The 219,601-nt window shown below is 45.7% G+C and overlaps 3 protein-coding genes and 3 long non-coding RNA genes across 6 annotated transcripts; 2 read left to right on the top strand and 4 right to left on the bottom strand.

Annotated features, from left to right (window-relative positions):
• Window positions 1-7,645: 7,645 nt before the first annotated feature.
• On the bottom strand, window positions 7,646-9,216 carry LOC147653542 (uncharacterized). The gene is made up of 2 exons (XR_015286419.1): window positions 9,079-9,216; window positions 7,646-8,380 (listed from the first exon to the last, which is right to left on the bottom strand). It is a non-coding gene; the product is annotated as an uncharacterized LOC147653542 (long non-coding RNA).
• Window positions 8,286-12,369, top strand: ATF4 (activating transcription factor 4). The gene is made up of 3 exons (XM_023935021.2): window positions 8,286-9,757; window positions 10,587-10,901; window positions 11,432-12,369. The coding sequence occupies exons 2-3, from the start codon at window positions 10,685-10,687 to the stop codon at window positions 12,277-12,279; spliced, it is 1,065 nt and encodes a 354-aa protein (XP_023790789.2). The 5' UTR covers window positions 8,286-9,757; window positions 10,587-10,684; the 3' UTR covers window positions 12,280-12,369.
• A 2,027-nt stretch (window positions 12,370-14,396) lies between these two features.
• Window positions 14,397-18,271, bottom strand: LOC111934854 (uncharacterized). The gene is made up of 2 exons (XR_002867447.2): window positions 18,170-18,271; window positions 14,397-17,876 (listed from the first exon to the last, which is right to left on the bottom strand). It is a non-coding gene; the product is annotated as an uncharacterized LOC111934854 (long non-coding RNA).
• Window positions 18,272-20,190: 1,919 nt separating this feature from the next.
• RPS19BP1 (ribosomal protein S19 binding protein 1) lies at window positions 20,191-22,883 on the bottom strand. The gene is made up of 4 exons (XM_086887509.1): window positions 22,544-22,883; window positions 22,317-22,457; window positions 21,949-22,046; window positions 20,191-20,863 (listed from the first exon to the last, which is right to left on the bottom strand). Exons 1-4 carry the CDS (start codon window positions 22,881-22,883, stop codon window positions 20,729-20,731), a joined length of 714 nt encoding a protein of 237 aa, XP_086743635.1. The 3' UTR covers window positions 20,191-20,728.
• Window positions 22,884-55,038: 32,155 nt separating this feature from the next.
• CACNA1I (calcium voltage-gated channel subunit alpha1 I) lies at window positions 55,039-216,698 on the top strand. The gene is made up of 37 exons (XM_086887503.1): window positions 55,039-55,122; window positions 68,015-68,316; window positions 133,344-133,455; window positions 134,459-134,592; window positions 151,330-151,427; window positions 166,441-166,600; window positions 168,759-169,074; window positions 169,703-169,795; window positions 175,499-175,808; window positions 177,200-177,600; window positions 184,685-184,836; window positions 185,395-185,580; window positions 186,253-186,370; window positions 186,830-186,985; window positions 187,436-187,526; window positions 189,456-189,658; window positions 190,777-191,193; window positions 192,080-192,180; window positions 193,157-193,280; window positions 194,117-194,185; window positions 195,052-195,236; window positions 195,571-195,697; window positions 196,780-196,905; window positions 197,381-197,470; window positions 197,866-198,058; window positions 199,154-199,305; window positions 201,031-201,140; window positions 201,743-201,876; window positions 202,567-202,637; window positions 205,534-205,612; window positions 206,143-206,264; window positions 207,025-207,363; window positions 207,973-208,119; window positions 212,289-212,405; window positions 212,783-212,951; window positions 213,818-214,014; window positions 215,800-216,698. The coding sequence occupies exons 2-37, from the start codon at window positions 68,036-68,038 to the stop codon at window positions 216,502-216,504; spliced, it is 6,585 nt and encodes a 2,194-aa protein (XP_086743629.1). The 5' UTR covers window positions 55,039-55,122; window positions 68,015-68,035; the 3' UTR covers window positions 216,505-216,698.
• Window positions 148,542-153,246, bottom strand: LOC147653543 (uncharacterized). The gene is made up of 2 exons (XR_015286418.1): window positions 152,923-153,246; window positions 148,542-152,671 (listed from the first exon to the last, which is right to left on the bottom strand). It is a non-coding gene; the product is annotated as an uncharacterized LOC147653543 (long non-coding RNA).
• Window positions 216,699-219,601: the final 2,903 nt, after the last annotated feature.

Consider the following 219,601-nt stretch of genomic DNA (forward strand, 5'->3'; position numbering starts at 1 on the left):
GCAGCAGGGAGACTGCTTTGCCAGGGGCCTGTGTCTGGTGTGTTTTAAGTTCTTTACAGTAAGACCCAGTTTTATGTGCCTGCTTGGAAAGGTGGAGTGGAAATGTTGGATGTCAAATAAGTGTGAAGTCATGCTGCTTTTGATGGGTCCCAGGCTTCTTAATTCTTGGAACACATGCTACAGTGGCAACATTGTCCTGTAAGACCTGTCTTAATGAAGACTCTGTAATTAACTATTTTGGAGAGTATTTTATGAAACAAAGGGAGTCTACATCTCCAACGTATTTTTTTTTCTAATATCCCTTTGTCTGCATTGCTTTGGTTTTTTTTCCTTTAATCTGTCCTATGGTTGAAACAGATCAGATGAGTTGAAGCACATTTCATGCCATACAGAGTCTTACAGGAGCAGCTAAAATGAGCTGTGACAGGTATTACCCTCTCAAGTTAAAGCCTCTGGAATGCCTAGAGCCTGCAATACATGGTTAATACATGGTTTGCACCTTTCCATAAAAGCAGTCCTGGCATGAATAGGGAGGAAAGATCATAAGATAAATGTTTAATGTAAAGACGAAATAATTGAGGGGAGAGATTATAATTATTGAAAGTATGGAAAAAGTTGCTACAACGAAAAAGGAGCACAAGTAGTTCTCCAGGCTGCAAAGACTTAGAATCTCTTTTGTTCTTAGCCTAAGGAACAAACAGCTTAGGAGGAAAGGGAATTTTGGAAAAAGCAAAATATTTTGCCCACTTTGTTATATAACCACAGTCCTGTCCTGGATATTAATGTAGCTGAGCTTATATTTTACTTATTTATTTTTGCATCTTTTAATTTCAAAAATAAATACATAAATTCTAGCCTATTTTGTATCTAATTTTAAACTGGGGAAGAAAGGGTGACTGAACCCCAAATTTGAGATTATCATGTTAAACTGTTGAACTGCATTAATAAAGTGGGGTTTTTTTTAGCTCCCAAATACTTAGTTGAATCCATGTTTTTTTAAGGTTTATTTTAATATTCTAGACTTTAGAAAAGCTGCAGACAGCTGCTGCTTTTTAAATTTAGTTTCATAGGAAAAAAAAAAAAAAAGAGCCTCTTCCAAATTTTAGTTTCACAGAAGAAAAGAAGCCTCTTCCAAATGAGGAGTTTCTCTTCCAGATAAGATATGTTTGCTCACTATCTTCACCATTCAATGCCTCCAATATGACTCACTGAATCTGGGACTGGATCTTGAAATGTGGGGCTTTGCCCACAGAAGCAGCAAGCATGAAATGGGAGATTCTACCTTCTACGTGAAACCCCGTATTGGCTTACAGCCCTGGGAGAACTGCTGTGGTCCACACAATCAGGGAACTGTTTGAGATATCTGGATTTTATCTTCTTTATCAGGCTGAGTTATTATCTGAGTTTATGATCTGAGGGATTGAAGAAATATCCTCCCCCTCCCTTTTATTCTTTTTTGTTGGTTTGTTTTTGTTTTTTTTAAGATTCAACATCTTCTTAGAATAGCTTTCATTTAACAAATGTGTCCTTTACACAGGCAAGGATAAAATTTTTACTAGCATACTTTGAGAAGGACAGCATTACTCACAAGTCAAGGACCCAGAAATGTACTGGTGAGCAGGCTATTATTCCTTTCTTTATAGTATGTGATCCTGTGGAATAATCTTGCAAACAATAAGGCAGAAGAAGGTGGTAAGAATAAAGGGTAAGGCAGGGAAGATCTGAAATCATTCTGTAGCTAGGAAACATTCTTGTCATTTCACAAAAAGCAAAGAGAGTGGGACAAAGAGTTTGGCTCAAGTAACTCAAACTTCTCATGATCTTAAGCTTTCCTAAGTACTCGTGCAGAAGTCAGTTCTGAACAAAATCATATTAAACACGCTAAAAGTCAGATTGATTTTTATTTTGCTGCCCTGGTTCAATTTCCCTGGCTCTTGTGACTAAGTAGCTCTTTGATCTGTCTATTAACACTGAGTGCTAAGCTTCTCTGGGGAAATATATACATATATAAATTCTAACCACATTCTTCATGAAAAGCCTTCTCCATACAAATAATGGGCAAAAGTTGCTCACTTGTGTTACTTGTTTTGTTTAGGATTTTCTTTTGTTAGGCAACAATTCTCTGGCTCCACTTCAATTCCACCCTTCCTCTCTCTGTGGTAGAATTGTCACCGTTCTACAGAAGCACAGGGGTGATACTGTCCCATAAGGCATCCCACTACAATGATCCCAGTCCTGTACAGCCCTCTTGTCTCATTCTGCTCAGCATTGCTAAGGACAGGCCTCAGAGGCAACAGACACGAGGGCACAGATGGCAAATGATGGACTGTGTTGCCTCTTTACCGCTCCTACAATGGGCATTACTTCAAAACTCGTAAGGCCCTGGCGGGCTCCTTACATCCCTTGAAAGGCAAGAAGCAATTGTTCCTGGAAGCAGTATGGCAGAATGACATTTTTGCCTTCAGATTCTTGAATTTATTCAGCACAGGGGACCTTGGAGACAGTAAGTACCAGCACTTATATGGATAATAAGATGTGAATCATATTTAGCTGCTGCTTGTTTGCAGCAGCAGCGAAGTGCTGTCAGAGGCCCTGAGGTGTGCTGGAGCCAAGGTAGTACAAGGCACAACAGTCCCAGAGGCTGCAGAGCTGCAGCTCCCATGGTACTTGTTAGAGAGCACGCTGGCAGGGCCCCAGCTCCCTGGCACTCACAGGGAAGCTGGTTTCTGCTGAGGCAGGAACGTGACCAAGGCACAAACCTCCTCTTTTCCAAATCACTGCCTATGATTGTGAGAGAGACAGTAGAAAGCATCTTGTCTGGTGCCTTTTCTTGAACGAGGAGCAATGAGCTTATGTTTTGGGCTAGGAACCTTTCTCCTCTTTTTTTTTTTTTTTTTGTAAAGATAATGAATGAAGAATAATGCATCTTGACTCCATCAGTTTGCACTGCCAAGGAGGATGTTTGGTGTCACCAGCAGACTGGTGACTCCCAAGCTTTGTGCTCTGGGACAGACTTGCCCTTTGTGAGCCTGCTCTGCTTCGGGGAGACCTGTATTTCTGGTAAGTGCTCAGCATCCAAATGTGTCTTACTGAGACTGCATGACTGAGGTGAATGGCTCAAATATTAACTTCCTGAATAGCACCAGCATTGCCCCAAACCCAGAGATGTCTCCTCTTGAGGCCAGGACATGGCCTCAACAGTCTCACCTTCTGAGTGCCAGAAGAGCAGGCCAGCTGTACCTCCCCAACAGAGCTGGGCTGCTGCGGCTGGCTCCCGACAGACCTGGGTTTAGTCTCAAACCAGTTCTCTCAGGAGTCAAGCACAGAAACCTCCTCCCACTAAGAGAACCGCAAACCTCCCTCACCAGGCACCACAGCAATGGCAGTAAGAGGGCAGGTGGGTTGAGAAGCCACAGCACCTACTCAAAGTATGGTACTATGGCTGCAAAGTCTTCTTTGGGGACTATTATCCAGCCTGCCTGTGGCCAGTCCACCTGTAACACACCTGAGGAGGCTCTCCTGAGGCTACCTGTCAGTCCATGTACAAGTGCAGGGAGCAGAAGAGGCTCAAAGTCATCTGAAAGAATCTTTTTGACATAATTTGCCAAATCCCCTAATGCAGAGACCTTAGGAGGGAAAATTACATTTCTTCAGGAAGAAACTAAAAACTCAGTGATCTCACAATTGTGTCAACAGCCACCAGGATTTTTTCTCTCCTCCTTTGTAAACAAATATATATTAAAACAGTACAAAGTCTGCTGGTAAATCACTGAGCAGCTGCTGCCTATGGAGAGTGGAAAATTATTACTGAATAATGGCTGCAGTGTTCCTCCCCAGGGACCTAGGCAGCTACAGCCTCAACAGTGACTTATCCTCAAATGAGTTTCAGAGATTTATCTGAACTACCTGTGTCAGTGTTCTTGCTGAAGCTGCCTGCCAGCATCAAAGACATCTCTCACACACCCAGAAGATCCCTAGAACTCTGTTTTATTACACTCATAGGGTATACCTGCGCAACAGTCTCTGTTTCTGGCCTCATCAAAACACTCTGAAATGACCCTAAGTGAAAAACAAATACCCCAAAGGAGCATACAGAGCACAGCCTGGTATTATCCTTTCACTGTGCACCCCCCCTCACTGAACAGAGAGGCTGAAATAAGCCCAAATAACCTTTCCACCTGCTTCAGCTGAAGCTGCTGGCTTGGGTGCCAGGTTCAGGAGCGCAGTGTAACTGCTGCTGGGCTGGTACAGCAAGGAGGCCTCATGCTGACCGGGCTAAGGGGCACTGAGACACCAAAAGAGAGCTCCAGTGAAGTTAACTCACTCACTGGTGTCTGGGCCGAGATACTGGAGTCTCATAATCCGTACCTACTTGTCAGGCTCAGCTCTTGCTAACTTCACACTGCTACAAAATAAGCAGCGTGCATTGTCACCCTCCTCTTCATCCTTTTGAACAGAAAGGCACAAGAGACCTGGCACATGTGACTCCAGCAGATGTTGGTACATTTTTGATACACACTGAGCACACAGTCTGCAGGGGGGGTCACATCAGCTATAGGCCCATGAAGGATGATAGTTGACGTGAAATGTGTTCCTGTTCTTTTATTGCTTGGATAAATGGAAGGCTTTTGTTTGTGTGCTAAACTGAGCCCACATGTGCTAATGAACATAAAGGATTATTCTTGACCCCCAAGTCCTCTCATCATAATAAAACAAGACTGGACAATGAGACAACTAAAAATATCCCCCAATGGTCTGAACAAAAGTCAGTACCCCTTCCTCCTTCAAGCATATTTTTTGCTAAACATCATTTTCAGCCAGTTGTAGCTTTGCTTAGGAAACTCATGCTTGGGCAAGTTACAACTCACCTCCCTCTTACCAGATTTGCACAATGTTTTTACTCGTGGCAGCTGGCCACAGCATGGCTGATTCTGAGTAACTAAGCCTCTGGAGACACGTATTTTGTGAGCTATCGGCATGTGCTTGACATGCCCGAGTTTGTTCAGTAAGAAAAATGTAGGTGGACAAGCAGGGTTCTTTCCATAACTGTGTGAAATAATTGAACTGTAAGCTGCAAATGTAAATTGCAGATTTAATCCTCTTTTTTATTAGTCTCATTTCTAATGTCAGGGGTATTTACATAGCAGAATGGAAACAGAAGACAGTGAGGGGGTGGGTAAGTAGTGAATGATTTATTAGAGATTCCATTCGGTGTACTAGTCCAAAACAAACGAGGCAGAGCATATGGATAACTTATTTTGTATGTAATAAAAGATGGATGTTAATACCTCCCAGACTGATCTTTAATCATATATATTTGCTTTTTGATCTAGTTTTAAAATGGAACATCTATAAAGCAATCCCTAAGGAGCTTACAATGAGAATCTGGCAGAAAAGATCTTTCAGGTATCTGTTTGTACCCACATGAGGAGAGAAGAAAGCAAGCACTGTGAATTAGTCTGTGCCATAGAGATTGTAGGAAATTCTCCCTCAAAATTGCTCAAAATGTCTCTCTGCTTTGCCTCATTCTTCCCTTGTGTTTTCCTCAGCACTCTTGTCTCCAGGAAAAATTCCTGCTAGTCTCTGGAAATGCTTTGTTCATTGAAGTGTGGGGTAAGGCTTCCTGTTCCTCCAGATGGAAGGTTCAAAGGACTCAAGCTTTCCCTCACAAAAATCCCCTTGGGGCTTGCCCTCACGCTCACCCTACTGGAAAGCAGGCAGTGCCCCCTCCTCCCCAGCCACCCCAGCAGAGTCCAGGGCCAGCAGAAAACCCATCTGCTCCTTCTCCGGGGCACTGAGGCTCAGTGGGGGCCCAAAGCTGCCTGCCCAGTGCCACCATGGCCATCGTGCACTGTCCCAGTGCAGTGTCAGCCCACCTTCCCATCACTCCGGAGAAGTGCAGACATCTCTGTCTCCGTTACTTTTGCTGGTTCCCCTCCTGGCCCCAGCGATACCCACCCCTCCCACCACCCCTGCTCCCCTGCTGCAGAGGCCCACGAGCTTCCCCGCCACTGACAGTCCCTGAGAGCATCCTAAGCAGCGAGTCTAGACTGTGTGAGGGGATGTTACTATGGAAACATTTACGTCCTCTCCGTCTTTGGTGTGCTTCCTAATGGCATTCAGCATGTTTGCCTCCTGTGTTCTTGCTGGTGGAAGAAGAAAACCGCTTTTCCTTTGCAGTGTTTACTTTAAAAAGGAAAAAAAACTGAACCAACAAACCAAAGAGATTATTGAAGCCCATATATTGACCTTCCATCCTGATGAAGGAGGAGGGTGAATGGAGGAGTATTAGCTTTCCACCTCCTGGTGATGCTTTTTGGCTGGAGGTGGCTCTCTGCACTGCTGGATTTATCAGGGCACTTCATTGCTTACCCAGACAGGCCCTTGGCCTCTCTCCTGCAGTGAGCTCTGGAAAAGCAGCTCCTTTCTCCTGCAGCTGGCCCCTCGTTTCTGTGTCAGGATGACTCTTACTTGTTCCAGGAGTTCCCTTTGCTGCCCAGAGCAGGAAAATAATGTCCACAGTGATAAAGCTGGATGTTATAGAGTTAACATGACAGCAGGATTTCAGCCACCATGCACACAAATTGGTGTTCCCTCAGAAGCCACCTTTTTGTGCTAAATTTTCTTCAGAGCTGCTCAGTCTCTGAGCCACAAATCTATTATGTAATATTGGAAAGAAATTATTTTTTTAGACACTTTTGAGTTAACAAAGAGTGGCTAGTAGTTCTGGGCTTAGAAAATATTTATGATTTTTTCTGTACAAAAATTCCCAAGAAATGTTATTTGTGCTTTAAAAAGTGTCTTCTACCTTGGTTAAAAAATCTAGCCACAGTGGAGATATCTCTGACATAATATCTGCAGAAGAAGAAAGATAATTTATAAAGAAATTTGGGTTGTAGGTAGGTCATGAAATGATTTAACAACAGCTATTCTGCAATCGTGCAGCAAACAGAAAAAAAAAAAAAATACGCTTTTCTCTAAATGGCTGGCTCCTGGTTACTTGATTTCACTTTCTGGATTGGAGTCTGTTACAGAAAATCTGTCTGGAACTCATAAAACAGACAAATTTCCACCTCAGTTCACACACAAAAGGGAAAGCAGGCAGCTAGGAAACAAGCAGATCTGGGTTAAGTTCCTCATTGCATGCTTCATTTCTGCTTACGTGATTCTTGCGCACATGTTTCCAGAGTCCTTTCAGAGAAATCTATAATTATCTTTTCATGATGAAGGATTGGGTGTATATATATTGGGTGCATTTCTGTTTGTTTAGCTGCTATTATGGTCATACAATCACCCTTTTCTTTTCACTTAAAGGAGGGGAAGGCAGGCACAGCAGTGGATGTGAGAACTCTCCCTTAGCCAGTGAGGACATGCAAGTGCTGTCCACCCATCCAATCATCCACTCAGCTTCTTTAAAAGCTGCTGCGTGCTCTCAATTTGCCTTTGAAGCAAGACCTGCCTCCTCTGTAGCGTATCTATCAGAACAGTTATCTCAGACTGCTCAACCGCTATGGTGGTGTTCTTTGGCATTGGAGGACATTTTTCTCTTCCTTCTCTGTTTTAATGAGTCATCTCAAATTCTGTGCAAAGGAAGAAAGAAAACCAAAACCAACCAACCAAAATAAAATAGCAACAAACCAACATGTAGGGAAAACTGTCCTTTTTAATTCAGCAGCCACTGTTCATGTTACAGATGTGGAACAACACACTCTGCTTTGTAGCGACAGTGCTAAGACCATACTGCTAAAAGTAGAAATTGGGTCACACTCCATCCTTGCAAATCATCAGTCAATTTGTTGAAGACATTCTAGGCAGTTAGATCTGAGCAAATACAGTGAAGGCTATGGCTTTACACAAATACTAGTGAGGCCTTAACTGGAAAATAGTAGAGCCTTTTGCAGAAGTAGCTGAGAGGAAGCTGAGCTGCAGGACGATGGTATTTGAACAAGCAAGGTTCCACCGCAGCTCTCACAGCCGATGGTGCTGTGAGGCTGGCAAAGTGGAAATCGATCTTTAGAAGCTGGGTAACTCTGACACAGTGAGGAATGACACAGGTATTGAAACACTCAGTTCACTGGAGCTGTCCAGTGCTTGTGTGACCCGACTGAAAGGGTAACGAAGGAACTGAAGCCAGTGGAAAGCTGTTGACCCCTGTGAGTTTCTTGCTGTGGGCTGTCTCTGTGGGGGCCAGGCCAGCTGGTGGAACTGTTTAGCAGGGACAGGGTGGGGGAAGAGGTCTGACTTCTTTCCTAGAAGCAAGGTGATTCGGACCAGATAAAGCACAAAACCGCACTTTGAAAGCTATCCAAGGTGACACTGCCCTTTGTAGCCGCGAGGCTCTATAGGTGATCCATTAATGCTCACATCAGTCAAGTGATTTCTGCACAGAGAACAGAGAAGCAACTGCATCAGCATGAAACTGCGTGGCGGGAGAGGACATTCTCACTCCTCAGCTGTGGGATAACCAACTTCATTTTCAGCCTTTGCAAATGGGCTGAAGGCACTAGTTAGACTGATACTCTGCGCTGCCCGCCGGCGCGGCTCTGCAGCCGGGCACATCAGACGCCTCTCAGCGTGGCTGCGGCGCCACGGCCGCTGTGAGGCCGGCAGGCTCCGGGCAGATTCCCTCCTGCACGCACACCAACACAGCCCGAGAGCCCGTAATCTACGCGCTCCATGGGTGGGGCAGGCCGGGAGGGAAGGCAGCGCGTTATCTAAGGGAGCAGGAACCCATGGCGGGCTGCCGCCGCCTCAGGAGCGCCATGGCAGCGCCTCAGTCTGGGCCACAGCCGCCAGCACCCGCCTGACCTCAGCGGGACTTTGTGTGGGCAGCTGAAGGGGCCGTTGGACACCAAAGTGGGGAGCACATACTGCTTCGAAAGGGGCATATCAGGGGAAACGCAGGGCTGCCATGGCCGGGCACAATTTTCCCGTCCGGCTGCTCGTTCTCGACCCGCTGCCAGCATCATTCTTATCTCTTTCCCCCGCCACTGTCCGGTCGCCATTCCCCCTCTCCCCCCGCCCCATACTCCTTCTCTCCCCCCTTCCCCTCCGCATTGGTCTCCTCCGGGCCCTGACCAATAACAGCTCACGGGGCACGTGAACGACTCGCCCGTAGCCAATGAACGCCGCCCTTCCCACGTGGCGAGCTGCGTGACGTCTCCGCGCGAGCTCTGCGTCTTTGTTGGCGGGTAAAATTTCCCCCCCAACGCTCCCGGGGGGGGGCGGAGGGAGTGTCCTCATTCGCTCCGGTCACGTGGCTCCGTCGCGCCCGAAGGGGGGGGTGTCAAACGCGCATGTATACATCATATAGTCCCTCCACGACTGCCCCGCCGTGTAGCTGTGCTGTCCTGTGACAAGCCGTCTTGTCGGCGACCCCTGTGTTACCTCGTACCATAACGACAGGAGAGAAGCCCAGAAAGACAGGCCACAGGCCGCTAGGTGCAGGTGACAGGCAGGTGACGTTTGGCGGAAGGATATCTCACGACCGCAGCTCGCTTGGTAATACGACTCACATATAAGAGCAGAGCGCCGCCGCTGCCACCTCATTGTTTCCTGTCCCCGAGCGCAGAGGTTGTTGTGGTGGCCGTGTGCGCAGCACCTCCCGCGCGGCGCGGATACGAGCAACCCCCACCCCCCCTCCCCTGGCCGCCATGGCTCTTTAAGGCGGCAGGGCCAGCGGCGGCATCGGCCAGTGCAGCAGGCGCAGCAGCAGCGGCGGCGGCCTCAGCACATCCCCGGCATCTGCAACCATGGCGTGAGTATCATGAGGGACGGCTGCTCTCTCTTGTGTGTTGATAGGCGCCCTCTTACCCTCTTAAGTGGGCTTTTGGGGTGTGGTGTTAGTTGGTATCTCACGGGGAGTGGGGGGGAGATCCTTAGGTATACCAAAACAACATATAAATTACCTAGTTACGCCAAAATGGGTGCGAGCTGGGGGGATCTTTGTAGAGCTCAGTATCCCCGGGTGCGGCGAGGCTTAGAAATAGCAGGAAATGCCGTTTGGAAAGAATTTGCGAGGAACGTCTTGTTTCCTGTCGTTCGAGAAACCTTGCTTTCGAAAAATTTGGAATTTTATTATTGAATATTTTCTTTCTGGGTTTTTTTTTTTTTTATGGGAGTAAAGGAACATTCCCACGGAGCGTTTCTTTGCTCTTGCGAGGGAAAGTGCTCTTTTTACTTGAGGGAAAACGGGGCATTAGAGGTTTTGGGGTTTTGAGTATAAGAACCACGTGGTATAATCGCAGATAGACAAACAGGGGTTGATACTCATCTGGCACCAGTACTAATATTAAATACTGTGTTAGTGTAGCGTTAAGCCAGCGCTGGCCATCGGGCGCACAGCCTGTGCGGCGCTGGAGCCGCGGTGGAAACGTGGCAGGACACAAAATGGCGGCGGGACCGCGAAATGGCGGCGGGTGGGCGGGGCCGGCCCCTGAGGGAGGCGGGGGACGTGCAGCAGCAGCACAGAAATAAAGAAGTGAGATAATCTGTGAAGTTCCGCCATACTTCCTGAGGTGCTGTTGCTAGAAAAAGTTACGATGTTGGTCGGACCAAATACTGATGAGTGTAAGTTCTGTTCACAGGTTTTTCACGGCACCCCACAGCAGCATTGCTGTAGTCGACGAAAAAACCTTCTACTTGTCCACATCCTTCGACGTCAAAGCGTTAAAAGCTGACGAAAATGAGCTTCTTGAACAACGAGATGCTGTTGGGGGATTCAATATCCCCCTTCAGCCAGCCGTGTTCGGTGGCTGAGGAAAGTCTGGGACTCATAGATGACTACCTGGAGGTGGCCGAGCCCCTCGGTTCGCATGGGTTCTCCAGCGACAAGGCTAAGGCAGTCTCCTCCAATTGGCTTGCTGTGGACAGTTTAGGCAACACCATAGATAGCAGCCAGGGTAAGGTATTACTTATTTTCATAAAGGGCATCAATTACATCCTACCACAACATTCCAGTTGAAAATAAATTGCTAGGTTTTCATAAATCTGAAGGCAATCTCACATGTGTTTAGCTGTGCTCGGAAAGAGAGTATGTTGTGCTGTTTACCCTACACACAATTGCTGGTTATGGTAAAGTGCCAGTTGTGTTGGCCTTGAAATAACACAGCAGCTGTCAATGGTAGTGTTTCTTGGCAGAGGTAGCAGTAAGAAAGCATGGTTGTGTTTTGCAAATGTCCCTGAATTCTTGTGGCCTTTAAATAAGAGGGTTGGAATGTCGCAAGAGCTGCTTACATTGTACCCTGTAGTTTTTAGGAGCTCAGTGAAAGAGTGCTTTTTTTTTCTCTGATGGTTTACTCTTTGTGCTAATACACGAGAGAGGAAAAATGCTGAGATGATACACTGATAGATTGTTTTCATAAGCTTTGGTTGTGATGTTTTACTGTGGGATGGTTTACTAAAGAGGTAATTTACCTTTTGTGTTGTGCAGAGGATGCCTTCTCTGGCATGGAGTGGATGGTGGAGAAGATGGATCTGAAGGAATTTGATTTTGATGCTCTGTTAGGTATGGAACATCTGGAAGCCACCGTCTCACCAGACGAGCTGCTGGCCACGTTGGAAGACTCGTGTGATCTATTTAATGCTACCATCCAGGAATTTCACAACAAAGAACTTCCACTGATAAATAACGTAACCACCCATCTCCCTGAATCCCCAGTTGGAGCAGATCCAATGGCTCCATTGGCTTCTCTTTGGTCTCTTCCCTTTTCCCCAGGGTCTCTGACTTCCACTCCAGACCACTCATTTAGTTTAGAACTAGGTAGTGAAGTGGATGTTCTGGAAGGAGAAAAAAAATGGGAGTGCCCCACTGTTGTGGTGGTGATCACCAAGTCCGAGAAAGAGGAGGAGAACCACTCTGATGATAGTGGAATATGCATGAGCCCAGACTCCTACCTGGGAACCCCCCAACACAGCCCCACCAATTCAGTTGGATCCCCCAATGGCAACCAGTTCCCTGCAGATGCCCCTGGTGGCTCTGTGCGGTCCAAACCATACGATCATCCCGCAGAGAAGGTAGTGTCAGCAAAGGTGAAAGGAGAAAAGAAGATAGATAAGAAACTAAAAAAGATGGAGCAGAATAAGACTGCTGCCACACGTTACCGGCAGAAGAAGAGGGCGGAACAGGAGGCGCTGTCTGGGGAGTGTAGAGAGTTGGAGCAGAAGAACCAGGCCCTGAAGGAGAAAGCAGATTCCCTTAGTAAGGAAATTCAGTACTTAAAAGATCTGATAGAAGAGGTCCGCAAGGCCAAGGGCAAAAGAACTAGAGTTCCCGAGTAGGGTAGTCAGCAGTGTTGTGTGCATGTATATAAGCTTCCTGCTAAAGCTGTGTATTGCTGTCTAATAAATAATTTTGTAGTAAATGTGCAATGATGGTGTGTGATGAGTGGTACCTGTAAAACCAGCGTGACTTGAGCCACACCTGGGTGCTGTTGTGTGTCTGGAGAGAGCTGTGGGTTGTGGGTGGTGGATGCAGCGCAAGTGCAGAGCGTTTGGAACTGGGGTGTGTGTAAAGAGTCTCAGTTGACCTGTCCCCCTCCATAATTCACATGTGCTCTAAGGTGAGGGGATCACACTGAGGTGCCTCAGGGTTTTTAGCAAATCTCTAAGTCTATTGAAACAATTGAGATTGGAGAGCTGATGGAAGACAAGGTCAGTAATGCCATATGGTGGGAGGTACTTACTTTCAGACTTCGATATTTCTCTGAAGGGGAGGAAAAGGGTCCGGGGCCAAAACACAGTTGTGAACACTGGTTTAAGAAAAAGCTTGCTAGTAGATCCAGTGTTTGGTGCACTTGAGTTCCTCATCTGGGTCTCCCAAGTTCCCAAACCATGAGGGGGAGCGGTTGCCTGGCCCTGTGAAACTGGTGTGAGCTGGGCCAGATGGATGGGGTTACTGTAGTGCTCTTACGGGTCACGTTCCTCTACCAGAGTGAAAGTCCTCACTTCTTCAGCCAGCCACTGACCTGTCAAATTTTAAAATTAAATAAAAATTCACTTTATCGTAGGAAAGCTATAGCTTGAGTTGGTCATAAAACCAGCTCTAGTCCTGCCTCAGCTGTGCAGGGAAGGTACTGGTGTGCTGCAGCAGCACCTCTGTGTGGGTTAGGGGTGCTTTAGGATTTGGGATGTGCCATTTTTGACTACTTCATGTGTGCACTTTTTTTTTTGCCACTGATACCCCATTTAACAGTGCTTAATCCCTTTGGCTTGTGGGCACACACGTACTTTTTGAGGAGTCGATTCCTTTTCACTTGCCGCTGGTGTGGCTCCCTGAGCTGCTGGGTTCGGGTGCCTGGGCATCCCAGCCTGGCTGGCACACAGTGGCATCGGGGCTGCAGCCCGTGCTGGATGGAAAAGGTCCTTAAGGGATCCTTGGACAATGGTTTCTCCGGTTGCAGCCTGCTGGGGATGCCCTCAAGTTAGGGCTGCAGTCTTCATCCCTGCTCCTTGCCCAAGCCATTACCTGACGTGGGATAGCAGCTGAGGGACCTGCTGTGTGCAGGCTGCTCCAGCCCATGGATGGTGCGGGTGGCTGCTGGCATCAGGAGCTGACTGCTGCCATGGGGGGCTGAGAGGGCTCTCAGTGGCACCTGTCTGTGCCTACAGCTGTGCCTGCATGGCTGGGTGCTATTTAAATTGCAGCAAGAAGGCTCCCTCTCAGGAGTTAGGGCTTGTGCCACACTGAGGGGGGGTTGGATAAGTAACACCCTCCCCTTGGTATCATGAGACAATTTGAGCAGTCTCCAACCTCCTGGGTAAGGGCACCGTTGACCGTGCACTGTGCGAATGGGATGTACTGGATGAAAACTGGAGACTGCAAGCAGGGACAAGGAACTCTTGTGGTTTCAGAGGTAGACCAATGCAATAGGTTTCCTTTGAATCAGCTACATCTGCCGGGTTGGGGATGGGGATAATTAGAGGCAGAAAACCCCCAAGGTTTTGGTCAAATTTGCACCTGAGATGACATTTCAGTTGAGCCACAGAAAACATAGTAACTGCTATGAGTCTATGAGCTGGTGCCTTCCCTGTGCCAGGGAAAACCCTCCTCATACCGATCCCCCTTTCCCACCACAGGGCAACCACCCTTAGAGCCATAGCAGCTTCTGCTGGCAGCCCCTGGCAGCAGCCAGGGCTGAGGGAGCACCCTCCTGTGTTCTGCTGCCCTTACTCAGTTCTCCTGAAGCCTGGAAAAATTGTCAGCACATTTTTCCCCTCCCCACCCCATGGCAGGGCTGTCTGGGAGCTACTTGTGGCTAAAACAAATTTTTCTTCACGTTCATGCTCTGCAGGCAGACGGGGCAGTGTCTGAGCTGGCCAGTACATACATGATTCTGGTTCCTACAGCCCTGCAGAGGGCATGCAGGTCCAATTTACCAAATTACACTCACACCAGGGAAGGAAGATCAGAGCTGGAGCAGGCAAGAAGGAATGCATGACGCATCCACGCTGCTTTGCTCTCTGCAGCCGTGCTTTATAGAACTCCGTGCAGGAGGGTCAGAAAGCTGCCCTTAAAGAGCAGTCAGCGCTGTCAGTGCTTACCGAGGCTCCGAGCTTGTGGCTTTGCAGAGGCAGCCCATATGGCAATCTCATGCAACGCCTGCTGAAATGACGCTGTGTTCCATACTTAGTAACTTAGTTAAGATTTCACAGGGGCTGGAGATCAGGGCTGACTCTTCCTCTGCATTTTTTTATCTAGAATTTTCCTCCAGGCTTCTGTTGGGCACAGCAAGCATCACGCCACTTGGCTCTGCAGCTCAGTAGTTTGTCCAGCCTGCAGCAGGAGCCAAGGAACACCCAGGACACTGTCACAAACTCCAGCCCACAAGGGTAAAAAGTCTGATAGCCTCCTGCCTAATAACTGATTTTATATTTTTCAAACTGCAAAACTGCAGGAGCCTCTCTCATTTTTCTCACAGCCCCACAGAAAAAATGTGCTTCAACTGACTCTTTGCAGCTTGCATAGACCATGATACCATGTCCAGAATTAGATTGTAGTGCGTGAAATGCAGGCTTTACCTATCCCCAGAAGAGCCTAGTTCTTCTACATCCTTGGAAACAGCAGAATTCTCCCAATCTGAGTTACATAAAAGCTCTTTGAAGCTGGCACGGCTGATGGGATTTCTGTCTCAGTTATTTTTCCTCTGAATTAAGGGCAGCAAAGTAGACTTCACACGCAGTGTACGTGACCCTCAGTCTCCAATCCCTCAGCCAATTTCGTGCTTCATGGTAAACAGGAGCTTCAATATTCCCCCACAAAACCAAGCGACCTCTTACAGTTCACTGCTCGCAAAGCCCTGTCTCACAAGCTTGTTTCTGCTGTTATCACAATATTTATAATTACCTTCCTCTTCACCCTGCCTTTAGAGAGACCCAAATGCCCTTCTCTTTCAAAAGGAAAAGGGGAAACCATCACTGCTGACGACTTCTTCACACACCTTTGTGGAGAACCAGATGCACCTTTGCAGCACGCTTACAAAAATAAATCCAGAGCTGCAGTGTTGGGGAATGAAGAAAGAATGATGATAAAATCTTTCAAATAGCTTTTGCCCTGGCAGAAAGCCCAGAAATAGCTGCAAGGACAGGCTGTCCTTTGGGAGATGAAGGCTCTTCCAGTGCTCCCAGGCTGGACTATAGAAAGAAAATGTGGCTTATTCTGATGCAAACAGTTTCACACAGTGGTAGTCCATTCATAGCCTTTTTTGGGGGGTGGGAAATATATACATTTTTGGCCAGAAGAATACCAGTTTTCTTTATCTTCCCATAGACTAAGGCTTTCAGAAAAAAACCCCAAACTAAAACAACAACAACAACAACAACAAAAACCTCAAACAGGATCTGAATTGTCCTTCCTATAGGCATTATTTTCATCTTATGCATACTGATTTTTTCTCAATATGGTCCAAGTAGCTTCTGGGACTATCCTTCTTTCCTCTGTCCTGCTGTTTTCACAGCCTTGCCATGCAGTGCTGCACATAAACTCTCGTTACTTTTAATTTCCACTGCAAAGGCCATCTTGGGGTCTTACTGTGAACATCCCTTTCTGGGCCAGAAGTGCTCACCTTTGCTGACTTTCCCATTGAAATCCTTCAGGCCCTGTGAATTAACAGAGGAATTCAGTCCCCTGACCTAGACAATACTACTTTGGCTGCTCAGATATCCCAGGTATGCTGCCTTTGCATTATTTTCAGTGCACTCATGCAGTGTCATAAGTGAATGAAGTCACCAAATGAAGGAAGCTGGCTGCACCCACAAGCTCCAGTTTCCCTGTTACAGAGGTGCATGCTCTCCAAGTGATGGCCAGCTGCCTCTCATTTCTCCTTCAGCTGCTCTCTTCCTCTCTTTCACACGCACACACCCTTTTAAGGAATGGCAGAAGTGAGTTCCAGGCGCAGCAGATGTGTCAGCTTAATATATATAGGGCAGAGAATCTCCCAGTCCTGAAACTCCCCTGCATCTCCATTGCAGCGTGCGGGCAGGTGGAGAAAGAGCCCTGGTCTTTGCCTCCCATTAAAGGAGATAAATCATCTTGCTGGCATGCAAATGGTGCAGCTCAGGACAGGCCAGCTTGGCTACGTTACTGCTTAGCCTTCCCATAGCTTATTCCTTCAGAAAAAGGTGTGTGAAACCCTGTAGACAGCTGCAGAGCAACCTTCATGCTTTTTGTGTCCCCTGCCCCCAGCAGATAGCGGCTGTCTCTGTTAATCCTATTTAACGTAACTGCAGATAGACATGCAAACCTTTAATCCCTCTCCAGCCTACCAACCCTGCAGCCTGCCTTGGCTGGAGTTCCACATTTTGAGCTGTAAGCAGACAGTAGGCAGTCTGCCTTCTTTCACACTCCTTGTTTCGACCTGAGTGGATGTCTCAAAATGAGGAACTTCCTTTCATTGTAACTTCCTGAGGTGGTCAGGAGCCTGTAAGTGCTGTAGGTGCTGATGCTGTGTTGATCGTAAGACTGAAATGTAAGGCAGTCATGGAAAAACCCTCAGAGGGTAAAATTGGCTAAGGTTTTTAGGACCCTCCCCTATCCCTTGATTTTCCCCTACAGCTTTTTCAATGTTTTCAGTCTCTTTTGCCTGTGCAAGTTCATTGGCAGCCAGGTTTGTTACTGCTATATCATTTCAGAGGCAAGAAGTAGATGTCCCGAACTAACATGTTTCCTTGGTTTACTTTTGCAGCCTTCCCCTCTCTGGCACACACGTAGTTCTGGTAGTAGCTGTTGCCTTCTGAGGTAAGTGGAGACTTGCTGATAGAGCAGAGGCTGTATGGACTTACATTAGTTTGTACCCACTGGAACAAATTTCCTTTTTTTGCTTTCCATTCACATAACAAGGGAGCAGTAGGCCATTAAGAGGCTTGATGAATCTTATTCACACTAAGCGAGCTCACGGCTGAGCATCTGGGAACTATCCTAAACAGTTTCCCTGGAAAGGTTCTATCACATTAATAACACTCCAGAGCTTTTACTTGCATTCATATTAAAGCTGCCGCTACTGCTGCCCATTCTGACTCCCTGCTACGTGTGGGTGGAGATGCCCTGTAAGATGGCACCTCACAATTCCCTAGCTCAGCTACCTCTATTTTCTGCTGCAGGATGCTCAGCTGGTGTCGCAGAGCTGGGAAGGGAGCCAGCAGCCTGATGAGCTCAGCGAGCACGCGGCGTTGGCCCGGCAGCAGTGGGACACGTCCCTGCGCTGCTGCTTGCAGATGCGCGGGAAAGAAATGCTGTCCAGCAGGTCCAAAGGTTGTTGTGGCCTGCAGCCTGTCAGCTTCCAGTGTGGGAAACAGGTTGGAGGCCAACTAGGAAAAGCAGCTACAGCAGCTGCTGTTTCCCTAACTCCTTCTTGTCTCTTCCATTGGGCAGAGAAGTCTGGCTGCAAAGAACAGAGATCACAGAATCATAGAATGGTTTGGGTTGGTAGGGACCTTAGAGATCATCTCATTCCAATCCCCCTGCCAGGGACACCTTCCTCTAGAGCAGGTTGCTCGAAGCCCCATCCTGCCTTGCCTCAAACACCTACAGGGATGGGGCAGGTTTCTCCAAGGTAGCCATCTCCTGGTGTCCCAGCACAGCTGGGATCCTCTGGGCATGGCTAGACAGACTGCTGGGAGTATGAGAAGGTACCCGGCTTTAGCTTAACACCAGGCACATGCAACAGGCTGGTACCTGTTCTTCCTTCTTTGAAGACAGTCTCCTCCCAGGGTACCACCTGTCCTTATCTCCCCAGTATTCAGATGGCATTGCTCTTCTTTCCTAGGAGCTCATGCCCTGCCAGAGAGGGGGAAAGTCAAGGTTGCAACATGTTAGATCATTGCCATTGCAAGATGGCATCTCTAGAACCACCATTCACTTCTGCTTCTTTTTCCTTTTTCCTACAAAATAAAGTTTAATTTATTTAAGGATACTGTTGACTCTACATTTAAGTTTAGTTTCAAATGGCAAAATTCAGTCTGTCAGGTAGCTTTACCCTCCTTAACATAATGCCTGAAGAAGTATGTTGATTACTTGGCCCTAATAGTCTTTCCAGACAGTAATGAAGCCGCCACCCAGTTCTGAAACTCCACTGATCTGGGTGTTATTATCCTCGTGGAGAACTGCTCTGGGCCCCACTTTAAAGTTCCTCATTAACTTTGAAAGAAGAGCTTTCCTGTTGCTTACATTTGCAAACAAACAGGCTGGGCTTTGTACAAAGAGAGTGAACCACATTACCCTCCTGCCCTTTTCTGGAGCAAGGAAGGATGTTTTTGCTTCCCTCAGCCTGTGGGAGAAGGGCCCAGGAGCTGAACAACCACAGAAACAAGGGTGCGTAGGAGGAATGGGTAGAGGAGGAGCAGGAGAGGACTTGAAGGACTTCTGTAGGGTCATAGGAAATGCCAAATACTGAAAATGAAGGCTTAAAACAAAATAACACCCCAGAAATCTATCTCTTTCAGTCCAGTTGTGGCACAGCCAGCTTTTTCACAGTTAATTATTCTCATGACAGCTCCACACAGAGCTGCTTGTGTGAGGCCAGCTCACATGCACCGCAGCAGGCACATAGTGTAGAAGTTTTAGGGAGACACGTGATGAATACACATTTTGCTAAACTTTTTTCTTCAAACAATAGTGCTTCCATTCTTTTAAGAAGCTTTTTTTTTCTTTTTTCTTTTTTTTTTTTTTTTTTACTTTTTGGAAGCAAGAACCAACTGAAAAAAGGGAATTGTTCTTTGAACAATTTCTATATTCTTTGCCTGCAGATAGTTGAACCTGATCCTATTACAAGAAATCCCCTCCCACATGCTATTACCAATTTCCAGCACACACACTTCTGTATATTCACTGCTTATTTCCCCTCTCAGGATCTCATGTGTCCAAGTGACCTTCCCTCTTATGCAGACAAGGGGAAAAGAACTCAGCAGAGGAGGCACGGACTCAAGAGGACAGCACCAGGAATTATAATCAGAGGGCAGGGAAAGGATAAGTGAATTCCTGCCTGTGCTGGCATCAAGGATCTGCTGCTCAGGTCAGACAGGCTCCTTGTAATCAACTCCTGAGCTTAACCAAAGCTTGGCATTAGTCCATCTCCTTACCTGTTTTTTTTCCCCAAGGGAACACATTACCCATCTTCTTAGGTAAGGGCAGGAGAAGGCAGTGGCGGAGCTTGCCAGAGGCACATTTAGAGTGGTTTAAAGAAGAAGTTTTTGGAACAACACTCCCATCTGCTGGGCCTTCTGTTTGTTACAGCTGGGAATTTAGTGGTAGTCTGAGGGAAAACAACTTCCCTTCAACCCAGCACCACAAGCTCAGGCTCAGATTTTAATTTGATGCCAACACCTAACATCAGGGTCACAAGCCCTCCTGGCTACAGGACCTGGCAACACTCAGCAGTGGCGCCCTGCTGGCCTGGCTAAATTTCGGTGGGACACTCTGCTACAAACATTCAAAGGACAACTTTCTCCATGTGAGAGCTGTTTCTTGGAGAGAGGGAGTAGCCAGAATGGAGGAGTCATCTCCATTCCAACCTGCACTCTTTGAAGACCTAAGCATGTCAGAGAGATGATTTAATATATGTGTTAACATGAATTGGAGAGGCCATTCACACAACTGAGTCATCCTAAAGAGAGGAATGCTTGGATCACAGCAGTGACATGCCTCATCTTCATCAACTGTCATAATAATCACTACTACAAAAGCAAAGAGAGACAGTGTCTGCAACAATTATTTAATCAAATGACATACAAAAAGTTTTTGCAATGACTGACAGACCTGACAGGGGCTGTAATAAGAACCCAAACTGCAGAGTTACTCAAGTTTAACAGTCTTTCAAAGCATCCTTCCCTTCTTAATCCCAGTACAAAACATTTCTCCATTCAGATACAGTATTTTCAATGCTCCCTGCCAAATAACACTGGTAGCAGGAGTCTTATATCCTGGGGAAGGGGAAAAAGGATTTTATTTGGCTTGGTCCACCCTTCTATATCAGGAATGCAAGACACGCTGGCTGCAGGAAGATAATTATAAGGAAAACACACCTCAGAGCCAAGAGCACCTCTGTGGCTTTAGCAGGACAGTGACAAGCTCTGCCCAGATGCAGAGCTGCTCTGCAAGTCTGACACAGAGGCACTTGCTGGCAGGGGCACATGGCCCATGTGCCATCTCAAACACGCCAAGGAAATGCCCAGGCCTGCAAGCCAGACCGGAGAAGCTGCAGAAAGACTGGAGCTGCAAGAATCCCTGTCACAATGCTTATGGGACACCAAAGTATTCCCTCTCAAATTTACGGAAATCTTCCTCAGTAAACACTGTGCCTTCGGGCTTCTTCTTTTCTGTCTTCTCTGGAGGCTGATCTTTGGACTTCCTGCCTCTGTTCTGAGCAAGAACCTTCAGACGATACAGAAATGGAAAAAACAACAGTCACTGTTATCCAGATCAAACCACAGTGATTTTCAAGTTCTCCTGCAGCATCCCTGCTGTTGTACAAGAGCCCTGCTATTTTCCAGCGTGCCTCCCAAGAAATGTGAGAGGCAAACCACTGATGTTAACCCAAGCTGGTCACTGGGACAACAGCAGATACCACCTTGTTACTTGGAGTCAAATATGAAAACTATTTTCTAGTAATTGTCACAGACGTAAGAACATTGATTTAAATTCAGAATTTTCTGAAACCATGACCTTCTTTATTATCCCCTCTCTCCATGACACAAACCAAAAAACCAATTCCCTCAGCATTTTCTAATACACTATCACCTCCTGTCACAATCTCCAGCCTGAGGAAGACTGGCCTAAACCACTTCGTTTGTTTATGTAAGTTAACAGCCTGTATCTCATAAAAACAGCCCAAGATTCTTCCCTGTCAGCTATTCTTCCCTTCAAATCCTGGCATGAGACTACCTTTTGGGGAAGACCATTCAAGAAATTCTCAAGTTATGAGAAACACCATTTAAGAGGCTGAGTAATTCCTACTACATGAGCCAGCAGCACATCTGGTTCCCAGTAAATAAGCCTCAGGCTACAGAGAAGGACAACTTGGTCAACAGTAAGGAAAAGGTCTGAAACAGCGCATCTCTGCCAGTAGAAACTATAAAATATCTTTTGTAATTAATAAAAGCCAACAGCTGACAGGATATTTTGAGGAACCTGATGTAGCAGGTGGCGTTCCTGCCCATGGCAGGGTGGTTGGAACTGGATGATCTTTCAAGGTCCCTTCCCACCCAAACCATTCTATGATTCTATGATTTTCACTAGTATGAGAGAACATCATAGGGGGCAACGTATCAGCAACAGTTTAAAGCTTAGTAAGTTATTTTGCCAGTGCACACAGAAATTCCTCAAGGCCATGTGTAGACAGAAACTTGACTCTCTTGTGCAAGGTACAGATCTGGAAGATCCAGGGATCATTCCCATTCACCTGTGTTCCTCAGTGGAAACAGAACCGCTCCCCCCCTCAAAAGAAATTACATTCTTACTTGTTCTGTGACGGCTTTGTCTGCAACAAGTCGTCCCTTTAACATGTACCGCAGGTTTTCTCTCAAGTGATTCACAGGCTTCTTCTTATGGTACTCCTCTGGGGCAAAGCAGAAAGGGACAAAACGCATCAGCTGCTCATCCAGACAGCTCACAAGGAGAGACACAGGAGGATCAGCAAAGTCCCGGGAACCAAACACCGCTACAGCTCAGGGATAGCCCCCACAAACGAGGCTGCGTTTAAGTGAGCGACACCAAGAGGGCGTGCAGGAGGATGAGGTGGGACGGGACGGAGACAGCGACCGGCAACGTGGCTGCGGGAAGCCACAAGGGTCCCCGGTGCGAGGGCTGTGGAGGGGCCGGGACTCACCTATCGCCGACTTCACGACCCTGCCCTTGACCGTGGCCTTGTTCCTGCCGGCCTCCGGTGCTCTCTTCCTCCGCCTCGCCGCGCCCGTAGTCCTGGGGCCGGCCCGGCCTTGCTGGAGTCCCGGCGGCGCCTTCGCCCGGCCTGCAACGGGAAGAGGGACGGAGTCACCGCAGGGGTACCGGGGAGCTCTCCCTGCCCGCCGGCAGCGCCCGGCCCCGCGGGCTCACCCGGCGGCTCCAGCAGCTCCAGGCCGCGGCGCAGCAGCGATGCCGACATGGCCGCGCCGCGCTCCCGCCCGGCCCCACAGCGCCGCGCGCGGCCCGGCGGGCACCGCGCCCGCCTGAGGGCGGCGAGGCGGGGCCTGCCCCAGGGGACGGGCTCCTCCCGCCGCCGCCCGGCCGAGGGACGCAGAGCAGGGGCCATGGGGTAAAGCAGGAATTTAACCTCAAAACGAGGCGGAACTTGTCCGCGTTTAAGGCGGCGGAGCGCTGGAACCAGGCTGCCCAGAGAGGTCGTGGAGTCTCCGTCGCTGGAGACAAAGATCATCTGGACGTGTTCCTGTGTCATCTGCTCTGGGTGACCCTGAGCTGGCAGGGACGGGGGCTAGGTTATGTGAATATCAAGATTACCTCAAGTCAGGATGTTCTTTGGTGCAAGATCTTTGAGCACTTTCAATGCTAATCAGCAAGGAAAAAGACTTAATTGGAACAGGCAGCGGTCAGCATCCCTTCGTCAAAGACATCCAGGAACAAACAAAGTTTAAGGAGGTAGTAGGTAAAGATCTGTGTCAATAGAACAGATAGCAGTTAGTATTCCTTACTCAACAATATCCTGGACCTAACAGCCTTTAAGGATGTAGTAAATCAAGATGTCGATGTAAGTCTATGTGTACATTGCTGATTTGGAAAAATAGTCAAGTTGTATGTATGTTCTCTGTAATACTAAAAGTCATGCCTAAAGGTCAAAAAGACTCCTGCCCAGGTGAAGGCCTTTCCTCTGAGCCTGCACAGAAATTAACTGGGGTTATGTAATTCCTCCTACTGACTCATCACAAGACAGCGGCTGTAATTGGGAAGTTATAGACCCTGAAATTCTATGTATAAATGATGGTGTGGAAAAGTCCAGTGGGCATGTTTGGTTTGGGGAATGTCACAAAGCACCTGGGCTCGCACAACACTGAAATAAATAATCTAGTCTCTCCTAAGTGCGTAATTACGGGCTTGTTGCACACCAGGTAATGAGTCTGACTTTGTGGACAGCACAAGGGGTCCTGCCATCACAGAGGTTGTCACAGGCCAGGAGGAAAGGGGATGGTGTCATGTTTTGTCTCAGCAAGGCTCCAAAAATCCCAATTTAACTGTGCTAGGCTCATCAGGCAGTGAGGTTGACTCTGCCATAAATTGCATCTATTATTCAGGGTTGCTTTAGTCTATTTGTTTAAAGCTTTCTTCTCCAGTTTTCACCCCTCTAGAGACTTCATGCTAATATCTGCTAAATTTAGCAATCATTTGAATAAAGCTTATTCAATTATAGCCAGTGCTGCCAGTAAGAAGCTGACACTGGAGGAGGAAAGAGGTTTATTCTCCCTCAGACATGTCCTGCAGGGAGAAAGGGATACAAATGGCTCTCATTGTTTCTCATAGTAATCATCTGTAACAGGGACCAATAACAGTTAAACCTCTGTGTATTAAAAGACAGTCATTCTCTGGAAATTGTTCTCCTGCCTCTGCAGATGTCACCTCAGTGCCTGTCTTTTATTGTTCCTTCTCTTCTGAATCCCTCCCTGGATGGATACCAGCATACTGTGTCAGTTTCCGCTAATGCTGCTAATACATTTTTCTGGACAGGACTTATGTGGTGCCTATTCCTGTCTTCAGAGCTGGGGAACATTAACCATTTGCTGCTTGTTCAGCATGTCACTTCTCACTCTTAGTTTTCCCTTTAATGAGCTATTTTTAAAAATTTATTTGAAGGGACAGTTGCTGGATATGTAACGCAAAACGCTTCTCCATTTTTTTTGTTTTCTCTTAGTAGCTAGTGGAAAATGGAACCTGCTCAGCTCTTACTCCCTGCCAGATTTGTCCCTCCACTTGTGTGAAAGCTCACTAAGTTACAAAGAGGGTATTGTAGCTCTGTGAAGAAGCTGAACAAGCCATGAGTTGATAGCCTATTGCTAAAATAGAAGAAAGCAATAAAGAATATTATAGTCAGTAGAAAAGTGGTTACTGCTTATATACTCATATTATCTTCATCTTGGTCAGAGTGGGATAAATGGTAGCTGCCAATGCCATGGGGAAGGTATTTTTAAAACTTCATCAGTCAAACACTCTTTTAGCCCCTAAAATACAAATTTACAAAAATACAAATTTGTAAAAATACAAAGGTTCTGTGTAAGCTGTTCATGGTTTCATATTGCACAGTATATTCAACTCATCTTATTCTTCTGATTAAAAACTATATTTGTATCATTTATTACCAACACCTAATACATTGTTACATATGCTTTGTGACAGAACCATGCAACCTCATAAATGTTTTATGCAGTCATCTGATGCAAAACCAGCTTTATTACCAGCACTACAAAATATGTTTAACAAATTAGTGTGATAGAAGCTGCACTGATTTATTATCCTGTTCATGGAACACATATCCCCTTTTCTACCTCAAAAGTAAACCATTACCATCTCATTTCCCTTTCTGTTGTGCCAATTAACAATGATCTCAGTTATGTAGGTGTCTCAGAAAATCTGACTCCATTCTTGTTAAATACCTGCAGTAGCAAGGACCTCATAATACAGGCAACTCCTCCTTTGACCAGCAAGGCCGGTGCTGTGATTTTAGTCAGCAATTACCTGCAAAATAAAATTTAATGAGCACACAGGGGGGTCACTTTGCTGAAGAGGGAAGGTAAGGCACTTTCTTTAACTGCATTCACAGTCTCCTGCCTCAGAGTCTGGTCAGGTTCTTGAAACTGGTTAGTTCACCAAGAAGTTAAATGGATGCACACTTTGTGGTTTGGTGTATACCCCAGGTTTGGATCTGTTGTCAAGGACCACGGTCTGACGTAGGCTGTGGAGTTTTTAATACTTTGTAAAATCACGTAGCTATTATTAATACATCACATTTCTTCATCTCCTTTTAACAGGATCTGACAGCTTTTCTCAGGGCATGATTGTTGCTGTTTCTCCTGACTGCATTCTGGTGGTGGCTGTGCTTGTTCTTACCAGAGATGGTGATTACAGCATCTGTCCTCTTTCTGCTGGGTGGCTCTGGTACAATCAACACCTGCTACACTCCTGCAGACAGAGGTGCAGAGTCTTCCTTTGCTCTTTGACCTTTATGGAGAATTATGCATCTTTTCCCTGCACTGCTAAACAACATAAATTTGTTTGCTTATATTAGGAATGTAAAATCATCTCTTAATACGAACAAGATTTTGCCTGTGTAGTATATGTTACTTCTCCTATAGCTGTAGAATGTAGGCATTTGGATCACATAGCATCTTCTCCATGCTGTAAACTGTAAAATACCCTATGCTGACCTTAGATTAAGTCAGCTACCTGTTTTTGATAAATCTGCTTTATGCTGAGCACAGCACATGAAGTGCTGTATTTCTCTTTACAGGAGCTTCCGTGGCTTTATCAGTCTCTCAGTGGTGATATGCTCCTTGTGTCATCATGATAGATACATTTACCCATGCCTTTCTTTTACTCAGTCACTATTGGAAGCAGCTGAGCAGACCCTACAAATAGCTTTTTCCAGACTAGTATGTACTATTAAAAACTTAATGTTATGAGACTTCGTCTATGTCAGTAAAAAAAAAAAAAATCAAAAAAAAAAAAATCAGTATTTCATTATAATGTTTTAAGGCCTCTATTCAAATTAAAATTTCATCCAAGATGAATAAAATTAAAATTTCATTGCTTTGCAATCCCTCAAAAATCAGTTCAGTTAGCTCTTTGAAGCACTTTGGGGACAGAATGAATGCCAAATGGTCTAAATTTAAATGTATAACATCCAAATAAATCACTGTCTTAGAGCCTGAATAATCTGAGTTTGGATGGCAAAAACCATAGGTGCTGCATTTCAGACTGAGAATGCCTTTCTTTCTGAGGTTTAAGATGTCTTTGAAAGCTTCTGATGCTAATGTTCATGTTTTATAGCTTTCTTTAAATCTCATGCCTCAGTGGGTAGCTGGCTTTTCAAGTACTAAATAACCCAGCCTACAGATCAGTTGGAGTTTTAAGTAACTTCCATATGTGAATATTATGAGTTTGCTTTCTGCTTGCTTTCTTGTGGCATTGAAAAATGGTAATTTTTCCTGCTTGGATATGTGGATAAAGTTCCTGGTTCATCTTGGAACAACTATTATTTCTCTATTATTCTGGGCTTTGGAAGACATCTGATTTAGCTTGTTCCACCTTATTATTCTGTATTACATGCTAACAAAGACATACCCGATATTCATGTCTAATCACACTGCTGTCTGTGGCAGTTCATAATAGCTGTCTATTTGCTCTTACTTTATGTTCCAGCTTCTGGATTCAGGGGGTTATGTAGGAGTCTCAGTCTGAAGGAATGTTGTGAAGGATGTGAGAAAAGAGAAGATAAGGGCACCATTGGAAGTAAAATATAACAGTCACAAGCTGTTTAGGGCTTTTTAAAAAAAACAGTTTTATGATTTTGGGAAATGGGATCCTGATGTCTGAACACTTGGTACAGTCCACATTGACACATATATCTGTATTGTCTCTTCCAAATGAATCAGACTGATTTTCAAGCTGATTTATAGCGGATTTTCACCTCAGCATGTTTCTTCACATGTGGATTAGGGAATGTGCTTTGCTTTAAGCAGCTGTCCAGTTTTACCACTTCCCATACTCTGTATTTTCTCTTGAACAGCAATACCCAACGCTGCTGTCATTAATATTTAGCTCTGTTTGCCATCCTGAAGCAGTTTGTGCTGTGGTCACTGTTACTACAAAGAGCCATGGATCACTGCCTGCCCTGTACCTCAAGTGCATAGGAACCTTTGTCCTTTAACAGTGTGACATGCCTTTGAAAAACAATTCAACTTTCCAGCCTACTGAATTTGTACAAGGGCTGGGCAATGCTTTGATTCATACACTTGCATGGAAAAGTATGTAGTTATTTTAGACTGACAGAAAGTTTTTTTTTGGTTGTTTGGTTTTTTTTTTTTTTAGGTTTTGTTTTTTTTTTAGTGCAGTGCAGACATCTACCTCTTCCATTCACTTTTCAGTGACCTATTCCAGTTCACCAAGAATCTGGGTCTGCCTTGCACAGATTCTGTGGATAATGTTAGAGCAGCTTAAGATTAAATCAACTTCCCACTGTACAAGATGCTGTAGTAAGAAACGAACTCTGTCCCTGAACAAGACATGCTATACAGAGGAGATAAGGAAACACAAAGATTAAGCAACTCAACATCCTTGTCCTCCACCTGTTGGGTATTTTTTTGCTCCAAATGGGAAGAGAACAAGCATCAATAGCTCTGCTGGTACTGTAAGAGTGCACTTTGTAGATAGAGGAAATATTTTAAAGTACATAAAATGTTGTATTTGGGAAAAAAAAAAAACAACCCACCCAAACAAGCCCTTCTGCAGGGCTTAGAATACCAGAGGAAAACACTTGGCTAGCTATAATTTGCATATAATAGAGAGTTGGTGTCACAAGGTTTTTGTGGCCAGAAAAATGGGTTTTGGCATCCAGACTCACATAAATGCCTAACAGTCCAGTGCCCTCATACTTTCTGTTTTCACCTGAATGGAAAATTCTCTTCAGAAGAGCATCTGCTGGTCTTGCACACCTCCTAGAGTGGAACAGGCAAAAAGTTCTGCAGCTGGAAGGGAATGATTTCTCTCTGTTTCCCACTGCTAGCCTTAAATATCAAAAGGATGAAGGAGTAGAAGGATCCCAGGTCTCAGAGTGGTTGACTTTTCCCTGTTCCTTTTGTGGACCATGGTTCCTGGGTCTTCCTCCTACCTTTCCCACCAACTTCATTCCTGCAGCATTGGCTCTGGGAGAAAGTGGCAGACCTCACTGCCACTTTTCCTCAGTTTGAAAGACCAAAACCGATCCTGCTGTAGTTATTTTTCTTTTTCCCTAAGAGTCTAGGAGAAAATGATAAAGATCCTTTGGAGCGGGGATGGGCCTGAGTGAACGAAATAAAGGGGAGCTGTGGACCAGGAAGTGCTAAATGCTGGAGAACAGGTGTAACAGATGGCAGACACAGGAAGGGGCAAAGGCAGGGGCTTGGAGAGAGTACAAGTTTGCCTTGTAGATTTTCAGGCTGAATAAAAAGCATTGTAGAAAGGTGAGTTAATTGTGGACAACACTTAACTGCCACATGTACACATGGGGAACTACTGAAAACTTGAGAGATTTTGCTTATTGGGGATCTGACTTGTTAATTTTTGTGGTTCTGTGTCACTGGCACTGTTGGATCAGAAGTTTAGAGCTGTTTCATGGAAGTTTTTACAGACTCTTCCAGGGCATCTTGCCTCGTTAGTTTGGAACTTGCAGTTAGTGTGGGTTTGATGAGACATCAGCATATGAGCCTCCAAGTTTACCAGGACCTTTGTTTTCCTTTTAATTTAGCTTCAAGCCTGGGCTTCAAGTGGACTGTTACCTTCTGACTTGTTTTTTTTTTTTTTCCTTGCCTCTGGACTTCAGCCTACATTTTTTTTTTCCCTTTGTGCTTCTAGAATTGGTCTTTCCTTTTTAAATTGCAGACTGACCTCCCTGGTTGACACTTGGCCTTCTTTTGTTTCACTTTTGGCTTTCCATTTACTCTTTATTCCTTCCTTACATTGTTTGTTTCCTGCTTTGTGGCTTTTTTTTGTGTTTTAGTTAGAAATATAGGTCTTCCATGCCAGAATCAGAGAAATTCACCCCAAAAAAGTTCCCCACTGAATACAGAGAAAATGGACAGAAACTGAAATGAGGATTTTGGGGCAAGGTTCAGTGTATAGCATTGTTTAACTAGAGGGATTTGTAAAAAGGCAGTGGTGGTTCTCTGCTCTGGAAATACTGTGGCCTTTGATGAAGTAAAGTCTTGTTTCTTCCAAGAGGATGTATTTCATCCTGGTTACAGTAGAATTAATGATTTCTCATGTAAAGAGCTTGGAAATACATACAGAAGAGGTTGCATTAGAGCTGAGAGCTTGTGTCCTTATGCTGCGTAGATGTGAAATTGGGGAATGTCAGTGGCTGCTGAACATGGCTGCTTTCAAAGCAGTGACAATGAGGTGGAAGGCTCTGTGTTGTGTTCCCAGCATCTCCACTCCTTAAAATTGTTTACAAGCCCCAGAGCTGGCTCAGAATGCAGCAAAGTTTAGCTAGTTATGCTTGTCATCAATTATTAAGGGTTTGGAGACAGACGGGAGGTGGGCTGGGGCCATCACGGGTTTTGCTGCCTTAGGCAGGCCTTGTTAGAGGATGTCTGTGCTGCTTGGTGCAGAACAGAGCCAGGGAGCTGGGGCAGCATTGCCTGCTGCTGCTGCAGGTCCTGCCTGCTCTGTCCTCTGCTGGCACAGCCCGATTTTCCCATGGCTGCAGCTGTGTCATGCGTGTCCCTGCTTCAGTTGTTAAAGGTGGAACATGTCCTGTCCCCCACTCCCTTCAGATTTGAAGGACTGGATGTTTATTGCTGCAATACACAGTGTTTTCCTAGTTTCTGGTATTTTTTTTTTTTTTCTTCAGAATTTCTCAGAACTACACAGAATAACTTGTGAAGCCTCTTAGATCAAGGGAAGATATTCTGTCCAGTGTCTGGCATGCTGCATTCGTCAGTGTAGTGCCAGTCCTCTCTCTCTGCACTCAGCTTTTGTAATTTTTCCTCTCTTTTTTCCCCTTTCCTTCCTTTGCTCTCTCTCTACTAGCTGTATTTTGTCTTTCCTTGTTTTACTCCCTGCTTCTTTGACTGTTGCCTCTTTACTGCTTTTGCTTCTCCAATTTCTGAGGCTGTGGGAGTGTGACAGTTCAGCCCGACTTTTTACTATTTATTCTTGACTCCCAGCAGTTGAGTCTCTCTAAATTATGTCCTCTCCTCTCCTCTCCTCTCCTCTCCTCTCCTCTCCTCTCCTCTCCTCTCCTCTCCTCTCCTCTCCTCTCCTCTCCTCTCCTCTCCTCTCCTCTCCTCTCCTCTCCTCTCCTCTCCTCTCCTCTCCTCTCCTCTCCTCTCCTCTCCTCTCCTCTCCTCTCCTCTCCTCTCCTCTCCTCTCCTCTCCTCTCCTCTCCTCTCCTCTCCTCTCCTCTCCTCTCCTCTCCTCTCCTCTCCTCTCCTCTCCTCTCCTCTCCTCTCCTCTCCTCTCCTCTCCTCTCCTCTCCTCTCCTCTCCTCTCCTCTCCTCTCCTCTCCTCTCCTCTCCTCTCCTCTCCTCTCCTCTCCTCTCCTCTCCCAGGTACTTAGGGCACTCTCACTCTCTCGGGGTGCAGGGGCAGCCCTGGAGGTGCTGGGTACCAGACACCCACACGCGGTGAAATGAGACCTCCGCGGGCCAGGCTGCCTTTTCCAGGGCCACGTTTCCTGCTCTGCCTCTTTCTCCTGAAGTCCGGGGAGCAAATGCCGGCAGGAGACGATGCTGCTGCCATTTCTTGCAGGGGTGCCTGGTGCCACTAGGGCTCTCCTCACTAGATGTCACTGTGAGGCTGAATTTCGCCTGCCACGAGCACCTCAGCCAGGAGAGACGGGTCTTGAGTGATGAGTTTTAGGAAGGCCCTGCCAGAAGCAAGGGGAGGGCATGGAAGAGAATTTCAGGACAAACGTGGAGTTGCTGTAGGTTTTACCTGTCCCTGACAAGTTTTGGGAACATAACTAGCAAGATGTGCAGGGGCTTTGGGGTGCAAATCCATAACACTGCCTTCAAGCACCCATCCTGTCTGAGAGTCATCAGAGCATTAGGGTGGCTTTGGTCTGAGTCGTGCACATCTCCTGTCGGTCACCACACCGGTTTGGCAGCAAGTCTTTCTAATTAGTGCTCAGCCCCAGATCACTGTTTACTGTCCCATCTGCCATACCCATGTGTAGCCCTGGCCCCAGCACATCTTTGTGCTCTAAGTGCCCATGGTGCTGCCTCTCTGACAGGGCTGCTGTGGAGAGGACCCCTGGGAGGCATCATGGTAGCCCCCAAAGATGGTGGGGGTGAGAGGTGGAGGGAGGCTTGCCAGGGGCTGGTCTTTTCTCTTGCTAGGGAAGCCAAGTGACAGGAAGGAAGACAGTCATGGGCTTCTGTTCCTGAAGATATGGGGCTTGAGTGCAAGGTGGACCTTTTATCTCTTGATCTTGACTCCCAGAACTCGAGTTCCTCTAAATCAAAAGACCATCTCTTTCCTTGCTTGTATTTCGTACTCCGCTCTTTGTTCCTAAAACTTTTTAAACTGGATCCTAGGATCATGTCTCCATCCTTTGAGAAGCCCCTACTGTGCAGAACCTGTAAACTGTGTCCTAAGGGAGAGTAGCTAACTAATAAATGTCCCATGAACTATAGTACCAGTGGCACAGATGGTATTTAGGAGAGTTAGTTTGTTTTATTTTTAAGTTAATCAACTTCAATTCAAACCAAAGGAACAAGGGTTATGTGGAAAGCCATCAGCTCCAGGGAAGCATTTTGGTCTGGTTGTGTGTAGCTGTACAACCTCTTGTCTCACTGGGTACACCATGATTGGGCTGGGATGAGAGCACACCCCACATAGGAGCTAGCATCCACCTGTTTGTACCTGGGTGTGCTGACACGGATGGAGACAGTGCCACGGCAGGTGCAGTGTGTGAGCTCCTCTTAGGAGCTGGTTGCCTACAGCCAGTTCACTGTGTACAGTTCGGATGGCTGTAGGTAACTGTGTGTGTTTGTGTGCAGTCTGGCTACGTGCATCAGTGCTAGAGAGGATGTGAAAGCAACTGGATCCAAACTGCCAGGACCTGCAGCCTTTGTGGCTAGCCAAATTGGTGGGGAGCCCCAGAGACTTCTCCACTGGGCTCCCCTTACCCTGCTCTTCCAGCTGCGTGCTGCGCTGAAGGCTGAATCCAGCTCCACTTGTTCACGTGCCAGGGCACATTAACAGCCACTTTATCACAGTGCAGCTCAATTAATATTTGATTCTGGCAGATGAAGGAGGGCAGAGAGATTAAATGGGGTTGTTAGCTGGGATGGTGGGAGTGGTGAGAGGTAGACATGCTCTTTTTTTGTGCAGCCCAGAGGAGTAGGACTAAAAGATTTACTTGAAGGGGAAATCAGGATTTCACCAGGCTGACTACTGTGTGGGGTGATGGAAGAGGAACAGTGAGTTGCTTGAACCCTCTGGGCCCTAATCATTCAGATCTAAAAGAGGGGACATGGCTGGTCAGCCAGTGCTGATAGAAAGTGCAGGACTTGAAGCAGACCTCTTGGAAAGCTCTCTGCAGGAATAAATGGACAGATCCAGGCCACAGAGTTCTGAGGAGCAACTTCTGTGTCATTTACTTGATGCATTGGCAGGTAGCAACTCAGTGTCAGTGGTGCACTGTCAGTGCTGCTCAGCAGGACATGTGGCTTTGCTTTCACAGCCCAGGCAGGCGAGATGAGGCAGATGGACTCTGCCTCATGGCAGAGCTGTCTCCTGTGCCATCCCCTTGTTCACAGAGCTGCCTGAAGTCCCCTGAAGGCTGGGTGGCTCAGTGGGATTCAGCTGGGTCAGGAAAAGGTGGTCTGGGCTGCTGCTACTTTAAAACTCTCCCAGGTGTGATCGTCCCTACGCAAGTATGCATCATTTCACTTCCCAACTGAAAAGCCAAAAGAAATTTCCAGGCAGTTTGCAGTTTTTCTGATTCACTTGTTTGCTTTATTTTCTGTTCTCTCCTTTTTTATTTTTAATTTTTTTTTCTTTCTCTCTTCTGTCTGTATTCACTCCTGCCAGCTGCCTTCTTGGAATTTAGTTTGTGTCAAGGGCAGGAGAAATTCACTTTCTGATTTCATATTTGGTGCAGAATAGTTTCCCCCCCTTTGCTATTCCTTTCCCTGCCTTTTGCTGAAGTAAAGAAAGATGTTTTTTGCAACATTTCCTTTTTAAAATCTCCTTCTGCCCTCTTGTAGCTATTTGGCCTCTTGTCTGACAGTGTGGGATAGGTGCTAACAAAGTGCTCCTTTCCTGATCCAAGAACTGGAGAATACTCTTGGGCATATTGCAGAAAACCAAGTGAGAGTGCATCTCATGACAAATATAGCTAAAAACAAAAGGAAAATAAATATTAGGGCAGTTGGAGAGGGAGAGATTTTTCTTCATCCCTGGAATATCATCTCAGGGATATCTCAGGGGCTAATGGGCCCCTGGGAGCTGTCAGCATACAGAGTAATCTCAGGGTCCAGTGCTGGGACAGCAGATATGTGCTGACCCTGCCTGGACCTGGGAGGACAGCAGCCAGTAGGTGATAGAGTCAGTTTGCAACAAACATCTGGTAACTCTAACGTTTTATTCTGGAAACCCCACAAAACTGTGGGGTTTTGTGGCAGATTTAAAACTTCCAAGCTAGGCATGAAGGAACTGAGAGCAACTTCCCAGCTTCCACAGCCCAGCGATGTATAGGCTCTGTGTGTGTGTATGTGCGTGTGTGTATGTGCAATACTTGTTGGTGGAGCATATTTGTGAGATGTGGTGTTTATGCTACCTTTTATCGAGGAAGAATCGTTTATCTCAGCATTCTAATTATGTTCCATTAAAATGCAAATTTGGGTTTATGCGTTGAAATTGTCAGTACCATTGCCATGGCAACAGGAGCTTGAGGGAGGGGAATTGGAATAGGTGGGACTGTGCATCTCACTCAAAATCCCTCTCAAATATCTCCATGTAATTGAAATACAGTGCTCTTCCCCAGGAACTGTGGCACTTTCCCCTTAGATAATTTTAGGCATCACTGAAGTTCTTCACGGAGTTGTTCTAACAGGGCAAACGAGTGTGGGACACCAGGTAACTTCCACCAGAGTGGAAGAGCTATTGCACAGGTCTGTCAGAAGGAAGTGAGTCTTTCCCATTTGACCCCCACATGTGATGCTTCTTTAGAAGCATTTCGCAGGAAAGAAGGAAGAAGAGATCCCTAATGACTTCACAAATGGAAGTTCCAGGTCCACCTGGAAGCCCTTAGATGCTGCCACTGTTATTGGAAGGCTTAAATGCCGTTTATACTTTTAAACCCACTCACCTTCAGTTAAGCGCCCACTCAAGCTGCCTGCACTGACTATGTCCTTCAGCAGTGAGTTCCTCACATGAATCATCCTTGGTGCAGGATGAGTAGAGTCTTCTCCATGCCGCTGTCTTGGGGCCCTGCTCCTTTCTCTGTTTGTTTTTATGTCAAGATGGTGTGAATCCATATCTTCCTCCTCCTTTTACCAACTACAGATGGAACTCCCGAAGCTTGTCTCCCTCCTGTTTGAGAATCAAGTGAAGGAGTTTAACGATGCTGGGTGGAGGTGAATGCTGAGAGAAATTGAGACATGAGGAAAAATGAGAGATTGATTACAGAGGAAAAATCTGCCTTTCTGTTTTGGCTGTTGGCTGAAAATTTTGATGATAAATAAAGCATGGTGAGTTAATTCCCAAACCACAGTGACAGCTGGGCAGGAAAGACAAGACTAGGTCTGTTTTCTTGCTCCTCATCCCTTATAAGAGGTTTACAGAATCATCTGATACCTCATCCTGGTTTTGTCAGGGGAATTTTTTCCTGTGAACTGGGAATCTGATTTGCTGATAGTAAAACCTAGATACAGTCTTTTGAACCTGGTGATCCAAACTGCAGTTTCTATTGAATATAATTGACTTGGCTAGCCTGAGGCGGGTTATCATCCATTTAACCGTAAAATAAGGAGGAAACATTCAGAGCAGGGTTTAGTTCAGCTTAGGGAGATCCCGTGCAAGGAGAGGTAGACTCAGGTACTGCCTCTCCAATACGAGACAGAGAGTGGCAAACTGAAGTGGGTTCAGTGGAAGGCCATGAGGATGACTAAGGAGCTGTAGCACATTAACATGTAAAGAGATGCTGAGAGTACTGGCTTTGTTCAGCCTGGAGGAGAGCAATTCAAGGGGGATCTGACTGATGAGGCAGTGGGGAATGTGTGTAGAGAAAATGGAACTGGACTCTTCCCAGAGGTGCGTATTAAGGGCAATAGGCAGCAGAGACAAGTTGCAGCTTACAAAATTTCAACTCTGAAGGAAAACCATAAATGTGAGAGTGGATCCACCGTGGGATGGTGACCCAGAGGTGTTTCGTAGTCTGCCTTCTTTGAGAAACTCAAAACTCAAGCAGACGAGGTGCTGAGCTACCTGCTGTGGCCTTGAAGTTAGCCCTGCAGTGAACAGGGATTTGGACTGGAGGCTTCCTGAGATACCTTTCAACACCAGTCATTCTGTGGGCTCCCACTGGGGGCAGGTTCTGTGACGCACAGTGAAATGGGGAGCCCACACTGTTCTCTCTTCTAGGATGAATCACAAGCAGAAATAACCTGGAAATTTTACTGGAAAAAGCATGACCCTACTGTGGACCATCAGCTTCTGCACTGGGGGAGTTATGTCTGTTCAGTGAACACAAAAGTGATGGGGATGGGGTCTGGGCAAAGGTCTGGATGTCAGGAGGACATGGAATATATCCCTTGCTACTTCCACACTAGGGAAGCCATTAACTTGAAGAGATTGGCTTTCCCAAGAGTGACATCTGACTGGGAGTGAGGGATAGGCCTAAAATAGTCCATTTTACATCTCAGGCTTTCTCAAGTAGCAGATTAAAAATATATGATAGAGAATATCCTTCTCTTCCAAGTGGAGAAGATGGTAGAGGAGAATAAAAAAAGGTGATATTTGAGTTTCTGTATCTTAAGTGAAAAGGAATGGCATGAAAGCGAATGGTACCTGAAAGCAGAGCAATGAATAGTTGGTTTTGGTGTCAAAGAAACCATTTCACCATGTTCAATATTATCATCATTATGTTGATCAGCTTCACCAGCAAGGAAGATACTGAGAATGAGAGAGAAAATATTGTAAGGAACATAGAGGAACACACATTCAAAATAACTTTGTTTTGGAGAAGATTTGCCAACAAGTGATTACAGAGGGAAAGACAGAAGGTGAGACAGAGACCAAAAGAAAAACTGGAGAAGATGACAGGGCGGAGGAGAGTGGGAGAAAAGAAACTTCTATAATTTCTGTAAATCTCTGCATCCTGTTCCTTCAGACACACGAGTATCCTCCCCTCCCTCAGCTGTGCTGAGTACTTCCCCCAACACCATCCTGATGGCACTCTGTTTCCTCTGATGATGAGCTGAGGGGCTCCAGCCCAGAATGTCTGCTCCACATTTCTGCCTGCAATTCCCAACTCCCACCTCTCCTCTCTACTTCCCCAGCCAAGCTTTAGAATGGAGTGTTTGTGCCACATTGCCTTCTGACGGGCACACCAAAGTGCAACAGAAGCTTCTTCTCTTACTGGGCTGAGGTTTTATTGACTGGGAAGATTTAACCCTGTGTCAGCTCATATGAAGAAGCTTTCCAAGATAAGGAGTAAATTCCTACTTTGCTGACATTAGCAAAATATGGTTTTTGCCTCACTGATTTAGGGAAGAGCAGACAAACTCACTGACCCCATGTAGTCCCTTGTCACCCCACACTTCTGTAGTGATTCCTGTGACACTGTGTGAAAACAGCCAGTGAGTCTTGTCCTTGCCGTACAGGTTGGCATTGCAAAATATCTTTTATTTAACCTTGCCTTTCCCAAATGAGGTCTAGTGGCAACCAGAGCAGAGATGCTGAGGTCTCTAGTAGAGGTGTCAGAGCCAGGTGATGCCCTCTTTCAGCATGTGCTCTGCTCCTTCACCTGCAAACCCAGGCTTCTTGTGCACCTGCACCCATCCGGAGTGGTGGGGATAGCAACGCTGCACCCTCACACAGCCATTCCCTTGTCCTCCCTTCCCTCAGCCTGCCAGAAACAGATCGCCATGGGCTGCTTTCCTCTCACACCCCTGGCTGTTCTAACATACCCTCGGGGAAGGTGTAAGACTGGCTGTGGCGATGAGATTGTGATCTTTCTCTTTCCTTTTTTATTTTTTTAAAAATTGTCAGTGGAGTTTCCCTTGCCATTTTCAGCAGATCTAAAAAAAACCCCCTTCATCGAATATTCAGCATCTTCCTGGAGCTCGGCGGTAGCCAGCGGGGGCTGTGGGTACGCAGGGGATGACTCACGAGTCCTGTCTTGTTCTTGGGCCCCCAAGACTCCTCTGCTTCTCTCCCTTTCTCTCAGCCAGCAGTTTGTGCTGATTGGCCTGTGGCTGCCAACTCTTACGGGGCTCTAGTCGCAGCGGTGCTGGAAAGAGATGGGAAGAGGGAGGAAAGAGGTGTTGCTTGAAGGCTGTGGGGATGGAATAGGAAGGGAAGTTTTTACTGGAGTGTGGGGATTATTGAAGGAGGGTGCCTGGAGGCTTTACACGTAATGCTGGGGGTGGGCTAGGGAGGAAATCTGGTTGGCAGATGTGGTGATTCAAGAGACCCTGATTCAAACCTCACGTACAGATCCCCCTCAGCTACCCCTGGCAGCTCCCCCATCCCCTCCCACAGCTCTTGGTTCAAGCTCATTCCTAATAGACCCTGAGCCAATGCTGGCTCATTTTCACACCCTGTCATTTGGTCATTGACTAAATTAAATTTCAATTACTTTTTTCTTATTAAAAAAACTGGTGAGAACAGCAGCTTTTAATTGGAAGCAGCTACTTGGCTTGTTGCAGCAGTGAAAGGTGTGCAGGGGGTTTGATGAGGAGGAGGAGGCAGGAGGAGGTGCTGAGTCATAGGTGAAACCTTTGTGTGGACATGTGAGAGGGCACAGGAGTGGCTGGTTGTCTCACCAGGAGATGTGGCATGACTGCTCTGCTCCTTCCTAAGAAGGGAGCCTAAAAATTTGGTCTGGTGGCCCCTCACTTTGGGGTTGCTCACCAGCTGCCAGCTCTGGGAAGGGGAGCCATGCTGGAGGATGAAACTGGTCTTCTTCAAGAGATCCTCTATTGGTCCCTCATGGGTGAACATGATCAGCTGTTTTTGATACCCTTGTCCTGATGGGCTGCTGAGAATGCAGCTTGTCAGGAGACCTGGCACAGCCTGACCTTACTTCTCTGGGAATATGTCCTTCATGGCCCCTCAGCAAGCTGGCAAGCTGAGGAAAGACAGTGAATGTCTTCACTTGTGCACCTGCTGGGACTTGGGGAAGAGGTGTGTCTGTCTGAAGGCACACATTGCTTAACTGCTCCCCTGCCCCTCAGATGAGCAGAACAGGAGCTGTGCAGGACACAAAGCTGTCCTGGATCCTCTGGGAACTTCAGGAGTCATGACAGGTACATTGTTTTGGCTCTCTGGTTTTTGCTGTTTCTCAGTTTTTTCTTTCTTTTCCCTCTAAGCCTCTTACTGCTCGTCTCTGAGAAATGTAGCCTGTGACCTCAGCCTTCATAACTGTGTCAGCCATGTGGGTCAGGAGCACCTGGGGCCCCTCTTCTGCTGGTGACATCTCCTGGGTACACGTTGACAGGTAGTCAGGACTCATTGTCTCTCAAAGAAACCAGGAAAATAAGCTTGTGTTTGAATCCCAGGTGCAGAGAGGGTCTGCCTGTCACAGCCAATTCAGCTGCTGCTCTGCCTGGCAGTGTTGTTCTATTTTATGGGCTCCTACTCATGTTGCTCTCTTTTTGTTTTGCTTGCTTTCCCCCTCACTCCTCTCTTTCTCTCTCCCTCTCCTTCCTAAGCTGCCTGCCAGCAGAGATCAGCTATTAAACCAACTGTACCAAGGCTGTGAGATGCACACAGGCATTAGGAACAAATGACACAGAGCACTCACCTCGTGTGCAGCAGCAGGACACCAGGAATCTCCGGGAGCATCGTCTGCCAGGGAGCGTGTGTGTCCTGGGAGGGTTGATGAGCTGCCCCTTGCATCCCACAAGCCAAGGTGTGAGTCTGTACTGCTTGAGCAGCCACATATGGGTGTGCAAATTTCTGCCATGGTCCACGGGGCCAACAGCTGCTGTGTGTCAGGGTGTGTTATGTACAGACTGGTGGCAATGGAGAAGTTGCACGGCTCCCTCACGCAGCTGCACGAGTGCCAGTGCACTAAACACTGTGTGAGCAGCTCTGGGTTCCCCTCACCTGTGGCCAAAATGTAAATGCAGACGTGCTTGTGGTACCTTCTGTCATTATGGGAGCACTGGTTGGAAGGGCAGCGGTGTAGAGGAAGAGTTACCGATATGTCTGTGTCTGTCAAAGTGACAAGCGCATGGAGGAGGGAAGGTTTGTAAACACTGGAATTTGAGCAGCTTACAGCAGCCCTCTTTGAAAGATGAGAGTGAGGTTTTGGTGTAGCCACCTTTTCCCCTTGAGAAGTTTATTTTCCTTTCATGATGGTAATTTCTCAGGTGTCTGGACAGTGAAGGGTGTGTGGTGGAATCCTTCGGTGCAATGATGATGTAGGGACAATATGGGTGAGAAGGGTGAAAGTCTGGGCACTGGGTGAATAAGGACATTATCCTGGAGGAAGAGGATAGAGGAAAGAAGCTGATCATCAGACAAACAGACTCAAATAGATTTTGTGAGTTATTTTTCATCTGGGAAATTAAATGCCTTTCCCAGACAGACACCATTGATTTGGCCACGGTTGTGTTTAGAAACTGTTGAGGTGGCCATGGTTGCCATAGCTTCTCAGCACAGCAGTGCAGGGTGCTGATACTGGGAGAGCTAGGGAGAGTGACATGGCTATAGTGCACAGTCACCCATGCTGGTGGCAGGCCCACAGGCCTTTGCAGGGGGCAGAATCAGCTGAGGTGGGTTCATTCTTCTCGCACCAAAGGGTCACTGTCTGCTTGGAGTCTGTCTCACTAAGACTGTTTCCCTCACAGTGGTTCCCCCTCACTGTAACTTGTTTGACTTCCACGGATTTGCCCAGGAGTGGGTTAAACTTCCTCATTAATAACCAGACCGATAAAAATCACTGGAAAAGGTAAATGAAATTCTGCTCTGACACATCTGACGCAGAGGGGGAGGCAAATTCTCCAGACTGGAAAGCCATTGTCTCCCAGGGGTTTTCAGATATCACATCTTCGATGGAAGCAAATAGGACATGCCAAGCTCCTTGAGAGCATCTGCTAATATAGCATGGAGAGAAGATACAGGGACAGATTGGGGCCAACACTGCTTTTTGATTTTATTTTGGGAGAGAGCTTCACAGGACAGAGGCAGGCACTGTTTTACTCCTTGAGCTGAAGAATAAAGTGCAAGGGGCATAGACAAGACCAGCTGCAGGGCTTCTAGTGGGGAGACTGTGGGCGATGGGCTGTGCAAGGGAAGAGTGAATCAGCCCCTGCAGGATAGAGTGGTAGACCCAGGCTTGGAAAGATCAGCAGTGCCCAGTGCCTGAACACTCAGGCTTTTCCTTAGCATGAACAGCACCTCCAGAGACTTATTTCCCTGTGGCATAGCCTACAGTATTAAACAAATTAAGAAATGGTTAGGGAAGTATTTCAGCTACCTCTTGCTGTTGTCAAGGCAGCTTTGTTGCAGGCAGTGGTGAGGACAGGCAGCAGAGGCTGACTGGCTGCTGCTGGGCAGAACATCCTAGTGGGAGATCACACAGAAGGGAGTGGTAGGCCAGGGTTTGGAACAGGTGGCCCTGTTATAACCCCCTGAATCTTCATCCTAATGCTCACCTTTGTCAGTGGCAACCAGGCAAACTGCGGCAGATCCCTCCCTTTCTCCTGTGCACCTACTCCTAATCTGTTCAGAAATAGAAAAAAAAGATGTTGAAGGGGGGAAGATGTGGGAAAACTGCCTTGGAAAGATAACTCTGCTGTAATATAGGGGAAATGGTGTCTTATTTTGTTGAAACAGACTCAGTTTAGAAGGAGGAACATTAAGGAACACTTCAGGGAAATCTTTAATCTGGTTGCAGCATCCAAGAGAAAAAGTGTAGGAGAAAAAGACCTGAGGGAAATGAAGATATGGAGATGCATTAGCAGATAAATAGTATGTAGCAGTCTCTGGGCACTTCCCCATAACTGTGCTCAGGAAGGACCATCTGGGTCTTCCTTACAGCACTCCAACTCTCTGGTAGAGGAAGAGAGGAGTGCGTGGCTTAGCTCTCCCTGTCCTCTGCTCAGCAGAAGCTCTCCCACAACCTGGTGTCTAGTTCTAATATCCAGAGCTTGTTCCTTTAAGCATTTATACCTCCAATCAGGCCTCCAATCCCACTGCCATGTGGAGCCATAAACAAGGATAAACACTAATTAGTATGGTAAATAGCTTGGCCTTGTGTTTTCTGGTTACAGTATCATGGTAATTATTTCCGGCTCCCTGCCTGTGTACTCCTGCTGCTTGATTTTGTGCTCTGTACATCCTTGCCAGCCTGATTATTGCTGGACACATGAAAATTGGCAATTGCCCTCTCCTGTCTCCCATCCATATCTTGGGGAAGGGACTGGCCTAAGCCAGTTTCACTGAGGTGATCAGGGATGATTGAGGGGCGATGGGTAACATCACTCAGCTCTCTGTCTTCTGGAGGCTGTACCTTAACGTGCAGGATGTGGGGTCATGCTGAGATGACATAGCACAGCATTTTCAGGGAACCCACTGCTGGTGACCAGGGCTTTGTAAATTATGGGAAGAGAAATGGCCAACTGGGCAGCTCCTACCCATGGCTCCCATTGCTCAGGTTTTTTCTCTCTCCATTTTGACTGCCTTGCTTCAGCAAACACCTTTGTCTCTATCTGAGAGTGTGACTTCAGCCTGGATTTTCACCCAAGAGGGACAGCTTGTGCACATGCATGTGAGTGTACATGAGGTGGCTGAAGGTCCTGCCGACTGGGGAGGGACAGATCAAAGATTCTTCATTTTGGTTTCTTGGCAAGCATCCCAAGCTTAGCTTCTCTCTAATGCAGTGTAGCTGCCTTGGCATCTACATACACGGGCTGCAGCCATTGGAGAATATACGGGTTCAGGGGCCTGTGGCCTGACCACTTGTGTGGAGCCTGCTCCAGTTTGTGAGCCAGGATACTGGTTTCTTTCTAAATTCCTCTGACTTAGAAAAGTCTCTATATTGCAGTGTGCAGTGCTCTTGTCTCTGCTTTTCCCCAACATTCCTGACTCAATTTTCTTCTGAATGTTCCTCCTTAGCCACCCTCCTGCACACTACAGTGGGTAGGTACCCGTGTCTGCTTTTATTTGCACCTAGCCTTTTCTGATACGTATGCACACAAATCGGAGGCACTGAAGGCAGCTTCAGGACCTGGGGTAATTGCACATTCACTCCCTCTCTTCCAGTGACCAGGATATTAGTATGAGCAATTTGTTAGAACCCTCTCTCAGGTCCTGTTTTATTCATGATTTCACCTGTGAAATGCCACTAAATTGGTTGTGTGTTCCCAGTTATAGATGAACTCTCCCCTCTTTCCCCGGTGGAGGCACACTGCCTTATAACCCCTGTGGGCCTGGTGGGTTGGATTTTGCAGCACTGTAGGGCTCATTGGCAGATGCACTGGCTGCTCCTCATGTACACAGGCATATGCCTTAGCGAACCCAGTTTTTTATTTTGCTGGAGATATATGAGTGTTATTATTCACAAAGTGTTGCAAACACATGCTGGGCTCTGTGAGACTCTTAGGAAGACAAAATAAATGGGTATTGCTCAGGAAGAAATGGCCAGGGGAGAAACAGCTGCTGTTTCTCCACGAAACGCACCACAATAGCAACACTTGATCGTGGTGGTGGCCACAGGCCATTTGGGATTAGACACCCACAGAAAACAGGCCTGGCTGTGTCCTCAGGATGTCACTGACTTCATATTCATCCCAGGATGATCAATGCATGCATTATTCCCAAGAGGTTTGGGCTGGCCTGGTTTCAAAGCCCTGAAGTTCAGGATGATCCTCAGACAGTCTGAGCACTGCAAGCCTTGCCTTCCTTACCACTAAATGCCCTGTACTGCAATGTAAGCCTGTTGTTGCTTCTGTCTGCTGTGGACACCAAGAACTGAGAAATCTTCTCCTTTTTTAGCAAGCCTGTACGCATTTGAAGATGGTTATCGTGCCGCTTCTCAATCTTCTGTAGTCTCAATAGCTTCATTTTGCTCAGTATCCTTCTGGTAGGTCATGCTTTCTGCATCTCTGCTCATGGTGGCATGATTGTCCCAGCTATTTGGAGGAGTGCTGTGCTCTCCTCCCCCATCACTCACAAGCTGATGGAAGAAAACCTGTCCATCACCCATGGAACTGTAAGTCCTTACAGAGAGGCATGCTATCCTTCACTCCTCAAATACAACTTTGACTGCATGTCATTTTCTGAGACAACCAAAGTCATTCATCAGATTTGCCTCACAAGGCTTGGATTGGAGTGCATTGCTGCTCGCTAAGGCAATTCATTCTAGTTCATTCTTGGCTTAGATGTGAGCCAAAAAGGTGTCTCAAGGAAAACTGATTTTATGTGCATGTGTTTCTCCTTTTGAAAGTGTCTGTAGTGTTGATCTAAGGGGCGGAGAACATTTCAATTCATTCTGTGTAGCTCCCATGCTGCTTGGAAAACCATCTAAGCAGTGGAAACCCACTTTACTGCTAGGGGAGTTTTGCAGTCAGCAAACAGATGAGCTTTCCCTGGGTGGCTGCCTTCAAAATCAACCTCTAGGTCCCTTCAGCCAACATACCAGCATGGTCGTGGTTTCGTCCGTCCAGGGTACAGTACAGCACCTGAAAATGATATAGCAAGATTCTGCCAATCTCAACCTTCCACAGTTTTTTATCCTCAGTTTTTTATACCCCCTGTCTGTTTTATGAGCTAACAGAAACTCATTCTCCTCTGATAACTCATTTGCTTCAAGCAGCTCTTTTTACCTTCATCCTCTTTCTGCCCACTTACAGAATTACAGAATTATAGAATGGTTTGGGTTGGAAGTGCCTTAAAGATCATCCAGCTCTCTGGGAGGGGAAACCTCCCACTAACCCAGGTGGCTGAGAGACCCATCCAGCCTGGCCTTGGACACTCACAGGGGTGTGGGGCATTCACAGCTTCTCTGAGCAACCTGTTTCAGTACCTCACCAACCTCACAGCAAAGAATTTCTTCTTAATATCTAATCTAAATCTATCCTCTTTTATGTCTAAAGCCATTGTCCCTTGTCCTATCACTATGGTCCTTGGTAAAGGGTCCCTCCCTATCTTTCTTGTAGGAACATCTTTAAGTACTGGTTGACATAAGTTATCTCTGAAGCCTTTTGCTGTAGGCTGAACAACTCCAGCTCTCTCAGCCTTTCCTCACAGGGGACTGCTTCAGCCCTTGGATCATCTTTGTGACTCTCCTCTGGACCTGCTGGAGTGGGTCTGTGTCTTTCTTATGCTGGGCGCCTCAGACCCAAGCACAGTATTCCAGTACTTATGGCTGCAGGCTCTGCCTACCTGCCATGGCTGAAGTCTTCTCCTCAGCCTTGGTCTCGTCTCCCTGATGCTGTAGCTCCCAGATTTGAAAATTATTTCCTCCCTGCTTGCTTTTCCTTATGTTGCTTTCTTCCTTGGGACCTCACCCCAGTGGCTGTGAGGGCCCTAGCTGGCACTTGTATTTTGGTAGCCACCTACCTGCACCTCTTCACCACTTCTACTCCTGCTGCATGCAGCTGAAATGTCACCTGTCCTCTCTCCCCTCTCTCCCTCCCTGCTTCCCATGCCCTCCCTCGTTTCCCTCGCTGCTGAAAGTTCAGTTCATACGCAATGACGCATGCAGAAGCACTGAGCGTGTGCTCAGGACATATAATAAGCACTTGGCTCCAACAGGCTGTGTCTCAGCCTTGGGCTCCAGCACACTTCAGCAAAATGATTGAGATATTACCCTCTGCACAGAGGGGAAGGTGACTCACACAGATGCCCAGCCTGCCCGAGCTGGGAGGAAAATGCAGGTAGCTTAAGCCCTGCCTGATGACAGTCCTGCCTGTCTCTGGATGCGTTTGCCTGAGAGACATCCTGAGACCGGTGATGTCTGTGCACGTGAAGCTGCCCCTGTCTGGGCACAGGCTGACCTTGTTTGGGCTGTGAGTGCTCGTGCACACGTGTAGGCAGATATGTGAGTGCTGGAGGGAATTTCTAGGCATAGACAGGCCTCCTGGCCCTGGTGGCTTTTACAGCATTCAAGCTCTCTTCCTGGCTGCTTTTCAGATCCATGGTGGCCAGAGAAGGGCAATGAGGAGGGTCCCCAGGAACTGATGACAGCAAGGAGGCTGGAAGGGATGGAAGATAGAGTCTGTGCCTGCTATGCCATAACAGTTTGCTGGCTAACAATGGCTCTATCCTACCATGGGGCTGGCTCTTGAGAGCTCTGTATTTGGCTTGGAGTGATCCAGTTAGTTAGCTTGATAGACAGGCCAATTAGTAGCCATGTGTCTTAGATGAACAGCATTCTCCCTGGAGCTGTGTGGCAGCCTTTTTGCTAGGGAGGGTGATGTTGTGCTCTCCTGATTTGCAGATGAGAGTAAGTATTTCTGAAATGGTCATGGCCAGTTTGGGGCCCTCACCCTGCTGCTCAGTTGACATCAAGGCATCTCCTCTTTGAAATGGTGGCTCTGGAGTACTGATGGAGACAAAAAGCCACATATTTTTTCTGTCCTCACACAGGCAAAGTGTTTTGTGGGTGTCTTCTCAGTGTATCGTGGGGAGTTGTTTCACATGGAACTTTTCTTATTCTTCATCTTCATCTTCATCAGTTTTCAGTGCAGGAGTCCTTTCCTTCCTGTCCAACCCACTAGCACCTGCCTACTCTGCACATTGCAGGGTCTGACCTCGTGCTCCAGTGGGCTTCAGAGTAGAAGAAGGCTTTTCCTCTCACAGTCTGTACAGGAGAGAAGGCAGGATGGGTTGACAAGAGGTGTACTTGTGCTGCAAGCTGACAATAAACCCTGCTGTTCTTGCCCAGGTCCCTGAGCAGCCCTTGGGTGTATGTAAGGCACACTACAGTGCCATGCAGATACTACCTGGGTACCAGCCCTGAAGCAGCTGTATCAGCAGGACAAACATGGTTTGGCTGACCATGGTGGCTCTGTGCATGTCCTTCAGCTCTGGCTGTCCTCTGCAGCCCTGGATGCTCAGACAGACTGTTCTCCTTGCTCCATTGTCAGCCAGTGCAGAGCTCTTCCTTCCAATTTTGGTGTTCTCCTAGCACTCCCTTCCCACCCCGTGGCGGAGGGCTGGCAGGTGGATCGGTGAGCCCAGGGAGCGGTGTGCCCTGCTGACGGCTGGGTCAGTGGTGTGAAGCCATGGGAAGAGGCAGGAGACTTGCATCAAATCCCCAGCCTAACGCGAAGTGACGGAGCAGAAAGAGTGAGCGACAGGGAGGGTGGGAGGCGGGATGGGAGTGATGGGGGAGCTGGGGGAGGGGAGTGAGAGACTGGGATCTAGCCTGGGAGCAGAACAGCAAACTGGCTTATTATTAACCGTAACCCCTGTCCCTTCCTAACCTTGCGTCTGATAAGCTGTTCTCTGATTTTTTAGTTTGTTTGTTTCTTTTTTCCTTTTTTCTCCCTCAGGCAGTGCTGTAGCTCAAATTTAGCCTCCAATATTTATATATTTCTGTCTCTTCTATTTCCTTTCTTATTTAGGAAATATACTCAAGAGGACTGTGGGACTTGGGAAGAGTTAGAAGCATGGGGTATGCTACATTGGATCAGCTGATCTGCTCCAAGATCCTAATTTCTGCCCATACCCTCCCTCCGCAGAAAAATTAAACTGCCTTTCCCAGTGAAAAAACACAGGTGCATGATGGAAAGTTTGGCAGAAAACACCTTCCTCACCCTTCCCATGGCAGTGCGCACCTTGAAGTGTCAGATTCGTTTTCAATTTGATGATATCTGATATCCAGGGGATCTCCCAGCCAGCTGCTGGTAGAGGATGACCCACTCTGTGTGTGCTGAGCTGGGACTGGGCAGACCTAGATTTACATCTGCTCTGCAGGGTGATCTTGAATGGATCACCTTCTTTCTCTGGACCTCAGTTTCCTTTGTCTCTAAGATGAGAACTAAGTGCTTATGTAACATTTCTCCAGCTGAAAAATGCTGGAGGAGATGCCTTGTTTTGTACTTCAACAATAGAAGAGAAAGTATATCAGCAATCTCTAGACCTGGAAAATTCCTTACTGGTAGCATCAATTACCTGGAAGGGCATAGTCTCCCTGAAGAGGGAGAAATCAGTATGTGTCATGCTTCAGATAGAGCTGGAAAGAGAAAATGTTGGGGAGATAATCACCCCAATGGGAAAGATTCCTCTAGGCTTATGTCCTGGGGATTTGATCTTGTTTCTTCCTGCTCCAGAGCCCAGAATAAGGATTGTTGGATGAAATAAATTTTCACTTATGTTGGAGAGCAAGTGAGTCTCAAACCTTTCATGTTGTGCCAGTTTATGCTTTTGATTCAGCAAAAGGCATTTTTGCAGCTACCCCTCCACTGCAGTGGTGAGTCCTACCATAAAAAGCACATTTTCCTTTTCATTCCTATATTGTTTTGTTCCTTTAGTCCATAGCTTTTCTGCCAGAGGGTACAGTATGATGGAAAAAGGTTGAATCCATCAGTGGTTTAGGTGTCCTCTATCATTTGTGCTGGGAGTTATCTACTGCCTTCCCTGGGCTTTTGTTGCTCTCAGGAAAAACAATGTCTCAGTCAAGGTCATGCCTTTCCTGAGCTATAGCAAATGCAAAAGGGTCTCACTTTTTGTTGATCTTAAACCATATAGAATTCCACCTCAGTACTTTTCCACTTCTGCCCTTGGTCCCAGGACTTCTTGGCCCAGGCTATATTGTGCAAACCCATCATGAGGTGGCACCACAAAACTGCCTTTCTTTTTAATTTGTCTTTCTAAACCTTCTTCCTTTACTCTTTTGACCCATTGCTGCTCCCTGCCACTCAGCTGAGTGCAGATGTTTGCCCTGGCTCCAAAGCCAGGTAAGAGAAAGCAGCTGTGCAGAGCATGGCACAGAGCCTCAAAGAGTTAAGGCCAAAGGGATGGATGAGAAGGACTATCTGTTATTTGAGATGCAGATTTTCTCTCTTCCTTTTTTTTTTTTAAGGAACAGTGAATGTGCCTGAGAGGAGTCTGCAGTCTGTGCTGGAGTGCTCCCTAGCCCTTGCTGCCTTTTTCTCTGCTTCCTGGAGCAGCTGCTGATCAGAGGATGTCTCTTGCCTGTTCTGGCCTCCTTCTGGCTGTGTGAGGGCAGATAGAGGCTGCCTGATGGAGCCAAGGAGCACAACTGAGCCAAGAGGGTATTGGATCTCTTGGATGCTGTTGACCTCAGCCTAAGCAGAGTTTTCTGCAACAGGCATTTTGCAAACACACTTGTTAGATTGCTTATGCTCTCTGAATGAAGTGCTGGTGCTTCTTGTGTGGAGAATGTGCAGGCTCTCCATGTTGTCCTTTGGATGACCAGTGGAGTGAAGCAGGTTGGAATGGCTCAGCTTTCATATCTCATATTTCATACGGGAAATCAACTCTCTAATATTTTGAGTGAAGATGGGAATGTTTGGAGCAAGATGACAAATAGGTACTGCATGAGCCTGTCTCTTAGAGACTGACATACCACAGTCCAGGTCCAAACCCAAAGAATGCCTTGGGGAACCTCAGATTCAGGTTTCACCATTGGGTCCTACAGACTTACACCTGGAGAAAATTCATAGGGGGGTTTTGAACACAATGCTTCTCTTCCCAGCAGCTGCTTAGCAAACTGCAAAGGTGATCTTCCTTTCCTGGACTGAGCTGTTGAGTTAAATTGTATTTCATCCCTTGGAGACCTCTCTGTCAAATACACACTCATTATGCTTTTCTTCTCCACTGATACTTTTCATAAAAAACACCTTTTTGTAAATGGTCTTTGTTTCTTATCTAGAAACTTGTCTGCCACCATAGTTCAGAGCTGCCCTTTGGGGGCAGAGATTCCTTTTTTTCTTGCACACTCTTTGTTTCTCTTCTCTGTTGGAGGGATTAATTTATAATTTTCCTTGTCTCTTTCTGAGCTCTTCTTTCTTCACCATCCCTTTCTTTGCTGTTTCAGGTGAGGAGGGATGAGGTGAGGGGATATTCCATCTTGAAGATGTTACAGATCCACAGTGACCTCCCGTGCGGCTGACAGACCATTTGCAGCCCATGTCTGAAACACGATGATACGCAAATGAGAGAGCGACCGTGGCACCATCATGCCATAAACGTGCAAGGTATGAGCACAGGTGTGAGGGATGATGCTGGAAGTGCCAGCCATGCTCTGGCAAGTGGAAAGTTTTGTGGTGGTTTCACAGAGCTGCCTTCTGCTGATGACAAAGTCTGTTTTCTGGTCTCAGAAGTGGACAATAGCTGGCAGTGGCTGTCAGCCCTTCCTCATGGAGCACCTGATGGTGTGACAGCTAGGGCTTGAGGCATGATGGCAAAGTGACATCATGCCCCAGGGTGGTGGGCTGGAGAAGACAGAACCTTGCCAGCCCTGGGACACATGGGTGGGGTCAGGAGTGGAGCTCCATCCCAGAGCAATGGGACAAGGGATCCCTGGGAGGGAACTGGTGCTCATCCTGAGAGCTGTGTAGCTATCAGGGGATCAGGAGGCATCATGGGATGTGATTGCCAGCACCGTGGCTAGGAGCACTGGGCCAGGTCTGAAATACATTGGCAGATCTGTTGAGGAGCTGTGCTTAAGAGCCACAACACTGAATCATTTCCCAGAAATCCCCTGTCAGTCTAACCATAAACACCAGAGTGGAAGGTGGGGACATGTGTTTCTTCAATTTCCTACAACAAAGCAAGCATAAAGGGGATTAGGAAGGCAACGCTGGGGGAAAAGAGAGAGAGATTTAGTAGGGAAGGGAACATTAAGATTTAGACGGATAAAATGCAGATTGAAGTTGTTGGGCCAGAACAGAAGAACTTCTCAGTCTATATATTTAGCTCAGTGAGCTAGATAAACAGAAACCTACAGCCAGCTCAGCCACTTCTCCCCCAGTGGAGTGAGTCATCAGCCCTTGGATCTAAAGTTAGGTTCACGTCAGAGCTTACACTCTCTCTTTCGTTTTATTTTTCTCTTTCTATTTTGAAGGGTGTGGGAAAAGCTGGGCACTGTCTCCTGGAAGCAGCAAACAAAAACCCACAACAGCAACAGATGCAGGACCTGATGCCCTACCTGGGAGCACTGTGACAAATATTGCTTTCTGTCTGACTGCTCCTCTTCCTTGCTGCATGCTTCCATTTCTGGGGATGAGTTAGACAACTTGCAGCCGTGGCTAATCTGGGCACACTGTGGTCCCGGCTCCAATGGGTTTTGTGCACTGTGCAGATGAGCTGGAGGATGGAATGGATTGCAGAGCCATTCCTGTGGCCACAGCAACAGGATTCTCAGTGTTTGGCTCCCATGTGCCACGCATGGGAGCAGGACCTCTGATCAGGGATGTCAAGAAGGGGTGGGGCTGGGTCAGCCTGGCAGGAAGCAAGTTGATGCCCGTGACACTTGGCTAGAAGATGCCTTTAAATCCAATGTAGGTTGCTGCCTAGTGGGCTCAGCTCTGGGCTGAGCCCTGCAGGCTCAGAAGGGATGGCAGCATCTCACTGAGCTATCTCTGCAGCCTCTGCTTTGATATGGCTCCCCCTTTCCTGGTCCACCTTCTTAAGCAGTTGCAGTGAGTCACATACTTTCCTTACTAACTCACCAACCAGTGCTGCTGGCTCAGGTAATGTCAGGAACAAGGTGAACTTTCCTGTTCCTCTCAAAAATCAGAGAGAGGACAGGGGAAGATTCTTGGAAATGCTCTGGATGCAGTGGTGGGACCAACTTGTGCCATGTTCACGTCTGGTGTGATCTACCCCCAGGTCACTTCCAAGTGAGCCTACCTGTATGACTCAGGGCAGATGACAAAACTCTCTGAAAGTGCACTGGGAGTAGAAGATGGAGCCCTGTGACTACCGTGAGCTGCAGGACAAGGAGACCATCTCCAGTCCTTTCCCTTGTGGATGGTGGAGAGGAGGGCCTTGCTCTGGGAGGGCAACAGCTTCCCAGCCCAAGGCTTGGAATTGCTGCTCTGGAGGGATGCCCATGGTGTATGCACCAGCAAGCCCACGGAAATCCTACCCAGAATGTAGGGATGGGGAGGGCTGTGGGGATGACTGGGCTCTGCTCTGGAGCATGAGTTCCCTGGGCTTTCTCTTTTCACCAGCTCCAAACCTGTGACGTGTTAAATGCATGACTCCATTTCCCCACCCAGCCCCTTTCCCTCTCCTTTTCTCTCAGGCTTGTTGCATGTTTTTATAAATTTGAAGGATTTGTCTGAGTGAGAGTTCAAAAGTCTCTTTATCCCTGTGCTGTGGATGTGCTGGAAGGCAAACAGGCATGATCCTGGGATGAAGACATGAGAGATGACCCACAGATTGTCCTGAGTGTATGTTTATATGCCTCTGTCCTCCTGGTCCTCCTGTGTCCCTCTGCATGTACTCCCTTTACCATTTTGTTTCTTTTGCCTCTCCTTACTGCTCTGTTTCTTCACCCTGTCTCACCCTCTCCCTCTCTCCTGCCCTCCTCCTTCTCATTCTCTTTTTCTCATTTGATATTCATGCATGAATAAATTCAATTGCATTTTTCCCTGTTCCCCCTGAAGGGGCTTGTTGGTGAATTACAGGCATCTGAAATCATATAATACTCAGATTCATCATTTTGGGGACAGAATTGAAGACCTTCTATTTCTCGGGAAGGAATAATATATGATTTTTATGAGGAGAGGGAGTGGTGAGTGTCTTGTGGCTGGAGAGGAAGAAGCCAAGGAAATTAACCTTGGCAGCACAGGGTGGACCTTCTAGCAGAGGGTACTAAAAGGTCAGCCAGCTCCTCCTGTGTTTGCAGGAATGGGGAAGGCATATGTAGGTAGGTGTGTATTTGTGGAATGCAAGTGCATGTGATTGCTGCATGTTTGCTGTGTGGTGCTAGTAGGGCCCTTAGGGAGCAGTAAATCTCTTAGAGGGCTGCCTAGAATTGGCTAAGGAAGGAGTAGACTGACACCTGAGTAGTTAGAGAGATTGTCTAGAGCATCTAGAGCATCTGCCTCAGCCAGCTTTTGGGACACTTACACAGTTCTGGTATCACCCCAAATTCTACTCTGTGTCTGTGGCTGTGCCCAGCACCACATCCCCATCACACTGAGAAGCTGAGGCTGGTATGTCACAAAATCCTTCACTTTCAAGAGCTTTTTGTTGTGGGTGGGCTCCCTCCTCCTGATGGGAGCCTTCCATTTTATGCAGGACAATGAACTCAGAGTAACCACAACCATCTTTGGGGCCAAAGGCAACCAGAGATAGTAGCTCTCATACAAACAGGCTCTGGCCCTGGGCAGTGAGAGGTCTGACCACCACAGGAAATTGTTATCCTGGAATAAAATCTGTTTCCATTTTGTGGAAGATGCATGGGCACACTATGGAACTGCAGCCCTGGTCAGAGGCTATGAAAAAAGACAGGCTGGACTTGCCTGAGGAAGAGCTGCTTTTCAGGGAAGCTGTTGATCAGGTAACTTTTGATGCTCACAACATTCCTGCTGTTTGTAACACTACTCTCTTTTCTTTTTTAGCACTTCTGGAGCACCCTGAGGGTCCTCTGAGGGATGAGTTTACCTTTCAGGAGAAGTAACAAGATTAGACACTTTAAAAAACACAAAAGTGTTGCGTTAAAAGCGGACAGCAGCCATTGTCTCTGTTCAAAAGACTTTCAAGGGCCTTGTGAGAGAGAGTGATGCTGCCAGCCACGTTGCTCAAGCTCCAAGGAGCCTGGCTCGTGTGATGTAAGTGGCTAGAGGCTTCTTGACTTCTGCCTTAAGTCTTTGGCACAGCAAAACCAAGCCACATGGAGATGAATTGCAGAGGAAAGGATATTTGCAGAATGTTTTTCACCCTAGGTGGTGAACACATGTGAACTAACTTGAGGTAAAACCAGAATGGTCCTGACTTTACCAGAAGGTGGACTTGTTCTATTGCCTTCCTGTGGAGAGTTAACATCCAAGGGCCTGTTTTTCAGTATGATGAAAGTGCTTCGTTTCCCAGGCATTTTTAGTTTAGATGTGTTAATTACCTTGACCCAGCTGTTCTAGCCATGCACTGCAAAGTCTGTGACAGCTGGAGTGGGCTTTGTCTTGTGAGGAAGGTTTGGAGAGGCTTTGTGGAACCCTGCAAGGAAGCAGAGGAGCTTTTGGGCTGCAGTGTATGTTGTACCATACCCTAGCTGGCAACTGGGCATTTTTTTAGCTTCTTATTTACAATATATGCCCATGGTAGAAGCAAGAATATCTCCATGTCTTGTAAGATGCGGAATTTTATTGGCCTGAACAGGAAAAACTTATGAAAAGCCTTGAGGACTGTGATGGCTTCCTGTAGTGTCTCTTTCCCAGAGCTGACTTGGGATCCCCAGTAGGAAAACTGAAGTTTGATGCTTCAAGAATGAGGGGCCAGTGCTGCTGTGGGGTAGGTCTGCTCAGCCACAGGATGGGACCAGTGGGGGCAGATGGCTGTGCTGGCCCTCCATTGGATGAGGCTTGGGGAGGCTGTATTTTGTTCTAGCCACTGGAAGGTGGGATTCCTGCAAGTTATCCATCCCTCTCATTTCCCCCTGGCTCCACAAAATGCTATGGGAAACTAATTTGCAGAGAGTTGTTCCCACCCTCTGAGTTCCAGTAACAGATCTGGCAGTAGGATAGGGCGGAGAGGAGGGATTGCTTTTGAGGGAAGGACTTTTAGGGGAGGGTTGTTAGTTTGTTTTTTCAACTCTTCCCAAGTCATAATTCTCTAACCTGCTTGATCTGTGATCTGTGGAGGGATAGATCTTTAAAAGTTCAAGGAAAGGCAAGCATGCTGAAGCCAGTGTTCACCAGGAAGGGAAGGTTGAGTAAGCTGAAGGCAGGGGCAAACCAGCTGTCTTGAGACCCCCCCGTGGACGCAGGTGTGTGATGGTGCGCAAGGGGATTTCTTCCTTTCCTCCTGTGTTGCAAGAATTCCTGCATCTGTGCCTCTAATTGTAGGTTCCCCTAAAGACATTTGGTGTCACTGTAAGGACGGTGTTTCACTCTCCCTCTCTGCCTGTACAGTTATTCTCTCTCTCTCTGTGCAGTTCGCTCCATAAGCCGTTGGTGAACATACCATGAGACAGAGAGAGAGCGAGACAGACAGAAACCACACACCAGCCCTTCCTCTTCACTTTCCCACCATGGAATAGCTAACCTTGCCCCCACTCACACCTCCATCACCCCTCAGCATCCTGCAATTATTTTGACCCTCTCTCTGGTCTTTTTGGAAGGAAGCTTTTGTCACTTCTTAACACCACCTGCCTGGAAAAACACACAGAGTCAGAACCCCCCAAGCCCTCCTGTGAAGGAAGAGGTTCTTTTTTTTAACCTCTTTTTGTTTGCTCTGACTCCAAAGCTTCAGACTCCAGCCTGAGCAGCCACAATTTCTTACCATGTATTCTCCTTTTAAACCATCTCCCTCCTGCACACGCTCAGTCCTTGCAGGCACGGATCTAACACAACTCCCCGCTTCTCGCCGGCAGGTTCTTTGCTCCCCATCACTCAGCTGATCCTGATCTTTTTTTCTCCTATTCTCCCCACCCCGGGCACCGAGGTGTGTGTGTCTGCGTGTGAGTGTGCCTGTGTGCAAGGGGGGGAGGTGGGGGGGCCTTTTTTTTTTTTTTTCCCTTGGTGGGGGAATTTTTCAAAGCATCTTCATTATTATTTTATTTTGCTTCTCTGACTTGGAGACTTCTCCCTCGGAGATTTATTTTCCATGCAAAGGTAGGTGAGACGCATGCACACCTGGCTAACCTTGTGTCTGTCTCATTTTGCTTGGTTTTGCTGTCCTTTTAATAGAAAACTTGCGCCCACCCATGTACCTGCATCGTTCCTATTCTGTTTCATACCTGTTTCCTCTCTGGCAGAAGTAAAAGCTGAGGGTAGACATGTCTGTAATGTGAATAATTCTGTCTTTCCAGAGAGGAAAGTTGTTTCTGTGTGCATGTCCGGTGCTACTTGTATGTCCGAGTGCAGTGCCCATGTATGTGAGACTGCCTCTGTTTACCCAACAAGTAGCAATAATAGATTTTGGTGTGTGTTTTGGGCAGTGGTGGTGGTGGAAAGGGAACAACTGTGTGTCCAGTAGTTCATGTCCATGAGCAATTGCATCAGGAAATGTGTATCTCACAGATCATCATCAGCTCTTTGTACTTGGCTATAAATGATACAAGTAGTGTGAATAATTGCAGGAATTTCAAATTTAGCACTGATTAGTTTGTTCTGTTATGATGGGGAAGGATGGTGGGAAAGAAGGAGGGTTATAAAATCTCCTCCCTGGAGAGGTAACTGCCTGAGACTTGTAAATATATAACTTTTCCTAAAACCTTCTCACTGTTTAGGATCTTCTTGGGTTTGGGGTATTATGTTTTTTTTTTTTTTTTCCCCAAAGCAAGAGTTCTGTCCTGGATTCAGGTTTCATAAATTGTCTTTTCTTGTTTTGTTTATGGTTGTTATTGCATTTCAATTGCATGTGCAACATCCTGAAAAGGGACGTGGAATAGGATGTACTTTAATATAGCAAATGCATCATCTTCTGTACATCACTGGAAGCTGTTGGCTGGAGTCAGGGGGTGGAGGGGGGTGGAAATAAAAGAATTAAAAAAGAAGAGAAACAGAAATTATGTTAGACGTTGCTGACCAGCAATTACCAGGCATATTTTCTGCCAGTACTGTTTTTTGTAACCTTCTTGGTGATTACCTTTTGCTTCTTGGTAACAGTAGCTGTGTGAAAAGTACCGGTGGCTTTAAAAAAATTAAAAGCCAGAAAGAAAAAAAAAAACAAATATGTATAATTTCTCTGCAAATTATTGCAGAGAAAAATGGTAAACATCTAAAGCAGAACTTGTTGTGCATTTTCTCTCCGCTAATAGGAAGTGTTTTTCTCATTGATCTGGGGGTTGCTACTGGTTCTGTGTCCCTGTCGCTTAGAAGATTGCTATGTAAATTGTCAGTTGTTTCTGTGTGCTATTGCAGAGCTCTCAGTCTTAAATCTGTGCTGGTGACCGAGGATTTATTATTTCAAAGAAGGAAGGGGTCTGCTGACCCTCCATCTCGCTTACCCCTCAGTGTTTTAACTCTGACACATAAGCTTCTCTATCAGTGGAAAGAAATCCTCCAGCACATTCTCTTCTCAACACCCTATCTGCAAAGAAACTTTTAATTCAGGGCACTGTGAAGGGAATCCAAGAGCCCCATTTCTGCCCCCCTTCCCCTTTATATTTTAAGGACACTTTCTGAGCACCTCTCCCCCAGCCAGCACTGCCCCATCCCTGAGGTCTGGGCGGGCACACAGCCTCAGGCAGGAGGCAGCTGCAAGGGACTGAGAGCATTTATTCCTCTCTCCATTAAGTAACATAATAGTTTCATGGCATGGGCATGGGATGTGAGCTGCCTCAGAAGAGCAGCAGTGCGTGCCTGACAGGGAAGGTCCAGTGCCACAGTGCTCTCCCAGGCGAGCTGGGAAGCAGGCAGGGATGGAGTCTGAGCATGGCACTGGACTGCCTTCCCACTGCCAGGGTGCTTGCACCAGGCTGGCTGGGCAAGGGTGCAGTACCTGCTTGGGAAAGCCCTGGCCCTGACTGCAGCAGGAAGGTGGGGAAAAGCAGCTTTCCTGCAGATCTCACTGGAAAGCTGTGTCTAAACACTGGGCACCTTGATGCATCAGGAGATGCACACGTGCCTTGCCAGGAGATGTGGTAGTGAATATCTCAGAGGAGAGTCAGGAGGACAAAGAAGAAGCTTTGATCTGCCACATCTAAGGGGTTTGCCTTGTGAAGCCTGGATCAGTGCCTATTATAAAGGGGGTTATGCCAACCTGTCTCATGTTTTATCTTCCAAAATCTCCCCTTCTTGGTGCCTTGGGAGTGTTTTCAGGCTGTGGATCTGGCTGATGCAGGGCCAGGACATCCACAGCCATCGAGGCAGTTAGGGGAAGCATTATGTGAGGGGGATGCTGTCTCACAAGGAGCTCAGTGCTTGCCTTGTGGGTGTTTCTGGGTGGGCACGGTGGCCTTGGCTGGGCTATGAGGAGACCAGTTGGGCTTCTTGGGGTCTGTCACAGTGCACCTACAATGCTGGGTGAGCTTTCCTGTGTCCTCACTCTTGCCCCCACCAAGAGCAGCACTTTCCTTGCTGGTCCAGTCCGAGCATCCTCAAAGTGTCAATAATGCACCTGTGCCCCAGGCTGCAGTTCTGGCATTTCCTCTAGTCCTGGGCTTGCTTGCTTTCTTGCTTGCTTCCTTCCACCAATGCACTTCCCACCTGGCTGTATCTCTGCTGCCTGATCCAGTTTTGGAGAGCCCATGTGTATGGACAGTGTGACATGGTGTCAGCCTACAGCCCTGTTTAATGTTAGAGCCCTGCCCTGTCCCATGGACAGCAAGGTACACCAGGAGGATGTCCCACACCAGGGTGGCTTATGCTGAGCCCTGGCCACCTCTGGTTTTGGGAAAAGTCTGCAATTCCAGGCTGTGCTGCAAAGAAGCCACATGCTTGGTCAGCTTTTTTCCTAGTGAAAAAAAAAAAGTTGAAACAAATTTTTATTCATTTTTCTCAAAGAGAACAAGTGTCTACAGCTGGAAAGTCATGAAAAGCACACAGTGTTAGGAATCTTTAGAGTGGGGCACTGATTTAAAATGAATTTAATCTTTTATTAAATAAAAGTCTCAATCCTGCAATTCAAGCAAGTAGGTGAATTTCTGTCATTGCCCAGAGTCTTACTAGAACCTCAGAGTCCATGAATGTGTCCACTAATGAAGTGGTACAGGTAGATCTGCATGATCATGTAGTACCATTTCTTAGCTGTATTTTTAAAATTTTATTAGAAGGGATAATGTAGGGCTGATTTGAAGGGTGTTCAGGATCTTTAAAACCCCAAACTGCTCTTGGAAAATAGAAATTTCTTGTCAGTTATGTAGAGGTGCATTGTTGTTTATAATGACCTAATACAGGCCTAATAAATGACCTAATAAACTTAGTTTATTCATCTGTGTCTGAAGTGCATACCTTGAAGCTCTTAGAAATCACATAGTGGTTTGAAAAATGTCTTATACTGATACAAAATTTATTTAGGCCCTCTAATCATAACTCAAATTGCATAAATCAACCCAGTAACTTCGTAATAAACTCCCTCTCTCGGTACTTGTCAGGTCCCAGTGTTTGAAGCACCGCAGTGTGCCCTGAAGAGCAATCAGCCCAGTGTATCAGGGAGTAATTGCAATGAGAAGATGTCAGAAAATGCCTTCTCTCTTGCCTTGAGCTGGAGGTGTGTGCTGCTGTGGTGGCGCAGGAGGGAGGTGGTCTCTGGGCCAAGCCAGGCTCAGTCACCAGGGGCTTTGCAGATTCATACCAGTCCTTGCAGCCTTTGGGCCAGTGGACATGCTGTGGGCTCCTGGTGTGGAATCCTGCTTGTTGGTGTTTTCTGCAGGAGCTTGTGCTTCCCAGCACCTGCAGAATGCAGTGCAGAAGCTCTGTCTCTGTGTGATCAAGGCAGGACTGGAAGGGTGCCTTTGAAAGCAAAGGTTGTTACCCTCTTATCAAATGTGTGTGTGTGTGTGTATTAAAAAACAAACAGACCAAGGGTACTGCTGGTCTCTGATTCTGACATAACCATCACCTGCAGCATGGGCACCACATCCTGCCCCCCTGTGCCTTCATGTAAAGCTCCATAGGGGCAGGCGAGCAAAGGGCATATCCTTGTGAAACTACTGGATTTGGGGCTGTGGCTGTGGGGTTGAACAGGATGGAGAGGAGCTGTGCTGTTGGTAGCTGGTAAAGTGACAGGTGCCAAGGATTTTGCTGCTGTGATGTGACTGCTGAAAGTGCTTGTCTGGTATGATCTTTGGGATGGGGAGGCAGAGGGTAAGGAAGATTTTTATTTCCTTTTTCTGAAGTGTCAGGGTTTGGGATGGCTATAAAAACACTGCTGTATAGAGAGCACAGGTGGGGTTAGTGGTGTTAAACATTTCTCAGGTGTTGGCTTAGTGTGTCTGACAGGCACAATTAAGTTGCTTTCTAGGACAGAGGTTAGGAATGGATTTTCCTGCAGGTCAGACTGTCAGGAGCTGATGGAATCCTGTTTCTGCTACTGCTTGTGTATGTTTGTAAATATGTGCATGTGTATACAAATGTGCAGCGTGCCCAGCGCTATCTTGCATCTCCTCTCTGAGTGGGGATTTTTGGCAGTGTTGATGCTCTCAATTGCTTGTCCTCCTTGGGCATTTTTCCCCTTGTTTTTCCTTTAAACCCACTCTGAGTTTGGCAGCAGGGGAAGGCAGAGGTAGGGGGCAGAGCAGCTCGTTATGGACTCTTTCAGACTGGGTTTTCTGGCAAGGCTGCAAGGATTTGTCTTGGACTATAGGGGTCCATTTCAGGTCTGTGGTCAGATGTGCTTGCATTGGTATCTTTGTTGCTTTTCAGTGATCGCTGTTCAAGCAACTATCCCAGCTTTCCTTTTTTTTCCCCGCTGGTGACAGCAGGGAGAGAAGGGGACTTTTAAGCTTATGAAAGCAAGTAGCAGTGTCAGTAATCAAATCATGTGGGATGCAGGAGAACCATCACAAGGTCCTGGTCCATCTGTTGACCTGAGATTGAATAGCCTGTAGGCCTTTGCAGAAGAGCTTGCAACATTGTCTCTTCTCTGCTTCTAGAAGATTCCCATCTTCATAGCTACATTTCTTTCCATATCCTCTCCCCTTTCTGGAGGCAGAGCCTGGGGCATCATCACACTCCACATAGCTTCAGCTCCCTTCCTGTTTTTGTTTTTGCCAAGAGTTAGTTTGCTCCAAATGCGTAGCCGTGTTTATGCAGATTATCTCCTTTGGAGGTATTGAGGGGGAGCAGTAATTTTTAGGGAGGAGAGAGGTTGTAGATGTAACTCTTGATGCTCTCCAAAGCTCTTCATATTGTGTTCCCTTTAGATGTGCTGCTTACTGTCTCCACCTCCCCATTTCCATTTTCACCCCAGGGAATCTCCTCTCCAGATGTGAGTGGTGACAGTGAGTTGGGAAGAAGTCTGGAGGTGGGATGAGGATGCTTGTGCAGAAGTGGGAAATTGCATCCAGTGCTGTGCTGTGACAGGGACCAGGGAATCTCCTGGGGTCTCCCCACTCCTTGTATGCTGTTGTTTTCCTGCTCCCACTCACTCCAACAGGTCCTGAGGGGACACTGGGTTGGGCTGGGCACTGGGATTGAGACAAAAAGAGTAGAGAGGTTGATCCAGGAAGGATGCTGTGAAACAGCAGAGCTTCTCACTGTTGGCTTAGCCTGTGTGGGAGCAGTCCCAGGTTGCCCTTTTCCATGCACTTGTACAAGTGCAATGCTGGCAGCTGCAGCACTGGGCACCTGTCCTTGTGGTGGGCAGGAGCTGCAGCTCTGTTCTCCCAGCGTGGGCTTCTCTCAGAGGCACAGCTGAGGTATTAGCATTTTGTCTTTCCTGCTAGCACTTCAGGATCTGGATCAAGGGCTGAGTGTGAGGATGGCCTCAAAGCCATCATAGTTGGTAGCCTATGACACCGCTATCTTCCTCTTCATCATCCTCATCTGACCGTCTTAATTGCCATGTTCATTGCTGACCTGAAGGAGGGAGTAAACAGCACATTAATGACTTCCCTGGGTGATGATAAACGAGGTTTTTGCCTGCCAGTGGAGATGCAGTAAAATAACACAAAGGGAACTAGTGAGGTCAGAAAGATGGGCAGAAAATAACTTAATGAGATTAATCTTAGGAAAAATGCGAGCTAATGCATCTGGGGGCAATCAAAAATCTGAAACATGGGGTCTGAGGACCTGGTGAGGGGCAAGTAAGGGATGGCCCTGGCCACAAGAAATATGACAGTTGTTGGCACATCAGACATGGGCTTGCAGCGTGACAGGGCCAGCAAGAGCCCTGGGGCTGTGGGAAGGCGGCACTTGGCACATCAGCACCGGCACAGTGCTGCTGGGCCACAGGCAGCTTTCAGTGAGGTCTGCACGGGACAACCATGGGGCTAAGGAGATTAATTTATGAGCAAGGATTAAGTGCTAAAGATGTGTGGCTTGGCTAAGTGGTGGTTTTAATTGAGAGGACATGACAAGAATCCTCTCACGTGAAAGGTGTTCGTGTGCATGAGGAGGAAGAATCGCTGTGCAGACCAAAGCAGTGCACGAGGAGAGCTGGGCAGGTTTGAAAGGGAAAACACTGACTCTGGGGCAGAGTCTCCACATAGATGGGTCTGTTACAGGTTGGAGTCATCCCCAGAAGGAGATTTTTAGAGTCAGTTCTTTTGGAACACCAAAAAAGAAAATGTTTTGTTGAAAACAAGCATGCATTTTCTCTGGGAAGCAGTGGGATAAGGTCAGGGTCTTTAGCAGCACTCACCTCTGAGTCTCAAACAGTCCACATAGTTAAGGTCAGGTAATGAGTTTACAATGGAAAGCTTCTTTCTCCTCAGTATTGCCTACACCCAAGGTGACCATATTACTCCTATGCCTTTTCTTCTCTAGTTGTCTGGGTTTTTTTCTCCATCTCTCCAGCAAAAATTTTTACAGGTCTCCACAACACCGCCTTTGGCTTGGCCAAAGGCTTCTTAGCAATGTAAGCAGATCCCCACTTTCCTATGGCAGGGGCAGGGACCAGACCTAGGGACAGGACCACACAACAGGAAAGTGATACATTGGACATTGACTGTGATGACGAGGATGGGAGTGTCCAGGAGATCAGGGCTTGCTCTTCCTACAGCTGTGGAGTGCTGCCTCCAGTAGAGGTTGATGGCAGGGTATTGTTGAGGCTTCAGGACAGGTAGTTGGCTTAATTTGTCCTGTGCTGGCTGGACTGCTCCTTCCCCTGCTCAGTTGAATGCAGGAATTTCTTCTGCTCCCTGTACTGAACAGAAGGAGGGGTGCAAAATGACCGGGATGAAAAGGGTGAGGCTGTCAGGCGCTTGATCAAATCTAGCAGAGAATAATAGCACGTGTGGAAAGAAGGCACAGCAATCAATCAGCATGCAGCTGAAAGGCAGCAGGCCATGGGCATTTGACCAGGGCGGGGAAGCTGGGGGACCTTGGCTCTGGTGCAGTCCATGGATGTTGCGCTTCAGGGGTGTGTGGGAACACCAGCATCTGCGAGCATTGGATTCGGGCACCATTTGGAACACTCCCCGCTGGGTTTCTGCCACGTCCCATTGCATTTGGAGGTGCTGAGATGATGGAGATGTAAAAGCTCCTGTTTCAAATTAAGTGTTAAGAAAAGTGATCCTGTTCCTTACTGGCACTTGCAGAACCCCACACAGAAGCAGATGAGAACAGGTGCTGTCTCACACGAACAGGCAGAGAAACATGCCAGTGCCAGATGAACACAAACACAGAGGGAGCTGGGTACCACTAATTATATTGTACCACGACAAACGCTCCAAATGTGAAACCTGTATGACTAACACATCCCTGCAGCCAGACACACGCATCAAAGGTAACGCTTGCCAGTTATAGCAACAAACAAATGCGGGCTCACCGTCCTGCTCAGCAGAGCACCCCAGGAGGCTCGTGCAGCTGCCGAATGGGGTCACCCACACGCATTCCTAAATATGCCACACGGTCAGAGACCTCCTTAAATGAGTCTGGGCCTTATTTAGTGGCCTTCAGTGCTGCAAAAGCTGTTTCCCAGATGCTTGTCAACTTTTGGATGGATGTTTGGAGATGATAAATAAATAGATATGCCTCAGGTGCTGCTCCAGCTGATGGGACCATCTTGCTCTCCCCTGCAACACCAGCTGGAGGCTGTCATTTTTGTCCCTCTTCTGCAAGGGTGTTAGCAGGACAGAGTGGCTGCTGTGCTTCCTGCTGCTTCTGAGTAATGGGTGACTGATGGTGATGGATGGTTTGGAAAGGACTTGTGTGCCCTCAGAATGGGAGGTGCTGTGTTTACATTGAGCTGCTCTTAAAGGAAATGTACTCTGCACTTTCATTTTTGACATGGACCCCAGTGTTGTCTGTGTGGGCAGTGTGCAGGCAGGAAGGAACAGCTCTGAGGCAGTGTGGGCTGGCAAGGGATACAGGGATAGGGATGATGGTGGGGAAGGTGAACTCTGAGGATGGTCCCACACAAGAGTGGAGATGTATCCTGCTGGACTCTGGGTGGATTCCCTCCAGCACTGGGGTGGTGCTCTGGGGACCTCTCTGGTATTTCCCTCTCCTGGCTGGCTGCAAAAGACCCTTTCTGTCAAGGGGCTTGACTACTGTCAAGCTGTCAAGCTGCAGTAGTCCAGGAAAGGGTTGCATGGGCCTTGTAAATGTCCAATCAGCCCTCCCTCACCCATGGCCTGTCAGCCCCTCTGCCAAGAGGGCAGTGAGGAGCTGAAAGGCTGCTTTGGCTGGAGTCTGGGGCCTGCAGAACACCTTGGGCTGGCTTGCTCGTGGCAGGTCATGGTACTGACAGCCCTAGAGGAGGAGTGTGTCTGAGCAGAGATCCCTGCAGTGCATGCCAGGAGGTGACATCGGCCTTCTTGGACAGACACCCCTAATCTGTAGCACTTCTCCTGCATTGTGATATTTTCTCCTTTTTTTTCTAACCAATTTCCACTTCTCATTAAGTCCACAATTTCTCTTGCTGTTTCAGAGCATCCTTCTCCCTTCCTCCTCAGTAGTCTGGCAGGACCAGGTGCTTCTGGGGAAGGGTTGAGCCAGAGGCTGTCAGCTTCTCTTGTGCTTGCCAAGGCAGTGAGCTCCCTGCCAGCACACATGTCCAGGGCAGGTGTGCGTGCCGGATGCAGCACCAGTGGGTGCTCAGCTCAGGATGGTGGTGGTTTTAAATGGTCCTTGGGCACGGACAGTGCAGACTTAAGACCTGGCTCCACAGAAGGGCTTGGCACAGGCTGTGCAGGGGAGAGGAGCAGGAGGAGCTGCCAGCCCACAAATAACTTCCCTTTCCCTGGGAGGGAAGTGCAGCTGATGTAGCATCACTCCTCCAGTGGTATGTGACTTTTGCAGGGGAATGTTTCTGTGTATTTAGGGGACATTTCACCAGATAAGTCCAGGATGGGAAGGATTTGATTTTTTCTGTTGGGTCTGGCCTGCCACACCAGCTGGGGTTAGGCTGACCTGAGCAAAAGGCTGAGTGAGAAGAACGTGCATCTGGCCACCCCATAACCATCGTCTTGTATCCTTGTCCTCCTGTATTGTCCTTTTCACAGTAAGCTGCACTTGCTCAAAGGGGAGGTTAATGGCATCCCAAAGACAAATTCTGGAGATTCATAATTCTGTTGAGTCCTACTATAACTGCCTTTTATCTGGCAAGGAGCCCTCTTCATTGATGGACATTTTTTTTTGTATATGCAGATAAATGCATTTGCCAAACCCATTCCTAATTTTGATTTTAACAGGGCTCCCCTGGATTCAAATACTGTAATAGGCTGACTCCAACCAAGTTACAGAGCAATGCTACAGCAAGAGAAGGCCAGTGATTTCAAGCCCAGAGAAAATAGCAGTATTGCATGAGTTGCAGCTTGACAAAAATAGGGGAAATAGCTGATTGCAACCTCCACATCAGAAATGGTAGTGGAGACAACCTGGACCTATCTCTGGCAGAAAAACCACTCTACTCTCCTTTGAAGTTGAGTTAGGAGGACTGATTGTGTGAAGAGCTCGGAAGTGCCCCACTGCTTGATTTTCCCCTCTCTCTCTTTCGACACAGAATATTAATCCTGCTTAATGTAGGAAATACATCGTGATCACAGCCTTGGGAGGCAGAAAAGGATTTAATCTCAGGAAGGTAACGGGTATTACTCACATCCCCAGTGGGGCAGCTGTCATTCAAGGACTGTATTTAGCTTCAGGACTTCCAAAGGGATTCACCTGGCCCTGTGTCCGTATGAGCCCTAATGAGTCAATCTGAGCTGCACAAATTAGAATGATGAACTGTCTGTGATATACACACCACCCATTTTGTGCATGTGTGTTTCACATGGGCAGAGCAGCATCCCTAAGTCCCAGCTGCATCTAGCAGTGGTGAGATGGAGAAGAGGCCCTGGATGCTTGCTGAAGGGAAAGCAGGGAAATGCTGATGAGGTTGTTTCTCCTATTCCTTTTCTCAGTTGTACTGGTAATTATGAAGCTTTGTACGCTGCAGTTTGGAACTGTCATGCCCTCATCAGCGTGCATGCTCTGAGCACCATAATAAGTAATTCCTCCTGGCTGTCTCTGCTAATCTTTCTCCTCTGTGCTGTAATGGGAGGGAAGTTGGGCTCAGCCACTGCATGTTAATAGCCTGCAAGGGAGCCAGCTCTGAGCAGGCAATGGGAAGCTGGTGGGAATAGGGAATGGAAAAGGTGGTCCAAGTAGTTGCATGGGTGCCCAGAGTCAAAAATCTGCTGAAAGGATTTTTGAAAACAGCAGTGATAGATGCTGAGAAGGATGCACTGGCATTTTTTTCACAGGGCTTAAAAAATTAAGAACAGCATCCCAAAGCCAGTCAGGAGACATGGTATCTGTTCTTTCCAATAGCTGCAGGCCTTTGGGATAATGAATTCGAAGAGTCTCTCTGCTATCCCCTAAGGGACACTATGTCTGCTTTCTAAACCCCTGCACTTGCTGCTCTTTATTCTGACAAATACCAAGCCTTGAAGAACAAGCAAAGCTTTGGATCAAAGTGTGCGTTGTAAGCAGAAGCCTGAGAAAACAGGATGGGTAGGCAGAGGTTTCAGAGTCTCATCTGGGAATGAAGGGGCACTGCAACCTAAGGTGGAGTGGTTGGCAAGCCTGACAGATGAGTGTTGTGGAGAGCATTGGAGATCGTGGATCCAGCAGTGTGCGCATCAAAAGGATCACAGGCTGAAATGTCAAGGGTGCATTGCCAAGACAGAGCAGTGTCAAGAGAGCTGCTCATGGGCATTGTGGCCCTAAAGTGAAGAGAACTGATTCAAGTGCCAGGGAGGATAACCTATGGCCAATATGTAAGGAGAGGAGGTTTGGACAGACACATCCTTTCCTGCTGCTCATCATCCCTTTCTGTACTGCAGCGTGTCTGAGGGCTCTTGTGTGGCTTTTAAATCTGTACTTGCAGTATGGGCACTCCAGATGGTTGAACATGCCAACAGGGTGAAGGGAAGAAAACGGGCAGTCATTGGCCAAGCTGTCTTTCCTAAGAGTATCCATGTAACACTCCTCCAAAGCCAAACCTTGGAGTTTATTTAATTCCCCTCCATTTGACAAGCCACTTCCATTCAATAATGGACAGCACCCAGGCAACAAAGTGATGTTTGTTAGCAAAAGTTTGGTGCTCTGCAGTGTGTGGGAGTGTTGTGGTTCAACCCTGGCTGGCAGCTAAGCCATACACAGCTACTTGCTCACTACCCTCCAGCTACGGAGGGTAGCTGGATGGGTGAATATGAATGGGAGGAGAATCAAAAGAGTAAAAGGGAGAAAAAGGCAGAAAAGTGAGATAAAGACAGTTTCATAGGTAATGCAAAAGTTGTGCACTCAAGTAAAGCGAAAAAAGGAATTTATTTGCCTCTTCTCATGGGCAAGCAGGTGTTCAGCCATCTCTAGGAAAACAGGGCTCCATCATATGTAATACTGGCTAGGGAATACAAGCTATCACTCCAAATGTCCCCCTTTCTTCCTTCTTCCCCCAGCTTTATGTGCTGAGAATGAGTCATATGATATGGAATATCTCTTGGGTTAGTTGGGGTGAGCTGTCCTGGCTGCAAACTCTCCCAGCTTCTTGTACATCCCCTGCCAACTCACTGGTAGGGTGATGCGAGAAAGAGAAAATGCCTTGATGCTGTGTGAGCTCTGCTCAGCAGTAACTAAATCATCGGTATTATCAACAATGTTTCCAGTACAAATCCAAAACACAGCCCCACTCCAGCTACTGTAAAGAAAATTAACCCTTCCCCAGCCAAAACCTGCACAGGCTGGCAGTGAGCTTGAGACCTGCTCTTCTCATGCCCATCCACGCTCTCTCTCACCATTCTGTTTAATGAAATAACTTTTGCAGCTAGTGTTCATGGTGTTTCCACTACTCCAGCACAGGAGAGTTCAAGAGACTCAAATAAAAGGTGCTTAATGTTTAATCCCACTTCTGGCTTGTGTTACAGCTCGCTGTCCGAATGAGTGACTGCTGTGTACAGGTTTGACATGCATTTGTCAGTGTCAGTCTGATGGAGCCTGTGCCATGGTGTGACACAGGGCCAGCCCAGAGTGCCCTTGGAAGGTGGAGCTGGGCCAGCAAAGCTGAACCTGGAGTTGGCAGGACTCCATTCGGGGCTGCAAGGGCAGGATGTCTCTGTTGTGTCAGGATGGACCTGTGCAGTTCAAAACATTGTGCTCTGTTATGGTGCTCAGGCTGCCTCCAAAAGAGCTGGCACCATCCTCTGAGATGGTGCAGCACTCTGACAGGGTGTCTCAGGGGCTACAGGTGGTTTAAAGGGTGACTGGGGGGAGTAGCCAGAGGAGTCTTGGTAGAGAGAGTGACTGGCAGAAAAGAGCTTAAAACTGCCTCAGCACCAAGTGGTTTATCATTTATCGGAGCCATCAGTCCTGCAGCTCTCTCCTGCTCTGGACTTGCTAGGAGAGCACAGATGTGCTGTGCTTTTGCTGCTGGTTCCTTGTGGGATTTAATTTCTCTTTCTCGCTTCCTCTCCAGGGGTTCTCGTTTGTGGCTGGCATGGCAGAGTACATCCCCCAGCCTCCCTCCACCTGGCCCGCAGGCCCACAGCCCCCTCACGCTTCTGCCGTCTTCCCACTGGAGCCTGTGGATCTGGGGATATCGGAGCAACAAACACCACCGGAGCAGCCACCGTCCTCCCTGGAGCTGGGTGAGGATGAAGAAGTCACCTCCCCTCCAGATCCTGATGTCCCCTATCCAGACTTGGCCCCAGTTGTCTTCTTCTGCTTGAAGCAGACCACCAGCCCACGGAGCTGGTGCATCAAAATGGTGTGCAACCCATATCCTTTCTGAGCTGCCCCTTCTCCCTCCCCACCTCTGGCTCCCTCCTGCCCCGTCCTCCCCTCATCCTGCCCTCCTGGGGTGCCTTGCAGGTAAGGAATGACTTCTATTGTGTATTTAAGGACCTTCTTTGTTCATTGCTCGTGTTTAAACAGAACTTTTGCTGTTTTAGTGTGTGATCAAAAGAAATTGATTATGAAAGGAGGGACTTCAGAAAGAGCTGCTGACAGTCCTAGGCACAGGGACAGGGAGTGGGGAGAGTGGAGGTGTGAAGAGAGATACATTAGAAAGGCCTATTCTTCCCCTTCCCAGCTCCCTTTTTGACTGGGACAGAGTAGGATTTGCCAGCCCAGGAGCTTTTCAGACTGCCATGGATGGTGGAGGTGTCTGAAAATACTGGCCTTACTGAGAGCTCACCTTGTCCTTAGTGAGGGAACCACCACTCTTTCTGCACCCTGATTGCAGGGAAACCTAGGTGACCCCTTGCCTTTCTGTTTAGTACATGTCACTGTCCTGCCAGTGTCTTCTTGTGATGGCTGGCCTGCAATGAATGGGAGAATGTGTGCTCCACACAGCCTGGGAGAGATCTCTGGGACACAGGCATGTCCTCCTTTCCATGGTCAGCAATCACACACGTGTTATCCCTCACACTCAGTGCCTTGATGGCCAGAGGGCCCCTGCAGCCCCTCAGTGCTGTGATGGCCACCTGCACAGCTCATCACCAGGAGCCTGGGCTCCGTGGTTCCTGAGCAGGATGTAGTATAAAAACCAGGTAGAGAAGAGCTATTGTTCCTTGAACTGTGGGGTCATTGATGGTGTGGAGGAAATGGAGAAGAAGATGAGTCATCAGAGAGGTTGAGATTTTATGTGAGCATTTTTCTAGCCAGAAATTTCAAGTGACAGCACTTTTTACCTGGAAGTTTCTTAGTTCCTAATTAAGTGGGTATTATCTATAAGGATGTGTGTTCTTGTTTTGATGTATAAGATTCTAGATTAAATCTGAATGTCTGGGCATACAGTGGAGACTAGCAAAATGTTTCCAAGAATATTTTCAGCTTTAAGAGCCAAACCCCAGGTGAGGACTTGAAGTAGTGTCAGCACTAACCGCTGACCTTAAATGGATGAGATTTGTTTTAATTTCAAGTGTAGCTAAAGGTTTGTGTTTGAGCTTTGAGCTCTTGTCTTAAAGTTCAAAAGCCACTGAAGAGATGTTGCAGTCTCTAACACAAGTTATGGCTGTGAACACATTGGAGATTTTGATATTCTGCTTTCCTTTCTACTGGCTGCTCTATAAAATTTTAAAACTTTGTATTGAATTATGCATTGCTTTTCTATCACTGTGTGCCTGTGCTAGTTATTATGTCCTGGGAATCTTGTCCCAGCATGTGGTAGAGCAGAACTCAGAACAGGACTCAGAGTAAAGAACAAGACATTTGTGTCACGATAAAAGGCTAGATTTGGGAAGTGAAAGAAGAGTAACAGCGAGGGTTTAGGATGAAGGTTTGCTTTTGGATGAGGGAAGGAGTTTGTAGTGGAAGAAGACAAGAGCCTGTCCTTGTTGCTGGCTAAAAGTCACTCAGAATTATCTCTCCAATTTGGTATATTGCAAGGAGTTTGCTTTAAGTTGTTGGAACAATTATTCGAGAAACTGTGCTATTTTTGTTTTTAAGCATTACTTTTGTCCTAATCTGCAGACAAATGTGCTCTTTGACTCAGAAATGGACTTTTTCTTATTAGGAACTAGACAAAGAAGGGAAAAGCCTCATCCAATCCCCTGTTGATGGGCTTATCTGTGGCTACAGGTGCCACCAGGGAGTGAAGGGCACCAGTGGGACTGCTGGTAACCTTTTGGAAGGGTTGTGTCCAACTTGAGGTTTCAGCTCAGCTGTGTGAAGCTGGGAGACTACATGACTGGTGGAGACTAAGAGGTGAGGATTCAGCCCCTCCTCTGATTTCCTTTTGACCCCTTGCACTCCTCTTTTTCAAAGGCTCATGCAATAAATAATTCTCTTTTTTTCCTCAAATGAGGGATTGTTTCTGCACCCTGAAGGCTTTTTACATGTAATCATATGCTCTTGGCATCACAGTTTTTTTCAACAGCACCATAGAAAGGATACATTTGCATGGCCCAGTGGCAGATGCCTGGCTGAGAATCAGACCCTTCCTAAGAGATACTTCTATGAAAATCTAATCATGTCTTCTAGGAATCGATATGCTTGCCTGCTTTTCATCCTTGTTACACTGAGCTATTGAGCCTCCAGTGTGCTTAAGCTAAGCAGGGCCAGGATGAGTCACTGTCATAGGTCAAAACCTGGCCTTTACTGAAGATTCAGCAAAAAGATGGGGCATTAATTAAATGCCTATTAATCTTCTTGTGGAATTTTTACTAGGCTAGAGCTTCATGATCGCTGTTATGGAAGTACTGTCAATGAGATTTAAAATGGAAGCTCTGATAGTTAAGGGCTATGTAACAATTTTTTTAAGCACGAGGTCATTAACCACCAAATTTCAATTTAGGTAATTGCATTCTAACTACTTAAATCCCCCTCTCCTGAAGATTATTTTTCCTTTTGTGAGCAGTCCTGCAATTTTGTTATGTGCTATTAAACAGCTGCCATATTGCTTTGCTGCAGTGCAGTAATAGTAGCAAAACCCACTTGTTTCTTTGCTTTAAAATTGCTTCTGGAAGCATATTAGTGTAGAGATGTGTGACGCTGTCATTGCAAAAGTTGTAGATACTAACTCCCTATTAAGAAGAGGACTATGATCCATGTGAAAGTCAGGGGTTTTGCCTAAAAGGGGGTATTTACTGTGCTTTTTGCTGTTGTAGTGTGTGGTGAGAAGGAGCCTGATGCTTTCAAGTTCGGTAATTTGCATGGTTTTGGGGTGGCTTTACATAGAGCATGAGTGAATGCTTAAACAACCTAGTTTAATGGAAAGCAGTTTGTTTTTTTTATTATTCCTAATATACCTTATTAGAGACAGGTAAGTGCTGTCTCAGCAGGGTATGCAATGCAACACAACAAGTACCTGGAGCCTGTCTTGTCTCCTGATTAGAAAGGAGCTGTTGTGATGCAGCACATGAGCAACCAGCCAGTTGGTTTATTCAGGTTAATTTGTGCTTTGATAACTGAAGGCTGGACCACTCGGAGTTGTAATCATGGACCTGTTGCAGCTACAATGTTAATACAGTCAATATTTGAGATGTGGTTGTGAGAATGGCTAGAAGATTCTTTTTTTCTTTTATAAAACCTAAACTCATTTAATATAAATGATATTTATAATATCATTATATATAGGATATATATATGGGATTTGAAGTCAAGCTTGGATGGGGAATAGGATGAAAAATGTAAAAAACATGTTTCCAAACCAACTGCATAGCATTTATATTATACATTTATAAAATGTTTGGGACTAAATAATGGGTATGCCACATGGCACCTTACAAATGGATCCTCATGAGAGGCTCTGCAGTTCATTACTCTGTCATTTTCTTGCTTTTTATGTTCCACCCCCTTGGTGAAGCTGTTGGCCATTTGGGCTTCTGTTTTGCTCTTAAGCAGTGAAGTGTTGCATTTCCAGCTGATTTTAGTGGTGTAGGAGCAGCAGGTCAGGTCCCAGATGAACAAAAGCTTATATGCACACTTAATTTTTAATACTGGGAGCTGTATTTTACAGAGTATTGAGCAGGATGACTTCTTAAAGCTGGTATGATTGTGTGTACTGAGGAGCTGCCTTGTAGCTCATTAGCTTTAAAATCCACTGAACTGAACAGGGGCTTTGCCATTGTACCTGCTGATAAAAATCTCACCTTGCTTCTGGAGGAACACTTCTGGCAGCTTTTACTGGTGGCATTGTTGGCTTGGACTGTGTGCTCGGTGCACAAGGAAACAGGACTGGTCTTGAGCATTTTGGTCGGAAACAGAGGAAATCATTGCATTTATTCCCCACCTCTTCCCTGCCTGATGCCACAGGCATCATTTATGTATGAGTCAGTGGAGTATAGGATGGCTGGTGATGGAAATAGTGGTGTTTCATGCTGGCACTGCCCTCTGAGAGCCAAGTGCAAAATCAAATATTGGAGGAGATAAAACACGTGCGTGTGGCTTGATACTTTTCTTGGTGACAGTGGCAGGTGGTGCCATGGTGCATGGGGACTGTGGGCTGCCACAATCACTGCTTTTTGGCTGCTGTGTGGTTATGGGGACAACGAATCTGTTGCTCATTAAGCTTTGGGTGGATGTGTGTCATAGATGTAAAATATACCCATGTCAAATGCCGGTTTGAGAAATTTGCTTATATCCAGTGAAGCTGTATGTGCGGATTCTGTAGTATGTTGTACTTGTTTCTGCCTGAAGTTTGTACACTGTTAAACCCTGGACTCAGTATTCATAATGACTGGATATAGTTATGTAACAAACAAGCATAATATGCAAATTTATTGCAAATCTTGTAGTAGTTGATGACTGTCTAAAGACCCAAGCTCCTGTAATCATCTGAATTTTCTTTTTCACGTGTGTGCGTATATACAAATAAAAGTAATGGTTTTCTGCATCTCTAGGAGGTAGAGAGAGGCTTAGAAATGTGACTGGAAAGTATAATAATACATCAAAAATTGAGTAGCTTATGAATTTTAAGCAACATTCATCATTCTTGAGGACCTAGGGATCATGGTTTCTGCTCTTGGGGTCATCAGGATCAGCTTTTATGTGCATATTTGAAAAACAGTAAAACGTATATGTTGCTCACATGTCTCCATTTTAAGGGCAGCTCTCCTGTCTCTCTCAAAAGGTCTATTTCTGCAGACACATGAAGAGAATGGCATTTATTTGAAGACTTTTGGAAGCTTTGTATAATTCTAGGTAACCAGGTAGATATTCCTGCTGTGCCCTCCTTCCAGCCAAGGAGGACATATCTGTTCACCCAAGCCCCACCAAGTGCACAATTTTTTTTTCTATGAAAGGCTGTCTAACCCCTCTGCACTCCACAACATTCCATATCAACTTTGCAGTTGCTCCTGTTGCGTGGGCAGCTGAGCTGGCCAGTGCTCTCTAGTGGGTGTGCAGTGTTGAGGGCACTGGTGTTCCCATGGGCATGTGCCAGATGCTTTTCAAGCTGCCAGACGAAGAAAGACTGCTTTAGTTTCTGATGGGTTTTCTGCCACTCTGACAGCCTCTCTGCTGGAATGAAGCTTGCTATTAGCAAATAAGGGTAACTTCTAATAAGTCGGTTGCCCATTATCTTGATTAATATTTGAAGGCACTGAATGCAGTGGATCAATCCATCATCAAGTGCTCTCCTCCCCTTCTGTGTTAGCAATGTGCCTTGAAGCAGACATGTCTCACTCTTACTTGATCCTTAATTTCCCTGTTAATTCTCCCCTTGGAAAGCTGATAGGCTTTACCCCATCTAACTCTGCCTGTCTGAAAACTATCCAAGGCCTCTGTATGTATTAGGCAGCCTGCAGCAGGAAATTCAGTGTGCTTAACTGAACCCCTTTCTTTGGAGGGTAAAACAGCTCTCTGGAAGTTCCTGGTCTTCCTTTAGCAAAGAGGTAGTTTCTGTAGGGTTTGCATTTAGGATTGCTGTGCTTTTTGGTTTCCCAGATGCTCTAGAAAAAGGCAAAGGGAAATACAGGGAGCAGGGTTAGTTTTGGAAATTGCACAGTCTGAACATTTTAATATTATGTTATATATAATTATGTTTCTATAATGAAATACTGACTAATCTTAGTTTTGTGGAAGAAGAGGAGCCCCATCCACCTGGACTCTGGATTTGGGAAAAGTAATTATCTGAATTCCAGCTTTTTCTTAGGATAGCTGTTTCCTGATTGTGGTTTGCAGGCAGGTGACAGGGGAAGCATGATAGAGCTTAGGGCCTTCACAAGTAGCTGGGAAGGAAGTTGTCTCCACAAAACTATTAGAGGAACCATTTGCACACAGTCAGATGCGGTGTAAATGGAATTTAAATTTGTGCATTGTCATTAGTAGCACACAAGGGATGGATATGTTTGAAAGGGATTTGCATGCTTGAGATCTGTAAGAAATTGGCTGGGTTGTGTGTATGTGAGATGTATGCAATTCCAGGCAAGTGGGCAGATGTAAAGGGATGAGGTCTAAATTTGGCTGCCTTGCAAGATGGCCCCATGCATCTAAGCACAAATGTTGAAACAGGATAAATACCTGACTCCCATCCCTTTAGCTTATTCCCTGGAGGCTTTTTTTTCTTTTATAGTGAGAACTCAAAGACCGTGGTTTGGAAATTAAGCAGGACAACTGCACATACAAAACCAGAGATCTGACTGAAGATTAAATGTTCATAGGGTAGAACAAAATTGGAAATAAGGCTGAAAATTCGTGGTGCATCCTTACTGTCTTCATTCAAAGCCCTGAGCATTTTTGCTGTTATTGAAGGATAGAGTCCTACCATTGGAGGAAGGGCTAGCTGCAAAGCACAGAGGAGCCTGTGGTTTAGGTGAGGGATATTTCTGCTGTGCGTTTGTAATGCCCTGTTTCCCTAATATGTTTCAAACCAAATAAAAGATTTTGTAGGCTTCCATGTCCTGATGCTTTAGGAAAGCGGTCCTGGGACTCTTACTGCAACAGCTTTTGATGAGGTGCTTTAATATGGTCCCTGGGTTTATGGCAAATGAACAAAGTGCAGGGAAGCAGGGGAGAGAGCATAGAAGATGGAAGTCATATAATTGTCTGGTACAAATCAGTGTTACTCTGTTATACCTAGTAAAAACAGACCTGATGCACCAGCCATTGCTCTAGAAGCGAGGTTAGGGAGATCAGTCTTGTCACAAGTATTTGTGGCAGTCTGGGGGTATTTGGTTGTGCTAGGCCAGAAGAGAGGGAGGGTGTGCTCAGCTGGGATACAGGGATGGTAGCAGTGCCTATGCTGGGGGACATCCCCATCCCTCTGAGGAGTGCATTGCTGAGGCGAAACAAATGCTGAAAAATCTTTCTGGAGCATATTGTGCTTATTCACTGGAATATATTTTGCCTTGGAGATGAGAACCATTTATTCTTTGAAAAATGGTCAGTTTTCCTTTTTCAGCCTTCATGAACACTGGAGTAGGGTGTGTTTGAGTGCCAAAGGGGCTCTTGTTGGAATAGAAAGGGCAATAAAAATGCTCATTTTGAGTTCAAGACCTATAAAATACTCTGACCAGACATCTAATTGCATGTCTTGTTATAACAATGTGAATTAATGAAATTAACCACTAACAAATTGACCAGTTGCTCATTTGAGAACTTGACACTCTTCCCACCCTACACCATGGGAAAGGGCCTGCAGCTGTGGGGTTGTGAGCATAATACTTAACAGGAGCTGCTTCAGGTGAGGAGCAGTCAACAGAGTTGCAGCTCCTCTGCAGCAAAGGGCCTGCAGCTGGCCTCAGTATGGCTAAGATGAGGCAATGGAAAACTTGGCCTATTACAGACCTATGGAGAGAACAGGAGCAAAGAGTTTGCCAAGCTGTCAGCCTCTAAGCTGGAAAGATCTTTATGATCCTAGAGAAGCACTCTCTTTGAATAGGCATTGTCTTTTGGTGTAGGAAGGCTCTAGTCCGGTGTAGCATGGACCAGGCTCAAACTTGCACCCATTTCTGTCCTGTGTTTGCTTTGCTCACTTGGTTGGCCTGGAGGTCTTGGTTGGCCTGGAGCACCTTGGTCAGCCCCTTCCTGGAGTGCCTCATGTATCTCTGTGCCACTGCCTCTCCTGTGCTTCCCTGTCTGCTGAAGGAGCTCCTGTTTGAAAAGTGCTTCTCGTAAATGGAGTGGTAGGGGCAATGGGATGAGGGCTGAGAGTGGTGGGAAGGGCCACCAGCTGGGGCTGCCTATTCAGAGGGACAGATCTGGTGGTGGATTGGGTTTGCCCTGCTCTTTGTCTCTGCTGCTCTTTGGGCTGTTTGTGCTGTGCTGCCTCCTGTCAGCTGTGCTACTCCACCAGGAAGGGACTGCTTCCCTACCTGCCTCCCCTCCTTGGAGGAGTTCTCTGGGCTTAGCTGTGGAAATGAGAAGGGATCATCTCAGCAAAGCTTTGGAGGAGAAGAGAGGCTAGCTCAGGGGGATGTTTTCTTACTAAGTTGAAAAGACATCAGAGTTGTGACCAGCATCCAGGGAATGAGGCTGAGATGAGCAAGGAAGGCAGATGAGAGCGCAGCTGGACTTGTAAAATGAGAGATGAAGTGTGGTGATGAAGATGTAAGATACTGATGGGGAGTGATAAGTGGAGGTTATCTAGGTTGGGAACAGATGATGCAAATCCCTGCTGACCTTGGCAGGCATCTCAGCAAATCCTTGAAATCGATGGTATTGAAGGCAGCTGATAGATCTGAGACGATCAGCATGAGTGCTTGGTCTCTGGCTGCCATCAAGGACTGGTGAAGTAAGAAGGTGGTGTGATGGCAGCATGGGCCTTCTGCTAGCGAACCTGCATAGGTGTTTGGATGGCTTGGCTGGGCTGAGGGATGCAGTTTGTGTGCAGTGCTGTGACTGGAACAGCTTTCACCTGACCATCCTGACTGCAAGGTCAGCATGTGGGGACGGAGATGGAAAGCTTAGTTTGGCCTCTCTGCCTTTGCCTTCTCCAGCTTTCTCCATGCCCATTGCATCAGTGCAGACTGGGGAGGGGAGCAACTCCCTCGGGTGGGATGGGGGATGCGCAAAGCTGTGATGTGGGGGACCATCTGTCCCCCTGAGACAATGGTGCCATTTACACTTACATACTGCAATTCATCCAAGAGGAAAGATAAATCTGTCCTGGCTAATGATACATCACACTCTTTGCTTATCCTTTCTTCCTTTAGTTTTCTCTCCCCCCGTCTACCCTTGTCATCACCTACTGTGCTTCAGTCTATAAAAGAAGCCATTGCTCCCCCTCCTTGAGTGTGATTTGATGCTTCTGAGTCCCTGCAACTCCTCTAACAGACTCCCCTGTGACTAGCCACCCTGTCTATCCCTTTTCCTCTCTGTCTGTGGCAGCCTGTCATTTTCCTCCTCTTTTATTATTTCCCTTGCTGTCATTCCTGGGTTTTTCTGCTAGCAGCCTGTCTGCACCGACTGTTCCTGCCCTTGAATTGGCTCCTTCTGTTAAGTGCCTCTCTTAGCCAGTATTGTGGACACCAGGCTTCCTGGGTGAGGGGTCAGGGCTTAAACAGAAGTTCTGGAGGTAGGATTTAAACAGAGGACATCACTCATTGGCTTATTTAGAATGAGGAAAAAGGCCAGGGCTCTGAAGAGTTATGAGTTTACCTGTGGAAAAAGCAGATTTCTGCTGTCTCTTGCAGCAATTTCTACGTGTCAGGGTGGGATTGCTTCTTCCTTGTAGTCACAGGCTATTTCCATCTCCCTTTAGAGCATTCCAAGTCCAGGTCAGCTGCTATCTTCCTGTGCTCTCTGACATCCCAGTGGCACCTCTGACATCCCCGTCCTGAGCTGTCAGTGTGTGGGAGCACTGAGCTGGTTTCTGAGCAGCAGAGTCCAAGGGGTGCATCTCCCTGGGAGCAGGGACAGGCTGCTGGGAGGTGTCCACCTCCTGAGCCAGCCTGAGTGACACTTGCTGCTGGATCAGCTGGCCCTGGCCTTCTCTAGGATGTAGCTGGCGCTCTGCTAATCCCTGCTAACCAGGTCTGGCTCTTCTGGACTGGCACAGACAGATGTGAGCTCAGCATGCTGGCTGGGAGCAGCGTGGCTGCAATCTCCTGGCCCTGTGCCCCAGCTTGGAAGCTGGGCAAGGTGCACAAGGATTCGCTTACAAAAGTTGAACCAGCAGTGCTGTCTCAGCCTTGTTCCTGACCCCTGGACCTTTGTGAGGGCTGTTTCATCTGTACTTTAATAACTTGGTATTATTTATCCCTACCTCCCCAGGGTAGCAAAAAAATGCTGAAATACTACAAGGGCTTTAAGGCTGCTTGTAGGAACTGGATGCTGTGAGAGGCAGAGTGAACCAAATGTACCTCTTGGGGGATTTCTCCTCTCGAAGAGTCATGGATGAAAAAGGCTAACATCAGTACAAATTCATCCAGGAGAAAGCTGCTGAATCCAGTGCTTGTAATGCTAGCTCTGAGATTTGCCTCAACAGGCAAGAAGGGAAGGAAGGAAAGAAAACACATGGTAAAATATTAACCTCCCTATTGGAACAGGCAGTTTGCAACAAACAGCAGCTGTTCTCTTTCATGGCATGAAAGATGTAGAAGCTCAATATTTGAGGGTGGAGAAGTATTTTCTTCCATGCAGAGGATGATAGTTTCTCACATCAAAGATCCAAAATATCTGCTCATCTTTTAAGCCCTGCTTATTATTTGGAAGCATACTGAAACATCAGTAGTTAGCAAATCTGCCTTGCCCCATCATTCACACACCCCAAAAGGAATGCTCCCTGTGTTTACCTGTATCCTGCATCTTGCTTCTCGGCCAAGAACACTTCACTCTAGTGTTCCCCTAAGAATACTATGTCCTTAATTTCTACAAAATCTACAGATCATTTACCAGCCAGCTAGCAGATGTTAACAAGAATTTTAAACAATAATCAAGCTAAAACATATTTAAGAAAAATAGGTTTTGTGTTATATTGCAGTTTTTATGTATTTGTTTTTGTTCACGTATTTACCAACTTGTGATGTAATTTTTTGCTTTGAGTAAGTCTCTTGGGTTTGTTGGTGATTCTGGCAGGCTCTGCTTTGTCCACATGTGAGATTCAGGCCAGACCTTGAAAATATTTGTCATGAGTGAGTTATATTTAAAAGGACAGGCTTACAGAAGTGCAACGGTAATAATACATTGCCTTTGGTACTGCCTGATGTTCAGTGCCACTGGCCAGCTGTGATATTTCTTAATGAAGGCTTTTTCCCTCAAGGCAATTTTTTCTTGCCTTTTTCCTTCCCTGTGGCTCATTTCTGATTAATTTTCTTCATGGAGGAGGATGCTTCCCAGCTTTGGAGTTTGCTTCTCTCTTCTCTGTACTTGTTGACCCGCTGTTTAGCAGCCTCTGTGCTGGCAACTGCTCTTATCTTCCCATCTGGACCCCTCTCTGGAAGTGGGATTTTAGTGCGTGGAGGAGGCTCTAGATGTTATCCCACTTGTTTTATACAGGAAAATCCTTTGGAGACAGCAGTCTTCTCCCTGTTTTCTTGCAGCATTTTTTTTTTTTTTTCATTCCATGCTGTACAGTTTCCCAATATTTTTTTCTTTTAGGTTGACCCTGTTATCTTTCCCTGTGTGGACAAACTCCTCATATAATATGTTTTCTCCTTGCTGAGCGCTTAGTAATGTTCCTCCTTCCTTTCCTGCCCAGCAGGATCTCTGAAGAATCTCACACACTTCATACAAGGGCCAGAACACAAATAGAACTGAAGAAATGGAAGACATAGTCCCCATTGTTACATGAGGTAGTAGCATGGTTTTCAAAAGCTGTCCAACTTTTCCATTGTAACAGTCTTTTTATTCATCAATAAAACCCTAATTTGAGGTCTGGGAGGCATGGACCAGACAAAACTCTGAGGAAGGATACCTAAGTGGGGGACTGAGAAGCCCAGGAGGAAGATAAGGCCACTGGGTCAGGCAGCCAGCAGGGATCTGAAGTGGAAAGCTTATCCACCAGGTATCTGCCCTTCAGAGTGGAGGGACTGGGCAGCAATGGCATGAGGGAACAGCCTGGAGAGTGGACTGGTTGGGCTGGGTGAGGCTAATGGAGGGGCAGGTAAGCAGGGTGGGTGAGGAGAGGGTCTGGGTGGGAGAAGCTGGAGCTTCTAGAGCCTGCATGCTTTGCATTCCTACTTATTTCTGTTTCCGTGCTGCCAGCAAACTCCTGTAAGCTCACTGGCTAAAGAGGTGCCACATTACTGTTTTCTTCACTGATGCCATCCCTCCCTGTGGGCGCAGGGATCCTGCGGGGAGGGGAGAAAAAACCCAAACCTGAACACGCAATGAAAGGTTGTGTTGTGAAGGTGGTGTGGAGAGGGAGAAACAGATTCCACATTCATCCTTAATTCTGACTTAATTTATTGGATTGAGTCATATCAAGCAGTCTCTCCTGAGCATATTCAAAGCACTTTTTTTTTTTGCTATGGCAGCTGCTAATTTATCTCCCTTTGGATGGGTTGTTAGAGGATGAGTGAAAGAGGTCCTGGGTTACCCTGCTGCCCAGCTTGGAAGCAGTGTTTTGGAGCATCCAGCAGCAAATGCTAGTAAAAAGAAACAACCATCTGGGACACTCACAAACAGACAAAGTAACTTTTTTATTTGCAGTCATTGACATTCAGCTTAGTTTTTTCCTCATAGCCGTCATACCTGCTATGTAAGTTTCAGCTCAAGCTGCCAATCAAATGAATCTCTAAGCAAATGAGACAGGGTGTTGGAAGGAAGAAGAGTTTGTGGTAGGATTAATTAAAATTAGTGTTATCAGTGTAGCTGCATGCAGCCTTCCACCATATAGGTCAGCTCTCTCTGAAGCCTCAAGTTTCCCCTACAATGCAATAATTAACTATTAAAGTAGGTACTTAAAAAAAAATTCCTCCTCCAGAAAACCGTAACCCAGGATTTTTTTTCAAAGGACGGAATTAATTGCATCCCTCCACAGTATCTTTGAGGTGCTGTTATTTCTTTAAAATGCATTTACAGCATATTGTGCTATGTCACACATCCTTTAAATATCCAATAGCTTTTTAACTTTTAAAAATCTATTTCACACTTAGTGGCATGTCTGTAATGCATTTTTCTGGAATGTGTGGCAGATGTCTGGGGAAACTGTATTTTCTCCCATATGGGGGTTATTTTACTGGAAAATGAAAGAGGGTTGACACTTCATTTGATTTTCCTGAGCTGTCACATCAGGGATTCTCTATCTGGGTGTGAGACATGAATCCAGATCATATGTAAACTGCACAAGGCAAGATGTGCTCTCTTGCCTGGGTAAAGGGGGACTTCCCATTGAAGAACATCCTCTGAAGGCTACAAGGTGGAAAAGCAGGATGGGGAGGTCTGCTCTAAGGTACCCTGCTCCATGGGACTTTTCAGCATGCTCTGGACATACAAAAGTAACATTAAGTTTGTGTTTGGACCTTCCTCTATGAGGAGGAGGCAGGTGGCAACTCTGGGGCTACTCAAACCTTAAGGAAAGTCCTGATACTTGTGACCCATGTTCCTGATGTGAGCTGGCACTTCAGGGCTGTGTGATGCTGAATTTTACTCCTGGAGAGGAGTCATAAATGCCAGGGCTGCAATCACTTTAGATGTGCCAGACCACCATTGCATGGTTGTGGTTTATGGACAGAAGGGAATTTATCATCTGTGTTGGCCAACAATCTCTGTCTGCAGATCTGTTTGCAGATCTGTGTTTCTGTTCTGACTCCCTCCTCTCTGCTCTGTCTGAACGTGGTTTTGTGTCCCCTTGTCCTTGTGCTGTGGTGAGTTGTCCCTGTGTTTTCTTCCCTGTTCCCAGACTCAGCACTGTGCTTGGGGCAGGACCCTCTGTTGTTTTCCCTGCAATATCAGAGGCAGGCATGGAAGCTGAGCAGAGAAACTGCTGCAATCCCCTGCAGGTAATGCCTGTGCCAACATCGCCCCTTTACTGAGACAGATGCAGTGGGGATAAATACCAGGTGTCTCTCACAAAGTAGTTAAATGCACCAGCAGTCCCTGTTTTGTCATGTTAGGACAGAAGAGCCTTCCAGCTTTACATTTCGAAAGATTGCCTGTGACGCTTGGCACTTGACCCCTCTTGTGCACAACGTGGAGAGAAACATGGGAGACACACTCCTGAGTTTCTGGGCAGTAAAAATGCCCAAGAATTATTTGGCTGTGGTAGCAGTTGGTGTCCTCACTGCTGGTGTGTGTGAGTACAGGCACATTGCTGTCGAGGCATTTCTGGGCAGAGTTTCCTAGGATCTGAGTGGCACAGCCCTGGGGGAAGCTGTCACTGAGGCCACAAAGCTGGGAAAGCAGGAAGGTGCTGGATATCCTTGGAAATACAGATATGGAGGCATGCCTCCTGCATGGAAGCAAGGGGATGGGTGGGTGAACGACCTGGAATGTCCCCCTCCTGACTGAGGGTGTCATTGATCCCATCAGTGGGAGCAAAGGTGACAGGTTAGACAGATCTAGCAGGAGAGCACAAAAGTAATTATTTCCTTCCCCAGCCACTTGACTTCTCTGGGTACATCCTAAGCGTGATTAAGCTGATTAGTGTCACGCACTTGAGACTTTGTCTTGTACCCATGGCATTTCCCATTCTTGTTTTGCATGCATGAAGGATTTCCTCATCCATTGCTTGGCACCTCTCCCCACTGGACTTGGTGGTGATTAATGTTTTCATGGGTCTCAAGTAGCTTTTCAGGAACACAAAGACATTCCCACTGGAGTATCTATTCCAAGTCTTTAGTTGCTAGGTTTAATAGTTAGACCTGGGATTATTTCATCCCACTGAATGACCTCCTCCGAGATACTGCTGCTTCCCCCAAATAGTAAATTGTATTTACAGGCACTTTTTCCCCACCAAGAATGCTGTTTATGCCCGGTGCCCTCAGGCACATAGCTGCAAGCTTGTGCTTGGAAACTGTGGGAAGGCCTCATGCACTTCATGGAGCCAGAGTCACTCACAGTAGAAATGTGGACAAGCAGCAGTCAGGTCACCAAAATGCACTAAAAATTGGCGAGATGAAAGTATAGGAGCTGTTGCTGCAATGTATTCGTTGCTTTTATACTATTATCTCCTACACTGATACACATACACAATAGAGATATTTGACTAAGTGATACAATTACTACATAATAAATAATCCGAGTTCTTTATTATTCTAATTGATACACATCTGTATAAATGTATTCACCATTCCTTTGCCATCCCTGAAAGATGCAGGAGGATTAGAAAACATTTGCATTGACGAGTCTTGGGTAAATATTTGACCTACTGGTAAACTCTTCTGCAATTATCCCTTGGAGAGATTTGCTGCGCCTTCCCCTTTGCATCTGTCTGGGTGATGCCAGAGGGGTACAGGAAGAAAGGGGGGCCCTTTCACCAGTGTCTAAAATCCTGGGGGCACTGAAAAGGTTTTGAGGGGAAGGTGAGGATTTAAACTTGTTTTTATTGGTCAAGTGGTAGAGGAAAGTCTGGAGTTATGAGAATAGGTCATGGTGGTGGAAATCTAGTGGGCTGCTGTATGTTGGGGCATCTGGAGGCCACTGATGGTAAGGGTAGGGACTGAAAAGCATGGGACAGTTAAAATCAGTGAGCTCCCCAGTGTTCTTCAGGTGTGTTGAAATCACAGTGTAAATCTCCAGTGCAAGAAATTGTGCTGATGGTGGGAGTCAAGTGCTCCCAACTCTTTCTGGGCACCTACCTGTGGGAGGGCATATCCAGGCAGCCAGTGAAGAGGTGTGATTTGGTTAAAAAAATGGGGTGTGCTACAGGGACTAGAGCTTATACCGAGGAAATGGGCTGGTAATGAGAGACCCTTGTTTTGGCAGAGGTGGGCATAGGGCTGCCTCTTGCCTGCTGGCTGCATTTGAGGTTTGTTGAGCCTCCAGAGGTGTGGGGTTTAGTGCAGGTAGGTGCTCAAGCATTGGATTGTATGTGCTGTGGTGTGTCACACCACTCTGACTGACAGAGTTCTCTTTGCTAACCCCAGTTCAGGGCTGCTCAGGACTCTCAGACTGGGCTGTGAATTTTAGAACAGAGAACAAGCTCTCTTGCAGAACTTTGGCCACCTTTCTTGTTTTGGTCAGGGTGAATATACCATAAAGAACAGCCTTTGTGTCTGTGCTGGTTTCATGCTTCTGTTCAAATCAGGCGTTTACTGAAACAAAATTAAATCTGAGCTGGCAAGTTGAGTTTGAGTTTCGGCTTCAGTTGGCTTGTGCTTTGTTCAGATTAATTCTCTTTTCCCCCAAATGCTCTTACCTCCCACCCCATCCCCCAGACAGGGAGGCAGCTGTTGTCATTTCTCTGCTTTCACAAAGGCACAGTGGGAAGAGGAGACAAAGCAGAACATCATCTGCCTTCTCTTCTGGTGGCAGGCAGGGAGCTGAGCTCCCAGAGGAGCCTGTGCCTAGCTGCTGCCTGTGCATTGGTGGGATGCTGCTCCATGGGGGGGATGCTCATGCAGCAGGTCTTGCTGCATGGAAAGAGGAGGAAGGTCCATGAGAAGAGGCAACAGTGCAAGCATTGTGAAGGTTGCCAGTTTGGGTACTTACCTGGTCCTCTGTACAGCTGTCTGAGAGAGAACTGCTAGGCAGGACCTCCTGGGATGGCCAGGCAGCCTGGAGTGTGGAGACAGCACGGGAAAGAGGACATGGGGGATGAGAGGAAGCAGTGTGTTAGTGCTCCTAGGAGCTGGTATGTCTTTAAAGCTGATGTGTTGCCATGGTGTGCCTGGCAGTAAAGCTCCCTTGTTGCTTCTCTAATTCCATTCAGGCAAAAAAGAATGGTGAGGGGATTAAAAACAATGCAGAGCAAAGGCTGTCTGTCTCCTGCTGTTGTGTACTCTCCTTGGCTCCTGCACCCTTCACCACCCAGGCCTCTCTGCAACCCAGTCCCCCACAGGGGATGGGTGAAACAGCTTCCCTGGTACCTGCTGCCCCAGGCTAATATGTTTCTTTCTCATGTTGTGGGAGCCTGGGAAAACACCTGCTACAGCTTCTGCGTGAACAACAAAACAGAGAGAGAGAGAGAAGAGACCTTTCTGGGAAGCCAGGAGTGTGGGTGTAGGACTAAAGGCAGCAAAACCAATGGCAGTACTTCCACTGAAGTAAACAGGAACAGAACTGGGTTTGTGGTGGTCTGGTGTTAATTAGCTTCCACTTCAGCTGCTTCTGAGTGTGTTAATAGTCCTGTAGCAGAAATGTCAAAAGATCCTTGACTACAAGATATTACAGGTAACATGACCTAGAAAGATTAGCAAGGAAAAGACACAGAGTACTGCTTTAACCCTGTTCATCTTGATTAGCTCTGTCTCTTCCATAATATTTTCTCACCACTGTCCACCTCACATTGCCTTGTGATCTGTCTCTAAACCTCCTACCTTCTGTGGCTTTGCTGTCCCTGCCTTGGCCCCTCAGCTGGGTAAGCCACACTGTTCCAGAGTGTGCTGGGGACCAGCCCTATCAAATCTCACCGTCTTCACCCCTTGCACCTTCACAACTTGCTCGCTCCAGTCCTCTGATTGTGGCCCAATGTCTTGCCCCACTACCTGTCATGGTCCTTTTCTCTGTGAGACTTGCTGTGACACAGGAGCCCCTGTGCAGCCAGAATGGCCCTCACTTGTCAGTGCCTACAGTCATTCTCCATCTTCAAAGCCACTTTCTCCTTTCACTCCCCTTGTTTGATGGGGAGACAATAGTTGAGCCACTATTCCTTCAGCATCTAATGAGGGTGAAATAATGTCTAAAGAAGGATAAATGGTGGTAGAGGGAGAACCTGCTGCTGTTCCTCTACAAGGGGTTGGCCATTCTATAGTTCTTGAGCAGTTCAGGTGATGCAGGACTCGCATTCAGTGGGATGGAACTGCTGCAGGGGCTCCTGAGTGAGCCAAACCCCTGCTCAGGGAGGGAGCTCCAAAATGGTGAAGAAACAATCCTGTTTCCCGGAGTGCAGCATGCTGAATCTCTCCTTTAATAAGCATCTGCTTCTCCATGGAGAGGTTCCCTGTCCCATGCCAGCTCTCCTTTCATGACAGCCAAAAACACTCCTGTGTCAGCCAGAGGCACTTCCAGTGAAAAGAAGCCCTTTGCTGTCAGGGTTCAGTGCAAACACCTTTTCTTGGGAAAATTACTTGAGTCTTGTTACAGGTGAGGTACCCCAGGGGAACCCTGTTTGGGGAGCTCTCTTGCCTCAGGCTGCTCTCTGCTTTCTGTCCCCACTTCAGCTCTGCAGGGTTCCCAGGCCCCCATGCAGCTTTGCCACTGGGTCTTTCTCCTTCACAGTGAACTGCCAGGCTTCTTGTGCCCACACTTGATTACTGATAGATTGACGGTGTCTGTAGTTTGGGTTATTAATCCTGACCTAAGGCAGTATCTCATTAATGAAAATAAAACTGAAAATTAATAGAAATGGAAATGAAGAAGCTGAAAGCTCATGAAAAGGGAATTGTGAGAGAGAAGTGTGAAAAAAGGGAGGAAGAAATTCAGTTTGGGACTTAATTTCTCTGGAGGCAGAGTGGAGAGAAGGAAAAATCTATGTCTTAATAGGGCAACAGAGGACAGAGAGGTGGATGGAGAGAAAGGAGGGTCAAAAGAGCCCTTGCCCAGGCACTCTGCCATGGGCCTGCTGAGAAGTCAGCATGGCCAGGCTGAAGCAGATGGGGAGAGAAGGATTGTAAGCCTGAAGGCTGCATGAAATATTTAAGATGCTCCATCAGACTATCTTCTCAATGGTGGTGAGATTCTGGGTAGGAGGGACAAGAAAAACTTGGCTGATAAAAAGAAATAAAAAAAAATAGACTCTGACAGCATGTAGCTCCCTTCTTTACATTTTTACTCTCATCTCTGGGGCCCTGGACAACCTGATCTAGTGGGTGGCATTTGTGGGGGTGAGGGAGGGAGGGCAACTGGAACCAGATGATCTTTAAGGTCCCTTCCATCTCAAGTCATTCTAGGATCCTCCTTTCTCCAGAAGTGAGATGTGTAGTTATGCTGGACACATGGACAGACTTCTTCAAACTCTGAGGCTTTAGTTTGCTTTTGCTTTATATTTTCTCACATTATTCCTCTTTTCCCTGTTCCCCACACAGCACCTGTCACACAGTAACCAACTTGAGTCTAGCTGGGTCCTGCTCCCCTCTCCTGCTGCTGGGGTAGGATGTAGCTCTGTCCTGTTTAGAGATAAATGTGTCTTCTTTGACCATCTCAAGCCCTTTTCTTCCTCCACTTGGTGCCTGGTCCTTTTGCCATGTGCACTTGGGAGTAGAACAACCTGACCTGCATCAGTTCAGTGAAGCCTTGAGCTCAACTGAAGTGATGCGGGAACAGAATCTGGTTGTAAAAGTATCCACAAGGATTTATCTGACTTTATCCCATGTTGGCTGACAAAGGCAAAACTCTTGAAGTGTAATGAATGTCACTGAGTGAGGATCCAGGCAACGGCAGAGCCCAAGAGAAATCAGAAAGCTCGACTGTCTCAGCTCATGCAGTTTTGGACCACTGTGTGCTGCATGCTGCCTAAATACAAATACCATTATGCAATGCCATCACCCTTTTCTTTTTCTGCTTCCCTCCACGAGAGCAGAGAGATGTTGCCTTTAGACTGGATGTGTGTAATCACCATGACCTAGTTTGGGAACTGAATCTAGAAGGGAGAGAAAACCATGTCCACTAAGTTAAAAAATATGATAAATACCTGCTATATTCCCTCCCCATGCCCTGAAAATCCAGTGTTAAATTCACCTAGTAATTTAGATTTTAATTAGGCTTTGGCTATGTTAAAAAAAAAAAAAAAAAAGCAAACTCCTGTAGCAGATGCTGTTTTTAAATGTCGAAAGGAGTCCAGACTTAATTCTGAATGTTTCAGCTCTGGAGACCTCATTTAGGGGTGACAGGTACTGCATCTTTCTTTTATGATCTTCCTGTGCATAGTGTGCCCTGGCCACTGTTTGCTGTCTCCCTGTCCCTGTGAACTGTGCCTGATTTTTTTTCTAAGATGGTAGAATTGTCTGTTCCTGCTGCTGATCCAGCTGAGATTTGCAGGTGACAGGATAGCAAGTCCATGTTAGTTTTTGGGTTTGGGGTTGTTTTTTGAGTGGGGCAATAATGGAAGGGATGATATGAAGAACATTTGACATGGTTCACAAAGCAAGTGAGCCTGGGACTGGTTTCCACGTTTTCTTGATTGCTCTCTGTCTGGCATCAGAAAATATCACAGGACACACACAATTGCTACTGTATTTAAAGGCAGGATGTGCTACAGGTCTATACCAGCATGAGTTAATAAATGTGACGGAGTGAACAAAAAGTAAATGTTATCTCAGACGACAAAATAACAGGCTTTCATAACGAACTAGCATCCCTTCCTAGGATTGATGGCTTCCAATAAACCTGAGCTGTTTTTTTCCACCCTTTGGTATTCACAGAGAGAAAACATTCAGAAAACCTTTTGGGTTTTTCCCCCATCATTTTTGTAAATGTTCCAAGGTACTGAAATATGTGGTTAAAGGCTATTGATAAAACAGCCACAGTACAAGACAGCAGCATTTCATCTGATTTCTTCCAAAGATGTGAAACATGTATCTGAATTTGCAAGAGCAGTGTGGCAGTTCATATCTGAGTAGATTATGCATGGGAAGCCTGCATGTTGATGCTGTCTCTCTATAATCCTGATAAAGACTCTATAAAGACTGATATTGAGCATTACCTTAGCTCTCCTCAAATGCTGTTATTCTCTTTGGCTGTTCTTGTTCCTCCCTCATTAGGAGGAATCCATGAAGGAGGAGTGAAAAATATAGAAACCTGATTTGGCTCAGGAAGTCCTTGAGCTGAGAGTGGTTGGCAGCTGGAAGAGTGCCTAAGGGAAGCATTGTCTGCTCATCTCATTTTTACACACTTCTCTGGGCAGCTGTGCTGCTGCCCAGTCTGGACAGATGTTCGGTCCAACCTGAGATGCTCATTTTTAGTTGTTTTTGTTATTTCGTTCTGACTGCTCCCTGACTTGTGTGGGCTGGGAGTCTGTAAACTCTTAGGTCTATTGTGGCTTTTGTTTATAAACATCCTTTCTGCTTAATTTTTATTACCATCTGCCATCCCTCCTTTCCCTTTTTTTAAAGACACTTGTCCTTTTGACGGGTGCTCCCATTTAGGGGGACGTGGGACCTCCAGCTCTGGAGGAAACAGGATGTGCTCTACTCAGCACCTCTTGGTGGGGATTTCTTGCTTATGATCAGTAAGTGTTTGGGGTCAGAGACCACAACCTCAGCACCTGGTGGTGCCCACCCCATGTTTGTACCTGCTGCCTAGAGCACTGAGGGAGCAGGCTGCAGAAGTGTCTCTGTCCAGCTCTGTGGTGTCCCATCCTCCATCCCCCCTGCTGGAAGCAGATCAGGAGTAAGAGCTCTCCCACAAGAGGGAGGTAAATATAGGCTCTGACTCTCATCTGTTGGAAAAATAGATGCAACATAGAGATGAACTGCTTGATTTGAGAGGATAGAATGCCCTCCAAGTGAGGGACCCTTGGTTGGACACATTAACCTGCCTCTGATTCACCTGTACACTGAATTTTATTTCAAGGCTTGCTTTGTTTGTCATCTCCCTCTCTTTTTTGAGTATATATGAGCCTTTGGTCTAAACACTTAATTATGGTGACCTTTTCCTTCTAGGCTGTGATAGTTACAGTCCTTGATTATAAAGAAAGATCAAGACCAACTTATTTACTTGTTGGGGGCTAAGCCAAGTCTTGAAGCTCATTTGAGGACAAATCCGTAGCACAGCAATTGAATACACAGGCAATCCACCAGCCTGAGGCTGCTGAAGGAAAGGACTGGCTGGGCAGAAGTTTTTGTTCCACTGCACAAAAGCACAGACCTGTTGCATAATTATTGCATTTCCCATTTGTGGCTTTACACCAGATCTGGAATATTTTCTGAACTTGACAGCAGCTCAAGCTTCTGCAGGTTGGAGTTATGATTTAGTCATAACACCAATATATGCCAGCAAGAGATGCAGGTGACTTAAATGGAACTGGTTTTCTTTTGCTGTTCAATGCTTGTTTGAGTGAGAGAATCACCTATTTCTGACATTTCTCTAACATCATATTCAAAGTAACTTGTGTTATATGAAGTTTTTCTCCTATCCTCTAAACCCAATGTTTCTTTTATAGTAGATTTAGCTGCAGGTGCTGTTCCCAAGCCTCTTTCTTCAGATTCAGCATAATTTTAGGTTTTAAGACCTATGGAGCTGTTTTCTAAAGTCATGCTTACTGTTCAGGGCTACACCTAATAAAATACTGCAAGCATGAAGTAGCCTGGAAGTCAGGCAATGGGATGACTGAACATAAGCTTTGATGGGCATCCAAGAAACAGCCTTGTAAAGGACTTAGGGTCAGGCAGGAGTGTTATTTCACTTCTTAATGAGAATGACAAGCAAATGCTGTCTGCCTTGGTAAAGCCTGTTTTCAAGTCCCAGGAGCCAGTCCTTGTTCAGAGGTGTTATACTGAGAGCAACACAGACCAGTGCTAATGGAGACAAAGGTTATCAAGGCTTTGGAGGGGTGGATCATCAATGAATCCACTCCTCCTTCTTAGTAGAAGCATCCTGAGTCAAAAGGGAAAATGAAAAAACTGTTTGGATACAGCTGATGCAAGCAGTTTTGAAGGGAATTTAGGTTGAGGGCAAGACAGATGTTCAAGGGAGGGATTAATTCAAATTGGATAAAGTGCCTAATTTGCCTAAGAGGTTGCTTAAAGAAAATGACAATTTGTAAAAATTCTGCCTAGCACTGAGCTAGAGTTTAGAAGGTGAAAATGATTGTTCAGCAGCTGTTGACAACACGGAGGGAGTTTGAGAGGTGTTCACTTGCCAGCGGGTGGCGCAGCCTGATGGGCAGAGGGTTAGGGACACTGATTCAATTATTTATCATCGAGCTGAGCTCTCCCTTGTGGGTTATCCCTGTCTGGGCTGAAGGCAAGATGAGACTCTGTGAGAGAACCCTGATTAAAAGAGGAGGAAGGACGAATATTGTGCTCCTCACAGAGGGGGGTTTGTAGGCAAAGCACCCAGGTGTATGTGTAACTTTACCTTGAAGTCTCCTGTAGTAGAATATAAATGCATTTTCCTTCTTCCCAAACCACTCTCTCCATCTGTTTTATGTTTTAGGCACCTTGGTCCCTATCTAATGTTTTATCACCTTGATAGCTCTTGCCTTATTAAGTATGTCTGCTTCTATCTCTCTAATCTCTTCACATCACCTCCCCAGGGTGCTTTCTCCTTCGTCTCTTACAGTTCTCCTTTACCTGATGCTATTTTTTCCCACCCCTCACTGATGCATTGCAACCTCAGTTGACATTTCTGCTTTCCCTTGGAGCAGTGGTGAGAAGCACTGCTTGGTGGATACTGGAAAGGGATTCAAAGTATACAGAGTGCAGCTGTGGTACCCTGGGGGATCTGGACATCTGGTGATCCCTGGCTTGGGAACTGGCCCCTCCAGGCTCCCTACGTAACTTAAGTCAGCTCTGACCTTTGGTGGCATAGAAAAACCAGTCTTGAAAACCTCAGCTCTATGTTCCTGCAAGGAGGGGATTGATGGGGCTCAAAAACTTTCCCCAGTGTAGCAGGTGATATTCAGAGATGTCGCAGTAGTGAGCCTTTTGCTCCTGCAATGGCTCTTCCCATGCATCTCATCCTCCAGGTCCTTGGTGCACAAGGGCAATTTGGGTGGGAGCTGAGGGACAGGAAAACATGGTATGTCAAATGGAGAGAGTGAGAGCAGAAGATAAAGCAACCTGGAATAAGCATGGATTAAAACTGTTTGGGGCCTGGGGACAGATCCATGTTTCCTAAATGGTGTTACAGGGAGCTGGCCAGAAGGACGTGAAACTGAGAGGAGGGCTGATGCTGCTCTGCAAGATGGTTTTCTATCCACCTTCATCAGAGTTTACCTGTGTGATCCGCCAGCTCACCTGAGAGGGAGAAAGCTCTAGATGTCCCCAGCCTGTGCAGACCTGTTCTGCGTGGACACCCCCAGGAGAGCTGCTAACATGAGCTCCTTGGATAGCAAGGGCGCTGTGGACAGCTGCAACCTTGAGGCAGAGCGTCTCCAGGCTTTAGCATGTATCCAAAGCACCTCAGCATTGCAGTGGCTCTTGAACTCAGAGTGGCTCAGGTGAGCACTGTGCTGGTAGGCCCAAGTCACTTCAGAGAGAGCCTGATTCTCTACGAGCAGGTTTATTTGTCTGAGAATTGATTTCTCAGTTTCAGATGGGCTTTTCACTAGGTGTGAGATGTGAAGGTGAATGCCCATGGAGATGCCAGTACCCCACCAATGACTAGGATGGGAGCCTGATTTACCAACTCAGACTGCATCCCTACCTTCCCCTGGGCTTGCTGTCTCCTGGCTGAAGGGATGTGAGAGGAATCTGAAATGGGGGTGTGTGTGAGAGAGCTATTTGCCATTATCCCATTATGTGAAATGAACATGTATCGTTTGATTGTTGTCCTGCTCTCCTGGACTGCTATCAGCCAGAGTGCACCATCCCTGTGCTCATCAGTAATGGCATCCTGTCCTCATGGGGTGCTCTCATCAGGGACGAGACTGGCATTTTGAGTGCTGGCAGTCAGGCTTTGTTCCCTGGTGCTGGTTTCTAGGAGGTGATGAGGCTGTCAGTGGATCTGTGTGTGTGTGTGTGTGTGTGTGGCTGCTCCTCAGGCATAGGGACATGAGGAACTTTCTCTAACTCCTGAGCTCTTTCTGCTGTTGCCTTTTCTCTGCCTTCACTCCTCAGATCCTCTCTATTCTTTGCCTTGGCAGGAAGAGGTGTCCCAGTGTGCACAAGGCTTAAAAAAATGCAAGAAAAATTGGAAGTGTTTCAGCTTTTTTGTACATGTTTCAATTTTTCCTTGCAGTTTACAGTGCTAGACACACTGGGTCTTATTATATAAAGATGTTGTTTCTTGTCATTAATCCAATGTGTGGTGGCTGTTGGCACTCTCCTAATTTGCTGTTCTCCTTGGTGAATAGCTATCTCATGGCATGTACAGACTTGCTCTAATTTAATCCTATTGAGAGTACTTGCTCTTTAACCCTAGGACAAGAGGAAGCATCCTTACTTTTTTTGTTTTGTTTTTTCCTCTTAATCTTATTCATGATATAAAAAATAACTCTGGCTAAAGAAATAGAAGTCCAACAAAACCTGGACTACTCCTTTGTGGGAGCAACACTTTCCAGGTTTGTCCATTCAGCTTAGGCAAGAGTCACAGAATTAATTTTGGGTCCACCAGAATTGAGCACTGGATTTATGGTCCCAGTTTTGTCTGGAAATGCCACTTTAAACTGCTGTGAGGATCGTTTTCCACAGAAAGAAAATTATGAGTGCTCAGCTGCTCATTCTCTTGTAACTGTTACTAGAATGCCAGTATTAATGTTTGAACACTTTTCCCTTTTTGCCTGAATCGGGATGCAGAAAGCATTGTCATTGCAGCTTTTGTGTCTTCAAGCCTGATCTTTCAGTCAGGGATCTAACATGAGCCTGAGCTGCTGTTGTGGCTTAATCCCACCTGGCAGCTAAGTACCATGCAGCTGCTCACTCATTCTGCCCCAACCCTAGTGGAAAGAGATAGAACTTGTGGGCTGAGTTATGAAACGAAGTAAAATAACAATACTAATACTGCTAATTATAATAATGTAATGAGGAGAGAGAGGAATAACACCTGACAGAAAAAAAGGGGTGCACAATACATTTGCTCATCACCTGCTGACCAATGCCTCGCCTGTTCCTGACCAACGACTGGTGGCTCCTGACCAACTCCCTGCAGTTTGTGCATTGGACAAGGTGTTCTATGGCATGGAATATTGCTTTGTCCAGTCAGATCAGCTGTCCTGGCTGTGCTCCCTCCCAGCTTCTTTTGTGAAACTCCTCACTGGCAGAGCAAACAGAAAAGTCCTCACCTAGGGTAAGACAATACCTGGCAACCACTGAAACATTAGCATGTTATCAACAGGATTCCTGTGCTAAATCCAAAACAGCATTGTATCGGCTACTAGGAAGAAAATTAACTCTATTCCAGCTAAAACCAAGATAGCTGTCCTGCCATGAAAATTTAAGGCTGAAATCAGCCAAACTCTCCCTTTCCCTCTGAGGCTGACCTTAGGTGTATTTCTGGACTTGTCTATATTTCTTGCTCACCTGAAAATAAAAATAATTGTGCTTTACCACTTGGTGCCTGATTAAGGTCTCCTTGGGGAATAGAGGGAGAAGGGGATGGAAACATAAGGAACTAACTGTTGCAGAACCAGGTCCTCTGCTGTTCAAAGGGGCAGAATTAAATAAGTTGCCTGGTGCCTTTTCTTATGTTTTCACAGAGCATGTTTTTTCCCATTGTTCTCCTACTTCTGTCAGGTGCTTGAAGGATGGTGTTCACTTAATGAGCAACCAGATTACACTTTGTTTTCCTGTGTTTGGTTCAATGTGTGGCTCTGGGCCTTATTGACAACACACTGTGTAAGTCCTGCTCTGGAGATAGGAGTATTGATTTCCTCATAGTCCTTTTTATTTTTTTTTTTATCATGGTAGTGTCTGAGTGCTCATCACTATAGAACCCAAGTGTTTCACAAACATTAATTTATCTTTACAATGCTCCTGGGAGGAAAAGGCTTTTCTTGGCTCTCAGCTTATACAGAGGAGATGGAAGCGGGCACAGATTGAAATCAGAAGCATTCAGTAATTTTGAAATCCTAGTTAGAATTACATGGGATTAGTAATTTTCAAAGTCTGTGGAGTGTAGCACTTGCTATATTCAAAGTGCCTTAGATGCAGAAGTGAGCTGTCAGTCATCTCCCAATCTGTACTTGGGATTTCTGGTCTGCAGAACATAATGAAAATAACAGAATTAGTGACCACATCATTGAAATGACTTATCTTAGATTCATAGAATCATTAAATTTGAAAAAGACCTCCAGGTTCATCAAGTCCAACCTTTGACCAAACCACCATCGTGTCAATTAAACAACAGCACACAGAGCCAAGTCCAGTTACTTCTTGGGCACTTCCAGGGATGGTTATTCCACCACTTCCCTGGGCAGCCTGTTGTGATGCTTCATGCCACACTGGGATCACGTGCCATGGCAGCTGCTCCCCCAGATTACAGTGGTGAGACCCTTGGCTGTGTAGCTCTTGCTGAATTTCAGTGGGGCTGGAAGCGGCAGCCTCCTCAGGGACAGCTGATCACTGGGATTTTGCCTTGGCACTTGGTGAGAGCATCCATCAGTTGTTGTTTTGGAGCCAAACACCTGTGTTAAACTCTTGTCAGTTTTGCAAGCAGGGAAATATGGGTTCTGCTTTTCCTGTACGGGGAATATTTGGGAAATTTCCCATGTGGGAAATATGGTTCCACAGAAGGAATCCCATTTGGTCTATATACCTGCTTGAAATTGTGTTTGCTTTGTCTTCGGTGTCTCAAGTAAATATTAGTTATTTGCTCTTTTGTGCCTTTGTATTTTGATCTTTCACAGAGCTTCTCATCACAACTGTCTTTCAACAGAAAGTAGTCTTCTCAATTTCATGGAAGCTTTGCCATGAAAAGAGTCTCATCTTCACAGAAAAGGATTATGTGGGGCAACAAGCACAACACCACGGGGCCTGCAATCATTTCTGTAAGCCCTGAGTATCCAGGCTCTGTAGTAAGTTCTGGCTCATAACAGAGCAGGTCATCTGCAGGGTATGACAGGAGCCAGACACCTGTTCTTGATGATGCCTGGCTGCCAGGATTTGCTGCTCCTGGCTGCCAAAATAGCTGCCCTGCTTTACAAAAGTGGCTTGAACAAGGACCGAATACAGGGAGAAGTCCGAATGCTGAACAAGTGGGTAGGAGCCCCATGGAGACAGATTTCAGAATTCAAATGGTTATTTTTTTTTTTTTTTTCTGTAATGAGTATTTTGATTTCACGCCAAAAGTAAAGATTTTTCTTTATTTTTCTGACCTGCTGCCCTCTGCAGTACATAATTGCATAGCTAGCAGGGCTAGCAGCTTTGCTTTTTGACTTCCAGCTGTAACTGTTTGATCTCAGCCATACTGGTTGATTGTCTAAATGATGGTTTTGTATGTCATAGTAAAATTCTGATTTATTTTGCCTCTCGCCCAGCTGTGTTTGCAAGCCTGGGGTTTGCTTGGATTTGGATAACTGATATCTTGTGGGGGATAAAAGTACTTGTTTGTCTACTTGTTGGCATCTGTTATAGGAAATCTAATCTTTCCATTGGTGTGTTTCTAGGATCCAGCAGAGATAGATAAAGCTCTTTATTGCCAGTGTTAGCTTCTTTTAGTTGTATGTATTTGCTGTCCAATGCGATGTCTGGTTCTCTGTGTGCATCTTGATGAGGAGGTAAAAAGGTGAAATGAATGTGGTTTAGTGTAATTAGAAAACTTCACGGTGAAGAATGGGTCTCTTGTGTTTCTGTTTGCAGTAAATGATCTGGTATGCTGTTTGAGCTTTTCTTCCCATTGTAAAATTAAGTCACTTTGTTGCCTGCATTTTGTTTCCGAGGCAGGAGCGACCACTATGCATTTGAGCAAGTGTGTCTTTCTCAGTGTTGCCCAAGTAGTCTGCCTTGCTTCATGTGAGAACATTCCTCTCGCTGATCACTTCTGTCGTGGCCAATGCCATCCCAATTTGCCTATGCTGCAAGCCATCTTGCTAACTGCTAATTCCTGCCTACGCAAAACAACCCATCTCTTTGTCATTTGGCTTGAAAAGCTGCACATCTGGATGTGGAGAGACAGCTGCTTTCCTAAGGCTGTTACTGCCATCCTTTGGATGTAGGCACAAACTCTGATCACCTGCACTCCGAACTGGCATTACCTGTGGCACTGCAATAAAGCAATGAAGCATGTTGAGCGTTTCCCTGTGCTCAGTGCCATGCTGGTGTGCTCACAGCTTCCCACTGCTTCTGAGCACAAGTCTGGGCTGTGCATTGCTTGCCACACATGGTGTGTGTGCGGCTTCTGTATGAAATGTCTTAGAAATGAGCAATAACGAGACATGGGCAGGTTTTGGTCCTCCCCAAAGCAGTGTAAACCTGCTTATGCAAGTGTTGTCATCTCTGAGTAGTGTGATGCACACATGCAAGCAATAAGCACTAAAAAACACCTTTAGTTTTGGAGAACAAATGTGCAATTCTTGTTCTTTTGTTATAATGGTGCCAGTTTCAAGCCTGCTGAAATTGCTTGGGGGACAGACGTCCTTTGATGCAGCAGATTTTCTAATGAAAGCTGAGACAGCCAGTTGTAATGCTTGCATGAGAACTGCAAGTCCAAGTGTTGGTGGGAAAGTCCTCTTGCTCTGCCTGTGGGAGCAGCTGGTCTGCTGTCACCTCCATATGGACAGATGTCATTCTGAAGCAATTGCTGATGTGGGTGTGCTCAGCTTTTTCATAAAATCACAGAATGGCTTGGTTTAGAAGGGACCTTAAGGAACATTTAGTTCCAACCCTCCTGTCATGTGCATGGACACCTTCCACTAGACCAGGTTGCTCAGAGCCCCATCCAGCCTGGCTTTGAACACTTCCAGGGATCAGGCATCCACCAGTTCTTTGGACAACCCATGCCAGTGTCTTTGCACTACCTTCAGTGCAGACTTACCTCTATTATCTAATCTAAATCTACCTTCTTTCAGTTTGCCGCCATTCACCCTTGTTCAGTTGCTACATGCCCTTGTAAAAAGTCCATTTCCAGCTCTCTTCTAGGTCCCCCTCAGGTACTGAAAGGCTGCAATGAGACCTCCCCAGAGCCTTCTCTTCTCCATGCTGAACAACCCCAGCTCTCTCAGCCTTTCCTGACAGAAGAGGTGCTCCAGCCCTCTGATCATCCATGTCTCTCCTCTGGACTCGCTCCAACAGGTCCATGTTCCAGTGCTGGGGGGCCCAGAGCTGGACACAGAACTCCAGGGAGTTTCTCATGAGAGCAGGACAGAGGAGGAGAATCACCTCCCTTGATGTGGAGTTTTCTCTGTTCGTATTCTACCTGGAAATAAAGGGCAATTTTTGCTGCTCCCCATGCATCACTACATAGTCATTTTTAGAAAAGCAAAGTAGATCTGTTAGGTGAAACAAGCTCTATCATCTTTTCAGCTTTGGCATTGTATATTGTAGTCTAGGTGCTGCTCCAAAGCATGCTCTTAAGAGGAGCTCACAGCCATCTGTTTGATATTTATGAGATTGTAATTTTAGATCAGGGAGTTTATTATTCTGTATTAAAAGGTAAGCATAAAATAAACTAAGCTAAAGGGCATACAACCTTTCCAAAGGTTTTCAGCCAGTTAAATCTTTCTCTCTCTCTCTCCCCCTCTCCTATATGATACTATGTTTGAAAGCAAGGTTACAAAACACCTGGATGTGTTTTCCGCTAGCTCTTTGTCAAGATTGCAATCCAAAATCAACTGGCTGCTGGTCTTGAGGGCACAAAATGTCTTCTGAACATTTGGGATATTTTTTAGGAGTGGGGAGGGAAAGGAATAGATGGTGCTGGCATTACAACTGACTTATTTAAATTACTGTTTACAGCTAGCCTGTTGACCAGTGTGTTTAACTGTTCTACATCCCTCAAACCAATTGCTGGAGGCATGTTCCAGCACTTTTCTGGAGTGGTTTTATTGTTTCATAGTAGACTTGCAATTTTTCATTCAGTTTTTTTCACACTCACAAACCTTTGCAGATTAGGTTCTGGTATGGCTGTTTCTCCCATAGCCTTTATTTTGTTTTAAGCTGTCTTTATTCACTGCAAGTCAAATTTTCTATAAAAGGGGGATGATCCAGAGCTTGGCTGTTTCTTGGCTCCTAGCTGGGCATAGGTAAAGAATTCTCCTCTGTGTTATCTGCCTATATTTCATCAGGAGCTTGTGTGTGTGTTTGTCCTTAGCTGGGCTTCTGACATGAAGAGGAATTGTGATTTATGTGCAGAGATGAACCCTTTGCCCTGCAGAGAATAGCATGAAGCAATGTCCATATTGTTTCCTGAACCAAAGTGCTGCTGGATGCTCCAGCAGATGTGAAATGCATGCTCAAAGCTTTGCATATAAATATATGTCCATTCATATTAGATTTTCTGTGCACATGTAACCATGAAAAAGGTTGCTTTCATGTATACATGCAAACCCTGCACACAAGTTTATCATGTGGAAGATGCATCTCTTCACTTTGTTTCTTGCATGGATGAGTGCAGCTGTGATCATAGCTTATGGATTTTGTGTGTGGGTTACTCGAGTTGGAGACATGGCAAGACTTAAAAGCCTGGATGTGACTATTGCAGCACCAGAGAGCACCTATGCACCTAACCATGCTGAGGTTCTCACCATTTAATGAGACATGGGAGTGGCCATCCAGTTTCTCCTCATAATCCTCCTCCCCTCAACAAGTAAAGGTTCAGCACCTCTTGGGGCCAGAAATTTTTTGCCACCCTGTAGTTTGAAGACAAATTGATAAGTGAAGCATGATAAATGAAACCACAGAGACTTGTTACTGTGGCAGAATACTTTAACATCTGTGACCTTTATCTCAAAAGGTGGGGTTGAGTGACCTTGGAGAAAAGCAGGAATCTTTTCTTGGGAAGCCTGTGATGGGGTTTGGAGTTTAGCTGGTGTGTGGCTTGCTGAAAGCTGTGTCATCTCACGAATCTCAGCTGTGGAGAGCAAATGCTTTTTTTTCTATTATAAAAGTGCTTTTAATGCATTTACTAGTTAATGCATGTGTATTTGTAGCAAAGCTTGTCTGTAGGGTGCTCTTCACTACTTGTTATGTCATGTTCATGGCAGAATCCAGGAGAAGTGGAATAAAACAGGGAGAATTAGGCCCTGTTCTCTAATTGTTCCTTTAATGGATTACCCTAATTAGAAATGCATTATTTAATAATTAAAATGCACTAATTTGTAATTCTGTAATGATCTAAGTAGTTAGTCTTTGCAAGACCTGAAGAGGAGATTTAAAGCCAGTTAGAGAGCTCTCATATGACATCTGAACAGCGTGCACAATCATTAATTTAAGCTTAATCCTTGCTTTTTGCCAAAATGCTTGTATGTACCTGCATATATAATCTCCTGTGTCTTTTGGGAGCTTGGCTTTTCTCTTCAGCAGTGGGTTTTCTCAGGCAGTGTTCACACTTTCGGTAACAGCCATAAAGTGCCTTTACAGGAAGCTTTACTTTTTCTACAACTCTTCAGACTTTCTATACTACTACGGCTTTTGCACACTGGGAGAAATAAAATTTTCAGCTGTGTCTCCTTAAAGGTGTCTGTACCATGCATCTCTTGAATCCCTTGGTCCTACTTGAGTCCCTGTTGGCAGAGAAGCAGAGGAATCAAAGCAGAGCTACTGCAAAGAGGTCACATGGATTTAAAAGACCAGACAAAGGTCTTTGCAGCAGAAATCTTGCTGTGTGCGTTCAGTTTATCAGACAGCAGGGACTCCACGTGGCTGCTCAGCCTTGGAACACATGCATGCAAGGGAGCCCCTGCTCCCTGCAGAGCTCCTGTGCCTTGGGAGTCTGCTACTCATCTGCTTTAACGTCAGCAGAGGGGAAGCCCTCATCCCTCAGCTATCCATGCAGTTTGGAAGATGAATATTTGTCCAGAACAGAGCTGAGATTTTCTTCAAATTTATTTTTAAAAACTACTTTTCCTGGAGGCTCTGCCTCTGAAATGCATCTGACAGCTGACCTCCAGCCTGAAGGCTGCTTCCACCTCCTCTTCTTCCTGCTTGGAGTTTGCTTTCCAATCCCATCTGAGTGACTCAGTGGTGATTACCCTCCATCTTAATGCAGCTCATGAAGGGAGGGCAACTCCAGGGAGGAGCCCTGTGTTTCTCTGCAGGGCCTTGCAGACAGCCATGCTGCACCAGAAGGGACCTGCAGCCCATATCCCTGTGGTTGGCACTGCGGTGACGCAGGTGTCGATACAACACGTTAATCTGTGTGCACTGGATGGAACGATGTCCCCAAATATAACTGCTATTTTTTTTTTTTTCCTCTGTGACCAGGGGTGAAAATAGTTATTTGTGCTTGTACTTTGAGTCCTGAATAAGCAGTATGCCTGGCCTTATGATTTCTGTGCATTTTCCTTAGATATGCTATTTACTTTTGATGATTAATGCTGCTCAGAGCACCAGAGTCTGGCATAACAAGATAGAGTTCTGGCTCTATTCAGCTCTAGCTGCACTCACAGAATCACAGAATCTCCTGAGCTGGAAGGGACCCACAAGGATTGTGGAAGTCCAGCTCCTGAAGCAGTTTGTACTGTGGTCACCACAGCAACCAAACACATGGATCACTGTCCCAGTGCTACCCAAGCTTGCAGGAAGTTTTGTCTATAGCTGTAATGTAACTTTGAGAAAGAATTTCTTGTGTGTAAGAACTGATGATGTAATTGATTAAATGCTAAGTGTTTTCTGGTTTTATTTTCCTGTTTGTGTAAAGCTTGTTACAGCTGCAGCAGAGGATCTATTTGTGGCTGTGATGAGGTGTGGAGTTGGCCCTTTATACTTCTAGTTTGATGATCTGTGATTGCTTTAGTTTGCTCTATCTTTTGGCTCTGGGGATTTCTTTGTCTCTTTTCTGAACGATGTCACCTGGAATAGCTGCTTCTGCTGTCTCGAGCCTAAATTTGCATTTAATTGTAAAATGAATTTGCATTCCACAGATTTTTCAGAATCTCTGTGGCTTGGGTTAAGGTTAAATCAGCTTTCCACATGAGTCTGTGACTTGCTCAGTCCTTTTGTATTCTGTGTATGAGCCTAATCTCTTCACTAAAGAACCGTATTTCCTCAGACTGACATATTTGAGCTTTAAGTCTGTCATATACATCTACTGATTCATCTTTCCATTGATGAAGAATAAAGGAGGAAGGTCCCACACCAGTACCTCTCTGCACAAAAGAGGCTCCTTGCCTCGACATCTGTCTGTGCCCTGTGCCTTGTTTTGTCATCCTTCCCTTCATCTGAAAGCCATGCATGCCTGCTTTGCTGAAGCCTGCTGCAAGGAGGGATTGTATTGCCTGCTCTTAAAGGTTGCAGAGGAACACCCACCCCCTCCACCTCAATTTCATATTGCTGCTGAGATTTGCTTCGTGGATCGTGCTGGAGGGAAGGCATCATCTCTCTTTTTTCCTTTGTGTAGCATCTGGGATATGAGCCCTGACTAGACCAGGGCATGTAAGCACTGCATTTCTGCAAGCAGTAGTGCTAATTACAAGGTCTCAGGCAGCAGAGGAACACTTTGGAGCTGGATGGCTGGGCAAAGAAAGGTTTTCCTTTGTGACAAGAAGTATGTACAAACTGCGAGTCTATCCTGGGTACCATCAGCACAGCCTTTTTTGCTGTAGTGCCAGCTTCTCTCTAATTTTGTGTGGGCTCTTGGCATTACTGACCTCTGGCTTGGGAGGAGCTAATTTATTTTAGCCTGCTCATAGTCTTTGCTGTGTGCTGTCCCCAAAACTGGTGCTCTCCCTTCCTTGTCAGGTTGTGTCCAAATGTGGTTTGCACCTCTTGCAGGGGGCAGCCCAGAGCTGTAGGAGGGGGATGCTGGTCTCTTGATGTGAGGTGCTACCAGCCTGTATCCTCTAGCCCCATGTTCTCTGGCCTGTCACTGCCTACTGGTCTCTCCCAGATGCCACCTGCCACCTCAGTGGCCAAGGATATGCACCAGGCCTGGCACATCTTGCTGTTTCACCAGGAGTGGCTACTGGTCTTGTCAGGTATTGGGGGTATGTATATATCCAGTGGTACTGGGGGGGTGTGCCCAGAGCAGCAGAAAAGGTTTCTGGTATCTGGGTGGCATCCTTTGTTTTGTTGCAGAAAAATTCAATATGTCCTTTCCCCCTTTTTGTCTTCTTAGTTCTCCCTTTTTTTTTTTTTTTTTTTACTTTACAGTTTAAATTTTCCCCATTTCAGTATCTGTTAAAAGGAGCTAAAAAAATGACCTCATAAAACTTTTGCTTATGATTGACAGAGCTGGCTTGGCACTGCAGCGCAGAGGCCTGATTGAAGGGGGGGAAACCAAATGGTGTTCTGGTTAATCTGAGAAACAAAATTATTTTCTTTTCCTTCTTTTAATAAGCCTGCGTGAAATGAAAAGGAGGAAAGGTAAAATAGAAGAGTTTAAATTCTGCACCAGAGAAGATCTTGGTGTGTTCTGTCCCTGTGCACAGTGCGTAATTATACCCAAAATAGAGCAGTGAACTGAGGGAGGGAGGTGGGCTAGAGGACCAAGCAGGGAGGGGGCAGGGTTACTCACTTCAGAAGCACTATCCAAAAATAAGTCTCTATTTCTTTCCTGCTTTTTTTGATAAATGGGCTTAGTCTCATTAATACCATTTCTGGTTTGCTCTCTTTCCATCTTCATCTGCCCCCATTCTTTCTGCTATGTCACCATGGGATGTGATGTCCCAGCTTGTGCTGGATCTGCTGTGCTAGAGATGCACCTGCAATGAAGGAGACTGGCAGCTGTCTGGGAAGCACTGGGGAGAGACAGGCTCCAGGAGCTCAGTCTGTGTTGATTGTAGCTTGTAGCTTTCTCTGATATGTCTTCTAATTAGCTCTGTGGGTTTGGCTTTGTGTTGTATCCTCTGCCCCTCAGATTGGAGCCTTTTCCTCTTGGTCCAGATGTATTTCTGTAACTCTTCTACGATCCATTGCGCCCCATGACTTTTACCAGATTTACATACTTTGCTTTGGTGCCTTATTTAGCTTTGTTTTCTCTTCGCTTTTTTCCTTTTTCTTTGTTCTATTTACACATCTTCCTGCTTCTCCTATCTCATCTTCCTTCCATTTATGCTCTGTGCTTTATTTTTCTCTCATTGCATTGCATTTTTCTAGGGCATCACACTTACAATATAGCCACGAGGTAAAGGCCAACGGGCTTGCGAAGGAAACTGCTTTGCAAGAAAGTGAGAAATTCAGGTTAATTGGATGCAATCAGGTCAAAATTTAGTTAATCTTTGAGTGGGTGGGTGTGTTAGCACAAGGCTGTGTATGCCCAGTCTAGGGGCTGATTCAGGCATATTTGTTTCCAACTTTGTATGAATATGCACATTCCCTCAGACTGGGAGAGTGATGTGCATCTGGGGAAAACGACAGGAATACAAAAGTGACATCTCTTCATGTTGTAGCAGAGAAACTTCTTCTCTGGCAAGAAAACAAGGATGTCAAATCATAGAGTAAGGGTAGCTGTAGAGCTGTAACACAATAAACAAGAGTGAAAGATCAAATAGTGCATGTCGTCCAGAAAGGATGCTCTCTGTAGAGGGCAGAGGGAAATTGCCTTTGTGTAGGTTGAAGAGAAGGAAGGTTCCCTCAGATATATCTATTGATTTTTGTGTGTGTGTGTGTGTGAGAGATTAAGGAAGCAGGTTTAGTTTTTCAGAGCTGTCCCATTTTATTTAGCTATTGAGATGCCCACTACATTCGAATGTCTGGATGGGATTAAAAGTTAAGGAAATTGGTGCTGTGGTTTTGAGGGGGGAAAAGAAAAAATCATTAATTTTTTTTTTTGGAAGGGTCCTCAGTGCATCCCTCAGGAGCCCAATTTCCTGCTCAAAGCAAGTCAGCATTGAGCTTAGGCTGGGCTGCTTTGTCCAATTGGGTTTTGAAAACCTCAGAGTGTGGAGTCTGCACCATCCCTCTGGGCAATGGCTGCAATAGCTGCACTATCTAAGTAGGGGAGACTCTTTTGCTTCCATTTCATCTAAAAATTATTGTTTCCTTTTATTCTTCTACCTACTGCAGTAAAAAGCCTGGCTCCATCTCTTCTTGGTACTGGTTAGAGGGCTGTTAGTTCTCTCAAATCTCTCCAGGCTCACCCAGTCTCTCAGCCTCTCCTTGCAGGGCAAGTCCTTCAGCCTCCTGAGGCCTTACACTGAACCTGATCCAGTTTGTCAACATCTTCCTTGTGCTGACAGATCCATGTGTGGTCTAGAAAATGTTCAGTATGAAGGGAAATAAACACTTTCCTTAACCTACTGGTGAAAGTCTTGAGAATACAGTCTTACATGCTCGGTTAGCTGCCTCTGCTGCTGGGCAGAACATGTACTCCTGAACCTTTCCTTGCTTTAAAGCAAACTGTCTGATGCGGCCAGTGTGGCATCTGAGTGGGGATCACCCTGCTTGACAGCTGACTGTCCCCCATCCAAGCCCTAAAGGAAAAGGATATGGCTCATCATTTCTGCTATGAATCTGGCATGTGGGAGAGACAGTCTGCTGAGAGTGGTAAGGTGGAGCTGCTGACCTTGTCACCAGAAATAAAGGGATGATTTGATACTGGGTGGAAGCTATTGCAAAGGAAGCTGCTGCTTGCATCAGAAAAAAACCTTGCCTCTTTCAGGGAGAAGCAAACAAATCTCCCCACTTCTTATTCATTGGGTGGGAAGCAGTGACATTCTATCATTTAGTAACATTAAATCAGGCCGACTGGAAGCAAAGCACTTTGAGTGGAATACTGGAACATGGTCTAGGTCTCAGGGTAGCTGCCATGTTGTCCATCTGTCACACAGGAGGGCAGTTTAAATCATTTCAGTCCTCCTGCAATCTTAGGCCTCTCTGAGTGTGGTTAAGGGCAGAGAGCACGCCTGCAAAAGTGGTGCTCCACTGGTCTAGGCTCTGATGTGTGCTTTAAATTCCGAGTCCCGTTGTGGTGTGACAGATCTTTGCACTTCACACAGTGGATGCTTGTCTTCATGCAAGCGGGTGTCTTCACCTGCGTGGCTTGGTGTGACCACTGAGCCGTAGGTTCATGAAAATATAGCCTGTTCAAAAGCTCTTTTACTTCCCACGCTGGTTTTTACTGCGTGATTATGGGCTAGAATCCTTCACTTGTACATCTTTGCATCTCAGTAGCTGAAATATAACATTAATGAATTAAAGGGTATTTGTGAAGCAATTTGAATATTCAGAAATACGGTAGAAAATCAGCAAAAGGAATAACAGATAATTTGTAGGGAGAAGCCATTCAGAACTGTAAGCTGAGTCCCCTTTCTTTTGAATTTTGTTATAAATCATTCATGATTAGGGTCTGTAGGAGGATGCTAGAAAATGGAGATGTGGGAAACTTCTAGGAAGCTGGAAAGAGTGCACTGTCCTGATGTAACCTCAAATTTAATAAAAACCTTGCTTCAAACATGTGTTCTGTCCACACTTGGGGGAATCAAGGACTTAATGTTGTAAGAAGAAAGGCCCCAGTAACGAATCAGCTGGTCTAACCAATGGCCCATGAGCAATGAGCATTCATGTGTTTCAAAATTTTGGGTCTGGGAGGATGAGAGAGGTTTGGAGGATGAGAGAGTTGGTGCACAAGTGGCTTCAGGCTGGGGCGGGAGGTGGATTGGGGTGAATTAGCAGCGTGAGGTGCTTTTGGCTGTCTGATGTGGCTGGATGCTGGAGGAGCACAGAGGTGCTCCATCTCCATGTTGCAAAGAAGATACCCACTCCATGTCCTGTTGGTGCACAGCTTGGAGACTTATTTATCCAGGATTGATGCCTTTGTGTCAAGGTGGGAGCTAAGATTTAGTCCTTGAGGAGTGGTAGCTGTGGTACTTTCTGTGCCCCCAGTAGAGCCCTTAAGCCCCCAAGGAAGGTGGCAAAGCACTCAGGCAGAGAGGTGGATGTGATGCTGCATCAGTGGGGGACTCTGTACCTTTTATCCTGTAGCTGTGCAAAGGCAGCCCACAGGCCCCTGGCTGAAACACTTTCAAACATCTTTATCTGCAGCATGCTAAATGCTCGTGATTAGTTTTAATTCTAGCTATTTTCAGCTATTAAAGTGCTGCTTTCCTTGCATGGCCTCGTGCTTTTAATTAGCCAAAGCAAACCCATGTGCTACAAAATCCTTTCCTTCATCCAAAAGGAGGAGAGTCTTACAATTTCTGCCACAGCTCCTCTTTCAGACACACAAAACATGATCCAGTAGCTGGGCAACCATCTGAGCTGCCAGGAGCCTGCACTGCTGCAGTTTCCCTGGCACAGAAGAGAGGGTTGAAGACCCCTTCTGCTCTGTAAATCTGTTCCTTGGTGCTCGTTGTCGGGGACGGTGGGGACCGAGGATCTGCGATACGCGCGTGCCGTGTCCCCTGGGCTGCTGAGTGGCACGCGCAGTACCAGGAGGCAGTGCCCACCTCATTGCTCTAGCCCAGGAACCCTCACAGACCCTCACCTGCTGTTCCAGCAGGCACCCTCTCTCCTCTTTTCTCCTCTGCTTTAAGCACAGATTTTCAGATAAGTGATACAATATCATCTTATTTTGTGGTTTATCTACTGTGCTAGCTGTATTCTCTGAACACAATAGCACAAATTACTTTACATAACAGAAGTAGGGAATTCAATAATAGCAACAGTAGAGGGAAGGGAGAAGTGAACCACTAAAAAACCAAGAGATGTTTACAGCTATGAGCTTTAATATACACAGGAGCTAAATTCAATGCAAGATTGATTTTTGTGGGATAGTCATGAAACAACTGAAACACCTGGATAAGGAGTGATGTGGAGGGAAATCCAGGTGTCTGTTTTTCCTGAAATGCAGTGGAGAAGATAAGGACACAGGGGATGGTCTTAGGATAGATGGCTACTCAATCTGCAAGAGCTGTCAGTGGATCTCCTAAATTGCACAGTGGGATTGTGGTCATAGCTTTATTTTACTCACCCTCCCTGTTTCATTTTTTTTCTCTTTTTTTCTCTCTTCTTTGAGATGGTGATCAGCACTGCATATAATAATCTGAGTGTGATTCCAGGCCTGAATTATAGAGGGCTCAGCACAGTCTTTGTATTGCTTCATCCTGTTCCTCCTGTGTTCTGACATAGTGGTTGTTTTATTTTTTTTATTTTTTTTTTTGCCACAGCTGCACAGTAAGCTGAGCTCAGCATTCAGCTGTTCCTATTGCCATCTAGATTCCTTTCTTTGGTAAGAGAGTTATTTCATACATTTGAAAGATGTGTGAATAATATGTAGTTTTCTGCTCTTTAGAGGTATTATTTGCATTTAGCAGCATTGAATATAACTTATTATCACAGTCTATATGCTTAGGTCTCACTCAGGTTCTTCCCAATTCCTTTTGGTCTTGGCTACTTCAAATAACTTGGCGTTGTCTGCAGTTCTGTCACTTGCTGTGTGTTCTCATTTCCAGCTATGTGTGTTTAAGTAAAATGTGACACAGCCTAGAAATGAGTCTTTATCTCTCACAAAATTCATTGCCATAGTAAGGATTTTAACACTGATGCGGTACAAACATTGACCGATTTTATTCATTCACTAGCTTGTCATGTTTGAAATATTCAGAGGGTGGTAAGACACTATTTTCTTTAGTGTATTAAATAGTTTGTCACAGTATATTCCTCTAGATGTTTAGATACTATGCTTTTAAAGATTATTTTATACCAGTTGTGAGGCCCAACTTGAAATTGTATAGACGTTTCTGAGATGCTTTCCAAATACAAATTTGGCTTATGTTACTGAATTTATTAGTGATGGAATTTCCTGGAACACTGCAAGTTATTTAGCTATCATCGCTGTAATATTTGGGAATAGAAGCTTTTGGGTTTTACCATGTTGGTTTGTTCCTGAGCTGCTTTTCCTCCTGGCCCCTCAGCCTTCAGCAGTGTTGTTTCACTTTTAGTGCAGAAAAGGATGGAAGAGAGGTCAGAGACAAAACTTTTAAAAGGGGAAATTTAAACTAGTTTCTTCTAAATGAATTTGGTATTAATGAATCTATTCAAGAGCAAGAAAGATGATAGCTTTTCCTTCTAAAACATGAACAGTAAGAGTGATATTGGGGGCATGGCTGAGTAAAGTGGGACTTGAGGCGAAATAGGGAAATGGGTCAGGATAAGAGGAAATGAAAGTGTGGATGAAGGTTGCAGTGAAGGGAGACTGAGGAAAGCTAATGATGATTAATTAGGCTTCTCCCTAAATAACTCTTCCCATCTGTACATCTGAAAGCCTTTCAGATGTACAGCACACGTTTGGAGAGTCCAACAGGTAATAAAGGTAAGTAAATTAGATATGAAGTTACGAATCAAAGTATCAGAAAAAAAAGTTCATTGCAATTTTGAACTGCACTGTTAATGCTATTACTACTGTTATTTTTAGCTCTGTTTCCTAAGGAAATGGAAGTGATCAATGCCCCCTTGCAAGAACCTTTTGGTTGATTTCAGTCTCAAGTGGGTGGATGGAGGAGAGCAGTCCTGCTAATGCCCTCACCCAAGGAAGGATGGGCAGAGCAGAGACGTTGTCACTCCTGTTTGATCCTGTGCAGGCAGCCTGCTGTGCCAGATGGCCAAACAGCACCCATGCAGAGCAGGAGCAGCTGTGGTGCCTGCCAACACTTGCCATGTTGGGAGGGCATTTTGTGCTGAGTGGGGTGCACTGGTGGGAACTAGGAATGGACCTAAGTATGGCAAACTCTTGAGGAGATGTTGGGAATGTAGGGAGGAAGTAAAATATTGTGGTGTGATGCAGAGTACATGGAGTTGTAGGAGAATTTCACCTGAGATGTGCTGATGGGTGGGAAAACCCTGAGAGGATGAAGAGATTAGTTTTGTGAGCAGCAGAACTAAAGATGCCTCATGTTTGTGTCTCATCTGGTAGGAAGGGTCATCCTGGGGAGCACGGGCACAGAAACCTGCACCTGAAATGGGGGCTTCTGGAGGTTAGAGACAAAAATTGCAAAAGCTTAAATTCTGCAGTTCAGAGCACCTTGGTCTTACTGTTATGTGGGAGGATTAGGAACTGGCCATGGTAGACCTTGTATAAACATAGGAAGAAAAAATGGTCCTTGCTTTAAAGAGTTTGTTTAGGTGCACAGCAAGAAATCCTATTGTAGAGCTGGCATGTAGTCCTCCCTTTTCCTGTATGATTGCAGCTGTTATATGTTGAGTACTCTAGGTTCTGGGAGGGATTTTGGGAAGAGCAAAATAGGAAAAGCAGGGGAAGAGCAAACAAGACAAGTGCCAAAGGATCTGGATGAATTTATTTATTTATTTTTCTCTAGCAGGAAATAATTAAAAGTTCCCATTATTGTTTGGCTTAGCAACAAGTCAAGGGGAAGCCTGGAAAGAATTTACAATAGGAAAAACTTCTGTCCCAGGGATGAGGAGGGATTTACTTTGAGGCTGTAGAAATGCTGGAGGCTTTTGGAGAAGGAAAGGGACGAAATATTTTGAGTGTTCAAAAGAACTTTACACATGTGAAGGTGTTAGGCTGATGAATGCCTTGTTGTGGCTTGTGGCACTTGCAAGCCAACTCAAAGGCACTGGAAACTGTGTTGCTAGGATTCTTCAAGGGAAAGGGCCTGGCTGCTCCACCTCTCTGATACTGCTGACTTGCATCTTAGTGCTGAGATGAGCTCAGTTGGTTAAAGCACAGTGCTAATAACAAAAAGATCATGAATTTGATCCCAGTATAGGCTATTCACTTAAGGGCTGGACTTGATGATCCGTGTGGGTCCCTTCCCACTCGGAACATTCTCTGGCTTCTAGGGAAAGAAGCATCAGCTCAAGCACAAAATTAAGAGGGACTGTGCCAGTTACCAGTCAGTCAGACTGGAAGCCCTATCACTGTTTCCTTGGCTCTAGCCCAACCCCACAAGCAGGTGTATCACAAATGAGGGGAAGCTGGGCAGGAACAAGAGACGCCAGTGGTGAATTCCAGGAGGATGGAGGAGCTCAGCATATAAGGCTGTGCTAAGGTCAAAGCGAGTGAGCCAAGAGAAAAACTCTTGGTTTGCTTTGCAGAAGATGAGATCATTAGCTATCCCAGGCAGTTCCAGTGCTCTGACTCTGTCAGAGCCTGATCTAAAAACAGGCTGGTTTTATGCTGTGTATAAAAATGAGAGGCGGCGTTTCCCTCCCCCCTCTGCTTTCCTGAGAAGAGGGAGGGCTGAAAAGTGAGAATATGTAAGGGCAAAGGTGGAAATGTGCAGGAATAAATGTAGTGACATGTAGCGAGGTGGCAGGAGAGTAATGGAGGAGAGGAAATTTGGAATTGTTACAGTGGGGCAGGGAAGTAGGTGGGGGGTAGAAAGAGTGGGAAGTGATGCAAGAGGAAAAAGAGATGAGGAATACCCTGAGGGATGTGAGAAGGAATTAGAAATATCCTGGGAGCAGTGAAAAGCACCAGCAGCAGGCAGGGAGCAACGTTATTGGGACTTAGACCAATCTTACAATGAAAGAAAGCAACGTGCTCTAGCTGCTCATAATATGTGTGTGTGAGCTTCAATTCCTGCATGCATACACCTTTTCAATGATAAGGAAATAACTAGCAAATTAATTAGGAATCGGGAGCATTGTTCTCATTGTCTGGCAATCCATAAAGAAAAGATGGTCAAGTGCCATGACTGAAAAGGAGCTGGAAGCTCAGAGAAAGCTTGGGCATTTGGCAGTCAGGCTAACTGAGCTAGATAAAGCAATGCAAAAAAAATTGGTTGGCAAAGCAATCTACTTATTCTGAAACTGGCTTGTGTCATTTCAGCAATTCTCAGTGTAATACCATCTTATAGCTGCACTTTCCTTGGACACAGAGCTAAGCAAACATTCCTCTGCCTGTTTATCTTACACAGGAAGCTGATGTGGAGAGGGATAAGCGTGCTGGGCATGTGTGGTGCTGGACTGAGTCTGATATGCTGGTCTTGCCTCTCTCTGACTGTGACTGGTGGGGAAGGTGACAAGTGCCTGACTGGTGCCTGAAAGGTGTTTCTGAATTCTGGGCTGTTAACTAGCATGGGAATCACAGCAGTTGTACTAATACAAACAACCGTTTCTATAAATCTAAAATGGGGGTTTGCTTGGCCTGATCTGTGAAGGTCTGACTCATAATGATGAGAGAAAACTGATCCTGGAAGCAGAAAAATATTCAAATGAGCATCACAGAAGTTAATGCTGATGCCCACTTTATCTGCTGCAACTCGTAGCTGCCCTTTACTTGCTTCATTCTCTGGCTCAGATGTTGCTTTTCTGCATATGACTCCAATATGCTTAGGCACTTCAAAAAATCAAGCAGTAAATGTGATTGCCTTGATTATAAATGTCATCCAGCTTGGATGAAAAAGGAATGGCTGAGCTGGTGTAGTACATAACTGCTGGTGATTAACCACAGCAGGGAGCACCTCACAAAAAGGTGTCCAGACCTTGCTGCAGGCAAGTGTGGATTTATCCCCTGTGTATGGGTTAGAGATGTGTGTAAGTGATGGGGCTTTGAGTCTCTAGTAATGATAACTCTGCATATGGATTTATTTCCCTATGAATTGATTGGTTCTGAATTGAGTGATGTGGCCATCCTCGTCTTGCTGCCTTCTGTGGCAGAGTTCTGCTGTTTAATCATATATTGAAATTGGGAGGAGGGAGAGTGAGAGCAGAGCAGTACTTCATTTCTGCCAGGTTGGATTTGCCATCTTCTAATGACTCTGTATCCTCTTGGCCCCGTGCTGGGAGCACAGAATTTTGCCAGTTATTGGTTTTATTATTTCATGCACTTCTATAATTTTTTTTTTCTGTTCAGATGAGCTCAGGACCAAAAGAGATGGCTGGGGTTGCCTTATCAGGCACCCTGCAATCATGAGCCCCTGTGCTAAGTCCAGAATGAGCTGCCAAAAATGTACTCTCACGCGTCAGAGGCTCTGAAATATTTTTGTGTGCTTTACAGCAGATGTAAGACCAATGCAATAGCAGATCAAAAATCCCCGACAGTAATATACTGTGGTGACAGCCCTGCCTGGCAGGAATCAAGGGTATTGCTAATGCAGTTGGTGCTTGTAGTAGGGAAGAGGATTTCCTTGGTAAAAGGGACAAGAAACCAACTCAAAGTTTCCCTTCCTTGGAGACAAGAGTGTTCCCAGGCCATCCATCACTTCTGCCACCTTTCTCTGAACTCTCTCAGGTTCTGCAAAAACTGTTGCAACCTGAGATAGCCAGTCCTGGTTATTATCTGTGTCCCTCCTCCTTCTGGTCCTTTTGCAGCTGGGCACCTTTACTGATGCCACTGTGCTTGGCTGGGTGTGGGGACCTCAGCTCCTGTGCATAGGCTGCTGCCTCTCAAAATCCTGTGAGAGGACTTGGAGCAGCTTTAATGTGGGTTTTCCAGGATAATCAGTTTGTTTTAATTGACAGTGTCACTTATCATTGTGTTGGCCATCTGCTTTGCTTTGGTTAAGTTTGAATCCAACACCCAAGAATTCTCTTTGGTCTTGAGAGGCTGTTTTGAACTCCCCAAAATAACCTGTATCCTCTGTGACCCCACTACAAGCTCTCTTCCCACATGATTTATATATTATTTAAGCCATCTGTATGGCACTTGCTTCCTTTACACTGAATTAATGTCCTTCTGAATGGCTCCTGTTGTGCTCTAACCAGTCTTCTAAAATCTAGTGTCTTTTGTGTATCTCTTCATTCACTACTTCTTCCTAGGACACTGAACTTAATTACATTGTGAACCCTATTACTTAAGGGCTCAGTCACTTCTTGATTTAGTTCCTGCATGTTGCTGAAAATTAAGTCAGGAGTTGCTGCTTTTGCTTGTGGGCGCTTGAATTAGCTGTTCCAAGAAGCAATTGTTAAAAGAGCTGAGGAGCTGTTGTGTTCTTTATGCCAGCTTACAGGTAAATTCCCCCTGTAAGATTTAATTTATAGAATTAATTTTCTATAACTTGTGTGTTCTTTCAAAACTGCATACCCAGCTGTCTTTAGCTACAGCCCTTATGATAGATGTGCAGCTTGGGATTATAAATGTATTGCAACTCCTGGGGTTGTGAATTCATGCAGAGTTGATGGTATGATCTTCTGCACATATTTTTCCCCCTTAAGAGTTTTAGGGTTTCCTGAATTAACTCCTCTGAGGTATGGAAAAGGCTGCATTATACCTTCAACCCTTTGGCTTGCACCCACTTTTCTGTATAACTTGCTTCCAGGTATTATAACATCTCATTTGCTTTTTACTGTTCCACCAAGTTTCTGTCATTCATAGTGTATTAGTCACCATCCATTGCCAGGATATCTAGTTCACCTTAAAATCAGCCTGCTTTAAGATGTTTAAAGCTAGGCTTGAAGGGGAGAGAGGGGAGTTAAAAAAAAAGAGAGAGGTAGTTGTAGAAATGCTTATGTCAAACCTTGCTCCCTTATTTAAGTCTGGGTAAGGTGTTATTTGATCGGTCTTTCCTGCTTCTGTCTCCTCTGACAATGCAGGAGTTGCAGAAGGAATGTGATTGATTTCTGGGCCTGGATTTGCTGACTAAATGGTTTGTTTCTTTATCTGCTGTAATGAAAACAAGCAAATTGGAGCCAGCAGGTGAGAAAGAACTGTCAGTAATTCCCCTTACTTCACACCTGATAGGTTTAAGGGCTCTGGGGCTCTGCTCTGTGTCCCTACTACCTTCTGTGCTGGGAGCAGGGCTGCCAGCTCCAGGGTATGGAAAATGAATGCAATCTCCTGCCCTACCTCAGCACTGGCCTTCAGGATTGGCCCTTCCCTGCAGGGGGAAGGTGGGCACTGCAAAGCAGCCAAGCCCAGTTTGGAACACGGGACTGAGCGTCCTGGGGAATCAGGTAGCTTTCCCCAGGGGGGAACATACGCCATAGGCTCTGAGAGCTATTTTATGATTATGCCAATCATAGATTATGCCAATCCTTTGCTGTAGGGCTCTGCAGGGAAGAGGCTGAGGGGACCTCCCACAGCTTAATCTGGTTAAACTGTTCTTCACATGGCGGATAATCTCTGTGTCAGCATTTGTGAGTTCAGACCCACCGATGAAAGCTACTCTGCAGCCAGCTGGGAGCTGGATAAATAGGGCAGATACTGCTGAACATAATGGCTTTCAGCAGCCTGTACAAACATTTGAAAGTCAAAAAAAAGGAGCCCAGTGGAGAAAAAGTGGCCAAAATTGGGTGTTTGAAACTGTCCAGACGTGCATAGTGTCTCAGATAAACACTAGGGACAGAATGATGATTCCCAATGGTGCTTCTGGAGAATTTTGCCCTAGAACTGGGTTCAGTTGGAACTTGCTGATTCAGTGAAGTCAGCACAAATTTACTGTCACCCTTCCACCCCCTGGAAATGATGTGTATGTTTTAATCAGCTCAACACTTTTCCTTTGGCTTTATATGTTAATGTAAAAGTCAACATGGTAATAGTGATAGTCAAAACCCTTAGGTCAAAACAAATGTACTTCAAACAAGTCAAAGCAAAATGTATTCTTGAATACATTGTTTCAGGCCATTGCAAATTAAGATGACACAGGCTTATGGCCCATGATGTTTAACTTCCAACAACCTATTAGGAATCTGTGGCCTTAATGTCCAAACAAATGCTCAATAAAATTCAGTTTGCTTCTCTTATTTTTAACTGAGCTCAGTTTTGATAAAGGCTGTGGGGCTGACAGCTCTGAACAACCAGCCTTAATGCATTTCTGCAACTTACATCTTTAAAGCTTGATGTGTCCTGGCAACTCCTCCCCCGTTTTTGAAGCTATCTTTTATCTTTTTTTTTTCTTTTTTTTTTTTTTCCTTTCAAAGCCTCTAATGTTTCCTAGGTAGACATGAGCTACATCTATCAAAGCCCCAGTTTAGCTGCAAGGTAGATGGTGGGGTCTGCAGTGCAGCCCATGTGGTTTCCCACATACTGCTGGCTCCAAGCCCACCCCTTGTGCAGGCTTGGAGGGTTTGCAGCACGCTCAGGCTGCCTGTGACAGCCCATCCAGACTGCACAAATGAGAAGAGGCAGCACAGGGTTGAGAGAGCAGTGCCTGGGCTGGCACAGGAACTTACCACGGCCACCAGGGTTTGCAGGAGGGGCAAAGATGAAGCCTAGAGGGGACAGTGGCTTTTGGATCCCTGTGCAACCCACCTGTCCAAGACATATGATATGCTTTCGGGTGGTTTTGGATAGGTGTCTGCTCCCAAGCTCATGTTAGAACAGGCACAACCCTGCAGGAAACAAGGAAGGGATGAGTCCCCAGGGCTTCCTGCTTGTCCTCCTGCCACCCTGCGAGAGTGGAGAAGGCAGAGGGGTGAGTGTTGCTAGTCATCCTCACTCTTTTGTTGGCTGCTGCTTCTGAGAACGAGTGTGCAAGCTAGGGCCTGTGTTGGGAACCAGGCAGGAGACAGAGCTGTTGCCTTCCCCCTTCATCACAGCGTGGAGGAAAGGCTTAGAGACAGGACTAAACATGCCGGTGGTTTTTGCTAGGCATAAGCAAAGGTGTATCTCAAAAGAGATCATGGCAGCATGAGCCTTTTCCCCATAGGGCAGAGCCTGTAGTACCCCTATTTCTGTATTCCCTGATGCCAGAGCAATGTGGGGCAGCTGGTGGAAACGAGAATACAAGCTCCCTTCCAGAGCCGGAGTGCTGTGAGGAGAGAAACAAGTAATGGAAATTGAAATGCAAATTCTTTTTCTGAGTGTAGAAAAGGCCCCATAAATCAGGAGTGACAAGAACACAAAGACACCATCAGGATGCATTTGCACAATCAAGGGATGTTTCATATACTGAGAGAACCAAGGCACAACCTCCACTCCTGAAATAAACCAAATCCATTTTTTTCTCATCAGCGAAGCAGTCTCTGAAATTCCCTGTTTGAAGAGCAACAGAAAAACAGAAAGGAGATTTGAGCTAAATTTTACTCAGATGAGGCATGTTTTCTAATCCAGACAGGAAAATATTTGTTTTAAAGGGTCAGTGAAGAATAAACAGTTCCTCTCTCCCTACACATCTAGCAACATAATAGGGATCTGCATTTTTTTCCTCTAGATTTGTCATCATCAAATAAATGGCACAGCTGTTGAGAACCTTGATGATATAATTGTGTGGTCTAGAAACAGAGTAACCTCATGGCAAAAAAAGAAAACAGAAATGCTTGAACAGGGACCCTGTCCACAGAACACCAGAAAAAGGAGCCTGGCAGCATGGAGAGTTTTTTCCAAGGCTTGAACCTAAAACTGTAGCTAAATGTTTCAGTAACCTGTGTGTAAGGTGAGGCAAGCTGGAGGTGCTGCTATAGGAAGTTTTAATCTGAAATCAGAAGTGACAGAGCTGAGTGATTGAATTTGGTCAAGCAAGCCCTGCCCTGGATTTTAGCTTCACTCTTCATCATTCTGTCACAAGCCCCAAATCCGTCTGTCTTTTGCTGTAGTAACTGATAAAAACCCCTGTGTCTCACTATCATCTATGTTAGACTCGAGACCAGCCTTTCAGGCTTACTAACAGGCTTTCCTATTACACATTTCCTGGGCATCTCTCTACTTCCACTTATGGATTCCTGAGGAGCCTAGCTCCCATGGGTGAGATGGATATCTTTATCCCAGCCTTGCTGTGAGCAAGTTTTTTGTGCAGTTTTCAGCGAGTGTCCTTAGACCAGCCTGAGTCTGCCCAGCGCTATCTGTGCATCTCAGAAAGTGTGATTAGATATGTGCAAGTGGTCTCATAAATCAGTTGTAAGAGATTCGTGCTCTGCTTTTGACTGCATTGTATGGTCCTGTCCCGAGGTAGTGCTGGGTCACCCTGGCGAGACTGAAGCCGTTGCCATCTTCTGCTCCCTTGGTTTAAGGCCAGACTGGATGAGGCCCTGAGCAACGTGATCTAGTGATGGTATCCCTGCCCATGGTGGTTTGAACTAGAGGACTTTAAGGTCCCTTCCAAGCTAACTAATTAACTAAGATATGATTCTATGTTGATATGTTAAATGGGTGTAGAGCTCCACAGACTGAGGGAGTTACAGGCTATTCCTGCCCAATGTACAAATTGAAAAGCCATTGCGTGGTAAGCACTGGAGTTATCCCAGTTTGTATTTCCTTCAGCTGAATCACTGTCCTCTGCTATTCCAACTGTAGAGTGGGGATTTGGCAGAGAGGCTTTACTGACGTGATTTGTACTGGGTTAAAACTTACAATTGAGTTATGCAGGTTCTGTGTTAATAAAACCTTTCCATTACGCCACCGCATGCTCTAAAGCACATTAGAAAGCGGCTGCATTGTGAAGGGCTTGGGGAATTCAGATCTGCTTTCCTGCAGCTGTTTTTCTGTCCCTGCCAGGGTTAGGTGCATAATGTGCCATTAGTTTCCATCTGCTAGGGCTGGAAAGAGCCATCTCTGTTTCTAAAAGGTAGCCCATGATAAACTCCCCCAATGCTAAACTGCTTTTTTTCCACTTTTTTAAGCCATTTCATGACTAGAAGGGAAGCAGGGGAATTGCTAGAATGTGGGAGGCTCCTTCCTATGGGAGGGTGATTCTCCCTGGATCAGGTACAAAACTGACTGTGTTTCCATAGGAATGCCACGTGTTTCATGGCTTCCTGCTCTCCTCTGCCTTGGTTGCTTTATCCCAGTCTTGTGCTGTGTCTCACCAGCTTGCTGCTGGAACTGCCAGCGAACTCTGGGGTGTGAAATGAGAAACAAAACCTCACTCAGAGAGCGGTCACAGTGCCTGGGTGAAAAGGGAGTGTTAATGCTACTCTTGCCTCAAACAAGCAGACAAACCTGCACATGTGTATCTATGCTGCTCCCTCTTGATGCAATAGGGAAGAAAATAGCGTAAGAAATAAAATAAGAAATAAACATGGATTTGCAATTGATTTTATTATCTCAATTAATATTGAGATTAAAGGTGAGGTAGCCAATATTTGATGGGGTCTGGGAAGGGGAGATGGACCCTAAATCAAGTTGTCAGGGTCTTACCTGTGTTTGGAGAAGTTCTCTGTGCTGTGGACAGATAGGTGGCTGCTTTACTCAGGACCTCTGTCTGTGAGAATGGAGTGATTTCCTGGCTTCAGTGGCTTTGTTTTGCACCTTGATGATGGTGGTAATGAGAGAAGGTGCTAAAGGATCACAGAAATTCCTTGTGCAGAGTGGAGGGTTTCAATGCAATGAGAAGAAGAAGAAAAAGATTGTTTATTTCTGTTTCTTTTAAATTAGGGTTAATCAGAAAAAATTGGGCAGTTCTCAAAAATGGGAAGAAAATGCCTTCTCAAGAGAGATATTAAGTTTTCAAATAGGTATGAATGGTTTAAAATAGAGGGCTTTTGATAATTTTGATAATTTACAAATACGTACATCAAATGTGTCGTCAAAAAGCCTGGGCATTCTATGTGAAGAAATAAATCACTTGACGAACTATCAAATCATATACATTACACATGCATAGGCGTACTTGCTTGGAAAAGTTGTTATGCAGCAGCCAGTAACGGGGACAATACTAGTCTATCATTTATTTTTTAGCCACCTTCAAACAAAATCCTGTCAGGCAGCATCGGGAAAGGAAGAGCATGAGGGGAAAAGCGTGACTGCCAACAGGAGAGGAGAGGATCAGGCGTGTATGTGGAGTATTTGTGGAAATAGTCTTTAAGCACGGAGGTAAAAGCTTTGCACATGACAGTGTGGCCTGATGTGACAATTGTCATTTGGAAACTTATGGCTCTGTGAGGCTGAGTTGCTAAAACTAATTATCTTGGAGAAATGGAGCTAAACTTAAACAACGAAAAAATGATACTATGTGGGTCACTGTGCACAAAATATTAGTGCAAATTTAATTTTCCTTTGTACCCTTCTCCCCAGTTTTAGTGGCAGGTGGGTGGGAAGAGTGCAGAGTGAGGGAGAGTGGTGTGGGGAAAATTGCTTTATCAGCCTGGTGCAGCATGCAGGGGTTGGAGCGGGTCTCTGGCTCCAGACCTGGCACGCTGTGACTGCCCTGGCCCCCAGTACTGCTTGGCAAGAGTGCCCATGGGGCTGCAGAACCTCAGCCATCTTGCTGTTAGCTGGGGATTTGTCATCCTCCCTGATGGCAGAGGGGCGGGGAGTGGAGCTGGCTTTAGGGACAGGCTGTTCTTTCTGGGAAAGATGGGAGCTCTTTTGCAGTCGCTGTTTGAGATTTACTGTGGGTCCACAGTGGCTGTCTCCTCGCGGTGTGCCAAGTCTGTCTTTACTATCCCGACCTATGCTCTGGTTTTTCTTTTCCTTCCACTGACTGTCATAAATAATGTGGAGGCTCTCTGAACGCAGTGAGGTGGGCGCTCAAAGTGTGCCTGGGAGGAGGCTGTGCTGTACATGCAGTGCAGGTGCTGACGCCTCCTGCCTCAGCCTCCTGCCACAGGAACAGGTATGGCAGCTCCTCTTCCAGTAAAAAACACTGCTGCAGAGGGGATTTCTCCTTTTTCAGAGAAGTGTTATGACAGGGCTGTCCCTTCTTTTCCTTGCTGAGAACCCGTGGCTACAGCTGCTTGAGGGAAAGTATTTTTGACCCTTACCTGACTCGGACCAAATCAAACATCCTTCCTGCGCAGCATTCCATGGGGATGGGCACTTGAAGCAGTGTGCATCTTGCCAGCAAAAGGGATGAGTTCTTGGGGCACAGGTCATTGTCAGGCATATATGAGTCTGTAGGAAGTAAGTCTTGAAATATAAGGGTGAATTATGAGTAAGGAGCCTAAATCTTCTGTGACAGTTTTTCCGACTACACCTCTGACTCCATGTCTGGTTGTATGTGGGCAGAAAGAATCCTTCTCAGATGAACAAAAAGATTTTGTAGAGAAGGTGAGTTTTACTGAGTCGCTGCTAGGTGTGTTTGAAAAAGGATTCTGCATGTAGGGTTTAAAAAATAAATTTGCAGAAGTTGATGTGTCATTCAGCCGTAGTATCCTAAGTCTATTAGGAGATGGTAATTTGTCTCAGAGAGCAGCTCATGAAGCCACTGCTCCTGATGGGTCCTTTGACAGGGCTGTACAGGGCAGGAAGCAGCCACCCTAATCCACCAAGAACTAATTTATCACATATATCTGGTCACTGGTGCTCCTCATTGACAATGTCTCGTCTTGCTGAGCTGGGCAGGTTACCAATAATTTGGTGACACTTTGCCTTGGTGATCTGCTGATCCAGGGGCTGAAATGTCTGCATCATGATACAGCCTTCCCTGCAGTGGACCTTTGCAGGCTGCTGAGACCCTACTGGAGCCCTGCCCTCTGCTTAGGGGAAGATGGCTGGGTTTTGTACTCTGCTCACCAACATTTTATACTAGCTATGTCCCAGCTAAGCAATTATCTTTATTCCATCCTTGTGGTAAAGCCACTCAGTTGTGAAAAGTGGAAGGGAAGTTTTGGAAGTGTTCTGTGGAAGTGATGCAGTCAAGTATCATAGAATGGTTTGAGGTGGAAGAGATCTTACAGATCGTCTTGTTCCAGCTTCTCTACCAAGGGCAGGGACACCTTCCATGAGACTGGGTTTCTCAGAGCCCATTCAATCTGGCCTTGCACTCTTCCAGGAAAAGTCACTGCTTCTTTGGGCAACCATTTTCAGCGCCTGACCACCCCCAATAGAATCATATGGTAGTTTGGGTTGAAAGAGAGCCTAAAGATCATCTTGTTCCAGCCCCGCTGCTGTGGGCAGGGACATCTTTGCAGTGACAGTATTAAATCAGTGTGCACTGTGGAAAGGAGGCAGGAATGTGAGGGTGTCTGACCCAGTGAAGGAAAGGGGACCTGCATGGGACAGAGGAAATGCACATGATCCCTCAGTGCTCAGAAATTAATGTGGCAGAAGATGGATGTATGTGAGGTACTGAAGAGTAATCCAATAAAGAAGCAGCTCCTACGGAGTCAGACAGAATGGGGAATAGTTGTTAAAAGTTAAAACTAAAAGGCTCTTAAGAGACTCTGGAAAGAGAAAAGGAAATGGCTAGAAAGGAAGGATGGGGTAATGGGCTAGGCTATCACCTGTGTGTCCAAAATGAAGTGAGATTAATGCACAACCAAAATTTCTGACTGGAAACAGTACGGGGAAAAGTGAGTTAGACTGTAAATAAGAGGAAGAAACATGTATTTCCAGAGGCTGTCAAAAACTCTAGAATAAATAGAGTGTGAAGTTGAATCTATATGAAAACAAATAGGTCACAGGAATACAAATGTGGTACCAGTCCTAAATCTGAATAGAGGCGATGGATACAACAGGCAGAAAGACATCAAAGAGGCAGTAGAGCTATGCTGTTCTGATTGATGAAGGCTTTAGCTAGCCTGCCCTCTTAGCAACATGCTGTGTAGGAACCGCCTTTTTCAGAGATGGTCGTTCTGCCATCAATTGTGTTGGTAGCTTTTGCTTATATAGCGTGCTTCTATTAAAGGAACCTGGAGTGCCTTTGGAAGGTAGCAAATTCTTTGGCAGATTGGAGAAGAGAGAGATGCGTGGGTGTTAGACCGGTTTTAGTGTTACACTATCACAACTGTGGGCTGAATTTTATCTTGAGGTCCCAGTGAAGGTATCAGTGGAAGATGGAGGTAGAGACCGTGTGTCTTCTGGCTCTTGCCTGTTTATCCTGCACACCTGAACATCCAGAAACCTCTCTGAATGGGGACTCCTGTATTTTTGATAATCTATATGCAGTACATTACTTGCCTCTACATGTGGAACCTGGACACCTCTGCCATTGTTCTGAGGAAAGATTTTTTTGGGAAATCGTTTTCCCTGCAAGCACTGTCCTCATCAAATGCATTAGTAGTTGAACTAGAGAATGTTCTTAGGTCAAAGATGCTGGAGAACAATTTGGGAGACTCTTGCTCAGTTCCCAGCTGTGCCCCATGTCTCCTGTCTGCCCTTGGGTAAATGCATTCATTTCTCTGTGCTCTTGCTCCTTCTGTGCAAAGCAGAAATCATAATGCATCGTTAGCCTGTCCTGTTCAGTTAGATTAAAAACCCTTTGGAGCAGGCAGCATGTTCTACCGCATGTTTATGTAACATTTTGCATAATTTGATCTTGGCTAGCATCATCTAGGACACGTGGAGATACCTCATAAATAATACTAATAATATTTTAATATTGTTAATGCTTAGCACATTCACAGCATTTAACCTCCCCCTAAAACAGCACTCAGCACTGCCGACATCGCAGTGATTGAGCGTGAGTCATGTTGGCTCCTTTCCCTGGCATGGTGCAATCTGTCAACTAGCCAGAAAGCTGAGGCCTTTAGTGAACGTGTACTGGGTGTCAGGAGCACCTGGATCTTAATGCAGCCCTGGCAATAACTTACTATGTCATTGCTGGGTAATGTTGATTGTTCTGGGGGTTTTTTTGAAGTGAACTCTGTCACTGGCGATCTGACTTGAGATAGTGGGAGCCAGAGGCTGAAAGAGCTTTTCTGTGTTAGAAATTAAAAGTATTACACACTCCTGAAAACCAGTCTCTAAGAAGCTCACGTACTGGAAAACTCAAACTAGAGGACACTTTAAATAAACCCTGCTCCTCTTCTGCTTGCTTTCTAATCAGTAACAAAGGGGAAGGATTTATATGTACCTTAAGAAGTAGATGTGGAATTTAGTGAAAGTTCAAATGGTGTCTGGAAGGAAAGTAGTAGACGATTTATATAATCTCATTTTCACTGACTGCTCTTTGTTGCAGCATGTAAGAGCAGGGATGGAAAAGAGACCAAATGTACTAGGAGAGTGCTGACACATCTGCTCACCCACCACAGGGTCTCTTTTCCTCCTCAGAGGAGAAGCTTAAATACTGAGAATCTTTCCTGCCCTTTGTCACATGGACACATCAGGACCTTTCTTTCCGGGAGTGCATCCATAGCCCACTTGTTTCCTCGAGGAGGTTCCAGCAGCTGCTGTGAGCCTGTATGCTGGCGGAAGCTCCTAGCTTCCAGCTATCTGCTGAGATAGATTGGCTCAGTCATTTGCATTCCTTTCTCCAGGGCACGTGTCCTGCAGGACATCAGTGCCAAATCTTCCAGAATACCCTCTGGGAACCAGGGTAGAGTGGCCAGCTACAAACCTTCAAAATAATTAAAAACTATGAGAAGAGAAAGGTGTGTTCAAAATACTGGGTGGTTACAACTTGAACTCTGAAAATGATGTTTTAATTACAGACAATAAAGAAACAAACAACAGGAGCTCTCCAGCTCTCTGTTACTGTCCTGCATTTTTTCTAGACTGTGTGTATTTTCTTCTGAGTGATCTTACCCAAGCACTCCCTACACTTCTGAATTAATCTTTATTTACTTTGCTGCAAAGCTTTGTCACCACACGTCTTTTTTTTTTTTTTTTTTTTCCTGGGCTGAAGCACTTGTCAGAAAAGCCTGCTAAGCTAAGCACCAAGCATAGGATTTAGTGATGCTCCAGCCACTGAAAACATCACACTGCTGGGAGAAGAGAGAAAGGATAAAGCCACTCTGCCTTTCTTTCTGCCCCTCTAATCCTGGACTTCTACTTAGAGGCAGAGTACCTTCTAAGATAATTTAGCCTTGGAAACTGGCTGTCTGGAGGAGGAAGGTGCTCACTTCCACAACCTGCTCCAGGTGATGTGCTGGGGTACGTGATACTGCCCTGAAACCTGCAGAGAGAAGAACCCCTGTGCAGAAGGGCATACACACCTTTTAAAACTGTGAGAAGGTCCTTATTCTGCCTTTTTGTATTTTCTTTGTCATCTTTACGTTCCTGCAAGGCAAGATGACCTTTTATTAAAGGTGCCCTGCACTCCCTTCAGACATATTTGAGTTGTATATCCCTCTAAGCTCAGTTTGAACTTGCATGGCTTTTGACAGGGATAGGTGGGAAGCTGCAAAGGATGGAAAAAATAATCTTTAACATCTGAGAACTACTATGGACTAGAAAGATAGCAATGCTGAACAAAGAAACCAGTGCAAGGAAAAGGAACAGGAGCACAGTTATTGTTTGGTGGGCTTTAGCCCTTTGGTGTTGGTGAAGTTTCTTCTACACTATTTCTTCTCCAGGAAAATGGCTTCTTATTCAAAGACAGTCCATTCTTCGTTTGTATTTGCTGTACAGTTCAGCACTCAGGACCCAAATCTCTTGGTCCTTCATGTGTCTGTGCTTCTGGGGCAGTGATTCCCAGCTCAAGCCTGGGCAGTGAGTCACCTGTTTCAGGAGGTTCAATGGAATACCCTCTTCCTGCCCCACAGATGGTTTCCCATGACCCACAGAACCTAAAACCCACAACAAGAGGACAAACCCTACACCCATCCATAAACAAACCTGACAACATAAGGAGGAGTAAGGGGGTATAAAAGTAAGCTTTCCTTTTCTGAATTTCTCTTTTCTGCCCTCCCAAGTCTATCATCCCTTGTTCTTTCCTCTTCATTCCTTGAATTGGAGTCACACAAACACTGTGGTTACGGTGCTGTATTTATTTAGTGGTTATATCTAGTGAGCCTACCCAAGATGAGTTCCCTGTTCAAACCTATCATGAATGTTAAAGAAGAGACTGCAGCACTACCAAACATGGTAGGACTGTTGCATCAGTTTGACAGCTGCTGAGGAACACTTCCACAACTGTGGATGAAGCTGCTGGGTGATGGGGCAATGAGGCACAGAAGCAGAGGGAGGATTGGGAGATATTTTTTTTCCCTTTCCCCTTGCAAAACACTGTTTTTATACTTTAGAAGGAAATTTCCACCAATTAAGCTTGACCAGAGCCAGATTAAATCTGATAAAAAGTGACTCAGGCTGTGGTTAGGGAACGGTGACTCCACCAGTCTCTCTGGCCACATCACTTCCTGAGGTCATGGGTGATGGGGCATTGTATCAGAGCATTTGCTACACTGGTAAAATTCAGATTTTGTCATTCTGGAGCACATTACTAATTGAAATCACTTCTGGACTACAAATACCTTCCTGTTTTGGCCTGCCAAGTTTAGTTCTGGAGCAGAGGTCCAACTAAGTCCAAAATCAAAGACTAACTCTTCCAAGGTCCCTACTTTGCTGCTCTTGTCAATAGGGAATCACTTGTGCTATGTGAAATATCAACAAAAAATAAGAACTTTAAAATTTGGACCCCAGTTTTGTGATTTAGGGGGTTTTCTCAGCTGGTCCTTCTCTGGTGGCAGCAAGAAGCAACTGCTGAATCTGCCACTCTGACTAGGAGAATTTTGAGCAAAATCCTTTCACCTGCCATACAGCATAATAATGTTCCAAGCTGCAGTCCTATAGCCTCATACTGTGACCTTGTTGAAGCTCCTAAAGTGAAGTCAGGTCAGATTTTGGATAGCAATCTCCAAGGCAGAGCCAGAATGCTGCAGGAGGTACCATTTGGGAGTCAGCAGGAGGTGTGATTCCTCAAGTCAGTCTTGAACTGGTTCCACAGCATGGTGGAGTATTGCTTTCCTGGCAAGAAAGACAAGCAACTGCAATCCCAGCCATCTGAGGATATTAAAAAGCTCTTTCTCCAGGAACAGTCATTATCGCTAATACCCTGCTTAAGTTTAAACTTGGGGTAATTACTTTCATCTGACCTAAAAAAGGATTCTCTGGTGGGTTTTTTCCTACATACAGTATTTTTTCACACTTTCTGTAGTAAACAGCTTTGTAGGAATGCTGCACACTGTTAAACAGATGCTCTGTTGCACCCTGAAAGATAGATGTAATTTGGAGGTGGGTCATTATCAGTCGAGAAGCTCTGGGGCTCAGCTGCTACAGGCAGGAGGTAATCATTAATAGCAGGGCTGCGCAGCAGCATTGATGAAGATGCATGGTATTTGTGAGATATTTGAATAATTATCGGTGGGATCTGCACACCTCTCCTGGAGAAAGCACCAGGCTGCTTTGTGATACCAGTGTGTATCCATGTAAATGGTGTGACAGCCAGAATACTTGGTGCAACTCATGCTAGCCTTAGTACCAGTGAGTCCTGGTGCTAAAGGGTATCTTAAAGAAGCCTTGATTTTCCCTGCAGCCTCCCATTTGATTAGGGGCCCTACACTAGGTCAGAGATCTGTTGTCTCCCTATTTCTGGAATATCTGAAGACTTGTCTCATTTTGTTAATACCTCTTTTTTTTTTCTTCAGGTTCCTTCTTAGCCTCTTAATCTTCACTGTATGTTTTTCCTGACAAAAATTTCTTTCCATTATTTTTGGTTTTAGTGGACTTGAGAGTTTAATGGATGCATTTAGAAGATATGAATAAATCATTATGGAAAGAGTTTAAAGGAGAGACTTGCTTCATTTTGTTTCTGTAATGAAAAAAAGAAAACCTAACAAAATTTTCCAAAAAGCCATCTTCAATCCCTGCCAGACTCTGAAAGGGAATATGATGTGGTGCTTGAGGAACAACTGACTGAAACTCACGTTTAACTTAGAACCTGATGAAAACTGAACTATGCAGCCAAAAGCCTGTGTGGACTTGTACAGGACCCTCTTTCTGAGCAGCCCTTGGAAGTAAGATTAGAGAGTCTGACCTGTGGTGCTTTGTTTTTTTGGTGTTCATCTGATTAAAACATGGCAACAACTGAGTCTGTCTTCTGTAATGAATCTGTTCTTGATAGAACATCCCTTCCAAAGGGCAGAAGCATAGAAGCATTGCCAAGCATTTAAAACTTCTCTACTGCATCCCTCCTCTGCAGTTTCTTGTCCTGCCTCCCAGTAACACCAGCACAAGTCTTCCCCAATGCCTCTTAAATCAATGTGTTTCCCTGTATTTGGCTATACTGCAGTCCTTTCCTTGGCATCAAGGAAAGGACTTGAAGACCTTAGCAATGCTTATGTCAGGTCCCTGAAGTTCAGGTGCTTCTCTTTCATGAGAAGAGTGTGGTGTGATGAAAGCAAACATGCAAGATTGCATGACATGGGAACACCCAGAGAGTGTTGACCTTGACCGCTTGCAAAAAAGCTTTATAAATTGCCCTTGTGTCTTGGCCACCATGAAATCTTGACACTGCAATGCTGGGTGCTGGCATTTGATTTCCAAAAGAAGCTCAGAACTCAAAACCAGAGTGTTGAATGTTGGGTCAAAAAAAACCCCAACCTTTTTTTTTCTGTTTTGTTGAATTTTTTCTTTGCACTAAAGGAGACATAGAGGAAATGCTTCAGTCTTTCCAAAGCAGGATTTTTTAAGTTTCTTGTTTTCAAAAACATTTTGGTTGTTTTGATCTATTTGAACACAAACACATTTTGAGAAGTATTTTCCTCCATGTGAACACAGTGTCACATTCAACTTCTTCTAGTGAGTTGGCTGAGCAGACTGAGGCTGAAGAGAGAGAACCCTGTTGATTCTGCCAGCTTGTTTTGTAGGAAAAGACAAAACTCCCATGTATCAACCCGGAAGGAAAAAAAAACCCCACAAAAGCTGAGTGGTGATAAGAAAAAGTAGAAGAGGGCAAACAGTGAAACTTGCCTGTGAAAACATTTTCAAAAGACAACAGCAATGAGGTAGAAAAAATTAACGTTTCTTTCCTTGGGGCTGTTGCTTTCTCTGACCTTTACAACAAATCCCTCCTTCCATTTTAAAAGGAATATTAACTGTCCTGCTTCAAGTACAGCATCCTACTGCCTTCTTGCAGGACAGTCACAAAGCAGGGGAGGAAAGCAGGGAAGGGACACAGCTCTGTCCTTAGCTTGTTTCAAAAGGAGAGAAGGGAAGTGTAAGTGCAGACTGGAATGACAGGGTGAAGCCATTTAGCTGGTGGGAAGGATGGTGGGATGAGTGGTAGGTGGGGAGGAGCCCAAAGGGGAAGCAGAGAGGAGTGCTCATGCAGATGTGATGCAGTGTGTCTTCAGGAGAGCCTGCCTGGCAGCAGCACAGAGGTGGGAGGCCACAAGGAGTTGTATGAGGGGTGGCTGGTGTTTGGGATGCATTGCATGTGGGCTCTGTGTTTTCACTTTAGTCCCTGAGCTGTTCTTCTTTCCATGTGGGGCAGGAACAGGTTCTGCCATGACCAGCCGTACCACAGGGCTGTCAGGCTCTCCCCTCTTGCTGCTTTGTGGTCAGGCATTCCTCTGCACGTTGAACAGGTCTGAGATATTCAAGACTTTAACTGACACAAGGCATACCCGAGGTGGAGTTTGGAAATAGCAGCAGGAAACACTGAGGGATTGTCATGTTTATAAAGCTTATATATTTTCTGTGCTGTTAGGAGTGCCAGCCTCTGGGGAGCTACTTGTACCTCTGCAGCTGATGATGGAGGAAGAGGAGAGGGGACCTAAAAGCACTGTTTTATTTTGTTCTGTTGTGTTTTTGTCAGTGATAGAAAACGGAGATTAAGGTCAATCCCAAGAACCTTAAGTGGTACTCAGCTTTTTAGGTGCAAGGTATTTACAGATCTAGCACAGCAGACATTTCTTCTGCTATTTGTCATTCAGAAACTGAGCCCAAAAGCTTTGCCTGTCTCCCATCACCTGTTTCTAACATCATCTTCCATTATGCACAGTTGTGTTATGAAGCATTTACACAAAACATGTCCCAGAAACATCTGCCTATCTCCTTAACTATCCTGCAGCTTGTGGCTCCCAGTACATCCGAGGTGGTTTGGGGTGAATGACAGGTCTCTCATGGTGTGTGATGCAAGTCCCTGTCAAACACATCCTCATCCTAGAGTTGCCCTGTCCATAGGAAGACACCATGGAGAGTCAATAGATCGACAGTGGCTGTTTATGGCCAGGCCCTGCTCGGAGTGCAGAAGGACAGGGTTGGCACCCAGCAGCAAAGAAAATCTTGCTGCCACAGGCAGGTACCATCTAAGCTCCAGTAGAAGTTTTTTAGACAAAATAGAGTTAATCTAGGTATGGATCTTGATATCTCCAGACAGTGCTGGAATGAACAGAACTTTTTTAAGGAGGAGAGATTTACGTGGACAATGAGACCAGACCATGGTTACTCCATGATCCTTGTGGATCCTCCCAACCGAGAATATTCTGTGATTAACCCAGGACATACTTCTCTTCTGCTGTATTTCTTTTTTCAATTGAGGGCCACGGTCCTTTTACCTGAAACAGTTTGAATCAACTGTGAACTGTCACAGTTAGTGGGGAAAAAACCCCTCCCTTTAAGGGCAACTTATTACATAGTGGATTGCTGTGAATTTTCTGGTACTTTCCTCTGAAGCACCTTGTGGTGGCCAAGGAGAGAAGCTGACCATGGGCAGAAATTGTGTGGATCTCCTTTTAGTTTTCCAAACCATTTGCAGGCCCCAAAACTCACTGGGAAAGACATTGGGAACGAGGTTGTGGGAAGGGAGAGAAGCAGTGAGGAAGGGCTGGAGTGGGGCGGGGAGAACATGTGCATGGGTTTGCTTGTAATTAGGAGATTTAAACTTTGAAAGAAGTTAATTAATAATGAAACTTCTGACTGAATGATGCAGATTATGAAGACTGGCTTTGTCAGCAGCTGCAATTAATTACAGGCTCAGGCACAGGGAAAAGGAGGGGGGTGAGGGATGTGGGAGAGGGGAGGCATCACCAAAAGGAAGATGATAAACCTGGCTGCAGGCTGTTGCTGTGGTGACAGAAGGCAGTAGCTGTGGTTGACAATGGTGACACATTGAAGGCAGATAGTCCTAATTACCCCCTCCACCGACCCAAGCAGGCAGCAACCCCTCCTGATTCGGGATAGGAGATGCTCTGGTTTTCTCCTTGCACTTTCTTGTGTTCTGCTGCAGGTTTGATGTGCTTTTTCAGCATTTCCAACTGCTCTGAAAGGAAAACCGTGGGGCAGTGGCTTTTTCTAATGTCACTGTAATATCCTGGGAATGGCCAGCAGTTCTGTAATATTCTTGGGAAGCCTGGACAATGCTGGCAAACTTTGAGAGCTGACATCTAAAATTCAGGGAAGAAGAAATCATCTGCAACTGGCCATAGCATTTTGAGCAGGAAGATGAGATTGCATATCTGGTCTAAGTTTCAAGATTTTGTGAGGGCTTGCCATGGCTTGTCAGGTCTTGTGCTTCAGGGTCTCACCAGATGTTGACAGCACCCTGCCATGGCCTTGTGGGGGGCACTGCAAGGCAGTGAGAGGAACATGGAAGCAAGCTGCCCTGGCATTGCTGCTGCCAAAGCACGTGTATAGAGGTCTAGATCTGTGTTAGGTAAAAACTCCTGACTTTCCTGAGTTTGGCTGTAGTCTGAGCTCTGCCGACAGCTGTCTTGTGTCATGCTTTCTGGAAAAAAAAAAAAAAAAGCTAACTGGCTTTTAAAACAATTTCTGCTTTTCATTTGTCATGCATTAATTTAATCCAGGGATGTTTGAAGCCCTGTTTTTTCCTATGTATCTTCTGACCCCCTTATGCCCAGGGAGAACGACTTTTGCAAGCATTGGCTCAGCCTGGTCTGGAACTGTTTTGGCCCCTTGAAGAATGTCATTCAGCACTGATCCTTCTACCAGGGCTTCACTGGTGCTGCCTTTCCAGTAACTGTCAAAGCACCTGTTGCAAAATGGAAAGGCTGAGAGAGCTGGGGCTGATCAGCCTGGAGCAGAAATGGCTTAGGGAGCTCTTAGCCATGTGTATCGATACTTGGTAGGAGGAGTAAAGGACACAGACTGCTCAGTGATGCCCGGTGACAGGGCAAGAGGTAATGGTTACAGCCTGAAAAGTGGGACATGTCCTATTAAAACTTAAGAAAACACTTATCTTCTGTATAAATAGTCAAATTCTGGAGCAGGTTGTCCAGGGAGGTCCTGGTGCCTCTGTACTTGAAGATATTCAAACCCCAATTGGATGCAGTCCTGAGCAATCTGCTGTAGCTGATGCTGCTTTGAGCAGGGAAGGTGGACAAGATGACCTCCAGAGGCCCTACCAACATCAACCATGCTGTGGTTCTTTAACAGAGTGGTGACACAAGCAGATTTTGAAGAGTCCAGAAAAGAACTCCAGTCTTATCTGAGAGACCTGTGTGAGCTAGTGGAAACCTTTCAAATGGCTTTCCTGGGCTTCAGATCTGATCATTAAAGAAATGTGCAAGAGAGAGGAAGGTGGAAAATTGAAGTTGTGTTGCATAGACCCTGAGTGAAAACAGTTTTCCTTTTGGTGCTTTCCTCTCAGAAAAGGGCTCTGGTTTCAAAGCCTACATTGAGGGTGGGCTTTATGTGCATTACTTTGTAGAGTACATGGGATTAACTTTGTGAGGGACAGCGATAACACATTCTTGAAATCACCTCAGAGCATAACTGGGAACAGTAGGACTAGTGCCCTGCTCTTGTCTGATTTTGCAACTGAAGGTAGCTCACCACAAACCAGGTGGGGGAGAAGAGAGAAAATTAATAATCTTCTAGATCAGATTGTGCAGTTTAGTCATAAATCACTGTCAGAGAATGAGCATGGAAGAGTTGCTCAGAACAAACCACAGAAGCTGAGTGTCTTTCAGAAGTGATCAGAGATATATGCCACACTTTTAGATTCAGTACTGAAAGGACTTAAAGTGGATGCACTCAGTGGGTTGTATTTTAAGTAGATAATTTTGTGCCTCTTTTATTTAAAAAAAAAGATAAAATTGTCAGACAGTGGAAACTGGGCAGATATGTTCTTGTGAGGTGTGTAAAATGCCCAAGAACGTTTCTGCCAGAGGCTGGAGGTCTATTCACTCTATGTCACTGGAAACACTGGAAAGTATGGGAACACTGGAAAGTACTGCATAAATGCACCCACTTTTAGAGCTGAAACACTGTAAATGAGTTCTTGGATAAGCGTTTATCAGGCTTTAAAACTCCTTCAGGAGGAGAGGGATGGTGAGAGGGGGAAGCTAGAGTGTGTAGAGTACAAAGGTCACACAAATACACCATTTTTATCCACTTCTCTAATACATAAATGAAGTGGCACTTGATGAAATTATAAGACAACAAATTAATAATAAATAGGAGGGAACACTTTTGAATGTAAAGTATAATTAGCCAATGTAGCTCAGGGCTGCCAACTATTATCAAAGCAGATATTTTAACAAGATTATCAACAAAGGATTCAAATTAATAAGAGAAGCATCTGCAGGGTCATCAGTGTATCTGAGAAAACAATTGTAAGGACTATCAATCCTCATGCTTTAGGGCATAAAAAGATCACCAGCTGGGGTCAGAAACACAATTTCTCCATTCTCATCGTTACTGAGTAACTTGGGCATGTTGTGGAGCTCTATACAGCCTGGGTCACTGCTGGAAGCATAGTAACAGGTTAGAGGGACCAGTGGCACTTCTTTACCCCCAGGTTTCTCTGAGAGGGGACATAGGAGAGTTCTAGCCTCATCTTGTATCCCCTTCTCAGAAGGGCAATAACCATGTAGAGATAAATCTGCCCATTTTGATTTAGATCCCTAGATACTGGAGATCTCTGATGCATTTAGGTAGAGGCCACTTTGGAAAGTCGCTTCCATGTATTTGGAAGATTGAGTAAACCAATGAGGGAAGCAGACCAAAAGGAGAGGAGCAAGCATGTATTTGACTATGGCAGTGATTTGACTTGTGAAAGTATTTTAGGCCTTTTATGCTACCTCTGCTTTCCCTTTTACAAAAGTTTTGGCTCAATCAAGGAATGGAGAAGTGATAAACTGAGTGCAGAGAATGTGGGAATGTAATAAATCAGCCTACTAGCACCTCTTTCCCTTAATCTTTCTATTTTGTTACTTCAAGCTTAGAGCAAACTTATCTCAGCCATGATGCTTTTGCAGAAGTTTTCCTTAACTCTTTTCTACCTGGTTCGAGTGTGTCAGCATGATGGTGATTTTGCTAAACTGTGTTACCCTGGGAATGTACCAGCCATGTGAGGATATGGACTGCCTTTCTGACAGGTGTAAAATCTTGCAGGTAAGCAGATTTCCTTCTTGTTGTGATGGTGCTTCAGTCCAAGTCACAAATTTTCATGCATGCTTTCCTCCAGTGTGTGGGCTATACCTTCCCAGAGAGGCTGGCAAGATTATCCCTGGCAGCGAACTGTCCTGCTGTAAAATGGCAAGAGCTTGCTTTGAGGAGGGGAATGGGATGAGAGAATGAATGAGGTTTACTTGTGACTGTGCAATACTGAACACTTGCTGATATTTCTGAACCTAGCACATAAGCAGGGGTTTCCTGACACAGACATCTACAAGACACATAGGTCAGGGTTAAGCCAGGGAGAAATAACTAAGGTTACACAATCCAGGCAGGAGAGAACAGCAGCCTCCAATGCATTTGGTAGTCTGGTGATGTACAAAACTATTACCTATTCCACAGATACTGTGGCATTCAGGATGCCCAAAGGGAGAGGAAATAAAAAGAATGCTCAGAAGGACCAAGAGTACATCCACACTATAAACACAGCAGCTGTGCTTGATGCTTCCCCAAAGAGAAGGTGACAGCAAAGGGTGTCATGCATGGTGTGGTTGTGGCTAAGGCCTTCAGGTATCTGAAGCTTCTCTCTGTGATGGGTGTGTGCTGTCCAAGCTGTGTGGAAAGCTGCACTATGTCCTCAGCTGAGCCATTTGCAGCAATGTGATGAGGAGTTCCTCCTGGGGGGATGTTGGAAAAACAGTGTTTTTCTGGCCAGGTTTAGATCTGCTGGTGCTGAAACAACACCACTTTTCAAGTCTATGTAAGGAGTCTCTGAGTCTGCATCAGTTAATTCACCTGTGGGTGAAAAAACTATACAAGTCTTCACTGAACTTGAGCAGCAAGAAACTGTGATGCCAGGGCTACATGAAGAAAACTTTTCCAGCCCTGCCTCTATCTCATTTTCAGGAGTACTGAATTTAGTATTTTTCTCACATTCTGTGTTTTAAAGTCCAAGGCTGAGAATGCTTGTCAAATATGCTCTTGGGTTTCTGTTTGGCAGGTGTTTGATGATTTCATCTTCATCTTCTTTGCCATGGAAATGGTCTTGAAGATGGTGGCCCTGGGGATCTTTGGCAAGAAGTGTTACCTTGGAGATACCTGGAACCGCTTGGATTTCTTCATTGTCATGGCTGGGTAGGTTGATAATTTCTAGCTTTGTTTATTCTGAGTTTACTAGAGTCTTGCAAGGAAAAGAAATGATGTAACTGAGGAGAAAGTTTCCCCTCTGGTGCAGCTGCCAAGCTGGAATTGGACATGCTGGGGTTAGCAGCCAATGGAAGAAAGAGCAGACAAGGTAGCTTTAGCTCCTCAGCTGATGTGCAGCCATCTGTCTAGCACAACCTGAATAGAGAGTGTTAATTTGTACCAGCTGAACAGCTTGCCCAGAAACATTTCTGGGGTTTTTGTTTTTTAAATGTCTGGGTAGAAGAGGTGTATGATACCTTGTGAGGCTACCTGGAACAGAGGCTAGACATTGTGAAAGGAATAAAGGAGGTATTTATTAAAGGCCTTCAAAGGATACACCTTGGGCACTACAAGAGCCTGGCTGAGGCTACACCCAAGATGGACCCCAAGTCACAAGTTTTCACACTTCTATAAGTTTTGGTCCATTTATAAATTGGGGTTAATTGTCCAATTACAGCTTCAGGTTATGAAATCCCATCCTCCCAGACTGCTCTCCTCAATTCCCTGTAGTTTGTACTCACTGGGCCTGAAGCTGTAGCAGTGTCCTTGGTTCTCAGGCTGGAAAAGGATTGTTTTGTCTAACTCCCCTGTGAAGAGAACTTGCTAACACTTTATATGGAGTTCAGAGTTATATACCAATGCAGTATGGAATCTGGAAAATACAAAAGCTAAAACTTAAGGCATCATGTAACCTTTGCCAGAACTAAACTAGAGCTAGCATTTCTGTTTCCAGCAGCAGGATTTCAAGGGTAGAAATGTAGGATTTAGAAATGTAGGGGTTTTTTATTCAGGGCTTTTTGTTTTTGTAATGCACCAACATTTCCTGCAGTACTACTGGGACAAGTTGACATTTGAGGGTTTTTTACAACAAAGTTGCTATGGTGAAGCTTTGATTTTCCCCTCTGCATGTATCAAGTGGAAAGTCTACCAGAATTTGCCTGTTAAATCACAACAAAAAGTCCATTTCTGATACCAGGGGGATGTGCTTTTTTCCCTGGAATACTAATTTTCAATTAGAACACTTTTTGGTACAATAAAAAAAAATAAATTCAGAAATAAATATGTTATATTGCTCATCTTACAGAAAAAAAGTGAACATCTTTTCAAAGAGAAGCCCTCAATTTTCCTTCTCTTTAGCCAGGAATTACCAGCTCCACTGTTGCCTGGAAGTGCATGTATTACTGACTGAGCTAGCAGTGAGTTTGAGCTCACTTTGCAGAGTTTTCCCCCGTGGTGTGGAGCAGCACCATCTTTATATTTGCTTTTGACAGAGTTCTTCTACTGCAAGACTTGAAAGTCATTCCCTCTGGAGGAGCAGATAATTGTTTGCTTCTGGGAGGAGCAGAGATTTTCAAACTCAGTGCAGCTGTAAAAATTTGAAGGCTGATTCTTGGCCAGGTTGTGCATGAAAGGAGGACAGGCAGATGAAAGCTGTAGGCTTTTCTAAATTAACACAATATATGTGAGATGGGAAGACCTTTCTTGTAGCTGAGCCTGCTGTGATTAACATCTGATTTAAAATGGCCTGACATGAGGAGTGTCAGATAAAGTCCCTGAGACATGGTTCTGAGAAAAGCCAGATCATTACATGTTCTAGCCTGAGCTCCTGGTGGCAAAATCGCTGGAGACTAGATGCAGGGAAAGCAGGACCCTAGCACAGCAGCCTTTGAGGGAGGAAGAGCTGGGTAGGTTTGAAAAGGGGACCTTGGAGCCCATGGTGCTCCTCTGTGTGGGTGACATGCTGCAGTATGCTGGGAGACTGCTCCAGGTGGGCACAGGAAAACCAATGTATCAGGTAAAAAGGTTTGGGAATTTGGGGTCTTGCTCTGCCTGGCGTCCTTGCAAGCGTGGCATGTGAGTGGTGGTATCTGAAGAGATGGTGAAATCAGTGGGCAATACTAAATGAAAGAGGGAGAGCTCAAATACTTCATGCAGAAAACGAGTGAAATCCACACTACCTAGACAAGAAGGGAGCAAACTCCCTTACATATTTCCTTCTGTCACCATTGCTGGGAGGAATTTGAGGAGAGACAGTCTTTTGTGCATCTGATAGCAGTACCAGGAAAAAAAGCTCATATCTGAACTTCTTTCAATGCCAAAGAGACTTTGAATCAACTTCTTAGATATCAAATAATCTGCATAGAGGATTTTTTATCTCGGGTCCAAAACTAAAAGGAAATTGTTTCCTGATTTCTATTCAATTGTCCTCATGAGGTGTCAGAACAAAATGATAGTAATCTCATTAGAATATATGATCTCAAAGGACTTCTGCTAAAGAAAGATTTTTCCATTTAGTTATATAGAACTAATGACTATATAATGTATTTCGAGTTAAAAAAGCTTGTGGTTATTAATTCATTATTCTTTGAAATTCATTAAAATTGTCTGCACTGTTTAAATCAAATCCAAGGCTTTAACTTGTCCTTACATACTGTAGGCTTTTGCTTAACCTCAGATGTAATCTCCAACCTTTATCCTTATTGATTCCACACCTGGATCACGGCTTCAGCTAACTGAAGCCACGTTGTCCAGATGCTGCTTTAGCATTCTGACTCAGGGAGGACACCTAGATCTTGCACATTTTCTTCATGCCAGGGAGTTAGATCCTGATCAGAGGCTAATCAGTTTTCTCTAAGAACCTTCTCCTTTTCATCATTCTGGATTCATGTTTTCTGTAAGGGAGGTCATAAACTTGGCTCCTAAGGAAACATCGCTGATGTTGGGGAGCAACGCCCGGCCTACAGCCTCATGCAGCTTCTCTAAGTTTCAAGAATATGGGCTATACTTCCCAGCCCTTTCTCCTCTCTTCTCCCTTTCCAAATAAACACCAGCAAGGCAGCAAAGGTTGCAAAGAGTAGACTGTAGCATGGAAAAGCGAGGTGCAGGCAGGGCCCATTCTGTGGCCTCCCTGAGCTGTCTCAGCTGATCCGGTTCGCTGCATGACAGCATGTTTTATCAAAGAGCATAATGACTGTTTGCTGCTAAGGACCCAGACGGTGTTTTGGTTACATAAACCATGTATTCAGGCAATCATTTGTAGTTATTTCCTCACTTCCTTGGAAAGCCAGAAGCTGTAGTTTTAGTTAGCTGAATTCCCTCATGTGCCCTTGCCCTGCTTGCCCCTGCAACCCAGCAGCTCAAGGAGGAAGACTCCATTGTCACTAAAAATATTCAGTTTCCATGGCAATAGGAGCTGACATCACCAGAATTTTCTCCCCTCTCAAACACTCCCTCCCCTAACCACCTTCAATGTGTTTTTTTTTTCTGAAAGGGTTAGGAATAAAACCAAAACAATATGAGTTATAACTTAATGCTTTCCCTCATTGTTCCCCTCAGAGCTCCAAAAATCAGATGAAGCAATTTGCTTTGAAGAGTGCCAATGCCCTTGTGTGCACAAACAACCAGGGCTGAAGATTCAGCTTGCCAATGCTCCCGTTCCCAACTACTTGCTGGTGACAGGAGGTTGCAAGTTCCCAGACGTTTCAAGCAGACTGTGCTCGTCACCACCAGCTGTCCTGGTGGGAGTCCCTCTTCCCTTCCGTTTGTGATTAGGTCTTGTCTGTCGTCACTTGTTTCCCACAGTGATGGGTGTGTTTGGAGAGCTTGAACTGAGGCAACCTCACAGGGCAGCTTCCTTGAGTTGAGAGCCTATGACTGTTTGAAAGTTGAGATAATGAGAAAGCTAATCAGATTGGAAATGTCAGCCAGAGTCTATATCTGTGTGAATTTAGTGGAAGAGTCACTTGTTTCTGGGCTCATTCTCATCAACTTTTTAAGCCAGGCAGTTCTCTAGCAATACAGTAGTGAACAATTCCCCCTGCTCCCTCTATGCCGTGAAACAGTTGCATCCACATGTGGTTGGAGATGATGCCACTGTCCCTCTAGAAAAGGAGGTATCATCCCTTTATGTATCTGACCTGAGGGTCTCCCTGACCTTGGGGGTGTGAATTCCATGTAGGGAGTGGTTGTTCTGCCTCTCCTGATCCAAGTGCTGCAATTAAGCATCTGTGGTGGGAATTCTGTCTTTTCCCTCTTCTGTGGCATCCCTGGAACATGTTAGGTAAATCAGGGGGCAGAGGACTTCACTACATGGTGGAGGGGGCTGGGGGAGGGGGTGTCATTGTGATTACATGTGTGTCCCCAAAAACATGCCCAAAATCTTTCTCTAACTACTTGTTGCTTGAATTGCATTGACTGAGGAGAGGGCCTGTCTTTCACAGCATGCTGTCTTTACCTCTCTCTATTACCACAGTGGAATTTGCCATGTAGATCTCAAACTGTGGTCAAATTCCATCCCGTCCTTACCTTTACAGTAACAAATGGAATTTTGGATATTTCAGCCTTTTGAGATATTCTTGCAGTGTTCTTAAACAGCTTATAAAAGTGGTGCATTTCAGAACAAGACATAGCATTCTGTCAGTGCTTCAGTCTGCTTCAGTGCCCTTGGTTGTAATATTGTCTTACTAATCCTTGCCTGAAATTTCCCGTTTCCTATAGCCAAGTATTGCAGTAGCCTGTCCCTTCAATCACAGCACCTCCCCATCAATTCATTCAGCTGCTTTCTTCATTGCCTCCAAGTTTGATTGGTTGGGTTTTTTTTTCCCCGTCTCCTCTTCTGAAGAGAGAAACCCCCTTCCTATTAGTAGGAACAGTAAACTTTGTTCACAGATGCACGTTGGTTCCATTTTTTCACACTGGAATACATATTATTTGCGTTTCCAAAGCAGTTCATGCTGTTCTATCTCTGACTTGTCATCTTCATTTCTTTTTTGTTCTCCCAAAAATACGCCTCAACTGCAAAATCCATCAGTGACTTTTTTCAGTTTTCTGTCAGGTTGTGATAAATAAATAAAGAACAGAGTGGCAAGAATTGTGCATTACAGAAGTACATCTGCTCACAAATGAATCCCCATTTAGTGTTGCATGTGAGGTTTATTACTTAGTTTTTCTCCAGCTAATGTATGTCACGATGATTACATATCATTCCAGCCATATCAACCTAATTACTTGTGTGAACCAGACTTGTAATCTCATAAGAGATTATAGCACATTAGTTTGATGATGTCTATTTTTCTTTAAACTTGTATTGGGTATGGTTAATTTTCTTATTCACTTTTAATCCATAATCTATCCAAGGCTCATATTGACAATTTCATTACTGTACTGTCACCAGCATTAGTCCTGCCATTGAGATCACTGTGTACTGGCACAACATCAGAATTCCTTTGACCCTTGGATGCTTTCCCAGTCTTCTGAGCCTAATCAAAAATTATCGGTACTGGTTCAGATCTTTTCTGGCCGTCTCTTTTAAAACTCTTGCATACAGATCGTCCAGGCTTGCTTATCTTAGAAAATCCCTATTTAGGCACAGCCTGAAATACTTGATCACAGCTGGAGCTGAAATTAGCTCATTATGATCAATGGTGCACATACATCATCTGACCTTCCCCAGAGGACTTTTTTTAAATGGATGTTTTCTGCCTTTTTTACACTGTTAGTGACAATTCTGTTTTCTCATTCCAAAACTTACGTCGTTTGATGTGCTCTTTCAGTTCTCTTACAAATTTTCTGCAAGTCCACCTCCTAATTTATATTCATGGGTATCACCTTCCCCTCTCCTGCTATTACATTGCTGCTTTTGCTTTCACTCATGCTGTATTATCTTTTTCACCTTTTCACCTTTCTTGTCTCTCCTGAAGCTTCTTGGATACCTGATAAATATTCCTAAACAACACTTGGCTGTACTCCACAGCCCATGAATTGAAGTCTGACTAGTTTGACACTTGGAACTATTTAAAAGACATGTAGATGTGACTGGTGCTTAAGGACACTGTTTAGTGGTGGACTTGGCTAGGTTGAGTTGGACTCAAAGATCTTAAAGGAGTTTTCCAATGTAAATGATTTTAGGATTCTATGCCTGTTTCTGTGTGGTTTCAAACTCGTGAATATGGCCTCTCAAATCCACCAGATATATCTGGTACTTTTGATGACCTTACATGAGTTGGAAATAACACACAAAATCAAGTTCTATAATATTTTTTAAATAATAACTTGTTAGACAACCTCTCTGTCTTCCATTCTTGAATACAATTTTCTGTGATTTGTAGGGCTGAAAACTTCCAAGGAGATTTAGGTAACCCAAATGCATTGCTCAAATTTAGTTCCTAGTGGTGGGCTGGGGGAGTGCTTTTATCAAGGGAGCTGGTCAGCCTGTATTCTGGTGTGATCTGGACATACCAGATCATAGATAATCAGGGTCAGCAAAGGCCCCCTGGAGTCTCCACTCCATTCTTGTTCAAAGGAGGGTCAACAGCAAACTCAAGTTAGAGTTTTCCAGTCAAATCGTGCCAACCACCACAGATGGCGATGGCACTATCTCTCACCATCCCAGCCCTGCTGCTGATGTGCCTCTGTAACTGGTCTGAACCTCCCTTTCCTCCCTGGTTTTGTGTTTGTTGTGTCTTGTTCTCCTGCCATGTGGCACTATGGAGATTCTGGCTTAATCTCACTGATTCATAAATACTAAGGAACTGCTCTTGGGTCCCACCAAAATCAACTCCTCTCTGAGCTAAATAAGCCCACATCCTGCAGCCTCCCAGGATCAGGATCTCAGCTCACAGGACAAATGCTCCAACCCTGAGAACCTTGGTGACCCTCCACGGAACTTGCTTCTATTTATCAACACCTTCATTTATTGGAGGGCCAAAAGTTTTGCTTTCATGGTCTACCTGAGTGCAAAGTAAGGGGCATAATCCCTCCCTCATCTACCTGCTGTAATCTGACTGCAAGCTGCAGCTTGGGATGCCATTGTCCTTCCCTGCATTGACCTGTTCCCCAAGGCAGCTCCTTTTCAGCAGCACCACTGTCCATCAGTCCAGCCCAAATGCAGGACCTTGCATTCACCTCTTGAATTGCATGAGGTTCCTGTCAGCCCATTTCTCTAGCCAGGAGGAATTCTCTATATGGCAGAAAATTAATCTGTAAGTACTTGGTCACTGATTCTATACTGGAAAATGCAGTTTTTGATAGAGTGTGTTACTCCTTCTCTCTTTCTGTCCACTAGAGCCTCCCTACTAGGTTGAAATCCTTGATTTTAATATTCCTTTCATGCAGATTTTCCCACCAGGCCTTCCTAATGCCACTTAGGCATTATGCTCGTAAAATGAACAATTTTTATTCTCTTTAATCCTCAGGCCCCTGGCACTAGGTGTAGAGGCGACGCTATTTTTCTCCTCTTTACATCTTTTAGTGCCTTGATTAGTTTTGTTCTTGACATGGAGGTCCTATAAGAATTAACTCTTTTCCTAGTTTTATCACTTTCCCCTTTGGTCTTTTATTTAATCTTCTGACTGGTTTTTCAGTTCTCTAAAACCTAATTTTTGTTCTAATGAAATGGTGGTTAATATTTCTGCACGAAATTAGCCCAGCTCTCTGCCAGCCTCATGCTCTATGTGGCTGGTCAAGGTTCATTACCAGGTTCCTCCATCACCTTTTTGCCTGTTGGCCAGAATGTGCCACTAAGGAGTTCAGCTGAATAGTTCTTGTCCAGCTTCTTCAGAAAGGGACAGAAATCCAAGTTTATGATATGTGGTATATCTATCATGATAAGAAAAACAATTAGTTTCAAAACACATCATCATGGGTAAATACTGTCCTTGAAGTCTGAAATCCTTCCTGAATTTGCTTTTTAGTTTCACCTATAGTATGGCAGAACAGCTCTCCTGGTATCTCCATTTCTTTTCCAAAATATTCTTTCCTTTCTGAGTAGTTATTCAGCCTTTGGAAAGAGTTTTGCACAGCTGAAGATCTCTTCTCAAGCAAGCCTGACAGCACCTTAAGCTGAGCAGAACACTTCTCACTTCCTGTGCCTTTTGGCTAGTTGCTTCTTCAGGAATTCTTTATGCAGCTTTCACACTGGGAGTCTGGAAAGTATTTCTATTAACTGAGATATTACTTTTACATTTTCTTTCTTATAGTTATCTCCTGTCCTTGAGTTCTGTTCCCCATAATTCCCTAGATATGGCATCCTTTCCAAAAACTTGGAGTGATGATGCTTCCCAAATTCATCCATCCAAGCCCTTTTCAAACGTGTGCAGCATCACTATGAACACCAACTTTCTCCTAACATGGAAAGCTCTTATGGCCCCAAGTTCATCCCTCTAAATTTCAGCCTAGGAAAGGGAACTGGCAGCTCCCTGAAGGATGTGAGGTACCAATCCCCCATCCTCAAATGCCCACCTGTTTCCAGGAAACAAATCCATCGCTGCCTGGTGCCCTTCCACCCTGGGAAGATGCTTCTTAGCCTGAAACACAGCAACTGGCCTTAATCTCACAAGATGGGGGAAGTGTTGCCAATCTTCTGCTTTTTCTTTGCTTTTAATTAACTGCAGTCCTTCAGGGACCTGGCCAGAATTTGCATAGTTATGACTTTAAAATCTCAGATCATTAAATACTTATTAGCAGCAGGGTAAACAGCAGAATGCTCAGAAAATCCTAGTTAGCTAATGTTCGATGCCAAATAGAAGTCTCTATAAAATTATGGCAAGTTAAAGAAAACTGTAATAAATATAGCAATTAGGTGTTTCAAGTAGTGATCAGAAAAAGATGGAAACCAGCAAGGAGCAGGCTAAATAGCATCTTAACCAAAGGTAGAAATAGCAGCAGCACAGCCCTCCCCTCAAACATGCACTCGCTTTTTCCTCCTTAATGATACTAATTATTTCATTTGCTTTCTCCCAGTAAAACTATCCCTAGATGTGCAACATATTGAAATGAAAGCAGTCATCAAAACGAAATGAATCACACCAGAGAAGAATCAAAACAAGGAGGCAGCGCTACCCTGCCTGTGTAACGTGTAGCTCTCAATTATTGCCTCTGATTTTTTTGCCTTCCTGAAAGCTAATTCCCTACCATGTGAATGTTAGGTTTCTTTTAAAAAAATCTAAACACAAACCTGCCAAAAAGGTAAAACCAGCAGGCTTATAGGGCCAAAATGCAAACATTCTTTTTTATTTTCCCTTTTTTTCCCCCCCCCTCTAAGCAGTGAAATACGGAGCTCAGAGGTGAGGGCCCATCACTCGCATTCAGTCATCTGAGCTTGGCGAGTCCTTCTGGCTTTCTTATCACAGTGTGAAAACCTGCTTATGTCTTTTCGTATCATATCTCTGAAACTATTAAGAAACTCTGACATTTTCTCTTAGTACACAGTTTGAAGAGAAATCTGAGTGTTTCAGGGTGTGAAATAATCACATTCCAGGCAGCAAGGGACCAGTCTCACAGGCTCTGGAAGCTTTCAGCGGCTTTTGCTTGCACAGCAATACAAAAAAAAAAAAAAGTAAAAAAATATTTTGTACTGGAGGGGGGAGAGTTGCAGGTTATTTTTTTAAGAATACAAAGCATCACAGCTCAGGAGCTGACTGTGTAATTAGTAATTGATCTATCACTCCCTGAGGAAATGTCTTTTTACTTACAGAATTATAGACCCTTTATTATTATTATATTTTATAAATGGCGAAAAAGAGTGCAATTTTTGCATTTCTTGTTTTACTAGCAAGGCTTTTTTTTTTTTTTTTACTTCTATCTTTCAGTTTTTGTGTCAGCAGAGAGTTGTCTTTTTGCAACATAATGAGCTCTAAATTTAAAAGAGATAAGCAGGACTACTTAGCTTAGTACACTGTGGTTTGCAGAGCAATTTGGAGGCCTACTGTGTTATTCCACTTTTTCTGTGGTAGATGTTGAAAGGATTTTGGATCATCTGTTTAGGATGCATGTTGAAGGCTGGCCCCAGAGGCACCGAACTGTGCAAATGCACTGTTTGTTCTTCAGGTATCTATATCTATATAGATAAATCTATCTACCCCAAGTGAGCTGATAGGAGGGTCAGTGCTGGGATCTGCCTGGCAGCCCCATGGCTCCTGCACCACGATGCCCCATATAGCAAAAGATCAGGTCCAAATAATGAAAGAGTCTTTAACTTTTGCTGTAGCCTGCTGGACCTTTGGGGAAAGTAAGGATTGTGGCTCCAGCTGTAGAGCAAAACAATAGGCATGGGGCAGAAATCTTCAAAAAGTAGGTCCTGGCTGGGAGCCCTGCTGGGCTGGCAAGTAGCCTGTCTGCCTCTGCTGGTTTGTGTGCACCCTGTGGCTGCTGACTCTGAGTGGAGGCAGTAGCCCTCTGCTCCTGCCCAGTGTCCCATCAGGCCTCATCAAAACCTCCTGGCTCTGCTTCTAATATATCCAGATGGATTTACAAGAGGTTGGATTCATCTTCCAGCTCTCTTTGTGTACAAGCTCAGGCATGTCCAGCCTTAGCAAGGGAGGTGTCTTGAATGCCCATATGCCTCATGCTTTAGACCTTTATCTGTGTGCTCTTCCTCCTGCCTCATTGCTGTTACCCCAGTGCTGGTGGTCCCCACTATCCATGCAGTTGTGGACAGCAGGAAGGCAGTAAGTGGATTTTAGTGTCTGCCTTCCCTTTCCACAGCACAGATTCAGCTAATGGAGTCTCTGTGGTAGCCTGGCCAGCCCTGTTCTCCATGTTCCCTGCCTGCTGCTACACCTCTGGCCACGGAGGACCAGGCCTGTGTGGATCTAGTGATGCATATGCCTTTTTTTACTTTCTGTTCCCCAGGATGGCTCAATAATGTCGGGGGGAGATATGGAACCATTGGAATACATTGTCCAGTCCAAATACCAGCTTTGCTCCTTCTTTGCATTGTAGCCACAGTCTTTGAAGCCAGAGCAGAAGCAGTGAGACCTTCTTCTTGTCCTGATGTGTATGGCTGAAGTGGAGGAATTTAGGGGTAAATCTCCCACCACCCCACAAACTTCAGGTGGAAGATTTCAGTTCATATATCAGGGCTAGACATTTTGGTAAATGTCAAGATGTCAGCTCCAACTTTTTACATAGATATCTGAATAAAATTTCTGTCAGGGAAAACTGATGGTCTTAGTTTTTCCCATGGACTCCTGCGTTCTAGATATTCAAAGTGGTAGAAATTCCAGTCTGCAAAATGTGATTGCCAGATCGAGGAGCTGAGGACAGAAAGGCACATTCCTGTACACAGAAGACATTGATTAAATCTCATCTAGCCATGGAATAGCAGTCTTTGAGCCCTGACATAGCTGAGAAGCTGAAGGAGTTCAGACCAGAGACCAGTCAAAGTCTTCTGCCCTGGTTGCATCAGGTGCTCATACATGTAGGGATCAAATAGAAGCCCACAGGCAGGAAAAGCTTCACTTCCCACAGAGACTCATAGCAAGTCTGAAACTACAGCTAGAAAGACACAGCCATGAAGTTTTAGGCTTCAGTGCTAAACCTAAATTTATTTGACAAAAAAAAAATAAAATGAATTGATTAGATTGCAGTTAATTAGATTTCAATTGAAAACTACTATCAGAGAAGGGGAATCAGGCAGCTTTTGTATTTGACAAAAACATATTGGCTTTGTATCATAAGAAAAATACCGCCTCGGTATTTTTCATGAATGATTTTAGAACAGGTTTTAAATACCATTTCTTGACTGCTAATTTTCAGCAAATAGAAGTTCAGAAGCTAAGATTAGGAAATTTAATAAGTATGTAATAAAGGTATAAGGAGATGTAAATACAAGGAAGTAAATGGTAATGTTGGAACTGTTTTAATAATGGATTTCATTGAAGGTAAGTGCAAGGTAGCAGCTAGTCAGGCATTGCATATTGTCTTGGGTCACATGTGCAGCAGATAAAAGTCTGAACTTTCTGGACTCCTTACATGGCTTTTGTATTGCCACTATGTCTATTTTAGATAGCCTTAGCTTTATCCCTCCATGCTGCTGGTCAGTCTGCTCTCCTGTGCCTGGCACAGAGCCGTGCTGGCCGTGCACTTCTGCTGTTGGACAATGAGTCCTGCTGCTCCTCTCGAGTGCCAAGGCAGATCCAAGCCCACTCTCTAGCTCACAGGTGCAGAGGACAAAATAAGTGCCAAGCTGTTGTAGCTGATGAAGCTGTTCTGGTGCTGTCGAGGCCTCACGAGCATTGAAGGTTTCCATGCCCCCTTGTCCCTGTGTACTCGCTGTCTGCTCCAGTGGCATGACACAGGACAGAGGTATGTGAGACCAGGCACATTCTGGACAGGGTCAGCATGCTAACAAACTGCTCACTTGTTCCCTGCACTAGCTTGGTCTCATCCCTGTTTAACTCCAGGTCCTTTGTGTGCTCAGCTGAGCAGATTTACCTAAATGGAAAAATAGGAAGGAAAGTCAAGGGGCAAATGGAGAAAGTGGGGACGAAGAAGAAATATTAAAATGAGAGGTAGAAATGTTGCAGGCAGTGTGTGTCAGAGGGGTGTAAAGAGTCAGGGAGGAGGTGGGATGCCTTGAGAGTGGGGAGGGAGGCAGAGCTCAAATGGAGAGGTGTTCCCTGCCAGGCATCCCCCTGCTCCTGCAGGATGAACCCCATACATGCAGCCAGTGCCTCTGTCCATTTCCCACCCTGCCAGTGTTCCCAGCGTGCATCTGTCTTGAGCTGTGTGGTGTGAGGATACTGCCTGTGCCAATCCCCTCTCCTTCCAGAAGAGTTTCATGTAGAAGGTTTTCAAAAAGAAAACCTCTAGCAAGGGAAGAAGAATTACAGTAAATATTCAATTACCTTGACAGCTCAGAGCTCAAATTCCATCACAGATGAGAAGTTTGTCTTATTTAGCATAGTTTAAGCTTCTGAACCTGTCCCTCCACTCACCCACTCACACAAGAGGCCACAAAATACTTTAGTGATGCCAGAAATGAGCTGCTGTTTCCTTCAGAAGAGATGCATTTCACCCTGCTCCCTCATGAGAAATAGAAAGAACTCACAACCAGCACAGTCCCTTCTTCTTTTCCTCCCCTTCCCACATCCTAGACTTTGTCTGACTGGCCCTAGACCTTGAAGAATTCATGGTGTTTACTAACAAGACATGCTTTAAGCAGCCAAGAGAGAGGAGCACAAGAAGAAGGGTAGTCAGGTCATGGGGGCTACCCTTGCTCATGGCACTGAGCTGGTACAAAGAAAGAACAAGGAGCCTGGGAATCTCCTGGAGTTCCATGGGTGGCCATTCATTTTGTACCAGCTGTAACATTATCTTGGTTTGCAAACACCCAGCAAACGCAGGGTTCTGCAGGTTGGTGAGGTGATAAGGATCCAAAACCCACCTGCCTGGGAGTCCAAACAAACACAGTACACCTGACTCACCACCACAAGTTCTCTAGACACAGAATATGTGAACCTGCTGACAGCTCCTGGCTGATCACTTTTTGTGATGAGTCCTTTTGACTCTGTGTCAGCCTGACATCACCTCCATGTATGGCACTAGGAGATGGGGCACAGCCCAAACCTAGAGCAGGTTAAGTGACCACAGTGTCCAGGCTGTGGGAAGCAGGGCTGGCTGGAGAATGGTAATAACAAAAAGAGCTGGGCTAGCAATGCCTGAAATGCTGTAGATTCCTGGAGACTCCAGCAGAGTCACTTAGAGATCCTATTTCATTAGAGAATGGAGACACCATTTGGGTTTATCTGTTTGATCTACCCAGAAGGTGAGTGGGTTTTTGGTAATCAATGGAGTTTCACTGCACTTTGGTCATCTGTATTGTGTGGGCATGCTACCATTGCACAAAGGGAAGAGTGAACATAAGCTGACGCTGAAGTGATCACTAGAAATGAAAAGGCAAAAATGAGAAGCCCTAATGCAAAATTACACTGGAATTGCATTGAAATTGTTTGGATACAATCTCCGTGACTACAATAGTCATATCTCATCTGCAGGGATTTAAGCATCCTGGATTTCTCTCTTATTACAGCCAAGACCAGGAGGCCTCAGGAAGAGCTGTAGGCAGAAGGGGTCTGTTAATCGAGCTGAATTCCTGGGGCCACCTAGGGCTGAGTTCATTTTTGTCACAAGTTGCTCTCTAAAAGATTTAGCAGTTGCCCTTTTCTAACCCATGCTTGGGAACAACCTGCTGTTTTCCCTGGCAGTGTGATTGTCTGTTCAGCTTTTTTGTCTGGCTACACTGGAAGGTAATGGCAGTAAATCTGTGACTCTGTGGCCACTGAGGGCTGCAGGAGGCTGGCTTGCTGCTGTCTGAACCACAGAGTTGAGTTAAGGCAGCATTTGTCTTGTGCTGAAAGGACCCACAGTCACTACTTGGATGACTGATAATTTTCTATTGACACAGGGACTGTACTACATAGATGGCAAACTCTTTCCAGCTAAGAGAAGGCAGTGATGTGCAGCTGGTTATGGTTACTCAAATGCTGCAGCCACAAAACAGGACAAAACCAAATGGTTTGAAAACGTTTTAAAATTAATTATAAATTAATTTAAAATTAATTAAATTTAATTCTGCATGGTTAGGGCTAAGAAAAGATGTCACCCCCACCCATTGATTTAACGTCACCCCTAGCCCTGTGCTTTTCCCCTGTGTCCAGCTTCTCTGAGGGCCACGGTATTCAGGACTTCTCATTTGGCTCCTCGCAGTTCAGAAAAAAATACTTTTTAAAATTAGATGTATTTTGGGCCAACAGCTTGCTTGGCATTTGACTCTGTTTTGGGTTGTTCTGCAACTGCTCCAAAAAAATGTATTTATTTTTTTTTTGTCTTCAGAGGCAACCCAGTTCTCTTAGGAGATGAGTGTTTTTAGGAGAGGAAAGGAAGTTCAGTGGGACTTCACCAAGCTTGAGGCTTTTATGTTTCTGTACCTATACATAACCCCACAGCAGACTGCAGCGTGGGGGCTCTTGCAGTCAGGAAACTGCTTCTGTGTGTCAGCTCTTTGTGAAGAGCTGTTAGCTCATGTGCTGAGAGCAGTACAACTCTGTCTGTAGTGTGCTTTGCCTGTAACTGAAATTCCAAAGTTTCAGCAGGTCTGTCCAGTTCTGGAGAAACAACAGGCTGATGAGACAATCTTGCTTTATTTGGAGCAAGGTTGGTCAGTGCTTACTCAAGGCCCTTTCACTGTGTGTCTTTGCACCACACTGGGACGTCCTGTAGTCATGTCCATGCATTTATATCTCTGTGTGTTCCTCCTCCTTTCACATCTGCTTCCCAATTTCATCTGACTGGATCCTAAGCCTCTGTCTATCACTAATTCTTTCTGTAGGCCAGTTGAACATTTCTGCTTAGTTTGGGGTCGGGGCTTTTTTTGGAGGTGGGAATATTTTGATTATTTGTATGAAATCCCTTGTCTCTTCTTCTGCACTTGGTGTATGTGGAACTGACAGCTCCAGGGAGGTAAATGAATGCCACTGCATTTCAGAGGAAGAATTATTTCATGCAATTACCCTAAAAGTGCATGAGAGAACAGACTGAAAGGAATGAGGGAGAGAAAGAAAGAGAGCATGAGAGAGGATAATCACAACACTTCGACAGGTTTACCCCGTCGTGTTTGAAAATCTATCACTCTGACAAGTCCCCTTTGTGAAAGATGTAGACAGATAACCAGGCATTAGCTCTTCAAGGTCCTCTTGAATGGAGGGTGATCAATAGAAGGATCAGTCCACTGCAGCATTTCACTTGATGCCTCTCCCTGATTATTTTTTAAAGACTGGCTGTACCCCATTTCCCTCTCAGTGTCTCACTTTAGCTCTCTCATTTAATTCTCAGTGATTCCTGCTCAGGGGGATTTGGGTAAACTTTAGGTTGACTTGTGGGTCTTTCTGTATAAATTATAATGCTGAGAAAGGGTGCAGCAACCAAAGGCTGTCCCCCCAGTCCTTTCCTGTCTCTTGAGTTTTGTTAAAAGGCCAAGGAAAAGGGAACTTTTTGTAGTTCTATTATTCATGTCTGAGAAGAGATTCAGTAGAAGCAGTTTCTGTCCTGACTCTGCTGATATTTCACCTGCCAACTTTATCAGCCTCTTTATTCCATGTGCAGATCAGAGTTACCCAAGGGCAGCTGGTGATAACAGCCCATGTCTTCCTGGAGGCCTCGTGCACCTCTGTTCATGAAAACATGAAAAACGCTTTGAGGTCCTCAGGTGGAAATTGCTGGCCAGGATAAATTACTGTTAGAATAGTTTCCCGCCATGCTTTCAAAGAGAGAGGACATTTGCCATACTGGGTGAGAAGAGAACACTGGGCTGAAGATTGCTGGGCCAGGTCACTTTTTGTCACCTGCACCTGCTGCTCTTGCAGAAAAGCCAATGCATGAGTCACACCTCTTTGCACTTTGAGGTTATTTACAGCACATGTTTTCAGGTTAGGAAAGCTAAGGTCTAGCGTATGTCCTAAAATTAGGCTTTTCTCCTTTTGGTTGGTGTCAAAAAGGAGTGATTCACTCCATGGGGGAAGCCTTTCCACCTATTCAAAGCAGTTAGTGATTTAAGTAAGAGGGTTTATTTCAGTGTGGGGTAAAGCAGGTTTAGCTGAACCTCCTCCTGAGACCATACCCTGCAGTGGGAGATGAGGGGAACAGAGGAAGCACCCCACTGTGCTGCAGGTTACTCCCAGCAAAACTGGCCACACAGCTCCAGTCCTGCTGGCCTCGTGTGCAGTGGCCAGCCCACATGTGTGTCCTGGCCAGGAGTCCCAGGATGAAGCACAGGCTTCATCCTCATAACTTCCAGAAACTCTTCAACAAAGAAATTATAAACCTGTGGCTCAAGCAGAAATTCTGGATTCTGTTAAACTTTTTCTCTCTTTTTTCTCTCTCTCTCTCCCTCTCTTTCCCCTTCTGCAGGATGGTGGAGTACTCCCTGGATCTCCAAAACATTAACTTGTCTGCAATCCGTACAGTGCGTGTCCTGAGACCCCTGAAAGCTATCAACCGTGTGCCCAGTAAGTCGTGCTTCCCTCTCACACCTCTCAGCTCGGCCTGTGGGGAGGGCATGATAAATAAGGCTGCCTGTGGTGGTGTTGTCCCAGCAGGGCACAGGTACAAAATCAATAGAGGTTTCCATTAGGCTCTGTGCAGGCTCTTCCCCATCACAGGCCCAAGAGGTGTTGTTGGATGGGCAGGAAAACAAGTCTGCCAGCATCTCTGTCCTGGTCATCCTTCTTGCCTGGCCATGTTGATGGAACTTCAGGAGCTGAAGATGAACAATATGCAGTAAATTGAAGGGTTTTTCCTTTCTCTTGCTGAAAGGCAACACAGGTTTAATGATGTCTGTAGGCTCAAAAAGGCCTGTGTGTGAGGTCTGGAGGAAGATCAGCTTTGGGAAGCAAGGAGAATTAGTTTGCTCAGGCTTTCACAAGACCTTCCAGATCTTCTCATCTGAAAAATTTTCATGTCATTACAGGGTAGGGGCATGTAGCACCAACTCATTTTAATTTTTTCCTGACTTTGTGCTTTGTATTCTCTCTTTTGTGCCAGCTAGCCCCTCTGTGAGCTGCTGTGTGTGTATGAGCCATGCCTGGGGCAGCCAGGGCTGTGCCCAAACCTGGATGTGTCAGCCCTGGGAGATTTTAGGCATTTCTTCTGCAAGAATGGCAGGAAGTCTCTTTGCTGCTCTCCATAATCTCCCTGATCAGCCTGTCTGCACTAAGACCTTGCCAGAGCTCTCCTAATCCTTCTCTCAAACTCAGATGCTCCTTTTTCTTTTCCAGACCTGAGAAAGTTTGCACAGTTGACCTCCTAGTCTGTATCATATGTTTTCCCTTGTGCCAAAGTAATTTTCATTACTTCATCTATTTCTTAAACATGCTGTGGAGGTGGATTTCAGAGACTCTGACTTCATGCAAAGCCCTTCTATAAAAGGATCTTGTCTCTCTTCTTGGATGTGCTTTTATCTTTGAACAATAACCCTGAACAGGTGTGAAAGAGAAACTGAGGCACGGTTCTGTGTGCCCAGCATAGCAGGAGGGGACCAGGCAAAAGAGGCACCGTTGGGGCACTGAGAGAACAGACAGGAATGTAACAGGTCCATAAAGATAACGTTCAAGAGAAGCTTTTGGCTATTCACTGTCAGAAAAACAACCCCCCAGTCTGTCTCCATCTCGCTGATTCTTCTCCAGAGGGGAGAGGGCTGGGAGTGAGCCCTGGTCCTGGGGTTGATGCCTTGTGAGGCTACCTGGAACAGAGGCTAGACAGTGTGAAAGGAATAAAGGAGGTATTTATTAAAAGGCTTGCAAAGGATACACCTTGGGCACTACAAGAGCCTGGCTGGGGCTCCACCCAAGATGGACCCAAGATGGACCCCAAGTCACAAGTTTTCACACTTCTGTAAGTTTTGTTCCATTTACATATTGGGGTTAATTGTCCAATTACAGCTTCAGGTTATGAAATCCCATCCTCCCAGACTGCTCTCCTCAATTCCCTGTAGTTTGTACTCACTGGGCCTGAAGCTGTAGCAGTGTCCTTGGTTCTCAGGCTGGAAAAGGATTGTTTTGTCTAACACTTTATATGGAGTTCAGAGTTACATACCAGTGCAGAAGAGAATCTGGAACTCTTGAAAGCTAAAACTTAAGGCATCAGGGTAGGACCTTTCTGTGAGGGCGATGACCTGGAGGCTGTGCGTGGCAGGCTCACCCTGTCCTGGAAGATATGGGCAGCTATGTGAGAGTGGCACCATCCTCACACTGTGCAGCCTCCTTTCCTCCCTCCTTCATCAGGTATGCCACGAGTTTGTGCTCAAAGACTGCTGAGAGACCGATCCCTCTTATCAGGGTAGACTTAACCTTGGAGGCAAACGGAAACATCTGGAATGACCTCCAATTAACTCTTACAGGTGTCTGCCATTTTAATTACTGGACAAAGGTGGTCAGGAGGAGAGCTTGCCTGGCAGAAACATAAGGCTTTCTCTTATTCCCATTTATCTCCTGGAACAGCCAGGGCTGTCCCAGGGAGCAACAGTGTAAGCCACATCAGAACTGACCCACCAGGGACCTGCTCCATCCATGCAGAGGCACCAGAGATGCTTTCCATCATCTTTCCTGACCTTTGCAGAGTAGAAGCCATTGAATTTCTCCTGGCTGTTCCTGCCCTGACATTGTCTGTTTGCTCTTTTCATCAGTATAGAACTATACCTGTATGTAATTGATGCTGTTTTAATTTCCACTCTGTGGTTAAACCTTTATGTATTTTTCTTGCTACATAAATCTGTGGTTATATGTTATGTGCAGAGAATATTTTGGGAGAAAGACATCTTACCATTAATTAAAACAAAACAAAGCAAAAAAAAAAAAAAGAAAAAAGAAAGAAACTGGATTCCCTGGGAGAGAAAGCACTGACTTGAGGGCTGAAACCTAGCGAAGAGGTTGTAAACAAAGGTTTGTGATAAATGGGAATGAGCTGTATTAGAAGAAGGTGCCCAGTGGGCTACAACAAACATAATTAATGGGACCTTTGGCCACAAATCTTTTTTTAATGTCTTTTTAAAGTTGTTCATTACTAATCTGAAGCAAGAGGAAAGTCTATTAGTGAGATTTACAGATGATATCAAGCTGGAGGTGGTGCAGGTGCTACCAAAGAAAGGGGGAAATAGGACAGCCCAAGGCAGAGGGAGATTGAGGTCATGGCTGTGAGTGTGAGATGTGTGGGGAGAGGCAAGGAATGGGGGTTGGTTAATCCCAAAGGCAGACATTTGGCCAAATTCTAAAGGCTGTGATGGGGGGGGGGCAGTGTTCACCTTGGACATTTCTCAAAGGCTTCCACGTGGATACCCAGGTAGGGACTGATTTTCACAGGGGAGTCTGGTTGTGTGGACTGAATAATGGCAGTTTATTATTAGGAGAATGGACAAAATGATTAGGAGCCTGACCGATTAGAGGATGAGTGGAAGAGTGCTCAAGTGGTCTGTCAGATTATTTAGCGCCCAAAGAACTCTACTAATCTGTTTGAAAAGTCCATGTACTTATGTAAGAAATTTCTGGAGAAGTTTGAGAGAAATTTTGTACTACATGAAGAAAAAAAAAAAAAGGCGATAAGAGAAAATTAGAAGAGAGGAAATTCAGAAGGGATTTCTAAGGAAACAGTAGCAACATGACAGAGTAGAAAGTTAAATAAATTTATTTTGTATTCTTGGCAGGTGGGCAAGGCTGAAGCTTAAATGCACAAATTCCCAAATTGGATGTGTCTAAATTCTGCTTACGTGTGCTCATTTTTAACATGCTACTGAAAGCCCTTCTTCACAGTGACACACCCGAGTCTTTGAAATAATATCCCAAAAGGAGCTGGAAAATTCTATTTGCCTGTGCTGTACTCATTAGCTATGGTAAAAAGGATACATGTAAGGATGTAAAGTCCCTCTGAATCCTGACAGAAGAGGAAAAGGACAACCAGTGTAACCAAAAGGTGGTAAATGTCCATTAAGAATGACAGTTTCTATCCAGTCTGGCTGTAGTTAGGCTGTAAAACCCGCTGTCACAGGAAGTGGCCGTGTGCAAGTGAAGGAAGTAAAATGAGATTTTCCAAGGGGTGCCCCATCCCTGGAAGTGTTCAAGGTCAGTTTGAATGGGACTTTGGGGAGCTGGACTGGTGGAAAATGTTCTTGTCTGTGGCTGCGAGATCGAAAGTAGATGATCTTCAGTGTCCCTTCCAAACCAAACCATTCTATGAGAACTCACATGGAGACACTTCTAGATTCCAAATCTCCTGTGGGGTTAGAGCTGATCTTTAGCTACCAGTTATCAGCAATTGATTGCATTTCTCCCAGCTCTCAGCAGGATGTGCTACTGACCATTTCAGGTTTCCTGTCTGAAGCAGTCTGGGGTTCTGCCCTGCCTGATCATTCCCCCATTCTCATGCCATCTGTGGAGTGTGCTAAAGAAGACACAAAGCACCCTGGTCTTGTAATATATACCACACCATCATTAACATTCCCTCTTTTCGCTCTTATTCCTGGCTACAACCCCAGGAACTCTGCCTTCTGGGGGGTCATGTTTAAAAATGCAGGAAATGAAAATCCAGAGATTGGTCTGGTCCTATTGCCATGCGATTCAGTTCCATGGCAATGAGCTGGTGTGACAAGCCCTGCAAGTCACTGAATAACTGTAAAGAGTGAAAGAAATACCCTCCAGGCCTCTGTCAGAGGTAGCTGCTTTCTGATTTGGGCATGTCTGCATCCAGGTCTTGAGGTGAAATTCCACATCCATTTGTTGTTAACCTTTTGTGATTGTGTGTCAGCTTGCTGTGTGAAATATTGCTCTTTGTGCTGGCTCTTTTTTTTTTTTGTTTCTTCTTCTCAAGGCAAGGCACAAGGTTTGGGGGGTAGAAGTGAGGCTGGTTTTGTTTTATTTTTTGCCTGCTTTTGAGCAATGAATCTGTGATCATTTCTGATAATTTGAATTTCTTGCTCTTCTTTTATTAAGCCTTGTTGACATTGAAGAAGGAAATGTTTCTTCATTTTACTCTTTCTTGTCACATTGGCCTTATGCAAAGAAGAGCCTTTGCATTATGTTTGATGTCTTCCAGTATCCACTTGCAATTTAGTAGCTGATTCATCATTTGGAAACAGATTTCTTCAGCTGCATAGAAATGAAGGAATCTGTTGCAAAGCAACTTTACAGAGTAGAAAGTGTGTATATGTGCTAATACTCTATAAGTACAGTAATATTTATGTGGAGTTATAGGTATTAGAAAAATAGCATTATATACTTATTACTCGGTGTGCAGGAAATAAAATTGCAGATTTGTGGGAAGTTCTGCTTTTTCTAAATGTGTTTTTGTTCAGTCAGAACAAAAATAATCTTTTCCCATCCATTTTAATACAGCTTTATATTGCCTAATTTTAGGTGGTTTGTTTCATTTAATGTTTTTACGTATACTAGCTCCTGACAAAAAAAGTGTAAAAATCAGAAATCCTTAATCATGCCATTCTAGTATTAGAATGCTTTCCTTTCTTCTTGTCCTCCTTTTCTTTTTGCTAAATGGCTAAATGTTTTAATAACTATTGCATTGGTTTTATTTCAATCAAATAGCTTTTTTTTTTTTTTTTTTTTTCCTACCACAAGTGGAAAAAAAGTCTTGGTATGAAAGTCTTGGTCTAGTTCCATTTTTCTTTATTAATGATTATAATTATAGTAGTTCCATGGGTCCAAATAGACTGGAGTTTTCTCCTTTTCTTCCACAGATCCCAAAGATATAAACCATGGCTTGTTATTTTTAGTCTTTCTTATGCTTCACACCAGGTTAGTGGGACTCAGTGAGTGTCACCAGCAGACTCAGAAATACAACTGACATCTCCTAACTCTTAGCTCTGCACTCATCTCACTATAGACCAAACCACCAATATAAAAATAATCAGAACCATCTGAGTGCTGAAATGGGAAAAGCAGATGTGTAACCTGTATATGCCTGCTTAAAATCTGTATTCCACACCAAGGTACCTGTGCTTGGCGCTGTAACAGTGCCTAAAACAGAGTAAGCTGGCTACGAACCCCGCACTTGGCATGGGGGAAAAGTGATGACATTTACTTCTCTAAATGTGTTTTTGAAGAACTAATTTCACTGATGAGCGTGTGTGAAGTGAGCTTCTGACTGAGATATATTAGGCTGTAAAACAGTCTCATTTACAGCTAGATGAGACAAAAACCAAGCACATTTGACAGGCACAATCCTGCCCTAGCAGTTGAAAATGCAAACGGATTATGAAATTCCTCTTCTAAGTGCCCCCCATAGAGTCTTTGCTTCAGATGCTTCAGTGTTTTTGCAAGAGGACTTGTTGCTTCTCTTCCAACACTCATTCCCTTTCAATAATGTACTCTTCCAAATGTCTCTTTTGGAAGTACATTGTTTCCCCTTCTCAGTTTTATTTGTGAAGCAATAGCTGAAACTCAGATACTGTTGATTTTCCCAAATATTTAAACTTACCCAACTCACAGTTCTTTGTACGAGGTGCTCTGTAAATACTTATTATCACACCTCAGTGACAAACAAACCACACTCTCAACCATGTGCAAATGTGCATACACACAGATTTACCCACATACAGCCTGAGCAGGTTAGTAAGGGCACAGGAGTGATGTTCTCTTGCAGCACCCATGCAAAAAAGTTACACAAAGCCCTGCTCATTCCCTGATCAGGCTGTATGACTGAAATGTGTTTAAAGGTGAAGATGCCAGCTTTCTGCAGGCTCTGTCCCAGACAGGTGGGCAGGGAAGGGATGGAGAAAAGCTGTCAGGAAACAGGCTTCACCAATTCGGTCAAGTTCAGTCTATGTCCTCCCTTTCCAACCAAATGGAGCAAAGCACTGAATCGAGCAATGTGATCTGTGTCTGTAGCATGCCATTAAAGAATGCTTTTCCTCCAAGGAGGGTGACAGATCAGAGATGGAATTGTACTCAGAGCTGCACTATCCTTCATGAGCAGCTTTTTATCCAGTCAGTCAAGCCCTAAAATTAGATGGACATGCTCAGGATAAAGGGAAACCGTGTGAAGGGGAGAAGAGCAGAATGAAGATCAATAGAGATGAGAACAAAGAAGCGGGTCTGGAAAGAGAAATGTGCAGGAGACAAGTGGTAGGGTTTGCCAGGCACAGCACACGAAGGCCTGAGGCACCTCTGTGTGATGATGCACAGAAGTGGTGGGGAGGAAATCAAAACTGATACAAAGTCAAGGATAGTATAAAGAAGAACTATTGACTCACAAAATGCTGGATGCATTTGCAAATCAACACTTCTCTGAAGCTCTTTAACAAATCAACTGGTCTGCAACCAGACCCACATTTTGCTGTGCTGGAGGAAGCCTTCATAGAAGCCTGGGATGGTTTGATTTGGAAGGGACCTTAAAGATACCTCATTCCAACTCTCCATCTCTGGGCAAGGACACCTTCCACTAGAGCAGGCTCCTCAGATCCCCATTCAGCCTGGCCTTGCACACTTGAAAGGATGAGACATCCACAATTTGCCTGGATGTTCCAGTGCCTCACAACTCACAGTAAATTTTTTTTTCTGTACTTAAGTCTTCAGTCACTGAAGACAGGATCCAATTTTATCTACTTGTTGTCTGATCTCAGTGCTGTTTCTCATGTGGATTCCAAGTGTGCAGTGTATTGCCAGGTGTTTAACTGGGTAATCAAAGTAAATTTTGGAGAAAACCCCCCAAACATAACAAGAATTATATTCCTTTGTTAATGTAGCGTCATGGCAAGGAGCTGGGAAATACTGAAATGCAGGAACTAGAGACCTGGAAATGCTTTGTTTTGTATTATACATTGCTTAGTTTCTATTTTATGTGGTCACAAATCATGGGAGAAAGTAATATTTCCGTCTTTGAACCAGTCCACTTAATTTCACAATTATTAGCAAGTATTCAAGAGTCACAAATAGTGTGTTTGCGGGTTTTTCAGATGGCTTTAAAGACATGAGATTTGAAAAAGGAAAAGGAAAAACAATCATAGATCATATTTATTTATTTTTCCCATGGCTTTCAGACCTTTAGGCTTGTGAGTTTTTTTTTTTTTCTACCCATAGTAGTGGGGAATAAAAAAAATTCTTTCCTTTATTTATTTCTTTTTTGGCTGCAATCTGAGATTTTCAAGTCATAGCAAGATTTCACACCTGAAGGTTTCTGCCATGCATCCCAAGACTGACGATAAAAATCACAAGAGTCTGTAACATCACTTCAGAATTTCTATTACTGAAAATAAAGCAAGCCTGGAAAAAAACAAAACATTACAGAAACCAGTCATAGAAAGACCTCTGATGGAATCTTTATTTCTCCCTTCTCCTGCAGGGGAACCCGCAGAGCCAGAATTTAAAAAAATTCTTAGCACCTCACAGCTCCCATTGTGGCAATTCTGCTGCCTGTTCAAACAAGCTCAGCCTCCAGTGTACACAGTGCTCATGAAAGCCCAGCCATGTATTTTTCTGCCTAAATGGGAGCTGAGTTGTTTTGCAAAATCTGTCCCATGGGACCTATCAAGCAATGGATACCGTGGAAATGTGAGCAATAATGACAGTGTATTATGGGGTGAATGATACTGTCATATTACACTAATGCAAATTAAACTTTGTGTGTGTGGGCAAGGCAATTTACAATCATAACCTTAAATTTCTCTCTCTTTGTGTATTTTGGGACCGATTCTCTTGTTCACACTCATTTCACGTAATGTCATGTCATTGCCTGCAGTAGAAAGAAACATGATTCATGCTAGTGACAGCAAGAGGAAATTAGCCCTGTTAAATCTTACCCAGAAGTTGCATTAATGCTGTTTTACATAATATTTTGCATTATTCTGTCCCACTTAGCACTAGAGATGTGTAAAGAAGTTAGGGATATGTATAGAATGGAGACAAGTGGCTCGCAGCCACGGCACTGGAGTTGACTTTTGTCCCTGGTGTTGGGTGGCTCCTGCAATTCCAAAAGAAAAGCTGGCACTGTAAGTTTTTAATAGACTCTTCACTGAAAGTGAATGCAGTCATCGCTGCAGTGATAAATGGGGAAAAAATGAGATGATCAGTGAATGAACTACTGTAGCAGGTGGTAGTAGGTGTTGCTTATTAGATGTTCAGTATTACAAAAAAGAACAGAATGACAGAAATCCCCCAGAGAGACACCTCTCTAAGAAATAATCTGACACCTGTCATCACTCTCCAAGACAAGGTTGCTTAACAGTCCAAAGCTTGCAAGGGCATAATGGCAAGACAGTGAAGAAGGGGGCTACTGACTGGGATGTTTGCCTGCATCCATTTCTGCTCATGTCACAGATTATGTGGCTACCAACCATGCTATGGTGGCACGTCCTGAATGTGACTGCTTGTGGAGGAGGAATTTTCTGTTGTTGTCTGTGAACCTTAGCTGGGCTTACAGCATCCATGATAAGGTGCAGCCTGCTGCAGAGCTTGGGTCTCTCCTTCTCTTTGGATGGCAGAAAAGTTTGGCCTGTGGCTATTCTTTTTCCAGAAATGTCAGCATTTAGGTGTCAAGGTAAATGCTCTGGATTTTGCTCTCTTTCTTGAGGCCACTGCAACTGTAGGGACGGGTCTGCAATTAGGAGGCTTCACGTCTGAGTTTGCTTCTTCACATCACCTGGCAGCACCACCTGAGCCCCCTTTGGCAGCCTGCTGAGCACTGTGGCTCTGCAGTGCCTGTGTGTTTATTTGCTCCTCTTCCCCTCCAAGGAAAACAGCTGATCTCAGGTTTCATTTGCACTCCCTTTTCAGTGGTTGTTTTAGCTGAATGTCTGTTGGGAAGTGTTTTAAGTAGCGCATTTTTCCTCCCTTCTTACTTTTGTTTTTCATGCTCATGACCTGACCTGGTCCATGTCTTACTCTCTGACTGAAGAGGTGAGGTCTGTGTTAGTCCCTGGATCCCAAGGGAATAGTTTCTAGAGCCTTGGAGCAAGTTTAAAGAGCGTTTTTTTCTCTTATATGAGGGTACTCTAAACCTGCTCTAGAAAGCTCTGTTGTTCCAGCAGGGTGAAGCTCTGGCCAACAAGTATTTTCCTGGAGTTTTAGTCTCTCTTTTGGCTACCTCAGGCTTAAACTGAGAATCACCTTGTAGGTAAGGACTATTGGCACTTAATGTTTAAACTTGAGTATTCTAAGGGAAGTCATTGTATGAAGGTGAGGCTTGGTATGCCCATGTTACTGAGAAAATGAACAACAGCTCTACAGACTGGCTGAAGCTTTGTAAGTGCTGGAAATGTCCCGTTTTCATATCTTCTGTGGTTACACTGGGGAGTGAAAAAGATAATTTGAGGTTATGTCATCAACAGACTGAGTAGGATGAGGTTTCTGAGCCAGCCAGGGATGCTAAAAGGCTTTGCTTGTCAGTAAGGCAAGAGTGGGGATTTGGTGAGAAACTGACCAGAGCTCCTGAGATATGGATCATGCTGACCATCTACAAGTGCTAAACTCCCAGCTCTAAATGTATCCTACAAATACACCAACAACCTGACAAAGAGATGAAGACTTTGCTTTTCTCTCAATGAGGCCAGTGTGTCTGGGGCAGTTTTTCCTTAGCAGCAGAACTGGCTTAAGGTCTCTCAGTACCTTGTACCATCGACGGGACCTGTCTTTCCACAGAGTTAATTTAATTTGGGCTTGGCCATCCATCTGGACATGCCCTCTCTCTTGCCTTCGTGCAAAGCAGGGAGTGATGGTTTGCAATACAAGTGAGACTGGCTTTGCAGCTTCAGGACAAAGCATGTGGGGCTGCACACTCTGACTCTTCCAGCTGAGCTCCTCTAGGCTGCACATCTTGTTTGCAGAAGAGGCCTCAGTTAGGAGGAATGCATCAAAGAGAAAAGATCTATGTGGTGAGGGAAACTGTGGGTTATAGTATCAGTCAGCTTGGCAGTGTGTCTGCTGTTGGACCCACAGCTGATTGGTATCTCTTGGTAGTAGTTTGGCCCAAGTCTGAGCTGATGATTATGAATGCAATGTGTGAAATGACAGCTAAGCCTCGGCTCAGCAGGAGATCAGTGAGGATAGCCGCAAGTTGGAGCACCAGCCTGCACTGCGAACACTAACTGAGATTATTTTAACTACAGGGGTTGGCTGCAAAATAATAATAAATAAAAAAGTGCATGTCTCTCTCTGTGTACTTTCTGCACAATCTTTCTGCTGGAATGCTTCCTTGGTTATGAAAATTTCCATAAAGGAGCATGCACAGGAAAATCCTGCCAACCACATGCTAACTGGATGGACTGCCATGTGTCCTGGGGCAGGGGAGGAAGGAAAGAAGGCACGCTTGGACAAGCAGCCTGGCTGAGGGACATAATGACACTTCAGTTTCTGCATTCTGCAAAATGTCCTGCCAGCTACAGTCACAAGTGCTGATGGGAAGGAGATTTGGTTTTGTTCCAGTTAAAATGGCAATTGGTAACTTAGTCTGAGATGCAGGTGAGATGGGTGCTGAGAATTATGGTCTCCTCCATCTGCTCTACCCCAAGCGGGGGAATGATTGCCTCAATCCGGTATCGCCTGACTTCACATGCATTGGCTTTGTCCCTCACGCTATAGCTGCACCGGACTGAAAGCCTCAGAGGTCAGTGAGATACAAGAAACCAGAAGGAGCAGGGTTGCTCACCCCCTCCTAAGCCAGCCCGCTAATCACAGGGTGATTAGCACCAGGGAGTGAATCAGCTCAGCTGTGTGAGCAGGGGCGGTGGCGGTGGCGGGCACAGCTGTCCCGCACATCTGGCTCGGCTGCCCGGGCCGTGCCCAGCCCTGCCCCTCCGCCCTGCGCTCTCCCCGGGGCCGCCACGCACACGAGTCCACTTAGCTCCCATAGCCAGGCTAATCAGGGCTGATGGCAAGTGCCTGGAGGGAGCTAGGGTCCTGGTAGTGGCTGCTGAATTTGTCAGGAAGGGCCTCTGGGTGCCACCAGGACGAGACAGATTTACGTCTTCTGAACCACGAAAGACTTGAACTTGACTTCAGAACCAACTGAGACTTTGCTCAGCCCTGTGATTCCTTCTGACGGGCACTTCCGGGCACTTCTCTCACCTTCCCACCGTTTCTCATCCCTGTGACATACTTCCCCCCATCTCCTGCTGTGTTTGGGTGCTGAACACCCCTGAGGCTTTGCTCCTGCGGGATCTCTTACCAGAAGCAGCCCTCGTTCGAGGTACCATTGAGCATCCTCCTCTGCCCCTAGCTCAAGGGCATGGGTGAGCAGCAGGGAACCATTATGTGAGTATTGTTGTCTTCCTTGGATGCCCACAGACAAGGCCATTTCGTTTCCTCCCTTCCCCTGGTCTCCTGGTCAGAGTGAGAGGAGAAAAGGCCTTTCTGAGCCCACACCTGGCACTCATGAATATTTAACGTTTCCAGCTTTTATTTTCCTCGAAGAGCAAAACCTTTTCATATTTGATGCCCTGGAAGTCTGTTTGGTTGCTGAATGTTGTTTCATCAATGCTCTCTCTCTCCTCGCTTTTCCTCCAGACTGCCCAGCCTCTCTTCCCTTCTCTTCTTGAGCAGCATTTCCTTTTTTACAAAGGATGTTTCAGAAAAGGTCACTGTCCCTTTCATATTCCCTCCTTACTGTGAGCCAGCATGGCTTCTGCTCTGCCAGTGGTAAAGGACAAATGTGGACGTGGGGAAAGGCAGCAGTGGGGAGGGAGGTGAGGAAAAGTGTGCACATAAGCTGAGGAGTAGCACAGAGGCACAGAGGAGTTGTGGGCAGAGCAAGGGAAAAGTGGCTGAGCAGCAGGCAGAGGCAGCAGAAGTTGGGAAGGAGGGAGCAGCAGGATTTTGTTGAAGAACTGGCTTTCCAGCACCTCTCAGAATTTGACATTCAAGATGCACAGATGTTGTTCTGCATGGCAACCTGTCCAGTTAAGGCCCCTTGCAAAATGGAGGTGTTCCAGTTCTCCAAAACAGAATATTGCTAAAGCTGCGTGTCCCATTTCCACACCTGGGCAGGTGCTTTAGAGACCTCATTATTTCAGCTACCAGCTTTTACAGTAAATCATCACCTGTTGTCCTTAGGCTCTTCAGCCTTTCTCCCTCTTTCTCCTGCAATTGGAACTGATGTTTGAACATTTGGATGGGTGTAGATTCAGTGTTACTGTTTTTGAGGGGCCAATCTCATATCCACAGCCAGCATCAATGGGAAGAGAAAGATGAATCTGTCTAACTGTGAAATTTAAAAGAAAAAAAAGTTTCATTTGGACTTAGAACCTGTTATTGCTGAAATCCTTTGTGATGTGGATAAGATGTCAGGTGGTGGGGGAAACTTGCCAGTTCTTGTGTCATGGCACCACGTACCCCAGAGGGCCTGAGGGCAATAGCTACGATCTTGGAGCTGTGGAGAGCACATTCTTGTACCATCAGTAATTCCTCTGAGAGTCAGGATGGAGAGCGTATGGGCAGGCAGGGTGTTTCCAACAAAAAGGCAGACAAGTTTTGCTCATCACTTGCTTTCTCTTGGAACAGAGACAAAATCAATTTTTGCAAATTCTGACCCAACAAGCATGCTGTCTGTAAAATTCTGGTGGGAATGTCTGTTTTGTCTGTTCTGCATTTCAACGTAAGGGCAGCCTCATCTCTCCCATTACTCAGCTCTGAAATGGAGCTAGCATCAATTGATCTGAAAAACATCACCCCCTCTTGCAGCATTACTGGCACAGCTTCCTGTGTCACTTGGCTCTCCCCAGTGTACTAACCAGGACAGTTTATGGGAGCTTCTGAGCTCGTTCTGTGACACAACATCAATGCTGGGAACATGCAGCACTACAGGGAGGGTGCGCGGTCTTGAAGTCCCAGTGCTGTTCAGAGCATTTCTCCAGGGCCCAGCAGGTCACAGTGGCTGTGCTATTGGGCTTGTGTGCTGAGAGGTCAGAGAGCTGTCAGTGACTCAGGGCATGGCTGTGGTCCCCAGCGAGTGGCTGGAGCTGTGTCCCTGCACTGCTGTGTTGCTGATGTACTCGTCTAGAAGCTGCCTTACATGGTGACTGGTGACACAGCTGGACAGTCAGGCAGCAGGGTTTAACTACTGCTCCACAGCCTGGTCTTAGAGCTAGTGCCATCATCCCTTATCCTTCATGATCCCATGTAAGCACCAGTAAGCATCTTCTCCTTCCTGCACATCACGTAAGTATCACTCCTGTCTCTTCCACCCTGCTCTGTCTCCAAAGCATTCTCCACTAATCTAAGCCAGTCTTCTGCGCCACAGCAGGCACACTTCTCCCTCTTCCTTCAGTGTTTGTGAATTCCATGCCTGCGTGCCCCACCACAGGTGCCTCTTCCCTCCCCTCTCTGTGGGGTGAGCAGTCTGGGGAATAGACGTGGAACATTATATAGAGTAGTGTGTAGTAATTACTTGGTGCTGGGTACACAAGGGGGATTATCTTGTGCCTCAAAGGGCTGTCAGAGAATCCTAATCTTATATTCCCCTTCTCTTTCCTCTTCCACTGCCATCTGAAGTAATGAATTGGTTATAAATACCTAATTAGCTAATTATTTATTGGCCTACATGGAACAACTTCAGGGAAGGAACTCTCTGGATACCTGGGGGAGGGACCTCCTTGGAGACAAGGAGAGACAACTTTGCGAGGTGTGCACAGGGATAAAGGCAGTACTGTGATGCTCAGAAGAGTTTCTAGACTTTCACTGTCCCTGGAGAGCAGAGGAAAAGCCATTAGCTCCATGGAGAAACGAGACTATGTTTACCCCTACTAGTGGCTGTGAGCTAAAGAGCCAAGGGGAAAATAAAACCACAGGAATAATTTATTAGGTAATTAGAGAGTAAAAAATATTTTTTTTTAAAACATTTGCACTGGGCAGAGATTCTGTGCTGGAAGCACTTTGGGCTGTGCCTGCTACTTGTGTGCTCCAGCCCCATTGGGGCATGAGGACTAGCCAGGGGACTAAATTGTGGTTTTCATGACTGTCTCTTGATGATACTGTCACTGAAGAAAACCCAATTATCTACACCAATTTATATGTTCTGGAAAGGTTCATCCCACTGGCAGGCTGGCCTTGGACTATCCATGCGGGTCTCAGAGGCTGCAGGATGCAGTTGCTGTACCAGGATGACTTTCAGTCCGAGGCATTGGATAATGGGGCTGTAGAGCGGACATGCCCCTTTGGGACAGTTGTCACTCTGTTGTCCTTCTGCAGGGAAAGGGGAGGGAGGGATGTCAGTCACATAGCTGATGGCACCAAAAGTCTCATTCTCTTTTCTTCTCTGCTGCAGATGGAGGCCTAAGGTTAAGAGATCACAGCACCACAGCAGCTCTGCTGGCTGCCTGTCAGTAGAGGTTAGGACAGAAAAGGGCAATAACCATAAGTCTGGCCTGGTTTGGACAGTAGTTAATTTCTGACACTCTGCTTTTATTTTCATGGGGATTTTTTTCTTTTTTTATGCTTATCTGGTAAACTTCATTCCTTTTCTTCTCCTTCCCTTCCTCTCTCCCTTTCTCTATCCCTTTATCCCACACCTGGTTCTCTCCTCCTTCTGCAGGCATGCGCATCCTTGTGAACCTGCTCCTGGACACCTTGCCCATGCTGGGGAACGTCCTTCTTCTCTGCTTCTTTGTCTTCTTCATCTTTGGCATCATTGGGGTGCAGCTGTGGGCTGGGCTGCTCCGCAACCGCTGCTTCATGGAGGAGAACTTCACAGTGTGAGTGACTGGGAGACAACATCTCCTTCCTTTCTTCCGTGGACGTTTCTCTTTCCCTCTGCCTGCTCATGTCTTCTGCCAGGCTCTCTGTGTATCACTAACTCCAAGTGTAGGGTGATAGTGTGAGGGTATTGGGCACATCTTGCAGTGGAAAGGGAGGGTGGGCAAAGGCTGCTGTTTCCTTCTGTCTCCACAGCAGGTGTCTGGCTCATTTGGATTTGATCAAGGCACAGGTTAGCATGGCTGCCCCTCCCAGCCATGCCCAGTGCTCCTACACCCAGAAAGATCCGAAACTCTGAAACATGCTGTTTTTCTGAACCTGCTCCCTCTTCAGAAAACAACACTCATAGGAGTCCTACAGAAAGCCTATTAGTGCTGCCTAATGCATCCAGGAACACCTTTGGCACCTCCAAAATGGAGCTGGGGTCACTGTTTTGACACTTGTGCATTATCTTTGGAAGGACACTGAGAAATTACTAGGAAACTTCAGGAGCAGAATTGGATGTGGCCAGTGCCATGGGGAAGGGAGAGAGGGCTGGTGGGAGAGATGTCTCACAGCTGGATTAATAGTGATGTGACAGCATCTGAAATCAAAGAATGAATATTTGAATGGGACAAAAAACCTGTGGGGAAACATGGGAACAGTTCTGGCAAAGAGAGCCTGAAGCCACTGAGGCATCAATTACAGGTTTATTTGGGGGTTCTGGGGTGAGTCTGCAAGAGCACAGCTTTACTCCTCCCACAGGCAGTGGGGTGGAAAAGCTCCTGCTTGCCATGAAATCTCCGATTACCCAGTTTCAGGGCTGTTGACTTTCTGGCTTTAGTAGATCTCAGGCTTTAAAATGTTTTCTTAAAACCGTATGCTAATCCCAGGTGTGCTATCAATGTAGACTGCTTAAAGAAAACCTAGAGCTGTAGATCAGTTTAAACTGATTAAACAGTTCTGAAGCTTTAGAGCATCTCAAATTGGAAAAAAAAAGGGTGAAAATACAATGTGCAGAATAGAAGTGGAGTTGCAGAGTAGGAGCTGCTTAAAGCAGGCATTTCCTGTGTTTATTTATTCCTTGGGGAAAAAGTAATGTTTAGGATGATTGTCCTTTATGTAAATCAGGAGTAGCACTTCTTTAATGAGTGTAATTACATCCATGTGGAGTTGGTGTAACTGGGAAGTGAATTAAGGCCACAGCCTTCACAGTGATAGATATTAGAAAATATTTGGTTCACCGTTACTAGGGAAATCAGTTCTGAAGGTGCCCATGTACCAATGATGAGGATGAGTTACAACACACCTTTGTAGTTTAGTCCTGTTTAGTTAACAATCAGAAACTTTTTCTTTTTCATCAACACCTGTCCTCTTCCAATGACACTTAGTGAAAAAGTCTGTATTTGCACAACGTGAAGGTTGTGCATTGTAGCACTGCAAGGAATACACCAGATAAAGTTTAATCTTCTTTTTTTTTTTTTTAATCTCCACCTTACACTTTTCTGATATTAGCTCATCTCCAGCTAGGCAAGCATAGATGATTTTAATTATTCATGCATTTGGAAGGTGCTTGCATTATTTGGAAAAAAGACATGAACTTGTCATAAAACATTGCACCCATAATGCCAGCTGTCAAGGAGGAGTCAAAGTTAAGGTTAAGTCAATTTTATCTTTCCATTTCCGAATTTTAAGGCTTATCTCTGCAATGTTAATTATGCATGAACTGGATTTTTTTTTAGAAGTACAGAAGGTTCACTACCAAATGTTATAAAACATGTCCATCAGCAGTTACATATATGAACATATTACAGTAAAGCCTGATGAACTTCTTTAATGTCATTGCATCTGATTTAGCTTTGATGTTAATGGGGAGAGTGTTCAGACTGCAAATCTCGGCATTCCATCTTTTTTTTTAATCTCCATGAACGCAGATTGTGTAATTTGGCTTGGGGTGATCTGATGGCAGGAAAAGCGCTGAAAGCTGGGGGCTCACCCTAGAAATTTGCTGTTTTTCAGAAGCCCTGTCATTCCTCCCCTTCTCCTGAGGCAACAAAGCTGGAAATCCCCTACCCAGTGCAGTCCCTGTGTCAGAATGGGGGCTCCCAGCTCCACCAGTATCACTGATAGATAGGAAACTCCTTGTCACAGGAAATTTGACTGTGGGTTCTTTTGCAGACAAGGTGACATTGTCCTGCCCCCTTATTACCAGCCAGAGGAAGATGATGAGATGCCCTTTATCTGCTCGCTGTCAGGAGACAACGGAATTATGGGCTGTCACGAAATACCCCCACTGAAGGAGCGAGGCCATGAGTGTTGTTTGGACAAGGATGATTATTATTATTACAATTCAGTCCGGCAAGAGTTCAATATCAGTGGCATGTGTGTGAACTGGAACCAGTACTACAACGTGTGCCGCACCGGCAACGCCAACCCGCACAAGGGTGCCATCAACTTTGACAACATTGGCTATGCCTGGATTGTGATATTTCAGGTAACTCTGAGTTAGCCTCCTTACAAGGCTCAACCTTATTTTCTGTTTTTCAAACTCAGTCTTTCTGGGCTGCAGTGGCAGTTTTTCCAGGGCATGACAAAGATGCAAAGTAAAGGGCCTTGTGACTCCCTGGGTAAGGGAGGCAGCGCACACATGAACGCACTTGCTGAAATAAGCTCCACTCTTCAGGCTGACTGGTAACAGTTTCCCCTCCAGTCCAGATAACTATAGTAAAGGAATCTTTTTTTTTTTTATTTTTTTATTCCCAGCACACGTTGCAGATGGGAGCTAAAATCCGTGCCTTTTTTCTTTTCCTCCCGCTGTACACGGTGTCCAGTCCAAGGGGCACAGCAACCTGCTGTGGGTTTTCCCCTGCTGCGATCCAGGGAAATGAACTATATTAATGAAATATTCCTGCTGTGGACTAGAATGATCTCACAGGCTTTGACAGTATGCCAGTGTCACCAAGCAGTATCATGCTGATTTCCCGAAATGGAAATTTGGCTTCATTGAAATGAATTGTTGTTTCTCACCTTTCTTGGGTTGCAACCATCCTGCCAGAATCTGCTTCTTATACACTGAGGAGTGAACTCTGGAATACTCCTCCTGTTTCTCTTTGTCTTTGCAGGTGATCACACTGGAAGGGTGGGTGGAGATCATGTACTATGTGATGGATGCCCATTCCTTCTACAATTTTATCTACTTTATCTTGTTGATAATAGTAAGTATAAGGTTTGATGAATGTCATCAATGCAAGCTAAGCCAACAAAAGACAGGTCTCAGATCAACATAGATACTGGGGAAGAAAACCTCCAGGAATCTCAGAAATCCGGCTAGTTTATTTTCACCAAGAGTCTGAAGCAGGATCACGTATATAGTTGTCAGCCAAGTTATTTGCTTTCACTTAAAAATCTACTTAAGATTGATTTTTAAAGTTATATATGCCTAGTGTAGAATAATGTTCTCACTGGCAGATTTTCTTACAAAGAAAATTCCCCAAACCAGTTGGCTTAAAAGCCTGTTCTTTCTCTGCCCTTCTACTTGGTCTCTATATATTTCTTTTTGACTACTTTTTGAGCCACATTGAGTGAGGAGCTTTTGGCAGCACCTGGGTTTGTCAGGTTCAGAGTCTCAGATTCACATTTTGTTAGGTTCAGGGTCTGTCATGCTGAATTACTTCCTCACCATGAATGAAAAGGAGCAACTGCTCCTAAAGTGTCAGCAGTCCAAAATAAACTGGCTGTGTGAGATCCCTTGTGGATGGTAAGATGGAAAGAGAGAAGCGTGTCAGCAACGAGAACTTAATAAGCAGTTTATAAGCCCTGTGGATTTATACAAATGAAGTTTGAAGGTTGGTTTTCTGCAAGGATATTCATTATCAGCACCTGGGATGAAAGCTGAGAAACATGGTGCCATTGCCTCCCCATTCCTCAGGCTTCCCTTGCATAAGTGCATGTTCTTGGCATTTCTTCTAACCAGGAAGGTTTTTGTTTTTATGAAGGCTCTTGCACATTGCTCACCTGGGGATCCAAAGTCAAGAGTGAAATGGAAAGACATAGGATGAGTTATGGGAAGTATAAAATCTGTACTTGGTAGATGCAATTTAGTTTCAGGTCACTGAGTAAGGACCTCAGTGTGTATTTCCAAGGCCTACATGCATTTGGATGGGCTGATGAATGGACCTTGGCCAGGACTTTGATCCTCATCCAGCACTTGTCCTATGGGGCCATGCCCTTCAAGAAATAGGATCTCTAGAAGCAGTCACCCAGTAACAGTAACACACTGACCTATGGCAGGATGTAGTTTAAATTCAAGTTGGCATGCAATGACTTGAGATAACACTTAAATCCATTTCTGTGAGAAATTCTGCAGCTTGTACATATGGAGGGTGGCCCAAAAAACCCACAAACCTATTGGCCCATTCAGGTCAGGCACCTTAATAAAATCTTACTATATCCTTGATTTCACCCTGCCTTACAGCCTTCCTTTCTCACAAGGGAAAGACAAGGAGAGAAAAACAGAAATATGAAGTACTCCCTGTGGGCTGAAGTATAAACCTGGGCTGCAGAAGTGAAATATACCTTAAGGAATGTTGCTTTCACTCTGATGCTGGAGAGTCCCAAAGAGACAGCGCAGAGATGTGATTGCACAGGATGGGGTGACGGGGGGGAGTTTCCACAGGCTCTGTTCTCAGGGGCGAGCTGAACATCCACTGCTTTTTGTGTGTTCAGAAAATAATAATTTCCCATGAATTTTGTTCATATACCCCACAGTGCAATAGATATTTAGTATCCACCTGCATTTTGACTCTGAGCAGCATGGTTAGGATACCCCAATTTGTAGAATATGCACTTAGACAAAGACTTTACTCCTCGTCCTACAGCCCCAGTCCCTCCCAGAGCCAGGAAGGGTCAGTGTTTAATCACTGGGGTACATATACCTGGTCTTTTGTAGGCCAGTTCCAGAAACTGCCCTTCCCCCCACATTTCGAACTACATAAATTCTGTCAGCATATTTTTGGTTTCTAAGTATCCTTCTACTGCTGGCTCACGTCATGTGGATTCACAGTGATTCAAACTTTGTCTCTGAATTTGCAGGCACAGAAAACCCTCAATTAAACACTCCACCTGAGATGTTACTGCAGAGTGTCATTGACATTTCTAGACACTCCCTCCTCATTTGCAGAAGCCATATAGGTTTATTTCTGTCAAACAGGAGAACATGAATTTCAGGTTACTTTGGGGACTGCTGAGAACAAAGGAGTCATATGCTAGATGGAATATTTTCTTTACCTTTGGTGGAGTTTGGCCAAGGAAGTATTTAGCCTTTCTGCTACCTTCTTGGAGTGTGATGCATCTTTTGCAGCACATAGCGACACCACAGAGAAAACTTGCTATCATTTGGCTGCATTTTCTGTCTGAATCTTCATATAGAAATGACCCCTCTGTAAGTCTCATGAAGTATGGTTCTTCCAACCTTATCCTCCCCTCCTTCTCCATGGTTGGAAGGTCAGGCTTTCTAAGCAGGATTGTTCTGACAGTCATACTTAAGCCCTGACTCTTTGGTTTTCCAGACACATTCTAACCTTGGCTCAGACCTACCCTTCTGGGGCTGGATCTCTGCAGCTTCTCTAGAGCTGTGCTTTCATCCATGACTTCTTTCCTACACTGGTATCTGCAAACACCTACATAAGGACATTACCTGCTACTGCTCATATGTCAGGAAGAAGGCTCCACCACCTGGATATACTCCCAGCGCAGTTAGAAATCCTGCATAGATGTGCTTCTCTGAGGGGAAGGGTGCTGACTGACCGTGGCACTCTGAGTGGCCTTGTAGAATCTGGGAAAAGCATTTTATGTGTTCAGCAGATTTTAAAATGCTTCCCCCTTGACCAGAGATCACAGATGTGATATGAAGGAAGGACTGCTCCCTGTTCTTAATGTCAGTCTTACACTTGGGTTTTCCTGCTTGAGGTCCAGCTGTCTCTTTGACACCTCTGCAGCTACTTGGCCACTGCTGTGGCTCCTGGACTAGAGCAAGCTCTTCTGGGATCTTAGACTGGCATCTGCATTGCAGCACTCAGAGGCTCTTTGAAGCACCCTGTGCTTACACATGTGGGCCTTGGAAGGCAAGCTGGATATCCAGGTATAAGCAGTAGAAGTAGTTGACAAGTCAGGATCTGCAGCACTAGTCAGAATATGTTCGATATTGCAGAGATAGGGCTTGAACCTTGGGCTGAGTGAGGCCAGGATCTGCTTTATCAAAGCACAGCTCAGTCTCAGGGCTGAACGGGACCCTGTGTTGGGACTTGGAATCAAGGGTCTCCATCTGCTTCTCTCAAATGCTTGGACTCCATGTCTGACACTTTCTGTCTCTGCTCAGCCAGCTGAGATGAATCACTCAATTAGGAGCCTTCTGGGACCCTTCCTGTCCTTCTCCTAGCTGGGAGGCAGCTTCAAGCTCAGCAGAGCCTGAGAGTTTATGGGCTTGCCTGTGGTTTTAAGGATTAACCAAGCTAATTTGCTTTGTGTTTGATGTTCCTAGCTAAAGGGATAAGGACTGGGGAGTAGTTGTCATATCCAGTCCTCTCACTCCCCCACTTTTTCTTCATCTGGTGGGAGATGGCAGCAAATGGTGCCTGTGAGGACAGGGCTCAGTGATGTGAACCTGAACCCCGCTCCAGATTCAACCCTAGGCCGACAGTGCGGTCCTGGTGAGGGCATCTTAGCCCTCGCCTCTTCCTCTTGTGGCCTAGAGAGAAGGTGTTGCAAGCCCTCATGTCTTGTTTGGGAGTTGTGGGAAGCTGCAAAGTACGGGGTGGTGTCACAAGTAGTGTTCCAGAAAAGCTCACGCCACTGCTTTCCATCCCCCTGCCCTGCCTCTCTCATCCCAGCTGAGGGACATAACCAAAAGGGAAAGCCCGGGCAAGTATCATGCTGCTGAGGAGAATGCATTGGAGAAGACTTTGGATTCCCAGTAATACTCTCATCAGTTAAAATAAAACATGCAAGACATCACAGACTAGGGAAAATGTTGGGTGAAGGCAAAGGAATCTGAACAAGGTATTATTTTAATTTTCAAGGCCACATGCAGAAGCTGAAGGGAAAATAGGCTGAAATATGGGGGAAGGAAAGAGAAGGGTTCAGTGATGAAGGGAAACAGAATTAGAACAGCTTTGAAGGGTGCTGAGAGGAGGAGGGGGAGAAAAAAAAAGCCCTTTATTTTGAGACACTTTATTGTCCTTATGTTGAATCTGGTTGGAAAGAGCTTCATGTTTCAAAGGGTTATTGAGATGCTAGCAGAGACACCTCCCCTTTGGATAAAGAGCACCTGTGTGCAAGAGAAAGGGTCACCCAAAAGGGCAAGCTGGTCAGGGGGGCAGTAAGGGCTATGAACTGAGGGAAAACTGCTTGGATAGGTAAAACAAGCTCTGTTTTTTGCTGAATTAAACCATTTTTCCATTCACAAGCACTGGGGTCAGGCTATCGCCACCTTTGCCTGCTCTGTCCCCTTTGCTGGAAAGGCTTTACAGGATAGGAGACTTGTGAAGACAGAGGCAGGACTGAATCCTCTCCGTCAGAGCTGTTTGCTTGCAAAGGAGAGACAGTGAGGTGAGACTGGGTCCTGTGTGGGTTCATGCAGGAGAAACTGCTGCCAGGATGCCCCTTTGCAGGGATGCTCACAGGTCCAGGGACAGCAGAAATCTTGAGCTGGTGCTTCATCTCCTCCCAGGGGCTGCCCCAGAGTCTGTTTTAGAGCACTGCAGATGTGTAGTCCTTGTTCAGAGTTTAGGCTCTGCATTTTATCAATGCCCTATTGACACAGCCCTGCAGGGAGTAGGCACCAATCAAGGTCCCATAGCTTTTGAAAATTATTTTGAATGAAGTTACCAGCCCTTTTATGTATGAAATTCTCATCATATTGAAGCTCAGGATTTATCTTCTATCTATCTATGAATAGATCTCCTAGTGGAAATTAATCTCTAATTTCATGATATGTAACACAGAGTGAGTTTATTTTGCCTCCAGAACTCTCAGCACAAAGAAATCCTTGCTCCATTTTATAAATAGGAAAACTGAGGTTTAAAGGGAACGTGCAAGTTTTAAATTAAGCCTGGTAAGCATTTGGGCTTCTGTATGTAGAACAGGGAGAACTTGGGCATTTTGTTTGCTCTTTCTAAGAAATTTGGAGTGTGTTTTTTACAGTTTTTGTGTTTGAAATGAGAAGCCTATGTAGGCCAGATGACAAGTTAAGAAAGAGCTAATATGATGTCTTGTATCAGAAGAATAGAAAATAAGCAAGGAAGCATGGCTTTACCAGACTACTATGTGTCCTTCTAAAAGTTGTTTGACTTTGCAAAACCCTTTTTGACTTCAAAAGCTCACTCATTTCAGGAAACTCCCATCTCCCTATATGGAGAATGAAGGTGCAAATGATAGAAATCAATTATATGCCCCAAGTATACTGGTATGTCATTAAAATGAGAATACTGACATTTCTTCCAAGAGGTGAAGACTATAAATGGCAGTGCATGATTTTTCCAGTGGTAAATTAATAAGCAGAGGATAAATCAACCAAACTGGTTCTCTGTCTCCTATCTTCTATTTAACACAAAGAAGGGGGAAAAAAGTTTGGTTTTCATCAAACCCTTTGTATGTAACTTATAAGTGATTTTCTAAGGGTCCCAAAACCTGCCACAAGTTGGACCTGTTTCCAGAATTTCAGTGTGTAGCTTTAAATTCTGCATAGAAATTATGTTGAGTGAGTTCTCAAAACGAAGCTCATGCACTCCTGGCTTGCTCTGAAACTTCTTCTCCATATGCAGACTGATTCTCACTCCTCTGTCTGCCTCCTCTCTCCTCTTCCCACTCCCACGTGTTTCTTTTCATGCTGATGTTGGTCCCTTCCTCTGCTTTGCTGCTAGGTGGGCTCCTTCTTCATGATCAACCTGTGCCTGGTGGTCATCGCCACGCAGTTCTCAGAGACCAAGCAGCGGGAGCACCAGCTGATGCAGGAGCAGAGGGCCCGCTACCTCTCCTCCAGCACTGTTGCCAGCTACATGGAGCCGGGAGACTGCTACGAGGAGATCTTCCAGTACGTCTGCCACATCCTGCGCAAGGCCAAGCGCCGCACCCTGGGGCTGTACAACAGCGTGCAGAGCTGGCGCCACGGCCACGTGCAGGAGCCCGGCGAGGCCAAACCCGGCGGGAACAGGAAAAGCCAGAGGCACTACAGTAAGGATTGCGTGGGTAAAGCTGGAAATGCCAGTGGCAGAAATGTGAGAGTAACTGGGAGTGTCTCCATGTGCCAGCTTTCCAAGGGACCTGTGCCTATGAAGCACAGAACTAGAATTAACATTGGCCACTGAGTGAGGCACCGTGGCCAACACACCAGACCAGCAAGCTGGGGGTGACCAGCAAAAATGGGAATGAAACAGGGCTGGCCTACAGGAAACGTGGATAATCCAGATCTGAAATCCAGACACCATAAAGAGATAAAGACACTGAGGCTTGTAAAGGTCTCCATGTCTCTGGTATAGCCGGGTGTTGATAGCAGTTTGGGAGAGAGAAGAATTAGGGGACATAACAAAGTAGGGCAAAGGATTGGACCCGTGGCACAGCAGGACCCCCAGAGCTCTACTCCCAAAGCGAGTTGTTTCCAGACCTCAAGAGCGAGACAAAGAGAGTTGAATTGCATAAGGTGTTGCCTGAACCTAAGGAGTCTGGTTGATATGCAAGGACAACGGAGACAATTTCTCTTGACGGCAGCACATGCTGTTGTGTAAAATTAGACATAAGATATCATTTAAATTGGGTTCCTGGCTGGAAAAGTCACTGTAAAAATGGTTTTATAGAGTTAGTATTAACTGCCTGCTGATGCCTTTCCTAAGTTATGCTCCCATTAACAAGCAAAAAGGCAGATTTTCCTTCAACGTGTTTTGCATACTCAAACTTTCATTTTCTTTACTTGCTGGGAGAAGTGTTTCTGCAGGCTTCATGCGCTGTGTTAATGAATTAATTGCTTCATTTCCCACAGTGTCCATTTGATCTTCCAGGCCAAAATGGAGGATCAAGGAACAAAAATTAAGATTTCTCACTGAAGTCAGGGGATCTGTTCTGATTCATAGTGCATTCTGTCAGGAGGAAGCGTTCCTGTGTTACCTCTTCTGGCTTCTTGAGATGCTTTGCTGATGTAGTTTCTCTAATTTAGAGAGTCCAGTTCAGCCTGGGGGTTCTCAGACCCTGCTTGTAGCAACTCAGGCCAAAACCAGCTCTCATGACCATTTTTCCCCTCAGGTCCCACTTAACACAAGCTAGTGAGTCTCAGGCTATGATTTCTGCATGAGACAAAGCAGTTCTTTCTCTGATGGATGTGAACTCTGTTCAGCCTAATCACAGGCAAGCTGAACAGTACCGTGTGTTTTGGAGACACAGCCTGTCAGCATGGAGCCCCCAATGACAACGGCTTCTATTGCTGCCCTTGAGATGATGTGTCAGTGTCTAATCATCCTCACAGCTAAAAAGACCAGTTGCTCTGTCTAAATACCCAGAAGCCAAAAAGGTGTCCACATTGAATGTCTTTTTTCATATCCTCCCTCTTTAAGCAGCACCATTTCTCTTTCCAGGGCTTTGCCAGCAGCACAACTCTCTTGGCTGCCCTTCTCAGGGCTTAGTCCAGCCCATCGCTGTGACAGCAACCTCTGATCCCACCAACTGCCCACGATGCCATAGGGCAGAACATGAAGCATCCAGAAGGCTCTCAGTCCTGGATAGTGCTGGCTCAGACCAGGAGGATGGAGGAGCCAGTGAAGGGGAGGGAGAGGGCAGCCAAGAGGACCAGGGTGCCTCGGCGCTGGAGAAGGAGGAGGAAGTGGAAGAAGGAGGCCGGCTGAAGCTCTGCAGTGACATGTGGCGAGAAGTGAGGGTCAAGCTTCGAGTTATTGTGGACAGCAAGTATTTCAACCGTGGGATCATGATTGCAATCCTAGTGAACACCATCAGCATGGGCATTGAGCACCACGAACAGGTAAAGCACCTCAGGGCACGAGGTGGACAGCATGGGCTGCTGAGTCCTACTGGGGGTTATGGCCTTGCTAAGCAGCTGATGCAACGTGGTGGAGGCAGAGGCTGAGCAATTTGGACCTCAGACTGCAGCACAGATGGTCCCAGCATGACTTTGGAGAAAGCCTCAGGATCTTGCAGGGTCTCTTACTTCCTTAGACGTGTACTTAATCGTTTTCTCTCTCTCTCCATGTATTTTCCTCTCACCTCTTTCCAATGCCCCTCTTTTCCTCCTCCCTGATCATTCATCCCACTGTTTTTCTTTTTTGCCCTGTCTCCACTTCCTGTCTGCTTCTCTCTCTGTCATCCTCGTCTGTTCCATCTTCCTCATCTCTTGCACTCATTTCTCTCTTCATTAGCTTACTGAATCCTTAGTCTATTTGGTTAATTTAATGTGCCCTCTGGGGATGTCACAGGCACTTCACCAGCATCTCAATTCAAATCCATCAGCTTGCTAGCCTTCCCAACTTAATTAAGAGATGTCTGAGCACATTCAATCCATACAAGAGGGCTAGGAAAGGAACTACCTCCAATCTCCAGTCATTTTGGGGGCTCAGGCTGCTTGAGCCTTTCCTTTGCCCTGAGAGTAAGAAGTGATAGATAGGTCAGACACAAACAAGCAAGTGTGGGCACAGGCTTGACTTTCAGCCCAGTAGTTTGCAGGCAGCTCTGAGTCAGCCGTACACTTTATCCTAACGACAGACTTGTGAGATGGAGAGGAATTGTGTGCCCTTATTTTATAGCTAGGAGACAGAGACTATGTCTACACTGTGATGTGCAGTGCCAATGTCAGAGGGGGCTAAGCACGCCTGTGACCAATCTGCAGTGCTGGTTGGTAGCTCTGCTGCACTTTGCATTCAATAGTCCATGCTGTACATCCACATCTCAGATCTCTGCTGCCAGGCTGAATGAGACCAAGATTCGTTCCATGTGTCTGCCCAGATCACAAAATAAGAGATTGCTGTGCTACTGAGATGCTGACTGTATTGAAGCTCTGGAGTCAAGGTGAAGTCTTGTCCTGAGCACAGTCTCAAGCAGCAAAGAGAAAAGCAGTGAGCCCAGTTCATGCAAGGCACTCAGATTTGTCCTGTGCTGTATCAGGATGAAGATACCATGAGACCCAGAGTATCTTAAATTCCCTGTTTGAGGCAACACAGTGTCTGAGCCAGTATTTGAAGCCTCAGATGTCTGCATCCCACCCACGTATCAAGCTTTAAACCAATTTTCAAAGCCCAGCTAGTTTCTGATACAAGGCTGTGACACCTTAATTTGATCCCAGAATTCAAAACTGCACTGGATGCTTCAGTACCAGAAAAATACTGGCGGGAGCTCAGTAGAGAGGAGAATGAAGAAGATGCTGGAGGGGTTGACTCATGGAAATAGATAAAAAAGAGCAAAGTATTTATCACATATCAGAGAGATGACTAAGGGCTGGAGCCCAGGACAATTTGGAAACTGCCCACTGATATTTTAGAGATGTGATCACCAAGCAGGGAGAGCCGTTGTTCATCCTGGTTTAATGGACACAGTGTGAATAATAGTTTGACAGAAGAATACCTGAGCTGGAGATAGAGAATTCACTCTCATGTTCTGGCTATTGTATGTGAAGATTTAAACCCTTCTAGGATGCCTCCGCTGTGTTTGTACAGCCCGCAGCAGAGTGGGATCTGCCTCTGCAGCCTTGGAGTTTCTAGAAGCAGGTCCTTAATGATAGTCCTTAAAACTGTACTGTCAGTTTTTATCCATAAGTAGCTGGGCAAAGCTTATGACCCTGCATGCTGTTTCTACCAGCAGAGCTGTCAGCCAAACTGATCGTAACTGAAAAATGTGGTGCAGCCTGTTTATTCAAAATGTATATTGAATTCTGTTTTCCTGGCACAAGAAGACTAAAACATATTCAGACCCTACCATGAATTTTGGGTTCTTTTCAGTCAGCAGTTAACTCAGAAGCACAGAGACATTTGCACCTCCCTTTGCTCTCCTTCAGTTTTTCTCAAATCATGCCAACAGTACATCTTAGGCTGGTGGTTCCTTGCCTACTTTTTTTCTCCTTCCTTTTTCTTTTTCCTGTTGTCTTTTCTCAGAGAAGACCGTTCTCTTTTCACAGAATGAAATCCAGCAAAGCCCCTTCACCCACCAGGATCTGTGATTTGCAGGGTGACACCACCTTATGACTGAAGAAGCTTCTCTTGCTTTAGCTACTTCATCATAGGGATGTCTTCTGACCCAGGACTAATGCCTGTAGAGACCTCTTGAGCCTTTATTTTCTGGTACGTGGGATAGCACAAGTCCAGCCACTCTCTAGGGACATACCTGGCTGGGCAGCTCATGGCACGTGTGCCAGCACCTTGCCACTCCACTTTTTCATGGGCTATTCACCAGAAAGATGGCCAAGCACCCAAAACCATCAGGTTAAGGGCTGAGGCACAAGTTGCAGGCTTATAAACACAGGAACCCAAGGGATAGACCAGAAGCGTGAGCTTTGCCTGATCTTGACCAACAGGCAGAAAGACGGGAATTTAAACTGTTATAATTCAGGGGTTTAATATTCAGTGTGTTTTTCTTCCAGGAGACTAACCTCAACAATTCAAATAACTTTACTCATATTCAAATCACCTTGAAATCTGGCTTAATTTTAGCATATTCATCCAGTCCTTCATCCTGTCCTGACTGTGTGGCCAAGGCAGTTTCCATCTGCATATATATTTCTTGTGAGGGAAATCAACTCATTTTAGGAGAAACTGCACTTCTATGAGTCATTTTTAATCCATGATCTTATAACAAGATATAATTTGTAAATAGCTACGTTTATTCAACTCCACTAGTGTGCAATATACCATGTAATATTCTCGGTATTAGGCCTTCAGATATTGCTGAGATATTGCATAAGCCAAACCCCATCATTTCAAGCTTTGTCCTGCTTGAAATAGTTTTTGCAGTTCTTCAGATCTGCCTCTATTTGGAAATGTCTATTTTTAAAATCCAGTGTAGAAAATATTAGATTCTTGTGGCTGTCCAGAAGAATCCTTTTAAGAGGCTTATTTTTTCTTAATATTCATGGTGGGTCTGGTGCTGCTGACTTTTCTCTCGTATTCAGCATGACGATGAAAAGCTTGTCCCAGCTGAATGTCCCAGACTGCCTTTTTCATAATGTATTTCTTGAATGGCCTGTTGGACTCAAGCCTCTCTGCTATTAGCAGCCACTTTAGAAACTGCTGAGTGACTCAGTTTATCTTCTCCAGTATCTACTTACAGTTTTCCTTTGTACATCAGATCAGTACATTATGAGGTCTCTCTGTGTGGATTAGATGATGATCCCCTGTTTCCTAACTAGACCCATCCTGTGGATCAGTACCTTCATATCCTTTAGCCTGTGTGATTTCACTTTGTACCAGCATTTATTGCATTCACAAGTTCATATTTTACAGTTATTGCTTTTCTTTTTGTTATTTGCTCCTTGCCAGAAACATTCAGCAAATGTCCAAGCCAGCTCATCATACTGACATTTAGTGAGGAGGGAACAGTCTCCCTGGAGTGGTAGAGGAAACCACGCTACTTCAGCCTTGTAGAACCAGAGTATAACAATCTTGTAATCTTGCATTGGTTGTGGGGTGGTGATGAAACTTATGTAAGCGTTGGTATGTTCCATGGCTGATTTCTATGGCGCTTCTAATTATTGCCAACTGACTTTAAAACTCTGAGTGAAAATAGACTGGCTGGAGAGACCTCTTTATGGAATATTTCTTTTTCATATTCTCATCCCAAAGGCCGTGGTGTGTAGGTTTGGTAGGGCTGATCTGCATAGGTCACATCAATTACTCTTCAGTTTCTAAACAGTTGCAAATTTACTCCTGGTTAGAACAGACTTTTCCTGCAGGGGCTTCATGGTGATCTGTATCTTCTTAGCCTTTCCTATGATGCAAGAGTTTCTGTTTGCTGCTAGATAATGGACTAATTATATTTTCAGTCAAATCTGGCAAAAGAGTTCCAAAGTTAGTAAGAAATTGAGAAGGAGAAAAAAGCTGAGCTGCTGCCCTCTATTGCCCCAGTTCTAGTTTCTGATCATGGGACAGGAGTTCTGAAGTAAATCTAAATCATATATTTTACTCTCAGTATTTGATCTACATTGTTAGAGAAGAAGGATTTTACTCCACAAAGATATGAATTAGATAGTTTAATGAATTTTGGAAAGAGATCCATACACAGGATAAATTAACCATTCTGGTTAAAACAGTGGCTCCGGGCATGCCTTGCCCCCTGGGATCTCTGCCCCTTCAAGCCACACTCCTTACCCCAGTACTCAGCTCCCATAATTATGTTCAAGTTTCACTTCTAGTGTGATGGGTAAATCAGTCTGTCCTGTCTTGGCAATGTGAACAGACTGCTTGTGGGAAGATTTCTGGTGTTCCTTTCTTTTTCTTGGACTAAAGTAGCCTTGAGTTCAATTCTTTCCTTGGGGATGCTTCAATTCACAGTTTCTAGGTAAACCTGGGAGGAGGAAGGGTTTAGATGATGAATGCCTGAATACTGTCTTTGGGAGCCTGGGAGACCTCACAACTGCAAGGTGACACAGCCACTGTGTTAAAGAGCCTGTGTGTTGGTAGGAAGAAAAGGGGAGAACCATTTTGCCCCTGTTTGCTTGTCCTCTTCATCAGGTTCACATTTCCCTGGCCAGAGAAGAGTCCCCTGCACCAGCCATGTGTCAGACACCCTCCTCATCCATTGTCACTGCCAGCCACACCGCCCTAGGAGCAAGGACATTGCCACACAGAACACAACCCCCGGTGAACCCCACCCTGCAGCCTTGGCCCCCAGCTGATGGCTCTTTGCACTCTGTCAAATTAGCTGTATCTCCAGAAACTGCTGCAATGCCATATCTGCCTTAGTGCCTCTCCATCTGGCTCCTCTCTATCACCTCCTTTTCCCCTGAGTTAATTTATTTTGTGTTAGTCTTTCTTTCCCAGCATTTACTTCTTTACTACACTATTTAAAACAACTCTTTCATTCTCTACTTCTTGTGGGTGTTAGTGTGTTTAATTTCTTTCCAGCTTTGTTGGCTTTTTTTATTTCTCTTTTTCTGCTTTTATCTCTGCCCATCTCTTCTTTCTGTCTTTCTTTCTCTGCCTAGTCTTTCCTGTCTCTCTCTCTCTCTCTCTTGGAAGGATGCTTAGCTGGGGCTGATTATGATGATGGCCCATTAGAAACAGATTAACAGGTGAAGATTGACTAGAGAAACAGATGTCAAGGAGGGAAGGAAAGACAGAGGAACAGGTGACCTTTTCCACAAGCAAGATGCAAGCATGGTTTTTCAAACATCAGTTGTTCCCTACAAGGGCATGAGAGAATGTATGGAGAGCAGAGAGGAGGATAATCCACCATCATAACCTGTTGCTGTTTTTGCTTTGCTTATTTTCACTGACATAATGATTTGATTCAGACTGAAATTGGCATCTCAGTTTAACATATAAACCTCCTGTTCTCAGCAAGTGTTGTTACTGCTGCGTCTCGGTGAAGTGATCTTCATTTCTTCCTCCCCACATGCACTTGCTCATTCCTTCTCTCTCTTCTCTTATCTCCCCTCCTTTCCCCATCATTTTCAGAGTGGTTTTGCTATTCATATGTAACTATGGATGGAAATTGATCCATCTCCTCTTTTTTCATTTTAAAGACCTGGACTATTTTAATAAGAAGCTACAATGAGGAGTGCAAGAAATTAACAAAGGGCACAGGAAGCCAATGATGTGAGAAGTTTCCAGTTCATTTGTTCACTTGGAAGGATCTTGGCCACTGGGGGCCTCAGAGCAGGGGTTAAAGCAGACCCCAGCTTCAGGCAGAGAGACCAAACCAGAACTGCATTCCTCCCTCACCTCCCTTTCCAGCAGCTGTACAAGTAACAGGCACGACCCGTGCAAAGGACACCCTTCAACAAAACAGCAATTTTGCAGACCATGGGGAGAGACCATGACTTCCCTTCCTCGTGGGCACTAATATTGATTGAATGCTAAAAATATTGGCTCTGACCTGCAGGGATTCACTTCTTCATTTCCAAAGTGCCAGGAATGTCTCTCCTCTTGTGCTCTCTACAACAGGCATTTCCAGTTTTCTTGCTCCCATCCATTTTATGTGATGCTTAAAAGAGTGGCTTGGTGGCCAGGCATAGCTCAGACCAATGCAAAGGAAGATGCACACTCTTTATTTTTCAACAGTCACCTCAGTCATTCTTGGATTTTTCACCTTGTGCACTTGATTTTCTCCTCTTGCTGTCCATTTTTCATGTATCCTTCACCCTGTCCTTCTCTCCCTGTCCCTTTACAGGCAGGTTTTAGCATTATGGTCCTCCTTGGTGTTGTCTTGTCTAGTTTGATATTTTCTTGGGTAATTATTGAGACCACTCTGAGGACAGAGGCATAACACTGACGGAGCAAGACCAGGAAACCAATGCATACCAAGGGTTTGGTGGGGGAAGGGGGAGAGAAAAATGAGGAAGTGAAAAAATAGAGGGAAAAGGGGCAGTTTAATGAAGTGATGTTCAGAGGAAGATGGGGAACTGTCCTCCTGTCATTTGAATGTTTTCAAAATTTCAGGAAAAAAAAAAGAAGTGCCAGGAAAAAAAAAAAGAAGTGCCAGCTACGTGTGGAAACCTCAGAGGAAGAAATTCTTGAAGAGAGAGATTGACTGCAAATCAGCCAATTTTGGTCTCCTTCAAGAAATACTCCAGTTCTTTGCACAAAATACAGCAGCCTTTAGTCAGGGGAAAGGGATATGGGGTGGGATGTAGGAGATGCTTGGTCAGCCTTGGCTGTGTGAATGGCTGTGAGGCTCCTGATCACCTGCAGAAAAAAATAGTTGTTAGGGATATAATCTATGATGAAGAGAGCAAATCTGCAAACAAATTGGAGTGCAAGTGTTGCTATCCAGATCCACTACAGTCTCACCCATGAAAATTTGCAACTCCCTACAAACCCTGTTCCGTGGGAAGGGTAACACTTGATTTCCCATAGTTTCAGGGCTCTTTCAGTTCTGACTCTCTGAATTTGCATTCTCTCTAGCCAGAGGAATTGACCAACATCTTGGAGATCAGCAATGTTGTCTTTACAAGCATGTTTGCCCTGGAGATGATCCTGAAACTTGCTGCTTTTGGCCTCTTTGACTACCTTCGCAACCCCTACAACATCTTTGACAGTATCATCGTCATCATCAGGTGACAAGGGCCTTGGGGATCAGCTGAAATACACATAGAAAAGAGTACCTGAGAGGAGCTGGGCTGATACACAAGGTCAGGGATTGGGAGACCAAGACGTCTTTTCCCATTACTTGGTGTTGGTGCTATGCAAGCCACATAGCATTTCTGTTCTTCAGTTCTCTCCTCTGTAGAGTTGAGGCAATTGTAACTGCCTTGTTAAGTTCACAACAAATATTAGCTGAAATATTTTGAAAATACACAAATTGAAGATGTTACAAAGGTTTAAAGTGTGGTAGAAGAACTTGTCTTGCTGGAATTAATGCTGAAGCCTTCTTTCAGTCCTGCAACATGTACTGCCATGTTCATGTTCTTAAGGCATAAATGCAGCTTTCGACATACAAGGATAAGCCTGTAGTTCATACTTCTGTCTTGCTCAGACAGATTTTCTTTCTCACCCCTTTTTTGTACTGGAAGTGCCAAGGTGAAGACTTAGCGTTGTTATTCCTTGTTTTCTTTGGTTTGTTCACTTGTGCTTTGATTTGTCCCTCATACTCCCTGTGCCTCTCTGGACCACAGCATCTGGGAGATCATCGGCCAGGCAGACGGGGGCCTCTCTGTGCTGAGGACATTCCGCCTCCTCCGGGTGCTGAAGCTGGTGCGTTTCATGCCAGCGCTGCGCCGCCAGCTTGTGGTGCTGATGAAGACTATGGACAACGTAGCTACCTTCTGCATGCTCCTCATGCTCTTCATCTTCATATTCAGGTGAGCAGGCAGTCAGCTTACAGTGTTCTGGAGTGGCACTGTGTGGCTCATGGGGGACAGCAGCTTCAGAGCATGACTGCATAACTCATCTTGCCCATTGCTCTAGGCCAAGGCAGCACTGACAAACATTTATGTTTTCATAAGGGCTGAACTTCCTCCTGCCTTAAATTGGCTTCAGCAGCTGAGGTTTTTGGCTTGGATGGGGCAGTAAAATAATACCAGAAAATACAGACATTGAGCATAATGTCCCATTGCAGGATAGGTGAAGTCTCCAGCTAACCAGCACTAGCTGCAGGAACAGTTCAGCCTGGAGGCTGACTCTGGCAGAAGAGCAGCAGGAAGCAACCAAGAAAGTTTGTCTGTGCATGCCAGGGATGCCCTGATAGCAAGATGAAAACATTTGAGAGCAAAAAGGACAATAGAGCGAACAAGTCTGACTGACAGGTTGGAGGGAATATCTTTGAGTCAGCACAGATAGAAAACCAATTTTTTGGTGACCTACAGGGATGCAATATGTAGTTCCTTCTTCACAGATAGCTCCCAGTGGTCTGACGCATTGTTACACCCCTTGCTGCTGTGATGTTGCATTAGATTTTCAGGAGAAGAGAATTACTCTGATGAGTTCATTGTGGTGCCAGAGATACTTATATTTGACATCATCTTGTTCCAAAGCATCCTGGGAATGCACATCTTTGGTTGCAAGTTCAGCCTCAGGACAGACACAGGAGATACAGTTCCTGACCGGAAGAATTTTGACTCCCTGCTGTGGGCCATTGTCACCGTCTTCCAGGTGAGCCCACTTTGCTCTCCATGGGTGTGTCAGGGCAAAGTGAAGAGGATCAGGTGTTTTTTCCTCGCTGAGGAGCACTGCACTGACTCGTGAGAGCACAGAAGTTTGTGGAGGAAGAACAATTGCATATTGGAACCAAATGACTGGTGTGTATTTCAAACAGGGGACCTTCTTCCTTCCTAGGAGACGATTGTGAAAATGTCAGTCCTGTTGTGGCAACTCCCAAGTTTAACACTCTCACCTCAGCACATGGCTATCCTAATGGTTGTTCTTGTTTCTTCTTGCTCAGCTAAGGTTTTTGGTGCAGTGCCACAGCTGGACAGTGACAGTGGGTGTGTGGTTATGGGGGAGTTCAGAGGCCTGGTCTGCTGCTGATGTGTATTCTTTGACTGTGCTTTTCTGGGAATACCCTTCATGTGCTTCCTTCATGTTTTTTGACTTTCTTGTCCTCTCTTGCAGATCCTAACCCAGGAGGACTGGAATGTTGTACTCTATAATGGCATGGCCTCCACCTCACCGTGGGCTTCCCTCTACTTTGTGGCTCTCATGACATTTGGCAATTATGTACTCTTTAATCTTCTGGTGGCCATTCTTGTGGAGGGATTCCAGGCTGAGGTGAGCTGCCACCAAGGTTTCATCAGGAGGAGGAACAGAGGTGCTAAAAAGAGATGCTTTGTGACACTTTGAGGATACTGGGCTGGAGGATTTACAAAGTATCACACCTCTTTAATTTCACTCATGAAATGACCCTTGTTAGGGTAGGATTCAATTAAACAAAAGAAAAAAATCCCAGTGTTAATCCTTGGAAGGAAAGAGGCTCTCTGGAAGGGATTCACAATTTCTGTTCCGTGTAACACAAAAAACCTACTTTAGAGTGAGCCCTTTACCCATCCAAAAGCAGCAGTGCAGTCTCTCAGCCATCCCAAATCTTTCCAGGGATCTTTCCAGGGATCACACTGGATGCCTGACTGCCAAGGACAGTTTTGCAGTTGTTCCAGAAATGAAAGGCAAAAACAAATGATCTTTACTGTTTGAGTTTCCAACTTCTATATTTGTGTGTTCCAGGGTGATGCCAACCGGTCATACTCAGATGAAGATCAGAGTTCTTCAAACATGGAAGAGTTTGATCAATTCCAAGAGGTCCAGGAAGGCTCAGGTACAATAGCTCAAACAGTATTATTTGCTTGTGTCCTACTGCTGTTTGGTGAGAAATCTAAATGCAGATTCTGCAGAAAATTTACTCCCACTTCTGAGAACTTGCCAATTCTTATTTTGAACTTTATGCCAGTTTGTGGTGTTATTTGTGGAAAAAACAGAGACATGTTGGCATCCTGAGGAATGTGGTAGCTAAGTGAAACAGTTCTTGAATGACCTCCAGAACAGCAACTGGAAGTGAGAAGTGAGGCTGTCTCTGGTTATCTTCAGGGTCACCATTTCAGGAACACTGTATCCAAATCTGAAACCCACATTTGGAGAGGGGATGCCGAGACAGTAAAAAGGACTCGGGCAAACCTGGAAGCTTTGCCTCATAGTGAGAGACTAATGAAGCTTAGAGAAATCAGGAAAGTTACTTGATCACTCTCTCTGTAGCTGTAGACCATAAGGAGGGAATTGTGGTGGTAGATAGCTCTTTAATTGAGCAGAAAAAAGCATAATGAGATTTTAAAGGTTGGAAGCTCAAGCTAGACAAATTCAGGCTGAAAAGAAGCCATATATTTTCAAGGAGAGATAATTAACAGTGGGAACAACCTGAGTACAAGCCGCCTGGTAAGGTCTCTATCCCTCAAAGACTGAAAGTCTTTCTACAAGAGGTATTAGTCTTCAAACAGGACTTGGTGGCAGGGAGCAGCAAGAGTCACTTGCTCTGCAATGGATGGTGAGCCAGGATTTGAAGGGGACAGAGAGGCAGGCAGGAGGGCAGGGGCCACACTGCACACTCTTGCACAAGGTGATGAGAGCAGGCCCACTGACACTAGTAGGGGTCTGCCGATGGTTCAGTAGTTACCAGGCAAGCCCACAGCAGCGAGGAAGGTCTGAGGTCAAGCCAAGATGTCCAGTCGGCAAGACAAGATCAGGATCAGCAAGTGCAAGGACAGGCACAAGCATATTCACAGCACAACTCAGACAAGCACCACGAGCAAAAATGCAGCTCCTGCAGCAGGGAACAGTGGCTCCAGTTTTTGGCTCACAGTTTTTTCCCCATAACTTAGCTCTTTTCAAAGCAGTCCTATCTTGAGTTACATGGCTGCACCATATCAGAGCTTATGCTGCATGCAGGCAGTCAAACCCCTGAGATGACAGAGGAGGAAGAGGTTACAGAGGTGTTAGTGGACTCATGGCTGTCTGTCATGCAGACACGGATAGGTGACCTTGATTATGCATTAAGTCAAACGAAAGTGATTGGTCCAGTCCTTTCAGGCGTTAAAATTCAGTACCCTGTCCTCTCCATGCATCTTAAAAAATGCTCTTGGTCATCTACAGAACTTAAGATTTCCCTCAAAAGTGTCCTGGATCTTAAAGGTCAAGGATCAGTTGTTTGAAGAAGGGCAGTGTAATAGGATAGACCGGGATGCAGTTTTTGTATGCAGTATGATTGCAGGAATTTTAAGGTGATCTCAGTATGTGTATGGCTGTGGCTGTCTCTACATCTCAGTCTCTTGCACAGTGTTTCAGCCTAACTGCTTTAAGTAGCCAATCTGACAGCTGGTGGAATTTGTTGAGACCTGAAGACACTGGTGTCTGCTCTTGGCCTGCCAGAAGCATGCTCTTCTCCCCCTGTTCTCCTACAAGCTCTGCCTGTCAGTCTGAGGCTGCTTGGTCACCACTCTGCTCATCTGTCTGTCCCCAAGGAGAGATGTGGTCAGTTTTGGAGGCTGAGGAAATGACTTTAAAGCCTTCCCAGCTTGCACTGCTTTTGTCACCACACCCTAAATCAGAGAAATTGATGTTGATTGATGGTAAAGGGCTAACAATCTGTTAGCTGCCGCTAACTTGCTAGACAGCTTAGGCATCAAAGCAGTCACTGGGTCATGAGGAACCCCCCTTTTTCTTCCTTCATTCTTCTTTCTTCATTTTTTCCACTTAGATCCCAAACTCTGTGCAATTCCTGTGACACCTAATGGGCACCTGGACCCATCCTTGCCCTCTTCCAACCCACCAGTGGTTTCTGGGGGAGTCACCAACTCTTCACGCAACTCACTGCAACTTGACCAGATCCGTGTTGCTGTTGGCTCCCGGAAGAGCAGTGTGATGTCCCTGGGGAGAATGACTTATGACCAGCGGTCCTTGGTGAGTGAGGGAGTATAAACGTGTGTCATACCCTTCTTCTGAAGGCCAAGCAGTTTGTTGGCTTTCTGCCATCATCTGGGCATTTCTGGGAAGGATTGCACTGCTGCTGTAGGCTTCTAGCACAGCAGCATTGCCTGTCTTTAGAATCCAGATCAGTTCACATTATTTTTCTGAATTTCCAGATTTTTGAAGTCTGTTTCCAGGTTAGCTATCTATATTCCTTTGGGTTTGGGAGGGGGAGAACATCAAGAAGACAGTCTCACTCTTACAGTGGAACATGTTTTTCCTCCTTGCCTTTTCCTTGCTTTCTTAGAGTAAAGGACACAAAATGATGCCTTGAGTTGAGGTGATGCCAGAAGCACCAAGTTCCATTATGGATGGGATTGTATCAGCTTTTGTAACAGTGGAAATTTTGTCTTTGAGCTCCCATAGCAGATTCTGCTACCCCATAGCACTTCCCCAAGAACTGCAGGTTGTCTAACCAGTGCATCTCAGATCTGTCCACCTTGTAACATCAGCTTCTGGGCTTTCTACCCACTGGCATACACAGCTCTGGGGAGTGCCTCGGTGCTTAAATGCCCCTGTTATTTCCAAACAGGGAGAGCTAGCAGCCACATACTACATGATACCTTGGCTGATGTGGTTAGAGTAGACTGTAACAAGCCTGTTTCTCTCATTTCTGCCTTTTACTAAGACTGGACTCAAAGACGGCGTGTCAGATGATCCATCACCCTGTGCCTTGTGTTATCCTTAACCCCAGCATAATGTAAAAAGCTGCCCATCAGGTTTTTTGAGAGCTTTACTGTTGCTCTGTGCTGGTGTAAGTAACAGTATTAGGCACCTGGCCTTTGGCTTTATTACTTACCTTCCCTAAAAGTGCTTTGCACACAGATGGTGCTATAAGGTAATCGCAGTCAACACCATTGCTAACTCATTATCAATTCATTGTCAGATTTACCGAGATTGCTGCTGAATTCCCACCATGCAACTTGCTCAGTGTCTGATAAATGGCAGCCTTCTGGCACAGGGGCTCAGGGAGAAGTCTGTGATCTGAGAGAGGATCACAAGCACTCTCCTTGTGCCCAGAGCCACTGAGTCCCCATTCCACTCTCTTACAGTCCAGCTCCCGCAGTTCCCACTACGGCGCCTGGAGCCGCAGCGGAGCCTGGGGAAGCCGTCGCTCCAGCTGGAACAGCCTGGCCCGGGGACACAGCCTGAAACACAAACCTCCCTCAGCTGAGCATGAGTCCCTCCTGTCTGGGGAAACGCACAAGGCAGCAGATGGGGAGCCGGATGGGACAGGAAGGGTGTTTCATCACCGCCGGACACTCTCTCTGGATAACAAAGGCTCCTGTGACCTGCTGGAGTTGGCCTCGGTCCCTCCTGGCCACAGAGTGACCCACAGGCTGGGAGCACCACCTGGGGCCAGTGAACATCAGGACTGCAATGGCAAAATGCCCAGTATTGTCAAGGAGATCTTCCCAAAGATGAACAACCACAAAGAACGGGGAGAGGATGATGATGAAATAGATTATGTGAGTACTTGGTGGAAGAGCCTGGAGTTACATCACAGTGCTCTGGGAAACCTCAAATCCATCTTCAAATTTCAGTCTTCTTGCATGTGGATGGGAAGGCTTGCAAAGGTGCTTTAGGAAAGCTGGAGGACAGCACTGAATGCAGATAGGACCTTCTAGGCACAGAAAACTCACACCACATTGTCAGGCTGCCTGCAAGGCAGGTGTATGGTGGGAGGAGGGCAGATGTGAGATGTACATGTGGTCATTCAGGGGCTGTTATTTCAGAGCAGTTCAGCCAGTGATTTCTACAAGATAGGAGAGGTCCAGCTGTGCAACGGTGAGAGTTTTGGGTGAGGAACATCAGCAGACCAGAGCAGGAAGCACAGGCACCGCAGGCAAGGCAAGTGGGTTTTGTGGTATCAGCCTGGGGGACAGCAGTCTGTGAGCGGATCAAAGGGTGGAAAAGGTGGAGTGAGGGTCAGTAGAAATTTGAACAGATATAAATGTCTGTATGAAATTCTCAGCCCAAGTGCCAACAGAAAGCCTTCTTGTCCTGTCTTCTCATTTAGCTGAGGTAGGGAGGAAATATTGCTCTCATGTAACACAGTTCCTCCAACACCTCTAAGAAGGCATCATGGGACAGTGTCCTACTCTAGAAGGGACACCAGTAGTTTTATTTTTCATGATTTGGGGAGGAAACCAGATGCCAAGAGGTAAACGAGCCCTGGCAAAGAAGCTTCTATCTTCTTTTCCATGACTTGTTGCCCTTGAGTTGATTTTCTCAGTTGAGGGATTAAAGAAAAGCAGATAGTGGTGTGTTTGAGTCAGATGTGAAAGGAAGAATGTCTCTCTCAGGCAAGTGGGAAGGTGACCAGTGGCAATTGCTTCTGCTGCATCCCTACAGAGCCTGTGCTTTCGCATCCGGAAGATGATGGAAGTCTATAAGCCAGACTGGTGTGAATTACGGGAAGACTGGTCCATATATCTCTTCTCTCCACAGAACAGGTTTGTGCAGTTTTTGCCACGAGAGGGCTGAGAAGATGGGGCAGATTCTGTTGCTCTGCTGCCTGCATCCCCTGATGTTAGGTGGCAAACTTACCAGCTAAAAATGTGTATTTTCTCCTCCGTTGTCCCTTCTACAGTCAAACAAGATTTCTCTTCCTAGATTCTGGCAATGAAAGGAAAATTGAGCATCCTAAATAGCTATTGTGATCTTCCTTCACTTTGGAGCATCCCATTTTTATTTTCTGTAATCATAAATATTTATAGCAAAGCAAGGCAGGGAATACTAATGTTAACACAAAGAGGATAAAGAATGTATTATTGATGACTCCATATACTGATATTTCCTCCCCTGGTACCAGAATAGCATCTACATTTAATTTACAGTCCCAGTATCAACTTACCAGCAGTTATATCACACCTTTTAGGGTAAAGTTAGAAGTCTTCCTGTTAAAGAGATCTCACCAGGAGAAAATGTCCACGTACCCCAGCCAACAGTACTCTCACCCATGCATATTGGCCCTTGAAAAGAAAGGGCTTTCATTACAGGCCACGAGGGAGAGCTTTTTGCTCTGACACCTATGTTGATGTACACAATGTCTTTCAGAAGTGTGGCCCCCATGACTGCCACCCTACTTGCCTCTCCTCAGCTTTCAGCATGTGGTCTCTTCACTGTGGGGTGGTACAAAGTGTGTGTTTGGGAGGAAAACTGCAATTCAGCCTCTTTAGAAGGCAAGAGAGGAGCACAGGGTCATAGGAAAATCAGTGGAGGTTCAGCTCATTGCTCTGCCCTTGCTCTGCTCCAGGCTCCTTATGTGACCACGTACCATCCTGGGCTACTGCGATTTCAAGTAACATCAGTATCAGACATGCTGCTGTATCAGAGCCCAGTTTTGGCCAGAACACTTAATTCTGTGTCCCCTTTGCTACTAAACTTATTCTGCCCAAGGCACAGGTGCCTACTGGAACTCTTTTGCAGGTTTCGCCTCCTCTGCCAAACCGTCATTGCTCACAAGCTCTTTGACCACGTAGTGCTGGCCTTCATCTTCCTGAACTGCATCACGATTGCCCTGGAAAGACCTCAGATTGAACACAGAAGCACGGTGAGAACCATTACCTGTCACCCACTTTTTAGCACAGCCTCCAACAGTGGTGGCTCCTGAGTGCTCCTGGTACTGGTATGATCTCTGGAAGAACTCCAGCATTAAACACCAGCTCCAACTCATCTATTCAAATACCTAAATATTAGTAATTGACATAAATGCGTGTTTCCCCTGCAGGCTCTTATAATGGGGCAACCCACTTTATAATACAGAAAGCCTAGTTCCTTCTGCCTTGGAAAGTGAAAGTCTCCTCCAGAAACCTGCATATAAGAGATGAATGGCAAAAGGGACAATGACTGGGTACTGAAAGATTGAAGTAACTTCCATGCTGTAGGAATGGCACATCATCATTCATGTATGCTACTCCTGGGCTATCTTGGAGGTGGCTTCAGCTGGCAATGAAATTACTTATTCTGCTTGTCTGCCTTAGCTGGCTCCCAGACTGCTGCACTGGGACACAATCTGTGGTCTATGCTCAGCAGCTCTTCAGGAAGGAGTCCCAGGTCAGTGCAGCGGGTTAGGTCTGAGCAGCACTGACAGAAAAGGGCAGAAGGTGCCTTGAAACCAGATTTGCAGGATGCAAAAAAACCCCATCCACTCTTCTCTGGCAGAGCTGCATAGGATCCTGTCCCAGCCAAGGGACTATATGAACTGAAAGCTGCCTAGCACTGACCTCTGCAAAGGGCAGCTCCCTTATTTCATCAACTTTCAGACCCTTCACAGGAATGCAAAAATATCAAGATCATCAAAGGGGCCTGACAGAGTAACAAGAAGTAGTCAAAATACATTTAAGGTCTTTCTCTGTTTTGTTTTTTGTTTTGTTTTATTTTTTCTAGGAAAGAATCTTTCTCACTGTGTCCAACTACATTTTCACAGCAATCTTTGTAGCTGAGATGACACTGAAGGTAAGTTACTGGAGATGAACAGCTCAGAGCCTTTTTCCAGTGTCAAACACTGTTCATGTTTGTTCAGCACCCTTTTAAAATCTGCTCATCTTCTCAGTGCAATCCTTCCCTCTACCTTTATAAAGGCAGATGTTGCCTGGGGTTCAGTCCTGTCTTGCTAGGCATAGAGATGTTTATTGTAGGCATTAGATCCAGTTGAATCTTAGTATTCATGAAGGATAGCTGGCATTCAAGTATGGATTTTGTAATGATGTCAAATGTCCATTCCGTTTCTCCTGGAGCAAGAATGGGGGACATTACAATATTTATTACATGCTCAAAGTTGAGATAATTATTCCATAGATGTAAAAGTACTTTGCAAAAATCAGAAAACCTTGTTACTACCTTCTCATGTTTGGGAAAAAGTTCTAAATCTGTGTGCTGGAAATTAAACCCCTAAAATTAATATCTGAATTTTGACCATGATTTGCAGGATGTTAATATCTTCCCATGGCCATCAATTTCTGTAGCACTCACTGTTTTTGAGAACTGCTGACAAACAAATTACCCCTTTAAGAGCCAAAGTATGGATTTAGTGTCTGACTTTACCTCCAAGGTGATTTCTGAACCGTGAGACGTTCCCCAAAGTCTTGTGTGGCAGGGAAAGGTTTCCTGTGGCTCCCCTACAGTGCCATGTTGCTCAGGAAGGCAGAAAAAAGGTGTTTTCCTTTATAGACACCCAGGTGAAAGGAAAAGATTATGAGATGACAACTTCAGTGTCAAGAGGAATTGATAACTATTCATTCTCCTCCCATTCTCTCCATAGTTGCTCTCTACCAGGTAACATAGGAGCCATTTCACCCTCTCTTCTCCCCCCTCTCTTCCAGGTGGTCTCTCTAGGCCTGTATTTTGGGGACCAAGCTTATCTCCGCAGCAGCTGGAACATCTTGGATGGCTTCTTGGTCTTTGTGTCTCTCATTGACATTGTGGTCTCAGTGGCCTCTGCTGGTGGTGCCAAAATCCTGGGGGTGCTGCGAGTGCTCCGGTTGCTGCGCACACTACGTCCCCTCCGGTCAGAACCCCACCGAGCCCTGCTCGGCCCCCTCTTCTCACTGGTTATTCCCAGGGTCACATCCAGCTGTGCCAGGCAAAGTGTAGATTTTCCACTTACAAGCAATAAGCCACAAGGAGGTCCTCCTTAGCCATATGGGTCTGATGCTGGAGACACCTCATCAAACAAAAAATCTATGGGAGAGAAAAGGATTTTTGATCACAGGGGAGGGATCTCCACTGAGGGGTCACTGCACAGGGAGACAGGGTTCTGCTGCTGCTGCTGAAAATGCTTAGCTTAGGCCAAACATCCCCACCCTGTCCCTCTGTCATCCTTCCCCTTGCTTCCTTTCCAGAGTCATCAGTCGAGCCCCTGGTCTGAAGCTGGTGGTGGAGACACTCATTTCTTCCCTCAAGCCCATAGGAAACATTGTCCTCATCTGCTGTGCTTTCTTCATCATCTTCGGCATCCTGGGAGTGCAGGTAGGTTGTTACTGTCCATCAAACAGCCCTGGAGCCCTATTGCCATGGACACCTGTGCCCCAGGTCCTGTAGCAGACACAGGGAGCCAAGCAGAGCAGGAGAGACAGGGAAGCTGGTGAATTCTCTGTGCTTGCCCTCTTCCACAAGTCATCTCCACAATGACACAGCCTTTGGCAAGCACAGACAGGTGCTCAGCAAGCGCAGGCATTGCTGGATGTGAGAGACAGGAGTTAATGCTCACACCAGGGTTTGGTAGCAGCAGCTGGGTCAGGGTTTGGGCCAGTGCCATAGGGAGAGCCCAGGGCTGACACAGAGCTCACTGGACCTATCCATGTCACCCCTCAAGGGCAAACAGTTCAGTGCCTGCTCACATGAACCTTGCCTCCAGTCAGCTCTCTTTCTCCCCCTCACTCTGAGCCCTAAATCCACCCACAAACTTCTTTAATTTTTTTATTTAATCCTCTTTATTTTCGGCTGTTGCATTGCAGAGGAGCAAGGGTGTGGGCGTTACTTCCATCTCAGGGAATGCGCTATACTTAGTTTGCTCTGATGCATCTGTACAAATGCACAATCCAGTACCTTCCATATGGGGAAAGGAGCCCTGGGCAGAAGAGTCACAGCAGTGCAGTGCAGCTTTGTGAATAAATATATATGAGAAAAAGAGGATGTTTTTTTCTGGTTCTTTACCCTCAGATGAGATCCCATCAGCACTCTCAGTAACTGGGAAGCAGGGAGGGAAGATTACTCTAGGGGACTGATTAGAAGATACTTTTTCACTTTGTACCCAGAAAGGCTGCCTTCAGGGCTGTCAGATGGTGGGCTTGCAGTCACTGCTGGCCTGTGGCAATGGAGGAGGTTGAAAAGCCAAGTGTGAGCTCACAAGGGTGGTCCTGGCTCCTTCGCAATGGCTGAGTCTGTGCTCTACATTGTGTTGGTGGTGTCTCTGTCGTGCTCTATGTGGCTTGCAGTCTTGCAGGCCATGCAGCATCTTGGCAACTTCTGTACATCCCAGGGAGCATGGGGAACCCTGTGGGGAACCCTGTGGGGAAAGTGACCCTGATGGAATCACTCCCCTCCTGCAGCTTTTCAAGGGCAAGTTCTACCACTGCCTGGGGGTTGACATCAGGAACATCACCAACCGCTCCGACTGCGTGGCAGCCAACTACAAGTGGGTGCACCACAAGTACAACTTCGACAACCTGGGACAGGTGAGTTTGCCCACAGCCCCTCCCTCTGATGGGGACCCAACAAGGGGTTTGTCTCCTCCCCAGGGAACAGATGCAGTACCTGGAAAGCCAATGACTGGGCCAGAAGGAGCAGTTATTTGGCATGGGTGTCCATGCAGAAGCTGTGTCACTGGAGGGTTGGTATCAGAATGACACTTACAGGATGAGTGGGAAAGAAAAGTGGTGGCAGCAGAGAGCCTGATTTTCTCTTTTCTCCTGCCATGAAGCAGATGTTCTTCACAACCTCTCTCCTCTGGTGGATCTGGCTGCATATGGCTTCCTGTCACCCCCTCCATGTCCTCCACTGGGGAAGGAGCAGGTTTTGATGTGTGCAGAGACACAGGAAGAGTATTTCAGTGCTGTGTGTGTTAGAGCATAAACCCACAGTATTTTTTTTTCTGCCTGCCAGATGCATCGGCTCCACATCTCCATATCAGATTTTCTTTATGTGTTGCAGGCTCTGATGTCCCTCTTTGTTTTGGCTTCCAAGGATGGCTGGGTCAATATTATGTACAATGGACTTGATGCTGTGGCTGTTGACCAGCAGGTACATGGACTTTCTTGTGAAAGGACCTTTTCACTTTCCTTGTGCTCATAAGGCAGAAACATCCTTTAACATCCTGCTTCAGATACCTCCCTCACACCAAGAGTTCCTTCCAGGCTCCTTCTGAATGTCTTGCTCACCTATTTGCAAGGGATCAGGTCCATGGTATTTTCTAGTCCATGCAGGGAGGTGTAGCTGTGGCTATGCTGTGGGGTCAGTGGGCCTTTACCTATTTGTAATGAAAAAGCAATAATGCCATGTGTCTCTCTGGCTCCCTCCTGGCCCACACATCATTATTTCAATACCTTGTAAAGCAGAATCTCTTGGGCTGCCGCCCACTGCATCCCTATTCCTCTACTGCTAAGACAATGGCTGCCTCTGTTCTTCTCCCACTCCAGCCAGTGACGAACAACAACCCCTGGATGCTACTCTACTTCATCTCCTTTCTCCTCATCGTCAGTTTCTTTGTGCTCAACATGTTTGTGGGGGTGGTGGTGGAGAACTTCCACAAGTGCCGGCAGCACCAGGAGGCTGAGGAGGCGCGCCGGCGGGAGGAGAAGCGCCTGCGACGCTTGGAGAAGAAGCGAAGGAGTAAGGCACAGCCTAAGTGTTTGGTTGGTTCGTAGGCCAAGGTTTTCTGAGAAAAACCTTTTCCTCTTCTTTTTCTTTCCCAATGGGCTGGTCTCCAAAATCCATCGCTCGTGGCCGTGCTCTCAGCCTTCCTCCCCGCACCACACGTTGCTGTGTCACCACACACCTCACTGTGGCGGTCTAGGGAAGAGGGGTGGCTGAGGAGATCTGCTGGGACTCCAGGGAAGGCACTGGGGAAGGGTTTTAGCACCCTGCTCCTCAGGAGATGATGTACCAAAAACACCCCTGTGCACATGCCAGGCATTGTTGGCATGGGGCGTGCACACATCGGTACGCTTCCTGTGCTTGGGGTAGAGTCCCACCTGGGCTTTCTGCAGCTCAGCTGGTGGTTGAAGAAGAACCTGGACAGACTATTCTTTATGTTTAAACCCAAATTTAAAGAAGAAGGGGGAAAAAAAAGAGGAAGACCCCTGTCTTTTGTGTCCCACTACCCAGTGTTGTAGTGTCACTCCCTGGGATCTTAAATCCTCTGTGTTGAAGGAAACCTTCTATTCCTGGTGTTTCTGTCCTGTTTTGTCTTACCTTTAGATAAAAATTGCTAAAGCATACTCGCTCCTGGAAATCATCCCTACTACCCAGACTTCTATTCACAGCCTATGGGCATGCTTTCCCTTCCTCTGCTTCAGTTTTCCCCTTCTCTCTTATAACACCCCAGGGCCTCTCCTTGAACCATCTGCTCCTTTTATCATAAGTGATCTTAATTTGTCAAGACATGAAATGCTGATTTAGCACCATTCCCACAAACACAGTCTAACAGATTTTCTTTCTAGCATTCTGTTCTTTGTCTTTTTCCCCACATGTTTTTCCCCTTTTCTTCTTTCCTTTCTTTTTTTTTTTAAATCTTTTCCCCCTCCTCCTCATGTCCTTTATCTATACCTATTATTTTCTGATTTTTCTCTCTCCTAACTGCATTCCATTTTCTTTCAATACCTATCACTAATCTTATGCCTTCTCCCTCCTCAGTGTTTCTTACCCATTTCTCTCTTTTCTTCTAATTTCTTCCTAACTCTGCCCATATCCCTCTTTCCACTGAAGAGGCGCAGCGTTTGCCGTACTATGCTACCTACTGCCACATACGCCTCCTTATCCATTCGGTCTGCACCAGCCACTATCTGGACATCTTCATCACTTTCATCATCTGCCTCAACGTGGTCACTATGTCCTTGGAGCACTACAACCAGCCTGTGGTGAGTGAGATCATGGAGATAAGTCGTGCCTCCAGATATTGTCATTTTGGTACAGCTCTCTGGTGACCACTGCCCACCAGCATAAGTAGGACACTTGGGTGTCTCTAAAAACCAGTGTTGAGGTTTTGTAGGAAGTAGTTTTGTAGTAGGGAAATTTGTGTGAATATTTTCACGTGTATCCAGAAAGGTAGTTCCTACTCAGACATTTGTTATCCATTAAAATCAATAGAGAGAAGGTATCTGAGCAAGAGTCAAGCCCCTAGAAAGCATGGTGCAATTAAATCTCTGTGCTTTCTATTAGTAAGTGGATATGTGGGTCACCCAAATTTAGCAGCCTGCTCTGCTTTTTATGTTCCCCTGGATCCTAATAGGAGTGGTGGAAGCAGCAGTGTTCTGGGAGCTTCAGGCTTTGCATCAGATTTCCAAATGTCAGCCCAATTCCCCTGCCATATGGCCTCAACTGAGAGAACCAGAGTGGCTGGTTGTATGTCATGGGATGGGCCACCTTTACCAAGCCACCTTTTTTTCATAAGAGAAGCTGCAAGGCCCAAGTGCTGAGCAGAGCCTCTCTCAGCTGCAGGGTGTGACTCCAAATACAGCACCTTCGAGGCCAAATGTTTTACACTTTGCTTGGGTACAGACCATGTACCTCTCAGTGTTCCTGGCAAAGCTGCAGATGCCTTTGGTGGGAAACATGTATGCTGCACATATCAAAGAAACCTTCTTCCTCCATATGTAGACAAAGCATTCATCATGACATCTGCCCAGTGACATTTCAGTTTTCTCTTCAGGTGACCCTTGGTTTATGTGACAGCTCTGGTTTCTGAACAGATTGTCAGAGGTAGCTCAGGTTTGATCAGGAGCTGAATCTGTCCTCATTCAAATCTTTTGCCTGGCTCCTCTGTCTGCTGCCCACCTAGCCCAACTTCCCAGCTTTCATCTTGCCCTAGATGGTGCCCAGCTTTATATTTCAGGAAGTCTCAACCTTTATCTGTTGGCATTCTCACATCAGATCTTTGTCCCTCAACAAGTCACTCTTCTTTCTTACTCTTCAGCTCCTTTCCCTGGAACACAGCTCCAGCCAAGCCAGCCTGCTGTCAGGCTCTGTTAAACAAGCTTCTCAAATCACTTCAAACCCTTCCAGCACAAAATTCCACCAAAAGCTTCCCACTGCTCACAATGGTTCCTGGTGGTCATGAAGGGGCAGCACGTAAAAAACCCAGAAGCCAAATAGCTCAGAGATGTGATGTGCTGGCCCCAGACCAAGGCACAGCAGGGTTTCCTCTGGTCAGAGATTACCTGAATCCACCACCAGAGTAACCCCTGTGCTTCACTCCCGGTTGATAGCTGTGCCAGTGCCATTGGTAAGGTATCATTCAGGTGGCATGGGCTACTGGCAGAAGAAAAGCCTGATGGCATGTCCTGGATTCTCTTGCAATGGCCTCCTCCTCCTGATCATGCCAAACAGTACAGGAGAAAGGAGCAGTAACTGATCCTGGGAAGAGCAAGGGGCAGAGGGGCTGGCTGGTGGTTGCCCTTAGTAGGCAACCTCCATATTTAAGTAGGTAAGAAGCATGGGGCAGCTTTCCTCCCGCCCAAAGTGAATACCTGGGGCAGCTTCTTCACGCCAGGATGAATTCCAGGCACTTAGGAGAGTCCCCACACAGGGGTTATGTGTTGGATGCTGCTTTTGCTTCAATTCTTTTCCCTCTCTTTCTGTGGCAGTCCCTGGAGACCGCCCTCAAGTACTGCAACTACCTGTTCACCACTGTCTTTGTGTTTGAGGCAGTCCTCAAGCTGGTGGCATTTGGTCTGCGACGATTCTTCAAAGACAGGTGAGCAGAGGGTTGTCAGCTGTGGCTGTGGGACAGCTGGGTTTGGGGTAGAGGTTTGGGGATGGTGCCCTACCTAGACTATGAAGTGGTGGAGAGTGCTCTGACTGCCTCCCAGTTCTGCACAGCATGGACCTAACCTCATCCTCCACAAGCTGCAATGCCTAGGCAATAGCAAGAGTTGTCCAAAAATTGCCTCTTGGTTAGAGTCTGCTGGTTAGGCAAGAAAGTAAAGGAGATGAGGTTAGAGAGAGACATTTTTTTCCTGCCCTGAAGGCAAACTGTGAGCATGCTGAAGCAGAACATATATAGCAAAGTTGATTCAAGGTAGTAAGGCCGTAAAAAGCTGAGCCCATTAGTCAAAGCATAGCACCATAGTAACACAGCTCCATGCTTTCAAATCAGGCTGGCTTGCCTCTGGCTGCACAGGGTGTGTGCAAAGTGAATCTCTGTTTCTCTGGAAAAGCCCATATAGGCTGACTCAGAGTGGGTCTTGAACTCATACATAAGGAAATGTTTAGGCTAAAGTGGAGACAAGTACTTTTCTTTCACGGGAAAATGGAAAATTCTATCTTAGTTTATTCTCTTCAATTTTTCTTCTGAAGGTGGAACCAGCTAGATCTGGCCATTGTGCTGCTGTCTGTCATGGGCATCACATTGGAAGAGATTGAAATCAACGCTGCTCTTCCAATAAACCCCACTATCATCCGGATCATGAGAGTGCTGCGTATCGCCCGGGGTGAGAGAGACGCTGGCCAGAGCAGGGGTGTATGTGGCCATGGAGTGCAGCTTGGTGCCATGACTCATTGAGCAGTGGCTGTAGAGTCGTGAGCTTGCTCTGTCCCTAGCCCTCAAGGAACCTCTGGGGTGTCCTTCATCACATCCCAGCAGGGATTCTAGGGTCTAGGGCACCCTAGAAGCTCAGGCTTTCTGGTTCCCTGGGAGGGTTCCATGTGAGAGCTGAACTTTCTCTGTTACTCATTTTTGGGGCAACTACAGTAGTGGTGTGGGGAGCAGAGACCAACGAGCAGGTTGAAATTTGCACAGGTAAGGTGGTGGCCAAGGTGTGCCAAGATGGCATAACGGTGATGGCTGAAGGAAAAGAGAGTGATGGAAGGAAAAATCAAAGCAGATGGACAATTAGGATACACATTCCTGGGAAAAAGGATGTGGCTAGAGTGTCTGGGTGAAGCATGAAGAATAGACATAGGTGGCAGAAACAAAATATTTAGTAAAAAGGATATAAACTCGATAAGGAACAACTGGGGTTGTACCATCAAAAGTAAGAAGAGGAATGAGGGGAAAGTCGAGTTTTTCTAGGGCAAGGAGAGACAAGATATCTGTCTGGTGCTACTGTCATTAGTAAGTCACACAAAGGATGCCTCTGAGCTCAGTCTGACTGATACTTCTCTTGTGCTTGTTGTGGCAGTCCTGAAGCTACTGAAGATGGCCACAGGAATGCGAGCACTGCTGGATACAGTTGTTCAAGCTCTGCCACAGGTAAAACATCTTCCCAAAACACTCTCCTCTTCTTTCCCTTTTTCCAAAGGGTTGATTCTTGTGGAGTCTCAGAGGTGGTGTCTACTGTGGTGTGCAGGCAACTGCCTGAAGGTCATGTCCAAGTTCTCATGTCATTCATGGGGTTACAACTCACCTTGCATCTCTCTTCTCCAGCACGTGCAAGAAATGAGGCTTGACTCCTGGAAAAGGGTAGATTTCTTCCCATCATGTCTAGCTAGTGTCTAACTGTTTGCAATTAGTCCATGGCTCCTTTTTTTTCTCCTCTCTCCATAGAAGGGAAGAATAATTGGAAGCTATTTCAGGAGGAAAGGAAATCTTTCTGTCACTGCACCGCTCACTCTTCCCTGAATGTACCCCTTTTTCCCTCCTTCCCTTCCATTTGCACTCTCATCACTCCTTTTCTCAGCTAGTGCTTCCCCCTTCCTATTTTTTCTTCTTTTCTCCTCCTGGATCCCTTTGTGTTTCTGTGCCTCTCATGCATGAGCAGCAGTGACACGCTCTGTTGTGGCTCACACAGCCGGCAGTTAAGTGTCTGCCGCAAGACATGATGGAGACAGAAGGATCTCATGAGCTGTGAGTGGCAGCTGCTCCCAAACGAGATGCTGACACGGTGCTTTACACAGGCTCCAAGCCCACTGTGAGCATCCTCCGTGATGGATGAGCAGTCAGGGAGTCTGGTCCCCTTCCTTTTGGATTGTTGAGGGAGAATTGTTAAGCAAGGAGTAATGGCACCAAGTGGCTCTGCGGATCATACATCAGACCAGTCCCTTGGCAGGCCCTGAGAAGGCAACTCTATTGCGTGATATCAAAATGCACCAGCATTTGTCAGTTGATTTATCAGCTAATGTGCCAGTGCTGGTGAGTGATGATGAGCTGGGAATCAATTTGAAAACAGCATGAGTAGTTACCCAGGGAATTTGCTTCTGGTGTTGGTGACAATAAATGTCAATCTGAATTAGGGGAATATGATGGCACAAAAGGGAAAAGGAAACTCTGTGATCTTTTATGGATCCCGAGCTCTGTCTGATCTCCCATGCTTTTTATTAAACAACAATTATTTGTGGTTTATTTTAATAATAGTAATAACAAAAATATTAATAATTCATGTGTAGGATATGCAACATGATTCAGGATAGCTGTGGGCTGAGATACACTGGGCAATAGAAGGAAGGGGAGATGAAGGATGTTCTTAGTGCAGGCAGACCTGAAACGTAAATTTCTTTTAGTTCTGGCTGCTGCCACAGAACGGATCAGTGCAGCTTCTTTGTGCCTTGCTCTTTTCCATTCCAAGAGCCACAACAGATGAATTTTCTCAGACAAGGATCTGGGACAGAGCAGGTCTTCAGATCCAGCGTCTGCATGTCTGTGGCATGTTTATTCAGAAACCCAGAGAAATGCACACAGATATTAAGAGCTGGATTAAATAGTATCCAGAAACTATTGGTGAGAGGACTCTGCAATATATTTGCACTTAGATTATAAGATTCAACTTCTACCCCCATTATACAGATAATAAATAAGAGAGGAGGAAATATTCATATCTCTGTCACGTAGACAGAGGATCTTGAGCCATCAGACAGTTACGTGTTTTGCTCAAGACAGCAAAGAGCAGAGCCAGGACCTGTGAGTCTCTGCTTCTGGTCCTAGCCACAAACTACAAGTATAGTCTTCCATACTTTCTCATTTCTGATTTTTCTGTCTCCCATTTGCCTATGGCTCCTTTGCTAACCAAGTTTGTGATCCAGCTCTCTTGGAGGTCAGTAATACCTGCCTCAAAGCAAGCAGATGTCTGAAAGTTTGGTCTGTAGGTATCCCCTGGAAGATAATAACAAGCAGAACTTAATCCCTTCAACATCAAAGCCTGTGACTTCCTACTGACTGGTTTTTGCTAGTTCCTATAACAGGTTGGCTTTGTTCAATAAAGTTGTGTAGCAGGGATAAAAAAATCCCTCCATACTTACAGTTGTGTAAAAATCTGAACTTAAAGGTCTAAAACCCACGAATTTCAGCATTAAAAGAATGAATCTAGTGTCCATATTTTACACACCGAGTCTTCGGGGGACAATTGAATTAACTGTAATATTATTCTCCGAGATTTATTGGCTTTGCCAAAAGTAGTTTAAAATAAGTTGTCCTCTCCCTTGCACTTTATCCTCTTCCTGACCTTTCTCTTTTTGTTCCTAGAGCACAGACTCAAATCAGGGATTTTGGCTCGCTAATGGCATACAAGACATCTCCAGTTGTCCTGTTTCAATTCCCCTCCTGTCTTTGTTACACTGTAGCAATTCTTAATAGTGAACAGAGCTTTAATTTTAAAGAGCCCTTTGGAAATGTAGTCCTTAGCTAAGTTTTATTAACTTCCTCTTCTAAACGCCCTGTAGACACAGACCCAGCACTGTGTTTTCACAGCATTTACTATGGTGTCTAATTTAGTCATCAGAAATAATTCCTTCCAGTGAGTATGTAGGGAGCCAGGATGTGGCAGTCCAGGGGAGTGGGTGGGCTGAATCATTTATTTCTCTGCTGAATTTGGATGGCACAGCAGTTGCAATGACTAAATTAGATTCCTGAAGTGATGATCCTAACGTAGGCCCAGTGACCACATGCATTCAGACCAGAAACTGTTTAGTGTTTCAAAAAACCTGTTAAGTCCTTAATTTTTCCATGCCTTCTCTTCCCACTTGCCTGTTCCTTCCCCAGCCCTGATGGCAACTGGAGCCATCACTGAACATTTCCCAAGTGTTGAGCAACTGTTTTGTTTGCATTTGTACACCGGGATTTCACTGCTGTTCTCTTCAGGCTTGGAAATGCAGAAACACTTTCTGTACAGATGAAATAGGCTTTGGGGTAGGCTGACAGTGCTGTTTGCTTTCAGGTGGGAAACCTTGGACTCCTTTTCATGCTCCTCTTTTTCATCTACGCTGCTCTAGGAGTAGAGCTCTTTGGAAAACTGGGTAAGTCTCAAGCAGACCTTGCTTCAGTCAAGAGACACATGCTGGTTGGGGTTTCTTAAAATCAGAACTCCTCAATAAAGGGACTGAATTGTTTGATGGATTTTATTCTCCCTTATGCATAATTGACGTAATAGGAATTTTCCTCTAAATTGTTGTCCTAACAGCCTAACAAAGTAAAAGCAGCCTCTATTTTCTCTTACATTCTTAAACATTTGCTTTTCCTGCACTCTGTCCCTCACATTGCCTTCAAGACTACAAGAAAAAGTTTGTGAAAGTTTGTTTACATCTCTTGCCATGGAATATTGATCAAGAAGAAAGACGCTGTGAGGATCCTCCTGAGCAACAGAGTTACACTGCCTGATATCCTGGGGCTGGGCCATCAGGGATTTTTCCATACTGATTGCAAACTGTTGGGCAGGGTGCTGGTACCATTCATTACCTGAGGTCTTCAGGCTGTGAGTTCATGTTGTTGGTCTCAGGGCTGGTAGTGTGTCCTCCCCTGAAGACACACAAGTCCTCTTGTTTTTCAGTGTGCAACGATGAGAATCCCTGTGAGGGCATGAGCCGCCATGCCACCTTCGAGAACTTTGGGATGGCCTTCCTCACACTTTTCCAGGTGTCCACAGGAGACAACTGGAATGGGATCATGAAGGTAACTGGGACTTGGAGGAAAGGATATCCTACTTGTGGGGAAAGACAAACTCTGATGCCTGGATCTGTTCAGCAGAGCTTGGGCTAGCAAAGGGAAGGGGAACTGAACACAGAAACTGGGTAGCTAGATAAGACCCCTGCTTGGTGCAGAGCCTGTCTCCCCACCATGGTAACTCACACCTTGGGCTCATCTAGTCCTGGAGACATTTGATTGAGAAAAGAGCCAATTTTCCTTGGGTGGAACAAGAAAATCATTTAGGGTAAGAGGGAATATTCACTGTAGTCAGGACTACAAAGTCAAAGCTGAGCAAAGGACATGTGTGTTAGACATAGCACCCACCTGCAGAGCTACCAGGAAAATACAAATTAAATACTTTCTTTGGAGGACATGGAGAAAGGAAAGTTCTTTCATCACATATGGTGCTTTTGAGAATAGAAAAAGGAGAAGGCAGTGCCAGCCTGCTCATTTTTGGTCTTGTTCACGTGTGGGGCTATGGTGGCAGCAACATGTCATGGTCTGAAGGTTTCCTTCATATACCTTTGGATGATTTTTCTCTGAAGCAAACAGCGCATGAACAGGGAGTGTCCCAGATTCTTTGGGGACCTCATTATGCCAAAAGGTATGGGGTGATAGAAGTGTTTGCCTTGTTTTTTTCCTCTGGCATCAGTGTTTTTTGACAGAGAGAACAGCCAAGCTTCTGTTCTTACTTTAGTCTTTCCTTCCTTCCATCATTCCCTCTCAATCCCAACTTCCCCTCAAGGATACCTTGCGTGACTGCAGCCACGATGACCGGAGCTGTCTCAGCAACCTGCAGTTCATCTCCCCACTGTACTTTGTCAGCTTTGTGCTCACAGCCCAGTTTGTCCTCATCAACGTGGTGGTAGCTGTGCTCATGAAACATCTTGACGACAGCAACAAGGAGGCCCAGGAGGATGCAGAGATGGATGCTGAGCTTGAGATGGAAATTACTCATGGGCTATGCTCCCACAAGTCAGGCTCTCCAAATTCAGGACAGGGAAAAGGAGCAGGAACAGGAGGAGGTGGTGGTAGAACAGATCCTGAAGGACATCTGTGCATGAGATGTTACTCTCCAGCCCAGGTGAGTACACCATTGAACTTACTAACCAGACTGCAGCAAGGAGCTGTGGGCATTAGCTGGGTAATTCAGATGATTGAGGGCTTAGCAATAGCAGAGTCTTCCACCTCAGGGTGAAAGGTTTGCTTTCAGCAGTAGACTTTTGAGTTGATAGGATCATGTAGGGACAAGGCTATGACAGCAGTGTGTCCTGTTCATTGTCATCACGGTGTAGGAACCTGAGGGCCAGCAGAGGAGGGATGGAGCAGATCAGCTAAAGGTGTGAGAGGAGCAAATTTGAGAGGGGAGCTCAGGAGAAGAGTGCAGGAGAAATTGCAGATCAAGAGTGAGTGACTCCAGCAGAGCTGGAAGGGAGACATGAGCACTGAAAGTGAGTGAAGACTGTCCCTTCTTATTTTTTTATTTTTTTTTCATTGAACTCTGGCACCTATACACACCCTGTGGCGCAAATGTTCCCCTCAGTGATCCTGTGCAAGTACCTGCAGAACAAGATGCTGCTCCAGATGAGTCAGGGTGGAGAACCCAGCCCCAAATTCACATGAAACTTGAAAGCAAAAAACTCGACATTCTTAAAATGATCTCTCCCATCCTCCCCCCTTTCTTGTCCCCTAGGAGAACTTATGGCTGGACAGTGTCTCTTTAATTATTAAGGACTCCTTCGACGGGGAGTTAATGATCATCGATAACCTATCGGGCTCCGTCTTCCATCATTACTCCTCGCCGGCCATGTGCGAGAAGTGTAACCATGACAAGCAAGAGGTAACCTGCGTACGAGGATGTGTGAGGGGACTCTTCCCCCCAGACCTGCACACCCACACCCACGTGCCCGCAGGTCGTCCCATGTGTGCTCCTCACTGTAGATTGTGTAGACAGTAGAGCTTGTTGACCTGTGTTTGTTATCTGTTGTGAAGTGCCGGTACTGCCTCTAGCACAGGCCTGCCCTCCTCAGCCACACGTGGATGTTTGAGGTGGTGGAAAAGTGAGACGTGACAGGACACGGGTCAGGAGGGGCTGAATGACCTGTAGAGAAATGGCTATGAAGGCATCCTTGGCAGCTCTTTTTGCGTTCAATTCTGCAAGAAAAGTCTAGGTTTAGGCTCATGTTGGACAGAGGATTCTAAGGATCTCACCCCAGTGAGACCGCTCAGGAGCAATTCAGTGGGAGATTTAAGCTTGTGTTTTGTCCTCATTTTAAGCATGTGCTTGCTTATTTCCTATTGAGGTTGATCAATTAAGCACATGTTTAAATGCTTCGTTGAATAGAGTCATGTTCTGTGAGCAAGGATTGGTTTGTGGTGAAAACCAGTTAATTAGTTTGAGCAAAAACTAAATAAAAGCGGGCCCACTGAGAAAGTTTGTTAGCTGAAAAATGGGTTGTTGCTTAAGAGCAGGACTAGATGGCTTAGACTTGAGCTACTAAAGTTGCTTTGGAAAACTCCTTCCTAAGCAATTAGTCTTTTCAGGTTGTGAAACTTGAGGAGCAAAATAGTCTGGGAAGGGTTAGGTGAGTAGCAGAACTAATTTAGTTCTGAAGGAATTTTATTGTGTGTAGGTGCTCTGATTTTGTGTGGCCAGACTTGTAGCAGTAGTGTGGCTCTTCTGCCAGTCAATTGGTATGCCAGTGGCAAACTTCACCCTTCCTTCCCCATAACTGACTCAATACGTTGTAGCTTATAAAGAACGAGGAAACTTGGGAAAAGAGCTCTTATTGGCAGATCATTCTATTCATATTTGAAGAAAGCAATATTTTGTTTGGTCTCAAATGCCTAGTTCTGATGCTCTGGTATTTTGTCAGCTTCTCAGTTGTCTGCTTTTCCCCCCTGCTTCCTTTTGGAAGTATCAAAATGCAAACATTGCTGTAGTTTATCGTTATTGAGACACTTCACAAATGAATTCTACATTAATGCAACCAAATAACTACTTTTCCATTAACTGCAATTTCCATTGCTTTACTTAAGTTTTTATGTTCAGCAATTGGTGCTCAGCTTTCTCAGCAAATGAGATCTCCTAAGGCATTCCAGAGTGATTGCCCCCAAGTTAAGTCATTTGTAGCTAGTTTGCTGCATTTGAAAACCTCACAGACAGTCTTCAGTTTCCCCGCCTACGAATTAAGACAACAACCCATTTTCTTACCTTTCCAGCGAAGAAACTAGATGGCAAAATCTTCAAATGCAACCCACAGCCAGAGCGAAGAATTTGATGTAATTATCACAACTGAGGAATTATTCTTAGATCATACTTTCTAATGGCTGCTATAGAACCATAAATTAGTTTCAAAATTGGTATTTTAATACATCTCAAATGTGGAACTGAAAAGAAATTATCTCTGCAAGAATGAGTTTAGTAATAAAATACAGATGTTTTATTTTGTATCATATGAGTCAAAACTATACCTTCGGATTTTAAGCCAGGATTGATCATGACCTTCTCTTCATATTTCAAAACAGGAAAAGAAATTGAGGAAATTTAAATAATAAATCACAATATGGAGTCATAGCTAACATCAGCAATGCACACAGTTATTAAATTAGAGTGTCCTCTGGTACGTCAACATATCCAAATGAGTATTGTACACAGACTGAATTGTACAGTCCCAGAAACAGCTGACTGCAATTTACATAGGCAAAACTATTTATCTAGTCTTCTTAACTGCCTGTGTGTTAGGAAAAAAACAATGTGCTTGCTGTCCACCCTATCAGCCTTAAACCGCTGTTCTGACAAAAATCACATATTAGGCAAAACTGTCCCCTCCAATTTCATCGGTATTTTAGTTCACTGAGATGCTGAGCACAGTGGATGGACACAACATTTAAATGTATGCTCAAACTCATTAATGTGTTATTATAATTAATATTAAGCTTTTGGTGGCATTGAGCAGAAGCACGCAGTGCCTTTCCCAATTACTCTCCCGATATTTTATTTTCAAACCAATTATTTGTACAATTAAGGATTCTTGTAATTGTGAGTCTGTTTTTAAAGATATATCTGCAAGTAGTTGTTTAGGGATATGTGTGCATGGTTCAGTATCTCAGGCTGATGTTCCTGGCAGGTTTCATGGATTGGGATCTAGTGAACAGCCCCTTCTCCCCTCTGCAATTTAAAATATTTTTTTTTGCTCCTCATCTTTAGTCAGCAGATTTTAAAATATTCTGCCTTAACGGAAGCAAAAAGAACGAAACCTCATTTTTTCAAGGTGCTAAATTCTTCTCTTGTCATTTCTATCCTTTCACTCTTGGGATGGTTGACAGACTTCTGTATATGGATGACTGAAGTGCGTTTAGCCATGGTAGGAGTTTGTCAGTGAGCACCAGTGAAATGTGCTTCCACAGCTGCAGTTGATTTAGTCGTGACTTTGTTGATTGTGGATTTAGATCCCAGGCTGGTCAGAATTTTCAAGCAAGTGGTTCAGTGACAAACAGACTGTTCTGGCATTTTCTGAAATCCTTTTTTATGGATAGAAAAAGTAGCCACAGATGTTGCCACATGTCATGCTGCTGTCTCTGTAAGCACAGCTGTAAGGCTGTTTTGGTGTAGCAAGTACTTGGGAGAGTAATAGATAAGTATTAAGTCCCACATGCATTAAGTGGGACTGAATGAAGACTTCCTGCTTCTCTACAGGAGTGGTTGCTGACTGGTGGCTGTGTAGCATCCCTGGCTCACTGAGGGCTCTCTGTGCGTTCGTGCTCTGAGGAGCAGTTGTTGGTTTTGGGCTTTCTCCATGGTTGAACAGCACCATGTTCCTCTGTCAGAATAATATCTCAAATAAGGATGTCATTTGTGCACTTTATTTAAATCCAGGTCCGGTTTCCCATTCTGTTTGTTTAAAGTGCATTATCCCGATGGAGACCTCTTCCAGTCTCTGGCATTAGTGACAAGTCACTGAACTTCCAGCTCGAAAGTCAACTCTCCAAATGTTTCACCTGCTGTCATGGCGCAAGAGCTGTACCTGCCTCTTGCAAACACAAACACATGGCCAGAAGCTGTCCCGACTGAGACAACCCAGAATACAGCTCTCAAGAGTTAGCTGCTGGTGGTGCAAACTTCTGGCACTCTAGAGACCAGTGATGGAAATCCAAGCACAGGAGGGACAGAGTAACTGCTTAAGCTGGTAGAAAAAGATGCTTTTCAAGCACTGTGAGCAAGAGTTGTCAGGCAGAGGGGATTTAAAAGCTTGGAGGAAAGAGGATGGGAGAGAGGGGCACATGCGGTATGAAGCAAGGTCAGGCATGGGACTGGAGCAGAATGAGAGAGATGCAGTGGTCAGATTTGCTTTCAGAAAGCAAGAGAGCTCAAGTGTGGGTGTGTGGGAGGGCTGAGTTTAGAGACAGAGAACAGAATGGAAGACAAGTGTTAGATAAGATCTTGGTTAGGTTAGAGGAGAGGGGAAAGGCAAGATGTAGGAAAGCTGGAGAGAAACAGGGTTTCAGTAATGAAGGTAAGAGAATATGAAAAGCATGATATTGGCATGGACTGAAAAAGGCATGACTTTTCCTGGAATGAAAGCACCTTCATGTTTAAGCAGGGCTGTCTGTGGTGCCTTCAGAAAGGGGGATCCTCTCCTCATCGCTCAGCAGAGCTGGCTGCCCTGTCACCAGCCTGAGGGACCCCTCTGCCTGCCTGGCTTTACTTGCAGGGCCTTGGGCCAGCTGTATCTCTGTGACAGATACAGGACTCGTTCTTCCAATTCTGGCACTAGGGGAGCATGGACTGGTAGCAGCCTGCTTGCAATCGTATATTCAACCTTTCTTAAAAAGTGAATTCTCCTGCCCAGCCCAGGTCTGGGTTGGGCAGTTCCTGATATATCCAAGGAATATAACCTAAAACTGATCTTGGGTCTACAGGCTCTCACTTATCCACCATCAACAGTGTGACTGCTTGAAATGTGGATTCCAGGCATGACCTGTGATAGCTCCTTTCCCTTCCTGCAGGTCCAGCTGGCTGAAATGGAAGCGTTATCCCTCAACTCAGACAAGTCCTCTTCCATCCTTCTAGGAGATGAGTCAGACAATCGAAATACTGCTCAGCTGAATCCTAAGGAGATCAAGGTCAGCCTCAGAGAGCCATGGGTATCTTACACCATGTGCTGTACTTATGCCCTTGCTCGTTTCAGGTGCTCTGTATTCATCCAGGTGTCCCTGCTGAGGAATATAATTCTGGTCATTTTTCAAGAGCTTCTCCACAGAGCCATACTGTGGAGTAGGATTTGAGGAGAACAAAAGAATATGTGTATTTGAAAGTTCTCTTCACTGCTGTTAGTAACTTCCTCTGAATTAGTCAAAAGGTGATTTGGGCTGAAAAATTGAGCATCTCTTAGCTAGATTGAAGTTATTATCAGAATCAGTTCTTCTTGAGGCTTTGAAAAGTCTGCTCTATCATCTTCCATTAAATTTCAGAAAGCTTTGTCCTCACTTATTTTTTCCAGCAGGATGGCCAGGACAACCCTGACTCCACTGGGGCAGACAATCTGGAGGAAAGCCTGCTTCCAACATCCAGTGAGGATGGCTCTGCAAACCCAGACAGTTACCTGTGTGAAATGGAGAATACTTCTTTCAACTCCGTTCAGTCTTGGCTAAAGCATGAAAGTACCAAAGGTGATCAGGGCTCTTATTCTGCAGGTCTGCTGAAAATGTGGTTTGGTTCAGCTCTGGCTTTCCCCTGCTTTCCCTCTGCCAGGTGGAGAGTTAATGTGACTTGGGGTTATACCAACCAAGAATTAGTTTTCAGTTTGCTAATTTGCTTCAGGAATGGGGGGAGGAGCAGTTCCTTCATTTTTGTTGCTAGTTTTTATATCTTCCCTCAGACGTGACTCTGAAATATTGTGGAAGTGCTGGTCCCCATTTGCAGTAGTGCAGACATGCACAGTCAGAAAAGAGTGGGGACAGATTCTCCTGACATGCCAGCTGGATGAACTGTGCTCACTCAGCACAGAAAAACACTGCTGCCCCCTGAGACCAAATAAAGGTTCAGGGAACATGTAACACACGTCTGCCCTTGGTGGAAGTGCTCCAGTTCTACTCTTGAGTGGGCCCTGGTCTCCTGTGGTCCCCAGCTTTCCCAAACCACCTCTTAATTTATCTCCCTTCATCCCTTGCCTTGCAGGATTTGGGATGAATGTCCTCTGGCAGTGAAACATACTTGAATCAAGGCATTACAGCTCAGCATTCTTCTGTGAGAGCAGCAGCAGAGCTGGCCTGTTACCATATGGCTCTGAGCTGTGTTAGGTCTTCCTGGTCTGGTGCAGGTTTTTGTGAAAAAAGTGGGATCCTTCATCTGAACACCAGACTGAGGCTTCTTAGCCAGGAGTACATGTTCCTGAATATCCTTTGTTCACTGGACCTGAGACTTGGCTCAGTGTAACAGCAGCAAAGGCACAAAATAAAATCGGAGGACTCTTATTAAACTTTTTTTTTTTCCTTCTATTTCTGTTCCCCTCCCCTTTCTTTTGATGCTCTCTCAGTCCCTCCCAGCCCCTTCTCTCCAGGTGCATCTTCCCCTCTGTTACCCGTACCAACAGAATTTTTCCACCCAGCCATCTCTGCCACCCAAACAGGGCCTGAGGAAGTCTCGTGTCCACACAACCTTCCAAAGATCTCCCTGCAAGGCTCGTGGGCATCACTGAGATCTCCAGGAGTGAACTGCTCACTTCTCCATCAGGTGAGGAACCCTGCTTCTGTCTGCTAGGAGAAGTCAATTTTCACATCCCACCCAACCAGAGGGGGCTGGAGGAGGAGGAGGCAGCTCTGGTCATGGGCTGGGTAACCTGGATCTGTAGCAGCAGCACAGTGGACTCCAGAATGCAGGGAGGGTAGGGGAGGAGAGAGCGTAGCATAACAAAGTGGTGTTGGATAGCTCTCACCCCGTGAAGTCGTTTGTTCTTCTGCTTTGGATCAACAGTTTGTCAGCTGCAGTGGGCCCCACATGAAGAGGAAATCACATCACTCTGTAGCTCCCCCCTGGGTCCCTGGCACTGGGTGTGCTGCAGACATCTGCATGCGCAGCAGCCATGCTGTGGGCAGGGGGTGACAGCTGCACATCCTCCTCAGGTCCTCTTAAGATTGTGACTCCAAATCATGCACCTTCTTGTTGGAATAGGCTTCTTCCCACCTGCATCCTCCACATCTCTTAGTGCCCCTTCCACACACTGTGTCCCTAAGCTCACTGTTTTGCCCTGCCCACTAAACAAACCCTTGAATCCCAGAAAGGTGCCATCTCTCCATGAAAAGACAGCTATTTCTCACTAACAAAAGAGAAAAATAAAAGCACTGGAGGGAGATCAGCTGTTTCTGAAGTGCAGAAGATGCAGAGATGAAAGCAGAGATCCCAGCTACTGTTCTTGGAAGACACTCCATGAGCAGGGGCACTCTATTCCAGACAAACTAAAAAAATAAAACCAGATGTTATCCATCTGTATATAACAGACACTGTAGGTATGATACAAATGTGTATAAATTCACCAAGGATAAATTGAGCCTTGGACTGAGACTGAGTTGTTGCAGTTTTGAAACTTCTGGTTTAAGTTAAGACACAGAAAGGTAGAGCCCTGGAGCTGGCACACCACTGGGGCAAAAGTACTGAATTATTGTAAAGGAGAAATTAGTAAACTTCTGATTATTTGACACAGAACTGTATTGAATTACTATGGAGACTGCCTCAGGAGACTGCTTCCAGTCCTACATGCATCCTTCCCAGTGCAGTGTCCCAGTGATGATTGCACAGTGCAGACCAATTTCCTAGAAACAGCTGAAATGCAGCTTAACTAGATGAGCTCTGATGCAAGGAAATTAAGGCTGTTTCCTCTTCCTGCTGGAAGGGGAGCCCCCCCTTTTTACCCAAAATGAAAGAGTAGTTGCTGCTAGTGCTGGTCAAAAGAACCACGGGGCCTCTTTTCTCTCCCCAGATATTGCTGATTTTTTTAATGAGAGGAGGTCTGTACAAATCCCTTGATTCCTCTCCAGCTGATGTGGGTGTCCATATATAAACCTGTGTGGCAGGTGTATAGGGAAGCCATGAGGGAGGACCCACAGGGAGCCTTTGCTCTGCTGCCTCCTGGGCCATCAGCGCTCGGGGAGAGAGCAGTGATGGGTGCTGCAGGGCTCACAGACCCGGCATCCCTTCAAGTGGAGCACTTCACGTGGGAGGGGTAAATTCATCCTGAAGCAGGATGAAATTAGCTCAAAATATCGAAACATTCCCTCCTCCTTACCCAGAAGGAAATCGCCACGGCAGGCCGCATGGCTGGCGCTTTGTAGCATTCATTGTTTGGTTTACGGCTCCCTTCCCCAGCAGAGAAGAGTGAGAGAGGAATGGAGTTTTTCCCCTTTCTGCAGTCGCGGTTTATTTTCACCCCCCAAAGCACCCCCAAAAGCCAACAAGGCGGAGTCTCTTGCCCGCTGCCCGTGTCCCTCCTGACACCTGTGTTTCCGTGCTGCCGCTCCCCAGCCCCCCGAGAGCGACCCGTCTCTGGACAGCGGCAGCAGCAGCTCGGCCGGCAGCCTGCAGACCACGCTGGAGGACAACAGCCTCAACCTCAGCGACTCTCCGCAGTGTGCCCTGGACCTGCCGGTGGCTCTGTGCCCCGTGCCGGCGGCGGGCAGCCAAAGACCCCTGGCAGCCCCCCTGTCCCCCGCCTCCCGCCGCCGGAGCCTGCGGGGCCGGGGGCTCTTCAACCTGCGGAGCCTGTGCCGCCACCAGCGCAGCCACAGCAGCGGCGGCAGCACCAGCCCCGGCTGCACCCACCACGACTCCATGGACCCTTCGGATGAGGAGGGGGCGGGCAGCAGCCTGCGCGGGGGCGGCAACAACAGCGAGCCCTCGGAGACGCTCAGCAGCCTGTCGCTGACCTCGCTCTTCTCGCCGCCCCCGGCGGCGCTGACCCTGCTGAAGAAGTGCAGCAGCACCAGCAGCCTCCAGGCCAGCCCCTCGCCCCGCCGCCCCGCCGCCCACCACGCCAAGCCCTTCTACACCGTCGACCCTCGGGGCTTCCTCTCCATGCCCTCCTGGGTGACGGACTTCTGCAAGGACACCCCCTCGCCCAGGGAAGGAGAGGAGCCAGACGGCCCCGGCAGACTGGGGACAGGGGACCGCAGCTCCCCGCTCCCTTCCGAGCTGGAGCTGGGCGACGGAGTCAGCAAGAGGAACAGATGAGGGTCCCTGAGGCGCAGGGAGGGAGCATTCGGCCGCCGGCACGGGGAGCACGTTTCACTAGCTTCTCCCTGGCAGCAATTCCAAAGGATTTGCGAGAAAAAGAAAACAGGCAAACAAAAATTTATAAATATATATATATACGTAAATATATATATATATACATATATATATATAATAAATATTCTGGTACCGTACCTCAGAGGTGTGGGAGAGTGCAAGCAATACGTGAACAGTCCTGCCTGAGGGCAAGACCTGGACCATCACCCCAGAGACTATAGTGACAAGAAAAGGCCATGGGGCTGGCAGGGACAGGACCCTCCAGCCAGGTGACTGCTATGTGGCAGCTGTTTAGTCCTATACATATACATATATAGAGAGATCGATTTATTTATTTTTTTTACTGAGAGATTATGAATTTCAGAAAGTGCTAAGGAGGAACAAGAGAACGGGGGGGGGGGGGGGGGGTGCTAAAGGAGCTGCTACACCAAACCATGAGGGTGGGGTGAAGGGAAGCAGGGTGAGCAGCAAGGGAAGAGCATCTGACGCTTGCCTTGTGTGTTTCTGCAAGCTTCTTTATTGTCCATGCTTCCATTTCCAAGGTTAAAAATCGTGGGCCGGATCTTCAGGGTGAGCATAAATTGGCAAAACATGCCGTTGGTGTAAAGCAGCAGAGTTTTGGCTTGAGGTGAATTCATGCTGATTTACAGCAGGTGAAAATCTGGCCCCAGCAACAGTGAAAAGCAAATATCCATGGACCACAGGGAAACGTTTTGAGGTGAAAAGCCTTGCTTTGAAGGGAATGTGTGAACACAGCGGGCACGCTCATGGAAGGAGTGATAGGAGGCTACATGGCTTTTTTTTGTTGTTATTTTGTTGGGTTTGGGGTTTTTTTTCATTTTCCAAAGAAAGAAAACTACAAAGGGTAAAAAATTACAAGGCTCGTGGGGATATTGGAGTGGGAGAGGCAGGGTGGAAGGGAAGGGGGAGGTAAAAAGGGAAGAGGAAATTGAACTTTTCCCCCTTTTATTTGCAGTAATTGTGATATTATATTTTAGAAGCCCAAAGGTGCAAAAATTATCCCTAGAGAAACCTATCTGTTATTTTTGTATCTATAGCTATATATATTAAAAGAATTCAAAACCTAGAATATTCAAAAAAGACATAAAAGCGAAGGGGGCTTCAACAACACAAAATGCAGTCGGTCCCTTGGCTGAAGGCTAACCCTGTTCCAAGTTCCAGTGAGAAGAACCTGCAAGCACATCCTCAGCTCGGTGGTGGTTCTGTCTCCTCTCTAGCATCATCCTCTGGCATTTCCTGGTTTGCATCAGTGTACCTGAGACCAGAGTCCTAATCAGTGCCAGCCACGGACATGGAGGGCAGTGAATATTGATTGGAGACGTGTGTGTGTGTGTGTGTGTGTGTGTGTGTGTGTGTGTGTGTGCCATTGTAAGGATGCTGATGTGTGCTGTGTCCAGGCCAAGTGGTTCACTACCTGGAGAGATGGGTGAGAAGGACAAGGAGAACTGCAGCTCTCCTTGTCTCTGCCTTGCAGGGCAGTGGGAGTGGGGAGGATTGCAGAGGGTGAGGGCAGAACGACCCCTCAATCCATGACCTGCCTCAGGATCCAGGATTCTGTCCAGCACCATTCTCTCCCAACGTGGTTGCAACGAGGCTTCCAGAAGCTGCATCCCTCCTTGCTTTTCCAGTGGTACAACTGCACAAGTCTCCTTCCTGGCAGGGCCAGCCTGGATCTCCTCCTGCAGCAGCTCCAAGGTTTTGTACCCTTCCCAGATTTGCAAATGGGTAGGAAAACCAGCCACCCGAGGGGAACAAAGAATTTTGGATGTCATGTACCACCCCAGGGATGTTCCACTCAGATGTGTCAGAGAAGACAGACTGGGAAGGGCAGCAGGGAGATGATAGCAGCCTAATGGAGGCAGGAATGTTTCGAGCACTGAGGAGAAGGAGCAGGGCTCCCTGTCCCATTTTTCCCATCAGACCAAGGGGGCCTCTGCAGTCCTCATAGAGGTCTCCCAGCTGGCATATGAAGCATTGTGAAGAGGGCAGCACAAAAGATGATCTGATTTGATTGTGACCTGTCTGACTTTAAAGCAGCTGCTGCCTTTTACAAACCAAGGTTGTAAACAGTGAGCACATCACTTGGGACCAGCAGCCAGGAAAAGGATAATTACTGTGTGGAGTTAATTCATTTGCTCTGTTGTAAGCACTCATGCTGACTGCAGGGAGGTCAGACCTGTCAGTAGAGGACAGGAGAGCCTGGGTCCTTGTCTTTACAGAAAGGATGCAAGTACAGATTCATTAAAGCAATAATAAGGGTCTTTAAATGCTTTCTTTGCACGGGTAGTTCTTTGGGTGAGTTGCCCCTGCCCGCTGTCCTGTGGGCAGAGAGGAGGGACATGACACACGGTTTCACATCCTCAGGGAAGGAAGTCCATCCCTAAACGGCTGAACAATGAACTTGGGTTGCACGAGGCTTCGACCCAAACCCAGAGCTGCTTTGAAGCCAGAGGTAGGGCTTACCAAAAAACCCAAAGAGCTGAAACCCATCCAAACCCCAGACACTCCAATGCATAGAGTGCTCCCTGGAAGTTTGCCATAAGAGACTCAAAGGTGGGACTCCAAGCTGTCCTGGCAGTTGTACGGGCTGTGAAATATTTCAACTGAGCAATAGGAGAAACGTCAGAGATTGGTGGAGTGCTAGAAATGAAACAATATTTGATCATGAGAGAAGTATGGCTTGCACTTGGGATAGCTGGGAGGGAAGAAGGGTAGAAAGATGGTGATGGTGACCTCATGGGGTGACTACCACGCCTTGGATGGGTATCTCTAGGCTTATTCCCAGTTGTCCCTGGCAGTGGCATCTTTGCTTCTCCTGTGGTTTGGAATTTATGGCAGCTCTGCTCTGCAGGATGTCTCCCCTTCACCTCCCAGCAGGGTCATGCCATCTCACCAACCTCCTGGCTAAAGGGCTTTCACCCTCTGCTGTATGACTGGAGCAAAAGGCTTCTGGCTTAGGAAGGAGGTTGCCATGGAAACAAAAGACTAGGTTATCCATAAAGACTATTTTGTGTCTCAA

Source organism: Cyanistes caeruleus, chromosome 4 (genome assembly GCF_971803275.1).
Source record: "Cyanistes caeruleus chromosome 4, bCyaCae1.hap1.1, whole genome shotgun sequence".
NCBI lineage: Eukaryota > Metazoa > Chordata > Aves > Passeriformes > Paridae > Cyanistes > Cyanistes caeruleus.

Bases quoted from the DNA above. Each gene is read 5' to 3' on its own strand.
- RPS19BP1 (XM_086887509.1), bottom strand. From the start codon at position 22,883: ATGACACAGGAACACGTCCAGATGATCTTTGTCTCCAGCGACGGAGAC. The intron at 22,458-22,543 runs GTGAGCCCGCGG...TTCCCGTTGCAG, and splicing joins GGAGCTGCTGGAGCCGCCGG to GCCGGGCGAAGGCGCCGCCG. The intron at 20,864-21,948 runs GTAAGAATGTAA...TATCGTCTGAAG, and splicing joins ACAAAGCCGTCACAGAACAA to GTTCTTGCTCAGAACAGAGG.
- CACNA1I (XM_086887503.1), top strand. From the start codon at position 68,036: ATGGCAGAGTACATCCCCCAGCCTCCCTCCACCTGGCCCGCAGGCCCA. The intron at 68,317-133,343 runs ATATCCTTTCTG...ACTCTTTTCTAC, and splicing joins ATCAAAATGGTGTGCAACCC to CTGGTTCGAGTGTGTCAGCA. The intron at 198,059-199,153 runs GTAAGGCACAGC...TTTCCACTGAAG, and splicing joins CTTGGAGAAGAAGCGAAGGA to AGGCGCAGCGTTTGCCGTAC.
- ATF4 (XM_023935021.2), top strand. From the start codon at position 10,685: ATGAGCTTCTTGAACAACGAGATGCTGTTGGGGGATTCAATATCCCCC. The intron at 10,902-11,431 runs GTAAGGTATTAC...TGTGTTGTGCAG, and splicing joins CACCATAGATAGCAGCCAGG to AGGATGCCTTCTCTGGCATG.